The sequence below is a fragment of the Fundulus heteroclitus genome, chromosome 18 (assembly GCF_011125445.2).
Source record: "Fundulus heteroclitus isolate FHET01 chromosome 18, MU-UCD_Fhet_4.1, whole genome shotgun sequence".
NCBI lineage: Eukaryota > Metazoa > Chordata > Actinopteri > Cyprinodontiformes > Fundulidae > Fundulus > Fundulus heteroclitus.
The window spans coordinates 829,308-1,066,947 of NC_046378.1; the positions used below are offsets into that span (position 1 = coordinate 829,308).

General features: G+C 42.7%; 6 protein-coding genes across 9 annotated transcripts; 2 read left to right on the forward strand and 4 right to left on the reverse strand.

The window, feature by feature from the left end:
• Nucleotides 1-20,653: 20,653 nt before the first annotated feature.
• Nucleotides 20,654-137,898, reverse strand: sorl1 (sortilin-related receptor, L(DLR class) A repeats containing). Of its 3 annotated transcripts, none has more exons than XM_036150341.1 (48): nucleotides 137,534-137,896; nucleotides 107,158-107,274; nucleotides 104,808-104,942; nucleotides 100,583-100,744; nucleotides 98,039-98,106; nucleotides 83,988-84,168; nucleotides 77,903-78,004; nucleotides 77,658-77,827; nucleotides 75,881-76,073; nucleotides 75,329-75,446; nucleotides 69,346-69,419; nucleotides 65,967-66,055; nucleotides 65,219-65,397; nucleotides 64,552-64,738; nucleotides 64,216-64,344; nucleotides 63,854-63,939; nucleotides 63,581-63,753; nucleotides 63,313-63,444; nucleotides 61,177-61,268; nucleotides 59,904-60,150; nucleotides 58,519-58,657; nucleotides 58,244-58,417; nucleotides 57,995-58,108; nucleotides 57,772-57,894; nucleotides 57,185-57,304; nucleotides 56,817-56,942; nucleotides 53,476-53,586; nucleotides 52,988-53,119; nucleotides 51,371-51,502; nucleotides 51,090-51,224; nucleotides 50,846-50,998; nucleotides 48,231-48,401; nucleotides 47,175-47,303; nucleotides 46,900-47,026; nucleotides 46,599-46,768; nucleotides 44,953-45,065; nucleotides 43,762-43,866; nucleotides 43,610-43,676; nucleotides 41,844-41,926; nucleotides 41,659-41,749; nucleotides 38,690-38,877; nucleotides 30,511-30,630; nucleotides 26,252-26,416; nucleotides 25,921-26,095; nucleotides 25,103-25,209; nucleotides 24,253-24,442; nucleotides 23,883-24,095; nucleotides 20,654-22,429 (listed from the first exon to the last, which is right to left on the reverse strand). In XM_036150341.1, exons 1-48 carry the CDS (start codon nucleotides 137,843-137,845, stop codon nucleotides 22,362-22,364), a joined length of 6,687 nt encoding a protein of 2,228 aa, XP_036006234.1. In that variant the 5' UTR covers nucleotides 137,846-137,896; the 3' UTR covers nucleotides 20,654-22,361. The 3 variants fall into 3 exon arrangements, with proteins under 3 accessions (XP_036006234.1, XP_036006233.1, XP_036006235.1); XM_036150340.1 differs by having other exon boundaries at nucleotides 48,231-48,404; XM_036150342.1 differs by lacking the exons at nucleotides 20,654-22,429; nucleotides 23,883-24,095; nucleotides 24,253-24,442; ... (3 more) ...; nucleotides 30,511-30,630; nucleotides 38,690-38,877 and having other exon boundaries at nucleotides 41,844-41,928; nucleotides 43,611-43,676; nucleotides 48,231-48,404; nucleotides 137,534-137,898.
• A 20,289-nt stretch (nucleotides 137,899-158,187) lies between these two features.
• Nucleotides 158,188-163,529, reverse strand: bco2b (beta-carotene oxygenase 2b). The gene is made up of 12 exons (XM_036150136.1): nucleotides 162,909-163,529; nucleotides 162,639-162,837; nucleotides 162,269-162,480; nucleotides 162,054-162,169; nucleotides 161,838-161,940; nucleotides 161,608-161,736; nucleotides 160,813-160,973; nucleotides 160,568-160,735; nucleotides 159,730-159,867; nucleotides 159,427-159,609; nucleotides 159,231-159,341; nucleotides 158,188-158,961 (listed from the first exon to the last, which is right to left on the reverse strand). Exons 1-12 carry the CDS (start codon nucleotides 163,063-163,065, stop codon nucleotides 158,845-158,847), a joined length of 1,794 nt encoding a protein of 597 aa, XP_036006029.1. The 5' UTR covers nucleotides 163,066-163,529; the 3' UTR covers nucleotides 158,188-158,844.
• Nucleotides 163,530-191,343: 27,814 nt separating this feature from the next.
• On the forward strand, nucleotides 191,344-204,501 carry LOC105937422 (interleukin-18). The gene is made up of 7 exons (XM_012878729.3): nucleotides 191,344-191,353; nucleotides 195,082-195,355; nucleotides 197,725-197,801; nucleotides 197,893-197,931; nucleotides 198,029-198,160; nucleotides 202,804-202,940; nucleotides 203,617-204,501. Exons 1-7 carry the CDS (start codon nucleotides 191,344-191,346, stop codon nucleotides 203,842-203,844), a joined length of 897 nt encoding a protein of 298 aa, XP_012734183.3. The 3' UTR covers nucleotides 203,845-204,501.
• A 9-nt stretch (nucleotides 204,502-204,510) lies between these two features.
• Nucleotides 204,511-217,972, reverse strand: sdhdb (succinate dehydrogenase complex, subunit D, integral membrane protein b). Its single transcript, XM_036149687.1, has 4 exons — nucleotides 217,858-217,972; nucleotides 213,783-213,893; nucleotides 209,388-209,538; nucleotides 204,511-205,529 (listed from the first exon to the last, which is right to left on the reverse strand). The coding sequence occupies exons 1-4, from the start codon at nucleotides 217,904-217,906 to the stop codon at nucleotides 205,364-205,366; spliced, it is 477 nt and encodes a 158-aa protein (XP_036005580.1). The 5' UTR covers nucleotides 217,907-217,972; the 3' UTR covers nucleotides 204,511-205,363.
• A 1,536-nt stretch (nucleotides 217,973-219,508) lies between these two features.
• Nucleotides 219,509-221,208, forward strand: timm8b (translocase of inner mitochondrial membrane 8 homolog B (yeast)). Its single transcript, XM_012878726.3, has 2 exons — nucleotides 219,509-219,747; nucleotides 220,119-221,208. The coding sequence occupies exons 1-2, from the start codon at nucleotides 219,646-219,648 to the stop codon at nucleotides 220,284-220,286; spliced, it is 270 nt and encodes an 89-aa protein (XP_012734180.1). The 5' UTR covers nucleotides 219,509-219,645; the 3' UTR covers nucleotides 220,287-221,208.
• Nucleotides 221,209-222,097: 889 nt separating this feature from the next.
• On the reverse strand, nucleotides 222,098-231,881 carry il4i1 (interleukin 4 induced 1). 2 transcript variants are annotated; one of them, XM_021324622.2, is made up of 8 exons: nucleotides 231,621-231,881; nucleotides 230,909-231,014; nucleotides 230,544-230,758; nucleotides 230,325-230,437; nucleotides 229,188-229,389; nucleotides 229,030-229,098; nucleotides 228,820-228,956; nucleotides 222,098-224,701 (listed from the first exon to the last, which is right to left on the reverse strand). In XM_021324622.2, exons 2-8 carry the CDS (start codon nucleotides 230,934-230,936, stop codon nucleotides 223,933-223,935), a joined length of 1,533 nt encoding a protein of 510 aa, XP_021180297.2. In that variant the 5' UTR covers nucleotides 230,937-231,014; nucleotides 231,621-231,881; the 3' UTR covers nucleotides 222,098-223,932. The 2 variants fall into 2 exon arrangements, with proteins under 2 accessions (XP_021180297.2, XP_021180296.2); XM_021324621.2 differs by lacking the exon at nucleotides 231,621-231,881 and adding an exon at nucleotides 231,203-231,586.
• Nucleotides 231,882-237,640: the final 5,759 nt, after the last annotated feature.

The following is a 237,640-nucleotide window of genomic DNA, read 5'->3' on the forward strand; positions in this document are numbered from 1 at the left end:
TGCAATTAGTTTTTCCATCCAGTGCACAATTCCGGTATGTATTTGTCACTCACCTGAACATCTTATAAAACACACTCATATACTATAAGTTAGAGTGTTACTGAAAATTTTATTTATTTCAGTAACTCAGTACACTAAGTGAAACACATATCGATTAGTTACACAAAAACTGAAGTTTTATATCTGTTAATAATGATGGTTTTCTGTTTACAGCTAAGGAGAACACAATATTCAGGCTTAGAATATTACACCAGACCAATAAAAACATTTTTAGTACAGTATTGTGCTAAAGATGTTAATTAAAAAGGTTTAATACCTGCTTAGGTTGTTATTTTAAAAAGATACTTTAAATCTGACCACCCTCATTGGAATATATATTCTAATTTATTAAATATGACTAGGGTTTGTGGTTGTAAAAATGTGAAAAGCTTTAAAGTGGACTGAATGACTTCTCACACTCTTCTGAGAAGCCCACCTCGTTAAAAAAAAATTAAAATGTCATTTTGATTTTATGATTAGTTCTTGTCAAATAAACTTGAATAAACGCTTACTTTTCTGCCAGACTTTGACACCAGGCTTTTAGGTGTGTTGAGTTTTCAATTCTACTTTTTTTCCTGTGTTTTCTGATATGAAGATCTCAAATTGGATGTGGATGATTACGCTTGAGGAGCAAATATCCCTGATTATTTCCATTTCCTAAAGAAAATAAATATATATTTGGAATAATAAAACCATTAAAGCATAGAAAATCTAGCACATGTGGTACGCCATATGGCAGTCTGAAATTATGTGCAGGTAAGAGCACTTGCCTGCGTCTCGCTGAGCCATCTGAGGGGAAACTTGCTATATTTGCACAAGCAATTTTCTCCTTGAATGTTAGGCATGCTAGAGGTGAAAATGATGCATCTGCTAACCAAGAGCCCTCTTTGAATATTTACCATCATTAAAAAGTGCTACACGTTAGGCTGTTAAATCCACAAGCAGAAGCCCAACGAGGTGCCTGCAGCATGAACAAACACACAAGTGTCTGGAGAGACCACAGAACCACAACTGCATCTTGGTGAAGAGTCTCTGAATATAAATCAGAGGGACACAAACAGCAGCGGTGGACGTTTTCAGGGAAACCAACGCACACTGGAGCCCTGAAACAGTGAAGCAACAGTTTGTTAGGGAGCTGATTGTTCCAGTGAATTTGTGTCTGATCATGACGGTGGTCTAATGCGGTGGTCTCACAGGAGACAGATGGTGAGTTTCTTCATTTATTTACCAGCAAAGCTCAGGGGAAAGATAATGTGAACGGTTAGTACAGCTAACATATTGAACAGGACTGCAAAAGATATGCAAGGGAAACCTTAAATGATTGGTTCTCAACATCTTTCAAAAATAAAATGCAAATGATGTAATTTATTGATTGATTTGAATAGCTTTAAAACAACCAACAAAGGTGATGAAAGCACTTAACAGTAAGATCACAATACATAAAACATACAGCCATAAAAGCAGACAACAGGAAAATAAAAACCATAGATAAAATGCTACCACGTGGTATTAACACTAGAATTACCAGAGAAGGGTCATTTAACATTTCTACCTTTGGAGCCCAGAGACGGGTCGACTGACCTGAAGGATTTTAATTAGCATCCTATAAGCAGTTGTGAACCGGCGCTTTTGTTCTGTAAATAAGGCCATTACTGGTGCACCAAAGGAAGGGGGAAGCTTAACTCCCTACTAACTGCCAGGTACAGCTGTGAGCAATGACCAGAAGTATTTGTGTCTAAGTCAAGAGGACTGAAATTCCAGCATGAGAAATATACAAACGTATAAGAGGCAATGGCAATTTGGACAATTTGGTATTCGTACTACTTGAACTGTTTTGCATTTTGTTAAATTATGATTACAAACATCAGTGTATTTCATTGGTATTTTATGACATTTACTCGTACAAATTAGTGCATAATCGTAATGTGAATAGAAAAGGATCTGTGGTTTAAAAAGTGGTTTTCAAAGGCAAATCTGAAAAAGTGTGGACTGCATTTGTATTCAGGGCCTGATATTCCTAGATTAAAAAAAATGCTTAATTACTAAATTCTAGTCAACACAAAACTTACTGTTCGATTGAAACAATAAGCTTGTTATTGTTCGATTGAAATCGGAAAGAGAGGGGCATACTTAGACATGACCAGGACATGGTCATCAGCCTAAACTGACAGGGTATCACTCAGACAAACATCTCCTTCTTTAAAATAATTTTCAGAACTACCTTGTTTGTGATGGAAGCACAGAGTAGGCTTATTTTTCTACCCTGACTCCCAAGCAGCTAGTTGATTTATAATATAACATACATACATAATAAACCATACACGATGGTTTTAGAGATTTTGTATCCCAAAAATGCTGCACTTTGCTAATAACAAACAATTGTTTATTATTATAGTATTTAGTTTTATCCACACTGCAGGGTAATAGTTGTAAAGTGATAGTGTTGGTTGCTTTTATTCTTTGGGGGATGCTATATTCACTAGATACAGGGAAACTGGTCAGAGTAAAAAAAGGGGACCTTGTTAAATGCAGTGCAATTATAATCTAATGAAATAAAAGTTGTTTTCTTGGGTGTTCTGATGTATGAAATCAGCAAACAGCTCCTTAATTTTCAAGGAAAACTTGTAAGGAAAACACAGGTTGCCTACAGTAAAATGTGTCTTTTTTTTATTATTATTATTTAACCCCATCCAATGATAGCCCTGCAGTAACTTTGAACGCCAACCCGTGTTGCTAATTTGGTTAGTTTTCTACTGTAGAGCTGCCTCCATCATAGATCTCACCCACCCCCAACATGGACTATTCACACGTACCTTCTGGCCTGACAGTACAGAAGTGTGGAATGCTTTTGTGAGTTCGGCTCTCCTCCCCCCCTGCTGATTCCTCAGGCAATGGCCCTATTTACAATTGAACAAGGGATGCTAATTTGAGCCACCAGAGTCGTCAGTTTGGACTCAGGGTCTTTTGACCCTCTTTCGGGACTTCAGGGGAGAGGTCGAAAACCCTGGTAATGCTAGTGTTAAACGCCTGCCTAAATTCTTAAGCTTAGATCTAAAGATGGTCCCCTCTGTGGTGTAGTGAAGGTTGAAAGAAAGTTGGTTCCTAATGCTTAAGCCTGGTTTGTGGAACAGCTACTAAAAGTTGACTTGACCTCAGGGATCCACCATGTAAGACGTAAAAGGTCAGGTAAATAATATGGGGCTAGGTCAAAACAAACAATAAAAGTTTTAAATCAGTTCTAAAATGGACAAGAAGCCTATGTGCAAAGGATAAGATAGGGGGATGTGCTCACATCTAGAGGTGTTGGTTAAAAGACGAGCAGCCGCGTTCTGGACAAGTTGAAGGCGTTTAAGAGAAGACTGAGAGACGCCGGCAGATAGACCACTGTAACAGTCAAGTCTAGAACTAAAGAAGCACAAATGGCCTTTGCTCAGTCGCAATCATTTAAAAACGATTTAGCTTCGGCCAGAGGAGGCAGATGATAAAAACACGATTGGCCACAGAGTCAGTTTGTTTGTTGAATTTATGGTCTCAATCAAATATCACCCCTTGGTTTCTAACAGTAGAGATGTTAGACCTTAACCCACAGCATACCACCACAACCAGCTCTACCAACCGTCCTGCATGGTGACGGACGGCTGAAGGTTAGACTTTCCTTTCCAACCACATAACCTGAGCACCATGTTGTCATTTTATCAACCGTCAACTCCCCTGGTAAACCAAGGTATTCCAGAATCAAACATGAGCCCACGATGACATTAACAGGGCAATGATCGAAAACACAACAGCAAATTAGTTAGAATTGAAGAAATTCCATCAAACTTCAGACCTCATCCTGATTGAACTATTATGAAGGGACCCAAAAAACTGTTGTGCAAAACAAATGTCTTCATCCTCAATAGTCTGTGGAAATGCCATAGAGAATAGTGGACAAAGATCGACACAAGACAACTGATTAATTCATACAGAACATCTTTAACTCAAGATTACTAGAGGTGGATCTGTGAACTGTGGGGTGTGCTGGCATGAAAACATTAACATCCTTTTTTTTCCATGAGAGTATAATCAGGTGGTGTAAGAAAAAAAATCCCCTGTATGACAATTACCTTTATAAAAAAATGAACACACATTCTATAGACCTGTGGAGGGTTCACAAAAAAATTCTGAACTGGAGGACAGCAGTAGGCTGATAAATGAAAGTTATCAGGAAACCTGGAAATCTGAGCAAACAGGGTGGTTATCTGTTCCCTTTACCACACAACCTAGCAACTACACCATCTGGTGCACTTGAACATGAAATTGATCTGATAATATCATAACATGTGGAAAGTGGCTCGACAGGAAACGGGAATTAAATCATTTAGGCAAAATTTTATTGAATGTGGCTCTAATTATCGCACCCTGTCTGACAGATTAAAGTCTTCACTCCTCACAGGCGTTCATGTCACAACAGCCTTGTTGTCTCACAAAATGCACATCTTCTTAGTTATTTATCTTTATGGTTACGCTAAGCTTGTGGCCACCCATGTCTCAGAAACCTTGTTGCTAGGAGAGATGCGACTGAAGCCCCATCGATTGGCTACTAAGGCCATTATGTTCATCCAATAAAAGCCCCACAGCGGTAGAACAATGGTAGCCATCTGGACTCCGTTATTCTTCTGCCTTTGACTGCTGCTGAAGTGGGCTGAAAAGTACCTGATGAAAAGGTCAACAATGAAATTGTTGGTATATGACATGTGTAAATACTGCCTAGAGAATGGATGTGAATAACACCCTTCACGCCACTTTAAGTAGAGATACAGAAGGCTACCTGTGGGAGGGAAAAAGAACATAAGTGGGCCAACATCAGATATTGCTGATTGTTTTTTTCACTTTGCTTCTTCTGAACTCTAAAGAGAGAAATATGTCCATGAAACCAGCATGAAGGGCAGTTATCTATTTGTAATTGTTCAGGAAATGGCTACATATGAGATTTTCATGTGATTAAGGATGAGGATGTTGGTGAAGATCACAATGATGGGTTATGATGATAATAATCACAATGACATCAGTTATGATAAAGATGGGGATGGCTATAATGATGATCACAATGATAATTGAGCTGATCATTTTGATAGTGATGATGACAATGATGGTGGGCATTTAAAAAATTGTAGTAATGGTGAAGGTGATGATGACAATGAATTTTTTTTGGTGTGATTTTAATTATAGTGATGATTATGAAGATGATACTCATGGTGATAGTTATGATGCTTATGATCATGATGTGGTGGTAATGATAAAGAAAAAACAGATATGATGATGGTAATGATGATGATTACCCATTCACTGTATATACACACTTATCCATACAGGACAGACAACTGCACACAAACACACACTCACACCTAAGGGCAATGTAGAGAGTGCTATTAACCTAACCGTCATGTTTTTGGACTGTGGGAGGAAGTCAGAGTACCCAGAGAAAACCCACAACCGCACAGGGAGAACATGCAAACTCCAGGCATGAAGACCCCAGTCTGGGCATCAAACCCAGGACCTTCTTGCAGCAAGGCAACAGTGCTACCAACTTTTTCCCTGTTCAGCCAACAATGATGTCAATGACGATGGTCATGGTTAATGTGGTGGTGATAATAATTATCGGGATGATAAAAATTATGTGTGATGATGATGTTATGATAATTGTGGAGATCATATTAAAATTGATGATGATGAAGAGGATAGTGATGGATAATGATGGTGATGGTAGTACAATGATGAAGATGGTGACATAATATCCGAAAATGTGCTTATCAATTCAATAAAGGATCAAATAATGATTTCGTCCACTCTATAAAGAGTCAGACTGGAGTAATACGTTGAGCTGTAATGGCCTTCCCCTGTTCCTCTTCAAACAGGAAATGGTTAACATTTCTTATGGAACCGATAGTCTGACAGTTTTATCCTGTTTCATGTTTGTTGATTTGTTTGCATTTCGCTTTTAAAGTTCTCTTGTATTTTCTAAATAAAGATGCAATTAACTGATTCCTTGAAAACACTGAAAGTTATAGTGGATGATCTTTTTTTGGCTTGGAGTTCTGGATGGATCATCTTATCTATTGGTTGTCCCATGTGCCAATCATTCTGACGTGCTCACGTAACGCCAATCAGCGTGCACGTTCTTTGCTAGTTTCCTCATACTTCTAGTGTTTCTGTATCTGCTTAGCTTCGGTTTTAGTCATTTTTTATAGCTTAGCTGCTTTCACTGTAGACTTTGAAAATGGCTGAAAGTTGCAAGAAGAAAACTGTCATACAAGTTTTTGAGAAAAAGATGAAGACCAAGACCAGTAGGTACACCTGGTCTGTTGTTCAGCTGTGACATCATCCAGGGAAGATAGATCATCCACTACCATATAACATAGAAAGGATTCCTGGATCAATGTGAGCTTCTGTGCTTTTGTGTCTCTGCTCTGTCTTCTCTAAGCCCCAGTCAGTTGAGGCAGATGAGCGTTCACACTGAGTCTGGTTCTGGTTCTGCTGAAGGTGTTCCTCCCTGTTAAAGGGGAGTTTTCCTCTCCACTGTCGCTTCATGCTTGCTCAGTATGAGGGATTGCTGCAAACCCATGGACAATGCAGACGACTCTCCCTGTGGCTCTACGCTCTTCCCAGGAGTGAATGCTGCTTGTCGGGACTTTGATGCAATCTACTGGGTTTCCTTAGATAGGAATCCTTTTGACCAATCTGTAATATTTGATTGAATTTGACTTTGTAAAGTGCCTTGAGATGACCTGTATCATGAATTAGCTCTGTATAAACAAAATTTAATTGAATTTTGGAGATTCTTTTCACGCGATCCCCCTGAGGAGCGGAAGAGCAGTTAAGATGGTGTTCCGTACACACAGCTATTCAAAGAGGGACTTGGGCGTTTCTTACCTACATTTCCAGAAATATTGACCAATGTACCTTTAATTTAAAAAATCCGATTTACATAAAAATGTTAGTTTCTATATATTTTCACTTTAGGCAGTGTGGGCTACAGCAGTGGCCTCCAGCTTTGGTCCTCAGGGCACACAATGTCCCTGATCCCAGATTCATCAGTCATGTGACTGAATTACATCCTCAGCACGCCTCCTGAGCATGCCATCAGGTTCTGCAGAAACCTGTTAATAACCGATCTGTTTAGATGAGCTCTGTGGCCTCATGGACATTTTAAAGCATCAATCAGAGTGGGCCAAAGGCACAAGAGTTTGGAACCACTGAGCTACAAAATCTGCAAACAGATGCTGCTATTTAATTTGTATGTACTTTGAGTTTGTTTCTGTTTATCACAAGGTGCACATCTCTGCTGTAGCACTCATCAATTGTTAGAACCCTAAATCTTCCAAGACTTGTAAATCAAAGGGCAAAAAGGCAAACTCAGATCACAGAGGGACTCGAGGGAGGTAGAAATTCTCATTTCCTTTAACACCCTGTTTCTACAGTTTATGTCTGACAAGGTCAGAACGGTGATTTTTCAGACAGACTGGAAGAGTCTGTGCTCAGCCTAAAGCACCACTCCCAGCTGTGATCCTGTCAAAAAGCCCCGATAATGGCAGTAAACAACCGATAACTCAGTGCTGTTGCTGCCACACACACATTAGGGAGTGCTCAGTGGACTGAGCGTGAAGCATTACTTACATTATTTATGGCACTACCTACCACACATGAACATTCCTGAGCAGGGCCGGTCAGAGGTTGAATCAGGTTCCAAGCAGAAATTGATTTGTTAGCCCCCTTTTAAAAAAGGAAAATCTCTCTCCAGCCACGACAGCACCACCTGGTTTATTTGTTTGCCAGTTGCTGACCTGGGGCAAATAGCCACAGCTTAGTTTGTGTATGCCTCAGGCCGGCTTTGTCAAGCTAAACAGTTATTCAGATTTTACCTTTCAAGTTGAGATTGGTTTTAAGTGTGTTTTACAGAACAAAAGTAAAACACAGCAGAAAAAAGGCAGAGACTAAAAAATTATAAAAGATTAAAACACCAACGCCTCTTTCAATAGCTTTTTGACAATAGTAATAAGATCTTTACAGACGAATAAAAGAAACAGTCTCGTTCTGAAGGGACCTTTGTCCTACAACAGGGCATTGCTTCATCATAGTGAAGACACATTTAGTGCCTGCAGGTAAGACACTGATATCTCATAACTTAACAATGCAACCCAAAATCAGAACTAAATTCCTTCAAGCCTAAGTTCAGTGGGACTGAGTTAAAATTCAAGGGTAACACTAAGAGAATGTTGTCACTGAACTCTGTTTAAGCTGGAGAAACGCTGAAGTTAATACTGGAAGCACAGACTATCCTTTCAGCTAGAGCAGTGGTGCCTAACCTTTTTTGAGCCACAGACCTGGTTAATGTCAGACAATATATTCATGGACCTGCCTTTTAGGTGTGGAGGATAAATACAGCAAAATAAAATCACATGGCAGGCATGAAAATGGTGGTATTTTCTAAATATGATTATAAAAAACAGTAATAGTATTTATTAACAATAATAATAATACATAAAATACTAAAAAGATATTCACAAATATAAAGTGCATGAAAAATACAACTGACAATAACACAGAATCAGTGGGAGTCCTACGCTTGTTTCTCTGCAATGAGATAATCCTATTTAGTGGGAATGGGAGACAATGATACCTGAAGTCCAATTCAGTTCAATTCATTTTTATAGCGCCAATTCAACGCACTTGTCATCTCAAGACACTTTACAAAGTCAAATTCAATCAAATCCTCCAGACAGATTGGTCCAACCGTTTCCTATCTAAGGAAACCCAACGGATTGCATCAAGTCTTGACAAGGATGAAACCTCCAGCAGAACCAGAACCAAGCTGTTCATCTTACCATGAGAACAGAGAATCATGAATATTCATCATCATAAATGTCATATTCACTTGAGCCTTCAGTGGTTCTTTTGTCTGGGTTGTGCTGATTATAAAAAAAAAATACTTCAATAACTTTTAAATATAAAAGTTGGATTCACAACATTAAATTTATTGTGGATTTGCTCTCATCCACACAGCTTGAAAACTATACATGGCATCTCAAACACATAAGGCATATAATGCACTTTCTTTACCATTATTACAACTACTTAATTGTTGTAACAATATCTCTTGGCAATAAATATTTTACTGTTGGAAAAACTATTTGTTTCCTTTTAAATGGTCCCATATTTGTAAGGAAATGCAATTCATAATTCAGTTTTGCCCATGAAAAATTTAACAAATCCTGCTCGCCAAAGCCAACTAGCCTGTTCAGCTATTGACTCGTGTTGGTCTCTTTTATTAAAGATGATTGTTGGAATCTGAATAAATTCAATACATTAGCAAACACACAAGTCTTGATGTGTGTTTGGGATAAAACCTCTCCAATGTTTGTTCATTTGATGCAAACAGCCACCTCCGATGAAAGGCGTGTTTAGGAACAGCTTAGGAACACCTCAAGTCAACCATAAACAGAGATGCAGGATCAGCAGTGTCTCTATCCACAGGGGAGGTCACATAGACATCATCTTTGAGATTGAGCTGACATTCGTGGCTGCGCAAACCGACAAGCCAAATCCATTCAGAAAAAAAAGCTTTTTAATCAGGCAAGATGATAATTTAACTATTTGGCCCCAAGTACAACAAGTAGCTTTGAGGGAGTGAAACTTTCAAACCTAAAAACAATGTAGTAATGTCAAGCATCTGGTAGAGGGTCTATCTCAATGCCAGTGGTATTAGCACATTGCACCCTAGGGGATGGAAAGTAGATGGAATGATGGAGGACTATCTCCAAAATGTTCAATTGTAACTCACGTCAATAGCAACATGGTTTCTACCTGTAAACCGTTGGGAGTTTCTATAAGACAATGACTCCAACTACACATCCTTCATCTGAGCCTGTTTAAACTGGTGAAACCATCCTTTACTCTGATGTTGCCCGTCAGTGCAGCATGATGGCACAGCAACACTGGAGGAATTGTGCAGCTTAGATAGGACTCCCAGCTTTGTTCTTCTCCGAACTGACTCCTCTTTGTTTTTCTCTTTCCCTCCTCCTCTTGCACCTTGCACCTTTTCAGGGCTTGCACTGTCAGCCCACAGTCTGTTGAACTTTGACCCTGGCCAGTCATAGGCAGTCAGGAACCTCTTGACCAGTTCTTGACCTGTGAAGGGAGATCTGAGTGGTTTTATTTTTGTACTGTGTGTTGGTGCAGCAGGCTGACCTTTCCTGACCTATGACTGACCTCGGATCAGCAGCCTGCTTCCTAAACAAATGAGTTAGTTACATAATCGGTTTATCTCTAGTTTTATTTGCAGGTGTTCCACATTAAAAACTTTTACAGAGCTACAATAGAAAGCATGTTGTGCGTCAGTGTGAACGTTTGGTATAGAAAGGTGCACAGTACAGGAGAGAGCATTTAGTGAGGGTGGGGTGGACACCACAAGGGCTTGTGGGATTCCGACTACAAGATCTGGACCCAGTTTATACCACAAGAGTCTACAAAAGGGCCAGCCATATTGCGACGGATCATAACTACCTGGACAATATGCTTGTATTTCCATCAGGTAAATGATTTGGGAACAAAAACGACTTAAGAAGAGCTTCTATCCCAAAGCTGTGAGGGCTATCGCCTCCTGCTGAGAATTAATAAACCATCAGCCCAGTTCACAGTCTGTTACCTTTTACAAGCATACTGCTGGCTCCACAAGTTTCCGATGGTATGAGTGACTTTGCTCCTCATCATCACTTAACTTTGCTTGTTTTAAATCTTTTAGCATACTTCATGCTGTCAAACAGGTTCTACTTAAGCCTATTTCTTGATTTTGAAAGTACAGAAGTAATTATGCTCAGTTGTGGTGTAAAAAAAGGTGTAGTTTATTTTGATTAACATATGATTTAACAGGACAACAATTATAGGAATTTTTCACTTGGGTACAGGATGGTTTGGAAGCTCTTTTCCCTTTAATAAATGAAATCATTGCATTTTTTTACACTCAGGTTATTATTGACTGATGTAAAAGAGATGCTCTGAATTATTTAAGTGGGACAACATAGTAAAAAACTGGAGAAATCTGTAAGGGGGAAAAAACTTTCTCACAGCTCTGGAGTTGAACATTACACTGAGACTAACTATGACCTATACAGTGATTGATGCTGAAGTTTCTGTATTTCTGTGTGTAAGGTAAAAAGCCCAGGGGGGGGGGGGGGGGGGGGTACCATCAGACCCAACCCAGCTCCTGCTGAATGCTGAGATCTCTCTGACCTGGAGGTCCAGCACAAGCCTCCTAAATTAGTGTTTAGGATTCTGAGCCACAAATGTCCAGTTTACAACGGACGACAATGATTTGTAGACGGATTCAGGACTGCTTGGAATCTGAATAAAATGGAACAAAGCCTGATAGAACTGCATCAGTCACTCCTGCCCCCTGGTGGCTGTTCCTCACACACACACACACACACACACACACACACACACACACACACACACACACACACACACACACACACACACACACAGCTGTGTTGACTCAGAGCACCGGGAACACTGTTGTCTGAAGCGGATCCTTGTTCCTCAGCAACCTGAGGCCCATCTGAGGGGCCCGATGAGCTGAACTCAGCCTGACTTCAGCTTTAAGAACATGGAGCTTCAACACAGGGCTCACCACTTACTTTTGTTGGATCTTGATGGTCCGGGTGAGCACTCCTGTGGTTTAAGGTGAGCTCCAGTGTTGTCAGACTGAATGACCTCGGTCTTAAAGCTGAACTCAGCCCTCAGACAGGCAGCCAGACTGCATGGCTGCTATCTGCTGCCCTCTCACGTACATGACCAAATTTAGGAGGGCAGCAGTGAGCCAGTCACAACACTCGTCTATTTTTATTTTCATTACATAATCATGTTAATTAGAATACGCAGCTTAACATAGAATCTAAACAAAAACACTTGACATGATGAAAGAAAAGAGCTCAGTAGTGCTGGACAAAATTAATCTTATTATATTATTATATGTACAGGCATGGTACATAGAAAATACACCCTATTTCAGTTCTAGAGTTAAACATAAAACGATTTGGTAAAATTAACAAAACATTGTGTATATCAAAAGTCTATGTATGCCCAAATAGCCCAAAACGGCATACAGGAAATAAATCCTGATTTATAAAACCATGCGCACCAACACCAGCACTCCATTTCCCTTTATAAATCACAGCAGGACCCGTACGTGTGCGTGCCAGGTTCCACCTCATGTTCTGCCCTCTACAGGCCCGCATGCAACCATCAATGTTCAATCCAAAGCACCTCATGAATGTTAATGGGTATTTAAATGAATCAGATTGGTATGTCATGGCTAACTATGGCAACCATGGATAAAAATGGCCCAGAAAGGACTTTATTAAATGCGTAAATCAGATGCAGATGTTGTTCACATTAAAACAACTTGTTAAAGAGTGAATCTTATTGCTATTTTAAATGTTGGATGACATTTTAACACGTACGCTCCCCGACACATCAAACACCGCCACCTGCATTTTATGAAGCCGATGGCACGCACACATGGAATGCATGGGCGTGAGCGGTATTAAAGTGCATCTCTGCAATCAGGAGGTTAGGACCCAGCATCTGAGGGGGCAGCCATGGTCTCCTGTAGGCTACAGCAGAACCCAATGCTCTAGGGCAGGGGTCAGGAACCTTTTTGGCTGAGAAAGCCGCGAGAGCCATATATGCTGTGTTAACACTGAATACAACTAAATGAGCACGATTTTAGATAAGATCAGCAATTTTAAAGTACATTAAGTCTCTGGAGTTGGTCTTTTCAGTGTATAGCTTTGTTATACTTCAAGATAACCAATATGAAATGACATACTTTTTTCCATTATGTGACTTCTGGTGCATGGCTTTGCTGAGGGCCTTGTGGTCTGGCTGGACCCGCCATCTGTGAATGGCCTTCCATTCCTCACTATTGCTAAAGAACCAGCAAAGCTAGCCCAAATGAAGTCATCTTGTCGGGTCCACACACATAGTTGCTGCTGGCTAGCTTTCACTCCGCCCAGCACCAACTGGTATACCTTCTTCCTCAAGTTGCCCGATGGATATTTCGAGGCAAATGTGAGATGGCGTGTGTTGATGAAATTCTATCATTGCGTATTACCATGCATACCGCAGCACCTGTTCTCTCCAGAAAGGTGAATTCTTCTGTCCATTCGTGCTGAAATGTATGGTACTCCTCATCTATTTTTTTTCTTTTCGTCATTGTCTTTATCGAAAGGCTCTACTCTGCATAGCTAACTAACTAATTAAAAGGTGAGTAGTTTAATCTGTGACCTTACAACACCCCCTGCTGACTACTCTATTATCCAATGAAAGTAGAGTTTTGGCGATGGAGAGCCTGGACTCAGAAGGACAGCTGTGATTGGCTCTGCTACCCTTAATCCGTAAAGGAGTGGTAGAAAAACGATGGATTTGCTGCGATTTTAATCAACTGCAAGAAGGCAGACTTTCACAAAAAGTCAACCATAATGCATTTAAGTCTTAGATTCATTAGAATTTTAGATTCTAAGATTTATCTGAGGGCCAGATGAAGTCATCAAAAGAGGTTCCCGACCCCTGCTCTAGGGAGTCTAAATCAGTATTAACATGGGCCAGGATATCTTTGATTGCTGAAAACGTGTTCCCTCCTGATTCTTCCATTTGCAAGATCCTCCAGCAGTGCAGCATTCATTGCAGACCATTACACCCGAGTTTCAGTTCAGTGTGATTGCCTCAGACCTTGTCACAATTTATCTGTTAATCTGTGGTACACGTCACCCTGGGGATCATAGGGGAGCAGAGGTGGGTGGAGTAGCCAAAAAATGTTACTGTCATGGTTTTGAGGCTTTTTGCCCACATGCAGAACACACCCAGGAGAATGGAAGCAGGTTAAACAGCGTTTACTGAGGGGAATTAGGGTTCGAGGTCTGCGGAGGTCGCCGGAAGTGTCAGCATAGGTTTACACCCGAGGTTGGCTGGAGGCGTGGGAATGAAGTCTGACTGTGGAACAGAGAGCGAGAGGTTAGACACCGAGAACACGGACGTTAGATATCAACAAGACGAGGAGCTTACCGTGGGAAACGTAGAGAATCTGCCAGGGGGGGAAGGAGGCGAGTGGAACAAGCGGCGGCAGGCAGCCTGAGGTGGTCAGGCGGGACTGCGGTGGAGAAGGTGGCTGTGAGGCAGGGAGGCCGGGCGGTGGAGGGTGAGCGGGATCCGATGGTGAGGTTTGGGAAGTGGGACCGGCCGGCTGCCAGCTGGAAAACTCAAGGAGCTTTCAACGGGACGTGGCTTGGTTCTTACTTGGGGACAAGGGAGTGCTGCGGAGCGGGATCCGGAGCGAGGCAACCTGGTGCACAGGAGAAAGCAGTTAGACAAAGGATTGGGGGAGTCGTATAAACGAAGGCAGACCGAGTCTTACCACTTTAGGTTAACATTCTGGCAGTGTTGTGCTGGCAGCTTTCTGCTTATATGCTACTCACCATCGCCGTGTAGAGGGAGAGAGACAAAGTGTAGCACTACTTCTAAATATTTTTACTCAAGAAAAAGTTAAAAGTACCCAACCAAGAAAGTACTCAAGTAAATGTAACTGAGTAAATGTAACCAGTTACTACCCACCACTGTTGGGGAGAGGAATGTGGTGGTAGGAAACTCTGATGAAATGGTGTGCAGACTTTAATTTAAGAATTAAGTTGGCTTATGGGCTTTTTTTATTCATTTGTCCCTCTGGCTCCGTAATGTTTAACCCCCATTTTGGCGTGTAAAAAAAAATCAACGTTGCACTAATCCACGCAAAATTGCGCCAGACACGCAAACTATGTCAATCAATAATAAAGAAAATCCCAAAGCACTAAAACTGATCCAAATACACTGAAATATAACTATATTGAATTTTATTTAACCCAATGAGCATCAAAGCTGAAGTTTTTTCATGAGCTTGAGCTGTTATGGGTCAAACCTGCACAAAGAAATAGAATCACATTTAGCCTTACACAACTCCTCAAATTGATGGAAACAACCTCAATCAGATATTAACTTCAAATATTGTGTTTTTGTCACGTGTAGATGTAAATGTGCATCGGTCTGTGCTATGAGAACCACAAAATATAATTCTCCCTAGGTGTGAGTGTGTGTAGGAATGGTTTGTCCTGTTCATCTCTGTGCTGCCCTGTGATGGACTGCCCACCTGTCCAGGGTGAACCCCGCCTCTCGCCCATTGACAGCTGGAGATAGGCACCAACACCCCTCATGACCCCAACAGGGATAAGTGTGTAGGAAAATGGATGGATGGAAGTTTGGTGTGATGATTCCTAAGGACGGTGGAGACAATCACACATGTCCATAATAAATGGCTTCTTAAAGGTGTGCGTAAATGGCAGCATTGGCACTACTGGAGGATGGAAGAATGAGGAGGGAGCACCAGATCCTCCTGACCTGCTGGCACATGATGATGAGTGTCTTATTAGCTGGTTTACATTACCCAGCGAACATTTTATTTGGTCCCAGTGGTAGAGAAGGAAACCAGGAAGACCCGTGTGTCGCCGGTGCCGTTTCAAGCTCTAACTCAGCTTTGGTCTTTACCACTGGAGCTTTTGAGAAGGAGATGACTGACAGGTCGAGTTTTTCATAGTTATCCCGGGACATCCCATGCCTGCCCTCTCTTTTTTTATTTTATTTTGCATGCTTCTTTGGCAGCGTCACGACACCACCGATGGGCACGGCACACCAAACAGGTTTTTCTTTAAAATCTTGGCTCTCAATGAGAATACCTGTATAGATAAAATATTAATTACTACAGTGTTTTAAGTGGTGCCTAGCTCAAGTTTTAAGATGACATATGATTTTAAGTTCTTCCTTTTCACTTTGAAATCCTTCATTTGTGGTCTATATGAAGTGGAACTGCAATGCTTTGGTCTGAATACCTCGTTATTGAAGCTTCACATGTCCATCTTTTACACCTTTACTGAGGAGCAACTTGTTTGGTCTCGTTAAATCTAAATAAGGCACTTCACATCCCGCCCCTTCGGGTCACAGAACGTTCCCTTTCACGCCGTTGGGCCATTTTTATGGTATGCTGGGGAATGGTGTGATGACAACTGAACATTTTGACTTATCCACTCTGGTTTTTATGGTTTCGGCATCATTGAACTTCGACTCCAAAATCGAGGCAAGAAATTAAAATGACAGATTTGCAAAATTGGTAAGCTAGTCGCATGTGACCTTGTTTAGCAGCACCGCAGCAAACACTGTAACATAATTGTTAAAAAAAAAAAATGTAATAAAGAATAGAGAACACTGAACGACTTGAAAAATATGACCCATACAGATAATAAAGGTATCGACACAGCACTGGAGAGACTACATTTAACTTTTCTGCATTACAAGAGAGTCCAAGTACAAAACGCAATTTATTTAAGGGCTAAAAAGTGGATGTTGCATGATATGTGCCATTTAACATATTTAGAGTTCACTGGGTTTTGGGTTCTAGAATTGCTCACATCTTTTCCTTCTGAGTTTTCTCAGAGCTGAGAGTTCTTGAAGAGACTCAAAGAATCTTTCACAGGGATTGAGGATGGCCACTCCATACCGTTAATCTTGTTGGTGTGGAACCACGATGCTCCTCACTTACTGGTGTCTTTGTGGTTATCGTCTTGTTGAAGAACCCGTTTTCAGAGTATCACCTCTTCAACATGACCTCTTTACGTATTCAAACTGATCCGTGAATCCAGGTGAGACAAACAGGCGTGACACCACAGCATGTGAAAGCTCCACACATGATGCCTGAGCCGCCATACTTCACTGTCTCTTGCAGGAGACAGAGAGACTTTGTTTTGGCTTCTTGCTAATAGCTTGGTTTGTATGTTGACTTATAACTGTTGCAGTCCTTGCAGAAAACTGAAGAGCTTTGATCACCCTGGAGCTGGACATTGGCTGAGTCTTTATGGCAGTTCCTTTGCTGCCAAGTCTTTCTGGTTTTAATTTCCATTTTAAAGCATTTGAGAGATCATAGTTAATTATTTTCTGCACTTCTTCATACGATATTCTCCTTTTTAGAATTGACCTTTAAAAAGCAAAAAGATAGATGGAATCAGAAGCTGGAAATGAAAGCAACTTCCTGTTTACAAAAAATGATTTGTAAGAATTACAACCTAACAAGGACAATTAGCTTTGATTTTCAAATTATGCAACATTAAATTGCTGTTATTCAACAGTTTGAAATGGATATGATTTATTTTTACAGAGAAACACCCACCAGTAAAACATCCTAGCTTGTTTTTTTCAATAAACCAGATTCAAAAGTAGAAAAGAAGTTTGAAGGTGGAAAGTGATGACGCAATAAAACTTAGCAGGTTAGGTTGTATATGAGAGGTGTACATAAGTCAGATCTTGTGGTCTGGCCACACCCATGGCTTTAGTGTTTTTAAAGTGATACATCAAATTCCCAGAGAGAAATTTTCCAAAACACATACTTAAAACCTCCAAAGGGCACAATGGTTTCAAAATGTCCGACTTTCTGTTGGCTTTAGGCCCCGCCTACTCTAGAGGGTTGTGTTATGTGTTCATTGCTCAGTGTCAAACTGGTTCTACAGGGGCGCTCTGAAGCAATTTGTTTAGGCTTTTCTGGTTTATTCCAATGCATTTTCTCTGAAACTGAGAAATGTGATGATTTCCACAAGTTTTGAGACATTGGTCAGGCCTCCAATAAGACAATTTATTTGACAAAAGACTGCTTTTGTTCCTCAGGCCTACTCTTAGGCTTGAAAAGGAAAAATCCAAATAAAACAACTAATTAATAACTAATTTGTTCTCGTCTTTGATTCAACTTAGGTGCAATTAGTGCTGACAGAACCACATTTGATTTGTTTGGTTTTTTTTTTTTTTTTTTTACAACAAATCCCATAAACAGCATTGCATTGGACCCAGAAGTCACGCTGACTTCTTCTCTTCTAGCTTTAATTAATGGAAACGTGATGCAGGAAGTGTGAAACCAAGGAGATGTGCAGACTCAAAGCGTCATAATGAAAAACAGAAAGTCTAGTGGTGCCTAAGAAGGCTCAGTCTATTTAAGTCCTTAGGCTGCTGCAGGGCAGAAAAAGGATGGGAATCCTGGCTGATGGTCGACTTGCTTAGTTCTTTACTTTGATGCTGAAAAAAACAATGTAAGGAAAGGAAAAAAAGTGAACAATCAGGTAGAGGAACCACACCCAGTTTCTGTACCTTCATACAACTGGACAACGGTTTAGTTTTCAGCAAGTTTATTTCAGTATAAGTGGCTGTTTAAAACACCTCACATTGTTTCTCTAAACTTCCCATTTTCTTGCAATCTGCAATACAAGCAAGCAACACATCAACATTGCCAAACATGGACAAAGTTCCACATGATCCTACTTGGTGTCAAATGACATTGTGACGCAAACTATTTGACAGGAGTCAACATTAAGACAGGTGGGAAGCAAACAGTCACGTGACCACCATGAACCATGTCCTGCACAGGTGGGAAACCCGGCCGCGTCAGCAGACCTTCCAGTGCGTGTGCGACGTGTGCACTTGTGTTCCTGTCGTACAAACATGACATCACATAAAAACCCAACGTGTTGCGATAAGGCATTATGTGGCAAAAAGAAACAGACAACAGAAACAACTACATCAGTACCAGAAAAATCCATTTTAAGGCCAAGCAACAAAACAAAGTGTCTCAGCAGAACTTAAGCTGAGTTTCTGAGGGGGAAAAACCCACAGCAGGTTCCATTCTTTCCCATGCTCAACTTTCCAGACTTCCCAATCTATTTAGCTCATTTTAAAATGTAAAATGCTAAAGTTTATGAACTTTTGGATGTTGTTTCTACTGCACTGAAGGTAGGACAGGAGGAAGGATAGGGAGCGAGAAAAAAGGGGGTAGGATAGGAAGGCAGGAAGGAAGGACAATTAGAAATGCAGGTAGGATGCAAGGATGCAAGAAGAGAAAAAGAGGGAAAGAAGTTAAGTCAGAAGAAAGAAGGGAGGAAGCAGGGAAGCGTGTAAAGGAAAAAGAAATGATGAAGACAGAAAGACGTGATGGAAAAATAGTATAAGGGGAGAACAGAGCGAGGACAGGATGGGGGGACTTGGACATACAAATATTAATCCATATTCTCATTTTGTTGTTCCATACTTTTGGAAAATGGTGAAATGAAATTCTTGACCGTGTAGGAGCCCTGAAGAAATGTCACAACTGAGACGTTGATCTCATGAAGAACCAAACTAAACATGGCGGTGTTAGTTGAACTGGAGGTTGAAATTCACAGCTGCAGCTGGTCTGGAGACAGAAAGGCTGTTTGCTCCACTTCCATATTTCTTCTTCAAGCAGAGACAGTGCAGCGAGTTCTCAGGAAGAGACAGTAGCATAATGAGCTGGGCCGATGCGTTCAAAAGCACACACGTAAAAATACATTCATAAAGACGGCTTTAACAACAAAACAAGGTCGACAGAAAGCAGGACACCGTGGGTTTGAATTCCTAATGGCTCAGGCCCGAAGGCAAAACACAAACATCAACGAACGGAGTGCAGTGGAGTTGGGGGTGTGGTGTGGAGAAGTACACAGACGATCTCTCTCTTTTTTTCCTACCTTTTCAGGCCGTGGGTACGTTTACAGACGTTTAGGAGATATATTCTGTTGGCACTGGCAGATCAAATCCATCTCTGAGCAATCAGCTGCAGCAGATCCAAAACTGAACTAAATGCACCTTTCCTGTCCCCTCTGTATCTAGCCATGCTGCTACTTTCATCTGTGGAGAGTAATCAGGGAAGAATCTGCTGCTGGGAAGAAGTCGAGACAGCCGGCTCCGCTAAACAGGCTCAGAAAACAACATTCATGTCAAATCTCACCTTCAGCTGTGTGAAAACAAATACTTAGAATAAGAAATGGCATACAAATCTAGGCAAATAACATGTGGCCCTGAAAAACGGGGGCTTTCCTAATGGAGCCAGGTCATTTTCTAGCTCTATCTCACAAGCCGAGCTCCAACCTGAACCAACTTCTAGGTCCTCTGTTTGAAACGGAAGGCTCCGAACAGAAATCTGACTGAAAGCTTACTCTGGATAATCCACAGAGCCTAGTGTCAAAAACTTAGAGCAGGGACTAATTCTTCAAGTAAAAAGTGATTCAAACAGAAACTCTTAAAAATGAGGTCAGAGGGATTTCCAAAGTGACAGATAAGAAACGTAAAAAAACAAAAAAAAAAAACAAAAAAACAAATGTAAGCCCAAAACCCACATGGCTCCATAAAACTAGAGAGGCAGGATGTTCTCATCACAGAGGACTCAATCCCTTTATGGATCTGATGAAGCTGAAGCCCAGGTGGAGTCAAAGGGAGATTTCTGCTGCTTAGTTAAGGGGGGTTCTGCGGAGAGGTTATGAATAGTTAGCATGTATTAGTCGTCTGGTCCTGGGCCCTGCTGTGAACCCGCTGTTGGCTCTCAGAGGCAGTCAGAACATCATACTCTATCCAAGCTCCAGTTTTAAAAGGGATAGTTCAGAACTTTTTAGGTGAGGTTAAAACGTTGTAAGCAGTTAATATCTTACCTGCTGTAAGCAAATGTTTCATTTGGTATGAATCCAGGTCAGCTGGTTCTGGAGACTGCACTTCTACTACCTTCCAATAACCCGAACCAAGTCCAAACAAAAAAAATCTCCTACCAGTTTAAGCAGATGCTGGTTTCTGATCCTTTGCCATGATGTTTGCATCAGGCGGTTATTTACAAAGAAGCTGATGGTTATTTAGAGGAAACAGATGGGAAGCAGTGATCTTCCTGTGTGAAACATGGACTGAGAACTGAACATGTAAAACAACTCCCGTCCTATCAACTGATATAAAAGCAAAGCAAAAATAGGACAGCGCTTAAAGTGATCTGTAGTTTATTGATTTTAAACTGCATGACTTCCCTATTAGGTCATTACTTTGAAGGTCCATAATAAAGCATGTTTTTGAGATGGGAGCTAGGATAAGTAGAAGTGCGATTTGATATTTTGCCACTCTGTGTCTAGCTGTTAGCTTTAGCATCTGGTACCAACTACTCCAAAGACTCCATCACACTCACCTATAGCAGGTAAAACATTTACCTATTTATCACATTTTAACAGAAGCTCACATTAAAAATCCCAAACTATCCCTTCAAAGGAGCTCCAGCAGGGAAGATGTTAACTGCTCAATACTTCTCCACATAGTACAACCTCCAATAATACGAACTATCTGTTAGAATCTCGACTTTGTACCCCAGTCAGTGACAGTAAATTGCTCTTTTAAAAGCCTATCAGCAGTAAATGGCCCTTTGTGCCAAAGCCATAGCGGTGGCTGTGACGCTGCGCTGGTGTCCGCTTCAACACAGTTCCCTGAGAACCCCAAACACACTTCCTCTGTGACCACAGCTATGGCAACACGCTGGGGACAATAATGTTTCATCCTGAATGATTTCAAAATAAAGGCAAAAATAAAAAAAGCAACATCAAAGTACAAATTTTACATGATATGGTGCAGCATTACGAGGAGAGGATATTAAAAGCCCATATTTACAAACAGTTAAGATGATGAGGACAAAAGCCAAGACTATGCAGTGTGTTTGGCTCCACATACAACAGTGTGCTGGTGGTAAAAAGGAAAAGTGTTTTTAGAAGTACCCTATGTCCAGTGACACATCTGTTTGGTTGTACTGGCTTCAGCTAAAATAGGAAACATAAACCACAGTGAACTCTTCCAGCTGCCTCATACGGGGCGCCGTAGTTACACATGCTCATATAGTACAGCATATACTTCAACAATACACATTGTACTATTTAAAAGACATGTAACTGTTACCAACCTGATAAACTAGGTGTGTGCATTCTATATTCCAGTTTGAATGCTTATTTTGGCTTTAAGCAATAAACCGCTCCTACGGACAGAGTTTGAATTCCGAGTAGGGTCTTTCATTCCATGGACAAACTCAGATCCTTCACAGTTTTGCTTCACTTTCCACTTCGTCCTCCAAGTCCTTTTTCTGACCCCTCATCATACACATATATTTAACATTATAAAAAATAAGTTATTGCGCATCAAAAAAAAGTGCTTGAAAAATATTTCTCTTTAACGCTTTTCCCGTTTTTCTTCATGCTTCCTGCCAAGTGGGTGGATTCCCATCAATGGGTTTGAGATGGCGGTAGTCTTCCGCGTGTTATCTCGGGGCCCTCCAGTGTACAGGCACCGCTGACGGGGAGCGCAGGGAGCTTAGGAAGCGGAGGAGGGTAGAGAGGGACGGGGGTGAAAGGGATGTTCTGCTATGCGATGACCATGGGAACATCATCGGAGAAGCCACTGATCATCGGAGCATCTTCATCATCATCACCTAAAACAAGAGGAGAAGGGATTATTTCACATGTAACTTGGTTTTACATGAAATAGGAATGACTTGCTTAATGCTTGTGAGTCCTGTTTCTGTTTTGCAAAACTAACAGTCCTGTTATTTTAAGTTGGAGAGAATCTTTATTTCCACAGAAAAGCAGAGACCCCTTAATTCTAAATTATGGGAAAAGACTGTTTTGGACATGGGGTGTAACAAGATCTTTTAAAAATGCTTTATTTGGGGCAACCAAGACCATGGGGATTCTATGATATATATATTTTAACACTGCTACAATCTCATTCATCTTATTCTGGCAAACATATCATCTTGTGAGCTGGATTTATCCTTACAATCCTAGTATCTAATAAAGTAGTCTGGAGCTGAAGTGTGATGAAGGTGCAGATTAACTACTGGGAGCTGCAGAGTTTTCTCCATCTCTCTCTGGCTGTTTTTCACAAATTTAGAGTTTGAAGTTAATTAAAACAAAAGTAAGTCATATTTAACGGCCTTTTTCAAATTCCCTCTAGTTAAAGCAGCACAGTGTAACGTTTAGCCACTAGGGGCGCTAGATTGCTAACTTCCAGGTTTAGTGCCCCTGAAGGTCACTGGCAACACTGCAACTGTGGCAGAATTAAACAGTCTCTCTCTGTGTTTTGGAATCTGATAGCAGACCAGTTTGGACCAGCAGACTGAGAAGTCATGCAGTTACTTGTAAAGACAAGGTCACATTCACCCCTCTAGATTGAACTCCTACACCAGGGAACCAAAAGCAACAGGTTAAAAAGTAACAGGCAAGTGTCATTTCTGTTTTGCTCTGTTGGTACGGAGTGCTGTAACCTAGAATGGGTCATGTGACCTAGAGCGCCGCACAGAGCATCGTTACGCACCAAGTGCTGTATATTGACACAATGAATCGATGATGAAATTCGTGTGCCAACACTTTTGTTGATTTTCATTGATTTTATCGATTCATTGTTGCAGCCCTAGAATAAAGTGCACTAACTAGATGCACACAGCTAAATATATCAGCTGCAGCTAGTCCTATAAGTCTGATCGCTCCAAGTGTCTCCTCATCACCAAACGTAGTGGCATCATGCTGAGGGGAAGCTTTTCTTCAGCAGGGACAGGGAAGCAGATCAGAGCTGACAGAAATACCTTTGGCCAATCCTAGAAGGAAACCTGTTAGACTTTCTGGTGGCATGGATACCAATGCATATCACAATGTTTTGGCTATTATTTGTAAACCGTTTTGAAAACCATGTAACCTTTTCCTTCTGCTCCACACTTTGGTGCTACTGTGTGGTGCTCTATCACATAAAATACCAATAAAATGCACTGAACTTTTCAATGCAGACTTTAATTTTCCTCTGTGTGAGGAGATGATTATCTGTACGACTCATAAAAAACACCTCATCCCTGATTTTTACTCGATACATGTACAAGCCTGTAAAGTTACCCAATTCATCCCCGGAGGAAAAGATGGCAGAGCCCAGGCGCGAGTTATAGTGGGAGTTGGCGAAGGCAGTGAAGTTGTTCTGCAGCCGGCGGTGTCGGATGTAGAGCGCCACCAAGCCACCGCCGACTATGACCAACAGGAGGAAGAGGACGGGTACCACCACTGATGCCATGTCCCTGGAATGGTTCTCTCCGCGGGACGCGTCGCTGCTCCCTGAACATGTGGAAAAGAACATCAGCAGCAGGAATTGAACCTTTCTCTTTTTAAAAGCATGGGGGTGTTTCACAGTGGCACAGCATCCTGCAGGGAGAGTATTTCTCACACAATTTACACTTAAAACCCTGGAGAAGTTCTGTCGCACCACCAGTACCTGTCTGTGGGTTATAGAGCAGCAGTGCAGGCTCCCCACACAGCTGACCACCTATCAGGCAGCTGGCCTGCACTGAGAAGGTGTAGTTGTGTCCCACCAGCAGACTGCTGATGCGGAAGTAGGTCTCCGTGGTGTTTCCCAGGTAGGATGTCTGATTTGTCACACTGTCCAGCACGTGTACTTCATATCCCTGTCAACAACAGTGGCAGATTCCATCAGTGATAAAAAAAACACACCAGCTTATATGACAACATCCAAACACAAAGACCATCTATAGTGCTGTGAAAAAGTATTTGTCCCCTTTACAAACTTCTTCTGACTTGAAAACGGTTCAGATCAGATCATCCAAAAGGGTTCCACTTCTGTCTCATCGAGCCACAGAATGTCTCCCCAGAAGCGCTGAGGATGATCCAGATGGTATTTTGTTTGGATGAATGTGAGAGAGAATGGTGTTCCCAGTTTTATGATCGGGGCATAAGCAGCTGAGTGATTTCGTGATTCAGACAGCTCTGGTAGTAACAAGGCCTGGGTGGGAGTAGTTAGATTTAATGCAGCTTTCCAACCTATGGGGTTAATAACATTCAGAATTTATCCAATGCTTACCAAATAAATAACCATTTATATAAGAATCGCATTTTGTAGGTCTTTATAGTGAAGTTATGTTTTTCTGATATTAAAATCAGAGGATCAGAGGATCAGAAAACGTGTGAAAAACAGAAGAAATCTCTGAGGGGACTAAACACATTTTCAAACCTGCAAATCTGAGAATCTGGTCTGAAAGCTGCCGAGGCTGCTGTAGCCTTTAGTAACCAAAGCAGCTGCTGGTTTAGTAATGGTCACCATGTCTTACCCTGCTCTCATTGAAGCCCTTCTCTCGGACTGCCAGGCTCTTCCAGAACAGGAACACGTGGTCATTTTCTGTCAGAATTTTCAAGGCTTCTGGAGCGGGAAGGGGAACTGAAAAAGAGGGAAATAAATACTTTTGCCCCTCTTATAAGCAGAACTGCAGGAATAATCACCATTTACATCCACTCACTACAGGCATTAACATTGGACTAAATATGGGCAAGGTAAGAATACCCAGGTTAAAAGGACCACCACTACTCTGCTTCAAACAACCGGAGAAAACTTTGGTCACCTCAGCCCTTTCTCTGGAACCTCATGGAAAGGAATTTCAACATCTGGAGCACTATGGTGGACAATTTGAGCGGTTCTGCATCTGTAACTTTTTAGAACCTTGATATACTCTGAATTAAATGTGGGCAGGAACCCGGTATCAAACCTTTAATGATTTATATGAAGCTCATATTTTTCCATATGCAATGTAAAACTGCAATGATTTCTTTAAATGATGAACTAGCAGCACAACTTTATATTTATCAAGGATTTTCCCACAGGGTTAAAACTACATACCGACTCAAAATATCTACAAACACCCCGACTAATACCGCTTTTAGAGTCTCTCAGCCAGTTACACCCGAGCTGCGCAGTTTCTTCAGCCTTCAACAACTTTCTAGTTTAATTCTGGTTGAATCTTTGACCACATTTCTTGGCTGGGTCGATAGAATTCCTTTAAAGGGGTCACTTTCCTAACATAGCTCATCACTTCAGGACCTGCTTTCCTGCAGAGCCAACATCAGATGTGAAGAGATGTGGAGGAGGACAGACCTGTGTTAAGGTTGAAGCTGGCCTCCTTGGTCATGTTGCTCAGGCGGACAGAAACGCTGTACCTCCCTCCAGGCTCCAGGCCTTTCAGCAGATACTCCACCGTGTTGTTCTGGGTGGTCAGCTTGTAGTCCCGCTCCACCTTCCGGATCGCATCCTTCACGTGGATCACATATGTCTTAAGAGAACAAACAGACCACGTGTTCACACCGGGTAGATCACAATCACTGAAACTGAGCTGCTGCTCCTTCCACAGAAGTCGTTAAAAATAAACAAAACATATTCTTTTTAAATCCACCGAGGCTTCTGGGAGCAATCTGAGACAACCTCATACCAGGGCTGCATCCGGCGTGTCGTAGGGCGGCTGCCACTTCAGCGTGGCCTGAGTCTTGTCAACACGCACACGATGGAGGTTCCGAGGTGGCAGCCTCTCGTCGGGAATCATTTTCACCACAGCGGAGTCAGAGGGAGGACCCAAGAAAGGAGAGACAACCCGGGCCTGAAGATGGGTCATAGAAATGATTGCTATAAGATGCAGGTCCACCATGCAACTGTTCAGGCCCTCTTTTCCTTCCATCAAACGCTGTAAGAACACTAAAGCATCCTGCTGCCCTTTAAAGGTGATCAGCAGCATCCCTGTGTCCTCTAGAACTGGAATAGAAACAGAAGGAATACAAAATACTCTATTCACCCCCCATATGGGAACTTCAAATGATCATTTAGCTCAGCGTGAACATATTTACAATTATTGTACAATAGAACAACAAAGTTAATACATTAAAATGCACAAATGAATAAGTAAATGAATAAATAGATTTTAGTAACTATTATTAATAATAGACACCTAAAGGTATTTAATGTATGTTTTTCTGAATGACAAGATGCCTGAGAAAGTGACATGTCAAACATTGTTGCTTTAAATATTAAACATGTATCCTCACATATATGTCTCCAAGTATTCTGTATAATTTACATGAAAAAAAACATCTGCTAGATGCAGATGCTTCAAAACGGCAATAACCTGGTTGAATAAATGTGAAAACATTAAACTAACGCCTTGTGGAGGCACTGTTTATTCAGTTTTAGCATTTATTTTTGGGTATGCACCTGCCATCAATTACAGGAAATCTGATTAAGCTGAAAAAAGTTCTGTTTTTCTAATGGGATTTTCCAGACTTTTTCTAACGTTTTAGCTAACAGGTTACACGAATTTAAAAAGGTCCCACTGCACAAAGGTATCAGTCAGGATAAGTTGGCAAAAAAGGTTCAGCAGGATTATTTATACACGGTCACAGTACATTTAGTCATCTCTAACTGGAGAAAACATGGGACAACCCTCCAAAGTTCAAGACGGAAACTTGTGAGAAGAGTCTGCCAGCAAGCAATACAGCAGGAATTGCTGTGTTCTCCGTGTGACAACACACTGGTGTATCCCTCATATGCCGCGCAGGAATACAGAAGTGTTTTTTGCCCGTCTAAAATCCCCAGAGCCTTGTCAGACAATGTGTTATGATCTCATGAAACTGTTATGCCATCAGGCCATGAGGGAGAAATCAAGATGGGTTGTAAGCAAAAGAATTTCACACATCCATGCAGATACAGCCTCTCACAGCAGGGTGCCCTGCTATGAAGCCTAGCTACACCTCACTCCCTTACTTCTTGCCTGTGGACTCTCAAGGAGAGGGTCCGCACTGGGGAGACATGCCACGCATGTGGGCCGCATGGGACTCAAAAATTCGCAAGCATCTGCAGGGTCGACCAAGCCGAGTAAAATGTGCTTTCTGTGAAACTCATTTCCTGCTGTTTCGCAAAGGGGGAAATTCTCTTTGTCCAGAGGAACTGACTGGGCTTGGAGAACTGCAGGCTGAATCAAAGCTAAGTCTGCAGTCTGACTTCTGCGTAACCAGACGCTGAGGTGAAAGAATGCTGAAACAGCTTTGTTTATTTTTCTCAGCTGTTGCAAGAAAGCTGACTCGAGACGGCGCAGGTCTCCTTTCCTCACCAGGCCAAGCTGAGATGCGAGGCTGATCTGGAGTCACCCTCTGCAGCACCGGCTGAGTTTTGCATGCCGGGGATTCTACTATGATCCGGAGCTGCCTGCTCCGACCACGCTCCGGCTAACCAGGAACGTTTCCTTCAACTGCTTCCAACTTCAAGCGCTAAGTGGATTGAACTAAATCAGAGGCACTGACACGTTTGGCAGAGAAATACACGAGAAAGTTAAATGGGTTATTTAGAAGGTTACTTAATGCGTTTTCACTGTGTTTTTGAAACACGTGGAGCTTACAGGGTAGCTCCCGCTAGCTTCTTTGAACCATGCCGTTGCTGATGTAATTCAAGTGTGTTTTTATGGTTATAACAAACGTTATCTCCACAAGGGTTTTATACATTGATGGGCTATTGATGTTTGTGTTATCCGGTCTGCTCAATCCGACTAAAACAAAGCCGAAGCTTTTAAAATTAATGCAGAATGTCCGCTAGCTAATGCTATTAGCTTCGGGTAACATTAGCTCTTCTTGGATACGCAACTAGGGTTCGTTTCAACCATAAGATTTGTTTTGTTTCGCTCCACCATCGTTCAATAGTGCTATGAGCATTAATGCCGATTTAATGGTGTTTTTTATAACTAAGATTAACTGATTTTAGCAACTGATCGCTACAGCAACCCCTTGCTTCCCAGAGGTATAATCGCATTAATACAATCGAGCGTTCTAGAAGTACTGATGTTTACTGAGAAAATCATTCTTCTTAAAATGTTAATCAAATATAGTTTTGTTTAACTCAGGATTTGCACTGTGAATGGGTTGAAACACATACCAAATGTTCTAAATTAGTTAAGATAATTTAAATTTCCACATTCTTTAAGATGAACTTTGGTTTTTTAACTGAGATCTGCAGTGAACCAGGATTCACTGAATTATTCTGATGATGCTGATGCTGATGATCAACCACTTTATTTTGTCTTTTGTTTATTTTGTGTGTACATAGTTCCTTTCATTTTGCTTAGTAGTTTTAGTTAAGTTTCACTAGCCTTGTAGAGACGATTTGTTGATTGAAATATAGTGTTAATTCAGATAAATAGCATTCTATAATGATGTTCTCTGGATGTTCATTTTGTTTCTGTTAATAAATTCTTAAACTTGAAGAGAAGTTGTCACTTCTTTATTCTATGTGTGTGCAGAGTTTGCTGTTAAAAGATCGCCAGTGCTTGAATCATTCCTTTCAACTATTGTCCTGATATCCAGCTTCACCGGACAATACCCAACAAACAGAGTTATTTATTAAACATTAAATAACTTTAAAACAGTGTGTAACAGCACAACAAAACCAAAACGGATTTTTTTGCCATCAAAAGATATGTCAACATGGTGGTGCCAGCATTATGCTTATGGGGATTACTTTTCTTCAAACAGAACAACATGGTTTTTATTAAGGTGGATACAATCACGAACAGTTCCAATTTCTATTCACATTTTCACCCAGCACCTTCAATTGTGGAAGAAAACTAGGGATGAGGGGGAATTTTATTTTCAGCATCACAGTGAGTCTGAGCCTATATCCATTTTCAAATAAGGATGACTCATGAGAGGGAAATGACAGTTTTGGAACAGCCGAGCAAGAGTCGAGATAAAATCAGTGGGATTTTAGAGAGAGATCTCCTCACAGTCGAGTAGATCTTGGAGCTTTTGCATGATGGCATGGATGAATATAGCTGGTTCAGGATGTGGCCAAAGAAGACTGAACCTTGAATTAAGAGGTTTCAACAAACGTGTATGGTAGTTAAGGTTGAGCAAACATATCTGGGCTATTGTACCTATTTTTTTGTTTTGCACTTCTTCACTGTAACAGATTTGTCTTTCAGACGGCCTTATTTTCTTACATCATAAAACACAAATTATGGCAAGATTGTATTGTGTTTTCCTCTACTTAGTCTTAATTAAAACTTCAGTATCGTTTAGTTTTGGTCTGGTAAATGAATAAAGGTCAAATAACTGGCTGAAAAATCAAAGACCAGGGATTCCAAACGTCCCTCCAAGATGTGCAGCTTCTTTTTACCAGCTTCATTTTTAGAACGACTTTTAAAAGCACAACCTAAACAAAGCGTTGAAATGAATTCTTCACTCTGACACTCCTTGCAACACCTCAAACACCACCTTACAGTACCAACAAGTGACAGTGATTCCCTTTGCTCCTGCATTAGGCAGGCTCAACGCTGAATAATTAACACATGCACTCAGTTTCCTTTTGGATGAGCCCCCATTTGTACATGTGTCACAGACTTTTTAGCAAGAACAAATTTGATTCTATAGCAAGTGCAGAGAACTGGGGATCGACTTAAATATGCCACTTTACACTTCAGACTTCTGGGGGTCATGATACCTGCCCAGATAGCTTTATTGACTCAAATGTGGACAGATTAAATCACTACTGCTTAAAACTGAGGATAAAAAAAAAAAAAAAATCTCATTCAAACCCAAAATTCCAAATGTGACGGCAGCTGTTAGGTAAAAACAAGCTGTTCAGGAAGGCTGATCGTTTCTTTGATCAGATCATAAGTAGGAATTCAGCGCCGGGTTTGCAGGGCTGACTCACCAGGAAGAGATACTGCTCGTCGCTGTCTACAGTCACTGTGAGGCTGAGAGAAGTGCTTTGGACCTGACGAGGTCTGCGATACAGATCCAGGAAAGAGGTGGCATAAAACACACCATACACCTGCACACACAAACACACAGGAGAAATGAAACACAGCGTTACCTTCACTTACCTGAAGCGCTCTGGGTTACTGTTGCAGTCACCATGACACCCAGGTATGATCTTTCTACCTGTATTTAGTTACTTCCACCAATGTGAGTATTTAGTTACTTTTGCGTGTGCAGAAGGTGCAGAAGTATATTAAAAGGGATCTAGTCACATATTTTGACCATAAAAAGAAAACACACACAAAAAAAACATCTATTGATCTTCAAGTAAAACAATATACACTAAGCATTTGTCCTGATACTGTTAGTCTTTTTTGAGCCTGAAAAGAACTTTGCACCAGGCGTGATCAGCAGATATAAACATCATTGTGCCATCTGCCGGCAACCGAAGAACTATCAGAAAGCAAGATGGCGACAAGAGCCAGCAGATCGTCCTGCAGTGCCTCCAGTAAAGTGACAGCTCACAGTGGTCCAAGACAAACCCGATCTACCAAGGTTAGGGTTTCTTAACCTCTTTTCTTCCACACCTCCAATGGATGTTGTAGACTCACTTGCTTCTTAAGGATTCTCTTGGCCCTTAATCTGCTAAGTTTTGAATAAATGTGCTGCAGGTTGTGGAGGATGGTTCTGATTATCTGCTTGACTGAAGGGACCACCCTTTTAAGGGTCAAGAAGTCCTAGCTGGTGTTGAAGATGCTCCCATACTAGATACCCTTGATGGTACATGTATAAAACTTCTTGCGGACCTTGAGAGCGAGCTTAAAGTCTCTTACCCATCTGAGGAGGTAAAGGCTTTGGTTGTAAATCTTATGGGGACATTGGAGTCTGCAGGACTGGCATCACAGTGATGGATGTAAGCCTGCACAGCAGAGTGCCGAGTACACAGCCCTGTGGCCGATCCAGGGCAGACTCAGAGAAGACATCAAGACACACCGGTTAGGTTAGACTGACCGGATCCATCTAATCCTGATCTAATGTGGTGCTGATGCAGTTGTGTCAATAGTTCTGTTCACCGTACATTCTTGTGTTAGATACTTTTAAAACATTCCAGCAAGCGGTTTTTATTTTGCTCTACAAACATCTGCAGTAGAGCCCAGAGGGATCTTATTTTAGAGAGATTACTGCTTGTAGTGCTGACAATTTTCAATTGGAATTGAGGAACATCCACACCAAACATCCAATGAACTGAACCAGAACCAAGTCTTCCAGCTTTAGAGTGACCACCCCATGAGGACAGAACTGTTGTTACAGCAGAGTCTGACAATCCCCTCCAGCAAACTGAGAAAAAGAGAAGTGCACAACCCAGATCAACTACAAGGTTTGATTCCAAGAAACCAAAAAGATGTCTGACCCAAAACTATGCACTCTCTTCTCCTGATCTAGTTGTGGTAGTTCTGGTTGGAAACTGACGGATCAAAGGCCACTCATCCCGAGATGATTTCTACTTTTTTCTCCCATCCAAGCTTTCCCCTCAGATAGAAGTCATGTTAAAGAACCACCAGTACAGGTGTCAGGGAGGGACACTAGGAGAAAAGTTGGTAAAATTAGACTGTAAATCTGCTAATAAATTCTGAACATTCATTATCACTTCCCTTTGGGATTCATCTTTTTACAGCTGGATCTCATAGTGTTGGCGAGAACAGGGGCCGTTTTGGTTTCCTTAATTAATCCCAAAATATTAAAATAAGTATTAATAAGATAGTTCTTGAGTCTATTAGCAGATCCAATATAATTATTTAATTTCCATTTATACAGATATTAATCAATACACATTATTCTTTTGTATAAAGTATGCAATCAGAGCTGCCCGATTATGAAAGAGATTTTATCTTTAAGAGACTTTTTAGATACAAGACTGATCACTGTTTTTAAATAATAATGTTTTTAATACATGAATGTAAACTAATGTAAGTATTAAATGCTGCTACATCGACCATCATAAAGCCTTCTAACAGCTTTTTAAAAGAAACAATAATCACTGTAGTCACTGCTGCTATACACAGAGGTTTAGGGGGGAAGTTTGTACGTTCTATTTCATCCCTACTGACCGCCAGAGGCGGTGCTTTAAGCACTGAATGATCATTCTTGCGCATGCGCAGGTCGAGTACTAATGACAACAAAGTCACCTGTGACCTGCCGGGGACCCACGTGACTCTATATAGTCACGTGGCACCCGGCGTTCAATCCCTTCGTTCTTCTCGCGCGCAGGTATGGTCGTGTGAAGCTGACTGCTTCTGTGTTTAGCACGTGCTAAATCTAGCTGCTTGTTGCTGGTAGCCCCGTGACCGGGTTTGGTCGGAGCTGCGGGTAAGTTTCGCCCTCCAGGGGCTGCACAAGCTGCTTTCACTTTACCAGATTTGCGGTCGCCGCGACATGAACTGGTAAGTTTTGTTCTTTTCTCAGCAGTAGTTTACTGCTCGCGCTGAGTTACCACGGTAATTTTGTGGTTCTTTTTACTCACCAGTAGCGTTGCTGCTCGCGTTGAGTTCTCTATAAGTTTGTTTATCTGACTCAGCAGTAGCGTTTTCTGCTCGCGTTGAGTTCACTATAAGTTTGTTTATCTGACTCACCTGTAGCGTTTTCTGCTCGCGTTGAGTTCACTATAAGTTTGTTTATCTGACTCACCTGTAGCGTTTTCTGCTCGCGTTGAGTTCACTATAAGTTTGTTTATCTGACTCACCTGTAGCGTTTTCTGCTCGCGTTGAAGTCACTATAAGTTTGTTTATCTGACTCACCTGTAGCGTTTTCTGCTCGCGTTGAGTTCACTATAAGTTTGTTTATCTGACTCACCTGTAGCGTTTTCTGCTCGCGTTGAGTTCACTGTAAGTTTGTTTATCTGACTCACCTGTAGCGTTTTCTGCTCGCGTTGAGTTCACTATAAGTTTGTTTATCTGACTCACCAGTAGCGTTTTCTGCTCGCGTTGAGTTCATCCTTAGTTAACAAGCGGACTCGCTGGTGGCGTTTCTGCTCACGCTGTGTTCGAAACCTCTAAGGGAGTTTTCCTACAACAGAGTCGCCGGTGGCGTTTCCTGCTCGTGGTGACTTCTTGTTGGTGGCGGGCTGATCACGCCTTTAGCATTATGATGCTGGAAAATTTGTGTTGCTCGACCTGTCTGGCTCCGCTTCAGCCCGACGACGGGCATGATTTGTGTCCCTCCTGTCTTGGTGTGGAACATCTCCGGGAGGCGCTGTCGGATAACGCCTGCCCCAACTGCTCCGTCATGCCCCGGTCGGTCAGACTGAGTCGGTTGGCTGCGCTGCAGCCGCCTACCGACTGGGCGGGCACTGCGCTGCATAGTCTGTTGCCCCCGGGAAAGACGATGTGCAAACGGCCAACTGTGCCTGCACCTTTGGTGCCGCCTAAACGAGCCAGACAGACTGATGCAGGGAGATTGTCCACAAGAGTGGATCATCTCACCTCGGAGCTGGCCGAAATGAAGGCCCTTCTCCAGTCCTTTCAGGCTGGGGGTGATGGCAGCACAGCTCTCCCTCCCCAGCAGGATGAAGTGTCAGTCATGGATGATGATGATGCTATTTCTGTGGCGGCCTCTGGCACCCACTTCTGTGAGGACCTCCAGGAGCTGGGCTCCGGGGCCTCCGGGTCTGATTCCATTGCCTCCCAGGAGGATACGGGGGAGTCTGTGACAGCCGCCATCCAAACGGCTCTTGCCCGTTTACATATTGATGTTCCTCAGACCCAGCCTGCAGCTTCCAGCGCCTTCTTTAAGCGCAGTAGATCAGAGACTGCCTTTGTGGTTCCTCCCTCTGGGGAGTATATACGGGAGCTGCATGCCTGCTGGTCAGACACCAAGGCGCTTTCACGTCTGACAACAGATGGCAGGGTCCTGGCAGCTATGCAGGAGGCACCCAGGGTTGGCTTGGGGCAGATGCCAGCGGTGGAACCTGGCATTGCCTCTCTTATTGTCCCACCTGATGAGGTTTTGCGGCCCAATGCGCGTTGTCCGCGCCCTCAGTGTCGCATTACTGACGACCTTCTCTGCAAGGCCTATGACTCTGGGGCCCGCATGGGCCAGATTGGGAACTCTCTCTCCCATCTTATGTTGGCCCTGTCTTCCTCACTGGAGTCTGTTCCACTGGACCACGCCACGCAAGGCCTGGTTGATGCATCTCTGCAGGCCTTTGCTCTCATGACTAGAGAGCTTGGACGCACACTGTCCACGCTAGTTCATGCTCGCCGCCAGGTCTGGTTGGCGCAGTCGCCTCTTACTGATCCTTGTAGGAGAACCCTTCGGGCCCTGCCTGTCGTTCCGGGGGAACTTTTTGGCTCTGCAGCACTGGAGGCATTGGACCGTACAGCTCAGGCCTCTAGAACAAGGCAGCAGCTGGCAGGCCTTCAAAGACGTGATCGCCAACCTGCCCGCACTTTGGCAGCTGCGGGTCCTTCGCGGAGGCCTTCACGTCCATCTCTTTCCCTTGAGCCACAGGGGCTGGTACCAGCCCAGACATCGGTCCAAAGGCCTGCCCCAGGTCACGGAAACCAGGCTCAAGGCCAAGCTGGGGCAAGGTCATCTCATTCCTTTCAAGCCACGCAGTCTGGTCGGCGTCCTCCCAAGCCTTCAAGGGGCCGGGGGGGGGGGCCGCAGATGACGCCTTAGGGCCTGCGGTCGGTTGTTTTACCCCAGGACAGCTCGGCTTCTGGGCTGCCCACACCCCAGATTTGTGGGTGTTGTCCACACTGTCCAGGGGGTACCGTGTTCAATTCCGCCGCAGGCCACCCGTCCCTGGCCGGGTCAGGATGACTGTGATCCGCGACCCGGTGAAGGCACAGGCACTAAACCAGGAAATCTGCACCTTGCTGGCCAAGGGCGCTATAGTGCCTGTGGACCCCCTGCGGGATCCAGGGGGCTTTTATTCAATATATTGAATATATATATACGGGGGGCCTGCGTCCAGTCTTGGACCTCAGAGGCCTGAATGCGTACCTGAAGGTCATGCCTTTTCATATGCTGACCATCAGGGAAGTGTTGCAGGCAATTTCCCCGGGCGATTGGTTCACTTCAATAGATCTCAAGGATGCCTATTTTCATGTTCCAATCGCTCCGCCACATTGGCGGTTTCTTCGTTTTGCCTTTCAGGGGAGGCACTTCCAGTTCAAGGTCCTCCCGTTCGGACTTTCGCTGTCTCCCAGGGTGTTCACCCGATGTGTCGCAGCGGCCCTCTCTCCTCTGCAGGCACAAGAAATAAGAATCCTCCCTTACCTGGACGACTGGCTCATTTGTGCCGCGACACGGAACCAGGCGGTCCGAGATACCCGGTTAGTGCTCCATCATGTGGGATGTTTGGGCTTGCAGGTAAACATGGAGAAAAGCAGTCTGACTCCCTCACAGCAGACTGTCTTCCTGGGCATTGCCATGGATTCTGTGTCGATGACCGCTTGCCCGTCACCCCAGCGGGTGAACAGCGTATTGAGCATCCTTCCGGAATTCAGGCGTGGCATGGCACCACCTCTTGTGCGGTATCTTCGCCTTTTGGGCATGCTCACAGCCGCATCCGCCGTAGTGCCCTTGGGACTGCTGTCATTGCGGCCCCTCCAGATGTGGTTGAACAGCTTCGGTTCGGACTCCACACGGAACACTCATCGTCTCAGACGACTTCGGGTGGGGCCTCAGTGTCTTCAGTCTCTGTCCCAGTGGAGGGTCAGGGCGTTTATGACGACAGGGGTTCCGCTCGGCTCCCTCCCGTGTCGTCGGGAAGTTGTGTTTACGGATGCATCCTCCACGGGCTGGGGTGCAACCTGGCGGGCCAAATGGCACAAGGGACATGGTCCCAGCGGCAGTGCAGGGAACACATCAATGTCCTGGAATTGCAGGCTGTACTTCTGGCTCTTCAGAGCTTTCTCTCAGGCTTGCAGGGAAAGCATGTGCTAGTGAGGTCAGACAACACTGCTGTGGTTTTTCACATCAACCACCAAGGGGGTACCAGGTCAAGGAAACTGTTGTGTTTGACTCAACAGCTGCTAACCTGGGCAGCTCCATACTTGGCCAGCCTCAGAGCAGCCTACATCCCCGGGCCAGAGAATGTGCCAGCAGATTTTCTATCCCGCCAGAAGCCGCTTCCAGGAGAGTGGAAGCTTCACCAAGAGGTAGTGGAGGACATCTGGAAGGTCTTCGGCAGGGCGGACGTGGACCTCTTTGCCTCAAGGGACGCATTTCACTGCCCCCTGTGGTTCTCCTTGGACGACAGCAGCCCTCTGGGCCACGATGCGCTGGCACACGACTGGCCCCGGACCCTCCTTTACGCCTTTCCACCGTTCAGTCTGCTTTTTCAGACTCTCCTAAGGGTACGCCAGGAAGGGCACAGGGTTCTGCTGGTAGCACCCTTCTGGCCAGCGAGGACTTGGTTTCCTCTACTGCACGAGCTCAGCTCCGGCTCGCCAATGCGTCTCCCCTGCAGGACGGATCTCCTCTCCCAGCTGGGGGGTCAGATTTTGCACCCCAAACCAGACCGGCTCCAGCTCTGGATTTGGCCCCTGCAAGGCCGGGGTCCACTTTCTCGAGATACACTGGGTCAGTAGGGCATACAATGGCTAATGCATGGGCGCCATCCACACGAGCTGTCTATGATAACAAGTGGGCTCTCTTTGCAACCTGGTGCCGTAATAAAGGGCAGGACCCGGTGCAGTGTTCAGTCTCTGACATACTGACCTTCCTGCAGGAATTGCTGGATCAGGGGCGGTCTCCATCTACCTTAAAAGTATATGTAGCTGCCATTTCCTGTCGGCATGTCGGGCTGAATGGTTGCACAGTGGGCCGAGACAAGGACGTTGTGCTGTTTATGAGAGGTGCTCGGCGTTTGCATCCACCCAACCGCCCTGTGGCACCGGCATGGGACCTTTCTCTGGTGCTTGAAGCTCTTCGATCCCACCCATTTGAGCCCCTGGCATCAGCAGACCTCAAATGGCTCTCACTGAAGACAGCGTTCCTTTTGGCGATGGTTTCAGCAAAGCGTGTGGGTGAATTGCAGGCTCTCTCGGTGGCCGAGCCCTGCTGCCGGTGGAATCCTGATGGGTCAGGTGTCACACTGTGGCCTGACGCAGCGTTCATTCCTAAGGTGTCACTGGGGGCGGACGGTAACCAGCCACTCCATCTTGCTCGGTTTGATACGGGATGCCCCTCCGAACCACTGTGCCCTGTTCGTGCCCTTGAGGCATATATCAATGTCACGGCATCCTTTCGAAAGACAAATAGCCTTTTTGTTTGCTACGCTGCCTCACGGAAAGGTCAGGCACTTTCTAAGCAGCGACTGGCACACTGGGTTGTGGATTTGATCTCCAAGGCTTATGCCTTGCAGGACCAGCCTCTGCCGACAGGAGTGAAGTGCCACTCTACAAGGGGCATGTCGACATCGTTTGCTGCCATGACTGGGGTGCCGTTGGATGTTATATGCCGTGCGGCCTCCTGGAAATCACAGAGTACCTTTACTCGGTTTTACAGGGTGAATGTGGCTGCGCCTCATCCCCTTCAAAGAATTCCGGAGCAGCATACATCTACAACATGTTAGGATAATATTGCTGATTCCTCGTGACCTTGTTGACATAAGTCATCCAGTGCTTAAAGCACCGCCTCTGGCGGTCAGTAGGGATGAAATAGAACGAAAGTTACTGCTGTAACTACGGTTCTATGAATCCCGGATGACCGCCAGAGTGCTTGGTCCCTCGGAATCTCTGCTTTTCACGAGAAGATTGAGGGATTGAACGCCGGGTGCCACGTGACTATATAGAGTCACGTGGGTCCCCGGCAGGTCACAGGTGACTTTGTTGTCATTAGTACTCGACCTGCGCATGCGCAAGAATGATCATTCAGTGCTTAAAGCACCGCCTCTGGCGGTCATCCGGGATTCATAGAACCGTAGTTACAGCAGTAACTTTCGTTCTGCCTGGTTCTCTAATTGATAACTAAAACTGGTCTTCCGTCTTTCTAATTTAAAACCTTGGGAAAGGCTTAACCTTCACATCATTATTTTCACCTAACAATACAAGCATTATTCAAAAAGTAGACTAGTTGTGCTGTTTTTAGCCTTCACAAATGATCATTGAGTGTGTGTGCTGTACCAGGGGAGCAGGTTCGCTGCTGATGCTGCACTCCACCGCTGTCTGGTTGAGGGCCTTGGCTTTGAGGAGGGGGCGCTGTGGCTGGGTGCCTGTGGTCTGGTAATGGGTCAGAGCGCTGGGGCTGTCTCCTATGCTGGTGTGAGCCCACACAGCCACCTCATACATCGTCCCCGAAGTCAGGTTTTTGGCTGCAAACACAGCGAACAGCAGACTGTTTCAGATATACTGTACTGGCACCATTTATTGACACTCCTGGTTAAAATGTGTGGAATTCTTTCATAAATTCATCTTTTATTAAGCAGCATTATATTACACTGGAAACACGAGAATCCCAAACTTCTGTTAAGAAAAGGCTGTCTTTAACAAAATGACACCTGTGACTTTACCTAATCCTCTTTTTACTTGTATGGCGGCACTTCTACTGTAATATTTCACGAGGTTGGAGCATCCAGAGAGAGTGATCTTTGGCCCTTCCCCTTTGCATTCCCGGCTCGTCTCTTCTGCTCTCTTCTTCAGGTTTAGGTCGAGGGACTAACATGGCCATGGAAGAAGGCTGATTTTGTGTCTGGCCAACAGTTTCTCTAATTTGGCCACCAGGTTTTGATCATGTTTCAACCTTTCAACAAACACGAACATCAGGTCTTATACTGAAAGCATTTTCATTTTACTTGCAGAGGTCCCTAGATGATCATTTTAAATGTCCTTTGCCAATATTCACAAAGATTCTTGGAATTCTCTCAGAGAGCTCATATTACAACCTAAAGATTCCTACCTAGGAGTTTTAGCTTAAGAGCGATTCAGATTGCTGCTGAGAGCGACTCTGATTAAGGAGATGACAGGAAGGAGCAGTGGTTGACCCCATTGCTAGGTGTGACGCTGTCTTTTAGGAGCTGAGATTGGTTGATGGTACAAGAACAAAAAAAACAACAACACAAATGTGCTCCTAGTAATGCAAGAAGACTGGATTAAGAAATGTGTCATGATTTTTTCTAAAATGACGTCAATAAGAGCTACTTTTAGTTTTAGGACTCTTTGTGAATACGAGCACAGGCCTTTTCAGGATTTTATGTACTCTAACAAAGTTCCCAGGACATTTGGAGGAGAACCAGGCCAACAGAATCAGATACCCCACTGTACTTCGAAGTAGGCATAAGGTGTTTTTCCACATATCTGTTCTTTGCTTCACATCAGCTCCACCTAAAGCTCAACGCTGGTCTCATCTGACCAAGACACTCAGCTCTGGTTGAACAGTTAGTTGAATTAAGCACCGGACAACCTGCTTGCTTCCAATCCTTCACGCGCCAACCCACTTTTTTTCGGACCTACCGGCTGCATAGAGGCTTCCTCTACTGGCCACCGGACTCTCGAGAGCCGAGTATTCATGCGAGTGCTGCTCAAACAAGCTGAAGGAAGATAGCTTTTTCACTTCACTGTTTTCTGTACTTCTGAGCTCTTACCATGGGTATGTACACTGTTTATTGAAATGTTTTAGTGATCATTAATTGAGCTGTGTGTTTTCTTGGACAAACCTGGCCGGCAATAGTGTTCTGCTTACCTTCACATATTTTATTTTATTTTTTTCTCCAAAGTAGATGTGTTTTATTTGCCATAGTGTCTTTCTTCCTGTTTGACTCACGACTTTGCCATCAAATTTCTGCGTAGCTCCAACCAAGGTAGATCAGGGGCCTAACCTTGGTTGGAGCTACGCAGACAGAGCAGCAGAGAACCACAGGTAGCCTGGCACCATTCAATCAACCAGATGTAATTGCTACGACTCTATCAATTTGGATCCGGTGTGTTTTGGACTTTTCTCGACCTCCACATTATTATGTTTGGGGGGTTAGGAGAGAAAAGGATGTTTTTAAATGTGTAAATAGTTATGTACCTGAAATAGTTTTGTGATTAGTAAACATAATAAAATCATGGAAACAGGACATGAGGAGTAGTAAATGGAAATAGTTTGGCAGAAAAATGCAGATCCACCTTTGGTCAATCCCCCTTTTCTAGTGTAAAATTATGGAATCCATTACCATCTGACCCCAAGAAAATAACACAACTCAATGTTTTTAAGTTGTGTATAAAAAATGGTCTGAACACCAAGTGTGCCGTTTTCCATTTTATCTGTTAGTCATACTTAAATCTGTGTGTGTATGAATACATGTGTATGGTAGTGTGTGTGTATGTGTGTGTGTGTGCATACTGTATCTGCATGCTGGCGCACACGGACCTACATTGTTACAAATGTCTATTCTCCATACTCTGATGTTGACTTTTGAGGGTTATTTTGTTTTTATTTTAATTTTGGAGTTTCATTTCACTGGTTGTAATATTTGAAAACTCCATATTTTCTTAAATCTGTTTTAATTCTGTAGGATAACTGGGACAGGGACTCCAAATTAGCTACTGCTAGAAACCTGAATACATAGCATCTACCTCTTCATAAGAGACAATGCAAATACATCTGGAACCGTTAAATAAACAAATGCAAACTTGGTGACTCTTTGGTGCATTTTACCAACAGTGAGCTTTGCGAGGTGGCAATATAAAAATATGGGTAAATGTCCAGCCTAAAGGCCGGTGGCTAAGACAACTCTACCTCTCCAGATTTATTGTCCAGTGAAACAGAAAGCCTTGAGTTTCACTGTATACCTTTCTAGATACTGAGAGATACTTAGGGGAATCAATAATTTTGTTAAAAAAAAACATAACATGAGATGTGTTTTCCACAAAAAATACATTTTGTATATGTATACATATACAAAATGTATTTTGTTGGGGGGAAATTAATTCCCCACTTCTTAAATTATACCCTGGATTTTTTTTCCAGTGTGAATTCTGCTGCAACAAAAAAAACAAATGTATTATTTAAGCCTACTGACTCATCTCTACCTGGTTGCTAATCAATGTATTTGGCACCACAAACAGCACTTTCAGTTAAAAAGAAGAGAGACAACATTTCAGAGCTTTACCTTCAAGCTCTCCCTGTGTGACGTTGTGCTTTTGACTCTCTTTCACATGAGAGTCAAACTGCCAGGACAGAATCACAATGTAATACTTGAGCTGGAAAAGAAAAACACAAGAGGCCCATGAAACTCTGTACACAGAACGACATTCACCTGTTCAGAACCTGGAGGAAAATGAGAGAAGCTCTTACCTCAGAGCGGGAGCTTAGGCTGAACGACAGGTTCATGGAGTCTGAAGAGATGCCGGTGGCTTTCACCAAAGGAGGAGGCAGAGCTGCAGCAGACAAAGCAGGCATCAGAAACCTTCTACTATGAATCCAACACTGCTTAGAGTGGACTGAGTTAGATTTGATGGTGATTGGCTGCAGGGAGTCCATTAAAAAGTGTTATAGGACACCTATGAAAAATTTACGGTCAAATTGTCTGATTGTTCTAAATAATTCTGCTGGCTCAAAAGTTAACTGATAAGTTGACGCTGGTTACCCAGGCAACACGTCACAACGAAATATATTACATAGTTGTACGGCTTTTAACTGTGAAAAAAATATATTAAAGTATTAATAATATAATTAATATTTATGTCCTTCGTAAGTGACTATGGTATAGGCGGGATAAGTCCCTTTGAGGTGTCCATTATCAGAAATAAATGGACACCTTGTCAGGTATTATCTCATACACACACATATACTTACATATACATATACATATATATATATATATATATATATATATATATATATATATATATATATATATATATATATATATATTAGATATATATCATAGACCTATATATATATATGATATATATTATGATATATATATATCTATTATATCATATAGACTCATATATATATATATATAGATCTATACTATATATCATCTCGATACTATATCCTCTCTCTGCTCCTCGACTATCTCTATCATCTATCTCCGCTATCATTCTGCTTCGCTCTCCGCTCTCATCTTCTTATCTATCTCTCTCCTCTCTATCGCTCTCTCTCTCTTCTCTCTCTCGCTCTCATCTCTCTCTCCTCTCTATCTCTCTCTCTCTCTTCTCTCTCTCCTCTACTCGCTCTCTCTCTCTCTCCTCTATCTCGTCTCTCTCTCTCTCTCTCTCTCTCTCTCCTCTCTCCTCTCTCTCTCTCTCTATACTCTCTCTCTCTCTATCTCTATATACTCTATGATCATGATTTAGCTGTTAGTAACCAAATATTAGGTTAAATTTTGTAGTTTATCTAAGGTCTTTAGAATAACAAAATCACTTCAACAGGACCTGTATGGCAACATGAAATAGGCTTAAAGCATTATAAAAAAAATCAACACACCATTGCCTTATCTAATGAAAATGCTGATACAAAGTCATTTCTATCTGTCTGGAAAGGGTAACAAGCCCATTTGAAGACGTTGGGACTCAGTGAAAGACATTACCTACAGAGAAAACCACGCTACAGTCTAGAACCTTCCCAGGAGTGACGGGCCTACCAACATAACTCCAGGAGCACCTCGGTCAACAAGAATGAACCCCAGAATGTCTAAAGCTCTGCAGACCACACCTGCCTTAGTTAGGGGCAGTGTTCAGGATTCAACAATAAGAAAGAGAGACTGGGGAAAACTGGGAGAGCATCCTGACCAAAACCACTGCTGACCAAAAGAAAAACAGATAAAAGAGTCGTTCTGACATTTCTAAAAAAATATATCTTGATGTTTGGGAAAATATTCTCTGGAGAAACAATACAAAAGAGGAACTGTTATACAGCTAGTAGAAATTTAACAACTCCTCAAAAGAACAAACGTGCTGCAAACAGAGACCAATAAGAATACAGAGTCTAGTCTATCTGCTAGAACAACACCTATAAGGCATGGGATGTTTGTAACATCCTAGGCCAGCAGATGGCGGTGTTGCATAACTTTTAGAACAGAGTGCACCCGATGCCTTCAGAAAACATCAGCATACCTTTTTTGGGGGTGATGGATTTAATATCGCTCCAGTTCCCAACACCTCGACTGGTCACTGCAGCCACCTAGAAAACATACAACTCCATATTCAGTGAAGGGGCAATATTAAAGCGCGTTTCTTTTCATCTCTAAACCAGGTAGGTTCCTTACCCTGAATCTGTACAGAGTGTTAGGCTGCAACTCCTTCACCTCAGTGCCGTTTCTGGTGGATCTTTGCGATGTCCAATCAGGAACCCCATCCTCGCTGTATTCAACCTGTTATCATGGAGGCGCAAGTTCAAGGCAAAGTAAAGCAAAGCTACAATCCACACGTTTAATGCTCTTTCTTTTTTTCTGGAAATCAGATGATGGACAATGGTTAGGTTCTAATGCTTTGACGGACATGTAGTGGAAGCCTAAGAATCACTATTTTCATTTGGATAGTAAACTACTAACTTTGTGAAAGAACTTGCAGCATGTGTTTTGCCTTTATGGCTTATAGTGCTTCGAATAAAAAAAGCAATCATTGAAAATTGGACTGCAACCTGTGCATGGTAACAATGCACCCTCAACATTTTCAACCTTTAACACTATAGGGACCAGTGGAGTGCCAGAACTCGGTTCCAGGTTTGTGACTACTTGATAGAGATGCATCCCAACAGAAATGCAACTATTCAATTTAATTTTTATTGTTATAGTGCCAATTCATGAAACATGTCATCTCAAGGCACTTTCCAAAGTCAAGTTCAATCATATTATATAGATTGGGTCAGATTATACAGATTGGTCAAAAAATGTCCTATATAAGAAAACCAGTTGATTGCTTCAAAGTCCTGACAAGCAGCATTCACTCCTGGGGAAGCGTAGAGCCACAGGGAGAGTCGTCTGCATTGTACATGGCTTTGCAGCAATCCCTCATACTGAGCAAGCATGAAGCAACAGTTTATCACTGCAAATACCACTGATATTTACACATGTTGGATGTTAAAGATGACTTTTAAAGTCAACTTAACTTCCAAATTGACGGTTAAAGTCTGATTTCTAATTTTACACAAACCAGCAGATTTTTCTGACCTTGAACTCAGAATTTAAGACTTTCATGTACAAATGACACTAATCAATTATTTCAGGAGGGCAACTGTTGCAGGGATTCCAGCAGTGAAGCTTTTCCTAACAACCCTTAAAGGCTGGAATGAGAGACCATCGTGTCTTCTGCAGTAGATGTGACTTCTGACAGGACTGAGGAAATATGAGGGGTTAAGTCAACACTTCTCACCACTTTTCTTTTTAAAGAGGTGACTTATGAGTGAATTCACTAGGACTTGCTAAATTCAAGCCATCAGATTGTGACTGAAAACTTACGATGTACTCTCGGATCAGGCCGTGTCCGTTGTCAGGGGCGTTCCAGGAAACCTTTACTGTCCCATCCTCACCACTGTCACACGTCAGCTGCAGGTTTCTGGGAGGGTCGGGCACTGCTCCACAACAACACATATGGAACCATCAGACAAAATTATACGAGGAGATGCACCGAGAAACCGGCTGGTGACTGGAATCGGCTGATTTATAGGTCAGTCGACGATAAAGGATGACCGGCTGGCCATAAACTATTTATGCGATCAAGGTGATTTTTCACCATGATAAACTGCAGTTGGTCGTATGACATTTCGCCACTCTCTCTCTCTCGCAAAAAAATCCACGCTGACAACAGAGCCAATTTTCCCCCGGCAGCAAATAGGAGGAGCGTCTACCTGCTTGACTGCTTCTCCTGTCTGTTCAACTCACTGTGGCAGAGACGGTACTTCTGAGCGAGTCACGGTGCTGTATGTAATGTGGAAAGCTGGACAACCTGTAGCTGTGTCTGGATGACGGTCGCTTCCAGCGGTACTTCCGTCTGTCCAGGACCCAGCATGAGGAGCTGATGCCCCCCACTGGACGGATTTCCCTTCGGGACACCAACTACAGGTGTCTTGGGTCAGTAAATTCATCTTTGATCAATAGAAATATAGCCTAATTGTATTGTCTGATTATGTACAACACAAAACGCTTTTTCTGTTTAAATAAACAGACGAGGAGAAGCTTTAACGTGACACAAATTGACAGAAAAGTTCAGATTTTTGAACTCGAGTGAAATTTCGCCTTGCTCTGTTCACCCATTTTGTGTCCCGCATCGTTCGTAACGTCTAGTTCCAATCGCAGACCGTTAATCCACATTTAAATCACTCACTCCAAACGTCTCGTTTGAGTATGGTGTGAACGCTACATTAGAATTTTTACTTAACATGGGGGATTTTCAGCTTAGAAATGTGGATCCAGGGCTTTTACATCTAGCTTACTCCACTGAAACGTACTCCTAAACTGCAGTTGTCTGCAACACGTTATAGCGACGGATAGCGTCTGGATGTCCATATTGTGGGTTGCAAAATATTTTAATCATTATTATTTCTTAGCTGCTTTACATCACGGCAACGTGTTTTGCCCTTAATAATGTTATTATTACAACAAATGCCTGTTTGGAAATGATGTGAAACAGGTCATCTGGTGTAATAAAGAGCTGACAGAAAATGCTGTACAAACCTTCGCATTTTGGTTACTTAAACTTTTATCACTTAAAACATTCTAAAGAAGCAATGAATAAATAAATGTATTTTCTAGTATGCAAAATCTAAAATTATCAGGGACTTTTTAAGACAAGAAGTGGAGAGGATTCATTTTAAGACTTTTTATGACCTGTTAAAGAGAAATCCGAACCAGCTAAGATCAGAATCAGCAGTGGTTAAAAAGGTGTGATTGGTGCATCTCTAGTGCTGAAATAAACTACAAGCAGAATAAACTACCCCTGATCATTAAGCGCTAAAACTTCCTCATCTCAAGCCTAAATTAGGGTTCAAGTTTTTCCACAGCTGCCAAGTGTGGCGCCTTCATAGAAATCTGACAACACACGCATTTGAAGCATGCCGCGTGAGTCACTGTGGCATTAACATAGAGGTAGGTCATGTGAGACTCACGTCCCTCAGGCGTCCTGATGGTGATCGCCTCGTTGGTCTTGTGCAGCTTGTTGAGGCACTGGGTGAGCACCTTCACCTGGTAGGTGGTGTCTGGTTTCAGCACGGTCAGTCTGTAGCTGGTTTTGTTGCTGTGGGTGTCCATGGTGGTCCACTGCTGCGTTCCCACCAGCCTGAACACACAACAACGCACGAGGCACCAGGCCATGAGGTCAGAGCGTGTCTACAGCTCTGATGTGGGCAGAGCTCAGTAACATGGCGAGCCGACGGCAGAGGTTCGCTGGAGAGGCTCCGCCGCGCTCACCTGTAGTAGACGAGGAAGTAGCAGGAGTTCACAGGGAGGTTTTTGGGACGGGACCAGGTCAGAGTGACGGCTCCAGAGAAGTCTGGGGTCCACTGGAGGTTCTGGATTTTGTAGGCAAGGGTGTCCACTGGGAGATCAAAGGGAGATATTGGAACTGTTTATTCACGTAGTGCAATCCATAAAAGAAACCAGCAGGTGGCAGCACTACACTACTTTAGGCACAAACTATTCCCTACCAAATTGCCCTTTGGATTGTGTAAAAACCAGAAACCTACTGGTGCAGTTTTCTTCATCGCTGTGATCGGAGCAGTCCAGGTAGCCGTCACACCTCTCGCTGTCCAGCACGCAGGCTTCCCCGTCGGAACAGCGGGTCCCATTGATGCAGAACAGAGGCTGCCGGGTGGCTGAGGACAAACAAAGCTCCTCCATTAGTGCGCTGTTATTACACTACCTGTTCGTGTACACTCTGTCTGCTCTGATGTGGCTTCAACAAGCAATGCCATCTGAAAATCTGAAGGCAAAGTCATGTCTGAGGTGTAGTTTTTAGAGGAATTCTGAAAACAAGCTGCAAAAGTCTTAAATAAACCACAACACATCCTGGATCTTCACATATCAAGAGGAGTTCAGCAGTAAAAGGAACCTCCAGCTGATGAAGTGTGATGTAAGATCCAGCAGAACTAATGGAGAACGGGGAGCTCTGCTTCTATTTACAGCTGAGGACGAATGCAATTTAAAAAACAAACGGTTTAATCCTCCGACTCTGAGAGCAGGACTGCTACACGTTTTTCATTTCAAAATTCCACAACTTTCAAGACTCAGGATTCAGTTTGTGATTTTTATACCTATCTGAAGATTTGGGGATCAAAAATTATGTTATATATGTTTGTCACAACAGATTTCTGATCTCTAACTGGATTTCACCGGAATCTCAGATAACATTCTTTAAAGCGCAATTTGCGAACTTCGCTACTTTTACATTTTTTAAAAACTTCCAAAAAGTGGCCCTTCTGTTGCTTTTGTGGCATTTTCTCCAGAGCCAGTAAAAGATGCACCGGTCCAGTTTAACCTTGGGTTGAAATGTACCCAAAGGCCAGTTGGTGAAGTAGTTACTGTTTTATTTTGAATGTGTGTAGACAGTCAGTAAGCTGAAACCAAATCCCTGCTGGATACAATTGTAAAAATATATCTATTTTTTTATTTCACCTTAAGTTATACAGTTGAATCTGTTTGAGACACTGGCTCATTTTCGTGAACGTCTTGTTTTGATAAAGTATGCCATCTGAGCAGAAATCAGTGAGTAAAACGTCTGCATGTAGCTCACAGAGACTTACGGCAGTTTGCTTCATCGGAGGCGTCCTCGCAGTGGGGGTGGCCGTCACAGCGCAGCCACTCGGGGATGCAGTGGGGGGGCCGGTGACACTGGAACTGACCCTGACTGCAGCGTCCAGGGGATGGAGGGGGGGCCGGCGTGGGTGCTGGGGCCGGCGTCATGGAGTTATTAGCTGCTGTCAGAGGAAGAAGAAGCACAGAATGTTCCAGATCATTGGTTTGTGCTCACGCCCGGCACAAACCAGTACTGAAGCAGCTCATACAGCTGCCCCAGTCGCTTGGCAACACACTTACAATCCAAGAAGTTTCTCTGATAAAAGCGGGACTATTTCAAAAAGCCCAAAACGCTTGTTTCCTCCTGCTCCCTGCTTGGATGTCTTCTCCTCTGCTTTAAGGCAGGGGAGAGATTATTTGTTGCTCAGCGATGTTTCCTACAGCCGTGAAGCCAGAGGTTAAGCTTTAGTTTCACTATTACCATCCCCATCATTTCTGACAACCAACTCCTTTAGCTGAAAGTCTTAGAGTGTACAAACACTTAGGTAATATTAGGCTCAATATAACCAGCAGATAGTGTTAGCTACATAGCCTTGTAAAAGTGTTCACACCCTTTCAAATGTCCACATTTTGTATAGCAATCTTCTTTTAAATTGGGATTTTATTGTCCAACTGACAGTAGTGCCTACTATGAGCTTAGAGGAAAATGATACATAATTTGACTCTTTTTTACAAATAAAAATCTGGAAAGTATGTTGTTGTGTTTGTACTTATGTCCACAGAGTACAAACGTTGTAGATCCAGGATTTGCAGCAATTACAGCTTCAAGTCTTTTCAGGTTTGTCTCCTCCATCAGTTTTTCACATCAAGAGGCTGGTGTGAAAACGTTCCTCCAGAATTGCCCTGTATTTAGCCCCATACATCCTCTCATCAACTCTGACCAGGTTCCCTGATCCTGGTGAACAAATACATCCCCACAACACGATGCAAACACTGCCAGGGTTTCCCCCACCGTATTATAAGACTGGCGGGCCGCCATGCTTTACTCCCCCCCCCTCCCCGCCAGGCTAAGTGCCGTTTGTTTACTTGAAATGCTCGATGTTCTCGATGTCTGAGAGCAACATAAAACGTCAAAGTTCCCATCTGGGAGAAAACGTCCTTACACTATCATGCTAGCTTTTATTAGCATGACGCGCAGCGCCCCTGCTTCGAGCTGCATCACGCAACACTCCTCACGCATCTCCCATAACCCACCAGGACAACTATTGCCAGGACTACCCAATTTTCTGGGGGGAACCCTGAGCTGCCATGCATCTCTCTGGAGATAATGTGTTCAGGATGTAAGTTTTCCTCAAAATACTGTTTTGCATTAAGCTGAAATGCTCAGTTTTGGTCCCAAGTGTTAGCTGGTTCCTCTCCAAGGGTCTCATTAATAAAACATTGCATAGACTCCATACTGAAAGTGTACATACGGCAAAAACAAACAAAAACAAAAAAACCTGAAATGCCGTATGTCACAAAATGTATTAAATCATGTGAACGCAATTTCCCCTTATAAATCACAGCTAATTACTGCTGCAAGGTCTTCCAGCAGTGCCAATGCATCCACTGCGCAGCATGTTTGATAGTTTACAACAATTAAAGTAATGGCCTCCCACCTTGACACAAATTATCTGTTAATCTGTGGTTCACACCACCCTGGTGATCATCAGAGAGAGGAATATCATGGTAGAAATCCCCCATAAATTATCATTTAGGAATTCTTATGGGAATTTTTGTATTTATTTGAAGGGTCCTTATGTATACTTAAGTGTCATCAGCATAGCATGAATAACAGTGGGATTTTCAATGCTTATGATGAAGTCAATCTATGATTACTGTCAGATATGGAGTGAAATTTAACGTCTGAGAGGAATCGTCACGCAGTCTGGCTGCAATTCGCCTCTTTACCATCTGTGTGAGGATCTCTGCAGCTCCTCTAGAGTTACCTCTGGCCTCTAGGCTGATTCTCTGGCCTAGGCAAGTTCAGGTGGATGGTTATATTTTGGTAGGTTTGCAGATGGGCCATTCTCTTTCAATCCATCGTTAGGGTTAGGGATTGAGCCGATCGCCATGAGACATTCAAAGTTTAGGATTTCGTTTTCTGACTTCATCCTGCCTTAAACACCTGCACAACTTCCTCCCTGACATGTCTGCTGTGGTCCTTGGTTGTCATGATGCTGCTTGTAATTTGCTCAACGTTCAGGAGGTAAGAATATTTTTTCAGGTCACTGTAAGTAGATTGTTCTACTTCCTCCAAGACACAGCAGTCAAAATATGCGTCGTTTCCAGATGTGTTGACAGTGATGCAACTGGGTTTTACAACCGTTCTTCAGTAAACCACAAAAGCACTATCACCGCCGCAACGATTAGCGATGAAATCCTTCAAATTAGCAATGAACAGTAGACAAGTACTCCCAGGGTCTTCATAATGCATCACCAAAGCCACACCCATATGATCAGACATCCATGTGCGCGAGCCTTCATTAAAGGTGCAGGTGGTGCTGAAACACCAGCATGTTTTCAGCCTTTTTCTGTGTAGTATGGTTATCTACTGAACAGTTCTGTGGCAGAGAATTCCAACCTGTGGGACATCCGAGCTCGTCGCTGCCATCAGGACAGTCAGCATAGCCATCACAGACCCAGGTGTTGATGATGCACGCTCCTGAGCCACAGTGGAAACGGTTGGGCGCACATGTAATTGAACCAGGTGTCACAGCGTGAGGAGTGACACCCCCTGAAAGGGATAAACGACGGGTAAGTCAATGAATAAGCAAAGTAAAACACAAAGCTGTACTCAAAAACCAGAATTCTACAGGGGACGGTACCTGTGCACTGTGCTTCATCTGACCAGTCGCCACAGTCGTTCTCTCCATCGCATTTCCACCATGTGGGGATACAGCGGCCGTTCCTGCATTCAAACTGGAAATACCTGGAGCAGCCGGGCACCTCGGTGGGAGCAGCTGGAATGATGAGAGTCAGCAACGCATGCAGCTGATTTAGTGTGTGCATTTCTTCACATCCCACTACCAACGTTTGCTTTTGTCCAGCACGCTGTGTCTGCAGGCGCTCAGTGCAGCGCAGCGTGTTGAAGTGTTGCCCTCCTCACCACAGTTGGCTTCATCGGAGTAGTCGCCGCAGTCGTCCATGCCGTCGCACTTCCACTCCAGGCTCACACACACTCCATTGGCACACTGGAATGTGTAGGCTTCACACACCTTGCCAAATTCAGATGGCGAGGCTAAAAATAACATGGAAAAAAAAAAACATTTTGTGAAAATTGAAACAGGAGAAGTAGAAAAAAAAAACTAGACTTTTGCTGAAGGAAAAAAAATTAATTGCTTATAGTATAAACCCAAGATATGTAAAAATCAGTCTCGTCTGTCAGTTCCATTTATTTACCACCCATCCCTGGATTTCAGCCCCTGCAACGTTTTTTCCATTCTACAAGGTTCTCCTCTCCCAACATGTGAAGTGATACTGGCAGAAAGGGATACCAGGCCATTTCATTTGGTATTTTCATATACTCTCCCCTTTGTAACAGCGCCGTCTTCTTGGTTTTTGGTATCTAAACTGTCCAGCATTCGTCCCTTGGGACCGATCAGAAGTGAAGGCCAGCCCATTAGCTGTACCATCTTCTGCCTACAATGTTGTTTTCCATTGTCTTGGTAGAAACAACAAAAACATGAATGTCCCTGAAAAAATAGTGGTCCTGAAGGCAATGCGTGTTGGTTTAAAGTCTCTGATGTGCAGTTCTGTAATTTAGCTGCTGCCAAAGAAGTGGCAGGTGAGCTGTGTACTTCTACATCCTAACACAGGGCCTGTCTTTTAGACTTTATGCTGAGGACAATCTGGACACTAGATTTAGTCTTTGTCCAAAGTGATGGCCATTTTTCTTCTTAGAACATCTGATTAATCTGACCACAGTGAATGTTCCTACTGGGTGGTGGTCCATCCGAGGTGCCTCTGAGCTCAGAAAGGTTAGTGTCTGGGAACAAGGTTAATTAAGGCAAACCCAGAGGTGTGTGGCCCAGTTCTGATCTCATTACCAAAGGTGTTGCAGTGCTCAGCTGAACTAGAGCTTTTCAGTTCTTTGTGTTGTAAATGAACTGGTGCCATCTGGGTTCCGACCCAAAGGAAATCTGTTCCCAAGAGGTGAGGGGTTAGCACAAGTTGTAAAGGGCTTGTTTTAAACTCCATAGCTAGTTTTATTTCTTTGGTAAAAGCAGCTTCCTGACTCTTGTCTTCCCATTGTTTATTTTGATATCAGCTATCAAAGAGCTTTAGTAGGTCAGTGTGCCAATATTTCCAACAGAATTGAGAACATTCATTCTTGATTCAGTCTGACAAAAACAATCAGGGTTCTAATGTGAGACATTTAAATCCTTCTGTAATTGCAGCGTTTAACTCTGTTCTGCAGCACTGCTGGTATCAGTCAGAGATCAGCTTGTTGGCAGAGTGAATGCTCACAAACGATGCACGTTGTTTAACATGGAGTTCACAAATTAGGCCGCTGGTATTAGTCAGTTGGAGACAAAATCGATTAATTTAATAGGTGGTTAATGCCAAACATACGCAACAAAATTCCAAAAAAAAAAAAAAGTTGTGATGTTATAATGTGTCAGCAAAGATTCCCACCTCAAGCTGACTGAAAGGCTTCGATTTTTGTTGGATGAAAGCAACAGAGAAAAAAGGGGAAACAAGACATTTAGCGTCTGTTGCTCACCACATCCAGCGTACTCAGCGTCCTCATCAGAGCCGTCCTCACAGTGTTTGATGCCGTCACAGACCAGAGACTGAAACAGGCACTGGGCTCGGTTCTTGCAGACAAACTCCATGTAGCGAGTACACAGGGGGTCTGAGGGAGAAACACAGAGCACTAAACTAAATCCCTCACTTTACTTTGACTGGGCTGTCTGTGTGTGTGTGTGTGTGGGGAGGGCGGGGGGGGGTATGCAGGAAGAGGGATATGACTTTATTTCCATCTCACTGAGATCTTTGTTTTTTTATTTCTGATTTATTTATCTCCACTAACATGGACCTTTACATTCTCACATTTTCTGATCTAAACAAAGTCCTTCCTGAAGACAGCAGACTGCCTCCCATTTATTTCTTAACAGTTTACTTTAACCAAAACCAGATTGGCAGGAGTTCCCCGCAGTCACATTATTTTTCAGCCGTTCAGTAGACTAAGTTACAGACAGGGGCACTCACCACAGTTGTGCTCATCGGCACCATCGGGACAGTCGCGGATGCCGTCGCAGTGAGCTTTAGCTGGAAGGCAGGTGTCATTGGAGCACAGGAAACCTTTACACTGGGTTCCCTCTAAAAACAAAACAACATTAAAATGTATTGATCGGTTTTCAAGAACAAGAGGCACTTTTGGAGACAGGTGCAGAGAGGACAGATGTTATGAGACAGGAGTGAAAGAATCCATCTGTGGTAAACATGATAAACTAACATGAAGCAAAGGAGCAGGGCTTACATTCCACCGTGCTGCCAGACCCTCCCTTCCCCAGGTGGTTATGGCCATTCCTAACCTGAGACATGTGACTACAGATGGGTTCCTATCACATTTGAACCGATACGGTACCGATACCCGGTACCTGGGAATCAATACTGGTACTTAACAATACCTATTCTTTGTGCTTTTGTGTGTATATGTAGTAATAAATGTTAGTTTATTAAGAATATATCTATTGTTTAACATATTTATCAATATAAAAACTTGTTTGGATCTAGAAATGAGCCTTATTAAATAATTTATGAATTTTAAAAGCCTGAATCCACAGCACATTAACTATTTTTTACCAAAACAATAGTTATCAGAGGTACACAGAGTGAACGAGGGATAATGGGTTGAAGCTTTGTGTGAATAAAATCTATTTTTATTCGCACAAGCTTTGTGTGAATAAACTCTTATCAGTATCATTGCCGATGCTTATTTTGTTTATCAAACAAAAAGGTAAAAAAAAAAAAAGATCACTGTTCATTTTTAAACATCTGGAACAAAAGAAAAGTACAAACTAAATTCTTTTTATAGAAATAGAGTAATAAAAACATTATTTAAATAACTTACAATGAATAACTATATAAACAAAAGGCTAAGACACTATCTTGAATAAAAAGTATGTTGTGGGGATGAGGAATATCAACATTGACAAAACAGAAAATAATTACAAGCACTCTAAATATGCTCAAACCAAAAAAAAAAAAGTATTTAATAGTTTACCTGAATCCAAACTACATTTATATATTTCTTATATTATCAATTTTATCAAAAGATTCACAGCTGCACTCGCTGTTTACCTCCCACCAGTCCTCTCTGAGTGTTTCCTAAGGTGGAGAATATCGGCAAAACAATGTTGTTTTGGCTGGAGTTTCCTTAAAAATACTGTTAGGAGGACCATGAAGGCTGAAGTCGGTCAGCGAGGCCTGTCCAACGTGGCTCCGGGGCCATTTTGATACCTAATAATTATAACGTAAGATAGACCATCTCGATATAAACAATATACTCTCATCTGAAGTCCTCCTTTATTGTACCCGTCCCCAAGAAAAAAAAACGTCATCTGCTTCAATGTCTACCGTCCTGTTGCTCTGTCCCCTCTCATCATGAAGTGCTTCCAGAGGATCTTCCTAAAGTGCATCAAGGATGCGATCCCTGCTGGCCTGGACAGCCTGCAGTTTGCCTACAGGGAGAAGCACTTCACGGAGGGTGCTGTCTTGTTAGCACTGCACTGAGCTCTGACTCATTTGAAGCATCCAAACACTTATGTTGGGATGCTATTAATGGACTTCAGTTTGGCATTTAACACCGTGCTCCCAGACATGCTGGCTCTGAAGCATCACAAACTGTGATTCTCCCCACCTCTCTGCTCCTCGATCAGTGACTTCCTCACCAACAGATCCCAGGTGGTGAGTATAGGGAAACGCTCATCTGATCCACTGATCCTCAACACTGGTATGCCACAGGGTTGTGTCCTCAGCCCTGCTCTCTTCACCCTCTTCACCCATGACCGTTCTGCTGGTCACCTCCCACCTGGTGAAGAGGGCCCCACAACGGCTATTCTTCGTCATAAAACTGAAAACAGACTGGTCTTCCACTAAGCTGCTAAAACACTTTTACATAGCTACAATAGAAAGTGTTTTATGTCTTAGCATAACTCTGTGGTATGGGAGCTGCACAATGAAGGAGAAGAAGGACTTAGCACGGGTGGTGAGTACAGCACATAGAATTATGGGATGCCGTCTCCAAGATCTGGACTACGCTCCACAAGGCCAGACCATGTGACACAGATCCCACCCACCCGGGAAATGCACTGCTTGCCCTTCTTCCACCAGGCAATCGTTTTAGGTTCAAAACAAACAGACTGAAAAACAGCTTTTTCACAAAAGCTGTGAGGACTATTGCCCCTGCTGAGAAGACTGGGTCTGTACACATTACAATATCACTACTGTGAATGCATATTTTTTGCACACTCTTAACCATCAGGAATGTTTCATTGCACAGTTTCATGCACAGTTCCGTATACTAAGTTTTGAGAACATGCAAAGTTTCATGTGTAAATAGGACCGACTTTTGGAAGTCGGTGCAAGTCCTAGCAGACCCCAAAGAATGTTTTGCGTGCATCTCTCTCTCCCTCCCTCCCTCCCTCCCTCTCGACAATAACTAATTGTTGAATCTTGATGGGTTTTGCTGTATAGAGAGGAAATGTCAAGACATAAAGCCCTAGCAGAGATCATTTTCAAACTCCAGTTGGGAAGCTGAAAGGCATTGCTGTCAAGCAGCTGACTGTAGGACTCCTCCGGGCAGATAGCCAGACCACTTAACCAGCTAATACCAGCTTCTTAGACTCGGCTTACGCTACAAAGGGCAGCGCTGCAAAGGGAGATAATATTCTGAACCATGAGTAAGTTTAGATGAAAACCCCTTTTGTTGCTTAATTCTATCAAAATTAAAATAATCACCAAAAGGTGTTGACAACATAATTTAGTTTTACTTCCTATTGTCCCATGCCGACAAGAGACAGAGTAACAGCTTCTTATTCCTCCTTTAGTTAAAATCTTGTTCTAAGCCGTGATTGGCCCAGGGTACCATTTGCACAGCTCACAGAACGTTAGCTCTCAGCAATACTTCTTCCTCCAAGCGTAAATATGCACAAGACCAAAGTAACACACAACCAGGACAGCAGAAGCAGCCTTTTTTGGCTCCACGTGGTTTACACCAGATAACATTGTTTTTTCTGCTGGGAGAAAAGAAGTTTAACAACTGAAACACGGAAATTTTAACTTTGAAATATTCTTTCTGCGGTGTAAAACTCAAGTGAATGAAATTTCCAATCAGCGTGTCTGTTTCTGTTTGTCCGTATGCCACGTGTCCAACAGTGACAGAAACCCAGCTGAGCAAACCCAACCCTGCACTCATATCTGACAAACAGAATGCAAACAGCATTCCTTGCCATCTCTGCCACGGTTTGGTTTTCACGCCTTCTTTACACCGAAGAGACACAATGAACAGTTTGTGTCGCCCTCACCAGGGAGCAGCTTCAACTCACCACAATACTGAGGGTCTTCATCAGAGTTGTCCTGACAGTCGTCGTCTCCGTCACACTTCCAGCGCAGCGGTATACAGTGACCCGTGTGACACTGGAAGCTGCTTGGTTCACACGTATGGTGGCCCACTGAGGACAAACAAGAAAGAAGCATATGCAGGAAGAAGCTGGTTAAATAAGTACTTCCCAACCAGCAACTGCAGCATGCTCTTCGTGTTAGTGACACAGACTGGAGCGTGTGTTAACATCCAGAAAAAAGCTGAAGGAAATTCTCTAGATACACTCTAAACATCCTTAGATCTAAAAGCTTTAGAATCACTCGTACAGTAGTTCCTGTGTTGTGCCACAGTGGTTTGTTATCGTGAACCAACCTGTGCAGTTGGCTTCATCTGACCAGTCTCTGCAGTCGTTGTCCCCATCACAGCGCCACGCCTCACGGATGCACACCCCTCGTGCACATGTGAACTCTCCAGGGCCACACTGATGGGACTCTGAGGAGTTGATTAAAACTGGAATTATTCCAGCTAAATGTCTACCCTTATTAAACACATTCAGACCACTTTCTGTAATATCCCAAGAATGATAGCCCAAAAGTCAAGATTTTTTGCATATAAATACAATTAAACATTTTTTTTCCTGTATCTTTTTAAATATGTCTCAAAATAAAATTTTGAGACCAAAACTGAAAAACAACCAATCTACTGGTTATTTCTGTGGGAGAAGGCCATCAGAACCATACCTGCTACATGGCGGCTTGATTTCAAAGCTGCCAAGTTGTGATAAACTGTAAAACTGTTTTATCATCCTTGTCATGTTGGATTTTCTCATGTGCTGGAATGACTGTCGCCCAACCAGCCCTTACTTGCCAGTGCTGACAAGGCAGTTGGGAAATCGGACGCAAACGGTCTGTTAACACCTCCACACCACAGATGCTCGAAGCACGAGCTGCAGATCTCACCACAGTGCTCTTCGTCGCTGTTGTCTCCACAGTCGTCTTCGTGGTCACATTTGAAGGCCAGTGGGATGCAGGAGCCCGAGGCCACGCAGCGGAACTGGTTGGACGGATCACAGGTGGTAGTGGCTGCAAACGGACATGAGCGCAGACAAAAAGTGAAATGCTTACCAAGTCTGGCTGCTTTTTCCTTTTGACTGTGGGAAAGGGTTAGCGGGTGGATACTCACGACACTCCTGTTCATCGCTCATGTCCCCGCAGTCGTTGTCGCTGTCACACTTCCAGATACTGCTGATGCAGCGGCCATTGGAGCAGCGGTACTGGTTGGGCAAGCAGCTGTGCTCTGATGGGGGAGGAAAGGAAGGATGAAATGCAAACTGCTAAGTTCTCTCTGAGAATGGCTTCCTCTGCTCCAGGACAGACAAGACTAGTTCAAGTTATGCCGCAGGCCAGTTTGTAGTTGTTTGATTAATCTCACCGATTTTAATGCAGGTGTTGTTTTGGAGCTGGTAACCAGGAGGACACTGGCACTGCAGCTCTCCGTTGGGCATGGTGACAATTGGAGCACCATCTGGACAGACGCAGGTATGTCTGTGGCTGGGCTGTGGCAGACAGAGCAGGCTGCAGGGCTGGTCAGCGCAGGCGTTGTGCCCTGATCGAGAACAGGCAACAACCAAATGAGATCAGAACGAATGCTGAAAGATAACCTGAACACTGCTCAACTCAATGATAGCAGTGATGAAAGCTCCTCACCCCTGTTCTTCCCCTTATAGAAGATCTTGAGGTCCATGACTCCAGTCAGTCTGCCAACAATCAGCTCGTTGTTCTGAGATCCAGCCTTCGGAGCTTTGAAGATTCCCATTCTTGACCAGTCGTCCCAGTACAAGTCATTCTGAAATCATCATTCAAAGCAAACGCTAAAACAATCAGTCTTTAAAGGAAATAAGTGACTGAATGGTTTGAAAGCAAAGACTTAAGATCACTTAAACTTGTCCCCTGACTCAACTTGTACTTCTAGAGAGGGACTCAGGCCTCATGAACAATCCCTTTATCATGCAAACGGGGGGAAAGTAAGCTGTAAGGGTAGATCTGTGGTTCTGACACTGTGGTATGGGTACCTCTGGTGGTACTAGGGCTGCTGTTAGTGATCCTCTTTAGAACTGTTTGTGTGGATTATTTACAGGGTAAATTTGAATGAGTTTATTTTTTTAGAAGGATCAGAAGCTCCAGCAGCCAAAACGAGGAGTTGTTAAAGTCCATTCAACTTTGTTTCATCAAAGTTCTGTTTCCTATTCATACTGCGACCCATTTCTCTCTGAAGTTAAAACTGTGATCTGAGGAATGATACCCAACCCAAGCTAGCTTTTAGCCAGTTCCAAGTAGGAAACCCAGTGGGATTTAAGAGCCGATCTGCTCAGGGACCAGGCTATCAGCTATTAGCAATTCAGGCTAATAGCAATGTATTTGCCAGCTACTTGCACATTGAAATACAGTAACAACGTTTTCCCTGAACTAGAAGGATTACGATTGTGTGTGTGTGAAAGATTCGATGAGACACAATTTGTCCAAAGTGCCAATTTATATTTTTATAGCAACTATACCTAAATGTTTTATTCTAGGCAGCCATACTGGATTCTGAAGTGAGCTTTGGTGAGAAACCGCCAATGTAGAACTCCATATCTACCCTAATTTTTTCAACTTGAGCCTATGATTGAAAAAAAAAAAAATACATATTTTTCCAAGTTTTGCTGTATTCCTGTTTAAAGACGTAAAAAAATGTCACTATGCTGGTGGACCAAAGAGTCACTACAAGTCAATACAGAGACAAAGAGTTCTTCAAAATAAGAGCCCTTCCTGTTTGAAACTGGCACATTTTCAACATTAATAGCTGTGAGTCTATTCAGGCTTGTCTCTATATTTCCATTGTAGTGAAGTAATTCTGTCAACACAGGTTAAATTTTTGAAAAATATAAAAATGTGAAGTGTGTACGTGTTAATTAAAAGCAAGGGACATAGTTTAAATGTATAACCTACAGCAAACCTGTGTTTTAGACACACCAGGCACCATGTGTCTGATGTGAAGTTCGTTCAGACACTTGAGACCTGAACTGTGAACCCTTCTGGAAAGCACATCCTACCTTGAAGACAGCGATGGCGTATGGATGGGGCAGTCCCTCCATCAGAACACTCCTCTGCCCCCCCATGAAGTCCGCCCTCTCGATGCGGTCGCTGAAGGCTTCGGTCCAGTACAGCCACTGGTCGTCGGCAGTGATCCCATTGGGCCAGCGGACACTTTCTGACACGATGCAGGACACATTGGTTCCGTCCATGTAGCCCCGGTAAACCCCAGCTGCTCGGTCTCCCCAGTCGGTCCAGAACATCATACTGATGGAGATTCAAAGAGGTCCAGTCATCATGTCACTGGTATTCCCACCAGTACACAGAGCTTTGCTGCAACTATGAGCTGACCATGAACATATACTTATAACTAGGGTTGTGCCTAAAAATCCATGTTTTTAAAAACGATTTAATATCAATATTCTGGCTTTCAATATAAATATACCTCCCAACCCCTAGGGGGCGTTATTACAGCGTGCCAATCCTGTTCACAGCGAGGAAGTGCAAGTTAGATGAATTTGTTTTTTGTGATACGTTAAATGCATTGAACCAAACACACTTTATTTTCCTGTTAATATATCAGTGCTCAATAAATTGAACATATACAATATACATATACAATATTTGGCTGGTTTTGTTGCTTGAATGAATTTGAGCATTAATTTGAAAGTAATGAATATATAAATCAAGCTGAGCTATATCGAGAATGGTATTGTATTGTGAGCTATGAATCGAGAATGGTATCGGCTCATCCTAGATGATACCCAGCCCTACTTATAACAGAATCAAATATTTCATCAAAGAGCTGATGATGTCAGTAACCAGCAACTGGGAACGTTTTTACACATTTTGGCGACACAAAAAACAAAGAAGCAAGTTTGGCTAAAAAAAAAAATGTTTTTTTTTTTGTTTGTTTTTTTGGAAAAAACTGTGATTTTTGGTTTGTAAGCAAGTAAAAAGCAGAAAAATCCTTGCCACGGTGGAACCAGTTCTATTTCCAGACAAACACTGAATTTGTTTTGTAGGGTTTCTGATATTTTTTATACTCAAAAGTGAGGGTGAGAAAATCAGAATTGATTCTTCTATATCTATATGATCCCTTCTTGTCATTGGAGCTAAACCATCAGTAGTTCCTTCAGTTCTGATGACTGATTAAAACACTGAGAAAGGGGAGCTAAAGTGTCTACCTACATATGGGTTACCAGAAACTGATCTGTAATGTCCTATATTGACCTCCCTCAGCACTACTCCACTCCTCTGCTGGAGTAAACAGAATAATTACAAACATCTTACCTTTCTGCAGGCAACAGAACCAGAGCTCGCGGATGTTCCAAGACGGTGGAATTGAGCAAAGTGTGACGCAGGTCCCCATCAGGATTTGAAACCTTAAAAAACAAGGAGGAACTTTTTTAAAGGACCTTTTCACTGGAAGTCTCGGTCTTGGGGGGGATAGTGTTATTGAGAATATATTCAGCAAATTATCTGAAGTTACAAATAACTTCAAAACTCGGCAGAAAGAGCCCTGGAACAGAAAGGCCAGCATTTATCACCCTCAGGTTTTGTGCTTTGTGGCCTAAACCTTTCCAGTCTTGGTTATTTTTTCCTCATATGTTTTCATGTTTTATGGCAGGACTGTTTGTTTGGGTGGCTTTATTAGCAAATACATTCAATTATGTAGAGTCTGTACGTGACTATATTCTGTTTCACCACCGGCTTTTTGAGAAGACATCACAGGTTCTCAATGGGGTGAGATCTTGAGTAGCCTGACCCGGGTCCAAAATGTTGGCGTTCAGATCTTTCAGGCTTGTGACATGATGTTGGGTCATGCTGGAAAACCCACAGATCAGCACCAAATCGGCCTTGGTTTGTTAGAAAAGTTGCTAACAAACCAGAGGAGGAAACCTTGACCCCAGTCTTTATTTGTGCCAGTGCTCTTGAGCAGGATTGTGAGGAAACGTGCAACCCTCAGATGAGAAGCAACCCCACATATGGATTGGATCAGGATGCGCAACTTTTGCCACAACACAGGGCTTATAGGTTTTTTTTCCTCCAGACAAAAGGTTTTCCAGATGTCGAAAAACAATCAGGAGGGAACTCATCAGAAAACACGGCTCTGCTCCAGTCTACAGCAGTCCATCCTTAAACTTCCCACAGGATTCTGGTTTGTCTCTAATGTTTTTCTGGGATGGAAATGGGTTCTTTGCTACCTTTTACCGTCAAAAAGTCTTCAAGTCGCTGCGTGTGCGCAAGCACCCATACCCACCTGCTGCTAAGGTTGTGCAAACTGCAGCGAGATTCTGCAGCTCAGCTTGCTGAACATCACAGAACCTCCTGAAACTTTCACTGCAGAGCACAATCTTTCAGGCCCGAATCCTTGAGCTTTATAGACAAATGCATCGCTTCCCTTCCCTGCGAAGTCATTTCCATACAAAGATCTTTGTTTTTGAGGCAAGTATTGCCAGCGGAACATTCTGCTGCTCTCTCAATCCAGAGACACATTCAGTGACTCTGAGGATTACACTGACAGAGTGGGGAGCACCTTATGAATTTAACAACGGATTTGAAAAAAGGTAATCTGATTGCCAAAAGAGACTCAGAATGTAATGCTTATGCTCAACTTAATTTTAGGCTTGTGTTGCTAATGACCCTTGCATACTATAATTTGATGTTCTGTAGACAGATTTCTGTACATCTGCGCCGTGATAGTCTGCTTTTCTTTTGTTTTTCTTTTCCCTGTTCTGGTAAATATCTTTGAGAAAAATAAAAGCTGTATAAAGTGTCAAAAAAATCAATAAAAAAAGGTTTTCAGCCAGACTCTCGTAGCTCCACCTGTGCTGATGTTGAGACTAGCTGACCCTTTAGGGCCGGGCCAAAATACTGTGAACATGTTTTTAGGCTAATAAAGCCCTTTCCAGTGAATCATTGTGAACAATAATGGAAGAAAGATCAGTCAGCGTATACACTGCAAAAATGGAACTAAAAATAAGTACAATTTTCTTGAAATGAGTGTATTTTTCCTTGATTTGAGCAGGTAGATAAGACTATTTGCCAATAGAATGAGATTTTTGCACTTAAAATAGGAACAATTCATCTCTAAAATAACATAATTAGTTATCCTGCACTTGAAATAAGACAATGGAGATGAATTGTTCCTATTTTTAGTGCAAAAATCTTATTCCATTGGCAAATAGTCTTATTTACCTGCTCAAATCAAGGAAAAATACACTCATTTCAAGAAAATTTCCCTTACTTTTAGTTCTGTTTTTGCAGTGTAACAATAAGAAATCTTAAGACACTGGTGTTGAAATATGTCTTTTGTTAAAGGATAATGATATTCTACCTCTGACGCTACATGCAGAAAGTAACTGGATCTAAATGTGCTAATCCCACATCTGCAATTGTGCCTTAACGTTTGTTTGTCTTTGATACCTCAATCTTCTGGGCTCCCGCATCTACCCAGTACAGCAGCCTGCTGATGGGGTCAAAGGTCAGAGCCTCCACATTCTGCAGATCTTTCCTCACGATGACCTCCTGACCTGTACTGCCATTCAGACAAAGACGCTGAAGGAGAAGCACAGCAGAGTAACCCTGTCAGTTCAAACACTGAATAAGTAGAGAAGAAGAGCTGAGGTGATGAATTCACTTATACAGCCAAACTTAAAACGAGCAATGCATTAGAAATAAATCCCGCTCAGACCTGGATGGTGTCCAGCGAGATGTCAGCCCAGTACAGGCAGTTTCTGTCATAGTCAAAGTCCAGGGCCACAGCTTCCCTGAGGCCGGCCAGGGGCAGAGCCTGGTCGGTGCCTGTAGCCAGGTCGTAGCGGTGGATGGAGTTCCTCACAGCATACAGGATGAACTCATTACTCTCTGTGAGAACACCGCAGACACGGCCTCATTCAAATAAGGCTCGACATAAAGGCGACCACAACAGACTGACTTCAAACGGTTTGTTTAAAAACGCGCTGACCTCCAACAGGACAGGGCAGCATCTCTCCATCCAGTCTGGCCTCCACGTCTCCTCCACTGCAGCTGTCGCCGGGTACCTTCCTGTAGCTGCAACGCCAACACAACATCTCAACCGCCTTTCCCATGGTCCTCCCAGTAAGAGGAGGCAGAAATAAACTAATGAACCGAAGGCAATGAGTCAATACATGGATAGCTCCGAGAAGAGACAACAAATTGCTGTTCAGCAGGCGTCCAGGAAAAGATTTGATCCTTTATGTTTTACCGCAGTGACCATGTGACCACCCATCTGTCGAGCTAATTATTTCTACAAATGAAAACGGCCCAGACTTTTCTGGATTGTGAAGTCGGAGAAGAGCAGTTTACCCTTTGCTGCGACGGTAGGTGGTACCGATGGGACAGGGAACCGGAGGAGCGTACAGGTCTCCCAGGAACTCAGGGTCAGGTACGCACACCTGAAGAGACAAGTCCTCGCTGAGCTTAAAGCCGTAGTCACTGAAAGGAGGAGGAGGGTGGAGATAAAAAGGCTGAGATTCATTTCTGCCCTCCTGGTGGTGGCTGGAGCTTATTAATATCATACATATGAATATCAATGTTTATGTAAGCCTTATTTTTGTAATGTCACTAAAGCCGTTCGGACACCATTTAATCATCCAGACCGGCAGAGTCCGTATGAACAGGACTGTGTTTTGCTTCTCTCACCATTCGTAGTCCTGGCGGGTGCAGGAACAGTTGGAGACGGTGACGGGTCTGTCAAAGTCCTCCCCGTTGAAGCACGTAGCGTGAGGAGCTCTTCTCTTGAAGGTAACCTCTCTGCCCAGCAGACACTCGTTGCCGTGCTCGTCTGAAGGAGACCAGCGCTTGTAGTCGGCCTCGGAACACGGAACACCTGGAGAGACCCGAATAAGACCAAGAGAGGAGCAGTTACCGAATGATGAACTCAAGCTCACCTTGACTCCCCTTTTCCTTCACTTAAGAGCTCTACCCAGTGCATTCCTTTCGCTGCTAAAAGCTGATTACTCAGAAATAAACACTTTCTTCCATTTCTTTCCATCTTTGCCAGATGTTTTCCAGTAATAACTCACAGTGCCATCATCACAACTCTTTAAATTTTTTTAAACCAAGGCAAATTAATTTTTGTTGCCCCATTATAAACATTAAATGGCAGGAAATAAAATCAATAGCATTCAAATGTGTGCAGTTCATAAAAAGATAAGCAGTAAATGGCTCAGTTAAAAAAAACAGCTCCAACAGTTCATTACTGCAGCATCCCCATATAGGACGGTGAGGTCAGGCTTGCTGTGAAACCTCCCGTTCTGCTGAATGGAACAGAGCAGAAGTGTGTCTGCGGAGGGGCTCTGCCACCCACCTAGAACATCGGACGTGTTGACCTGCAGAATGAGCCAGCTGTGCCTCTGCTCAGCGTACGAGCCAAAGATGGTGAAGATGGTGCTCTTCTCCCCAGGCTCCGTCAGAAGCTGGTACACGTACACCTCCTTGTCTGAGAACTTAAACTCGGTCCACGTCTCGCCTTCGTTGGTGCTAAACCTGCCGACAATGCATTGCATTTGATCAGATTCTCTGCGCTGAGGATGTGTTCAACAACCATGCTTTGCTCTGTGAGGAAGGGTAATGTAAGAAGATGTTATTAGTGTCTCCTGTTCACAAACGTGGGCGGCCTACAAGGGTTCTGTTTTATTAAAATACTTCTACAAGCTGCTCCTGCTGCTAACTACAGAGCCCATCTGGAGGCATGGAGCTGCTGCTGTGCCTCACTGCGAGGGTTTCCTTAATTGGTTTCATGAAACCTTCCTCTGAAAAGCAAACTCCTCAACCTTTAAAGCAGTGCCATGTAACCTATAGCCACTAGGGGCACTAGACCTGTAACTTCCAGGTCTAGCACCCATGACGGCCACTGGCAAGAAGGGCAGCATCAGAGTATCGATGCGTGCCAAGTGCTGTATATTGTCCTGAAAAAATAGTTGACATATGTCAAATTAAGCTAACACTTGGGTCAAAACTTACACGGTGCATCTTCAATGCTCCTGAGCTTTATCTTAAGTCTATATCTGCATCCTTTCCCAAATAAAGATTGTTAACTGGTCAGTCAGACTTACTTAAGGTGTTTGGTGGAGCCTCCTTGTGTAATGGCCATCAGGATACCACCATGGTCCCCCCATGTATAGAAATGAGGGCCCGCCAGAGCCTGAAGAGAATGGAAGAGTGAGTCGTGTGTAAATATGAACATCTGGAGAAGCAGAGATATGCTGGCTTCTACTCTGAAATTCAGATGTTCATGCTCAGTATCATTGTTGCTTTTTATGTTCCCAGGCCCTAAAACAAGGTAAAAACAAGCTCAGATTAAAAGGAAAACATCATTTCACCCACTAGAGATTTGCTGAAGACATGTAGAGGTTGCCTGCCACTTGCTGTGTAGTACTGTTAAACACCATGATGTCTTAATGAGTTCCTCTCATGGATAAAGAAGAAAGTGGAGCGCTGAGGGAAATTTGTTCCACTTTAAGCAACTCAACATCAAGCTCAGAAACAGCTCATTTTTGGAAAACTTTGTCCAACATAAACAAGATTTTCAGGAGATGGGAGGAGGGTGCGTGGCATGGCTCCCTTTTGCCCCTGGCTCTGTGCAGGTTTGGCAGGTACTGGTGGTGTGGGGGTGAAATGTGCCCTCCTTCCCTTGTACTCTCTGAGTTCTGGCTACCAAGACACACTGGGGTGAAAAGCTTCCGGACTTGGACTGCACTGGGGGATGTGGCTGTGAAGCCCTGTGTCTCTCCTTATGCCCTGTTGGCCTTGGGGACTGCTGCTCCTGTGCTTGCTGGGGACCTACCAACGTGTCTGCGATATATCTTGTAGGGGTGCCTGATGTCCCTGTGCCTAGGGATTCTGTAGCTCTGCCCTCTGCTGCCCTAAATCCAACTCTATTGATGTGGCCTGTCTACTTTGATGGGAGGTGCAGTCTTAATTTGATCAAATCAGTCAGGTCATTAGGAGGCCATATTGAAATATCCTTTATGCAGAGCCAATCTGCCCTGGCACATGTGGGCAACCAGCCTTTTCAGATTTTATGCCTGAAACGCCGAGACAGGAAAGATTTAAAAAGAAATTTCACCATGGTAACTCCAAACGTGACCAGAAGTAACAGTCAACATCCTGATGCACTTCTTTGCTGTCAATGCTATGGTAGGCACCGATTATTAAAGGGAAACAAACAACAAGGACAAAAGGCAGATGCAGTGTGTGCAAAGCTAAGCCCAGTCTGTTTCCATGGCAATTAAGAGGGTGAGTAGGAGTGAAGTGCTGCTAATTAAATGCATTCATTTGATAATGATTACCTTTAAGTATGTCTGTAAAATAACAAGCTTAGGCATCTGGCTGCTACCATTGTTTCAGGCGGGTTAATATAAAACCACTGAGGTCAACGGCAGCAGCCGACGTTTACAGAAGCCGGGTTGACCCGAAGATCAGAAACAAAAGCAAGAACTGCCTTAACAGACTCTGCAGGTGGTAAATGTGACACTTCATTACAGCACAAATGAGAGGGAAAAAAGAATCACAATTGCTTGTTTTGTAAGAGTTGGCAGGAGACAGCTACATGTGGCAGCACTGGTTAGTTTTTAGGGAAGGCAACCTAGCAAATCCCAAAACCACTGGAGCGAGGTGGTCCGGACAGATGAGACCAAAGTGGAGATTTGTGGTCACAACCCTTATGGAAAAAACACTCCAGCAACTGTCACGCACAGTGGAGAGAGGCTGATGATGCGGGCGGGTTCTGCTGCCACATCACTCAGGCTTCTTGCAGTCACTGAGATGACCATGTAGACCCAAACGTTAGGCCACCTGTCTGAGTTTGGCCCAAAATGAAACAGGACAGGGGCGGGAAATCTACAGCTGGACGGCTGAACAAGAAAGCCACTCAAGTGTTGACGTAAAAAGCAGATGCCTGCAAACATCTGCTGCATATGTTGACAGTGAATTGAGGCTGCATAATAAAGAAGATTGGAGTAAAAATCCCTTCACAGCGATAAGGCAGAGCAATTCAATCAGACAAAAAGGTCATTGCTATTAAAATTGATCTATGAACAGTTTGATTGTGAAGAACTGTTTTCGTCCTCTGCTGCTGTGTTCTGGTTTAGTTACAGTGGTGGGGAAAAGTGTTTGCCCTTTCCTGATGTCAGAAGTGTGACAAACATGCAGAAACACAAGTGTTTCACAACATCAAACTAATTAAATATTAGTCAAAGAAAACACAAGTAAACCCAAAATGCACTTTTTAAATGAAGGTTTTTATTAAGTGAAATAAAATCTAACCTTCATGGCCCTGTGTGAAATAGTGATTGCTTTAAAAGCTAACTGCAGTTTATCACAGCTAAGTTCACCTCCTGATTACTGCCCCGCCTGTTCTCAGTCAACAAATCACTTCAATAGGACCTGCCTGACAAAATGAAGTGCACCAAAAGTTACCCATCGTTCTGAGATCCAGAGAGATTAAGGAACAAACGAGAAAGAAAGAAACTGAGATTTGTCAGTCTGGAAAGGTTTTAAAACCATTTCTAAAAACTTTATCCAAGAGGTCACAGAAGACCCCAGAACATCCAAAGAGTTCACGCCTCCGCCATCAGAAAGAGGCGGGGCAAAATGACCTGCATGGTAGAGGTCCAAGATGAAAACCACTGCTGAGCAACAAGACCCCAAAGGGTCGTCTCATTTTTTCCCAAAACTTGTCTTCATTGGTTTGGGGAAAATATCTGTAAACCAACGAGACAATAGTTTGCGTGTCCCGTTACACCTGGTGTAAAAGTAACACCGCATTTCAGAAAAGAACGTCATAGCAACAGTAAAACATGGTGGTGGTAGTGTGATGGTCTGGGGCTGTGTTGCTGCTGCAGGACCTGGAAGACTTGCTCTTATAAATGGACCCGTGAATTCTGCCGTCTACCAATAAATCCTGAAGGAGAAGGTCCAGTCATCTGTTCAGGACCTCACGCTGAAACCAAGTCGGGTTCTGCAGCAGGACAATGATCCAGAACACACCAGCAAGTCCACCTCTGAATGGCTGAAGAAAAACTAAAGGAAGACTTTGGAGTGGCCTAGTCAAAGTCCTGACCTGAATCCTATTGAGATGCTGAGGCCGGCCCCTAAAAAAGCCTTTACTGCTGGAAAACCCTCCAATGTGGCTGAATTCCAATTCTGCAAAAATGAGTTCATCAATGTTCCTGTACAACGCTAAGAAAATAACAAAACAGTATTTTGTGTTTACTTGTATTGTCTTTGACCAATTTTAAATTTGATGTTCTGAAACACTTCAGTGTGATAAAAAAACCCTGCTGAGATTAGTCCCGCCACAGAAATAACCCCACAGCTCATCGACCTTTTCAGGCAGTAGAATGGTTGCAATGAGTTGCTTTTCTTTTCCAGACACGCTGCCTGTGACTCAGTGGTGTTTTTCCTGCCATCTGTGTCACGTTTTGTACTGACCTCTTTCCACCGGGCTCCAGCACTGCTTGATACGTACACATTGGGCTTGTTGGCCAAATTCCTGCCAACAGATCCTGCAATCAGAGAACAAAAAGGCATTTCACACAGCGGCAAACATGCGCACAGGCATAAGCAGTCTATGGGGATTTCCCCTGAATGTTTCGAGCTCTCGCTTACCCCTGGCTTTAATTTGACAGATGAACAATCATATGTTGTATTTTTAGCAGATTAAAAAGGAAAGTCGAGTAATCAATGAAAACAACAATTAACATTAGCAGAAAATTAATGAAAATTTATTAAGATTTAATCCAATCATTTTAAACTATTCTGTAATATTTAATTTGATTAATAAGTAATCTGATTTAATCTGATTACTTATACAGTCATTACATGTTCCATGCTCCACCATAATTAAAACAGTTTGGACTCGCGGCATTTTGACCATGAACACAAACTGGCTGGTGACTGATTTTCAGCTTGGTCTTCCCTAACAGATAACCTGCCAATTGGAAACACAAATGTGTTGTCGTTCTTCTGATAAGTAAATGCACCAAACCAAAGGGCTATGACAACAGCACTGAGGGGTGTGGAAGCCCTTCCTAAAAGAAGAAGCTTCGAGGTTAGCTGCTTCCAGTATAAAAGAGATGGTTAAAAAAAAATGCAATTTCCTTCTGTGGGTCATTCAGAGAGAGAAAGAGAGAGCAGCTAACAGGAAGGCTGGGCAGCAACTTGGCTCTGTTTTATCCTTTTGAGCTTTCACCCTCTGTCAAGGAACTGGATGAATTATTAATATTGGCAGCTTTTATGGGAATGTCTGGATTAAAGAGGCGAGCTAAATTCTTTAGGGACTAAACGCTGGTGTTTTAGCAGTGCTAGCATTGGTAACTATGCTAATTGTCAATGTAAGATGCTGCAGAAAATGTCAACTCCGTGATCGAAGACAGAAGACAGAAATAAAATTGAGATGAATTCTATGCAGTTCTATTGGTCTTATATTATAGGTTTTAAAGAACAATCTTGTCTGATCCGTGCAACCTTTGTCTCAATAAATCGATAGCAGTTTATTTGTTCTTATTCTTTGTTATTCAAGTTCTACTTTATAAAGTCACCAGGTTGGTTTCCAACATTTGTCTCTCAGTGTCATCTGGCAATACCTGTGATGAGACTTCAGGCCAATGTTTCAACCATGCCTTAAAAGAATTCCTTCACTGAGGGAACTAAATCCAAGCAGTCCTCAAGACTTTGGGAATATATACTAACAGTGTGATCAATATGCTTAGAGTATTCTTTAAAATAAGCTGATTGAGGCATGCTCTAATGGCACAGGGGTAGTGAGCACGACCCGTATTTGAAGGCCTTAGTCTTCGTTGCGGCTGACCAGGGTTTGATTCCAGCCTGAGGTCCTTTGCCGCATGTCTTCCCTCCTCTCTCAAACCCCCTTTCCTATCAGCCTACTGTGTGAAAAACAAACCACTAGTGGTGTAAAGAGTAGAAAAAGAAAACTGACAGGTACAAAGAGTATGCCTCTGTGTTATATCCCACAGGATAAACCGAAAGAACAGAGATGATTACTTGTTCTTTTTGAGTCCTTTGGAAAAAACATGTTGTAAAATACCAAGAAATTCAAGGAACACCTTGGGAACATGAGTTAAGAGTGTCAAAGAGAGAAGTAGAGTTGTGTTTTTCTGCTGAACCTGTTAAATCTGCGACTGAATCTCGGATGAGCAGTGGATAATTAATGGATGAAAAAATGGATGGCTTAAGTTTTCAGGTAAGATCGCTGGATAGATGAAGTGTTAACCCGCTTTAGAGACGATTGTTTCACATTCTACATTGGCCACTGATGCATGTTCCTGAGGATGGTCCTGTCCAGTCTGCTGTCGGAACCACATGTGCTGCTGTGCCATTAGTTTAATAAAGACAACGTGTCCCTAATGTGCCTACCGCAGGGCCTCTCAAACTTGACTCAATTTGCTTACAACTTCCTAGCAAAACAATGGCACAAAGCCACTTTAATTTGTAGTGTAAAAGCTAATGAGCACTCAAACTTAAACTTAGCCCAATTATTTTGAATGCATCAACAAACAAAAGTGCCTCACTTTACACACGACAACATGAACAAACAGAATTCAAAAGTGCGGCTAGAGGGTTAGAGTTAAATGAACGGGTGATGAAGAGGCTTCTGCAGCACGCCATGGCATGCTGAGGAGATAATGCAATCCTTTAAATCAGATGTTCTGACACATCCAAAACACGAAGGACAGTGGGCCCCAAGGACCAAGGTTGAGACTAGGGTTGAGAGACACGGACCTATAAAACATGGCGAAAAACGGTCAGTATGTCGGTCTGCTGAGGGAGAAGTTCGCACACACAACAGGCTACCGTTAGCTGGACAGGATCCTGCTGGTCATTTGGCTCACGACACATTACCCTTTGCAGTTCCATGAATGGTGTCTGGACAAAACTTTCCAACAGAGCAGTTTTCCTGCCGTATAAACAAAGCACTTTGCTTCGCAAGTCGTAGGTTATTAATGAACAGAGTTCTGCTGCTTTCTGACGTCAATCAGACGGCTGTTGGTTTGAAGGAGAGCTGAGCTTCGGTTGAGCCAGCCAACAGACAGGCTGAGAGAACAGCCTGACCAAATTCTTTAAAACACTATGTTTTCATATGTCTCATTCGGAGATTCAGTCCTAAATTTTCAATACCATGACCTGGATCTGGATCTGGATTGGGGTGCTGTTTAGCCATGATGCAGACTTTGAATAAGACTAAATGTTCTAGATCAGTGGCTTCAATCCTGCTCCTCAGGACCCACTGTCCTGCATGTTTTAGACGTTTTCCTGCCTCCACATCCTGATTTAAATAAATCGGTGATAAAACGGCCTCTGCAGCCCTTGATAGCTGCTGGGGAGTTAACTCAAATCATTTGATCCAGGTGTGCTGGAGCAGAGACACATCCAAAACATGAATCAATCCGAATACCTTTATAGGGCAAAGCGGAGGTGCGTCAGCAGTCGCCATGATCAGTGTTGTCTGAATAGTGCAGTCAGTTAGGAAGGAGGTAGGAAAAGAAGCCTGTATGCTCCCTCCCGCGGCTAGTTATGCCTAGGAACCCTGTGACGTCCCTTACCGACGCTAAGAACCCTTTAGGTATCCCACAATTCTTTGTGTGACATGACGTATCGGCACAGCCCACTTCATGGAAATCAACGAAAATGTCCGGCGAGAAGAGATCGCACACTTTGTAGTTCATTTTCAGAAGGCTGTAGGCAAGGATCTGACTTGCATCATCACGTGCGTCACGTAATGACATCAGAGTTAAAGGCTGTCCGAATTCAGCAGAGCGGTCCGAAGCTCCTTTCCTTCCACTCATAGAGTTTTTACTGTTGACCCCATGAAAGGTCAAGGGACAAGAACTAAAAGCAATTATTAAGGGTATTCAGAGGGAGCCCAAGTGGGACAGCGGCCCCCTGGGACCAGAGCTGAAGACCCCTAGTCTAGATAACAATCTGAGTTGAATATGCTACCCTATAGCAGAAAATATGCATATATTCTTCCTTCCACTGTATTAAAAACATCTGCATGCCTAAAAGTGGAAATTTGACACCAGCTCTCTCTGATTTTAAGGAAATAGAATATGATGTTGCAGAAACCGCTGAATAATACTCGGTAAATACTTGTAAAAATGTGGACCATCTTCTGCATGCTGGTTTTTACCAGACCATTCTCCTTCCTCAGTCTTAACAGAGAGAGAGTCCAATTGGTATATTTACGGGTGTATTCACGCCAGGAAAGTCCTTTGGTCCCCTTATTTGGTCCGGACTTTTTTCCCGTTTGGTGCGGTTGGTTTTCACACTGTACTTTGTGCAAGTGAACTGTAACTTGTAGCAGAGCCACGCGTGTGATGATTGTTGTTCCCATTGAACAGAAACTACTAGAGCGGGATGTAGCACAAAGTTGGAAACGGAGGAAAACTATTCTAGAAATCCCGTAGCTGCACCTCTGTTTTGCATATTTTTGCTGTTATTAGAGCTTCTAAATCACTGTGAGTGTCTAGAGCAGCTCATTCAAAGCAGGTTTCCACACATTTTATTTATAATTTTGGATCGCCGTCGGAGAGTATGCATTACAAGCCTAAGGAGTCCAAAAGCATGCTGTTGCTAAGCAACGGGTATGATTTGATTAACAGTTCATTCTGCTCCGGTAGCTTATTAAGTCCAAAGAGACGCATGTTTTCTGGAGTTGCGGTGGATCGAGGCCGTTTCGTATTCACACCAGAAGTAAACCGCACCAGCGTCCGTTTGTGTGCGGACCTAGACCACCTGAGAAAATGGGCCTTGCCACGGGTGTTTGGTCCGGACTAAGTTTAGCCTGAGCGTATTCGCACCTGCACAAAAGGTCCGGGCCAAGGGGGGAAACGAACTCTGGTCTGTTTAAAGTGGACCAAATGTGGAAGGTGTGAATACACCTTAAGATTAGACAAAAGAAAGTTTGTGAGATCTACAAGATGTGATCATCTTCAAAGTGGTCATAGTAATTTTTTAGGAAAACCATTTTTGTTTTTAGAAAGCATAAATCCTGGTGTCTGATGTGTCAGGCATCTCAGAAACTACAAAATAAATACATAAATTAGATGAGTGTGGAGCAGCTGTAATTGGCCCATCTGTTTGAGAGCGATAACACAGAAGCTGGCAGAGCCCACTGTTCCCTCCCAACTCAACTCTCACTCTCCTTCCATACCCATTATCTAATAAGAATTTAATTAGAGAGCCTGGCTGGGTGCAGGGGAAGCAGGGGAGAACTGCAGAGCATCAACAAATCAGAGCTCCGCACCAGCTGGGAAGAGCCAAAGAGCATTCAAACTTCAGGCCACAGCCTGTTACAGCAACAGAGCTGAGCACATCATTTAATTTCTATCTGAAGACATCAGCTGTCAGCAATAAGTTGCTGACAGGACATCTTTCTCTTCCAACTGAACAAAAAAAAGGTTCTGAACACAGAGACAACCACACTTCTTCCATGTGGCTCATACAGGATGTGGACCTTTGCAGAGAGACAGAAGGCAGACGTCTGGCTTCTATCGTTTCCTGTACTGAACAAATTGTGTTCTGGTGGCAGCAGAAAAAAAAAGAATTTGCTGAAAAATACCAAAGGACGGCACCCAGCATCTCCTCGTCCATTCGCACAAAGATTTCAGCTTAGCTCCGATTAAAACCTGGCAGAAAGAATTTGATTCTTTTGGGTCCCAAGGATTCTGATATGTGTTAACAGATCTGGATATAAAAGGAGCCAATATAGTAAAGAGTTCACCCTTCAGTGTTTTCGTATACAGTGCCTTCCTAAACTGGTAATACCTACCCCTTGACCTCAATGTCTTCTGTTGGTAGAGCTAGAGCTCGTCCTATGACTGGTGGGTTGCTGGTTCAAACCCCCACTTCACCTGCTTTGCCTGCTGGTGGTGGTCAGAGGGCCCGGTGTACGGCAGCCTAGCTTGTGTCAGTCTGCCCCAGGGCAGCTGTGGCTACAATGTAGCTCACCACTGTCAGGGTGTGAACGTGTGAGGGAATGGGTGAATGACTGTATGCCAAGTGCTTTGGGGTCCTTGAAGTTCATAAAGCGCTACAGTGTTACTTTAAAAAATTATATCTCAAGCTTTGAACATCTCACAGAGCTCTCTCTGTTCAACACTTCTTATTTCTATCATCATCCATAACCTCTTTTTCTTGGTTTGGGGAAAAAAATTGCACAACTGCATATATATGAGTCTGTCTACAAGGACAGCATTGGTCAAAGAAGCAGCCATGGGGCCCTTGATAACTCTGGAGGATCTGCACAGATCCACAACTCATGTACACTCTATAAAGCTGGCTTTTAGGCAGGAGGCAATAACAGTCAAGGTTTACAAAAAAGACATAAGACTGTCCGATTAGCCGGCTGGTGTCAGTCTGTGATACTTTTGCTGTTTATTTCTTGCCTTCCTACCTGTGGCCATGATGAGTCCTGGTGCTGAGTCCTTGGATAAAATGGGCATCCTCCTCAGCTGGATGTTAAACAGCTGGCTCCAGCGCTGGGCCAGGTGGAGAGAACAACCTTTACTGAGCTGGGGGAGGAAAAAAAAAACAGAATTCAGATGGAACATGATGAACATGAAGACTAACCAGAAAGTAACCTTTAGGCCCATCTTGGCTACATGCTATTGCTAGACGTGTTTTACAAGCAGCTTTTGTATGAGACCACAGAATACTAACAATTCAAAACAAGACACTTTTAACCAGGGTGCCGTATAGGGGGAAAGGCTAGGACCTGGATGATTTTGATTTTTATTGTCATGGGGCCCAAAATTCCTGGTGGCCCCTGCTTTCAGCACACGTCCCAGAATGCACTGCTTGTTTTTGCAGCTTTTAACGGCTTTAAATGAAGCAACCTGTCTTAATGAGTAATTTTTTATTTTTTTTGGGATCCAAACAAACTTCACATTTAAGAGCTTGATCATGGTCAGCCAGAGACGACCAGATGGTTTAGAATCTGCCGTACCTGGCAGTCCACAGTTCCTCCTAGGCTGTCAGCAGCAGGCGCCTGCAGCAGCTCCCATGTCCCCCCCTTGTCGAAAGTGATGACGGAGCGCATGTTGTCCTCGCTGACCGAGCCGTTGATGAGCGTGGCGATGAAGATGCCTCGGAGGCCCTCCACACGGTGCAGGTCTGCAAACGGCTCACTGGCAAAGTACCTGAAAGCAGCAACATGAGGCCGCATTAAAGGAGGGGACAATCAGAGCCTGTGAGATCAAACTGAAATGCACGAATCAGCACTTTGAAATTTACAACGCATCGCATGAAGCAGATGGGAATAAACTAAACAACATGCATATACTCAGCTAACAAATGTCTGAAGCAGCCTGATCCAACGACACAGCACATCAAGTACAGAACAGAGCAGCGATTTCATTAACAGAGGACAGGCTGTCGGATAAACTGAATGATTCATCAGGAAGGCTCACACCTGAGCCAACATTGACTGTTGCGCCAAGCCAACGCACCACCTTCCTAATGTAATTAGAAGACAACAAAACATCGATAAACAGGAGCAGGTAGCTCGGAAACAGCTGAGGCTTCACATCAGATAAATGTTCTAGAGCTTTATTGGATCAGGAAGCACATGTTAGTGTTTGTACAGCCTTTGTTTTGTCACCGTTACCAAGCATCTGCTAACGGAGCTGGAGGCTGTCCTCAGAGTCCCAGGGGTTGCTATAGGAACGACCTTACTATTGGTACCATACGGGTGCAATTTGTTAATGCTACAAGGTCACAATGGATTCAGCAATATATTATACGATTCTTAAGTTTCTGTGCAGGATGGCTCCACACTTCTACAAACGCCCATTTTAATGGTATACATCTTAAATGTGTTTCACTGTCATCCAATGACACAGATCGGATTTAATCACAAAACTGAGCCCCATTTTTGCAGCATTTGGTCTGAAAATGCATGCTGGGTTTGATCTCATAAGATCAAACCCAGCATGTAAAGTGAACCCACACCCCACTGATCAACAGCTGCACGAGTGCAACTTCCTGAATGACGTGAACAGATACCTGATTAACTCTAGGTTGTTCACATCCACTTTAAAAGCTGTTTTTCTGCATCGGTAGCCATGGATACGAGATTGAAGGTATTTCACAGCATGGGACAAATTATAGAAACACATAAAACATGGAAATAAGTTTTCTGGGAAACCCACCCGTTCCTCATGTTGTCACTTTACTACAACCAATGTAGGATTTTCTGTGACGGACCAAAACAAATAGTTCTAGACTGTGAAGCTGAAGGAAAACCATTCATGGTTTTTAAAACGTTTCATTAAAAAAACAGAAATCTCAAACACACAGCCCTATTTACTCTAATGCTCCTAAACAAATGCCCATGTGACTAATTGTTGTCAGAAGTAAGTATTTAGTACTTAGAGCTGGTAAAGCAGCTCTTTTATGAAGATCACCAAAAAACTCTGAAGAGCAGGTACTGTTTTCATTCCAACTTTCTGTTGGTCAATCACATAAAATTCCAATAAATACATTATAAATTGTGGATGTATTCTGACAAAACGCTGTCCCCTCTTGAGGTTCTACAGGACACGGGAAAAGAATGGGACCTGAAGAGGCTAAACTGGAGAAATTTGAGAACTGAAGGCCGTCTGAATAAACTGTTTGAGGCAAAGGACTCTTCTCGAATGTTCCGTTGATGGTATTGACACGTGTGTGTGTGTGTGTGTGTGTGTGTGTGTGTGTGTGTGTGCGTGCATGAGTGTATGTAGTACCTGATGAGTGTGTTGCTGCCAGAGCCCTCAGGACTGTAGTACAGCACATTTTCAAGAGACAGAGAGAAGGACAGGCCCTGTGTGTCGGAGATGTAGAGGTGTGTGGCGTTGTTTATGTGGTTCACACACACAAACACTTGGTCCTCAGATGCATCCGCTATGTAATACTCCTAGTGGACAAACAAGAAGAGGTCACTTATAGTCCCGATGATTCACTACATGTCAGCGTTCTTTCTAAAACTCACCGTGATTGGATGCCGGGTCATAAACTGGGCTGCTTTCATTGGCTGACGGTTGTAGGAGACCCAGAGCTGGACAGAAGACGGATTATGGCTGCCGAGCAGTTTCTGGGCGAGGACACAGAGACAGCAGGGTTCATTAACCTTCTCCTCATTCATGCAGTGTCACATATTAGGCTGGCAAAGGTTACGACCTTTCAACCAAATCGTCCGACACGAATGCAAAAAAAAGAAGCAAAGAGAGTACAGCTGCTAGTTACTCGCTGATGAATCTGCATTTCCCTGGTTAAAACCTGAAATTGCCCAATTAAAGAACCGTGAATTTCTATTGAAAATATTCTTTAAAGCTAATAACAGAGAAAATGGTTTCATAGGCCTTGGCCTGGCTGGAGACTTAAAAGTCCAATCTTCAATAACATCTCATGGGTACCAGATTGTACCACCAACAACACTCTTCACTGTAGACTGTTACTCAGTTAAAAGGACATGATGCTAGTTTTGGTATCAGTTCTGCGGATTGAATGGAGCTGGAGCAAGCACAGAGATTTAAGAAAAGATTCAGGAACAAACTATTTTGTTTCTAAAAACATTGGAAGGGCTGCATGGTGTCACTGTTGCCTTGTCACAAGGTCCTGAGTTAGAATCCCAGTCAGGGGTCTTTCTGCATACAGTTTTCATCTTCTCTAAGTGCATGCGTGAGGTTCTCTCCAGGTACCCCAGCTTCCTCTCGAAGTCCAAAACACGACTGGTAGGTTAAATAGTCAATCTAAATTGTCCTTAGCTATAAGTTTGTTGCCTTGTGATGGCCAGGTACAGGTTGTACCTCGCCTCTTCCCAGTGATTGCTGGAGATGGGTACCATTTGTTCTGCTCCAGACCTGCATGTAAATGTATGTATGAATGGATGGATGCATCCTAAGGCTGCAAAGCTATATATCATGGAATATGCTTAATTTGAATATGTTGTCATGAATAGGAAATTATCGTTCCTATAGATTTATAAAGAGAAACCCATCCCTCCTCTTCTGTTTATCCCAGATCAGGTCACAAGGATAACATGTCCAGGAGGGAAAACCAGACAACACTTTCCTCGGCAGACCTTCCAGCTCAGTCTGGGGATCCCAAGATGCATTTCCCAGAAAAACCCCAGCTTCTACTCAAATGTCATTGTCAACTGAGAGTAAGTTGCACATTCCACACTGTGCTCATGTTTCCTCAAACTGATCTTCACTAAACTCCCAAGTCTCTAAAATGCAGAACAGGGATCCCCGTGTTACAGCGATAATGAAAATAGCTTATAATAGGATACATTAGTCTACAAACAAGACCTGTGTATAACAACACAAAAAATGAAGAACACACTTCATTGTCATGATTCACTGTCATGATACGGCATGATCATGGCGTATCATGACAGGAGAAATTACCAACATACTTGATGGTAAGTGAAGCATCAAATTCTCCCAGGTGCTCATGAAAGCATCACCGCTGTAAAATCAAAACAGGAAAAAACGGCTTCCCCTTTTTAAGGCTGAACTTTACTGTTTGTCAGGAAGAAAGGTACCTGCATTAGCTCAACCACAAGCCAGGGATGTCAAAGGACGCACCCTTGAGCGACATCTGCTCTCATAAACCAGCAAAGACACAGCTGAACCTCAGCACCGCTCAGTTTTAGCATCGGGCCTCCTTTTATCGGTCTGCATCATTTCACATCAGCAGCCTCTGCATTAAAACAACTTCCCGTGATTTTGTGAACAACTGCCCTCTGCTGGTTTAAGCTTGTTAATGCCATTACATAGAACATTCCCCAGCATGCACTGCCCTAAAGAACCGTGCAGTTTGATCTGATTAACGGAGTACTGCTGGGGTTAGTTTTCCTCTGAGGTCTGGTAAATGATTGTGAATTCAGGTAAAACAATAAGGCCTTTTTTTGTTTGTTTCTCCTCCTTCCTGTCTAGTTACCATCGCGTTTAGCCCAGCTAGGTTTTCAACCCGCATCACATGTTTGAGACTAGGCTTGAAGAAACTACATCTAAAGTTCATACGGGATTTTGCAACTGGCATGAAGTTATACGAGGTTAGCAGAGTAAGGATGATGTTGTTAAGAATTGATCAAATCTGATATTTACCGTCAATAAAGCATATAATCAATAAGTCCAAAAAGAATAGCTTGGGGAGCAGCAGGTAGGGGCTGCTGAATGAATAAACTGATCATTAGTAAGTACGAGGGGTTCTATAAAGCCGACTGCTTGGATGTTTGAGGTTCTGGAGCATACAGGCACCTTGGAGCGTTTATAATGATATTAGACAAAATGATATTAGAGGAAAACCCGTTGCTGCCCTTTAAGTCCACCTTCAGACGATGTACGGCTCATAGAAACTGAAAAGCAACCAAGGAGCTTGACGTCAGACTTTAAAAAGCTCAGTTGGCATTTTAAATGCCAACGTTCATGACAGGATAATTGAAAAAAAAAAAAAAAAACGATCCAGTGTTTCTAAAGTCTTGCCTTCAGCTTTCCTTTTAGAATACTTTATGCTGAGTCAGGCATCAACTAAACTGTCTGACTGACCTCTGTTGCGAAGCACGCAGTACTTCTACATCGTCTGCCTGGGCGATGCTGTCAATGTGCGCATGTAGCTGTACACAACACTAGGGGTGATGGAGGGGGGGGGGGGCTGGGTGTCTGACAGGAATTTGTAACTGTCTGGCATATTTACTAAACTAAGAGTAAAGCCGTGTTTTAGAAGCCACTGTAAAAATATGCAGGGCTTTGAAGGGAAGAATAAATCATGCTCCAATAACCACTTCCTGTTTGCTCTCGATCTTTCCCAGACCGTCTTTGCAGACAATCTGTAGACTAAATGACGACTACTGCGGTCAGATTGCTGGATTACATCTGTTAAGCCAGATATCTTCACTGGTTCTCCACCATGGGGACAAAGGCAGATATGTTTAAAGGGCAGATTAAGAGTCATTTCTTGCTATTAGATTCATTTCGCCACTTCAATTAGCTAAAGCATCTTGGTCCTGCCAAAGGCACCGGCAGTATTCCATTATTCTAATTGTATTAAAGAGAGCCAGTAGAAGGAGGAAGAGTTTTTCCTGCAGCTGAAGACCAATGAAGACAAGAAAGATAGCAATGCTAGAAGGAAGGGGCCGATAGGGTTGATGATTTGTGGCAGGACAGCCTGTTTCACTTTCAGTATCTCCATTTAAGCCTTTGCTCTCTGACTGGGGATCAGAGCCAGACAGCATAAGGGAACATTTAATGTCCGCTGTACTGCTAACAAGGCAACAAACTCACCAGCCACTTTATTAGGTAAACCCTGTTGGTACCGGGTTGGACCCACCGTTACCTCCAGCACTGCCTTAATTCTTTGTGGAATCAACAAGTTGTTTTCCTCAAGGTTTTTGGTCCAGAGTGATATGATGGGGTCACACAGTTGCAAATCTCCCATTCCACCATATTCCAAAGATGCTCTATTGGACTGAAATCTGGTGACCTCTGAAGGCCACTGCAGTCCAGTAAAACCAGTCTGAGATGATCTGAGCAGAGTGAGAAGGTGAATTATCCTGCTCAAAGTAGCTATCAGAAGATTCAGGAAGTGAGCTCTGGACGTGGTCAGTTACAATACTTAGGTAGGCTGTGGAGTTTAAATGATGCTTAGTTAGTACCCAGGGACCAAAAGAGTGCCCAGAAAATCTTCTCCACACCATAACACCATCAACACCAGCCTGAAGCAACCACTGAGGCAAGGCAGGAAGGATCCACACTTATTCTAATCATAATCAGAGTTTAAAATATCATACGATTTCAAAATGTACTTTACTTTGAAAAAACAACAGTTGCTCCTGTCTGTCTTGCTGCGTAGCTGCTAGTGTATTAAGCTACTGGTGGCTATTGCGCAGCTCTCGTTGGTGAAGGAAAAATGAAGACGACAGTCCAGTGCTGGCACATTAGTGACTATCTCGCTGTATTAAGGGACTTTTTAGTCCCTTCTTGCGACCCTTTTTTTTTTTAAGTGACGTGAAAGCAGCATTCTGTCTACCGTCACTGTCTCATGACAGCAGCTAGAGCTGCGTGAAACCATGCCTACTTCCCTCAGCGCTGTCTCACAGGCACCGCCAGCTGCCTCACCCTGACAGCCCCACATACAGTCAGACCAAAGAGAGCAGAGAGGACACCTCCTCCGCTTTCCCATTGCAAATGAATAACACATACACAGACCTGCTGATGATTCTGCCCTGGATTACGAAGTAGGGGTATAATTATGATGTAAATATAGTTTTTCATCTAGTCTGAAAGTGTTGCAGCAAAATATTAACCTGATTACCACACAGCTTGAATCGTTTATTCACCTCGCTCAATGCGTGTACCTCTGGTCACGGTCTTTTTGGTCAAATTAGACGTATGCAGTGTGGATTTAGGCATTGTTTCATAAAGTAATCTTAACATATGCCGCATTTCCAGGATATTGTACAGTGAGCAGCTTAACTCTGGCAGTTGTTTCTACTGCAGAGGAAAAAAGGAAGTGATAGAGAAAGTGACCAAAGGTAACCCTGAAGGAGCTCCAGAGCACCACAGCAGAGACTGGAGGGTCTGTCCATAGAATCACAATAAGCCATACCCTCCATGGAGCTCCTCAATGAACCAGAAAACAACAACTTTTGTGTTAGAAATAAAAAGCCATGTTTTGATTTTGCCAAAAGGCACGTGGGTGACTCCCCAAGTGTATGGAGAAAGGTGCTCTGGTCAGATGGGACTAATATTTAACATTTTGCTGTTTGATGCTCACTCTATTCAGCCAAGAGTAAAAAATAAAATAAATAAATAAATAAAAAAATAAAAAATAAAAAAAAAACATTTTGCAGTTTGACACAAACCCGAAGCATACTGCTAAAGCAACACTCGACTGGTTTAAAGGGGTGCATTTAAATGTGTTGGGAAGGCCTAGTCAAAGTCCACACCTCAATTGAGATTCCGTAATTGGACTTGAAGGTCACTGTTCACAAGTGAAAACCATCCGACAAGGAGCAGCTGGAGCTGTGGTGAGCTTATAGAGACTGATCCAAAGACACTAGTTGCTGGAATTGCTGCAAAAGGTGGCTCTACAAAGTACAGACTTTAGGAGGGTGAATAGTTATGCACACTAAAGTTTTCTGTTATTTTGTCCCAATTTTCTTTTTTGTTTCTCTTTAAAAATAATAATAATCCATCTTCGAGACTGTAGGCATATTCTGCAAATGAAACTGTAAAAAACACCTCTCAAACAATCCACTTAATTCCAGAAAATGAAAAATACTTTTGAAGGGCACTGTTTCCCTGACTAGAAAGGCACAGGCTTCTGTGTGGGGGGGAGACATTCACAGGAATGTACATGCATAATGTGTTACATTATTTCCAAATACACAAGATGTTCATCACAGTCTCCACTAAAATAAGACTGTGATGAAAAACTGTGTTGAAAAAAGGTTTAGAGAAGTGAACTTGCTGACTCAGAGCCCTTACAGTAAGCAGGATAGAAACTGACATTGTAGGGTAAGCTTATGCAACACATTGATCACTTGGACCTGTGTATTGTGTGCAAAACGTTCTTCTTCAAAGAATCAGAGCAAAGTAAATCCCTCACAGCCTCCTGCTCCTGAAACACAGCAGACTGTCTGAGGTGAACATGGGAGGTGGAGGCGGCGGGGGAACCAAATCATTCCCACCATCTGCTACCCTCTGGATGCTTCCAGCACAGATATGCTAACAAAACACAGAAGACAAACACGCCACTTCTCACATGTAGCATCTGTGGTGATCAGGGAACCTGTGGCCTCACCACACACCGTTTCTGGCTTCGGGTGTTCTGTTGAGGTGCAACTGCATTTACATTTATCTTACATTGATTCTATTCCTTTTAGCACTTGGGATATTTTTACTAGCTATGGTATGATGAAGGAGAATTTGTTTAATTAAGTTTGCATGAAACTAGATGAGGACTTGACAGGGCTATCTTACGCAGGACCCAGTGACAGAGGAAGATGGCATCCCAGTCTTGGCTGGAAAGCGTTTTATTAAAAGGCGCTTTAGTTTCCTCCCACTTACCCGTGTGGTTGTAGCAAACATGTACTTGTCTCGGAGCTGGAAGCTGTCCACCTGCTCCAGGATCACTTTCCGGTGCTGTTCGCTCTGGAAGAAATCTGTGCTGCTTAGTACGGTGGAGACCCCCTGTGGCTCGTGTCTCTGGACCAGCACTGTGGTGGGGGGGTCGTAAGGTTCCACACCCCTGAGATGGCAAGGGAGAGCGGGACGGATAAGGGCAGTGATGAGTTGGGGAGGAAGAGAAGAGGGGGAAGGAAAGGAAGACAGAAAAAGACAAGAATGTAGCAAAAATTAAAACCAGCACTTTTTGTTTTGGGGAAAAAAAGAACAATCTTTATTTCAGTTATTTCACGGTCATTTGCTGTAGATTAGCACTAATTTGAACACTTTCCTCTCCCCAGTCGCGGTATCTGAGGGGGATGGCATGTTTCACTCCCACACAACCCATGCTTAGGGGGGAAATCCCAGCGCTGCAGGGCTTTCTATCACCACACTTAATATACACACAGCATCAGACGTGACAGGAAGACTGGACGAACGTTATCAGCACAACCCCTTTCACGTTGCATTCACTGATCAGCGCCAACTGGCCGCTGACACTCCGGATCAATCAAGCTAAAGTTAAAGCTAGAACAGCACCGCGTCCGGTGGCATGTTTCTGCTAGGAGGTTTAATGATGGAAACACACTGGTGACCTGGCAATCAGGCTCACAGCAGTTTAGTGTCATTTCCAGTCTTAACAGTTGCTCAGAGTCAGACAGTCCTCCTGCTGCTCCTATGAGGCTCTTTGGCTCCTTGTTTTGTACTAAAGTGGCAGCACTGACAGAGTGACAAATAAAGGAACACTGCTGTCCTTGTCACTTTGAGCTCCCAGCAGCAAGACTAATGCTGTCTAGCTCGCCGAAGCTCAAAGGCGAGCCTAATTATACTATATTTTCATGGTTACTGATGGAAATGCTCTGACATCAGTTGTTTTTGTTTCTTCCTTTAAACAGGATATTCCTGCCGTATATTAGTACCTAGAAACCTTTCATTTTGTGGAGGTGTTAGAAAACATACTAAATTCTGCCCAACAACACAGCTAAACCACAGCACTTGTGAAATTTACTGTCTTGAAAATGACATGAAGAAGAAACCATATTTGCCATTGTCAGACCAAAAGATGCGCCTATGTGTTAAGCTATTTGTAACCACAGGAGCACGACAGCTTGTTGAGAAACCATGGTACTAGAATGAATGAAGGAAGTTTACGGCATCCTATCAACAGCTTTCCAAAGCAGGCTGTTTTCTTCCACAGTCTCAAGAGCTGAACAGAGGGAGCAGTGTGCTGCCCCGGCTCTGCCTCTCTGGCCTCCTTTCAAACATCCCTGTTGAGCTGGCAGACACTGTCTGGATTCTGAGTGCCTGTGTGCCATTAGTACGCTGTATCTGCTCCTTCCTTTGAGTTCATTTCTGCTCCTGGTTAGAAAGTCGTCCTCACCTCTTTTGGCAGTGTCCTATGCTCTTTTAATTCTAACTGTATATCAATTTGGGCTTCGTACAGTTTTACAAAGTCACCAAAGTACACTTTTCAATAGACCACCAAAAAAAAATTTATTTCCATACTTTTTGGGATAAATATTCTGATATTCAGTAAAACATGGTAGATTTTCAGTAGAGATGCACCGAGTTATCACCTTGTGAACTAAACTGTCAGCTTATTCAGCCTTAAACGGGGGACCCCAGTCTAAAACTCAAAAATCTGATTTTTTGTTATCAGTGAAAGCACCATACATAAGGGCTACATGATTGCTGAAAACACCCTTTGTTATGGACACTGCTACTGAGGAAAACTGACTGCAGAAAGCTTTTCAAAGGGAGACCATTTTTTCCTGACATGTCAAAACATGTCTGGGTCATTCAAGGTAAGAGATTAACTAAAGCCCCGTTTACACTACTCTTATTTAACCGTGCCGAGAACGGTCCGAACTCAGTAACTGAGATAACTATCGAGTGTAAATGGAACGCAACTGAACTGCACCGTGCCAGACACAACCGGACCACACTAAATCTAGTACCAGTTCGATAGGTGGGCTCGGCCCGGGTTGTCAGTGGCTCGGTTCTCTGATAACAAAGTGCGCATGAGCAGACCACGTCATCTCCTTTCAGTCAGAAATTTCAGACATTGATAAAAATACTAGCTTCCCTACCGTGCCACACAGTTTCCAGTGATGATTCTGCTTAGCAGTGTGATGAACCTCAGCGTCTGTCGTTGTTTCCTGCATCTGTAAACCCTGATTAGACTATCGTTTGTCTTATCCACTACCCAAAAGCCGACTCTGTCAAGTAAATCTACCAAATGTTGCCTTCTTCGCCTGACTCTCCGCAAACACCGAAATATCACAATTATAACGAATTATAACTTCCTGAATGTTACGGGCGCCGCCATTTTTATTTGCTTGATTCCCTCCTTCAATCCTAGAGAGCAGTAGTACCGTAGATCGTCACTAGGAGGCGAAGAATTGTGCTAGCGTGATGTGTAAATGGTGGTGAGAACCAAGCTTGGCACGGTTAACTGATCCAAGCTCGGTCCGAACTCGGCATGGATCGGTTAATAAAGAGTAGTGTAAATAGGGCTTTAGAGAGACTTAACAAGAAGGCTAAATGGAGTACGGCTCTATTTTATCCTCCTGAGGATTCCTATTTTGGAAACTGGCAGGTTTCTGGAAATCTAAGACTTAAGGCTAACACATAATGACAAGGACTTCAGTCTGAGTCACAGACACAGACAGGCGCACTCTGTGAGGTCAGTTACGCGCAAAGGTCTTTTTATACGACAACACACTCTAAAGTGTTCGGCGGGAAGAAATTTTCACGTTGAACTGCTTTACAAGTGACACAAGCTGATACACCGAGTACACAGTAAAGAGCGTCACAGCCGCTCTCTGCGCCACACTGGCAGGTGTGTGGTGAGTGCCTGGAGGAGTAGAAACGGCCTTAGGCCCTAAACTAGTTAATCAAACTTGCTACTATCCCTACCCCTGCTTTGTCTCACTGGTGAATCCCACTGTGATCATTGCTCTAATACTTGCTATGCTGACTTTGAAGGACTATAGGATCAAAGCTAAAACTAGCTATGCTTAAATGGACAAAATTAATTGGAACTAGAAAAATTTGCATTTCCTGCGAAAATGCACTGTGAATGCAGATAGCTGAATGATTAAGCAAAAGATGCAGAAGATCTTTGAAGAAGAGAAAAAATAGCTGAAAAGCATTGAAGAAGTTGAAAAAGTTGAAGAAGTTGAAAAAGTTGAAGAATTTGAAAGAGTTGAAGAATTTGAACATGAAAGAACAATAGCTGAATGATTAGAAGAAGAAAAAACTGAGGGAAAGGCACCAAACATTTCCTAACTCATTCTAAACACTGAATCGTTTAACAAAGCAGAAGTAGAATTTCAAACTTGAATATACTGTAGCCATATGTGGGCCTGCATTTCTAGGAGTATAAGGGTTTCGCCCCCATTGAGAAGCATTGGATGTTTAACACCTCCTAACTTGGAGATGCTTTACGTGACGAGGCCCAAACTTATTGTGGAGCATTCTGTAGAAAGGAGGTACAGACTCTGTAAAGCAGAAGTTTGTCCGAGCTTCCTAGAGCTACTTCCAATTAGCAACATGCTAACCATTAGCCGCTAACATGGTTGTGCTCAGGATCACCGGGTGATTGTACTCTGTCAGTTTGGTCCAAATCCTGTACTGGGAAGTGCCTCAAATAGGGGTGCCAATACTTAATGTCGCCAAACGTCACCAAAGTTCATGGGTCAGATTGGCCTCCTTTAGCAACTCAGCCTCACCACATCTGGGCCCAGAACTCAACATCTGACCAAAATGGTCAGTAGTGCCATTTCCCACAGGTGGGTGGTGCTGTATTGGCCAATTGGGTGGTGTCTGGGCATCATGCCAGGTCCTGTTGGAAGCAAAGGCCCAATAGGAAAGCATGTGAAATCCAAAATGGGATACAAAAATGACACATCCGTTCCGTCGTCATGGAAACTCACTCACAAACCTGCAGCGGCCAGTCTACCGAAGTGCAGAGACTTTGCTCACAATATGTCCCATTGGGTTATAATGGAGAACTTTGCCTCGCACAACGCTCCATATCTCCTGATCCGTAAATGGTAGAGACGTAATCTTTTCTGCGTTTCTTTCTTAACGGATAGGGGAAGAAGACTTGGTATCGGTTTTTGCTGGAAATATTTTAATAAAGGCGTAAAAAATTATGATCTAAAGGAAATTTTTAAGAAATTTCCAAAATCCTCTAAAAACGGTCCCGAACAAATCGCTCTAGCTGAAAAAGTATAAGAGATATCAAATGAATTCTTTCATTGTGAGTATCAGCAGGCTTTTGAGGACTATGTTGCTCATTTTTATGTTTGTACAAAAATCGGTGTAGGCACAGCGACGATGTAAAAAAGTGGATCATGTGGAACAATGCAGCTCTAAAGCATTTTCAGGATTTTGCACATTCGCTACTCCCGAACAAATTGTTCCTGCGGAAAAACCGTAACAGTTATCCACAAAATTCCTTTTTTGTGAGTGCCAGAAGGGTTGGGACATTCATATGTGAAAGTCTCATCCCTGTACATCAAACGGTTTATGAGTAGCGACAATGTGAAAACGTGTGATGTTTTGGATTTTCAGACGTCATTTTTCAAAACCACTCCATAGGAAATGAATGGGGGAGGTTTCGGGTTTGTGTCGCTCTGAGGTGATTTGCAAAAAATCTATAAATGCTACACCAATGAGGGTTACATTTCCTGATTCCAGACAAAAATTCCTACGTTTTGATGTATAATTTATGTGGATAGGTTGAAAATTGAGCGAGTGAGAAGAAGTTGTTCGGAGAAGAAGAATTTGTTGAATTTCTAGAGTGCGCACTCTATAACTGCCTCCTTGACGACCATAGCAACGCATGTTGTTTGCTGAATTTCTTGAAAAGCCAAAATTATTTTAAGAAGATACTATATGAAAATGGTAAAAGATATGAAAAAGCTGAAATAGACCATAATAGCTGAAAGATATCACTACATTTTAAAAGTTGATTGGCGTTTCTAGCTGAAAGTAGGCTGAAGCAGTAAGCTGTCAAAAAGCAGCTGAAATGAGCGGAATTTTAGTGAATTACATTCATTTCCTATGGTAGAAAAAAAAAGCTGAAAATGTGCAGAAAAAGCTGAATATTTTAAAAAGTTGAAAAGATATAAGTACAAAAAGATATAGCCATCGATTCCAGAAGAAGCTGAATAGTTTAAAAGTTGAATGGTTGAAATCGGAGAAAAACTGTAGGAGGAGAAGCGAATCAAACTTTAAACAGTAAAAAGGCGGAAGAGGATCTCAATAACTGTGAATGCCTACTGCATTCACAGTAATAAAAATGTGTTATGTAAACAAGCCAAATGTAATATGAGGATTCAATTGCGAATGAGAGGGGTGGTTTATGTCAACTGATAACCCGATCAACGTGCATATAAATGCTTGTCGGGCTCAAATTAGTCCAGCCTGGACTTACAAAACTGCTTTGTTTGCCATTATTTGTTGTTTAGCAAAGACGGAAGTTCTTCTTCTTCTGTGATTTTTTGGGGAATTTGATAACTGCGCATGTCAGAGCAGTTCTATTCTGAATAAAGTCAGGTGCATATAAACGCACATTATGATCGGATAATTGATTGTGTGCCCATATAAACGTTACAATCCGATTATTTAATCCGAATACATTTTAATCCAATCGTGAAATTTTGTGCATGTAAACATAGCTAATGAGACGGATTTAAGATCAACTGTTGCTGGTGTTTTCTCCAGCTGCATGTCAGGTGGACTAGCACTACATTAGACTGGCTGCTGTGCTCCGTTTGCCAGCTGGCTAGACGAAGGAAACTCTCAAACTTTATTAGAGAAAAAGAAATTAACTACAACTAATTAAGATAGAAAACTCCCCACAAATACTTAGTTTGGATCCTAATGAGCACTACATGTCAGAATTTTTAAGTTAATGCTGTTTTCAGAGGTTGTCTTTGGCGTTTGAGACTTACTGTGGCTGCCTGCTACTATAACAAACTGCCTATAATATACTTACTAATGGGGCAGATAATAGAAACACTTCACTAGCTAAAACATCACCATGTCAGGCTCCCTATTCAACTGAATATGGATAGTAGCTCATGTATTAATAATGTTTCATGGGTTCAAAGCATACACATTGTAGTGCCATTGAGCCAACTTTCGAGCATTATTACCGCATTATTATGGAAATTTAATGTTGATTTAAGGCGTTTTGTTTAACTTTAGGATTAGACAATTTTAGTGACCGATCGCGACCGATCGCTACCCTTAGCGACCCCTAGCCTCCCGGAGGTATAATCGCATTAATAAAATCGAGCGTCCCAAAAGTTAATGATTTTACTGAGCAAATCATTCTTTAAAATGTTGTATCCTCAAATAATGTTTTGTGTAACCCGGGATTTGCATTGTGAATGGGTTGAAAAAACTTTAAACAGTGTAGAACTGCATAATAACATTGAGTTTTATCCCATCCATTTTGTTTGTCCTTCTTTGTTAACACTCCAGAAATAAGACAATATTTTTACTCTGAGATATCACACCACCAGATTCTCATAGCGACACAACTAGAGCTAAATAATTTGAACCCAGTGTGTGTAACTAGTGACACACCAAGTCACTATTGCCTGCAGTGGTTATGTGTGGGAAGCACAGGTTTCATGCAAATTAGCATTACAGAAAAACTGATTCTAAAGTCAGTAGCTACGTATTGCAATGCCATCTTATGACGTGACAGACTCCAGCTCCCAGCATGCAACGTGGTCACCCTGACCACCAGCCCCTGGTCTCGTTGCTATGGAATGACATAAAAGCGTCCAGCGTGCTCAGCTCATTCTTCTTTGCTGGCAGTTCGCCAAATTGAGGAGACGTACAACCGTTTTCTCCCGTTGGGATTTCCCCCATGTTGCACGGGTTCAAGTCCTCACTGGTCTGAGTTGCCGAACCAACTTCTCCATGTTTTTCTATGCAGGAGGTCGACTTTAAAAGTACTTTGAATTCATTTTTGATTCTACTGGGAGCCGCTATCTCCCAGTGATCATCATGAACTCCGCTGTTGCTTTGGCCAAACAAAGCGTCAAACAGAGCCCAGAGAATTTGGGGTTTTTCTTTCTCTTGATGCCTGAGGGACCCGCGCCACCCAAAGCGCTGCTGGAGCCACGGGTCCGCGGACGAGTTGGACATCCTCTGAGACAACATCAAGTAAAGGACTCGCCCTTTTATTTCTCTTTTTCACCCATAAGGTGATCCTTTGTTCTGAAGCTAGACCGCCTCCTGATCAGAAGTCCGCCCAAACTAGGCAGGGCGCGTTAGATACATCATTAGGGCCGCCCCTGTACGTACCACGTGAGGCAGTAGGTCGTATGTTATCATAGTCGCCATCTTGGGGGGGGACTAAATGGTTCTAAATGGTTAAGCTCAGCTTGTGTGGAGCGCAGAGGCGTTGCTCATCTGGCTTCAGGTCTGTTTCCGGTACCCCAGTGGTGCTATCTCAAAGCTATTTTGCCTTTCAATGCTGCTGTGTCAAAGTGCCGACTTCTTGAATGCAATGTCAATCAGTCTTAAACAACTGTGAATTAATTTAAGCAGCACCACCTTCCATTTAATTCAATTTTGACTTGCTTTATTTTAATTTATTTCCTTTTGCATGTTCTTTGAGTAGCAAGTAGTGTTACCTAATGTTTTTATTAAATAGAATAATTGCTGTAACAGGGAATTATTAATTTAATACATAATAACGTGTGAAATAATAATTGTTTGTGGCTATTTTAATCCAGAAGTTGAATGGTCTCTAAGAGCAAAAGAAGTACCTCTTTTTGAGTTAATAACTGAATTAACGGAGACATTTTCATTGGTTTATGATAAAGAAGGGTTAAAACTCTAATTGCAATTATAATTTGAGTTATAAACGTTTGCTGGATAAGTCTAATTGGTCAACAACCGGTCAGATCAGACTTTTCCAGCATAAATAAAGTTCATAACAGCTAATTAATAAATGCATTGTTAGTGTTAATCATTACAGGCTCACAGCCCTTGGATCACAACCATTTGAATTATATTTGTTACAGCTACCATTTGAGTTTGAATGATCTATTATTAAATTATAACAACAAATTATAATTAAGTTAATAATAATATTCATAATCAAACAGGTTTCTGGCATAACAGTATTTAAACTGTTTGTGAACAGGCTTTGATATATTAAATGTTTATATTGAAGAAACTGAAACAATAGATATCTGAGCTGCTGTTATCAGAAGTATTTCATTTAGTGACAGTAACGCACAGTTTTCTGCTTTTGTTCTGCTGTTTGCTGCGTGACATCTCTTGTTGCCACTAGAACTACTTGTTTGTCTCAATGCAGTTACCATAATTTCCTCAGCAGGATTTGTTCCACTTCCTGTCATCTGTGCTGAATAGGAGATAAGACTTGTTATGTAAACTGAAACAGGTCTTTGCCTCCCAGCCTGGATCCTAGAAGTCCGATGAAATGATTAGAAGCTGAAAGGGCAGAGACTACCTTTTTCGTTTGCTTAGGCTTTGAAAACATTGTGGCGTAGTTCAACCATCAGGTCTGTTTGGCAGCTTATCACCGATGCTCTGCACAACAAGTTCTGTTTAAACCGGAACAAACAGGACTATCAAATTAGACAAAGCTGCGGGAGAGGAACTGTTTAGGATCAATCCTTCTTTACACTGCCTTTATTCTCAGGTCACAGACAACAAAGGAGTTTCTTTTCACGGGTAATCAAATTAAGTAGTGTAGGGTTAACAGGCTTTATCAGGTTTTCACTCTTCACTAAAACAAGCTAATCCACAGTATTCCGTTACAAGAGGACTTTTGTTTTAACAACAGAGAAACATTAAAGAAAGAAAATCTCAAGGCACATTTATATACAGCAGCATTTCTGGGTCATACAATACTTCATTAACATTTTTTTCAAACATCTTCCTGTTCTCTAGACATTGTCAATTAAAGTTTGAAATAACCATAGCTACCTTGGCAATAGTTGGGGGTAGGGGGTTGACTTTAAATCGTCTGCTTTTAAGCTCTGAGAGGACAGAGGCTGTCGTCTCTGGACCAGAGTCTTTTAAAAATAAACTTCTTAATCACTTAATTTAGATGGCATTAAATTGGCCTCTGGTAGTAAAGTTAAAAATTGTGCTGTTATATTCAACCAGGACATGTCATTTAAGTTCCATTTAAAACAGGTTTCCAGGGTTTCCTTTTTCCACTTCAGGAATATTGCCAAAATTAGAAATATTATGTTCAGGAGTAATGCTGAAAAACTAGTCCATGCATTTGTTGCTTCAAGGCTGGACTATTGTAATTCTTTACTATCAGGAAGCACTGTCTAGTCATGGACAAAATAGCTGGTAAGTCAACGACAAAAATGCAGGCAACTGTCTACTGTCGATACACTCTCTTCCAGGAGTGAATGCTCCAAGTCAAAGACTGGATGCAACCTGCTGGGTTTCCTTTCATAGAAAATAAATCTGTCTGCATGATTTGATAGAAATGACTCCAAAGTGCCTTGAGATGACGTGTTGTTAATTGGTGCTTTATAAATAAAATTAGTTTGAATTAAAAAAGCAATAAGAGCAACAATAAGTAATAAGAACAGGGTTTGGATCACCACTTGTTGTATTTATCCATGTGTAATAAATCAATAATGGCAGATTGTGGTGGGTCTGATTAAAGTGTAAATGTGATTCTAATAACATGAAAATTAAAAAGAATGAAACAAATTGATATTATTAAAAGATGAATGCTTTGTCTTGTAGCTAACATTCTCTAACCTGGCCAGCCAGATTGATAATGTGTAGCATTCTACGTTCTGCACATCATCAATCTGTGTCTGCTCCTACTGAATCCATGCAGGGAAAAGAGGGACATTCAGCTCCCCTTCCGGAGCTGATTGGGTGAAGCGACGCGGGACGTTTTTGGCTATAACACGGTATCATATGAAAATGATTGTGTGGTTTCTCACAACAGCTGCTATGAGAAACCACACAACAAGCTACACTGGTCAAAGCACTAACATTCCTAAATTATACTTGGAGCACAAAATCGGTCCAAGGGCAGCAAAGGGCCCCCAACCCAGTCTAAACTGAGAAGACTTGGTTAAACAGCCAAATTAAATCTTTCACTACAACCTTACTCTCTAGTAGTTGTTACAATGCATAACAAGTAGAATTATTTTCCTAAAGACCACACAGTGTAACATGACACATCCTAACATATTTGCAGTTCAGATTAGACTTCAAAACAACCTTTGTTTCACATTTGAAAGACACAAACTCTAATCAATGTGCACACATAAATATGCAAAGCTTAATTCTACAAAACATTTAAATTCTTACATTTACTATGGTCTTATCTTCATTGCAAAATCCACTGTTGGCTGAAAAGCTGGCCATCTGAAAGCTGAACTTACTCCTCTGAACTACAATACAATCCATTCTGATTTGTGATCAGTAGATGGTTGAGTCAAATTTCCCCAATGACTGCTATGAACCAATGACTAATGATGAAATTATGACGTTAATCGGTCAACTCAAAAATCGCTGAACTGACTTCAAATCGGCCCAAATCATATCTACCCGCCCAAAGCAAATTATACTTGCAAAATAAAACTGAAAACCGCCCATTTGGGTGGCAAACCACCTAATCTGGCAACACTGCATGGAAGCCCAATGAGTTATTTTTGGCAAAATCAAATCATGATTTTTCAAAAATGAAATCTTAATTTTTCGATCCCCCGCGTCAACCGTCTCAGTCATTGTGTCCTTGAGCAAGACACTTCACCTGCTTTGCCTGCTGGTGGTGGTCAGAGGGCCCGATGTATGGCAGCCTCGTCTCTGTCAGTCTGCCCCAGGGCAGCTGTGGCTGCAATGTCGCTCCCACAGTCAGGGTGTGAATGACTCACGGTAGTGTAAAGCGCTTTGGGGTCGTCGGACTAGTTAAAGCGCTATACAGGTACAAGCCACTTACTTTAGAACCACAGATCGGCATCTACTGAAGGCTTTTGTTATATGGACAGACAGTTCAATGGCTTTTCAGACACTAAGCTGATGAAACTGATCTTGACAAGACTCTTATCTTATCTTATGTAGCACTGTACACTTTTTTTATCCTGACATTAGTAACAAGTTTCTTTTACTTAGAACAGAACAGACGTTTTCAGAAGTTACAATTTACTTGTAGAAAAACAAACGTATGCAAAATAGCTCAAAATGAAAACAGTAAATATTTGAGAAAAAATGGGAACTCAATCCAAACACGTCAAAATGTTCCCTTTTCTGTTGATGGTTTAATGAAGGCAAACTGCCAGACGAGGAAGTTGATAGATAACAACAAAACAACTGCTTGTGTGATCTGACAAGCAAAGCTGACGAAGCCTGTGTGATGAGTGGCCTCCTGCCACTACCTTCAGTCTGCTGCTTAAGGATGAACAGAAAACATACTGAGGACGTGAGACACAGTCATCTTCACTTAGCTGTGACCCCGTCTCACCCCAGAGTCTGACTGCAAACAGAAAGGCTTTCAGGGAAGTCATTTTCTGCTCCTGTTTTGCATTGTGGGAGTGCAAGTTACTTCAGATGCAACATCTCAAACAGCTCACAACAGGAAGCATCTCTGACACCGTACATTATGTAACAAATTCTAAAATTGAAATCTGCCGCGGGAGCTCGATGGTGGCGCAGAGGTAGTGGGTGCAAACCACGTACGCAGGCCCTAGTCCTCGACGCGGCCACCTCGGGTTCAACTCCCGACCCATGGAGCTTTGCCGCATGTCTTGCCTCCAGCTAAACAGAACTTACATTTCTATTCGCCATGCTGCACGACTGAGAAGAACAGAACGCCCGGGAAGAGTTTGCATGAACATGCTGGAAGATTCTGACCAAGTTAAAGAAAACTCCTCTGCAGGGAGGAACCTGTTTTGCAACTCCAGTCATAAACCCACTCATGCTAAAAAAACAAACAGTTCATCAGCGCTGTAAACCCTGTCAAACTGTGGTCCATTTTATGAGAAAAGAGATCAAACACATCCAAAGAAAATAAAAAGTCAGAGCAAAGAATGCTAATCTACTCAAGAGGCTCTTTAAAAACCCTTAGAGGGTTTATACAGACTGAACCCATCTCTGGTTAAATGGAAAACCGCACATTCATTTTAGAGCATCGTGCTTTAAAACCTAACTATTCAATTCAGTTCATTTATATAGCACCAATCCACGACATGTCGTCTCAAGGCACTTTATAAGACAAAAAAATCGATTCACTCAAATTCCAAGTCAAGAACAGACCTTCCAATTGATGCTAGTTATCAAACAACACAGTTTATTATTCAAAGTGATTAAAAGGTTTTCTATCTAAGGAAACCTAGCATCCACTCCTCCTAAATGAGCATGGAGTGGGCGGTCTGCTGCATTGTGTCGTCGACTTTGCAGCAATCCCTCACACTGAGCATGCATGTGACGGCAGTGGAGAGGAAAACTCTCCTTTAACGGGAAGAAACCTCCAGCAACAGGAGAACCCTTAAACCTCCCTGCAACCTTCTCCCTGAACTGTCCGCCACCTTAATGATGCACGAGCTGCAGACTACCATATAACTACGGACATATTGGTTTCCTTCATTAAGCGTAATGAACACACTGCATATCACCTGTTTTAAGAACATGTTTAGCTTTTGAATTACAACAAATGAAGAAGGCCATTTTCATTTAGTATAACTTAATTGAAATTTGACATAAAACTACTCAATTTCCTTTACATTTCCCCTAAATAGTAGGGTTGGACAATATAAAGAAGATAAAATCGATAAAATAGAAATCATATGATCGATATCGATAATTATCAATAAATTCGAGACATATTTTACGTGCAGCTCTGGCTATTTTAGGCTGTTGCTTAGCGACCTATTTTTAGAAAAAAGAACACAGAAACCTTGAATTCAAACTCAAACCTTTATTCAACCAACTTTTTACCAAAACTGCAAGTTTTTAAAAGAGAAAAACAAAGCTTGTTCTCTGAACTCTTTGAAGGGGGCGGAGCTAGGGGGCGGAGCGTTCTTGGGTCTACATTTGTGATTGGTTAGGAGGATGTAATGGCTGTAATATTAACCTACATGATACGCTAGAATGCAAAAGGAAGGTAAACTGTTCTATTCAACTTTTTATTGACCTTTTTTTTTCTATCATCGATAGGTCTATCGATCCATATATATTGTTATTGAATTATCGTCCAGCCCTACTTGATAGACATATAAAATATGTCTATTCAGTAAACAAATTTTAAATTGTATAAAATACTTTCAATAATATGGGGGGGAAAACGAGGCTAATGCATTTCCTCCACTTTCAGTAAAGCTGGAAAATATATTGAGACAGCAATCACCATCACAATATTTGCCAAAATTACAATGGCAAAGGACTGCTAGGATACAATATTTGGTTGGATATCATGTTTCAAGCACCATGCATTCACACTCCACATGTAAATATTTTATTTGGCTCGTTGGACTGCCCTTCATACACAGTGAAATTCTAGCTGCTGAGACACTAAAGCTAACAGAAAAAGGTTTGAAACTGATGATGGAAGAAAAAAAAAAAAAACTGAGTTAATTGTAATTGAGGTTGTCATTGGAATCTTCAGCAGAAGTATCACAATTAAATGCGTTCCTGTTATTTTTACATCTATCCATCATAGCCAACTGCTTATCCAGGTTCACCCCCGTTTGAAGCTATTTAGCAACGAGAACATGATGTGTGACCCTTGTGTGGAAACTGTGCCGACATAACTGGACACAGCTGGATTTTCAGGCAGAATGACTTTCCTCTTTCCCTTTCATCCTAAGTCCAGTGAATGCACCACAGAGCCCAGCATATTTCTCGTTGACGGATTACATTCACACTTCTGTGCAAAGTTGACACACTGAAAGCAGAGACAGCCGTTGTCTTACCAAAAGTAGGTCTTCACATGCTCTTGGATCAACACCCACGTCTCCCCAAAGTCGTCTGATTTCCACAGCTACAGAGTTAGGTGGGGTGGTTTTGGGGGGTGGAGTGGGGGGGGGGGGGACGCCGGAGGAGAGGGAGGAAGGGAAGAGGAGGAGAGGTGGGAGAAGGAGGAGAAGAAGAAGGAGAAGAGGGGGATGGTGCATTTTACAAATGTAGGTCAAGCTCATTGCTATGCTCCAGCTCTAACACATATGACAGGGATAACACTGGAGATTGTGCTCGAATTTAAGGCAGGAAAAAAAAAAAAAAATCAACAAAAGCTTTCTATGAAAGACCCTTGGCAGCTAACAGCCTCGTCTCTTATTGTTAAATATTCTGACCAAAGTCCTGATTGTGAGCAGGGAGGAGGATTTAGCAGCAGCTCAGATGCATGTCAAAGAAAAGTTGTTGTGGGGGCTGAAAGCAACAAATTAAATCATCCATTCTGCAGCTGTATACATTATACATTTTGAAACAAATTCTTAATATATGCACAGCCATGGACAAGAAAATCCCACAGTGGTCACTGAAATAACCTGAAACTAAAAAGTTAAAAGTAATAACCTGAAAAGTACCGTATTTTTCGGACCATAAGGAGCACTGGATTGTAAGGCACACTAAATATTATAAGTGTAACATCACTCCGCCCCTTCAGGTAACAGAAGTAGAGCTGTCCGTCTCTGTCAGGAGGATAGAGTAGTTGGACTACACTGCCCTGTTTCTAACATAAGGCCAAAATAAATGTAACTTTTATATTGAATTAATTTACTAGGTTTACTGTCGCTGGCGCAACAGCAACAGTAAACAGTCCGCATTGAGTACCCTAACCCTAACATCCGCAGAGTGAAACAAGCCCGAGTATGTGGGGGTCTTTGAATGAATTCACTTCTAGTTTCACCATTACAGTCAGGCACTCTTGTAGACAGCTCAGGGGTCCGATCAGGTAGTGACACAGTGTACCGTAATGCTCTGAATATCCACTGAGCGGAGCGGCTTCATTGCTTACCAAAGTCGTACTTACACGTTTTAACAGATTTTTGAGCGCATTGTACCACATAAAATCAGTCAGGAAGCACAACGGTAATTACATATAAGGCGCACCATCAATTTTGGAGAAAAATTAAGTATTTTAAAGTGCACCTTATAGCCTGAAAAATACGGTAACAATAAATAAATATTTTCTGAAAATTAACCAATGAAAATCAGACATTGCTTTTGAATTGTGGTTCAACAGAATCATAAAGAAAGTAATGTAACAGACCTGGAAAAAAATTATATAAAAATAATATTTAATTGTGCAAGCGTTTCATCACTGCAATCAAACAGTTTAACTGTCAACAAGACTTCTGCACCTGTCCACAGGTATTCTGGCCCTCTCTGCTCCAGATTTCACAGATTTGTTGGGGTTTCAGCTCCTTCTACAGATGTTCAACAGGATTTAAGTCAGGGTTTATAGGAGGCCACTTCAGAATAGTCATAAAGACGTTCTTGGGTGGTTCTAGCTGGGTGTTTTGGGTCATTATGCTGTTGGAAGACCGATGACCTCCGGCTGAGACCAAGCGTTCTGACACTAGGCAGCATATTTCTATCCAGATTGCCTTGTTAGTCACTGAACCCTGCACAGATGTGAAACACCCAGGGCCAGATGCAGCAAAGCAGTCCCAGAACAGAACCGAGCCTCCTCCATGTCTCACAGTGGGGACAGTGTTCTTTTCTAGGTGCGCTTTAATTTTGTGTCTGTGAACATGGAGCTGAGATGATTTGCCAAAAAGCTCCGGTTTTGTCTCATCTGTCTAAAGAACATCCTCCCAGAGGCTTTGTGGCTTTACAAATGCATTGTGGCAAATTCCAGTCCTGCTTTTTATGATTTGCTTTCACCAGCGATGCCTCCCATGAAGGCCACTTTGGCTCAAACAGTGATGAATGGTGAGAGCTGACACTGATGTACCTTGACCTTGGAGCTGACCTTTATTTTATTTGGAGTTTGTTCTGGGCTCTTTGGTTACCATTCATATGACCTTTGTCTTCAATGTCTCATCCATTTTCCTCCTGCAGCCACGTCCAGTGAGGCTGGCTACGGTGTTATGGACCTCAGACTGAATGATGTGAGCAACTGTGATCACAGGAACATGAAGCTGCTTGGAGATGCTCATTTAGCCTTTGCCTTTAACATCCTTGCCTATAACTTTCTTTGATTTTTAAAATGATTCTGTTGAACCTCAATTCAGATTTTTATTGGTTAATTTGCAGTAATGTTTTATTATTTTTTTTTTTTTGTCAGTTTCAAGTAATTTCAGTGAGCATTTTAGGATTTACTTTGGGGTGTCAATAATTTTGTCCATGTCTGTAGCTATAGTCTGAGATGATTTCGGCTGTAGCTGCGTACCTCTAATGTAGACATGGGGCATTCAAGCGTTGGCTCCACTTAAGCTTGCAGTAAAAACAAATCAATGCCTTTCCAACACCTAGAAGATAATTAAAAAAAAGGGGGCAAGGAGAGGGTGTACCTGTTTGTTGGGATGAGAGCTGTCGTAGCCGAGCACCAGGCTGGCCCGTCTGGCGTGAAGCAGCAGGTCAGTGGGTTTGAACGGCAGGGAGAAGCCCTGAACCGTCTTACAGAAGTCAAAGGTGTTCCACAAATAGTTGTTGGTAGAGTCCACAAAAAGATACTGAGGAGGAGAGAGGAGAAAAAATGATTTTAAACCTCAGCATTTTTTTTAAAATCATGTTTTGACAAAAGCCTTACTTTAATAAAATTGAAAGAGAAGAAAAGTCTTGTTTAGAGGTAGAATATATATCTGTATTACCTATAAATATAAACCAAAATCTCAAATGAAATTGTGAAAGCATGAAGTTGGAGAAAGTGCCGGGCTTTACTAGTGCCTCAAAAGAAGGTAATGTGTTCCAGTATATTGTAGATTGTTGATGAAAGCTGGAAAATCCCATTTGTTTTCAGAAATATTACTCAACATATTTAAAATCGGGGACTCATAACGTTTTCAAGCACAAATACGACCTGTTTTTGCCTAAAACATAACCGTATAATTAAAAAAAAAACCTACAGAAATGTCTTCCCTTGAGTCCTTACTGAACTACTTCTAGCCAGTTATGTATTTTCCTCTGCCAAGTTATTTTAAGAGGACCAAGGAAACTTACAAACTAAATCTAGATTGTTAGCAATTTAAGCCATTTCAAATCTACAGTTCAGCATTCTTGGAAAATAGCATTTATTTTCTGTAAAGGGATGGGATCAATACGCCTCCCAAGTGTTTATTCTAAAAGAGTTCCGCCACTCAGTCCAATAATCCTGCTGTCGCTCCCAGCAACTGATGGACCCAAGCTCTTCCCCTCTGTGTGACGGTGTTGATGTGTTCTGCTCAGATTCAGGGCAGCAGGTTTCTGTTACTCTCCCTATGCTACTTTGCTCCAACACAAGGTGTGAGGGGCTATTTAAATAGAATCATGGAGAGTCGTGTCTGTGACTCATTCAGGCTGTGAAAGAAACCAAGACTTTCAGCACATCTTCTCCTTAAAAGAAAGTAAGTCAATTAAAAAAAAGGAAGTGGGAGGCTGAAAGCAGGAAACTTGCTCTGCCTAATCCTTCTGCGTTACAACTTTTGTTATGGAAATGAAGGAATTGGGAAATGTTGGCTGCTTTTTGTAAATCTCAGAGTTGAGGTCAGGGTTTACATTCTCTGGGCAACATGCAAGCAGACTGCTAGTTTAGTGGTGCTAACCTCCCTGATCTCTCCAGGTTTGGCCCTGTACATCAACAGAGGGAATTTCTAAATGAAACAAGTCAGATGCAGTTAAAGTGTGGTCTTTCAACTTTAATTCACTGGGTTGAACTAAAAGACTGCATCAGAATGCGAGCTACTAAAGCGTTATTTAAACACGATCAATGGCAGGTCATTCCAATTTAATACCCAGAAATAAAACCTTCATTTCTAATACTCTGTTGAAAAGCATTTGCTGGCAGTTCCAGCCTGTGGTCTTGGACTGTCAGACATCTCCAGGCGCTGGCTTGCTCCGCCGGGCCTTTGCTGCTGCAGCTTTCCATTGTGGGCCATTTTGTCCAAAGATCAGTCTCTAACAGGTGAAATGCATGCTCCATTGGACTGAGATTAGGTGACTGACTTGGCCATTCGAGAATAGTCCACCTCTTTGCTTTAATAAACTCCCATGATGCTTTGGCTGTGTGTTTTGGCACCCCTGTGTTAAGTCAGTCTCACTGCATTCAGCTGGATCTGAGAAGACAGTTTGTCTCTGAACACCTGCGGATTCATCCGGCTGCTTCTGCGTCACATCATCACCGTTCCACAGCATCACACTGCCTCCGCCGTGTTTCACGGAGGATGTGCTATGCTTTGGATCGTCAGCTCTTCCACTCCTCCTCCATACATTTTTCTTACCATCCTTCTGGAAAAGGTTGATCTTGTTTTTTTTTGGTTTTTTTTTATCTGTCCAAAGAATGTTTTTCCAGAATCTTACAGAACTCTTCTGGCTTTTTGTTAGATGTCTTTTCGCAAAGTACGGACTCACATTTCTGTTGTTGAGAGTAGCTTGCACCTTACAGTGAGCCTTCTTTATTTCCTCCCATGCTGGTTTCTCTTGACGGCTGACTTGCATATTGACACGCCTACCACCTGGAGAGTGTTCTTCACTTGACCGGCTCCGAAGGCGTTTCTCTTCACCATGGAAACGATCATGCAAATCCCCCACCGCTGTCTGCTGGACATCCCGGCCTTTTGGTGTTGCTGAGATCGCCGATGCTTTCTTTCTTTCTCAGGATGTACCAAACCGTAGAACGGGGAGCTACTCTGGCCGCATGTTGACTTTTCCCAGCTGTTCCAAATGCAAGTACCACACCTCAAATCAGCTTTTATCTGCTTAACCGATAAAGACAGGTCAGCTAATAGCCTTTCCTGCCCAGGACAAGAACATCTCAAATGGGCCCCCACCCATTCCGCTCTGTAATGAGCAGAAAATGACTGGATATTTACTATTTAAAGACATGGTGGCTACTTCAGTTTGTCTCCTCCAATCTCTTCCTTTACTCTCCTCTTCACTTCCTTCACCTCTTATCTGCTCCATGCTTTGGATTTTTTTTTTAGGTTTCCTGCCTAGAACAAGTTCTAGGCTGTATTCCTGCTGTAGAAGCTAACAGTGACACAAACCCTAAAGATAAAACAGGCTGACGGATGCACTGTTTTTTGTGATAATTTACATGAATTTGGAAATGTATGTATGTATCATAGAAACATTTTCTATTTCAGCATCATTTAAATGTCATCTAATCAAAACTAGGATCAGATAGTGTATGGTAAAAAAAATTTTATTTCTCACTAAATGAACTCTAACATCTGATTGGTTAACCTGCACAGCAAATAAGCTACAGACCAATCACGTCTGTTTACAGTAGTTTTAGCCCAGCTGAGTGATTTTGATTAGGAAGACAGAGGGTAAAAAATGCTGATGTCAACAGCACATGACCATGAAGCAAAACTGTATATGAAACTAAATTATTTCAGGGAATTAATATTATTTTAGTCCCCAGAAAATGGACTAGTCCTGGTGGTAGGTGTCACTGCGGGGGGGAGGGGGGCGGAGGTTTGTGAAGCGGGGGTGGGGAGCATTGCGTCACTACCACTGCATTGCCGTAATGTGCATCGATGAGCTAATAACAGCTAGCGTTTTAGCTATGTCGATCAGGAGGTTTTCTCCCGGCGGGACCTTTACTTACCATTTTATGCCGCTCAAACATTGATGCATTTAAAATAAACGGATGTAGTTTAGCCTAGCGGGGGCTGGGGGGGAGAGATTAAGCCTGGCGCCCCACTAGGCTAATAATATGCTAGGGGAAACCCTGTATTTACAAATGTATTCAACAAACAGGTAAAAATAACAAAACCCCAGCATGTATAACTGTTCATCCCCCCAACCAACACACCCCAAAGTGGGTACTTTGCAGAGCCACCTTTTGCAGCAACCACACCAGCAGGTGTCTCGGGATCAATCTGTATGATCTCTGGCCTCTGGGATGTTTGTCTATTCCTCAAAGCTAAACTGCTCCATCTCCTCTATGCTGGATGGTTCTCGATCGATTAAGGTCTGGACTTTGACTAGAACATCCCAACACATTTAAATGTTTCCCCATAAACCACTCTATTGTTGGTTTATCAGGGTGCTTCGGGTCCTGGTCCTGCTGAAAGGTGAACCTCCGTCCCAGTCTCAAACCCACAGGCAGAGTGACTAGACCAGTACTCTACACAAAGAAGTTTTGTGTCATGTTTTTGCATTATTTACCGACATTACAATAATTTTCTTTCAGCTATTTTTCTTTAAGGGTTGCACATTAAGTCACTCCAAGTTAAAACTATGCCTTTTATTTTCCTGTTGGCATTTCTCAGAGAATAGGATGTATCAGATTTATTCCATTGCCAGTATTTCTGAAACACCGTAAATGTCAGACGCGGTGGATGGAAACTGGCATAACCAGTTCGCAAATTGTTCTAAATATTTCCACCCTAATCATGCGACCTCTACGGCGAGCCTTTTTCCATCACTGATGATAACACACACAGACGCAGCGCTGTAACTCTGAAGCACCTGAATTGCTGCGTGATAAGATACATCCAAATCACATGGCTGCTTACATGTTTGTTATGAATACACCTGAGCTGAGAACTGCGTCAGCCACAGAACACTTGATGGGGAAGGATAGCGACTCACCCTGCGGTTGTCTGCAGGGCTGTGGTAGAACTGAGAGATGACCTGCTTGCTGCCGTTCTTGGCCTGTGCTTCGGAGAGCTGGAACTTGGCCGACACCAGTGTGAAGGTCCTTCCATAGTCATATGACACGTAGACCTGTGGACAACAGACGGATCAAGTGTTAATGCCCGCTCCAAGTCTTCACTGATGCAGCTTTAGTCATTAGATTTTCCTGGTTTTGATGTTACTGCTATAATTTAGCAAATCACCCTTTAATCCACTTTTATCTCTATAAAATGTTAAGGTGTCACTGGCTGCTGATCAGACCAGTCCTGACATGTGTGATCAACAGGAAAACAGACAGATAATAGTTTAAATTCTACATATATGAGTCTTATATAATGGCTCTTTCCAGAATCTCAACTTTATTTTAGGGGGTTATTGTCTCACGTATATTAAGACACGCTTTAAGACTGTTGTAGGCAGCTTATTACCAAAAACAGCAAAATTACATCAGGGCTTTAATACTAAACCCAGCATTAACAATACAGTTTCCCACCAAATCAAGAGAGCTCACCAGATTGGCTAATCGCTCCTCTTTGTTAAGATTACCAAGCAACCTGCGAAAATGACTGAGACTTGTAACATGAAATGTGCTTTGATGACACGAGGCTGGGATTGAACCGTTCAGCAACAAATCCTCGAGAGGGGTTTAGTGTAAAACAAAGGATGAATGGTAGCTGGTGGATGCAGTGGGCCAAGGGAACCTTTTTACAGTGCATGGTGTTATTGAAAGTGCTGTGTCTTCTAAAAGATGGTCCGTGTCTTCTCCTTGTGGCTTAAACAATAATGTGATAGAAAAATGTCATTAAGTAACATGGCCTGACCCATCAGAGCCATGTACTTAAATTGTGTGTGTGACTGATATGAGATCCAGAGTGTTATAATGTATATGTAGACGCTTGTTCATTAAATACTGCAGAATTGGGTCTGGACACACATCCCTTGACAGTGCAAAACTTCAGTCTGTAATCAGTATTTGATACTAGAGGCATCCGTAGCTATCATGCAAAACCTTTGAGCATCTAGCAAACCATAACATTACATGGAACAAAGTGCTGGGTTCTGTCATGTAGTAAAGTGCTCTCCATTGTAGATCTGCATGTCAGACATCTGGATCTGCTGAAAACTGCTACATTGTCTGCAGCAGATATCCATTTTACCACTCCAGTAAAATCTGCTAAAATGTCTGTCCGGTGCATCATAAAATAAGGATGTATTTATGTCTTTAGTGAAACTCCTGTATCCTTTAAAATCCAATTCTAGACTTTTGCTGATCTTTGTTTATGCCTGATCTTGTCAGCGTAGCATTCCAGGAGGTCTTCAAAGGAGCTGCTTCGTTTTGCAGAATGTAGTCACTGTGTGCGTTTTATCTTAAAACGCTTTACATTAAATAAATGACACGAATCTTTGCATTCCACCCCATGCGCCTCTGTGTGCCAGCCAACCACTTGAGAGCCACCCAGCAGAAAGCCTATGCCATTTTTGAAAGATTTATACACAAATTAAAAGCAACAATTCAATGACGGAACTAAAACAACTGAACGTTAAACACCCTCAGAGCCATTATCTTGAACTGTTTGTGTCTTAACTTCCTAATTTTAACCAAGATTAACCTTTTGAATGCTTGAGCATGCATCACTGCCTGTGAGGAAGGCCAGTCAGGTCGTTTTCAGTAAATATGATAGAGGTGTTGACAGCTTTCCCATAAACGTCTGTGCTGGCTTCCTGTTATACTGAAATTAAAAGATGATCTCTACCATATTTTATGGACTATCAGGCGCACTTCAAATCCTTACATTTTCTCAAAAGTTGAGACTGCGCCTTATAATCCGGTGCCCCTTATGTATGTTTCGGACCATAAGGCGCACCAGATTATAAGGCACACTTCTCAATATTCTTCCCAAGTGTCACTCCGCCCATTAAAGCGCCCCTAATAGTCCGAAAAATACGGTGTGTCTTGTTATACAGTGTACTAGCATGTAGATATCTGGCTTCATCTGTATAATAGTATAGCTTTCCCTCCCACTGCAATCTTTATGTACTGTAAGAAAACGGATCTCATAAACCAGAGTGGTTTACAACAGGAGAAGTTACTTGAAAATAACTGAATTCATGAATAAGCCACTCTTCTTGAGTGGCAAAACAGTCAGAGAAAACTCACCCAGCAGAATATGAACCCAAGGAACATTATAGCCGACCAAATACTGCATCCAGTGAGTAATTTCTTATTGCAAATTTGCACAGAACATTTAAACAATGATTGTGATTCCATACTGTCCTGCTCCTCAATGTTGGAAAGTGTACTTACAGAACTGGTTTTGGGCCCAGTCGCTGCAGCGCTGTCTCGGGCCAAGGCTACGATGACGTTGCTCTTTTCTCCAGCCCAGTGGACCACCATCTGATTATGAGAGTCATTCAGGTTTGCCTGGGGGATACACATGAGATGACAACTATGTAAGAATCAGATATGAATATTACAAACCCTGACACATTTAATATTGTGCCTTTAGACCTTGACCTATGAAGGAAATCATCTGTTTTTGTGCATTATTATTGTTGAACATTGCAAATTTGATCACAATAAACCCACATTTTATTCTGCAGATTATTTTCTTTTGTCATAACAATGTTCTCAACACTTGCGATGAGCTTTGGTCTTGCTATTGGTTTTCAAAATTTTTACACACAGTCCTAATGTGACATTTGTAGCTAACCAATATGTGTGTAAGCAGAATTGCTTTAGAAACATCAGAGTTTGAAAACCAAGGAGTATCTATTTTATTTTTATTTTTTACAAAGCTTGCAATGGTTATTTCCTGTTTAGTGAAAGGATGTTCCAACCGTGCAGACAGTTCAGCAAAGTGCAATTTGCACTACAGCCCAGAAAATAGGAAGTGCCACAAACAGAGAAGTTGAGTGTTGAACCCGAGTCTGGCTTCGAAAAACAATCGACCACAAGCATCAGCAAAAGAAAATGGCAAGAATCACAGTTTGGGCAATTGCGAATGGGTCCCATTGTATACATTTGATGGCAATTTTGTTTTGCCACAATCAATTATACCAAAATAGTAATTATTTTGACGTGCCTACTGCCTACATGTCCAGCACCGCAGAATGAAACGCGCAGGTATGACAAGGTACGCCAAAGCTTCTGTCAGTCACAGCAACAACAGCCTTTCACGCATCATTTAGACAAATTCTTCGCAGATTACGTAAATAATTTGCAATAAAGTACTGCAGTCAGTAAAAATGAAAACCTCCTCCGTATTTCTGACCTGAATTTTTAAACCTGCTTCATGGCTTTCCTCCTGCTTCGTATTCCAAATCAAGCGTATAACCACCTTTTCAGAGGCAGTAAATATTTTAGCTAAATTCTAACTGCCTGTCTAAAATGGTGCTGGTCTTTTAAACTATCAACGCAGAAAGGATGTTTCCCTGGCCATACATTATCTTTGCCTTAGGAAATTAGTGCCTAAATGTAATCTGAATACTTTTCCTAGTTGTGATCATTTTAGAAAATCAGCTTGTCAAAGTCCTAAATGCTAAAGACGGCTGCATTTTGTTCTCCTATATTTATGTTTTGATTTATGTCAACGAAAAGGTTAAGCATCTCATTCTTCAGATATAATATGCTTCCATCTGATGAACTTTTCAAAAATACCAGTTGTGTAGTAACTTGGAGCTGTTTAGTTTCAGATTTTCTGTGATAAAAACTGTCACTATAACCCTAAGCATTCAGTGCAGTGAAAAATAAAAACAGCAAATTGGAAAAATTAATATATAAAATGAAGTCTATTTGACTGACGTCTGACCAGGACTGGGGAGTACAACTACAAGTTTGAGGTGTTCAGTAGTTATTTAAATACGGTGAAGAATTTTTGGGATGTGCAGCAGGGGGAGGGCAGAGGCTGACCAACATGGGTTTTTTAATGGCCGAAGCAAATGTCAATAATTAAAAACTGGGAAAACAACATACAGACAACTTTTTATTTTTTTTGTCTTATAGCATTATTTTTTCACTGTGTCTTTAGAAACTTATTATGTTGGATGGTATGAAAGATCTTCGTACAAGCAGGCTAAAATAAGCAACAGCTTCTTTCTGTGGAGAAGGAAGTTCCACAAGGTTCCAATGCTGGCCCACTATTTGTTTTTGCTATAGTATTTAAACCCCAGTTTTTTACTTGGATGCTGACGGTACTGCAATGTTCTGATAATGCTAATGTACCTGTACTGCAAAGGTGTTTGATAATCTTAACACAGCTTTGACAGAGTACACAAACAGATATGTCGCTTGCTACTTGTTTTGAAGGCAAATAAGACAAATGTATAAATTTCATTACTTAAAGAAATGCCAAGTCAGTACTGCAAATAAATGGTCAAACAAATAGAGTGGGTATGAGCTTGATATATTTATCATTTGTAATGTTGAGAAATATTACTAGGCCTGGTTTTCTGACTCAGTGTCTTATTACACTAACGTAAACCAGATCCTATAAATAGAATGTTAACTTGTGTTGAATATTTTCATTAGAGCATGATGGTGCTATCTTTGAGAGGTCTCCTTTGTAAAAGACATCTGCCAATCCAAAGGAGTTAAATAAATGATACTAATTTGTTTTGTTAGGAAATGGAACAATACAAAGAACATTAGAAGCAGGGTGTAGAAAGTTACCGCAGACTGAGCTGTAATGCTACCAGCTTAAAAAAGGAAAACTGATCTGTTGGTTCTCCATGACCATTCAGGCACCTGAGGGACAAGGTTCTAAATGTGCCTGCATGCCTGTTTCCATGTAAACTGTAAGTACTGCAATGACTTGTCGAAACACCAACTCCTCCTGTGTGCACCTCCCATCAGGCATTGGGATCAATAAAAAGAAATAGGCCATTTCATTCTTCTTGTCACTGCCTAGCTATCTCATCTCTTTGCTGCTGCCCTTTACTTATCTTTTATTGATGACTGAGAGGGGCCAGCCCTCTAAAAGAGCTTCATTTTTGCTTCAAATACCTTTTTGCTGCTCTGCAGAGAACACATATCTTTTTAACAGGTGCCTGTGGTCCGACATGACCTGCTTGCAACCTTTTTCGGTCTACCGATGCGGATTATAAAACCAAAACAACTGTATTCTTACAAGAGCAGCTTGGCATTCAGGGATCTGCATCAATGTTCCACTGATCTTACAGGGAGAAATAAATTGAAGAAAAGGCAGAGACATTAATATCTCCTCCTACAACAGCCTGAAAAATCTATAAAACCAACGCAGTAACTATAAATATTGAGCATCTCTTCCAGGGAGTGGGTGAACAACAAAGAGGCGCAGCAAAGAAATGATGATTTATCAATGTGGTTTTGTCCTTTGTGATGCTGTAGTCACAGCAACGCAAACATCCTGCAAGACAAGGGCATATGTTGTTACCAAAGTGTTACCTACACACAAAGACCCATTTCACTGACACACAGCTTGCTTTTACATCCGCCTCCCATTCCTCCTCGTCAGCATGCCTCCCCTCATGGCTGCCACTGTGAAAGCCTGAGTCGTCTCTTGAGCCAAGGTGCTGCAGCAGTAAATTTCTGCATTTTAGGCCTCATTGGCCACCGGGCGACGAGGACAGGGGGGAGGAGGTGGGCAGCAGTCTCTGCAGCCTGACATATCTGGACCAGCAGAGTCGGCTTGGCTGGGAAGATAAAAGGCTATTTCACAGGTTGCAGCAAACAGTTGGATGTAAGACGACTCTGTAAGGGTCCATTCATGGTTGGTCAGTGCTCCGCTGGTAGTGGAACAACACAGGGGATATTACAGCTGAATATGGCGTATGATGAGAAGCGATTTTATACCATTACAGCCCCGAGTTACTTTCTTATGCAACGCAGCATCTTGATCTTACGCTCCATAAACTGCAGCTCTTAATCCTGCACACACTCCCTTTGTGGTTCAGCTAACGACCCTTCTTCAGGCTCGACTGACTTGTAGCTGGCGCCCCTCATGCAATTGTTGGAGGGGAGATTGCAGGACAGTCCGGGGCATTTCCAGTTGGTCCTGACAGCCACAGATCAGAGGTAACAGCAGAACTATTCTTCAGATTCTGGACCAACAGACCTCCACTTTCCAACATTCTTGGGGCGAGTTTAAAACCCAGACACATATTGCACCATGTTTTACAGATTCCTCCACCACTTACAGCAACACACTAGTTCACCAGCAACTGAGAATTTGTCTGTGGTGGAACAGCCTCTGCTACAGGTGGAAGCCTGGCACTTTAAACTGCACTCCAGAATGGTTCAGGATCAACCAGATGATACCTGCCTAAGAAACCTTTGACCACCTCCCAAAACACAAACACACACGGGTATACACACACACACACACACACACACACACACACACACACACACACACACACTCACACACAAGTCATTGTTTAATGTACATACTGAGGATGTGATGGCAGCTTTTCAAAAATCTATTTGTTTTTATAAACTGACTCAGGCTTGAAGCACAGAGTCTCACTTAAGCTACAATAGCAAAGACTTAAGACTTGGCCTAGACCCATGCTCCAAGTACTCAAGATTTGACTCGGGCCCATGGTATGACTTTGAATTTTGATGTTAGCTGGAGCTTCATAATATTAGGAAACTGAACTAGGTATGAAATGACTAGGTAATTTTTGAACACAGTAGACCTCATTTACTTTCAAAATCTCTCAGTTGAAAGCTAGTTGTTTTATTACAAAGGCACCTCAAAGTTTTCAAAATAAAAGCACTTCCAATTCTGAGTCTTCTATTAAGGTAGCTTTGAAAGACACTCCACACTGTATTGTCCATGTGTAGCTTATGGCTCTTTCTGTGGTTTACTGTAGTCTCAAGGCCTTGGAATGGCTTTGTAACCATTGCCAGGCAGAAATATATCAGTAACTTTGTTTATCATCTGTTCTTGAAGTACTCTTTTCTTTGTTTCCATGCAGCATTGTATCTAATGAACTTCTATCAGTGAACCATGCTGACCCTCCTAATAAGATTATCTAGCTGCTTCCTCTCAGCTACAGATAAGCTGGTGTTCCAAGAAACCACACCATAGATGGCTGATGCCACCACAGAGTCAAAAATGGTCTTCAGGAGCACCCCCTGCACTCGAAAAGACCTCAGTCCCTTCAGCAGGTAGAGTCTGCTCTGACCCGTCCTCTAAAGGGCATCAGGGTTGTAACTCCAGTCCAGTTTATTGTTAAGGTGAACACAAAGGTACTTATAAGAGTCCCCTATCTCAACATTGATTCCCTGGATGTTCACCTGGGTCAGTGAGGTGGGTCTCCTTTATCAACGCTTTTTATCTTAGGGTTTATCCAGGGTTTATTGTTGGAGAAGTACCTGTACTTTCATGAGGGTAAGTCCACACAGAAATGTATATAGTCCGTGATGCATTCTGTTATTATGTCAATGTCCTTCCCATTAGGATAGCAGAAACAAGTTGAGCAGTTGAGCTGAAGTAGTCTCCTAATGCTTCTTCAGCCTCCTCAGACCATTTCTTCACTGTGCGTGTTATGACTGGTTCTCTGTACACAAGGGGAATATACACAGGCTGGAGGTGAACCAGGTTATAATCTGAGCTACCCAGAGGAGGGAGGGGTGATGAACTGTATTGTATGCCTCTTTGCAGTTTACATACAGTAAATGTAGCATTTTATTGTCACTGGTGTTGCAGGTAACATACTGATTAAAAGTGTGGAGGGTGGAGGACAGCGATACATGGTTAAAGTGTCCTTAGAAAAAGAGCCCGGATAGAGTCGTGATAACACAGTCAACTCCTCCTCTTTGTTTGAGATAGATCTTATATTTCCCAAGATGATGGATGGAACCGTGGGTCTATAGTGGGGGGAGTGCTGGCCGAGTGGTTAGAGCAGCGCGCTTGCGCTCTGAGAAGGATGCAAGTACCCGGTTCGATCCCCAGCGCCTGCACTCTGGGTCCCTGAGCAAGACCCTTAACCCCAGATTGCTCCCCGGGCGCCACACATGGCAGCCCACTGCTCCCCAAGGGTGATGGGTTAAAAGCAGAGAACAAATTTCGTTGTAATGTATGTTTCAATGACAATAAAGATGATATTACTATATTATTATTATTATATCTTTTCCTCCAAGTATATCGGCTTCTCTCCGCTTGTCTCCCACGACTCTTTCTCCTAATCTCCTGGGCAATTTCTAGCCAAGTCACTGCTGCTATAACTGGGTTGTTAGCCAGAGTTACCAGCTGATCCCTTGTGTATACAATGGCCACAAGTTGCCTTCCTTTGTCTCTGAAAACAAATTCTGTGTAAAGTAAAATGAGTAGCAAAATTGACCACAAAACGGCTAGTTCCATGTTGTGAGTCGAGAAGGCAGGGACAAACACACAATACTAGAAACATAAAAAAATAAAAGCATAAAAAACACAATAAAATACAGAGCCACTGACATGAGCTGCTTGCTCTTGCACTGCTCGTAGACGTAACCATTCAAACTCCAAAGAGTAATTTTTTTTAAACCATTGGTTTTTCTATCCTTTATCACAAAGGTTTTCAGCCAATAATTTTAGTTTGGCTTGCAATAGTCATATCCATGGGCACATGCTGACATTGTTCTGGTAGATCTGGGCCAGTGCCACTGTTTGTTGGTGATGGATCAAAGTTATCATTACAGGAGTTTATCAGGAAACAGAAAAAGATGGACCGACCAATTGAAAGTAAGACAGACGAAAACAAGCTGTGAAAGTTAAGACCAAGTGGTCATGGTGGGTCAAGGCTTTGGCTTAATCACTGCAGGTAGCTGCAGCAAAGTTAATAAGTTAAGAAAACTTTGCTCAGCTAAGTGTCTAGCTCTAAATGAATAACATAATAAAACAAGAAAACACGCTTTTAAAAGGGATATGGCTACCTTTGGGGAATCAACCATGAACCAATCAGTATGTATTGGCCAACTACAGAGACAACATACGTTCTGATTTACAAAGGTCATTTATTGGCCTGTTTATTTATTTAATGAAGTCCACTACAGCGACATAATCACTACAGCAATCCTGAATAACCTTATACAAAATATTAAAAAAAACACACATTTAGGTCAGTCTGGTGCACATTATCAAATCACTGAAGGGTAAAAAGAATCTGGACACTTGTCCTTTCACCAACAAAACATGACCTGCAACAAAACCTATGGCTGCATTTGTTATTTGAGGAAACTCAGGCAAAGATCTACTCTTAATGCTCATCTCAGGTCTAAAACATGCAAGTTATTACTTATAAAGCACATTGCCAATTATCCATCTATTTTGGGCATTGTATATGTGAATGGTGGTGTATGTGATTAAAACCCACCGAGCATGTCAGCTGCTGTAGGAAACCTTTAACCTTACAGTGTTAAACATGCCAAGTCTGCTTATCCTTTGCTGGCGTGCCTAGGCTTGCCTGCTGGGGATGACTTGTACAAGATTCTGGTGTGCTGTTGTACAAAGCCAAAACAGAAGAAAAACAAAAAAATAGAGGGTGCACATATAACACCCAGCTGTTCTTAAATTTCTTTTGAGTGACCTACTTTCTGAGTAAAGGTATAGATAACGATTTTTCCGGAAATGTAGATATGAAATACTTTTGAATAACTGAGCATGCACAAGACCATCCTACCTGCTCTTCTGCTCCTCAGGGGGATCGCGTGAAAGAGTCTCTCAAATACAATCTGGTCTTATTTCTTTCTCCTGAGGCCTTCCTCTTCTTCTCAAAAGCTTGTAAGAAAGTTTGCGTCTAACGACTCTCAGCTAGTTTCAAAGTAGGGCGGGGCAATAAATCAATATCAATATACATCTCGATAGACACCGGATCAATATTAATATCAAATATTTGAGATAAAATGTTCAATGATTCCACTGAACTCTGATCCAGAACCACGTGGTATACTGGGGGATATGGGTAGACGAAAGTATTTAGACTCTCAAACTCTCATGGCCAAAATAAGCAAGGTTGGTAGAGAAGCCTGACCTATTTTAAATATTAAACCTTACATTTAAATAGGGTTAGGATTACAGTTTAAATTCTATCTTATTTCCCTTGGTCCTTGTTTCAAATAGGTAAACAAACCATTACTCAATAATTATCGATATCAACTGATAGGAAAGGCTTATATCGTGATACATTTTTCAGCCATATAGCACAGCCCTATTTTAAAGTATAGGGTGAGAGCAGTGGAGCAACAATGAACAGCTGTGTGCATGTGCAGCAAGAGGTAACTAGCAAGGAACATGCACGCACATTGGCGTTAGTTAAACACGTCACAATGATTGTCATGTGGGACAACCAATAGATAAGATGATCCCGCTGGAACTTGAAGCCGAAAAAGATCATCTTCTGTTCCTTTAAGTCAGGTATTAACAATTTGACTATTTTGGGGCATAGAACAATTACCTTTCCTTCACAGACAAAAGAAAAACATTAAAGCCACAGAGTGACACAGGGCAAAAGTAACTCCATCCTGATAAAGTAAAACACTGAATTCTACATAGCAATACTAAATGCATTAAACCTAACAGGGGTGCCACAAAAGCAACACGCATATTTCCAAAATGCAACAAGTCATTAGAGTAGATTTTACACATTTAAACATAGTGAAACCTTTTTGACACAGCAACATATTTGGCAAGATAAAAAAGAAAAAAAATAGCGTAAAAATAGCTTTAAAATATTTTGACTCTTTGGGCAGCATTGTATCCACCGGCCTGTGCTCACAGTCTCCATGGTAACCAAATACTCATTATCCAGTCGATGGGAGCCATTGACCAATGTAGACAAGGAGTTGCTTTAAAGGGGAAGTCCGGTCAACAAGGAAAAATCAGGGTATCATTAGCTATAACTAAAACTAATACGTTTGTGGTTATTTAATGAACTTATCTTCAATCAATAAGAAAATAAAAACATAAATTGTCGTCTGTGTATGGGGGCTGACATTACTGCCCATATTTGGGCAGTAAGGGGCGTTTGACATCACATCCTGGGGCGTGGAAAAGCGGAAGCGGCGACAGCATTTCTCTCCGCTTTTCATGCAAAGTCAACAGGAGCCGTTCTACACAGCTGCGATCATCAATAATTTTTTCGGATTTCCAGAGGACTTCACCACTGACATTCGCAAGAGCTTTTGCTGAAGCAACGATGCCCACGTGCATGGCCATCGGATGTTCCAACACAACTGCAAAAGTGGAAAAAACATTGCTTATTTCAACTTCCCGATTCATGAGCCACCGGGCTCGTTGCTGGATTGCCAACTTGAACAGAGCGGATTTGCCATCTAACTTCTGGCCAGAGAGAAAACACGTCATATGCAGTGACCATTTCGAAGAAGAATGTTTTGAACATGACATGAGAGCGAGGATTTTTGGTAAGTTATTTTTTATTTTAGAATTTTTTATTTAGAATTTGCGGGGATGGTCACCGAGCAGAGGGGCGGAGGGATACCACATGTGATGTGGTATCCCTCCGCCCCAGCATGTGCTGGAACGCTCTTATATTTTAATATTTATACAATAATGACCACCTGCCCTATTTACTAGAGGGAAAATATATAACTTAAGTCACTTCAGCGATCTCTCCTCCGCTGTGTGTGTGTGTGCGCGCTCCGCTGCAGCGCCGGCAAAGCCGTGCTGCGGCGGAGCGCGCGCGCACACACACACACACACACACACACACACACACACACACACACACACACACACACACACACACACACACACACACACACACACACACACACACACACACACACACACACACACGCGCGCGCGCGTGTATACATATATACTGTAGGACCCGACTGAGTTTGCACTGGAAATAGGTACGCTGGATTCCGTCAAAAGTCCGGTTTCTGTCAAGAAACTCTTCTAAAAAAATCCATATCGCTATCAGATGATGATAGCTCCACGGAGCTCTCATCACTGTCACTAAGTACTTCATCACTCTGCTTCGTACAGAGCACCAGTCGTCGCCATGTTGGAAAATAGTGCGCCGTGACAAACAGAGCGTTGGGACTTGCTCAACTGCGGGTCCGCCGAGTGACGTCAAAAAATGGGAGGTGACAGTACTATTCTTGACCAAGATGGATTCCTCCACATAAACATGATTAAATGAAAATTATTCATAATTAAAAAAACGTATAATTTTTTGCACAGTATGTAGTAGTTTTGTATTTAAAGTACTTTCAGTGGTTTGAATTCTGATTTTGACCGGACTTCTCCTTTAAGAGACTTGTCAAAGGTACAATTTAAAAACTCACATAGAGCTTACATAAATTAAATTGGAATGATTTAATTGGAATTAATGAATGATTAATCAATAAGTTAGCTTTGGTTGTCACTGAATACATCTTGTATTAAATATTACTGTGTAGTTTTCAGTGATGTTATCATAGGTGTTGGTTGTTTGTACCTGTGATACTTTTTTCTGTTTCTGTTCTTTTGTTCTTTCTATCTCTCCTTTTGCAGGCACAGAAGCAGACTTCGAGAATGTTATGTTGTACTTTTTCCTCTACTCTATTTTTAAATTACATTGTCTAACTTTTAACATTTTGCCTCAAATTTCTCTCTTCCTTTCTCTCTCTTTTACCTTTCCATTTCTGTGTACATTGAATTTGAAATAATAACAAAATAATATCCAATAAGGTTTTTTGCATACGTATGAAGCGGCGCACTATGGCTAAAGTAGTAATGCTCCACTTGTGAAAGTGCTGGCATTAAGACAGCAATGCTAAGTGCTACACTGCCAGACAGGACACTTTATTAAGATAATAATAATAATAATAAAAATTTAATGAATAAAAAAATATGATGTTAACCTTATGAAAAGCCCGCTTCAACTTCCTTTGGGCTCAGAGATGAGATGAAACCTCAGACAGTGACATAAATCACATGGATCAGTATTCCGGATTGTTTTTTGTGCTAAAAGACTCTGAACTTAATACAGAAGAACCATTCAAATCATTCTCAAGATCAAATCCTAATGCCAGATGGTATGGGATGGTATGATTCTGATTAAAGCTCATTTCCCATCCTGTTATGGCTCCAAAAGCTGCAGATAAAATACAGCAGAGATTTTAGAGCTGACCATCCATCCATCCATCCATCCATCCATCCATCCATCGTTTATACCCGTATATCTATGCAGGGTTGCGGGGTGGGGGTAGGGGTTTTGGAACTGGTGCCCATCTCCAGCGGTCAAAGGGTGAAAGGCTGTCACTTCATCATTGGGCAACACCCGAGACCAACAGGACAGACAACCATGCACATACATAATAATACCTGACGGTAATTTTAAAAAGACCAAAAGACAACAGTCAGACAAACAGATAGACCCCAGGCCAGTATTTGAACCTTCTTCGGCAAGGCAACAGTGCAACCAAACTGCTCCACGTTGCAGCCTACCATCTTCTCACCGTGACACTGCTAACAGCAGACATGTACTGTTCTATAAGACATGTTTACAAGAAAAATTTGACCAAAAAAATTAAATAAAAAAAATTTTACTCTATCACCCTAAATGAAAAACAAAATTCTGATTTTTCTGTAGACTCAGTCAAATTAACTTCAGATGTTGTTTGTTGTTTTTGTCGTGTTTTGCCTTTATGCTTTTAATGAGCATTTAATTAGGATTGAAACAGGCCTTCACACACAGATGCTTCTGATGACGTCCCATAAGGCATAAAGTAACTGATCAGAGTTCTTTTTCTCATTTCTCTTTCCCTTTCATCATCTTTATCCACAGTAAATTCTTACTTTAAAGGTTTTTATTTCTATTCTTTATGGGAGCAAGAAAATGTCTAAGCCTTATGTTAGAACATTGCTTGAGTTTCAACAAAGTTTGGAAACAAAAAGCAAGTGGTTTGTGAAACGAACCAGGACAGACTGGGATGGACAGATTTCATTATCAAAGCTCTTCAGCAATCATTTTGGGCCAAGTTGTTATGAAGCCCTACCGTCTGGTCGATAGATTCCATTAAGATGGTTTTCAAGCACTCCTTCTGCCTCTGACAGTGTCAGTAAGAGATGTAGAAGTGATTTCAAAACAACTAAAAGCCTTACGGTCCAAACTACCTCTGGAATGTGTCACTGGGTCTAAACGTTGCAAAAGAGACATGACCAATGAATGCGGCTGATGACACATAAAAATCTTTTACTGTAATAGTAACAGGCAAAGCCAAGCCAAACCAGCATCAACAAACAAATACGATGGAAAGCAACTCCAGAAAAATACTGTTAGCTTCTTGTTTGATAATAATAAACAAACTCCACCGCTGGCTTAATGACTGACTTTTTCATTCTTAAAACAGCTGACCTGCTTTCTGGTAAAAAGCTTCAAAGAATGAGGCAAATTCCTCAGAAATAACATGAGATTTCAACCCGGTATATCGTTTCCAACTGAGGCTTTAGAGCAGAAAATTTAAGCACTTTCTCTGCTGCATTCCTCTCCCTCCTTCCCACCCTTCTGGTACTTTGATATCCTTTTGGAAGCGTGGAGGAGTTTGGCTCCGCTTCTGGTACTACCAAGAAGTGGAATGCAGAACAATACGCTCTGGCTCCACTTTCCACTCACAACAGTCCTCCTCTCCCCGGCTCCGGGCTCTCCATTATTCAAGCCAAGAGGGGAGGGTGGGAGTGTTAGTGGGACGGGAGCAGGGAGGGTGGCATTGTGGCCAGGACAGCACCGTCCGTCTCAAACAATGACATCACCTCTGCAGGACTGGCAGGCAGTGATGGCTTGCTGTGCTCTACAAACACACTGAGCACGCTCTGGTTTGCGAGGCTTCTTTTTAGGAGTACTGCAGCACACACACACGCACACAGAAAAAAAACCACAGACAAGCCAACACTTCAGAAATATGAAGGTTTTCTGGTTTAAAAAAATATTTGTACCATTTTAAGGGGGAACAAAGTTTTTCTGCTCCAAAAAGACACTGCTTGCTTTGACCAGCAGCTGGACAGACTCATGCAGACAAAATTAAGATAACCTTTTTTAACCTTAAAGCAAGTGTTTCTGCATTAAGCACATACACACACACACACACACACACACACACACACACAGGATGCTTCGAGGACTCCAGGACTGAGTCCGATGAGTTTTGAAGATGGCTTTTAGTGATTCCATGTGTTTTGTAACCCAAAATAAATGGCATAATAACGTAATCTAGAAAATAATAAGAAGGATTTGGGAATTAAAATAGGAATGTTCTGAGATAAATACAAAAATCAAGATTGATTTGAAATTCAATCTTAAAAGTTTTTTGGAGTTTTTTTTTTTTTTTTTTTTTTACTTTGATGCCCAGGTATTTAATATTATCAGAGGTTATCTAAAAGGTGTAGTTGCCAGAAATAATGGGTCTAGGTCATTAGTTAGTGAAATAAGCATGCTCTTCTGCCAATTAAAGGTGTAAATGAAGACTGATGTGTAATTTATTGATCAAGGTCTGATACAAAAAGAGCCACATCGTTTGCATATAAGGATTTAATGAAGACACCCCCCGCCCCCACAGGCTAAAGTCTGATCAGTTTTAAGGAGGTTCTGTGTACAGGACCAACAAACCTTTGCAGAGATGCATGGCATTCAAAAGAGCCCTTGTTGGTTTTAAGAATGCAACATGTGCCTGACTGAACTTAAAATACTGACTAAACCAGCTTCTGAATCCATGTAATTTTCATTTATTGACACAATCTCAATGTGGAAACATACCAATCATGCATAACATTATGACCACCTTCCCATCAGTGCAGTGGTTCCACTGTTGCTGCCAAAATAGACAGAAAAATGAGCAACAAATTAACTTTTGCTCTGGTAGGGATAACGTCTTGGTAGGGAGCCTGCATTTATACAGCCAGAGATGCTGGAATGGACTAATATGGGGAATCTGGAGGACAATTCAACAGCTCAAACTTGTGCTAACCACTCCTCAATTCCTTTAGCTGGGTGGCCTCTTTCAGTTAGAACACTCCAACCGTAACCATCAGTGCACACGGTTTCCATTAAAGGGTGCATATGCTCTGCACAATGCATAGGTAGGTGGTACCAATATAGCACCTACATGGATAGCAGGACCTAAGGTCTCCCTGCGGAACATTGCCTAGAGCATGCCTTCTTCCCACAGTGCATCACACTAGAACATGATGAGCTCCTAGGAAAGAGGAATTTGCACACAGCAAGAGATCCTGCTAACATCACAGGTATAAAACCCTAAACAAAGCAGCGCTTTGCCTCCTCTGACCACAAGAGTACCAATCCTGAGCAACTGATTGCCCCAGCTGCTAACCCAAAAGCAACAGCTACATTTCTCTGGCCCCATTGAACATTTCTGAACCCCAAGTGCTTCTTTGTTAACCAAGAACAGTCCAAGCAAGAGGATGTGTCTGGGCAGAGACAGATAGTTTTAGACAAAAAAAAAAGTTTATGGTATTTTGCTACGCTTTAAATTGTTTAGGTTAAAATGAGAGGTCCCAGAACAAGCCGGACCCCAGGCTATCAGAAGCCATAAGCTTTTTTTGGAGTGATCAGAGTACTGGCTGCCCAGCAATGTGAGCTCATTCCATTTTGTCTGTTTTCTTACTCCCCTCTCACCAACCCAAATAAATATATGCTAGCATAGTCCTTAGAGACTGTAGTAGTTTATCCCAGCTGCTAATGCTAGTGGTAGCACCACTGGCTCCACTCTAGGTGTGTCTCAATTCAGGGTCTGCATCCTTTGAAAGGCTCATTTGTAAGCCGCTAACGTCACAGTGCTGCAACGAAGACTGTCCCCAGACACGACTCCTTCAAATACGACCGATAAAGCCACCGTCCTTCTTTTCCCCAACAATGGATCTGGTGTATCCTTCATGGCTCACCCTATCCCATGATTCATTACGGGGTGAAGACAATGAAAACAGCAATGGCAGAGAGGAGTGAAAAGCTGTGATTAAAGTAAATATTACACTTTCTGTGACATAAAAGTACACTTTGAAAAGTTTTAGGCAAGAATTTAGCCATGTAAACCTAAAATATCAGCCTAGTTTATTGACATAGGCCTATCACTTCATCTTAAAAATGCCTGGTCCTGCTCGGACATGTCCACTGAATCAGATAGATTAAGCAGTTTTCCGCCATCATTTCGATGTTAAAAAACTCCCACACTGCTGCAGTCGTATGACACCAATTCACTTTTCTTTTCAAATGAGCATTTCTCTGGTTCTCCCTCAAAAGACTCTGAGGCTAAACCTTGAGCATCTGCCTAATTGACACAAGATTTAACTCCCCCTACACTGAGAAAATGAGAAGGGAGGCGTGAATAGACCAATGCACTGTACTGAAATCTTGTGTTTTCCACTCTCAGAGAGAGGAGAGGGAAATACAGGGGGAGCATACATATGCAAATTATCAAACTTATTTTATTTAATCATAGGATTAAAATTTATCGTGCGATTAATTGAATTATTGCTTATCACAACAGGCCCATCAAGGCTTATATAACAGTACATTGCTTTCAAACTCGCTGGATTTCTAGTGAGTTAAAGGAAATAATTCCGTCAGATATCTAATGTCAATGGTTAGTGCATAGTTATTATTCTCTACAAATAAAATTATTGAAACTTTGCATAGACCGTTAGCCCAGACAGTTATAGGGTTACTGTTAAAGTTGTAAAAGTTGCACTAATAAATTACACAGATAGTATTAGTGCGTACGACCCATGTACGGAGGCCTTAGTCCTTGACGTGGCCGACCTGGGTTCAACTCCGACCCATGGTCCTTTGCCGCATGTCTCTCCCCCTCTCTCGTACTCCCTTTCCTGTCAGCCCACTGTCTGAAAAACGAGCCACTAGTGCCGTAAAAAGCTAAAAAAAATAAATAAAAATAGTATTTGTTATCAATGAATTTTATTTAGTGGTGTATTTCTATATCAACATAAAATTACTTTGAACACTTGGCTGATTGATGAATCAGAATAAAAGCAAAAGACGATAAAACAACAATATTTTAAACAAAAGATTGTGAGCCATAATGAATGAGTAAAAATAAAAATAAAAACTGTGTAGAGGTATTTACAGCGGAGACACCAGAATTAACTTTGGGGCTCCATTTGTTTGGCTTCACAGCTGCTTAATGTTTTGTCGGTTACTAGGCAACAGGGGTCATGCTGAGGTAAGGGCAGGGACAGGCGGTGAATGCTAGACCATCCCATTTGACAAGCACATCTCTTCTTGTCTTCTCTTCTTCGCGTTCAACAAAAGGACCCAGGCCACGGATGCAACCCCAGAATTGCAACACACCCAGAGTTAAGTGAGCCTCTCAGTCTGGATGCTACATCAACACGCCTCCATGTTCGACCGCCGCCTTATGAGTCCATACACATGTTTCTACTGTCACCTTGGCAGTCCAAAGCTGGATCTAATGGTCACCGTGATGGCTGATTAACAGCATTAAGATTTAATCGTCAGGTAATGTTTTATCTTCCCTTTTCCTTTGCAATGTGAACTAGCTGATTGAAGACCTAGCAACTGTTGTTCTTTGTGAGCTTTAGAGCCAATTAGTCCTCATTCCCAATTCCTCATATCACATCTTGGTTCTGAAACATACATATCCACATTTAGCGAGGATATCCTACAACTCTATTTTATTAGTATGACAGTGCCCCCTTTTTCAGAGATTATTAGATTTCTTATTGTTCTTTTCACTTTTACTTGGTAGTTTAGTTGAATGTTACTAGCCTAATTTGACTTAAATATTACTTAAGTTAAAATACTTAAGTATTTTAACTATGAAGTTGAAGTATTTTCTTAATAAACTGCGGTATGGTTTACATGGTTGTTTATGTTTATTCTATGTGTGTAGTACTTGCTGTTTGAGAAAGCCAGTGCATGAATTATCTCTTTTTTTCCCTTAAAGCCAGAGTTGGTAATCCTGTTCAGAAAAACGTTTAGTTATACTGGGTGAAATGGTCAGACTCAGACATACTTTAATGATCCCAGGGGTAAATTACTTTTGTTACGTGCTCCAGAATACACACACTGTTATATATATATATATATATATATATATATATATATATATATATATATATATATATATATATATATATATATATATATATTTATTTATTTATTTACAACATTCCGCACAAGGTATTACCATATCCCAATAGTCATATCACTTCACCTACATTACATTAAGTATTCAGAAAAAAAAGAGGTTAAAAAAATTAGATTTCTGTTAAAGCTGCAGGCCTGTAAAAGCTCGGACCAATCCTTGCCTTTCGGTCCACATGGCAGAGATTTATCAGGGGATTGGTCATGCCCTCACCCCCTCTGTCCCTATCTCCTTATCTATTGGTTATCCCACATGCCAATCATTCTGACGCGCTCACGTAACGCCGGTGTGCGTGAACGTTCCTTGTTAGTTTTCGCTTGCTGGCTGTGTATGCGCACTTCCAGTGTTTATGTATCCGGTTAGCTTAGCGGTTAGCTTCAGTGTTAGCCGTTCATTGTAGCTCCGCTGCTCCCACTGTAGACTTTGAACATGGCTGACAGTCGCAAGAAGCAAACTGTGTAAGTTTATGAGAAGAAGAGAAAGGCCTCAGTAGAAAGAAATAAGACCAGAGTAGATTTGGAACATTTTTTTCATGCAATCCCCCTGCAGAGTAACCTGACAAAAGCCAGACGCATGTCGCTCTGCCTAGCTCCACTCACATACATCTGGGACATCTCCCATAGAAAGTGATTTCTCCAACCAATTTTATGGTCTGGCCAATCAGGACGCAGGGCTGGAATTTCATAGATGTGACGTAGTGGAGACGCGACCATGACGTGAGACTGTTTTGATAGCAATGGCGGCTCGTCGAGGAAGCAAGCGTTAACATTGATGCTGCTATTTCTTCCGTGTTGTCCAATCTACCTAATATTGTTTCATTAAAAGAACATCAGAGAACGCCTCTGAAGGCTTTTGTTGGTGGAAATGATGTTTTCGCCCGTCTCCCGACCGGATTTGGCAAGTTTTGTTTTCCGGGGCGCGTCCGCGTCTGCAGCGGACGCGCCCCGGAGCGGTTAGCGCAAACCATATTAGGAGGCCTTTAGTCCTCAACGTGGTCAGCCCGGGATCGACTCCGACCCGCGGCGCTTTGCCGCCTGTATTCCCCCTCTTCCTGTCAGCTCACTGTCAATAAAACGCGTGCCACTAGAGCCGCAAACACATTAAATTTTTTTTTTTCTGCGTCGCTATCATCAGCGTCACGGGTTAGCTTCGGTGTGAGTTGTTGAAATAGCACGTCGATAAAGATGACAGACAAGTGGCTTATCCAATCATATGCAAGAATTTTTGATAAGGCCCAGCCTTCAATAAAGGCAATTCCTATGGAGAGGTCCCAGATGGATGTGAGTGGAGCTAGGCGGAGCGACATGCGTCTGGCTTTTGTCAGGTTACCTGCAGAGTGGAAGAGCAGGTAAAATGGTCTAGTGCCTGCACTGTTATTCAAAAAGGGACTTGGGGGAACTTTTAGAAAAATCACCGACCCTAACTTTAATACCACCAGGCTGATATTCATAGAACAATGACTGACAGAGACAGGGCTGTTTGGTGGTTCATTTCTCATTATCAGGTAGCGTCCTATCTTGTCTGCGACAGACTAGCGACCTGTCCAGGGTGTACTCCGCCTCTCGCCCAGTGAACGCTGGAGATAGGCACCAGCAACCCCCCCCCCCCCCGACCCCATGAGGGATTAAGCGGGTCAGAAAATGGATGGATGGATGGATGGATGGATGGATGGATGGCCTTTCTTGTTCATTTTTGATTAAAAATCACTAACCTTGCTAATAATCTCCCTTGGCACTTATTATTGGTCATTGATAGCCAAATCTAAATATTGTTGCAAAACAGTCTGTAAACCCCCCATTTAGCATGAAGGAAAAACCTTTTGCATAACTGGATCAATACCATATTGTGGAGGATATTTTTTCGCAGTTTTCCTTTAATGTGCCGTCCCTGTTTGCTAACGGTTGTGGATATTTGTTTTTGGACAGCTGTCTAATGATCTTGTCCAGGGTGAACCCTGCCTCTCGTCCGCCTATTGACCGGGTTCCTTTGTGACCATGCTAGGATGAAAGCGTGCGTGGGTGTGTATGCTAGGATGGACGGACAGACGGGCCATAGTAACACCTCCGTTGTTGTTTTTTTTCAGCCAACCTGTTTTAGACTTGCTGCTGTGTTTGGGTTCTCAGACACGCTGCCCTGTCCAGTTTTAGACAAGCTCCATCATCAAACAGATGGTCATGTGTTTGACTTGAGGTGCAGCCATTGCAGTTTTCCAGTCGGGGTCTGATTTGTGCCTTTGGTAAATATCTGACTTGTCCTCTTTGATTTGGATACATGCACTATCCCTCCAAGAAGGAGGACAGACAGCCTCCAAAAATATTTTTTCCAAACGCAACAGAAAAGCAACTGTTTCAACTCAAAGAACTCTGCAAATTTACAAAAAACAAACTCCGGGGTCTGGGATAGAGGTTTTCTTCCCTTCATAATAAAACGTATATATATGTATAATACCACAGAGTGATATGTATGTTCTAGGACGTCAATTTAAAATAAACAGCATTGGCCATTAGCAAGCTACTGTTCTCTACAGTTAGAAGTATTAGACAGATTTATTTATCTATTTTAGCTTTATAAAACCTGATTTACACAAGGTGCTCAGGTCCAAATCACCCCACCTACAACACAATGCTTGAAATTTGGTTTGTTTATGCTGGAATACTGTATATGCTTTTGTTTAAATGTGGTGCTGTGCTCTAGGTTCAGTCCAGCTCACTTTGGCCTGAAGTGGCGATGCACAGAGAAAATGGTTGCTGACCAAAATCAATAAATTTTTAGCTTGTTAGGCTTTTGAACAGCAATCAGCCAGTGGAAAAAACGATTAAACATCCAATCATTTTAACACACCTACGACATTATTTTGCTGTGGAACTTGTTAGAGTAAAGAAGTTTGTTATTTTCCATAATCTCTGGAATTTTTAAAAAGACTCAGCGTCTTATGAGTTAAAAACTCATAAGAAGCTATTCAAAAGGAAACTCAGTAGCTGCTGTTAATTCAGGCAGCTACTTAAAGAAAGACAGAAAACAGGAAGCTTGCACTTTTTGCAATAAAGCTGCCATGAGAGCTTTCAACCTGTCAGTCACGGAAACTGTTGCATTTGGAAAGGCTGGCAGACTTTGCGGAGTAAAGGAATTAAAATAATCAAGTCCTGTTTTACAGCAGCAGCTCTTACACATGGTGCGGTGTCGCCTACATTCTGCTCTGCTCACAGCAGTTGGACTAAGATTAAGAACAATATTGGAAATGAGATTGGAAATTGTCAACAAAGACAGGATTGGATGTATAGGGTTACCAGAACTAATTTAAAAAAAAGCTGGATTTATTAAGCGCCAGCATCAGAATGATAATCTCCATATTATTTGGCAATTTGCCTTGTAATCATTCCCCAAACAAGTGAGCAGCAGCAACTGTTTGTAATTGCTGATGTCTTTCCTCTAACCGTATAATTCTATCCATAAGAATGGAGTAAGATGTAGACTTTAGTTTCCGCAGGGTCTCTGTGTCATGATTTAGTTTTCTAAGAATATAGTGAAGTAGTAGAAAATCCACTGCTGTTTTTAAATTGCATTTCAACACCCTGTACAACCCTGATCATTCCCAGCTCCTGAAATGTCGGACATTTTACCCTGTATGATGGTAAACTTGTGTTTTCGCATTTTACCATTCTGCAAAATGCAGAACCAAAACTGTGCAAAGTCATAATGTGGTTGCTGATGCCTCCTTCCGCTTCTACAGAAGTGGCTACCTGCGATGACTAAGAGTGGGTAATTGTAACACGAGGGAAGCAGAACCAGCACAGACAGTGTCTGAGAGCAGCAGCAGCAGCAGCAGCGGATCTGGAGATTAATAGTGCCATTTGTTGCCATCAGCACGGCGCTGCCCTGTCTGAGCTCAGCAAGCTGAACCTCAGACAGACGGTCTAAAGAACTGAAAAAATTATCGATTTCAAATCCCCAAGCATGGTTCACACGTCACCTCCACCAGCACACGTCATAAAATAAGATGTTGTGAGTCTAGATAATGTAAGCCCCAAGTGAAGACCTGCTTTCATTATCTAGTGGGAACGCTGTGAGTGACCAGCAAAAAGTAATTACACTAAAGCTCCCAATGTGTTCCACTTAGAAGCCTGATTACACTGAATTATATGAAAATATTGGTCCCATGCATCAGTCAGTATGGGATTCTCACAGAATAAGTTTAAGTGAAAATAGCAGCCTCCAATTTTTACTAAGAAATGTTTTTAAATATGTATAACTTAATCTAACCACTTTTATTTAAACAGCAATGTAACAGTTATAAATGTACCGGTGCTTAAATAACAAAAATGATTATTGGATATGTTGTTATATCAATAACATTTCTTTTTTGATTGGCATACACATACTTAAACAAAAGTTGAGTTTAAACACGTACCTAATTTATTACCTAATGTATAATTTATATTGCCATACAACGGCGTTGTATATAAAAACCTCTGAGCCATACTCCAAGAAGCCTGCATGGGTTGGCGGTTAATTCTGTCATAAAGAGAGCCGGGGTGGACTGGAAAGACAAGTTTGATTTGCAATTAGCAAATACATATCCTGCCAGGACCTACAAAACAACCACATCATCGACTACAGTTACCAAGACTGATCACCTAGCAAGGAAGTGCTGGATGTAGTTTCACATACTGCAGGTGTTTAACTGAATCTGTGTCCTAAACTATTAGGGATCTAACCCGTCAAAATCAATTAAGCAAGTTTTATCCATAAAAACACAAACTATTGCATGTTACTGACAAAATACTGAACAGCCAAATCCTGGAAATCCATCACCAGACCACATTTTGAGGCCTGGCTGTCTACGTCATCTAGTTCCTTAGCTCTGGAGAAACGTACTTTTATGATTAAGGGTCAATACTCTGCCTTTACGTTTTTTTTATTGTTTCTGAATGCACGTGTGATGATGGACAAACAGGATTGTAATCACAAAATTTTACACGGGAGACATAATTCTGTTATCTTAGGTGACATCCAAGGAACCCACATGAGCTTGGCTGGCTGAAAAAGACAAACTAAAAAAAAAAAAAAAAAACTTTAAGAAATGTAGATATCGATGTCTACCTGCCAGAGACAGAGGAATGCTGTTTACTGCTGCGACCATATCACCTGAAGCCTGTCTATACAAGCTATGCTCAGAACCTTTGGACTAAATATCCACATCCAGCCCTGATGTAACAGAATGAAAACACTCCATCTCGCTGTGTTTTTACCCCTTAGTCTAGCTCTTTGAAGTTTATTTTGCTTTTTTTACACATTTACAATGTATGTATACATGAGTTTGTTATATTTGTTGGTATCTGGTTTTAAACAACTGCAAAACCAAAGGGTTACGATAATATTCTGAACTTTTTCATTGTTTATTTATGGTGCATTCCTTTTGCCTCGGAGGTCGGAACTAACGAGTCTCAGATTACGTCATCTACACCTTTATGCGTTCCAGTTTCCCCCTTGTCAGACAATAGGAAAAAACATGGACGCTTGCATTCTTGTTAAAACAATAACAATGACAATAATGCTGTTCTAGGCGGTATTTTGTACAGATAGAGCTGAAACATCCCGTCTGATAAACGCTGAAGGGCAGCACCTGTACCCCTGACTAAATGTTACATAAATAATAGAGAGCTCCTACAACAGTCAAAGCATGAGGTTTTACTCAATGTTGCTGCGAGTAGCAGCCATCATGAACGTTGAAGTAGGGTACCATCCTGTTGCACCAACTTTCCGACTCATAATACTGGCTTTAGGGGCTGTTCCAGTTAAATTTTCCAGCTGGGAGGTCAAGAATTCCAACTACCGAGGACAAATGGAACGCACCATTATTCATCTGTTGCTTGGATTGCTTTGTTCCGTGAATTTCTTTCAGTGAGAAAAGAAAGCAAAAAACTGTTGTTTGAAATAAATACCATACATGAAATGAAAAACTTCAAAACAGAGATGTGAACAGAACTGTACCAGTTGAAAGGCCGATGGTCATTGTCGTTGTCAACGCTCGTCTGATCCATGTGATCCATGATGGATGTGAACCTGGATACTTCAGCGTCAGTATCCAGGTTCACATTGTCTGACTTTAATAAAAATGCGTCTGACTTTAATAAAAATGCTTTCAGTTCCACATTACAAACTCGTCACAAAGTCGTTCCGCCAGCAAAGAAAACCTAACACCCTGAAATTACTTCTCTGTATCGGCCATCATTGTTAGCAATTGTGATGGCCATTCACGATCAATCCTTACGATCCCCTGTGACATCAGTTACCCCGATGTTCACTGTGCAGGTGTCTACTTTTTTGTGCGCATTTTGAACATTCATAAATTAGTGAAATGCTTCCTTGGAAACCAGGCCAAAAAAAAGCAACAAGCAGAACTACCAAGTCCAGAAGGTCGTCTGTAATGTCCTGCAACTCTGGGTGGGTAGATTCAAAAAAACAGTGTCACCTTTCACATGAATCTCAGTCCACTGAAATCATGAGGCCAGTAAAAGCTCTACCCATACATTCATTACTGGAGAAAAATAACACGTGGAACTGTATTTTTTTCTTTCAACTAAAGATCATTATAAACACAAAGGATACACGTTGCGGCGTAAAGACTAAGGCAATCACCTTGAGTGGCTGCTGTATGCTGAAATTATATCATGCTGTGTCACTAATAGTTACACGCTGAAAGCTCTGCAGAGTGCGGTGGATAGGTTACCTGCTAGTGTTCTGAAATGTGAACAAACACAAACGGGTTCTGTAGCCCAACAATGTGAACACAACCGTCTACGTAGGAGTATGCCAATAATGTCACGTAGCATCAGGCTGAGACTGGCAGTGGCAAAACAAAACAGCACTTTCACTGTGTAAAGCCGTTCCCTGGTTACCTTTGCTGTTATTAAAAAAAAGTGAATGTTCTCCAAGAGTCACTTTGACATTCTCATCTTGCTGCAAACCAGATCTCTGCTGCTCTTATGCATACAAGATTAAAAACTGCTGCCATATTCAGCCAGCAATGTTAAAGCGCAGGCGAGGAATAAGGTGTTATGTGACACCACCATTTGTTTGTGTGAATTTTATATTTGACACAATATATTTCACATAATAAAGTCAGTAATATCACTGATGTGACAACAAGATCAAACAGTGAATAGGCTTCCCTCTGTGATCATTCCTAATTAGCCTGTCCATAGCCCAGCATCAACTAAAAGAACATCTGTGGAAATACATGATGAGGACCCTTTACTAAAAACAGGCCTAATCTAGGTGTGTAAAGCCTGTAGAGAAACTATGAAAGAAAGCTGGGACAACTACCACAGGCCTTCATAAAGCTACTGTCCCATTGTTCCTTATCATTCCATGTCGCTAACGTATCTAAATCACTTTACATGAATCTGAAAGTAAAGAAATGAAGTGCATTTTGTGTAAAGTCAAGTCATGTCCTTGTATCTAAAATTTTGTGTCAGCTGGAATTAATGGTGTAAACTTTGCAGAGTACTGCTGCATTAGAGCAAGCTTTGTTTCATTGCAAAATCACTGAGTTTTTCCCTCCATACTTAAAGCTGCACTAGGGAGTTTTGAGAAAACCAGACTTAGCCTGAAAATGTGAACAGCCACACCTTGTAGGTCCCTCCCTCTTGCTCTCTGCAGCCCTCCCTCCACAGCAGAGCCTGCCATGCTGCTTCAATGTTTCCCTGTTTTCTAAACAGGCACCTCTCCAGGAATTGGCAGTTTTCCTGTAAAGCAGGTTGTTCTCTGCACAATTTCTCCACAGCTGCAGCCCACTGCCAATATTATAACTGAAATGACAGTAGCGCCGCGCGGGGGAGGGGTTGTGAGCACCACGTACACAAGAGCAAGGTACTCTTAATGGCTCTGATTGGTTGTTTCTGTCCAGGGAGCGGTGTTTTTCTGCAAATGGCAGCAGGATTACTGGAAGGAGCCAGAGGAGCTTGATTATTTTTCACAAATTATCTGTCTCATATTATACTGTGATACAAAAGTTACTTACTGCAGCTTAAATGATCACTTGATCATCTTGGAGTGCAAGTTGAATCCTCTATGCATATTTTACGAGTACCCTTGAGTTGTCAAAAACAATTACGAGCAGAACTGCTCAGAAAATAGATGGCTTTACCTCCTGCAAAGGCCCCTTAAAACATTCAGCCTTCCATGGTGAGTGAATATTCATCAGTGCAGACAGAGTGTCTGCATGGCAAAGCATGAGGTTAAGTACATTATCAGGCCATATTAGGACTTTAGTAAATTACACAGCATTGGTGCATATGTCTGTATATATGGAATATCTAAGTTCCAAGGCTGATCTAGCAAAAGGATTTCAAATTTTCCATAAATACTCAGCAATAGCCCAGCTTTAACTTAAATAGTATCATGTAAGCTCAAGCATCAGATGCGTAGAAAGATAATACTAGCACATAATTTAAAACAGAGTTTCTTCACATGCTACTGAATATAACCCAGATACACAATAATGTGATGGGTATAAGAAATGCTCAATCAACAGTGATGATTTTTGGTTTGTTTCTGTTATTTTAAATGTATAAATGTATTCGGGAAGTGGGATACTAGGGAATTTTTCCATTTAATATTAAATCGGAACATTTACATGAGTAGATGACGAAGAGTTATGATCTGAGATCCACCTACCAGTGAATGGAATTGACTGGTTTACCAGCAGTTTCACAACTGCCCTCCCCTTAGACATCCATATAATGTCTAAGGGGATTTTTTTTCCCTGTTCAAAACTGAAAGTTCCCACTATATTCACTCTGCAAATGCCTCATCAAATAGCTTGTTCTTTGACACGGTTTGTTTTAGTGTTACAAAAACAATAACAATAATCAGACAAAAGGGCGGAAACATCTACTTTTGATGCATAAATGAGACCAAGTGTACAATTACTAACTACTTCCCCCGTCAAGCAATCTGCAACACATTTACTTTTATTTTATGGTGAATGATTAAATCAATACATTTTTTTAATGGAACTATTTATACAAACAAGTTTGCATGTGTCAAAATGCTTGGTAGAACACAAAAGTCAGCATTTTAGACCAAAAAGAAATCCAGAAATTGGTCTCAGCCAGTTCAGTTCATCTTAAGCATTAAAAGTTGATATAGTTTCCCTGTCTTCTGTTGTTTTATACTTAAATGTTGACTAAAAACGAAAATGAGCACAACCAGTTACAACATTGTTATTATTACTTTAATTGGTTAACTGATAAGATAAATTCTGGTGATTTCCTTTTTAATGTGAGGTTTTCCTAACAACATCTATGTGCAGAAACTCAGTGGAGTGGGGCTGGTGTTGGACGACTGCACATCTGAGACACTTCAGGTGGGTAACAGAAACAATCCTGATGAGACTTTCAAAAATCTTAAGAGAAAAAAAACTCCAAATAGTGATACAGGCAATGATAAAAAGTAGAACAATACAGACAACCATTGGTTTCTATGCTGATAGCGGATCCATCATCACAGTACAGAGTTAGGCCACCAGTTCACCTAGAAGCCATTCTGTGCAATTACGCTTGAACGCCTTAACCCTAAAACGAAGTGACATTTGAACTTCACAAAGGTTCAGCTGAAGCTCCTCAATGACATTACAGCTGAATATGATCTGGTAAACATGGAAACTGACAGAACCACATTTTTCATAACACTCTACATCAGGGGTCTTCAATTCCAGTTCATAGGTCCGGTGTCCTGCAGCTTTTAGATGTGTCCCTGGTCCAACACACCTTAATCAGACGGCTTAATTAGCTCCTCAGCATGCAGTCAGCTTCCTCAGAGTCATGCTAATGGCCTGATAATTTGACTCAGGTGTGTTGAAGCAGAGCCACATATAAACATTGCGGGGAACTGGACCTCGAGGACTGGAATTGAAGACCCCTGCACTACATTATACCCTTGAAATTAGCTGCAATCTAATAAGAGGTAGAATCAAGGTGGAATGGGCCCAGGACCAAGCTTCTACACAAGGCAACTACAACCCAGCAAGAAAAACAGACACCCAGACTCTAAACCAAAGCCTGACCTGACTCTTCCAAGGCTGGTTGCCCTTCGCTGCCATGTTTGGACCACCGTCGTCACAGACATGGAAACCTAGTCCTTCAGGACCGCTACCTCCTTCGTTTAAAGGTCTTTGAAGTTTTTTTTTTTTTTCCGTGAGTCTTACTGAACAATCTTGACCAATCATTAAACCACCTTTAATCCCATGTTAACTGTTAGGTAGGTTAACGATGACTTTCAGCTGATTTCTAAAATCCATTTTCTAGAAGAGTTGCATAAGGAGTTGCAGAAGCTCCGTTGAGTCGGCTCTGGTTTCAACGACCGAAGCGCTGAAGCTGCAGCTAAACATTAAGCTCCCATCCATTATATACACCATGTGCATTCTATTATAGATTAACCCCAACTGTATGACACATCCTACTGGGTAAGAAAATCCACACCACCAATAGAAGTTCCTCCAAGACTAAACAACTGATCTTCGAGAACAGCAGACACGTAGAGGCCATATTTCCAGACATATTTAGGATCCCCGACAATAGCCACTGGATGGATGAATGTTAAGATAGACGACCAGATCTTCTTCTCCGACTGCAATGGAACTTTTTTTAAAGCTCATCTGCTTTTTGCATTTTATATCAGTCTACAAAGAAAGCAACAGCCTGTACTTGATAGTGGTGTTTGCAATAAACCTTCCCTGCAGACGTCGCAGTGCAGTCCATGTGGTCAGATAAGGACTTCACTGGCCACGGGTCAGCACCGTCTTTCTATCGAGGGCACACGTCTTTTATTGTGTTTTGTAAGTTGACCCAAGAGAAAATGAATAGATTTAAATATCAAGTAAAGTGCTTTACACCTAAAACAATGCAAAAAAATGCCTGGTGGAGGACATGGAGGAGCTTGAAGACACACTTGTTTGTTTTTAAAGCAACACTGGGTTTTAGTAATCTACAGTAGGAGGGAAACATGAGTAGTGATTAGCTGGAACGTCTCAGTGGTTACAATTCATCGATGTTACAGCGCCTGGTGGCATCAAGGTAAATAAGGTAAAACACACCACGAGCTGTAAAAGAACCACCAGACGAGTCCAAAGCAAACCCAGCAGATGCTTGGCCAGCATCACCCGCCATGCAAACACGTCTCACTGGAAACACTTCTTAGACTTCTTTTATATGTAGTTTATTTTAAATTGGAAAACGTTCTCGTTTCTGTATTGCATTTTATTAGCAAAGAGGCCGGATCACTAGAAAACAACCACTCCTAGCCGCTTTTAATTAGGTTTATTTCCACGTAAAGGCTGATACCGTGACATGTTGGTTTAACTAAACATTTTAGGGCTGCAGCTATCGACTATTTTAGTAATCGATCATTTTTTCCAATTAATCTAAAAACAGAACCCCTTCATAAATTAACATACCTCAATAAACAAGTGTCTTGAACTAAAAAACAAACATTTATTGTACATTTTAATGTAATTGAAAAAAAAAAATCAATCTAATACTGGCCACATGGTAATTTAATAATGGATCTATCTCCACCTGGTCTATCTATTCTGTCTAATCTACCAATCCCTGCTTGGCAAAACAGTATATAACTAGAGCTGAAACTATTATTTTGCTAATTGTTTATCTGTGTACTATTTTTTAATGAAAATAATCAAATAGTAAAAAGTGCTTCTTATTTGTTTTATAGAACTTGAACCAGGTGATGCTTAAACTCTGCCACTTCAGCAGTTCTAGATAGAACATATTTACAGACCAATTACTGCTCTGAGTGGGTGGTTCTTTCAGCAAAGGGCCTGTTTTAGAGTCTGTAAACTCCAGTTAACCATTCCATTACTAAAGTAGTTGATAATTATGTAAACAATCAAACTGTTTCAACCATAAACCTTTTGACATTTTGTCTGCGGAGCAATGTTCAGATCAGACTGAATGATCTTTTTATGTTTGTACTTTAACATGAAGAGACTGGTAGACTAATCCTACACTTTAGTATGTGAGCTGATACCCTCACTAGGAAAGATTTCTTTCAATCGAACTACGATCTTAAACCCAATTCATGTACCAAACTATGATGCGTGTACCGTTAAAGCCCAGGTATCCTACTTTTAGCGCCCGCCACGGCTCTCTCTCGGGGCTGCTTTTGGAACAGGTTTCCTGGCATGCACGGTTGTAACGCCTACATATGGTCCAGAACGTGGCATCGTATCTGGTACTGGGCGAACAAAAAAAGAAAGCGGAGCTTCAGTGGCGCTTCCACTCTCTACCAGCGGACGCCAGGGTGAAGTCTAACGCCGTCAGGTATCCAACAGAGCAAATGCGAGGCTTGCACTCCGCCGTCTAAACCCAGTCAAACAGACGGACACTCCTGCTTCTTTGCTCTGTTCTTCTCAGAGTGTACCGCCATGGATGGATGGATGGATGGATGGATGGATGGATGGATGGATGGATGGATGGATATCGTTGTAATTAAACTGTCATACTTCTTTAAGTCTGAAAAGCCTCTAATTTCCCTCCTATTCCAGATTTTGCAGGAGCCGTCCCAGCAGCAGCTCCCCTGGGCAGCTCGTTGACTCGCACTAACGCGCAGCCCCAACTCTCCCCGGCCTTTCTGCACCTGGATGGTGCTGCGGTTGACTCCGAGGTGCTCCCTTCCTGCTCCACGGCGGCCGCACACAGGGTGCCAGACTCGCGGATGGCCTTTATTGGATGACAAAGCGATGCGAGCGCCACCGATGACTCTCGCCGAGCCTGATGATTGCGTTCCAGTGATGTAAGCCCACACGGGGGCCCCTGAGCAAACACAGGCCCGCTTCCCCTCTGAACACGGCTGGATGAGCTCACTTCTCGCAGACTTTGAGGTTTTGATCTACTGCTGAGGCCTCAGTGACACCAGGCTCTTTGTGTTTAACACCTAGCCGTCTGTGAAGTCCTTCTCCCCCCAGGAGGAGAGTATTTTCAGCACCGGATGACAGAAATACCTGTGGGCAGCTGAAACCCTCGCAGCGCTGCATCCTCTGCAGGACTGTGGAAAGCAAACAGCTCCAACCAACTGTTAGTCACCCAGCTGCCTATTAATAAGCGCCTTATCCAGAAAACAATGTTACCTTCTTCCCTCCCTCTGCTGCTCACGGGAACCTGCAAGCGCTCAGAGGCTTTGCAGGAAAATAAGGAGTTTCTGGTAAGATCTGCATCGACATCCTCCCCCCACACAAGTCATGTCTCGGTTATTTGGAAGAGGCTGCCATTAGCGGGCTGCAGGGCTCTGATGTTCTCTGAACTGCGCTGCTGCTGCTGCAACACTGTAAACACCAGATGAGCCGCCTGACCCCCCTGGTACCCCCTCAGCTCCACCAGGAGCAGAGTTAAACGGCCCCCAAACACACATCTTTGCAGCATGTTCAACACATCGGCGGAAGACCAGGCGGCGTGAGGGACAGCGTCCACATCTGTCCGCTAAGGTCAGTGTGAGGTGATGCACGGACGGAGCTCTGGGTTACACGGCGTCTGCGGGACGCGTCGTGCACCGACCTTACCTGGCCGTACACCTTCGGCATGGCCGACTTGCCAGCGCTCCGTCGGCTCCGGTGCTCCCGGGGGGCGCCTGAACCCGACGCGACTCGAGCGGCCAGAGGCAGCGCGGGAGCCGCGGCGCCTCTGCTGCCGTCTCCCGCGAAGACTCCCCCGTCCGCTCCCACGGTGAAGAAGCCTCTGTTCTGCGGCAGCGCGTGCCGTTGCTCCGGGTGAAGATGGAGGGTCGACGAGGACACCCCCGCGAGCGCCAGGACCGAGAAGCACACGGAGCACCAGAGAGAGGACAGCATCTTGTCTGTCTGCCTTATCGCCATGTTTGTGTATGTTTGGCTCCTCTGGGTTAGGTGAGACCGAAAGAGCTCCTTCTACTGGCAGTGATGCCGATGGCGCTGCGTTCAAAGGCCGTGGGAAAGCACGGAACTTCTACAACTCCTGTAGTTGAATTCCGCCGCTGTGTTTCACGCACACGCGCACACACGAATGGTGTTATCATTATGAGAGCTTACGCACGAAGCACGCCATAAAACCGAACGGCTGTAAAATGGACGTTGAATTGTTTACAATAAATCACACACCGTCAGCAAACACCACACGGAGCCACATAAATTACATCCTGAATAGAAATGACAAACAGGGCTGTTAAAACACATGTAGGCGTCCTGAACGTGTACCATCCACAGAGTGTTGCTAAAGGATTTGGCCTGACTCTGATCTGATTAAAGATGCGTGTCCCTCAGAGGCCTCCTCTCCAGTCCTTCACTCAGGCCGTTCATGTTTGCGTCAGAATGTGAGACACACATGGAGTCATGTTGCTCTTAATGGGAAGAAAAAAACCGGTGTAGTTTGTATTTTGTAGTTAAATCCTACTTTTAAGGTTCTGCCCAGAAACTGACATAGAAAAAACAGGTAAAAGATCTAGAGATCAAGACCCCTTTCACAAGGGTGACCTGGCCAAGAAAGGCTGCAGCACACATCACAGTGGACAAGAGCAACAAAATAACCATTAAAATAGACCCACTGCAAGCAATTTGACAAATAAATGCATGAGTAATTATTACAGTGACAATGCAGCTGTTTGGTATATTTCCGCCACCGGTTTCTTAAGCTAGAGCAGAAGGCTTTCAGAGAAACCAGTTCTGATAACACTTCATGGTTGTCCAAAAGTAACGGACATTGAACCTTTCATTCTGTTACTGTATATGTGGCTGACCGTCACAAAGTAATTCACTGTTGTCCATGCTCCTTTATTGTCCAAAATTTTAATCAGAAATTACAGCAATGACCACTGATCTAAACCATTCTATCCACTGTAGCTCTGGCTGTATGGTAAGGGTTGTTATCCCGCTGGAAGTTGACCCTCTGCCCCATTCCCAAGTCTATAGCACAGATTTTCTTCCATTGTCCTGTGTTTAGCTTCACCCAGCGTCCCATCAGCTCCGACTGGCTTATTTGTCCCCGATGAAGAAAAGCATCACCACAACTGATGCTGCCACCACCAAGATTTACTCTGGGGACTCTGTTCAGAACGATGTGTAGTGTTGGTTTTAGTCCACACAGATTTGCTTGCATGCATATAGACAAAATGTCGAAATCTGGTTCCATGTGACCAGAGAACTTTCTTTCACGTGTTTGGGGCATACCCCACGTGGCCAGAGGTGTCAAGTAACTAAGTACACATACTTCATTACCTTACTTAAGTAGAAACATTAGTTATTTATACTTTAGTGGACTAGTTACTTTTTATATTACTTTTTATTTCTACTCCTTACATTTTCATGCAATTATTTGTACTTTCCACTCCTTACATTTTGAAAATAGTCTCATTACTTCTATTTCATTTCAGCTTGTTTTCGTTCTGTCTCATCAATAAAAAGCAAAAACAAAAATTCAGATGAATAGCGCTACCCGAACAGAGTGATTTTGACTGTGGTTGGAGGCAGTACTGACCTAGTTGTTTTCAAACAAAACATGTTCCAACAAAACATAGAAGAACATTACATTTTTAGGATTATTTGTTATTTTCATTTTTTCTTGCATCTTTTGATTAACCGCTAGGATTATTACATTTTGACAGTACTGTCTACTGTATACAGACAACCATACAAGGGTAATTGTGATAAGAGGGTAATGCGCTCATTTTCATGCCCAGTTTTGTTATCTTACGTCTGTTGTTCCTGTAGCTACACTTGCATGTTCATTTACATTAAAAGTTAGAACAAGTAAAAGGTTGTTGATAATATGTCTCTGAAGGTTGACTTTTTGCATCAATACTTAAAGGCAACCAGACGTCAGATTTTCTGCTCCATGAAACCCATGCTGATGCTCAGCATTGCACCTGTATGGACCCTTAATACTTTTGCAATGTACTAAATGGGTCGTTTCAATGGACATATATGTGGGTGAAACAGCCAATCCCAATTTTTTTTATATAATTACAGTAATGGGGGTTACTTCTACTTAATACTTTTTATGCTTTTACTTGAGTAAAAGTTTGAGTTAATACTTCTACTTTTTCAGAAGTCTTTTTAAACCCTACTGGCTGCTGTTCAGGTAATCCTGTCCTTGCTCATTTATATCGGTATACTTTGATTTAACCATTCCATTGTATCTCTGGTTTTAACTTTAGGGTTGTTGTCTGTATTCAACCGCCTTAACTCTGATAAGTAAAACCCAATGCACTATTTTTTAAATCAGCTAATTAGTAAACAGAGTCCATCTATTTCATATTTAATCTTAGTATGAATCTGGCTTTGAAGGGCTCAGAGGTTTGGTAGAAAACATTGCAACCAACTGCATCACAAAGACCAAGGAACCCAGCAGACAGGCCAGGGAGAATGTTTAAAGCATGATTAGATTATAGAACAAAATCCCAAGCTTTGCACATCTCCCTTGGGCTCTGTTCAATCCATCACCTGAACACAGGTATGGCAGAACTACAAGCCTCCCAAAACATGGCTGTCCACCTAAACTGAGATCCAGAGCAAGGAGAACATTAATCAGAGAAGCAGTTTAGAGGCCCATGGTAACTTGGTCTACATGCAAAACAGAAAACCGGGCAGAAAACTGACACTGCCCATCACCCTGAACACACCATCCCAACTGTGAAGCATGGCAGTGGGAGTATCCTGCTGTGACAGACTGATTGATTGATGTAAATGGGACAGTGCCTATCAACGAGCCAAACGCTAATCTCCATCCATAGTCCTATACCACAAAAAAGACACATGTAGTCATACAATTCCGTACATGAAAATAAGAAATACAGTACAATAAAAAAATTAAAGCTATATGTGAAATAGGGAAAACCTATTTAAGAGGATAATATCCAAATGATAATTAAAAAAAATATGTTTAAAAAAAGCTATGGCACAAAAATAACTAAAAACACAAAACTTCTCTACGGTACGTAACGTTCAGTGATGACAGCGCTGATCACTGGCCAGCCATGCTTTATGCTGCCCATTAAAGGAGAGATGGGTGGAGCTCACTCTAATGGTAACAGGCAGTGTGTTGCTGCACTTGCTTCCTACAACAGATAGAAGACTTTCTAAATTGAACCTCACAGTTCCCTCTGGAGGTCGACCTATGTAAACCTTTTTTGCCTTTTAATAAAAGCCTCTAAGGGTGGTGGGGCCTTACCCATGAGAGACTTATAAATAAGACAGTCATTTTTAAATAATTGAACATTCTCAAAACTTATGTCATAACTGTCTAAAATTATGCAAATATGATATGACTGTGGCCTCCCATCATTTTGTAAAGCTGTTGAACAGATTTTAATGCAGTTGGACAAGCAAACGACCATGTTGTGCAGCAATATTCAATGTGTGATAAAACCATGCAACTGAGGTAAGATTTAACAGCCTTTATTGAGATAAGAGACCTAATATGTTAAAAGTTTTGTAGATTAAAGTTAAAGAAAGCGATTCAGAGGGCTGAGGACAAATGCCTGACACTGTTTTTTAGAATTTTATTCATATATTGTTTTTAATACCATCCATTTTCCAAACCGCTTAACCCTCATGGGGTCGTGGGGGTTGCTGGTGCCTATCTCCAGCATTCACTGGGTGAGAGGTGGGGTACACCCTGGACAGGTCGCCAGTCTGTCGCAGGGCAACACAGAGAGACAAACAGGACAAACAACCATTCATGCACACACTCACACCTAAGGACAATTTGGAGAAGTCAATTAACCTAACAGTCATGTTTTTGGACTGTGGGAGGAAGCTGGAGTACCCGGAGAGAACCCACGCATGCACAGGGAGAACATGCAAACTCCATGCAGAAAGACCCAGGGCAAGGGTAGGACTTGAACCCAGGACCTTCTTGCTGCATGGCAACAGCGCTACCCACTGCGCCACTGTGCAGCCCTTGTTTTTTAATACAAATGACAAATTGTTTTTAATAAAATTTGTCATTTTCCTTCCAGCTCCCAATTTTCTCTTACCTGATTTTTGCATGTTTTGTAAAATCCAAATATAGAATACACCAAAGACACTGCATGCAAAGAAGTAAAAGCAGTGTGAATGTTTTTGCAAGGCACTGAATGCAGTATTAGCACTTTAGGTTACCAGCATCTGAATTACAGAGAGTCTTCATAAAAACACGCCGTATAAAGAGAGCACAACAACCGTACAAGAGTGCAAGAAAAGAACTCTGGGATTCTTTTTAGCGCTGACAAAATTCACATTGTACACATGCGTGTTCATGAATACCACTGTTCCCTTTTTATCAGCCATTTTTATGACCTAATTTGGCTGTGTGTCGAGTTGCATAGCAAGGCAGGCCAGACGCCAGTCTTTGTAATTGGTACACTCACTACCTACATCTACATTTTTCTCATGACAATTAAAACAGAAGCAAGCAACAGTAGTGGACTCGTGCGTGTTTGTGACTTACATAGAGCAACTTATCCCAAACATTAAATTTGCTTTATTGCACCATTGTGACTCTCGGTACAACATACTGACGGCATAGCCTGGGTCCTGCCATTATTGTGAGTGTAAATTTCACATGTGCCTGCTGGATCAGCGCTGCTTCTGATCAAGAACAACGCTTTACGGAAACTCCAAGGTTGCTATGACCTCTTGTGGCAAAACTCCACCAATGAATCAAGAATGGTTTGAGGAACACAACAGTATTAACTGGGCCTGTAACTTTTCTAGATCTCAATCAAACCAAGCTAGGCCCATAAATGGTACAACCTCATTATCTATAGCTGCAGCCTGGTGCCAGATTCTACAGCAGATTATGAACTCTGATAGAATGCATCCAACAGATAAATGGAGATCTCTACTCAGTGCAAGGTGATTGGTTCTTACATGATGACTGATCTGTGCAGACACTCTGTATGTATTCATGCACTGTAGATTTGACAGTTTTTTAATAATTAAACTTTTTTCTAGCATCTACAGTCATGAGGTCAGAATTACAGAGCTGATAATAAGAGTAAAAATGCTCTATCTTTAACCAATTTCAAACTGAAAACCTTGGTTGAAAGAAACCCACTGCAGTCAAAACATGCTCAGATCAATGGGTAGATTTGACCTTAAAAGTGGTCAGTTTTGTCACTATGCACAAAACTATGAATACTAAAAAGTTCAACCTTTAAGCTTGAAGTGTATTAGTGTGCATCAACTATAGCAGTGAATCTGAAGTGAGAGCAAACTTGTTTTCAGACACTGACAAATTTGTTGGCAACGCTGATAAAAATGTGTAAAATAGCTGAAAATAGTTCCATGGCTGGACATGGATCCATATTTATTTTGCTCCCATGCACAATGAACAGCATGCTAGTCGAAAGAAAAATATCTTTAAAGCTGGCATTCAAATCACTGGAATAGATAGTGGCATATAGGGGTCACCAAGTCTTCATAGCCACTATTGACCATTCACTACATGTTAGTCGATTGTTTGGAGAGCCCGCCATGACAAGCCCTTTCTGTCCAACATCACAAATGTTTGTGGAGATATGTACAGTAGAGTATCTGTGATGCTGTGGGCCAGTTTCTCTTTCAAAGGGCCTGGAAAACTGGTTTAGAGTGTATTGCGTCATGAACTATTTGAAATATTAAAAGATTTTGAATAAAAATCTGGACTTTGCGAGTAAACAGAAAATAGGTTGTTATAGGATTTTGGACGGGCTAATGATCCAAAAACAATGGCCGAATCTACCTTTCGTGGCCAACAACGACCCCAGACCTAAATCCAATGGAAAACTTATGGGTTTTGCTGAGGAAGACAAAGAAAACAGGAAAGCTCTTTCTGTATAGTCCAAACTTATGATATGCTAGAGGAGGAGAGTGAGGGCTGTACTATTGGCAGATTAATTAAATCCAAAAATAAAGGGGTTTGTACAAAGTATTGGCAGCAGAGGTGCCCACGGTTGTGTCACGGGTGAATTTGTTCAAAACGTATATCCTATCCTAATATACAATTTTCCCCCATGAATAAATGTACTACAAGAGGTATAAAAAAAAAATCTGTGAGAATTTGCTACTGCAACATGAGGTTGCATTTATGTTCACATTTCTTTTTATTATTAATTATGAACATTTATGTTCATAATTCTTACTTACATTTGGCAGGGTCAAAATGAATCTGTGGAAACTTCACAGAATGCAAAACAATGTGATACATCATATGTCTCTGTATTTATTGTCAACATGTGCAGCCAGTATTTGTAATTCTGCAGTAAAGAAGGTGCATGCACACTTGTGGCATCCACTTCCTTAGCATCTGCAGTCAGAATGAGACCTCCACTGACACACCGCTGCAACAGAAGCAACAGGAAGTGAACAACTGAGACAAATAAACAAGAGAAGGGGATTGTAGACCAGCAGAGCACTCCATTACGGCAGGAACCAAACTTTGACAATTGCTGGGAAAAATGAGTAGAATTCAATGCAACAAACATCAGTTACAGCACTATTACTTAGCTAACCATATCATTTGCAGCATATTTAAAAACACCCATTTCATCTGAAACATACTATTATGTTGTTGTGTTGGGGCTTCATGGTTGTGTTTAACCCCGATAAACAAATGGTTTGCCAGATTAGGATTCCTTTCACTCACTGAAATAATCCATTTAACAACCACATGGTAGCAGCATAGCTCTGCAGTGAAATCCACCACAATGACAACTTCATCCACTCCAGTCGTCTAATATTTACACACAGGGAGGTTCTAATCCTCCTTTGAATAATACCATTGATCCAAGTGATCCAGGTTAAAAAAAAAAGAAAAAGTGTTTTAAAGACACAGTACCAGTGTTATATTCATGTTGAGAAAGTTTAGTACGAAATGTGTAGTTTATGCAAACCATTTATCATCTCAGGGCACATTTGGGAATAGAACCGAAACAACTAGAGCTAGTCAAGCATGAAGATAAATTAATTGTCATTGCTGTAAGTGTCAGTGCTGTAAAACAAATAGAACATATAGTGCCTTGCAAAAGTATTCAAACCCCTGAGACTCTTTAGATTTTACCACATCACAACCACAGACTTTTTTGGTGTTTTTATATTGTGATAAGTCAACATGAAGTAAAACATAGTTAAGGGTAAGGTTAAATTGTTAAGGGTAAGGTTAAACTGTTAAGGGTAAGGTTAAATCAAAATCTACAGAAATAAATCTACTTAATAAATCTAACAGCCACTATAATTAGAGGGCATTAGTGAATAAACAAGATTGTGAAGATTTAAGAACATGCCAGCTAGATCAAGGATAAAGTTTTGGAGAAGGAGCACTGTTTGATCTACCATCTGAAAAAATTTAATGACACCACTGAAACCTACAAACATGTCTTTCTTGACGGGAAAACTAAAAGCAGTCCACTCCTCCAATCTCCAAGATGAAAGCATTTAAAAAAATAAGCCCTGTTTGCAATTTGTCACAAGCCTTGTGCACATGGATGGAGATGCTCTCGGCTGGGACCAAAGTTGGACTTCTTGGCTTACATGAGAAACGCTATGTGTTGAGGAAAACTAACAGCACATTCCTCTGAACGCACCATCCTCGTGCTGCAGCACGACGGTGGTAGAATTATGCTGTAGGGATACCTTTTCTTCAACAGGGACAGAAAAGCTGCTCAGTGGTTTCAAAACACTTTAGTCTGAACTTAGCCTTCCAGAAGGACAATGATGCTATACCTAGGGGATCTTGTTGTTCATCGCTGTTCTACATCATGGTTGACTGAGCTTATTAAGGTATTTTGCAAAGAGGAATATGGACCAAAATGAGAAGCACTAAAGATGTAAAGCTGGTAGATCCACACCCCTTAAAAGTGTTGCATCTGTAGTTCCAACAAGGGGTTCGACAAAGTTTTTCAGAATAACAAGATACAAATGTATGCCGCACCTTTTAAAGTTTTTATTTCCAAATTTGAAAACCGTGCATTATTTTACAGCAAACTCTAGAGCCCCTGCTCTAGAGTTTGCACTAGGTAGCCCCCAAGGACCAGGCCCATATTAAGACAATGTGGTGCCACTGGGCACTACACCTCAAAGCCCCCTCCCCCCTACCCGTGCTGTCCTCCGGTCAAAAACTTCAGACATAATCAAGGGGATTTCTGTAATGTAATTTACTATTTACTAACTTACACAACTACATGTAGGCATATGAGCAATGAGCAATATTCAAATATCTCAATTTAAAATGTTGAAATCAAAAAAAATCTTGATTTATCATTTATTATTATTGTGACATCAGTGTTCACAAAACGAATAATGCATGGTCTTTCAACAATTTCAAGTAAATAATATAACAATTTATGAAAAATATATTTTTAAAGCATGTGTCATGTGGTGCCCCCCCCACCCCCCGATGGTTGGTGCCCCTGGGCACTGGCCCACTGGCCCTTATGGATAATCCGGCCCTGCCAAGGACCACATGTGGTCCCCTCAAGCCTGGTCAAAGACATAGCACAGCCCTCCAGTGAGCTGCATCTAAAATGTTATTTTTGTCTTATGCTCTGTTTTTGTAATCACACTTTCATTTATATATATTTAAACATGACAATACCTAAAAAAAGAAGAATTGCTGTCAGGATTTGTCTCGGAGAACCCAAACACACACACACACACACACACACACACACACACACGCACAGTCTGTTTAGAGGCGGTTTATTGTAAAGTTTGATTTGTGGATGAGAGAACCAGAGTCTGAGTCAGAGTTGATGACGAACCGATGAGGAAGAGGAGATTGAGGTGAACTTTTGTAGTTGAGCTTGCAGGTGGAGAGAGTCCAGGATGATTGGAGGGTGAACAGGTGGAAGGTGAGTGGAAGGTGCTGGAAAATGCTCAGGGTGCAACAGGCAAAACTGCACCCTGACACCCCCCCCCCCCCCCCCCACCTCAAGGTCAGATCCCAGACAGCCTCAAAAAACCAAGTCCAAAAAATTAAAACAATCCACTCAGGGTGGGCAGAGGGAGTCCGAGGACAGCGGGCCAGGGTCCGATCAAAGAGTTCAGGTGGCCGACGGCCACGGGGAGCGCAGGCATTCACTGGGGAGCGCAGGTGAACCCAGGAATTTGGAGCACTGGAGAACTTAGGGAGCGCTGGAGAACTTAGGAACTTAGAGCGCTGATGGACTCAGGAACTTAGAGCGCTGGAATAACTCAGGAACTAGATAGCGCTGGAACACAGGAACCTAGAGAGCACTGGAACACAGGAACTTAGAGAGCGCTGGAACTCAAGAACGTTGGGAACAGCACAGGAACTTGGGAACGTTGGGAAAGCACAGGAACTTGAGAACGCTGGGAGAAGCACAGGAACTTGAGAGCGTGGTCTGGAGTGCTCGAGCGGACGCTTGAGAGTGGCGCCTGCTTGGGAGCGGCAGGAGGCTGCTCAGCCGACGACTGGCGACCAGATGGAACTGGTGGAGGATGGCCCGGGCAAGGCAGATGGCGGAGAAGCAGAGTCCAGCGAAGGCGTCGCGGAGGACGACCCCGACGGCGAAGCAGCAGAGTCCGGTGAGGGCGTCCGGGAGGGCGACCCCGACGGTGACCCCGGCGGAGAAGAGTCTGAGGCGGGCAAGGGTGACCCCGGTGAGGCCGGACAGGTCTTTGGCTGGCCGGCGGAGCAGGTCTTTGGCTGGCCGGTGGGACTGAGCTTTCGACGGCCGGCGGAGCAGGAAAAGGGCTTTCGTCAGGAGCACCAGGAGTTTCGTGCGCCGACTGCAGACCAGGAGGCAGCTCAGCCGACGGCTTGAGGGTACTGGAGGCTGGTGGGTTCCCCTGGACCGCCTCACAGGACTCGGGAGAGGTGGAGGTCGACTGGTTCCTCTGGACCCGGACCTCAAGGAACTTGGGAGCAATGAGGATCGACGGGTCCCCCTGGACCCAGACCTCAAGGAACGTGGGGGCGGTGGAGGTCCTGGGGTCCTCCAGGACCCGGACCTCGCGGGTCTCGGACACGTAGGCTGGAGGAGGGCCCCCCTGGACCCCCTCGCAGGACTGGGGAGTGAAGACGAGAGGCGGAGCGGGACCCTCGGGGGCCTCGGGCTGAGGCGGAGCAGGAACCTCTGCGAAGCCCAATGGTGGAGGAGTGTGCGCACCCACGCAGACTTGGGCCATGGTGTGCGCAGCAGGAACTTCTGAGGCAGCCTGCGAGTGAGCATCCGGTCCTCGTAGTCTGTGGGACTTTCGTCAGTGGGAACAGGGGCAAATCAACATGGGAGAAAGTCGTCCATGTCCCCGTAGAAAAAGTCCCACAGCTGGTCTTCATGGAGGCGGGGTGCTCTAGTGTGACCCTCCTGAGCCACAGCATCTGCACCCGGCCGACTCACCAGAGAAAGGGAGGGGTCGTTGGCCGCAGTTGGTGCGGCTCCAGCAGAGAAGTCCGGCTGGGCCTCGGAAGAGATCCTGCACCGGCGAGCCCGACGTCTGCGCCGGGAGGAGCCTGGCAGCGAAGTTAAGGCTGCTGCAGGTGCAGGTGCAGCAGCAGCGGGCGGGAGCGGCAGGTGCTGCAGCAGTGGCAAAGACGGCAGCGGAGGTGGACAGGCTGATGGGCGGAGGTCGAAGTGGCCCGTGGAGCGACTGGGCGAGGGCTGAGGCTCTGAGCCAATCGACCTCTTCCTTGAGGCCGATGATGCCCAGGTTGGCCAGGAGCAAGACCTTGTCTCCCCACTGGTTCCACACAAACTCCGCCACTTTCAGCCGGGCCCATGGCAGATCAAAGGCTGCGCACCTGTCCAACGTTCCCCTGAGCTCCTTGAATAGAAGCTCCAAGACTCCATGTGGTGTTCGGATTCATCCTTTGGCTGGTCCGTGCTGTCAGGATTTGTCTCGGAGAACCCAAACACACACACACACAAACACACACACACACACACACACACACAGAGTCTGTCTAGAGGCGGTTTATTGAAAAGTTTGATTTGTGGATGAGAGAACAAGAGTCTTTACCGGGGTGGAGAAGATGGATGGGGAACGCTGTAGGGCTGGAGTGCTGCGGGTGCTGTGCTGCAGGAACCAGATAGCCTCCAGGGCAGGTGAGAGAACGCTGGGGCAGCAAGGAGAACCAGCAGCAGAGCCGAGAGATCACCTGGAGCACAGAAACGCTGGAGCAACAGGACGATTGGCAGCAGACAGGCGCTGGCGTAGGAAAACTGTGGCAGCCAGATGTGGGAGAATCTCTGGCTGCAAGACTTGGGAGAGTTGACTACGGACCAGCGGGAAGAGGCATGGCCACGGGAAGTGGTGGTGCTGCAGCACCCCCTAAAGGCGAGAGGGCGATTTTAAAAAAAATTAATTAAAAATACTTTGCGCAATTTTCAAATTTCTTAAGAATATTTTGGGAAATTATGAGTTTTATTTTATTTTACTATTGCATGTATTTGGGTTTTAATTTAATTATTTTGAGGCCTAATCAACACAAGTTCATGGCAAGTTGTCATGGCAACGTCAAACAAGCTAGTGGTTGCTGAGTAAAGAGGTATCCCGCTCACGGCAGCAGACTAGTAATAGTCCGTGGGCCAGAATCTGTAGGATCATAGATTCACCTGAGAACTGATGATATGTGTGTGTTACAGACCCTGGTTGCGTGCACTGAAGTGTATATGACAATAAAGTAGTGAATCTCAATCTATTTATTTATTTTTAGTTGCATTTTAAATAGGCCTATAGGCTCATAGGTCTTTTGTCAAAAGAAAATAAAAATAATAATAATAATTATAATTTCACAGCACCCCTGTTCAAAATTACTTCCAGCGGCCCTGGGAAGAGGAGACTGAGGTGAACTTTTGTAGTTGAGCTTGCAGGTGGAGAGAGTCCAGGATGATTGGATGGTGAACAGGTGTAGATGATTAAGGTTAGTGGAAGCAGAGCTGGGCGGGGGGAGGAAGGAGCTGGAAAATGCTCAGGGTGCAACAGGCAATACTGCACCCTGACAATTGCAAATTTGTTTATTGGTAATTGGTTGCTCACTCTTCTAGTTCAAAGATTAGTACAGGTAGCCCTTTACGTGACACAGCACCAAGAAGTAGCTCTCAGTTTCAAAAAAATGTTGGTGGACCCCTGCTCTAGGGGATGTCAACAGCCTTTTAACACCAGCGTTGGGTGCATATGTTTTTTAGCCGTATGAATAAAAGAGCATTAAGTCATCGTTTTTGTTTTATTGTTCGAGATGTTAAATATAAATATGAAAAGTTAGCCCCAAGCTGGGCAGTTTCTTTACTCCGATGTTTTCATGAGCCGTGAACGCAGCACGTGATTGGCACGCGCCGCTGTCAGAATGAGCAACGTTCAGTTCGGTTGCGGAGAAACCAAACTCACACACGAGTAGATTTGATTCGTCGACCAACCCTTTGCTGTTGTGAGTAGTTTTCTCTACACAATCTTTGTTGCCGTTTTTTAGGTTTATTAGCAGCAGCCTAGCGACTAGCTTCCTTGCTACAAAAACTAGCTTATTTTCTACAAATAAGCTTCGCCGGTTGCTACTTGGTTACAATTTAAGACACTTGGATGTCTGGAGTCTCGGAAACCCGTTTCATATTCTTTGATAGCAGTATTTGTGGGGCTCTAACTGCAGTGACATGCACTCACAGCCATACACTTTCCTAAAAGAAGTTGTAATTACCTTTTTATAGTCACTTTTATTGTTATCACAATAGATGCCATAAAATATTACAATGAGATGGCAGGTGAATATTATTGCCCATGAAAACAGACAACAGACAGTTTTCTTAAACATGAAAAAATACAAAGTGAAAAAAGAAACCACCACGTTTGTGAGGTTGACACAGCACAGGAAGACACTAGGGAGTTTGGGAACAACATGATGAGATGTAATCCTATCAAAGAACAAAAACTTACAGTAAGGCACAAGGAGAACAGGACACATGAGCAGGCAGGCGGACACAAGAAGGAAGGAACCATGAGAACCACACTTCCTAAATACTGAGGAAAGAGTGGAGAATGACATGGAGACCAGGGGAGAATAATCAGGGAAAATGCTCAACAGCTGTGGAGGAGAGCAAACCGTGAGACCGAGGGCTGGAGACTAATCGTTTAGCTCTTATATGCATTTAATTTTTATGCTCCAGCTCCACCTTTCTGGAACAAACTCCCAGAGGACCGTAAACGTGCCGAAACCCAGAGTCCCTTTAAAGTCAAGGTTAAAAATCCATTTCTTTGGAGTTTGAATTAATGTTTTCTACCTTCTGTAATGTTTATATTCTTGGTCCTGTTTGTCGTACAGGACAATTAAGGAGGGGAAACATTTAGGGCATAAACCAAAATGGACAGATGGAAGAGCATGATAGTTAAATAAGAAACTAAACACTAAGGATTGTTCTCATGTGCAAAAGATGCCAGCGACAAATCCTGTGCCAGTGATTTAATGCTCATCAGCGCTAAAGGGAACATTTTGTCCAGCGGACAGCCACACGAAAGCAAGTCAGGCAGTGAACACGATATGGCAATACATTAATGGCAATAATAAACTGGGGAAAAATACAAAGAGACTGAGCCGTACAACTATCATTAGACCGGAGGAGAACAAAGCTCCCAGGGGCTTAAGAGAAGCAGTGGATGACTGGATGAAAGTGGGAGTCAGTTATGAATCTCTGCACTGAGCACGGAGGAGGATGAAAGGAGATGGACTGGTGTCCTTCCATTAAAAACCTTAGGATGAATTAGTGAGGAAAGCAAGCCCTTATCCACGCTGGTTGACAACAAGGGACTGGCCGACGTGTCGGTAGGAGGGAAGATGGCAGCCATTACCTCTGCAGAAAATGCCCAGCTGGACACAAATCAGAAAGACTCGTTTCATTTGACCTCCACTTCATCCGAATAAGGTCGGTCGTTAGTGGCGACAGCGTCGTTGAGATTTTTAATAAATATTTTACAAACCTAGAATGTCCAACAGTGAAAGGAAGTAGATTTGATTCATATAAGGGATTTATTTTTCATCAAAGCAAAACAACCGACTGAAGACCCTCTAAGAGCCGTCAGTCCAAACGTACTGGCCAGAGCTGAAGGGAACATTTTGTGCAGCGAACTACCAACCCAAAGCAGGTCAGGCAGAGTGGCAGGCGGTTCTGCTACGGAAGGGTTAGCTTGTGTTTGGGAAGGCGTCACATCACCGGTGCCGATCTACTTCCCGAATTAATTTAGTGAGCAGACGCACCTATGTCCCACGTTTGCTAACTGAAGGCGTGAAACAGAGGTGGTTGCCTTTAGCCCTCTTTATTCTGAACCGTCCATGGTAACAGCACCGGACTCATGCATCTATCTGACTGGTCCACTGTAGCCTACTAGACTACCAGAAACTGCCACTTTGGTGTCCAATGTCTCGTTTACAGTTTCATCACATCGGAATGAAAGACATGGCAGCAGTGATGGGGAAATCGATGCCACCGGCAGCAACCAAACATGCTCTGAGCGGCAACAAGGGGCCAAACCTGGCAACTTCCCAAGAGGTAGGAACAGCTGACGCCTCTTCGTCCACAAAGCCAGCCAATCAGGAGAGCTGCTTAGATTTCAGGTTACAGGCTTCGTTTCTCACTCGTTTGCTCAGCCTGTCACACTGGAAGCTAATGTTCAGGTTACTGACGTTGGTCTGAACCGTTGTCTAGTCCCTCGAATGAATATGTACAGCATGAATGCTTTTGCTTCTTTCCGTGTCGGACAGACTAAGCAGTTGCATAAAAACAGTCGCGTTACACCATGTTGCATAGAGATGGGTCAGACATTCAGTGGCGGCGGTCAGAAATTTGAACCCATAAGGAGAAAGGTCTGTAACAGGTGGCAGATAGTTTCTCACTAAAGGGTATATTGCTGCTACGCTGCAAGGGCTCGCGGGGATGGATAACTGACGCATGGATGGGTGACAGAGGATATGGTCTTGATGAAGTGTTTGCATAAACCCATCACATTTTGGCCCATTACAACCACAAAGCTCAATGTATTTTATTGGGACTTTATGTGATAGAGCAGGTGACGAGTCTGGAGGAGCGCTGCTGGTCCTAGACGCCCTGCTGGTGCTGAGACGAGTCGCTGCAGGTTGGTCCGCTTGAGCAGGGAGGAGAGCTGCTGCTGTTATTCGTATTCAGATCAGATGTTCGGCTCATGATGGCAGTGAAGAGTAGGGCTGTAAATCACTACCTGTATCATGATACAGCGTTATAGCCAATGTCATGCAGTCTGTTACGATTTCCGATCAGCACGATGCCATATCATCTGCCCATCTAACACTATAAATTACATTGAAAGTAAATCGCAAAAAAATTACTTGAGCATTATTTCTAAGCAGGCATTTAAATACAACAAATGCAGTGTCTGAAATGAACTTCCTGATGGCCGGTAGATGTAAGAATCAACAGGCCCAGCATATTTTTACCTGCTAAAATGTTAATTCTGACTGGCTCCTGCTAAATATCTCCACGTAATCCCGCTACGTAATTATCTTGAGCTAAACGCTAGTTGTTAGCAAACGGACATGATGTAGCTGCCGTTGTTCTCGCATCACATGTGCGAGTGTTTGTGTACGTTTGTTGTCATACGAGCTGAAAGAAGCACCCACCCAAATGACTGAAAAACACGACTTATTTGGTGCAAATATTTACTCGTCCTGTGTCAGCTAGCCCTCTGAAATTTACACGCCAAACAGAAAATTTACTCGCATTTGGCATCTAGCGAGTGTTAATTTCGGACCCCGGTGGTTCGATGTATTTGTTACACCTCTAGAAAAGAGCAGCCTCCCTTCAAGGCCAAAAACATGAGAAACTTGTGTCTTCTGTCTTTGCTGCAGGTGGACTGTCCACGTCCAAATCAAGACAAATCTCCAGCAAAGAAGAAAAAAGCTCGTTCCGAAGCCTCCACTTTGGATTCGACCTGTTCATTTGACGCCACAGCTGCAGGTATGCTTTTTATAACAAAGTAATTTGATTCTGTCCGAAATAAACTAATAGTCAGCCTAGTTTTTCTGAGTCAAGAAAGGAATCTGGCCCATAGGGTAGGTCACAGAAGTAGATGTGAAAGCTGCTTTAGAGAAGTGTGAAATCAACAGGATGTACCAGTTTAGACCGTCTCTTGTGGAAACAGATTTATAGCGAGTTAGAGGTTTGCTGAATAGCATAGTTCCTTTTTACTTCTTAAAACTGAAATATGGTTGAATAAATTTTGTTACAATTTCTTTAGTTTTTGATCACTTAGTTACAATACTGGTCGTTTCTCCCCCCCTTGTCTCAGGTGCAGGAAGAGAGATCAGCATGCTGGTCACCAAATTTACGGAGGTGTTAAGGTACCCCTATAACTCAGCTTCAGCTTTTATACTCATGCAGCTTTGACTTGCAGATAGAACACGATGTGAGAACATCTATGTCTCGACGTCTGGGGATTAGCTATGCAGAAGTTGATGGGTCTGTAGATAAAAGACCAGAGAACGGTTTCGTTGACCCATGACCACAGCAGCATTTACATCACACATCCTGAACCTTGTTTTTAACATTTCTGACCACAAGCACTAGGACATTTATAATTTTCAGATCTCACAATCTCAATATCGGTGGAGAACTGACAAATATTCATATTTTGTGTCAGAGATCATAACCAGATTAAAATACAGCTGGAGATGCAAAAAGAAGCAGCAGAAGCAAAATACATTCAGCTCTCCCTGTTCATCAGCTGGTTAAAAGTTGAACAGCACTGGCCCTAAAAAGCCCAGATCTGCTCATGAATCTGGATAGAATGACATTTTTCAGGCACTGCCATGACCCTCCTAATGGAAAGCTACATAGGCTGGCTGTGGTAGTTTAGCCCCACTAGCAGGGCCTCTTGCACCGCTCCATCTTTGCTAGTTGAGCGCAGTAAGCCGGTGATTTCACATTCCCTTGATTGTGAGTGTTTGGGACAATCATACTGTTACCTATGCTGAGCTGGTTGGTCCTACAGGCTGTCTGTGACGAGGACAGATCTCCATCTGAAATGAAGCACCTTAGAGTGGGCGTCTGCAGCCTGATAGACACGCCGCATGATCCGACCTCTGATCCCCACTCAGGGGACGTCCTCAGCAGTCAGCAGTAGTTGCAGTCAGTTGTTGGCGGTGGATCTGCTAGTGTGAGATGGGGAAGACTGGATTCTGTGAGTGTGTGAGGGGAACCAACCCGATCTGACCTCTGACCTGTTTCAGGCAGGTCTGGATGCTGTTGGGTAGTCTGGTCAGATCTCTGACCCAACTGCAAATCATTGTTGACCACAGTCAATGGAAAAGACAGGCTGGACACTGTTTTTAATTTATTTCTAATTATACAACATTATAAACATAGATACAAAACATTAATGGATATATTACAAACCATCACACAACTAATTACAGTTATGTTAGAATTAGAAACAACAGAGATTAAGGCTAAAACAGTAAATAATAGAGGGTCTTATTGAAAGAAAGCAAACAATTCTCATATTGAACATAAGAGTAACAGAACGGCATTTAATTAATTGACATTTGTGTCAGTTAATCGTTTTCCAGATATAATAAACCGATTTATCCCACATTCTTGATGTGTACTTGCACAGGCCGGTCCAAACATTGCTGCTGTCTGGTGAGACAGAAATAACAGGTTTGGAATGAAGCCAACGTCGACAGTCACTCCTAAACCCAACAAACCTTGAATGCATTTTCCAAACTGTCAGCTTGAGTTTTACAGCCAACACTTTCCACGCCATGTTCTGTTTGGGGGTGAACTCCACATATTTTAAGTTGCATCTCGTTCATTTTATGGAGAAGTGGAACAGAAATTCATCCTGTCAGACCTCTGAGAATATTGTCTACTACCGCCACCTGCTGGTGTGTTTCTTACTCTACTCTGTCACCCTCCGGTTTCCATGAGAGTTTGATTTATTTATTTGGCTTTAGTTGGTCGATAACATCCTGTGTTCTGTGATCCAGCAGCAGGTCCGGCTGTTTAGTCTGGGATCCTCAGTCTTTCAGTGCGAAAACAGAAAAGAGTCTCTTAATGTGAACACTGACCGTTCCCTCAGGTCAGCTGATCAGTTGCTTCTGAGGGTCCCAAAGATAAAGTGCAAGCTCAGAGGGGATCGTGCTTTTTCTGTGGCAGCTCCTAAGCTATGGAATGATCTGCCTGTGAACATAAGACAGGCCCTCTTCACTCGCTGTTTTTAAGTCCCTTCTTTTCTTTGGCTTTTGGTACAATCTGAGAGGTTTCACTTTGTTTTATTGTGTCTGTATACTAAAATGTATTTATATTAGATCCTTTCTATTTTATAATTGCATTGTATTTTAAGATTGTGTACAGCACTTTGGTCCTGTCGGTGTATAAAGTGCTTCATAAATAAAGTTGATATGGTACAGTAACACTTAGATTTTCCAGCCCTGGGTTGACCGGGAAAGTCAGCAGGTGTATCCCCAGCTGTGTCTGCAGCTGCAGGGTCTAAAGAACAAAAAAACGTTGTTAAAGGTCGTATCTGCTCCCACGACACAAACAGCCCCTTTTGGACTTTGCAAGGAGCACCAAAGGTGGAAGAAAGGGATTTCCAGCATTACTGGCAACGACAAACAAACAAACTGGAGATGTCGTCTAAACAGCAGGGAGCTAGAGGCTCCATCATGACTCGAGTGCGTTGACCCTTGGTGGATCAATGGAGCTGCTGGTTCTGCATGGGTGTCGAATCCTGGCTGGCTGAAGGCGGCTCCACGTCTGAGCCGTAGTGACCGGGTGTTCCAGCAGGACGCCGCTACACGTCTCCTTCATTGTGACTATCGTGTAGGGCTGAACGCTTTTAGAAAATAATCTAATTGCGATTATGTATCTAAATATTGCGATTTTATGCCATTTTTTTCAGTTTAATTTATAATGTCTTTTTAAACCTATACAAATAACAAATAAATCTGTTTCATCGCTGTGCAGATTAGGTGCTAAAAGACCCGCTGCGTCTCAACTCTGATTGTGTTCTGCCTACCATATATTTCAACCAAAATTGCAATTTGATTTACTTTTCCCTGCATTAACCACAAGCAACAACAATGATCTCTAGATAAAGATGTTTGTAAACAAGGACTATTTAGAACAATAACTTATAATGTTTTTATTAATCACAATATTATTCAAGAGAAAAGCTTTCAATTGATTAGGACATCAATCCTTGTTGAACATAAAGTACAACCAACAAGCAAGTCTATGTATTAAACTGATTGACCAGTACTTAATGCTATGGTGACATTCCTGAAAGTTTCTGGTAAAACAGTCTGACTATATAAACTCTAAAACAAGTAATACAATTAGATTATCTCACAAAACATGCTGGTAAATGTTCTGGTACTGATATGACTCACAGCTAGCCAAATGGCTCCCTAGCAAATATAGACCCAATATAACAAGCAGTCGATCCAGCTGATGGGAAACATAACATTCATTGTTTTCATCTCAACAGCTTGTTTTCATTTTATTGACCAAAACTGCTTCTGGCCATCAACTGCTATTTTTATTTTTTATTTTTTTGTAAATAAAACAACTTTGTGGTATTTTCTTAATGTGATAATGATACATTTTTGATATAGAGTGACAGGGGAAGCTTCCATAAACAGACGGCAATTCCAGAAAGCACACACTCTTCTTCATCACATCTTCATCACAACCACCAGCCTGATAGAAACTCTCCCATTAAGCATTTCTGAATTAAGTATTATTCAGCAAGAGTGCTGAGGTTACTCATGACTGAGTCTGTTTTCTGTGTTTGTTTTTTTCTTGCTCCAGTGAAAGAGCTGCGTCAGATACGACCCAGATTAAGGAGCTGGAGGGCATTCTGACAGAAGCTCGAAACCTGGAGTCCTACCTGAAAGAGAAGAAGATCAAGCTGAGGCAAACTTTGGCTCTAATTTCTGATAAACTGCAGAGTTAAATCTGCTGTGGGGGCCTGGAAGCTAGACCAGGAGGCAGGTGCTGCTTGTGTGTGTAGTTCATATAGAAATGTGTTAAAGTGACAACATTTTTCTTAATTAATTTATCTTTAATTAGAATATAGAAGCATATTTGCTTTGTAGATAAATGACAGCAGAGTCTATTTCTTAAATCATTTTATTTATTTTTGCTGAAATAAAATGTTGATTGAATAGAAAATGTCTCCAATTATTCAGACTGTACTTAAAATATGCAGAAGAGTGACAAATCGCGTTCTCCACAGATGCTCATAAAAGGGAAGCAGAAATGAAGAAGGGACCCTAATATTAGAGAAAGCTTTGCAGGGCTACAGCTTTTCTTTTCACATGACCGTTAAAGAGCTGCGGGAAAACAGAAGGTGCAAGTGATCATGAGAAATATGAGCTTCAACAGATCACTTCCTGTTTTTTCTTTTAGCAGGCCACAAGGCTCGTGATTATTAACATTTGTATGAAACAGAAGCGCTTTTCATGCTTTCCAAAACATACTCAGTGCTTCCTGCATGCATTTAAAAAAGGTAATTTTTGATTAAACCATACTCTGGTCACTCATTGCACCGTTCACTAGCTTTATTCTGAAATATGTCAAACAAAGGGTCTCTCAGCAGCACCTTCTGGTTAGTTCAGCAGTTCTATAAAGCGGCGGCGTTTGCACAAAGCCTTCGGCTGCATGGTGTAAATACGGCTCACGCCCAGCTTAGAGCTCGCGTAGTATCAGCTTGCTCAAACATTTTCTTTCTCATAAAACCTTTTTACATGCAGGATGTTTATACAGTGAGCCTTGCAGGGCTTCTGATGATCATCAAGTACATACAGCGAAGTCATTTGTTGTTTTTCTTTGTACATGGAATTAGACAAAACTGTTTAAGAAGTCAGGGTTAACCAGGATTAGATGGTTTTCTGATCACATCTAGGCAGTGCTGGTGAATGTTCCATGGAAGCCGTAGGGGATGTTAACAGGCACCACAGCCCTTCCCAGCTCCTCGAACGTCTTTGCATCCAAAACGAGAAGGAACGTGCTCTTGTCCTGGAAAAAACGGGCAAAATACGAATGGGGAAATAATTAGTTGGCACTTTTCACTTGGTTCCCATAAATGTGGCAAGGTGAAGCTGGACAAAGAACAGTTTTCTTCTAAACTGGTACTGAGGTAATGAGAAGGGTTTTTTTTTTTTTTTTTTTTGTTCCGGGACTTTAGATGAAAACATATGCTGACAGGACCGCTATGAATGTCTGATTCATAATTTGCCCCCTGTGGGGTGTCAGCACTCCTCCCGGTTCGGATGCGTTGGACTGACCTTGTTTGGAGTGATGACCACAGACAGGATGACACCGTCGTCCTCCTCTGTAGCATCAGGGCTGGGTACAAAGATCGGCTCGGAAGGATACAGACCAGGACGCTCCCACACCTTTTGTAAAAAGAAACAAACAACAAAACTGTGTCACATAGACATTATTTTCTGCCACTTTATTTGTTGTTTTAGTCTAGCCTACCTTCATCTGTTTCCCCTGGATGTCCATCTTCAGCAGGGTGTCCCCTACAAGGTGTCTGAAGCCACAGCCATAGAAGTAGCGGTATGGGTGCGTGTTGTACTTGCCATAATTGATCTGGGGGAACTCCAGACCCCCATACTTGTGGAGATCCTCCCCATGCAGGTCCTCATGGGTACAGAACACCTACATGTAAAAGTTTGCGTCATAAATAGCATTTCTGGCTAATTTGGAGACAATCTATATCTCTCTAGCCCAAATAGTAGGAGTAAAAAGGATTTACTCGGTGTTTGACACAAACGCTACCTTGTTTTTGCCAGTCAGGACAGCGGTGGCTGTGCAGTCTGGCAGGTCAATCAGGTTCTGGTTGTAGGGTGTGCTGGGGTCAATGTTGAGAGGCAGCACGAAACGTCGAGGAAAGACTCTACACAGGGTGTTATACACCTGATGAGGAAATGACAATCCCGTGAGCCTCAGTGAGTAACACGTTTTGCTCAATGAAGAACGGAACGTCTCAGGTTAAAGCAGATCCTCTGCGCTTTTGTTTAAAACCGATCAGAACCATACAGGCTGCATGGTGGAACAACTGTCAGCACTGTTCTTTACGGCAAGTTCTCACATTCCCACCGGAGCCTTTCTGAATGGATGCAGGATGTTCTCCTCGTGCGAGTGTGGGTTCCCTCTGGGTGCTCTAGCAGAGGGGGAGGGGGCACCCAGTGGGGGCCTTCTGCTGCTGTAGCCCAACTGTGTCGAGGTGTGACATGTGCATTCAGAGGTAGCATATCTGTCTCCTCAGACCAGTCGACCCATTCTCCACAACAATAAGGCTTTTTATAATCAACATAGAACAGGATGAGGCTCCACATAGCTGCCTCTCAGTGGAATCTTTTGTATTTTTCCAACCTGAGGTGTTCGTGCTGAAAATCTCAGTTGGTTAGCAGTTCCTTAACGGCTCACACCAACCGGTCTCGGTCTGGCTCCAAGGCACTTAAACCCTATTTCTTCTTCCCCAATGCTAGCTTAAGCAAAACCTCCTTTAGATGTCTAAATGCATGGAGTTACATCCATGTTACTGGTAGTGTTGCTGTTTGTGTTGACGAGTAGGGGGTAATAAATTGGTAATAAATGTACTTGATCGTCGTACCTCATCCAGGGCCTCCCCAGACTTGCGCAGGTTCTGGATGTTGTAGTTTGCTATGGCCTGCCCATCGTCCGAAGCGCACAAGTCTATGATCAAGAAAGCATCCTCCTCGTATGCGTTGATTTGGTGAAAGGTAGACATGGGCTTGGCAAGATACCTGACTGAGCTCACCTGGAGGTCAGGGACAGAAAGGAAAATGTGTCTAACGTACGGTGACATATGTAGCTGTGAAGGAGTCCTGTGCTCACCTTGCCCGTCTGTTTGTGAATCAGGTGAAGGACAGTGTTGAGTCTGGGGTTCCAGGTGAGGCCTTCGCTGATGCTCTTCCTTGTTAACTTGCCGGTCGCGATCTTCAGCAGGTCCATCTTGATGGGCTGCTCAATGAACACCACGTAGTTCTCAGACATTGCTGCAACAGATTCAGATAACTGCTTTAGATTCTGCTGTGTTACAGATTTATTCAAAGTTCTGGCAGCTTCAGGTTCAAATTCATCTTTTTCATTTTACCAACACGTTTCTTCTAACAGGAAGTAAGTGAAATGAACGTTTTGGAGTGGTCCAGCAGCCAGAGTGCTGACTTTAATCTGTGGCGGTAGCTAAAGCTTAGGGTGCTGGTAAAACGGACCTTTCATCCATAAAGAATTGGAGCTGATCACTAAAAACAACCAAACTATCTAACTTTCAGTGAAGACATGCAAAACACTGGTCAGCATTTATAAGAAGGGACTTTCACTGCTGCAACACCAATAAAGATTTTTATATTTATATAAGGTAATGAGGATTTATAAAAAATATTTTTATGATTTTGTCTTAAAATTTATATAAATAATCTCCTAAAACTAGTCCCTCTATGAATGAAAATAGTTCCACATCCTAATCTTCCAAGGGTATGAACATTTTTGGACCGAATGTTCCTCAGCTTTATTATCTGTTCGAACAGTTTTGTACAACATAAGCAAACAGGAAGTGACTCTTCCCCGGGTTTGAGCCATGGCCCCGAGGATAACAGCAGCAGCAGGATCTTTTGCAGATCTTTGACTGACCAAAGCTGTGGTAGTAGGAGGGTTTGGTCTTGTCCTCCGCTGGAATCGAGCACAGCACCGTGGTTCCCTCCAGGGTTTCCTCCTCCACTTCCTTGGTTGGAGGCACTCTGATGATGTTGTAGTATGCTCCTGTCATGACAAATACGACAGACTCTGAGGCCGTTCCTTCACACCTGTGAGTAGTGATGGGGCTGCATGTTTGGGTCCTAAGATCTGAAGATACGACCTACCTTTGGTGCCGTAAGAATTGCCCATGTTATACGCTGTTCCGTCTGGCTCAGTATGGGGATGCGCAGTTGCTCCATTTACTGCAATAAATTTGCTCCAGTCCACCTAAAGCACAGAAATGCATGAACACAAATAAGAAATGGTCTCAGCTTCTCTGTTCTGCTCTAGTTGGCCATTCTGTCCAGTGGACAATAACCCAGGGAGACATTTATTCTTACTTTCTGGGTTGTTTCCAGGGTCTCTGGGTCCACCTTGTGCATGATATTAGTTTCTGTGCTGACATAGAAATCCCCCTTGTAGGTGACAAAACTCACATTGGCGTTGTCTGTTGGCTCTAGAGGAAGAGAAGAAGCTGTTATAGCCTGGTTTTACATTCTGATGAAGTATCTCGGATATTAGCTTTTCTTCTGGGTGATTAGTACACAGCACTCACTCGGTAATTCAAACCTTGACAGGAAGCGCTGGAAGAAGTTTTTACAGGGGTCTGGCATGGTAATGGTCCCAAACTCAGACACTACAATGCGGTTCTGCTCCTTGTTGGATTGGTAGCTGTCACTTGACAGGAACCGGCTCTTGTAAGCAACCTGCCCGTTTGATATTTTGAACTGGTGCAGGAGGGCCATACCGTCAAACCAGTGGTTGAACCTTTTGGTGATGGAGAGAGCAAAGGAACGCTTGGTAATGGAGTCTGTGTAGCATCACCTGAAGGAACCGTTCTGTTAGGTTAAACCTTTCCTTATGCGGCACCTTCTACAGAGAAAAGTTCTGCTTCACAGGAAGGGAATCCCAGATGTTGCACTCACCCGTGGCTCCCTATCTCAAACTTTCCTGGCCCATTTCTCAAGAAGTTCCCGTTGATCCAGTTTGGGATGGTGCCGACGATGCGGGTGCTGATGGGCTCTGGGGTGTCTTCCACTGAGGTGACAATCTTCTCAATGCAAGGAAGCCCATGGACATCTGTGAAGTGCTTGGGATTTTTCCTGGATTTGGATTTTTTGTTTCCTGTGGGAAGAAATCAGCAAACTTCATGCATGAAAACCTTCCGGTACATTACCATGACTCACAGAGCTCACCTCTGGACCTGCCCTTCTGAGCTGTGACGGTATCCATGCTCTTCCTGCTCAATCCGTTGTCTCGATTGACTTGCTCCTCAGATGCTTCTGCTTCTCCAAGATGGCATTGAAATTTATACTCTCCTTCTGACTCTGACCCGCCTACACAAGCCCACATTCATCAGCGGTACTAATTTGAGGCTTGCATAAGCCCCGTAGAAAACAGTGGCGCTTTGCTCTCAAAAATAATTTTAAGTGGTGAGGGTTTTTATAGAGATGATCAGATATGATCTTCTTTTGGAAACGAAAAATCAGTGTATGGCTTTGATCAGAGACTCCTTTATCTCAAATCAGATTTTCAGGCCAATTATCTGTTCCTGTTTTGGGTTTGGGAAAACAGATCAACTACTCAAAATAATTGGGAACTGAGATGTGTGCAACATACAGTTCATCCAAGACATTTCAGAGCCCTTTCTTCATATTACAAACACAAGCTACGTTTTATTTATTACCTCTGCATTTGGGTTTAGCGCCTTTGAATCGGTACTTTGTAGAACCACCTTTTGTTGCTGTTACAGTATGTTCAGGTGTGTTGCTACTAGCCTTGCACACCTGGAGACGGACATTTTTATCTATTTTGCTTTGCAGAATTTGAATGAGTACTGGACTTTGACTGGTCCAGTCTTTCATCTGGGTATGCTTTGATCTAAATCATTCCAGTACAGCTCTGGCTGGATGTTTAGGGTCATTGTCCTGCTTGAAGGTGAATCTCCACCCTGGTCTCAAGTCTTGTGGAATGTCTGACAGGTTTCTTTGTATTATTGTTTTGTGCTTAGCTCCATCCATCTTTTCCATCAGCTCTCATCACCCTCCTCTGTTGAATGTGTTGCCGTCATCCATGGCCACATTACAGTAGAGTTTCCTCACCGTCCATCATCTCTGGGAGCCTGGCCAAACCAAACATGGTGGCCAGGGCCTTAAGCTGAATGCAGGAAGGGTCAGCTGGACTGCACCACCAGGTCCTTCCAAGGAGACATGGATGTTCTTTAGTTAAAGTAGTTTTTGTATTTGGTGAAAAATAAGTATTTGAATTATGTTGGATTTTTTATTAATGTGTTTAGTTTAACAAACTTAATTGTACCACTTTATTTATTTTGTTGTTAGTAGTTGTTGAGTATTTATGCGGCTGCATTAAAATGATTAGCTGTTACAAATGCACCCTTGTGTTATTTCTTTGTTAGGACCTCTATGCTTTGTTGGCTCAGTCTGTTAAATTCATTTTTTATGCAGAAGTTGTCATGATTTGTCTTTGGATGAACCCGGTCACAGCACACACACACAGAGCTAGTTCTTGAAGTGAGTTTATTGAACAGAATGGAGGGTTTAAGATGAGAGGAACCAGAGTCTTTTATTGACGGAGATGAAGGGTGCAGAAGCTGGCTGACAGGAGGAGTAATGGGTGACTGACCGGGAGGAAACTCTGGAACAGAGGACTTGAAACTGTGGAAACAGCTGCAGAACTTGAGAACGTGGAACAGCTCAGGAACTTGAGAACGTGGAAACAGCTGCAGAACTTGAGAACGTGGAACAGCTCAGGAACTTGAGAACGTGGAAACAGCTGCAGAACTTGGGAACGTGGAGCAGTTGCGGACTTGACCGTCGAGCAGCTGCAGAACTTGAGAACGTGGAACAGCAGCGGGAACTTGAGAACGTGGAACAGCTCAGGAACTTGAGAACGTGGAAACAGCTGCAGAACTTGAGAACGTGGAGCAGCTGCGGACTTGAGCGTCGAGCAGCTGCAGAACTTGAGAAAGTGGAGCAGCTGTGGGAACTTGAGAACGTGGAACAGCTCAGGAACTTGAGAACATGGAACAACTCAGGAACTTGAGAACGTGGAACAACTCAGGAACTTGGGAACGTGGAACAGCTGCGGAGACGAGGACAGGAATTGAGAACTCCCGATGGAGCAGAGCTGAGCAGAGTCTTAGGGAAATGACTTGAACAAAAACCAAGTTGAAGCAACGTCTTCAGGCTGACTGTAACAAAAAACTGAGCTGACAAGGATGCTGGCAGAGACAGAGCGGGAGTGAACACTACGGACCGGCGAGCAAGAACAGACTGAGGTGAGTATAAATAAGGGTGGAACCAGGTGGGAGCAGTTGGAGGTTGATTGCAACCTGACAGGTGGAACCAATCAGGCTGCGCAGAAAAGAGAGAGAGAGAGAGAGAGAGGCTCAGCATGCAGCCTACAAGCTGCATCCTGACAGAAGTTTTGTTTTGTTTTTTGACTTGTTTTAGAAGTTTAGCCTTGTCATTCCCACAGCCAAAACTAAACAGATTAAAAACTGATCTAAAAGGAGCAAATCATAAAAATCTCATTAAAATCAATACGTTTTAACTTGAACCAAAAAATAAAACTATTAAATGTGGTTGATTGAATATAAGGTCTCTCCCTCCAAAGACTCTGTTGGTTAGTTAATTAATTACTGATAATTTGATTTATTTTATCCCACAGAAACCTGGCTGCAAGAGGACTACGTTAGTATAAATGAGTCAACTCCCTCCAATTATTTAAATTTCCACATTCCCAGAACTACGGAAAAAGGAGGAAGAGTGGCAACCATCTTTCAGTCTGATTTATTCATTAGTCCCAGGCCAATTAATAACTACAATTCTTTTAAACATTTAACCCTTATGTTCCCTCATCCAAACTGCAAAGCAATAAAACCTCTTCTATTTGTTGTTTAGTAAAACAACACTGAGAGTAAGGGCCCACCAGGCCCACCAGGTTTTTAGATCAGTTCTCAGACTTCTTATCTGACTTAGTGTTAAACACCCGCTTATTATAGTGGGGGATTTTAACATTCATGTTGACACTGAATGTGATAACCTTAATGTAGCCTTTGAAACTGTCCTAGATTCAACGGATTTTGCTCAAAATGTGCATAAATCAAGGCACTCTTGCCTTCATACTTTGGACCTTTGCTGACATATGGCATTGATTGTGAAGAATTAACAGTATTTCCTCAAAACTCTTTCCTATCTGACCATTTTTTTATAACCTTTGAGTTAAAATTAAATGAGTTCTCCACCCCCAAAAGAAGGTTTCATTATAGTGGATCCTTATCAGAATGATGCTGTATCAAACTTTAGAGTCTGTCCCCCCTTTTAATTTTCACAGTATGTTGATGGTATCACTTCCTCATTGCATTTTGCATTAGACATTGTAGCCCCCTTGAAAAAGAAGGTGCTTATTTACAGGAGGCTGGCTCCCTGGTTTAAGTTAGAGCCGCGTTAGTTCAAGTACAACGTTAGGAAATTGGAGAGAAAATGGTAATCTACACATCTAGAGAAATCCTTCCTAATCTGGTAAAACAGTCTACTGTTGTATAAAAAGACCCTTCACAGAGTTAGAGCAGCATATTTTTCATCATTAATAGAGGAGAATAAAAATAATCCTAGATTTCTCTTTCGTACAGTTGCCAAACTTACCTAGACTCATGGCATTGTTAAGCCATCCATTTCATTAGCTCTCAGCAGTAATGACTTTATGGGATTCTTCATAAATATAATTTATTCTATTAAAAATAAAATCATTGCTATCCTCCCAAACATGATTACCTCATCCTCAGTAAGTGAGGCAGCGTTGGAGAAATCTTTAAAACCTGCACAGTGTTTTAACTGTTTAGAAGCAGTAGAGCTTCTTGAGCTATCTAAAATTTTAGCTTCATCTAAACCATCAATTTAGATGTTAGACCCAATCCCAACCATTTTATTTAAGGAAGCATTCCCTTTGATCAATGCTCCCATTTTAGACACGATTAATCTATCCTAAGAAAATGGATATGTACCACAGGCTTTTAAAGTAGCTGTTATTAAACCTATACTTAAGAAACCCTCTCTTGATCAAACTGACAATAAATTACAGACTAATTTTTTTTTCTTGCCTAAAATTCTTAAGAAAGTAATGATCTATTTGAAGAGTTTCAGTCAGGCTTCAGAGCTCATCGTAGCACTGAAACAACTCTGGTGAAGGTCACTAATGATATTCTCAAGGCCTAAGATAATGGACTTGTCTGTATTTGTCCTGTTAGATCTCAGTGCTGCATTTGATACAGTTGATCACAATATTCTCCTAGAAAGACTTGAACATACTGTAAGGATTAAGGAGAAAGTATTAGGCTGGTTTAAATCTTATCTGATTCCAGTTTGTTCATGTTAATATTGATCATCAAACTCTAGGGTCACTTGTGGAGTACCACAGGGTTCAGTCCTTGGACCAATTCTCTTTACTATATATATGCTTCCGATTGGTAAAATGATCAGACAGCATGAGGTTAATTTCCATGCTTATGACACTCAGCTATATTTATCCATAAATCCTGACAAATTAAATCAATTACTTTGACTACATGCATGTCTTGATGACATCAAAAACTGAATGACTTTAAATTTCCTGCTTTTAAATTCTGACAAGACAGAAGTTGTCATCTTTGGACCAGAGTACTCAAAAAACAAACTTCTTAATCACTTAATTTGAAAGCCATTAAGCTGCACTCCGGTAATAAAGTAAAAAACATTGATGTTATTTTTGACCAAGGCATGTCATTTAAATCCCATAGTAAACAGGTTTCCTTTCTTCACTTCTGGAATGTTACCAAAATTAGGATCTATTTTTCTCCCTCTGCTGAGTTCTCCTACTGTTCTCCAACTTTTTGTTCTCTGTAATTTTTTCCCCCCTTCATAGTAGGTACACCTGGTCTGGTGTTCTAGTAGCTGTGACATCATCTATTACCATATAACATAGAAAGGATTCCTGAATCAGTGTGTGCTTCTGTGCTTGTTGTGTCTCTTCTCTGTCTTCTCTATCAGTCGAGGCAGATGACTTCACACTGAGCCTGGTTCTGCTAGAGGTTTTCCTCCCTGTTAAAGGGGAGTTTTCCTCTCCACTGTCACTTCATGTGTGCTCATCGTGAGGGATTGCTGCAAAGCCATTGACAATGCAGATGACTGTCCCTGTGGCTCTACGCTCTATCGTGAGGAGTGAATGCTGCTTGTCAAGACTTGATGCAATCCGTGCGCGCTTCAGTGGTGCAGTAGTTAGCGTGCACGACCCATGCCTTAGTCCTCGATGCGGCCAACCCGGGTTCGACGCCAGCCTGTGGTCCTTTGCCGCAAATCTCACCCCCCCCCTCTCGCACCCCCTTTCTGTCATGATTTTGTCTTGGATGAACCCGGACACAGCACACACACACAGAGTAGGTTTTAAGAGAGTTTATTGCTTGTAGTGGATGGTGATGACATGGAGAACCAGAGTTTGTTACCAGGCAGAGGTGAAGGATGCAGGAGTTGACTGGCAGGTGCAAGAGTTCATAGCTTCTCATAGATGGGTAGCAGAGTCCACAGCTTCACAGAGACGGTTAGTAGAGTCCACAGTAGTGATGGGTCCGGCAACACCGATGCGTCGGCGCATGCGTCGAGCTCGTAGAGCAAAACCTGTGTCGATGCGCGTATCGCTATGGGAAAGTCACGTGACCGATACAGGAACTGTTTCGAACTGACTGACGCGCCAAACTGTTTGTGTTCCCTCTAAACTGCGCACGTGTGCATTCGCGCACAGCATCTGGATTCAGGGCACACAGCAAAGCTATGCTGCGCAATAAATAAAATCCAAGCTGAACGGTTAACAAAATATTAAACAATTTTTTTTTTAACCATTTAGCAACTCTGGTGTGATGGTATACCACGGCCCCGCTCAGTGAGCGCCAGGTGCTGATCGGAGCGCACCGCTGATTGATGGGTTGGGCAGACGCCTTTATGGTTGGGCAGGTTACGCTGTGCGTCTTTGTTCTGAGCGTTGTTTCAGACAAAAACGGCTGATCTACACTGAGTAGAAAGCTGCTACTCTGAGTGGTTCTTCCTACTCGTCATACTCAGCATGTCCGATTTCAGAACAGATGATATTAGTCAGGTAACTAAACACAGAGCCCGATCAACCATTGAACGTGAGCATGGGCATGAAAAAAAGCCCGATCACTGGAACGCAAATAACTTGATTCACCATGGCAATGACAGGAAATAAGCTTGGAAGTGTGCATGTCCTGCAAGTAGAATTAGAAATCTTTAAAGAAGGCATATGGACAATATTAAACCATAAGAAACAATGCCGTTGCTGCTGAAAACCGCAAGAGAAAATTGTTGAAAAAGTGAATGCATGTGCGATATGAAAGTTCTGTGATGGAGAATTAAAGCTGTTTTCACCACACTTCACTGTTCAACACAAAAGGGGGTGCATTGAAAGGACATGGCAGCAAAACATTTATAAAAAATAAAATAAAAAAGCCTGTCCACAAGCATCCTCATTCACAACATGTTTACTTAGAGGTTATTACGTTATGATACAGGTTCACATTATTTATTGACTGTATCTAAAAAAAAATCAAATATATTTTAAATTCAAATGGAAATATAAAATACAATGCAACATAAAATGACTTAAATTGTAAATATTGTGTATACTAGGTCATCAAATCAGTGTCAGTTAACTCTGTCAACCAGGTTGCCTGTAGGGATTTTTAAGGTCCAGCAGGTGTCAGTATTCAGTGACACAGTATCGGCACAGTATCAATACAGTTTGGCAATGTGTCGAAATGCTTCATGACGCCTCATCGAACCATCACTAGTCCACAGCTTCTTAGAGACAGCTAGCAGAGTTAACAGCCTCTCAGAGACGGCTAGCAGAGTTAACAGCTTCTTAAAAACAGCTAGCAGGACTAAACTTGAGGAGAAGCAGAGGTGGTAGGGTACCAGTTATGCATGAGACAAATACAGACAGACACAGAGTAGGTGTTAAACGACAACGGACCAGTGAGGAAATGAGAACGGAGGGAGACTTAAATAGGGGAACTAACAGGTGAAAAGAGTCTGACTGATTGATAAATTAGTAAATAGCTAACAGGTGCGACTGACTGCAGAGGGAGTGAAGAGAAGGATGAGTGAGAAGGGGTGATGAAACTTAAAACTAACAATAAATAAAGTCAAAAACATAACTAAAAACCCAAACGAGGAAGAAAAGTAAAAACTAATGGAAAACAGAAGCCAAACCAAAACTAAACCATGACACTTTCCTGTCAGCCCACTGTACGAAAAACGAGCCACTAGTACTGTAAAAACCTAAGAAAAAAAAAGACTTGATACAGTCTGCTGGGTTTCCTTAGATAGGAAACTTTTTGTCCAATCGGTCTAATTTGATCGAATTTGACTTTATAAAGTGCCTTGAGATGACATGTGTTGTGAATTGGTGCTATATAAATAAAATTTAATTGAATTGACAAATGAATTGAAATTATTGTAAATACATATATATATATATATATATACATACATACATACATACATACATACATACATATATATACATATATACATACATACATACATACATACATACATACATACATACATACATACATACATATATATATATAGATATATATATATATATATATATATATATATATATATATATATATATATATATATATATCATAGTTATACTGCTTTCTGGTGTTTTACTGAAGTGAATAAAATGAATTACTGTAAAAAAAAAAATAATAATTATGCAGCATATATTCAACATGAACCTCATGATAGATGCAACTCCCACAATTCAAACCAAAATACTTAAACTTACCAGGCTTAAGAGTGTGTTAATTGGCTTCATCCGCTATAGATTTTCATAATCCTAAACAACAAAATCAAACTTTGTTCCATGGTCTATAGAGGTGAAGCAAGGGGCAACGTGGTTTGTACTCAGTTATCATGAAAAACTCCCTCATACTCTTTGAGCTGCAGGGCGTTCAGTTGTCTTCTCTTTTTCTTTTTTTTTCTTGCTTGGTCAAATACTGCCTCCAGATCTCACCTAAATCACACTATTTCGAGACCATGAAGAAGAATTGCATTTTCCATTGGTAAAGTCTGCCAATTTTAGAGGACGTACTTGAAACCTCAATCATGACACTATGGTGTCAAACTGTCATAGTTAAGAGGAAGTACATCATCTTTTACTTCTGGGATTTCAAGTTTCAGGATGTGATTTAAAGAATCTTTCATTACTATGCTTTCTAATAATTTAAATCACAGACACATGCATGGTCCGATTCACTCCAAACTTTGTATGGATGATCGTTGTCCAACTCCATAGGATTACATTGGGATTTGGATCAAAAGCGCCCTAGACAGCAATATCTCCACGATACATCATCAAACCTGCACCAAATTTGGTGTGGACACAGAGGACAACTGTTCGACAGGTTGGTGGGCTCAGTTGATGACATCACTTTAGCCCCTCCTGCTAAGAACTAAGTGGTTTCTCTGTTGACTCACCCTCCTTGACAATTTATAAAAGTTTAACATTTTGGCTCACACTTGATATTAGTTTCAGATGACATTTTTTAAAAATTACATGAAGTTAGTTATAATATTCCACAGTCAACTGGAAAGGGAAGAAAATGGAAGTGTTTGGGAACGACAGCAACTCAGCCCCGAAGTGGTAGGCCACGTAAACTGACGGAGCGGGGTCAGCAGATGCTGAAGCGAATAGTGCGAAGAGGTTGCCAGCTTTCTGTAGAGCCAATCACTAAACACCTCCAATGTGGCCTTCAGATTAGCTGAAGAACAGCGCAGAGAGCTTCATGGAATGGGTTTCCATGGTTGAGCAGTTGCCTCCAAGCCATGCATCACCAAGTGCAATGCAAAGTGTCGGATGGAGTGGTATAAAACACGCTGTCACTGAACTCCAGTGGAGACGCGTTCTCTGGAGTGACAAATCAGGCTTCTCCATCTGGAAATCTGATGGACGAGTCTGAGTTTGGCGGTTGTCAGAATGGTACTTGTCTGACTGCATTGTGCCAAGTGTAAAGTTTGGTAGAGCGGGGGTTATGGTGTGGGTTATTTTTTAGGAGCTGGGATTGGCCCCTTAGTTTCAGTAAAAAGAACTCTGAATGCTCTGAATCCAAACATGACTGAGCACCAGAATACACAGCAAGGTCGATAAAGACAGAGATAGTAGAGTCTGGTGTGAATGAACATGACTGGCTGGCACAGAGTCCTGACCTCAACCCAATAAAAAAACCTTTTGGATGAATTAGAGTGGAGACTGAGAGCCAGGCTTCTCGTCCAACATCAGTATAGGACCTCAAAATGCTTTTCTGGAAGAATGGTCAAAAATTCCAATAAACACACTCCTAAATCTTGTGGACAGCCTTCCCAGAAGAGGTGAAGCTGTTCTAGCTGCAAAAGGTGGACTGACCCCTATGGATTAGGAAGGGGATGTCTCTTAAACTCATATGTGAGTCAAGGCAGGTGCACGAATACTTTTGGCAATATAGTGTATCTATATCTGTGTATGAATATTAATGCGACTTCAGAATATTGGAACAGAAGTGACAAAAATGGGGTGTTAAGAAAACAGGAATTACATAAAAGACATTGCACAAGAAAACCCAGTCTACCAATAAATATAGAGGAACTAGGATTTATAAACGGAAACTAAAATCCACAATGGGCACTTTTTTTTCTCCCAAAGTTGCAAAGCTTCATTTACAAGCAAAAATCTCACATGGCAGTAAATGGTGGGAATGTGCTGTATCCCAAGTTAGAATCCTTTCCTTTAATTATTATTTGAATAATGGTTTCAATAATCTAAAGGCACAATGCTGGGCAAAATCATTTTCAGATTTTTCTCTTACGTCTTTTAAACATTGCTCTTAGATGCTAATCATCTGCTGCATATCAAAATATGACAAGGTTCTGTTTACCTCAAGACTTAGCGAATATATGTGTCATTTACTGACCATTTCTGATCAGATAACTGTAGGGTTTTTACTGACCAAAACAACTGAGCATTTGCCCATTTTCTCTCATGGCACATCTGGGCTTCCAGTAGATTACATGAGCGGGACACTTGAGGCATTCCCAATGAGCCCAGTCAGAGCTGGCTCTTGGCACAGGCCACATGGGTTGGCATCAGAACAGCTGGAGGCTGTTTTGGTGCTGCATGACTCTGCACCTAAAAGGCTTAAGTCATATTTTCATGGAGGAATCTTGGAACTTCCCACCAAAGCATCACATGTCTTACAGTGATCAACATGAACACAATGTCAAGTAAAGTATTTTTAAAACACTTCCAAATAATCCACAGCAATTTTCTGGAAGGATTTAATAACACCTCCATGAGAGGAAAGGTGGGAATATAGATGTGAAAAGCATTGGTGAGAGCAAATAAAAAAAACTGCATCAGTAAAATAAATAAATAAATAGACCTGGTTTGTAACAATATGGATGAAGAAATTATGGTTGCACTAAAATTTAATTAGTGATCCCTGTGTATGGTGGCTGCAGAGATAAATGGAACTTGTGTTTTCATTTTCCCTATTACAGATCTGGAACTTTGTTGTGCTTTCCATGGTTATAAATTTAGCCTGTTTGGCTCCGTCTCTGTGACAATTAGAAAAAATAGAAGTCTTTGATGGTAGCTACAAAATTCTTTATCAAGATATAACACACCAACTCAGTTTCTGATGATGTGGCACAGATAATGCTGCTTGCTGTTGTGTTCGTTGTTGTTGGTTTGTTGTTCAGCTGCTGGATGTCCTCATATTAGAATGTTTGCAGTAAAAATTACACTGGAGAAACCAAACCCTGTCTCAGCTGACCTTCATCTATATGAAGAGGGTTTGGTCCCGCCTACGCTTCCTGGAGTTCATGTTGAAGACAACATATATGACTCAACTCTGAATACCCTTAATAGTAGCTTCTAGCTCCTGTTCCTTGAACTTTCATGGGGTCAACAGTAAGAACCCTATCATCAGAATCAGAATCAAGTTCATTGCCAAGTAGGTTTGGACCTGCAAGGAATTTGACTTGGTGTTGATGGTGCAGACAATATATACTGTATATATATATATATATATATATATATATATATATATATATATATATATATATATATATATATATATATATATATATATATATATATATTAGGGCTGGGCAACGATTAAAATTTTTAATCGCGATTAATCGCATAATTTGCCCGATTAATAATGATTAATCGCATTGTATGCGCAAACTCCAAGAATGAATTCAAAAGTAGTGTGAAGAGCACTTTTATTTTAATGTTCTGCTGCCATATGAACAAAAGTGTTGTAACATTTGTAGCACTTATTTTATACTGGATATTTTCAACCCATCTATTGAATTTAGTGCACTAGTTGATCTTTTCTTCATAAGAGAACAGCAAGCACTGCAGCCAAAATATGGCCTTTTTTGACCTGCTGTATATTAGCCACTCCCTAAGCTTGATGTATCATGAAACTGTTGACCTTTTGGGTTTTGTGGTTTTTATTTTATTAGTACAATTAAATAATAATAATAATAACAATAATGTTATGTTCAGTGTTTTTTTTCGCTAATCCACCTCTTATATATTTCAATCCTTATCTAATTTTGTCTATGTTGTGTGCACCTGCCTGTTGCTTTAATCCTATAAATTTCCCCGTCGTGGGATAAAAAAAGGATTAGCTAATGTTATCTTATCTTAAATAACACTTTTTAATATATGTACTGGGTTCTTTCAAGGTCTTAATTACATGTTATGTGTGGGCTCCAGTAACATATGATAGATAATATCTACTTTGAAAGTTAACATGAACTGCTGCTGAAGATGACCACTGATCTACCTGGATGTTCCATGGAGGACTGAAACGCCTCAGTCAGAGACATCAGTCTGTGGGTCTGTCGGGGCAAGTGAGCAGAAGTTTCGTCTCCTCTCTCCGTTTCTGTGGCTCAACGTTTTCATGTTTTTTCACGTGCTTAGATAAATGTGTTGTGTTTCGACTGAAATGAACTGGCTTTTTACAAAACATACAGCTTGATTTTATTTACGGTATTAAAATAAAGCCAAACGGTACCTACTTCCCCTGTTAATGTTTTTCCACTGCTGCGGTCTCTCTCAGCTGTTTGTGTGTTAAGTTTGTGTGAGAGCTGAGTGGGCGGGCCAGGCTGAGCCTGCGTGCTGATTGGCTGGCGCCGCTGAGCCATGTACGAGAGGGGAGGGGGAGCACCAGAGTGCTGCCGTGCCTTGACACAGCGCGCTGCAGTCAGCGCGCGTGCTGACTGACACTGACTGAAAGCATGTGAGCAACATGCGTTAATGTGCGATAAAATAAATATCGCTGTTAATAGTCTAATGAATTAACGCGAAATTAACGCGTTAACTTGCCCAGCCCTAATATATATATATATATATATACACAGTAGACTGTGTATAACGCAGAAAGTCTGGAGATGCTACGTTGGTGATACGTTGATATGGTTGGTGATACACATGATATGTCGATACTATCATGTGGAGGAAAGGAGCCTCAGACTGCTTTGCCGAATTCAGACAGCCTTTAACTCCGACGTCATGACGTGACGGAAACGCAAGATTCTGGTCAAAGCTGGGCCTACAGCCTTCCGAAAATTAACTACAAAGTTCGCGCTCTCTACTCATTTTCGTTAATTTCCATGAGGGGGCTATGCTATGTGAAATCACGCAAAAGGATTGTGGGACACCTTAAGGGTTCTTATCGCTGGTAAGAAATGTTGCAGAGTTCCTGGGCTAAACTAGCCATGGGAGGGAGGATACAGGCTACTTTTCGTTCCTCCTTCCTATCTGACTACACTATTTGGACAGCACTTATCATGTTGACCGCTGACGCACATCTGCTTTGGCTAAAAGTCCTTACTCTAAAAGGGTATTTAGATTGAACCATAATGTAGCCCAGCATTGGCAGGAAGCAAACACCAGGCTCCGCCCTGGTGGTGGTGAAGCCTGCTCAACCAGCCTACAACTCAATGTGCTGATGAGAAAAAAGACGAACCAGCAGACAGCTGTGATGGACAGCTGTGGATTTTTGGTTTCAGCAGACAGACATGCGACAATCTAATAACATAAAGCTAATAATTTCATGACACATCTGGAAATGACCACAGAGCCGTTTTCTTTCTCAGAACGTGTTATATTGAGTGATCAATCGAGTTTTAACGGACACAGCAATCCCTAATGATCGCACTAACAAGTGTTACATTTTCAGTTTTAACACACTAACTGAACGATAATGTAACGACATCATTGCTATATTTCATTATGAAAAGTAAAACATCTTCATTTCCACGACTAATAGGTTGGAGATGAGGCGGAGTTGACTGCGTTCATTCTTCCAGCTGAAAGCGCTCCCGACGCAGGGGATACAAATTCTGGTGGGGATAAGTGGTAAGGCACGACGACACCTGTTGCCTGTGCTATTCTAGTGCAGCAGGTCTTGGTGATATCACTGTTAATTGGGCAAAAGACTGGACTATTTCTGCCCTGCGATGGACTGGCGACCTGTCCATGTTGTACCCCGCCTCTCGCCCACTGAAGGCTGGAGATAGACACCAGCACCCCTCACGAACCCAGCAGGGATAAGCGTGTTAGAAATAGATGGATGGTCTGGGCTATTTTTTTTCCCTTGCCATCAAGATCTCAGCCAACTGGCACCAGAAAATGCTATCATTGGGCTTTCTTCGTCTGGAAACAGATGTTTACAACCTTTTATGGGTGCAGCCATAATGAACTGGTGAACTCGCTCAGCTGACAATACAGCAATCTGATTGGCTAAGCAGCAAAAATTTAATCACGTGACCTCTTGGACCGGAGTGCTACAGTTTAAATTTTTTATCGGCTATAACTTATTAATGTGCAAGTGAAAACGTGGGAACATTGGTGTTTTGAGATCACTGCTATGTGTAGCAACTTATCCAAGTGGAAGAAAGTTGCCCCCTGACAGTTCATACGAAAAGTTATCGTACAGATTCTGGCCCACAGCCTAACACAACACTTGGAACCTTAAAGCAGATGGTCTGCAGCAGCAAAAGACCACGCCAAGTGTCAACTCTCAGTTAAGAACAGGAAATGAAGGCTAAATAATAAACATTCAGATGTAGGGTCAGAACTGAGTGTAAACATAATGAACCTAGATTGTATCAATACTACAGACTAATGGTCAGCACAGCCCACCAGAGCATTGTTGCTGACTGTCCGTTCTTTGATGACCACAGTGTTCATCTTCTGGTGGCTAATTCCAGCAGGATATCGTCTCAAACTGGTTTCCTGAAGTTGACAATGAGATCACTAAACTCCAGTGGCCTCCACGGTCACCAGATTTAAATTTAATAGAGCACCTTTGGGATTTGGGATCTGAAACTAAGAAAATTGCCGCATAGTGTAACGATTGCATGCCTAGAATCTCAAAGCAAAACAGAAAACACGGGTAAGCTGCTGCAGTTTCTATGCTCCTTTGTAGTCCAACTGTTTTTAATGTCTGCTTTTAGTTTATATTTTTACATGTTCTATTTTGTTTCTACATTTTATTCTTACTTGCTTTTCTCTTATTTTCCTGTATTTTAATCATGTAAAGCACTTTGCATTGTCTCTGTACTGAAATGTGCTATATAAATAAATTTGCCTTGCCTTTGTTTGCTTCTGCTCTTCTCTCCTGTCTGTCTCTTGTGCCATCTGTTCCTCTCTGTGTGTAATTGGTCTTCAACTGACCGATTTAAATTTCCACTTCAGCTTTGATAAACAATTCAGCCCTTCAGAATGACTCAGGAAAATTTTGGGGCTTTTCCCTCATTTTTGTTCTGCTTCAAATCCTTCACCTTCATGTTCAGATTGCTCTGTTTTTAATGTGTTTTTCAGCGAGTTTTCTCCTCTTCAAGTATCTTCTTGCATCTTCTATTCAAGCATTCTGCAAAAAGGCATTCTCACTGCTGTTTCACAGGGACAGCTTTTTATAGTTTGCATTTATTTTTATTTTACCCTTTTACTATATCAAAATGCAATGATCTGTGTCCATCAACATGAACTTGTTTCTTGAGTGCAAACAGACCCAGATATAGTGTCCTTTTTCGGGAAATACTCCGGGGCAATGTTGCTCACAAAGACCAACTCATACAGACATGGAGTGGAAATTTGATTTACTGGGTTCCATCTTTCAAACCCGTGATTCGTCTAAAGAAAGGACTCTATCAACAACTCAGTGTGTTCTGTGTCATCGCTTTAGGTGGTGTGTTAAAGGAGGTGGGTCTATATATAATAATGTGTACTGTGACACAATATGATCAGGAAGACTATATACAGTATTACATCACTAAAAATAAAAGTTATGGCACCAGTCCAACAGCCAGAAGGACCCGGGACATCAGAATGTGGATTTCAATGTGATTTGGTTTCAGTGGAGAACAATGATGGGTGTGTAAACGGGTGTGTAAATTAACTGCATTTGTTAAAAGTGGCCATGACCCGAACAAACACTGAAAGGGCAAAAGCGATGTTATAATATCGAGGAATTAATCCTTGCCTGAGTATTAATGACCTTTCTGATTTGAAATATTCATACCCATTGAACTTTTTTACAACCTTAAACGTCTATGTATTTTTCTGTAACCATAAGCAGTGCATATTGAGGCGGAGCAAAAAAGACTGAAGAGTGGGACATAGGTTCACCCTCCAGCGGAGCAATGACCTGAATATGCAATCTGAGCTGCGCTGGAACGGTTCAGATTAAAGCATAATCAAGCGTGAGAATGGCCCAGTCAAAGTCCAGACCTAAGTTCCAACTAAAGATCTGTGGCAAGACTTGACAATTGATGTTTAAAGAGGTTCTCCATCCAAACGACCTGAAATTAAATTTACATTGAAAACTGGGCGGAAACCCGCTGCTCCGATTGCAGTGAAAGGTGGTTTCACCTGGTCCTAGAGTTTTGGAAACAAATGTCACATTTTCTGATTTGTACTGAAAAAGATTTTGGAAGCCATGGAACATTTTCCTGCAGCTTCACAAGTGTGCAGTACTTTGTGTTGGTCTGGCAAATAAAATCAATCCCATGCTTATTGGGCAAACAGGCTGGTGGATTATCACCTTATCTTGGGAGTACAGTATGTCCTGCATCACTTTGATTCTGTTTGTAGACTTCGGCTCAGCCTCCAACACCTCTTCAGTGGATCACCAGCAGCAACAGGTGATGCCCATCAGCCTTTTTTTTCTTCTTTTACATTTCTAGATGTTCTACCTTATCTTTGGGAGTCAAGGTTTGTCAGCTGATTCCATTTTCTGACTGTGAAAAAATCATAAAGGGAGCAAATTCACATCAACCTTTTCCCAGTAAGGCCTCGGGGCACTCGTCCTGCTCATCATCCATGCAACCTCCTTATGTACTTTGCATAAAACTGTTAAATGTAAAGATTTGAAAGATTGAATAATATGCTCAATGAGACAAACAGGCAGATTTCTTGATCAAAATCAAGGAAATACATTCTTACAGCTGAACTGCCAGGAGATTATATAGAGCCAATCAGAATAGGCTTAGAGTCAAATGTAAGAATTTATATCCCCACTGTGTGGATTTAACGTGTTCTTCACTCACATGATCAGACATGTAACACTGAGACAAGCTGACAGGACGCGTTTCAGTAGCAAATATCCGTCTTTTCCCGTTAACATGTAGCATATAGCACTATGATGTGTACTAAGGTAAGTGAACTGAAAACTGTGAGACAATAACAACAGGAAAATTATAGGACATGCAAAGGAATGATCAAAGTGAGCGCATGAATAATGTTCTTTGAATTTTTTCTGTCCTGTTTAATCTGTTTTTGCTGTTATTGCTGATGTTAGACTGCTTGATGACCCTGCACATCCTGAGGTGAGTGTGTGGATGTGTGTGTCTTCCTGCTGCTCTGCCTCTCTTCCTGTAGCCTGGCCGACAGGAACGGCAGTTTCCCCTCAGGCTCAACCAGGAGCTTTATAACAGGAGGGGAAAGCAGAAACAAGAGAGTACGGTTGTTCCTCATCCCCATGTTGCAAACAAGGCCTACCTGTTTAGTGTCATGCGTCCAGTTACCTACCCTCTGTTTCTCTGTCCCGTAGATCTCCTGGTTCTCAGGCTATCACAGACTATGTCCCACTAAAGCCGTGTCCTGGAAGGATTCTATCTCTGTAACTTTACTGATCACCTCCTTGATGAAGACCTTCTCGAGTTTCTCGCCGCTCTTCTTATTACTCCCCTGCCTGTCCGCCTTCCCATCATGAACAGGAGTGGAGAAAACAAGGATCAAAAACCCATCTCACCCCAGTGCGCATAATGTGCTCTGGTCACCTCAGCCACAGCTACATACAGATCCGTTGGGTATCCGACTAGGGTAATAATAAAAGCTTAATTTATTTCTGTAAACCAATTCACTAAGAGAAAGACATGATGCACACCAAAAAAGAGCAAAATAAAAAGATCACATGCTCATTCTGCTAAAAATAAATAAAGGGAACACTTAAAAAATACATTATAACTCCAAGTCAATCACACTTCTGGTAAATCAAACTGTCCACATGAGAAGCAACACTGATTGACAATCAGTTTCACCTGCTGCTGTGTAAATGGAATAGACAACAGATGGAAACTAGAGGCATTTAGCAAGACCCCCCCCCCCCCAATAAAGGAGTGGTTCTGCAGGTGGTGATGGGTGGCTGATGTTTTGTCACTTTTGAATGCTGGTGGTGCTTTCACTCTAATGGTAGCATCAGAAGGAGTCTACAACCCACACAAGTGGCTCAGGTAGTGCAGCTCATCCAGGATGGCACATCAATGAGAGCTGTGGAGAGAAGGTTTGCTGTGTCTGTCAGCATAGTGTCTACAGAATGGAGGCACTACCAGGAGACAGGTCAGTACATCAGGAGACATGGAGGAGGCCGTAGGAGGGCAACTGCACTGCACCAGGACCACTACCTCTGCCTTTGTGCAAGAAGGAACAGGAGGAGCACTGCCAGAGCTCTGTAAAATAACCTCCAGCAGGCCATAAATGTGCGTGTGTCTGCTGAAACATTCAGAAACAGACTCCATGAGGGTGCTATGAAGGGCTGATGTCCACAGATGGGGTTATGCTTACAGCCTAACACCGTGCAGGACGTTTGGCGTTTGCCAGAGAACACCAAGATAGGCAGATTCGTCACTGGCACCCTGTGTTCTTCACAGATAAAAACAGGTTCACACTGAGCACATGTGACAGACTTGACAGAGTCTGGAGATGCTGTGAAAAACATTCTGCTGCTTTGAACATCCTCCAGCGGGACTGGTTTGGCAGTTGGTCAGTAATGGTGTGGGGTGGCATTTCTTTTGGGGCAACACAGCCCCCTATGTGCTCTCCAGAGGTAATCTGACTGCCATTAGGTACAGAGATGAGACCCTCAGACCCATTGTGAGACATTATGCTGGTGCAGTTGGCCCTGGGTTCCTCCTAATTCAAGACAATGCTAGACCTCATGTGGCTGGAGTGTGTCAGCAGTTCCTGCAAGATGAAGGCATTGATGCCATGGACTGGCCTACCTGTTCCCCGGACCTGAATCCTATTCAGCACATCTGGGACATCATGTCTCGCTCCATCCACCAACGCCACATTGCACCACAGACTGTCCAGGAGTTGGTGGATGCGTTAGTCCAGGTCTGGGAGGAGATCTCTCTTCGGGCACATCATGTTTTTGAACCCAGACCTGACCAACCTCAGATCATAGCACTGCCCCCACAGGCTCTTACAGTAAGAGGGAGGCATCACTTCACCTGCCCCTTTTCTAACCCAGATGTGCCCGTCACTCTGGATCAGGGTCAATCTGGGCTCCTCAGACCATATGACCTTCTTCATCCTTCTAGTTCAATATTTATGCTCACTAGCACTTTGGACTTATTTTCCCCAGTTAGTCTTACTGATTAGTGGTTTTCTACTGTTGTTTTTCCTTTTATTTTAATTGGCCAAACATTTAGATGAATGCCGATCACCATCATACAGGATTTCTTTTTGGCCACATTTCTTCCTCAAAGATGATGGTTCCCCATCTTCCCTCCAGTTTTTAATAATGCTTTGGACAGTTCTTAACTAAATTTTAGCAGTTTCTGCAATCTTAGATTTTTCTTTTTTTGCTTGATGCAGGCCAGTGATTTGACCCTTCCTAAACAAACTAACATCTTTTCCACGACCACATGATGTCTCTCGACATTGTTGTTTAAGAAACGAGAAGCTACTCATTGCATCCGCTGGGGGTAAGTAACCTGTTGCCAGGTGAGAGATGATCGCCCATGCAGTAGTTATCCAATTGGAGGCTGGGACCAATTACTTAGTTCAGATCCAGGTGGTGACTTTTTGGCCAGGCAGTGTTAATTAATTTTACACAGACTGATGTTTTCAAGCCTTTATTTAAGTTGATTATGATAATTTTCTGCTTACACTTAATGAAACTATGACATTTAAGATCAAGAGTATTATATCAGAGCAGTGGAAAAAAATATATACCAAACTGTGGGCTAAATCGAAAGCAGGTTAACTACCTGATTTTGACTTTGGAACATAATTGGATTCAGTAACCTCTCCTAACAGAGTGTACTGTTTAATTTCCACTTTTATTATTTATTTATCTGCTTCAGGACCTCAATAACCAGTCCAGGTCCTCTTTGCTGTATTCATTCACAGAACAAGGAAAGAGATTGTTTACCACTGATTTACTATAAAACCAATAAATCTTCCCTGAGATGTCAAACAACAAAGATCCCCTTTTCTCTTAACCGAAGGCTATATTTTGTAATGCTGTTTATAGAATTTTATATTAAGGCCAAGTGTTTAGTTCCTGTTCCCTAACATGCTTGTTTAGGGAAAAATTTGAGGATAAAACTCCAGTGTCGGGGAAAAAAACAACAAATAAAAACAAGTGTGTCACATTAATTCAGCCGGACCATTGCAGGTCACAGGGATGGATTAAAAGAAAAAGACAGTACTCTCCTTGAAACAGGCTGCGAGCACCATGATGCTATTAAAAAAAGTTTATTTATATATATATATAAATATATATATATATATATATATATATATATATATATATATATATATATATATATATATATATATATATATATATATATAGAGAGAGAGAGAGAGAGAGAGAGAGAGAGAGATATTCTCCTGATCCACATGAAGCACATGTAGACTGGTTGGGCAAACTCCCATGCCCCCTCCAGAATCCTGCTGAGGGTATAGAGCTAATCCAGTGTTCCACAGCCAGGACAAAAACCACACTGCTCTTCCTGAATTCGAGATTCAACTATCCGACGGACCCTCCTTTCCAGAACTCCTGAATAGACCTTACCAGGGAGGCTTAAGAGTGTGATTCCTCTGTAGTTGGAACACACCCTCTGGTCCCCCTTTTTAAATAGGGGGACCACCACCCCAGTCTGACAATCCAGGGGAACTGCCCCCGATGTCCATGCAATGTTGCAGAGCCGTGTTAACCAACACAGCCCCACAATATATCCAGCATCGCCCCTCTGGACGCGTGATCCAATTCATGTGTCCATACCACAGTTTTTCCTTCCACCAACTTACAAGCCTCAGTTAAAGTGATGAGTTGAGCTGTTTGAGCAGAATAGGAGTGCTGTAAAGGACCTGAGCGTAAAACACCTGAGTCAGAACACACAGCAAACCCATCTCAGTTCAAACCTGGAGCAGAACGGGAGGAGGAGCCGTCAATATACAATACGAGATCGGTGTTAGACAAATGGATGTATTGTAAGTCAGGACGAATGGTACAAACAACATTTAAGACAGCTGCGCAGTCATGACTTTACTCCTCCTCCTCTGTAGGCAGAAGTGGGGCTGTGTTTAAAATACTGCATCATTTTACAGTAATGTCATGTATGTCCAAGAAAATTTAAGAAAATTTAAGCCACCTTGCTGCTGATAAATAAGAAGTCTTTTGTTCCAGGAGGATGATAGAAACACAATGTGGAACAAAAACTGTCAGAGAGTTGTAGCAAACAATGTCACATGATGCTAACACTGCTTTCTCAGCTGCAGCAATAGCGCGCAAACAACCAGGTAAACCAGCTGACAACCAGGGCATGGCTGGCAGTCCCAGCCCCATGGGCCCTGTTCTCCAGAGCAGATCAGGAAGAGGGAAAATGGTGAAGAAGAGCTGGCTTTGTCCTGGAGTGGTCTGATCTTTTGTCTGTGGGAGTGCTCTGTAGCATGGGACCCTGCTGAGAGAGAGGCCGTCCCAGCCTGAAAGCGTGAAAATCTTTCACACAACCCCCTTCTGAGTTTGCCACTGGCCACATGGCCAGAATTCAATCTGACATCAATTATTTCATCATGGCTTTAATATGGCACAACAGAGCCCAAGAGGGACCAATATAAAGGAAAAAAAAACATAAGCTTGCCTCCACCTGCTCAAATGTCGTGTTGTTACATGTTGTGCTCAAGTGTATTTAAAACTGGGAGGGCTAAAACCGGGGGGGGGGGGGGGGGGCTACATATGTGTGTTCTGAGAATGTTAGAAATGAAAGTGTCTGAGTTATACAATACAATTGGGGCCAAAGACATCACAAGACAGCAGGGCCGGGAAATCCTCCCAGCTCCCCAGCGACGTCCCCACTCCCCAAGGTCCTATATGCATGGCAACATGATGGAGCAGGCAGTTGGAGGGGTCTGGGGATAGGGAGGCAAGGACTGGGGAGCAATATGCCCTCCCACGAAGCCTGCTCCCCCCACTGAGTCCACTTGACACCCCTGCTCTCCAAAAACCCGCCCGGAGTGAGAAGCACCACTATCAGCGGCAACAGAATCTGTGGGATCCGAGTCAACCGCAAACCCGAAACCAACACTCCCCACCCCCCCCCACGCCCACCCCTTACTGAACCCCCAAAGGAAAGAAGAAGAACAATTATATTAAACCCACCCTCTCTCAAAAGCACTCTAGTGAGCCAGCCCGCCCAAACCATGCAGACCCCTGTTCCCTGAATAGAATCAGCTCCAGGAGTCGTGATGAACCAGAACCAAGACAAGGAGTTGAAGTTGGACTGAGGAAAGAAAAAAAACTCGTTTTAACTTGCTGTCCGTCACCCACTCAGGAATAGACAGTAACTCTTGTTCTAATACCTTATTTACTTGATTTATGCTATCAGAGGTCTGAGACATTGTTGTATTATCAGCATATAGAGTTATGTATGCTTTGACTAACACAAAAGACAAGCAATTTACAAAAATACTATAAAGCAGAGCACCAAAGCAACTACCTTGTGGAATTCCACATGGAAGGGTTAGATAATTTGAACAAATACCATTAGACATAACACACTGTTTCTTATCAAGAAGATAGCTACTCATGAAATTAATAGCTGATGTTTTGAAGCTATAAGCTGACAGCTTCGGAAGTAATATACCAAAATGTAAGTAGTATAATTATACTTTACCACATTTTTTTTCAGGTCAGCAGGGTAGCACATGAAACAGTCGTGTTAAAGTAACTAAAAGCGGCTCACATAGATCCAACAGAAACATGTATTATTTTTTTGAGGGAGGGTCTGTGACTCCTTCCCAGACCTTGTCCCGTGGCATCTGGGCTGTTGTACATTTTTGGTTAGCTGGGACAGCGGGATCGTTATGGAACTCTGACAATGCTATAGGAAGTTTATTTACTTCGAAATACGAGATGAGTAGCAGGTTCAAACTGCCTAGCTGGCTAAAGAGGAAGTTAGGGATGCAATACCAGAATGATCTATGGTGTTTGATCCAAGATTTTAACCAGTTTATTTTTAAAGCACCATTAATGCAATCTAAGTCTATGACTTAGAGTCCACCTTGGTTTATATCTTTTATCATATATGTTATGATATATTTTTCTGGGATGAACCCGGACACAGCACGCACACACAGAGTCAGTTCTTATGAGTGAGTTTTTATTGAATAGTGTGGAAGATGGATGATGAGACCAGAGTCTTTCAACGGACGGAGGTGAAGGGTGTAGAAGCTGGCCGGCAGGAGGAGTGTGGAGAGACTGACCGGGAGGAACTCTGGAGCCGAGCACTGGAGAGCAGAACATCTGAGCAGAGCCGTGGAGCGCAGAGCATCAGAGCCGAGCAGTGGCGAGCAGAGCATCAGAGCCGAGTCGTGGCGAGCAGAGCATCAGAGCCGAGCAGAGGCAAGCAGAGCATCAGAGCCGAGCAGTGGCGAGCAGAGCATCAGAGCCGAGCAGAGGCGAGCAGAACGTCAGAGCCGAGCAGTGGCGAGCAGAGCATCAGAGCCGAGCAGAGGCGAGCAGAACGTCAGAGCCGAGCAGTGGCGAGCAGAGCATCAGAGCCGAGCAGAGGCGAGCAGAACCTCAGAGCCGAGCAGTGGCGAGCAGAACCTCAGAGCCGAGCAGTGGGGCACAGGACGTCCGAGCCGTGCGGTGGAGGTCTGAACGTCTGAGCCGAGCGGTGGAGGTCTGAACGTCTGAGCCGAGCGGTGGAGGTCTGAACGTCTGAGCCGAGCGGTGGAGGTCTGAACGTCTGAGCCGAGCGGTGGAGGTCTGAACGTCTGAGCTGAATACTGGAGAAAACAAACTGTCGGAAAGTCTTTGGGCTGAAACCGAACACTGAGGGACCAAAGAGCCTGCAAACACGGGGAACCAAAAGGGGCCAGAGAACACGGGGAACCAAAGGGGCCAGAGAACACGGGGAACCAAAGGGACTAGAGAACACTGATGTGCCAAAGCACAACCAGGGGGCGGCACATCAGGGAAAGGCACGAACGCTTGACTGTGCCGGGGGAAAAGCGAGCGCTTGACAGCGCCGGGGAAAGAGCGAGCACAACACAGCGCCAAAGGGAAAGAACGGGCACAACACAGCGCCCAAGGGAATGAACGGGCGCGACACAGCGCCAAAAGGAAGGAACGGGCGCACGACAGCGCCAAAGGGAAGGAACGGGTGCACGACAGCGCCAAAAGGGAAGGAACGGGCGCACGACAGCGCCAAAGGGAAGGAGCGGACCAACGGCAGCGCTAAGGAAGGCAACGGGCGTACAGAAACGCCTAGGGAAGGAACGGGCGTATGAAACGCCAAGGGGGAAAAGACAAGCGGACTGACACGTCAGAGCTCAACAGCGCAAGAAAACGCTGGAGCACAATTAACGTACAGAGACACCGGGGAAAGGAACGGGCGTGCGAAAACGCCAAGGGCAAGGAACGGGCGTGTGGAAACGCCAAGGAGAGACAACGCTGGAGCGTGATAGGAGCGCTGGGGCCCAAGGGACGAGATCGCCGGGGCGTGAGGGAACCGCCGGGGCAAAACGGACGCATGACAGCGCCAAGGGGAAAATATAGGCGTACGAAAACGCCAAGAGGGAAAGAACGGACGTACTTAACGCCAAGGGAAAAGAACGGACGTACTTAACGCCAAGGGAAAAGAACGGGCGTACCTAACGCCAAAGGGAAGGAACGGGCGTACTTAACGCCAAAGGGAAGGAACGGGCGTACTTAACGCCAAAGGGAAGGAACGGGCGTACTTAACGCCAAAGGGAAGGAACGGGCGTACTTAACGCCAAAGGGAAGGAACGGGCGTACTTAACGCCAAGGGGAAGGAACGGGCGTACTTAACGCCAAGGGGAAGGAACGGGCGTACTTAACGCCAAGGGGAAGGAACGGGCGTACTTAACGCCAAGGGGAAGGAACGGGCGTACTTAACGCCAAGGGGAAGGAACGGGCTTACTTATCGCCAAGGGGAAGGAACGGGCGTACTTATCGCCAAAGGGAAGGAACGGGCGTACTTAACGCCAAAGGGAAGGAACGGGCGTACTTAACGCCAAAGGGAAGGAACGGGCGTACCTAACGCCAAAGGGAAGGAACGGGCGTACTTAACGCCAAAGGGAAGGAACGGGCGTATGACAACGCCAGAGGGAAGAACAGGCGTACGACAACGCCAGAGGGAAGAACAGGCGTACGACAACGCCAGAGGGAAGAACAAGCGTACGACAACGCCAGAGGGAAGAACAGGCGTACGACAACGCCAGAGGGAAGAACAGGCGTACGACAACGCCAGAGGGAGGAACAAGCGTACGACAACGCCAGAGGGAGGAACAAGCGTACGACAACGCCAGAGGGAAGAACAGGCGTACGAAAACACCAAGGCTCAACAACTCCTGCTGGAACACGACTGGTGTACAGAAACGCCAGGGGAAACCCGCCGGGGCGTGAGGGAAACGCCAGGACTTGGGGAAGAGAACGCCGGGGCGTGGGGAGAACGCCGGGGCGTGAGGAAAGAACACACCGGGATGCGAGGAAAACGCCGGGGCGCAAGGAAGAAGAATGCCGGAGCGCAAAGGGAATGCCGGGGCACAAGGGAAACAGGAATATCTAAAACACCAGGGAACAAGAACGGAGGGCGTCCTAACATGCCGAGGAACCGAGAAAGAGGGCGTCCTAACACGCCGGGGAACCGAGAATCAGAGGGCGTCCTAACACGCCGGGGAACACTAAATCTAAACGCCAGGAAAACAAGACCTAAACACCAGGGAACTAAAGGGTGAGCTAGGCAGCAACAGGCCAAGCGCGCCAGAGGGCACAGACAGCGACTAAAGCACCGGAGGGCTCTGGCGGCGACCTGCGTGCACTGGTAGCGACAGGCTGACGTACCAGAGGGCTCAGCCGGCGACATAGGAGCGCCGGAGGGCTCTGGCAGCGACCTGCATGCGCAGGGCAGCGACAGTCTGGCGCACCAGAGGGCTCAGCCGGCGACATGGGTGCGCCGGAGGGCTCTGGCGGCGACCTGCATGCGCCTAAACAAGGGAACAACACAGATACACTAAGACAAGACAGAACAAAACAACTACTGAAGGAAACTAAACTAACCCAAACCGAGCAAAACAAACAAAGAAAACAGAAAGGTGTAGGGACCTTAGAGAGCGCAGGGACCTTTAAGAGCGCTGGACTCCATCCAACGCAGGAACCCATACAGCGCAGGAACCCAGACACCTAAATACTAAAGGGGGGAAAAATAAAGACAAACAAAACTAAAATAAAGAAAAAACAAATACAGAACAAGACTAGAACTACAGGGCTAGGACAGGGACTACAGGGTCAAGACAGGGACTACAGAGCTAACGAAACTACAGGGTCTCAAACTGAAAAATCAAAACAAGACTGGTAAACTAGGAAAGGAACCAAAAGCTAAAGCAAAACTATGAAACGAAACAGAGCAGGGAGATGAGGGCAAGTACGACTAAACTAATGAAAAACTAGATAACTGGAGCTAGAAATCTGTACAGAAGCAAGCAAGATGTCTAAAATAAAAAACTGGAACTCAAAAACAAAACTCAGAAGACTAAGGCGAACCTAGAACACTAAATCAGGGCTATGGCTAAAACAAGAAGACGGAGAACAAAACCCGAACTAGCTGACTAAGAAAACCAAAAACTAGACTACTAAAGAAAAAACCCGAACGACTAGAATAAACCTGGGACACAAAAACCCGGACAAAAACAACAAAATAAAACACAATACTCAAAAGCAACATAAATCTCAAAAAATCCTAAGTAAAGCAAAAACTAAGGTTGAGCCAAAACAAAGAACAGAAGGCGGAAATAATTCTTCTAAAACAATAAAAAATATACAAAAAGACTAGAAACTAAAGCAGATCTAGAACACAACACCAAAAAAACAACAACTCCAAACAAAAACCAGAAGGCGCTGGACAGCAAAGTCTGAATCTGCTGGGCAGCAGCAAAGGTTAGCGCTGGGCAGCGACAGCGAGGAGCGCCGTCCTAGTGCTGAGCAGCGGGGAAGGCGGACCAGGAAAACAGAGTCAGAGGCGGGGCGTCGCAACTCTGCGACCCAGGCGAGACGAAACAGAAACGTGGCGTCGCAACTTTGCGACCCAGGCGAGACGAGACGGAAACGTGGCGTCGCAACTCTGCGACCCAGGTGAGACGAGACAGAAACGTGGCGTCGCAACTCAGCGACCCAGGCAAGATGAATCCAGAAGCGTGGCGTCGCAACTTTGCGACCCAGGCGAGACGAACCGGAGGCGAGGCAGATCCTACCAGCTTCTACACCAGGCTCTGTGCGTGCTCGGGTTCATCCCTTGGCCGGTCCATAATGTTATGATATATTTTTCTGGGATGAACCCGGACACAGCACGCACACACAGAGTCAGTTCTTATGAGTGAGTTTTTATTGAATAGTGTGGAAGATGGATGATGAGACCAGAGTCTTTCAACGGACGGAGGTGAAGGGTGTAGAAGCTGGCCGGCAGGAGGAGTGTGGAGAGACTGACCGGGAGGAACTCTGGAGCCGAGCACTGGAGAGCAGAACATCTGAGCAGAGCCGTGGAGCGCAGAGCATCAGAGCCGAGCAGTGGCGAGCAGAGCATCAGAGCCGAGTCGTGGCGAGCAGAGCATCAGAGCCGAGCAGAGGCAAGCAGAGCATCAGAGCCGAGCAGTGGCGAGCAGAGCATCAGAGCCGAGCAGAGGCGAGCAGAACGTCAGAGCCGAGCAGTGGCGAGCAGAGCATCAGAGCCGAGCAGAGGCGAGCAGAACCTCAGAGCCGAGCAGTGGCGAGCAGAACCTCAGAGCCGAGCAGTGGCGAGCAGAACCTCAGAGCCGAGCAGTGGGGCACAGGACGTCCGAGCCGTGCGGTGGAGGTCTGAACGTCTGAGCCGAGCGGTGGAGGTCTGAACGTCTGAGCCGAGCGGTGGAGGTCTGAACGTCTGAGCCGAGCGGTGGAGGTCTGAACGTCTGAGCCGAGCGGTGGAGGTCTGAACGTCTGAGCCGAGCGGTGGAGGTCTGAACGTCTGAGCTGAATACTGGAGAAAACAAAACTGACGGAAAGTCTTTGGGCTGACTGTAACAAGACCAGGTGAAAGGAGTCTTCAGGCTGACGGGTACAAACGGAGCTGACAAGAAAAACTGGCAGGGACTGAGCGGGAGTGAACGCTATGGACCGGCGACGGGAACAGAAAGAGGTGAGTCTGATAAAGCGGTGGGAACAGGTGGAAGCAGTTGTGGGTTAATTGCAGCCTGCCAGGTGAAACCGATCAGGCTGCGCCGGAACAAGAGAGAGGGAGAGAGGCTCAGCCTGCAGCCAATAAGCTGCATCCTGACAATATAATTTTTCTTAATATAATGTGGCCTACTTCTCCAGATTAAATTTCTCCAGATGAAAGTTACTAAGATTTGGTGTTAAGCCTGAAGCCTTGGAAAATTATACTATTTTTTGGATATATATTGGGATTTGATGTTAAATTAGTGTTGTGTCATCGCAAGTTGGCTGATGACAATCTCTGTTCCCAGTGCGTTCAAGGGTTTTATGTCATCACTGTTTTTAATGTAAATGGCTAACATGTCAGTAACTACAATGAATGGATAAGGTGAGGTCTCTGAGATAATATTTGTTAACCATGATTGAAGGCGAGCCACAAAAATGTAGGTCAACAGTTTATAGTCTGAGTTTATAAGTGTTATAAATCTTCTGTTTTCTGTCACTCTAGGGTCTTTATTAGGTTTAGGAATTGAGCTTATGACGCCATGTATCATGGTAGGAGGAAGTGTACAAGTTTCAAAAATGTAAACAAATACGAGGAAGAGCAGTTATCTCATGTCTCCCCAGAAATGCCCATAAAAATGTCATGCGAGCCTATTAGAGCCTGGAGCTTTATCAAGAGATAAACAATTAATAATGGCATCAAATTCTCCAATTAGAAGTTGATCATCACATATTTCTTTATAGTTATAATAAATTTTAAGAAACCGATCAATATTCGTTAAAAAGGAATCACAATCTATTTTACAAAGTTTTGAACTATAATGTTGGTTGTAAAATAAAAAGAATTTCTGAGGACAACAGTCATCTGTCCCCATCTAATCAGTTCAGTCCACTCCTCAGTCACCAATCTCCAGTCATTCAACTCAGATCAGCTCCACCTGTTGCCACTATTTACAGTCAGCTCTGCTCCTTCACCTGCCTACATATACCTCTTTCATCCACTCCCTGCCAGAACATCTTGTGTGTGTCTCGCCTTGTGTGCACTGCCTCCTTGACACTCCCGGTTTCTGTTTGCACAGCCTTTTGGACTTTGGAATTTCTGGTAGTGTTCAGCCCTGACTAACCTGCGTGCTGCTCAGTTCTGCCCTGTTCTCTGAGTTCCAGCTGTTTGCTCTGCCTGTACTGGTGGGTCTGCACTGATCAGCTCCTGCTTTCTTCACTCAGTCTAAGTCTGTCACTACCTGCATCTTCTTGTCCCTTGCTCATCCCTGCCTGCCTACTTCATCAGCCTTTATTCATCTGTCAAGTCTGGTTCTGCCACAGTTCATCCTTACAATAAACTTTTCTAAACTCTCTATTCTGATTATCGGGTTCTCCAGTTCAGTCTTAACAAACATCTATCTAATAAAGCAATAATCGGTTAAAGGAGCTGCAGAAATAGTGGAATTGATGTCATAATCTAATAAATGGTTAGAAATTATCTAATTATCCAGTGATTAATTCTAGATTTTGAAATGTTGTTTGAACTAAACCAAGAATATTAAATTAAATCAGGATTGAGAGACAACTTGAAGGATATTTGTCAAAAAAGTCATCCTTTTGTTCTAGTCCCTACCTATTATAATATTGTCAGTGGAGTATGTAGATTTCAAACACTCTGTGTGAAATAATCAAATCTAGAAGCCTTTTATTTTCATTAATATTATAATAGCCATCTGTATTTAACACAATGAATTTAATGTTTTCTATATTAATTACCAAAATCGACCAGTGCCCATGTATATCTGCTATATATGAAATAATATGCTCAGGAAGGTTTTTAAGAAAAACAGCTACCTGCTAACCTTGAGGTATCATGGCTAAAGAAGGCTGTCTCCTCACTGTTAAGTACAAAATGAAGCATCTTCTTTTGAATGTGTTTCTTGCATAAAGATATGTGCTTTTTCCCCTTTTACAAAATAAGTAAATACTTTTCCTTTTTGTAAGATTTCTTAGTCTCCTTGCATTGATAGATAAAAGAGAAATTTTACTGTTCAGTGTAAACAGAAAAATGTAAAGAATAAATAAAATTGTTCAGTATTACTCCCAAATGAGTAACCAAAAAAATACTATGAGAACAAACCCCTGAGAACAATATCAAAATGGATTTTTTTAAAACATGGAACAGTCTAATTTATGGAATCACTCTCTGACCATTCATGTATGTGTAGGGACCCCTGAACATAGTCTTAAGACCCTCTTTTCTTGCAGGCTTCACCTTGGGCCAACCAGCGTGTCTTGCCTCGCGGGCCTCTTTGCCAAAGAGCCCGTCTTTGGGAAGATTTAGTAATTCTTTGATTCTTTGGTAAAATCTTACCAAAGAGTCTTTGGTAAGATTTTCTGCGAAGCGAAGGTGAAGAGTCTTTCCGATAGGATGGCGTTTTGTTGCTCTCCATAGTTCAACCCTGTAGGTGCTGTACTGTATGATAATTTGTCGAGGGCAGTCGGTGGTCTTCCCCAAACAATGCACAGTACCTACAATCCAGTCAATTTTGTCCCTCCATTGTGGAAAAATCTTCAGCAGGAAGTCAACAGCAAGCTCCTGGGTGTTTACATCCTGCATCTCCTTGAGACCATTCAGTCTTAAGTTGTGTCATTCCATCTCAGATGTTTCTCTCTCCAACTCTGCTGCTCCGTTCTCCAGCTTCATGTTTCGCTCTTTCAGACCTCTCATTTCCTTCTCCAATTTCTCATTCCTGTCTTTGCATTCCTTTATTCCTTCTGAGTTGAAATCCACAGCCATGGCAATAATAGTGATGGACAACGTGTTTTGTTGTAATTCCTGTTTGAAGTTGTCTGAAGTGAATTAATTGCTGCAGCATTAGAGACGGGCTGCGAGGTTGTTTCAGTGTTAGACGTTTCATTTTTGTGGAGATTTAACTGGAGATGACAGAACATTTTTGGAGCCTTTAACGTCAGTCTCCACAACTTCTGATACGCAGTAGTCATGTGGCAGGAGCGCTTTAGCATTAGCTTTTGGATTAGCTTTAGTTATTAGAGATTGCCCGTATTACTGAGAATAGTCCCCTATGGTGACTTCCGTGAAGAGAAGTTGTATAATTCTTGTTGGTGCTCCAGTTTATATAATTCAGGAATTTATCCTAGAGGGGAGTTACCTTACGTTTGCTCCCTGCGCCATCTTCCCAGAAGCCACCAGAGCGGAGCAATACGGAGTAACCACGGATGTAGTGGGCATTGCTTTTCATGGACTCACGGAGGTGGTCTGGAACAGAGTGGAGGATATGGAATCTAGGGTTAAAGGCAGTCCAAATTTGGCACAGTGGTCTGAAGCTCCTTGCCTTCCCATGATTACTGTTGACCCTGTGAAAGGTCAAGGAACAGGAGCATGAAACTATTATTTAGCGTATTTGGATGGAGACACTGATTCACCTCGGCTCAATCTCAATGGAGCTGAATCTATCCGCCCTGCTCAAATTGTGCTGTATTTGGTTTGTTTTGTGAGTTGACGGTGAGGAAGAGGGGGAGTTGAACTGAAATAACAAACCATAAGCGTGTAGCTGTCCCAGTGACATGTTGTCTGGCCAATTATTTTCACTCAGCTAACTGTAGCAGGGGCAAGTAACTGAACCAGTTAATGGAGATGGTGAATTGTGACTCATGAGTCAATAAAGTGACAACTGGGTTTTCAATTATTTGTTCAGGACTTGCACATCACTAGTCTGTGGTGATATTTTGCACACAATTATGGCCACAGAAACACAAGAGCTGTCTTTTAATAAAGATGATTCTGTAAGTTTCTTATTACACAAGTCGGCTACGCAAGTAGAAAAAAAAACAGAGAAACAGCCTTTGGTTTTTGCTGGTACTTCTTCGGCTCATCACCACCATCTAGCGGAGGACAGGAGAGTTGCGTGCTCGGGGACAGAAGAAAAGACTTAAAATAATTATAGTCATTGTTACCTAGTTTATTAATATAAAAGCTTGTTTGTGGGAGTGCGGTGGTTTAGTGATTAGAGCAGGGGGGCTTGCGACCCGGGAAGGTTGCGAGTTTTCGGGTTTGAATCCCGCAGACTGCCACCCTGAGCAACAATAAGACCCTTTTATCCTCCGGGCTCCACACAGTGGCAGCCCACTGATGGGTTAAACACAGAGGACAAATTTGTTGAATGCACAAAAACCGGCAGTGACAAATGAAGATGATTATTGTGGGGGGTTTCGCAACAATTTGAGTCATTGTTAATAAAAAAAAAACTTTCTAAGGAAGAAATACCGAACCATAGGCTCGAGTATTTACACAGCAGATAACAAAATAATTTCTCGCGTGGTAAACTCCGCCCCCTTTCTTCGCTTCCAGGAAGCGCGCGCCTACCTGGTAAAGATCCATGCAGCGACTTTCAGTGAGAGAGGAGTGGGCACGCGCAGCGTCACGGAGCAGGAGGGCCGGGCAGGATCACCGGGACCGAGCTGCTATTCTCATTTCATCCCGCCTACAGGACAGAGAGCTGCGGCTTGGGTCGTACCGCCAGAGTTGCACCACTGGAATCTGCGTTTAAGGTAGGGTTTAAAAACTGCCGCTGCTGCTCTGTGTTTGGAGAGGACCCAGCAGGGGTGTGGCTCTAACAGGTTAGACATATAAAGTTTCTGCACCTAAACAAACGCGTTTCTACCTGTTCAGTGAGGCGAATTAAAGGCGACGAAGGCAACCGGTCTGTATGTGGGCATCGGTTACTGTTAGAAGTACAGCTGGGTGAAAAGATCCACGGTTCGCGGCTCAGCCCATGCACTGTGCCGTGGCTGCTGTCCCATCCACGCACCGCTCATTGGTGACCGGGGAAGTGTGCCTCCACCCGCAGGTTGTCTTTCTGCCGCGGAAACTGCGCCGCCTTTGCTCCTGGGGGTGGAAAGCGCGCTGAGCGACTGGAGACACTGCGGGATTAAACTGGAATCCACGATCACGCCTCGTTCATTCTTCCATCAGTGCGACAGAAGCGTGGGATGGCTGAGAACGAAGGGGGGAAACTCCCAAGTTCCCTTGTGCTCCGGTTTTAAAGTTAGACTTTCTTAGATTTAGTTGATTATATGTTTCTTTATATGTGGGTGTGAATTGGATGTGTTTCTATAGTGAAGTGCCTTGAAATGACAGTTGTGAGCTGGCGCCATATAAACAAGCTGAACTGCACTGATCTTTGTTAGTAAATGTGTGTGTGTGTCTATTGTGAGGACCAAAGCTTACTTTGTGTGGACAAGCTGGCATTGTGAGGTCCACACAATGCAAATTGGGCTAAAACTTAGGTTAAGGGCAGAGGTGTGACTGGAGTTTAGGTTAGGTACTTATACCCGGGACCTTAGCTTCAAGGCATGGAAAGCAATACGACATGAATGGAAGATCCTCACAAGTATAAATATGAAAACACGTGTGTGTGTTTTAATCTGGAAGGTTAAAACACACACGTGTTTTTATATTCCAGATACTGGTGAATAGCAGAAGTGGAATTTTTTTACACAGCCTATTAAACAGAATTAAAAAATGGTTAAAAATAAAACAACTTGGCTTCTATTCTGAAGCTGAAGACAGCTTCGGGATAGAAGTCCAGTTGTTGTTTTTTTGTTGTTGTTTTTGTTTTTTTTAACCTTTTTTTTGGATTGATCATGACCTGGATTACTGAGAATCTTCACCAACCCATTAAACATGTTTTGAGCATGTGTGAACTTGCTGAGTAGGTCATATGTCAGTGTAGTCCCAGGGAATGCTTCCTCTCTCCAAGGGGGTTTCGCTTGGGGACAACTGTTATGGAGAAAGTTTCATCAGGGGTGACCTCATCAGGGAAAGCCCCTCTGAACTTAATTTGCCACTGTTTGTGAACAGTAATCCCATGTAGCGTGATGAAATCATAGCTGTTTATTTTTTCAGTGGCACCTGGCTGGTATTTCGCCTCTGGAAAACCACAATCTGTGTGTGTTTTCTTTTCCCTGTTCTTCACACTACATGTTGACTCCATTTTTGTTAAATCTTGCCTTCATACAGAAGGTAAGAGACACGGGGCCCATGTGTATGATATCCTCACAGTCACCTACCCTTATGTAACACTGTATGCAGCTGAGCAGCAGTGTGCAGCTGGGGCGCTGCTCCTCATAGCCTGTGGAAGCCTTCTCTGGCATTCCATTGAACGGACCCTAATGCCTACAATGTACAGATCCATTTGCTAAAAACAGTGAAGAACATTTGGTAGCACTTTGTTTGAATAGTGTCATTAATAGTTCCCCTTACCTCAAGTAAAGAGGACTGGTTGTAAAGATGCCATTAAGTGTTATACCGACAAGGGCTTTAATAACACAGTTATTAATGTTGTTCCATTTTACATGAGGTAAGGGAATAATGACAACAGTAAATGGTCTAATGACAGACAAAATTAAGACCAACCATACATGACAGTGTGATGTAATGTTAACGCGTACATCTAAATAACTGTTAATTATACCTGTTATGACATGTTTATGATTGTTGGTTATAATTTCTTGGTGAATGTCAAGTGGTCATAACTAAGACATTTTAACCAATGTTAACTTTGCATTAAAAGTGCCATCATTTACAGAACGAGACTTAATGACATCAGTCATAAAGACTCCTGCATGTTTATGGCGGGTGCCATGTTTATGACGGTGTGATGTCTGTTTTATGTCCGCCCCTTCAAATAAAGTTTTACCGTTAATTTCACGTTGTCCTTTTACAAACCAACCATTTATTTAGTGACCGGGTAAATGACCCTTAACCGTGATTTCTTGGTAAACCTGACACACAAGAGCACAAATAAATCAAGTCCAAACGGCTGTTGGTGTATTTCCAGCCTCAGATGACCAATCACGCATAGTGATTCTGCTTTGATTGCTCTCAGAGAAAAACAGTTTTTATTTCTCGCCTCCAGACGACTACTGATGGCGACCAGTGAGGACGCTCCTCTAGAGTTTTCTAACACGTGTGAGGATTCCTTTTACTTTCTAGGTAAGTGATGTCATACCTTTCTAAACGGCAAATCTGGTGGTCTGCTTCGTTGAGCTCCTTGTTCATTCTGTTTCTCTCTGTCTGTGTACAGATACTGAATGTGCGTCATGTACTGCCCCGCTTGTAGAAGGTAGCCTATAGATTAACCTGTTTCATAATTCTAAGTACTGAAAGATGCAGCACTACTAGTGGTGACTTGTTGCCTGACAGATGGCGGTCTCTCTCAGATTCTTTCAGGAAATCCAATCAAAGTCCAAAAACCTACTGGATTCAAAGCATGGACCAGAAGTTCCTGGTTTTGAAGACGTCGGGGGAGTTTGAGTTTGAGAACAGAACTGTGGATGATCAGGAACAGTCTGGTAAGAGAACGTTAAACGCTATCGGTTTGTTTGTTATGGGGAATCAAACGGTGGTTGAGACGACTGGGTTTTTGTATGGATGCAAGACACTCAACAGTGGCGTGAAAAACGATTTATTCCTTTATAGATTTCTTCAGTTTTTTGCTTTTTCTTTCCTACCGATTTCTACTTTACAAACTCAAACCAGCTGGGCCCTATGTGAAACAGTGAAATCCCCCTAAACCCCATAACTGGTCGTGTCACCATCCACAGCAACACCTTCCATGCAGGGTTTGCAACAACTGACTGTACATCCTCACCGGAGAGGAATTTTTGGCCCGCTCTCTTTTGCAGACTTGCTTTAATGGAGCCACATTGGAGCTTTTTTGAGTTTAAATAAGTAAAGTAAAGTAAGTAAGTAAAATTTATTTATATAGCGCTTTTCTCAGATAGAAATCACAAAGTGCTTCACAGTAAAATACAAATACAAAAAACAGTATACAGCAATACTTAAACAACATCATAAAACAAAATGGAAAACATAAAAGCCTGCTTGAATAGCAGCGTCTTTAGTTGCTTTTTAAAAGAAGCAACAGAGTTCAAACAACGTAAAGAAAGAGGCAAAACATTCCACAGCCTCGGAGCCACTTCCTGGCTCCGAGTTTTAAAATAAGTGTGTGGGACCACTAACAATGATTGGCCCAGTGACCTCAGACTATGGGTCGGAGTATGGAGCTGTATCAGCTCAGAAATGTAGGGAGGAGCTAGACCATGCAGGGCTCTAAAAGTAAGGACAAGAATTTTGAACTGGATTCTATACTGGACCGGTAACCAGTGCAAAGCTGCCAATTCTGGGGTAATGTGATCTCTTTTGTTTATGTGAGTTAAAAGCCTTGCAGCAGAGTTCTGGACAACCTGAAGACGGTTTAGCTCCTTCTTGCTCAAACATGTAAAATTACTGTTGCAATAGTCCAACCGTGAGGAGATAAAAGCATCCATCCATCCATTTTCCAAACCGCTTAATCCCTCATGGGGTCGCGGGGGTTGCTGGTGCCTATCTCCAGCGTTCACTGGGCGAGAGGCGGGGTACACCCTGGACAGGTTGCCAGTCTGTCGCAGGGCAACACAGAGAGACAAACAGGACAAACAACCATTCACACACACACTCACACCTAAGGACAATTTGGAGAAGCCAATTAACCTAACAGTCATGTTTTTGGACTGTGGGAGGAAGCTGGAGTACCCAGGGAGAGATAAAAGCATGAATAATCATTTTCAACTCACCCTTTGACACCAATGGTCTTAATTTGGAGATATTTCTTAGTTGGAAATAACAGTTCCTAACTAATAGTTTGGAGTGGTTCTCCAAGGACATCGCTGTATGGAACACAATACCTAAGCTCCTGAGGCTCGGCTGAACAGACGAGCCTAAGTCAGCAATATGTTGCTGTAAATGAGGGAATTTACGTTCAGGTGCGATAATTAGTATTTCCGTTTTCTCTGAATTTAGAAGCAAGAAGTTGTCACTTAACCACTGTTTAATACTAGCCAGACAGTTAGTTAAGGAAGACAATTTATGAAATTCAGTGTCCTTAAAAGCAAAAAAGTTGAATATCATCTGCATACAGATGGTAAGATATGTCACTGAATTTACTGATTATCTGACCTAGTGGAAGTATGTATTAAAGGAAAGTATAGTGCTGTTTGTAGGCGCTGCACGATCGACAGAGAGACCAAATCACTCAATTTAATCTTGTAAATAAAACTTTCGGCCAAATAAAATTTCCCCTCTACTGACATAAACGACGTGAAGTGAGCAGAGAGGAAGAGAGACATTTCCGGCCCGTTTTCTTCTCCTGGATCCGTTGCAACTCTCTCCTCTGTTGCCTCTGATTCTTCACTATCTTGCTTCCTCTCCTCCTTCATCACTGACTTTGACCTTAGATGTCTGACCTGCATGACAGCTTTCCTGGTTTCAGCCAATTGAGCATATTTGCCAGAATGAATGAAGTAGATGCTACAAGTTAGGTGTGCATATACAGCACAATGCATAGAAGAAGATAACTTTCTCTATATTTCATCTTAAAATGAAGTCTGATGATCACAGCCTTTTTAAATGGATTTTAACCAGTTAAGTTTAGACATTTTTAACACTTTTATGCTTAGATTCACAGATTTGACACTTTATTGAAGCAGAAGCTCAGCAGCCTAATTTAATGAGATCCATCATGCAGGCCTTTGTTGCAAAGACCTGCATGATGTAGCGCTGCAGATGGGAGAATTAGGAGGGAACGTGTTTTCAGAGACCAAAGATTTCCTGGTGACTGGCTAATCTGCCGCTCTGGACTCAGCAGTGCGTGCTGCCATGACCTACAGGGGACAGTGGTTACCCCCTCAGGTGCTGGGGCCTTACCTGCTCTCCAGCCTCCTCACACCCAGGAGCGCCCAGCTGCAGAGCACAGGGGCAACCCTCATCCCTCCTGGCCTCGTTCCTAATCGGCCATAGGGAGACACACACGGCCTCCTCCAGGACAGGAGGAATTTCAGCACGAAGTGCGTTGTTGAAATCACCTCATCCACCAGTGAGACAGCATTAAGATTCACTTTTTATCAGGGGCTCCTGATGTGGACTTCAGTGCTTTTACTGAAGATTTACACATTTAATAAAGACCTTTAACTGATTTTTTCCCCCATCTTTTCTTGACTTTTTGCTCTGCGGTTGCCATTGGTAACCATTAAAAACAGCAATGACCAGCTGATTAATTTAAATACGCGTTGCCACTGAGGTGCTTTTCATTGACCATTAATGGTTGAATGTGGGCATCTAGAGGGCAGAAGATGAAGGGGGAACCGCTGGCATTCATGAAGGGAAATTGCTTGGTGGTGTGCGTGCGACTGGTTTTAGAAATGAGGATATTGTTTTCTAGAATAATGGTCCACTGGCAGATTGAGGCTTAAAGTAATCTTGTAACTCAGCCAGCATGTTTCCTCTGAGTACTTTGGGAGTGGCCCTTTCCGGGTCCTGACAGGAATCTGGTGGAGAATCTGATAGGAGCTAAAGATTAGGGTGATGGCAAAGAGGGCTTCTAACTTCAAAGACTGTTCAACGTCTGTGACCAGAGTTGATCAAAATGACCTGCGTAATGTATTCTCTATTAAAAGTTAACGTTATGAGGTCCGTTTCCCGTTGTATCTGTATGCCAGCAGGAAGCAGGGTTGAAGAGCCCCCCCCTCCGTCTGTGTGGGAGGAAGCTGTAGGACCCCGGCAGGACTGAGCCTGGCTGAGGGCCAAAGCCAATCAGGAGCTGCAAAAACAAACATTGAGCACAGGAAACAAAAACAGGCCCACTGCAATGCCTCTTGAACCTTTTCCTCCCTTTGTAACTCCAAACTCTAAAGTGATTTTGCAGGATTTTCGATTAGAGCTAAATTACCCAGTATAGCCTAGATGGAGAAGCCTGTGTGGAAGAGAACTAACGCGGTAGCTGACTCTGAACCAGAGGCGCCCAGCGTATCACTGACTTCAGGCTAGCACTGTTTCACACCAAGCATTCGTTAGCAATACTGCAGAGAAGCACTTGAGCTGCAGTGAAGTGTGCTTCTACTGTACCACGCATTCAGCTGGTACATTTGATGTTTGTTGTTTAATGCAGCAGAAAATATTTAAGAAACTACTTCAAGGTTGTTCCACTGCAGCCTTTTCTGTAAAACCATAATTTTCAGGGGAAACAAATGAGCTGGGGTGCACTAATATGGAAACACGGAGCTATACTGATATCCAATATTAATATAACTGTTATGGCCGATCACTGATATTATATTCCACTACCCTCTGGACACTAGATCCGCTATCCGGCGCTGCGTAACGGTCACCTTCACATGCCTGAACAGGTACACATCACCAACCTCTTCCCTTCACCATGGAACAACATTGGAAATGAACATCAGTTATTAGTCTGGGCCCAGTTATACTTATCGGACCGATATGTTGACATCGTCTGATGTCAACGTTATCCCTACTTATTATTACTGTTCAGTCCACTTTTCCTTCTCCATTATCTCTGCAGCTCAGCATGTACTTTGTTTCTAAATAACGGACTCTAGGAGAGCGGGAAGGTGTCTTCTTTGTTTTGGTGCTGCTTTTAAAAGTTGTCCAGCACAGCGTAGAATTCAGCGCTCTGCTGAAGGTTCTGGCTGTGTTCAGGTTAAAAACAGCCGCACTACCCACGTGTGTGTAGAACCAAAAGACGCATCACTTCCTGTAGAAATGGTATGCAGACGGTGATTATACACTATAACGACAATATTGACCATTCTGTTTTACTCCATTCTAACTGCAGTTTCCACCGTAGCAGCTGTTTCAATGCAAACTGAACACATTACAACAAACATTGTTATAAACTTTTATTTCGAGAACTTCCATCCATCCATTCATTTTCCTACACGCTTTTTCCCTGTTGGGGTCGCGAGGGGTGCTGGTTTTAGAGAACTTGTACCGTTCCACCCCTAGTATAGAACCGTTTCTATCCTATTTAGTTCATCGTGTTGTCCTTCTGTCATCTAGACCAACAGCTTTCTTCTAAAACATCACTGCCACTTGCATCCCGTCACAACCACTGTTCATCCTTCATCTCGTGTTCTTATCGTGTTTCCTCTTCTTTCAGATTGCAAATTTGGTCTCCAGATTTATCAAAACTCAATAAGTGACCGTGGACAGCCGGTCATGCTCTACGTCTGCATCGATGGCCAGAAAATGATGGTTTCCTGCAAAAACAACAAGGAAGTCTTTCCAGAGCCCATGGTGAGAGGGTGCCGCATCATTCATGCTGTGGAGGAAACTTGACTAAATAGTGTCACTGTGTGGTAGTGTTGCACCGATACCAGTATGGGACGGAGCCCCGATCCAGCACTAAAATGGTGGTATTGGCATTGGCAAGTACCAACAAATAGGCACCGATACGATTTTGATGTTTGTATGTCACTTGAAAGCAGCCTTCTCTCTCCCAACTAGTATATAAGTTATATAAGTTCATGAAAGTTGCACTATTCTGGCATTTGAGAGCCAAAACTCAGGGTTTAAAAGAGATTATTCAGTTATTAATGTAATTTTACAGTCTTATTGTTGCACTACTATTATACATGTTAAAGTTTCACGAATGTTGCACTATTTTGGCCTTTGAGAGCCAAAAGTTTATTCAACTATTGTCACCCATTCCAGGTAGGCAATAAAAAGTTCTACTACTTTAAGTAGTATGCAGTTCTTCATATATATACACACACACATCAATTTCAAAGAGATGTTATCGGTATCGGCCAATACTGCACAGCCAGGTATCGGGGCCAAAAAATGCCATCGGTGCAACACCGGTGTGGGAAAAAATGATGTCAGGATGATGAAAGAGGAAAGATACCTTCTGTTTTCAGCACCTGGACAAAAAAGGTTGCTTCACCAGTTTTCTCCCTTTTGTCTCTCCTAGGATCCTAAAAGTCTCGAGAATATTAATGGAACAGGACACAAGGCCTTGTTCCAGTGGAAAAAAATCTCGACCGACAAATACAAGTTTGAGTCCACCATGTACACGGGTCATTTCCTGGCCTTTGAACCCTCAGACATGCCCTGCTTGCACAAACTGATTCTGCGTCAAGCATCTAAGGACGAAGTGGATGAGCCCACAGTGATTGGTGTGAAACACTGCAGTCTGTAATAATTTCTCTTTGCAAATTACAACATACACCCACAGGCCACTTTATTAGGAACACCTTGCTGGCATCAGGTTACAACCCCCTGTTCCTTTTAGAACGTGCTCAGCTGGCATCACACAGGGACTTTGTCGGCTAAACATCCATGATGTGAATCTCCTGTTCCAGCAGCTCTCAGTCAGCTCATTGTTAGACTTTCTCTCCTTGTTTGGTGTTGGCGGGCTTAGCTGACTGGAGCGTTTACCCGGTGGCGTTTTCTGCGGATGGTGCCCATCTGCAGAGTTGCGTTTCTGAAAACCTGGGTTGTAAAGAGGGGCGATCTGAGCAACCGTTGCCTCTCATCACTGCCCTGTGATTGGCTGATTTGCTGTTTGTACCTAGTAAAGTGGCCAGAGTGTATTTGTCTGTCCAAGTGACAAAACCACCTTTGGTGGTTCTGTCAAAAAAAAAAAAAAAAAAAAAAAAAAAAATGGAGGAAGAACCAGTGGCCTTCCATCCATAATACCTTTTTTTTTAAAGTTAGTTTGAAGTTACACCAGTGAAGGGAAGCCTGTTCTTTGCTCATTGTGCTCATTTTATATTTTTGTTTGCCATGTTAATGCATTTTACCCTTGTGTTTTATATTGATTTAATTAATTTGCTCAATAAAAACCAGACTAAAACCAGATGTGTGAAGTTGTTTTTTTTTTACTGCAGTATTGTGTACATGGAGTGAAGGCAGAGCTCAGTTTTCTTTACTTCCTCCTGCAGTGATTGAAGCAAAAAAAGATGCTGAAATCCAAGTGGCGTGCAGAGAGTGAACAGACAGCCAGGAAACATACACGCCGTCTGAGAAATGATCCATTTGTCCAATCAGGTGTATTTCTGCAAACTTTTTGTACTGTACAGTGAGTTGTGGCCCAGGGCGTTACTGATGCGTCCTGTCCTGAGCTACAGTACACTCAGCAGGGCAGCATTTTGCAAAGCCATATCCAGCTTTCACCCAAATGCACGGGCTGCACAGCTTGAGGTCAGGATGCACTTCACCCCCTTCCCCCCCCCCCCCCACACCTTTACTGATCCCTCAGAGAAACAGAACAGACTGGAATTAAAACAACCGCCTCCTAAATTCAGTCTGCTTTCAGATTTTCCTGATGCAACCTTAAATTCAAGGAATGCAGTGGAGACGGCCATCAGGCAGACAAAGGAAAGCTTGTTAAAAGCTGCGGCGTGGCCCTGCTGGGTCGGAGCATGCACGACTGAATCAAAAGGAGAAAAACACACGAAGTGTTAACAGCTGTATTCTGTAAGACTTATTCAGAGAATAAGAGCTGCGGAAAACCGGAAGCTTGCAACGCAATCAGCTCAACAGAAAGACCAAGCTGGACCTGATCAGCATCAGACAAACACATTACATCCAAAATCATTTCAAAATGATAAGAATTTACAAAGAACACGTTGAATTCTTTTTTTCTTTACAATCAGCCGAGACCAGATTTCTCCCAGAGCATTAGTTCCCCCTGAGCTGCCAGTCCAAAGTCCCTTTCATTTGCTCCAGAGCAGAGCGACAGCTTTGCAGATGCCCACGTCGTTGTAGTTGAAGTAGCAGAGGCCGGCGAAGGTGACTGTGGACAGGAGGAAGAGGCCTGCGTTGGCCATCTTCATCTTTGCATCCCCTTTGACGTAGTCCGTTAACACTTGGCCGATCCCCCTGCAAGGAAAACATGAGCTGTGAGGTCCGACAGAACAAGTTTGTTAAAGACAAGCCAAGTACGCCAGCATGCTTTAAAAGAACTAAGTTCTAATGTGTAGCTGGACCAAGGCCATCCCAGATGCAGCTTCAAGTATGTGCTCTGTAGGATTGGCTGGCAGAGTGAGTCATTATTTAAACTGTAGCTCATCACAAACCTGTCAGTCTGGTAATAAAGACAGAAACGTAATGAAGACACTTCAGATCAGACCCCACCCTGCTCTGAGGTCTGGATTCAATGCCCTGCCTGACTTTAGTTTGAACTCCTTTACAGTTCTGCACCATAAGTGTAAAGACCTGACTCAATGTTTCCAGACTGACAGGATTTTAATTGGCTGTTTTGGTCAGATGGGTTTATGGCACACAGGAACTCAATAAAAAAAACACTTTAAATGCATTTTTTTAAGAAATAGATCTGAGTTTATGCAAAGGATCAACAGGTTATGGCATAAGGATCTTTATCACTTCTGGCTAGTCATGTTTATTTTATAGCACATTTCAGCAGCAAGGCAGTTCAAAGTGCTTTACATGTTGAAAACATGTAAAGTTTTCAACAGACTTTCTTCTAAGCTTTTATGGTCGACTAAAATGGTAAATGGCTTGTACTTGTATAGCGCTTTAATTAGTCCAACGACCCCAAAGCGCTTTACACTACAGTCAGTCATTCACACCCTGACGGTGGTGAGCTGTGTTAGCAGCTACAGCTGCCCTGGGGCAGACTGACAGAAGCTAGGCTGCCATACATCGGTACCACCGGACCCTCTGACCACCACCAGCAGGCAATGCGGGTGAAATGTCTTGCCCAAGGACACTACGACAGGCGGTCAGAAAGGGGGATCGCACCGGCAACCCGCCAATTGCAGTTTGAGTATTACATTGCAGTGTTTCCCACAGGAATTTGCTTATGTGAGGCGGTGAGTTGGGGGGGGGGTGGTGGGGGGGGGAAGATATGGGGGGCGGGGAAGACGACAAGTTTTGCGCGCAGGGGGGTATCCATGTGTTTTTTCCCTGCCATTCACTATATGCATGCGCGAATGCAACAACAAAAAACGTTAAATAAACATGCAAGCATATCGAGTTAGTTTTTTTTTTTTTTTTTTCTGGGGAATGTTGGCGAGGCGGTAGCGTGCCAAGATAGCGCTGCGGGACACCCTGCATTGCTACTGGATTTGGCTTGGATGTGCAGATTAACCCTCTAAAATTTAGAATTTTCTCTGCAAAGAAGTTGGCAAACTCATTGATTGCACGCAAATTTATCTGTGGTAGAGATAAGTTCAGGTGGTACAATCACAGGAGGGTTTTTGAGTCTTAACTGTGGAGAGTAAAGTGTGAGCACTGTTGATTTTTTTTATGATTTCTGCAAAGAACGTTTCCCTTGCATGTTTTAGTGAGGAGTGATGGCTTCGTAGCCCTACAACAAAATATTCTTTCAAATCTCAGTAATGGGGCATTTCTCCATGGAGATTTTTTCCTACCAAAGACAACCTCCACTTTAACGGGAGCAATGAAACTGATAATGTCTGAAATCTTAGAATGGAAATTATCTACTGACTCATCTATTGGGTTACAGCATAGAAATGAGGTGGAGTAGATTTAATTAAAGGTTTCAGCTGTGTTGTCTGTAAAAGAAAGTTTTGTTAAAATATCTGTTTTGCTAAGTGAGTCGACAGGATGACATCAACTATGCAGGCGTTGAAAATATTTACACCCTTGCTGATAATCAAGCCCAGAGTGTGTCCTCCATTGTTGCTTGTTTGATATGCTGGGTCAAAACAAAGTTATTATGTGACACAGTCTTGCTGGGAAAAACATTTTTCATCATCAAACTGCTCCTGGATGGCAGGACGGGTTTTGTGCGAATTAGTGAGAAACGTTTGGAGAGTTAAAACATTACCCGTATTAAACTGTTGGCTGTGGCTGTAAAGAAACAAAGCTGACTGCATAAGCAGTTTCCCATTAAAAACTCCCAGACTTAATAGGAGCTTACTGTCTTATTGATTCATCAGGGTGACATTCTTTGCCAACATTCTTTTGAAATCCTATTAGCTACATGGTCTCTTGAACAAGGAGAGCTTTCCTTGTTTCTCATGCTTCAATCTAAGCTGATGACATCACCACAGTGCTGGGCCCTGAGAAACCTCACATGGTGCTTAGCGAGACCTATGACCAGGATTTGCAGTGTACACCTGTGATGCTGTTTTGTCTGAGCTTAGACAAAAGAGAGCGTGGGCTAAAGCCTCACTCTGAAGTCTGCAGCAGAGCACAAAGAGGTCAAGGCTTCATTAACGTGCCGACAGCTGGATTTGTCCTCTGTCTGATTAGGGTCAATCAGCGAGTTAAACCTTTGTAGAAGTGGGGAGCTGTTGGCATTAATAATTGTCAAAACTGACTGAACTAGATGTGTAACTGTGGGTCAGGGTCATGTGATGAAGAGCTGTCCTATCACTGGCCCCCATCAGTGGTGGGCACAGCTAACCAAAAAGTTAGCTTCACAAACTCATATATTCCACAAACATAAATATAAGCTTCGCTATCGTTAAACTGATGATAAATAACAGCTAACCAGCGACTGTGTCACACGTCTTCAGACAACAGGTGCTGCAGTTACACATGGCGCATGGTGAATGTGCACAGCGCTGCATGTCTGAGGTGATAGCTGTTTAAGTTCACGATAAATGACTTTTAAACTTAAAGAATATTCCCCCCTTCATATTTCCCTCTGTGCCCAGTCAGCCTCAGCGTGGGTTAGATGCCAGTGTTGCCAGTTCTTGAAGGAAAAACAAGCAACCAGCTCTATTACCTCTTGTAAACAGTATAAATTAACAAGCCCAAAACCTCTGTTAAAAAAAAACAGACCTGGCAACACTACAGGAAGCCTGGAACACAGTGCTGAGTCTCTCTTCCCCTGTTATCAGACTATAAAAATGGGCAATAAATTATGACTTTTTGGATTACTTATTGTTGTGACATAAATACTATCAATATTGTTATATAAACTTCAGATTTAATCTGAGCATCAAGGTTCAGATTGCTGTCATGTCGTGCAGCCAGGTCAGTGGCTGTCTGTGTCAGATACTGACTTAAAGAAACAAGGTCAGCTCTGATGTTGAAGGCATCACTGGGTCCAAACATGACCTCAGTCTTTTTACTGTTCAGGTGTAAGACATTATTTTAGATCCATGACTTGATTCCTGGGATGCATTGGAGTAGTTTCTTTGCAGAGAAACTATTTTCCTTTTTAAGTGGAATAAAAATCGGTTTGCATAAACATGGTGGGCTAAACCGTGGTTTCTTAAAACTGAGCCCAGCAGAGAGGTGACGTCGGTGATCTAAAGCCACAAGAGCAATATAAATAGAGTAATAGTTTGGAGAGACAGGAGGCAGAAACACACTGGCACCATCTTCTCTTCACTCACACATACCCCTGAAAAATTAGCCATTTCACAACTCATATTTGGGCCAATAATCTAAATACTTTCTAGTAAATGAACCAAGACTAAATTGGACAGGCTGATACTGATTCTAGTTTGTCTGAGGTCTGACCTGTCCACTCTGATTTTGACCTCATCCCCTTTTTAAGGATTAAACACATAAAAGAGAAAATCTTTTCTGCCTGTGTTCTTATTGTGAGATTAGTTTATCAGGGAACCTGTCCTTGACCTTAATCTGACTTTTACTTTAACAATAAATAATACATCAAAGCGCCTACTGTTGGATGATGCATTTATAGCTTTCTTAGTGGCAGAAATTGGTCGGTTCCGATCTTGGTTTAATTTATTGGGCATTTCTACAAAAATGCAGCAGAGCCAACAGTGTTACCAATGTCCATGCAGGGTGAGAGCAGCAGCCAGGGAGTAGTCGATGACAGGGCCGGGGCTGAAGTAGGCGGCAGGAACCATGGCCAAGAGGGCGATGCTTAGCACTCGCTCTGCAGTCCAGTGCAGAGAGGCGGCTTTGGAGTCGGAGCCCGCTGGAGAGCAAAACAGAGACAGAGCACAGGTACTACTCAGGTGTGCTGGAAGCTACCCGGACCAGCACGTAAGCACAGGAATGACTTAGACAACCATTCACCTGCATGACACTTTACCCCATTTTAGCCAATTGAGCATATTTGCGAGAATGAATGAAGTAGAGAAGGGGTCTTCAACAGGGGGTCCGCGACCCCTGGGGGGTCCGCGGAGGTACCGCATGGGGGTCGCGAAAGTTTTGGTTGATTAGACACTTTTTTATATCCCACCCCCCCCCCTGCAATTTTTTTCCACTAATTGAAATGTCTTTAAATACACATTAACATGAATTCAACACACTGTAGTAAACAGATAAATGGAGGCAGAAGATGTCTTTCAGTCATCAATGCACACATTCAGCGACACACAGGAGCTCTTTCAACCGTTTCATTTACAACACCTGTCCCATCAATGTCAGTTATGTTAATAGTTCAGCATTGTATGCAATATAACAGGTATGTTTATGCATGCCAGTGGCACTAACAAGCATCACTTATTTTCCTTTTCACATTTATGTTTTAAAAATGTCCATTTAAATAGCTTTTATGCATGATTACATGCAATTGACAGACATTGTTGATCTTGCCAGGTATCAGTTTATTGTGTTATGTTTATAAATGGCAGTGGCATGGCCACCCTACTCACTGTGCCTCACACATGTTTAAAATAAAAACATGAATATATGAACCTGTGTATTATTTGAGTATCTTAGTATTAAATGCACAATAACAAGGTACATTTACACATGGCACTATAGGACCAGTTTGATATAACACAATTTTATACAATATATATAATTAGGGGGTTCCCGCTCCATCTCGCCATCAGTTTGGGGGTCCTTGGCCTGGAAAACGTTGAAGACCCATGAAGTAGAGGCTACAAGCTAGGTGAGCATATACAGCACAATGCATAGAAGATAACTTCCTCTAGATTTCATCTTAAAATGAAGTATAGAAGAAGAACTTCTTCTAAATTAATAGATTTTCGTGTGAATATATTTTTATTCATTTATTAAATTTAGAGTTTTTGATTTTAATCTTTACAAAGGAAATGTTTATTTACACATCTTTATGATGTGGGGAAAAAAACACTGTCAGACCAGCGTTACATTTTTCATCTGGTGCTCCCCCTAGTGGCAGCGTGCGCACCACATTTTGGGAATCCCTGGTCTAGATGATTTTCAGGTTAAACACTGCATCCTCCTCACCTCTGAACAAGTAGGAATTGTCGGTTAGGATTCACTAACAAATATCTACCCCTTTAAATCAGCACTGCGTAAGTTTTAACCCACGTATTAGCTTAAAGTACTTCTTGATTCTGAGATCATACAAGTTGCTAAATGTTAGAAAGTTCACATATTATTATGACCTGAGGAAAAAAAAATTAAAAATTCAATAAAATAGTGGATTTTTAAGGCTTTTTAGCTCAAGGCTCATAAAAAAATGTTGCATGACCGATGACGTAATTCGTGGATAGGCGTTGATCTGTTGACATGGTAACAAGATACTTCCTGGTTGCAAACTCGCTTTCTCAAAGACAGATGGATTAAACATGGCTAAAAAGTGTGTGGCTTATGGTTGGTCAAATACCAACAAGGATAATGTCTCTTAACACACATTTCCGAACCCAAGAAGTCCCGGTGTTGTGCGAAATTCAGCTTGCCTGTGAAAATCTGTTCCCCTCTGTGTGGGGAGCTGCAGCCAGAGAGGCGGGGTTTCACGGCGCTTCTGATCGGTTTCTCGGTAAAACAACTCATATAATCATGTCAAGATTGTAACATTCAGTTTAATTGGCAGCTGTTGTTTACAAAATTGTAAAATAAAATAAATAAATGCTGTCTTCAGGCAGCTGAAATGTCCATATTCTCTCCTCTCCTCCTCACTCATCGCGCAGTGAAGCGGAGAAATCTTGCTGTCATCACAGCAGCCTGCTGTGAAGCGACATGCTCTCTACACTACCTCTCAGCACGGCACTGCTGTGCTGAGAGGTAGTGTAGAAAGGGCAGTGTGCTGAAAGGGCTATGGGTCTATCAGCCGTCATAAACGACGCCAGACAATCGAGCTTCAACGAGTTGTTTCCGTGTTTATATCCGAACGGTCAGCCATGACCGCGATTATGAGCACCAGTTCCAATTATACATTAGCAAACCATTCCGTTTATTCTCCTAAAATGTTTTTCTCAGACTTACCCGAGTCGTAACAGACGCTTGCGTCGTCTTTCGTGTTAAAGGCATACTATGCAACATTTTTCAGTTAATTAATGTATTCCATACCGTTTTGGATGATTAAATGAGTCATTTCAGGTCAAACAAAGGTTTTCTCGGTCGCCCTGGGGGTCTGTGGGGGAAATACCGTACTTGCAATTGCAGGAGCCCTCGGCCCGCACACACAGAAGTCTCGCTTTACGGCGAGAACTCCATGTGTTTTTGCCCTGCCATTCACTATATGCATGCGCGAAAGCAACAACAAAGAACCGCGTGTTAACGTCAAATAAACATGCAAGCATATCGAGTTTTATTATTATTATTATTTTTTTTTTTTATGTTGGCGAGACGCTACCGCCTCGCCAAGATAGCGCTGCGGGAAGCTTGATGTTCATACCTTCACTGTGTTAGTCATTGTTTGTACTGCCGTTTTTTCCACTTTTCGTTGCGGTCGCCTGTCTGCTAAGCTCAAAACAACCGCGCCTGGCTTGACGGAGGAACCAGAACAGCTGAGCATCTTTATGACAGTGCACTTTTACTTTCACCCTCTGGGGGGAGCCTCGCTGGAAAATCAACCCCGGTTGCATAGTATACCTTTAAAATCATCACTTTGTGAATCGCCATCTGAACTTCTCGTGGTGTACTTCATTGAACTCTCTGTAGCGTAGCCTGGGCAACGCCCACAAACTACGTCATCGACCCCAATTGTGGATTTTCAGCTTAGCGGTCACCGAGGGACTATTTTAAGTCCTTAAAAAAACGTTTAACGGCGCAATCACGATCTTAATGCTACATTTTTTGAAAATATGGTCACTAATGCATGTATTTCCGAGTTGGTCGATCTCAGAATCAAGAAGTACTTTAATTTGAGATCTATTAAATGACTGTTCAGGTCCATTTACACCACTTGGTGCGCATCGATGCTCCGTTCAGGTCGCCCTTCACAACAAAAAGTCGGATGCCTTGCTGAATTGCTGGTGACCTAGAGCGCTGCTATCAGATTCCAAAACATGGAGGGAGACTAATTCATTTAACGACAGAACAGAGTTGCCAGTGGCCTTCAGGGGTGACCTTGCCTGCAAGCTGAATTCTCTCGGTGTTTGTGCGTTCACATACGCACCACAATCCATCTCGTCCCGCTCCCATCCCGAACCAAAAACGGTGCGGGCCAATCACGTTGTAGTATTACAATTCAAGGAGGGACACACCAGCTGTGATGAAAGCAAGAGGTGCCGAGTCCACAGCCGAACCAGAATTTAAGTTCTGCTGCATGTTCCTCCTTTCCCCTGCTACACATCATCAACCTGGCTGGCCAGGTTACTTCAGGAGGGCTAAACATGGATGTTATACAGGTCTAGCGTCCCTAGTGGCTAAAAGGAGCACTGCTTTAACGGAAACTACACTAATTAAAGCACATTTTGGTTTTTAAGAGATAAACATTAGGAGCTGTGCATCAGAGCTGCTCGATAAACGGAACTAAAACAATGGCAATTAATTGCGTTAACGCCATCAGTTCAATAAATCCCCATTTTTCTCCGTTTTTCTGCGCTTTAAACTATGTGTGACCTTCACCACCTTGGTCAGTGTAATGTGCGTCAGCCGCAGACATCGGCTGCAAGGAAGCTGCCTCCAACACGCTGAATTATCTCTCTGGCATGCAGAGTGGGAACTCCTGATCCTTTGAATATGTTAAATAACTGTTGCATTCACTGCAGGGGAATTGACATTTACTTTGTGTTGGACTTTTTTCAGCCCTACCACTTCCCTCCTGCAAAACTACATGAAATGCAGCACGATGTGAAAAGAAGAGCCCCTGTACCCAACATCTGCTCTAAACCGCAGGCCGCTTTCAGTCCTCTACCTCAAAGGCGAAATGAAAAAACAAAAAACAAGGTTGTGCCAGCAAAGTGGCCCATATGTGGCGTTAAGCACTTTACCGGTGGGTTTACTATGTTTACCACACGGCGAGCTGAGGGTATGTACAGACACATTTGCTGTACTGACCATAGAGAGGCTGTGATGAATGAATCCTTGCAGTCAGCGGGAGGGGCTGCTGGCGCTCGTTGTGAAGGACCACGGCTGGCCTGGCAAGTAGGCTGCTTTGGTAGAACAGCGCTGAGGAGAGGAAACAGAAGAACCTCGTTTAATCAGGCACAAGTTGTCCGGGTAAAACCCTAACCCAGGCAGTGGAACAGGTGGAAAAGCATCTTTCTTCAGTTCTAGTTCTAATGTTTCCACATAAAACACAAGGAGGTTCTCAGGAGGCTGTGAGGTCGCCTAGAAACTTCAAATACATAATAAAATGAGGCAGATTACGGTAGAACACCAGCACATGTAGCAAAAACAGACGCAGCAGGAGACGATGCGATCCTCTGGGTCTGCTGAGCTCCAGCAGCCATTGGACGAGAGACGGGGGGTGGACATGTCTCCAGCCTATGCTAGGACACCCAGGACAGACGACTCCAGCATAGACCAGCGTATTATCAGCCTTTATGCACAACTCTGAGAAGGTTTCAGTCGCGTTGAGGTCTGACTTTGACTAGGCCACAGAACCTTTGGGCCTTTTCCGTTGTCAGAACTCTCGTTCTCGAGCCAGTTCGGTTCAAGCACCCTCGAACTTTGGTGCTTTGTTGGGAACAGACAGCCACTAGTTTTGGGCACCAAGCATACCAACCCTATGTCGAAATGTATAATTAGTTTTTTATTTTAACATTATAGCCACCGTTAAACACCATGAGAAAACGAATGACTGGCACTTTTAAGATTATATATATAAATAAATTACTGTGCTTTATCAATTTAAACTAATTTAAACTAATGGTCAAACCATAATGGCTGACCAAAAAGGGAAGAGACTTCAGGAGAGAGTCAGAGTAGAAAGGATAATATTTTGATAAACATACAGACTCTTTTCCTGCTGTTTCTACATTAAAATATCATTTTTACCAGCTCAGGAAAACTACAAATAAGTTGAGTAATTCACTTTACTGTGTTTGTGTGTTTAGCATTTCCTTATGTCTTTTTTATACTGTATTTCTGTCTGAAGCAGAAGCAGCTATTCTGCGGTGCCTGAGTTGAACCACTTTTCATGCAGTAGCACCTCTTTTTTCAGTGAAAACAGCTGCTGGAACCAGAACGGCTCTGAGCTGCGTTCTATTTGATGCCCTGACCTGTTTTTTGGGTGATTTTTTGCTCACAGTCCTGCTTTGATAGAACCGGTGACATAAATGAGGCACGAACACGTTAATGGTGGATGGCTGTTCTGTCCACCCAACCAGTTTAGGCCAATATTCAATGTTCAGCAGTGATGTCATACCAAGGCTACAGGTTTCTGTGGCTTCAGGAGGCCTAAGGATGTCCCTGTTCTTAGTTAAGACGAAGCCTCCCAGCTTTGACTGGACTTCGGCACGGTGAGATGTGAGAAGCTTCACCCGCCCATCGCTAGCCGCTAAATGCGGCCGCAGACCTCTAACCCTCTGGTTTAAAGCAGTGTGACGCAACCCGAGACCAAATCCTTCCCCCCTCCACCACCGCTGCGTCACAGCTGGCCTGGTGTGAGGTCGGTGGTGAGATGCGGTGTGAAGTGATGTCAGATGTACATTTACATATGAGGCTGAGTGAATGCCTCACAGCTCAGCCAAATATCTCTACTTGTGTCGTCCAAAAAAAACTCCTGTTGAAGAATGTAGAAGAAACAAGAAGCCACTGCTGCTCCGGGTGCAGCCTGTAGGCATACGTATACGCTCATGGTTTTAGTGTTTTAAGTTGCTTAAAATTCAGGAAGTGCAAAATAATTAGCAGATAAAAACTAAATGGGGCCAAATAAAAGCAAAAATGATCAAGAGAAGAACATCCTGCCACAGAAAACAGATACTGGTAAACCTGAGCCTCAGTACGTCTATCAGTGAGTCATAAAAGATTTTATCTAGGGAGCTTCCAGCATCTTTTCATTTGTTCTGCGTCTCACAAGCGTTCTTCTTTGTAATCCAAACACCTCAAACTTGGATTCATCCGTCCACAACACTTTTTTTCCAGTCTTCTTCTGTCCAATGTCTGTGTTCTTTTGCCCATCTTAATCTTTTTCTTTTATTGGCCAGTCTCAGATATGGCTTTTTCTTTGCCACTCTGCCCTGAAGCCCAGAATCCCATAGCCGCCTCTTCACTGTAGATGTTGACACTGGTGTTTTGTGGGTACTGTTTAATGAAGATGCCAGTTGGAGACCTGTGAGGCGTCTGTTTCTCAAACTAGAGATTATCTTCTTGCTCAGTTGTGCAACGCGGCCTCCCACTTCTTTTTCTACTCTGGTTAGAGCCTGTTTGTGCTGTCCTCTGAAGGGAGTAGTTCACACCATTGTAGGAAATCTTCAATTTCTTAGCAATTTCTCGCATGGAATAGCCTTGATTTCTAAGAACAAGAACAGACTGTCGAGTTTCAGATGAAAGTTCTCTTTTTCTGGCCATGTTGAGCGTTTAATTGACCCCACAAATGTGATGCTCCTGAAACTCAATCTGCTCAAAGGAAGGTCAGTTTTGTAGCTTCTGTAACGAGCTAAACTGTTTTCAGATGTGTGAACATGATTGCACAAGGGTTTTCTAATCATCAATTAGCCTTCTGAGCCAATGAGCAAACACAATGTACCATTAGAACACTGAAGTGATAGTTGCTGGAAATGGGCCTCTATACACCTATGTAGATATTGCACCAAAAACCAGACATTTGCAGCTAGAATAGTCATTTACCACATTAGCAATGTATAGAGTGTATTTCTTTAATGTTAAGACTAGTTTAAAGTTATCTTCATTGAAAAGTACAGTGCTTTTCCTTCAAAAATAAGGACATTTCAATGTGACCCCAAACTTTTAAACGTATGGTGACGTCATCGACCAAAATTAAAACTCATATTTCCATAACCCTGCGATGGACTGGTGACCTGTCCAGGGTGTACCCCGCCTCTCACCCATTGACAGCTGGAGATAGACACCAGCAACTTCCGTGACCCCACAGTGAGTTATTTAAAATAAATTCACTTTTAACAATTTACTTTAAATAGTCTACAAATTTAATTTATTAAGGCAATTTATTTTTAATAGCTCACTATGCAATACAGGATCGATGTGTTGATGGATGAATTTCAAAAACCAAAGCAGCACAGACGACAATTTTAACTGCACAAACGAGGCACTAAAAAGAGTAGCCCACAGAGCAAAATGGGGGGAGGGGGTGGAACTCTGGATGACCCAGAAATAATAATAATCTTTAACTGCACAAACTATTCAGTCAATTTACCAGTTTTTTTTTTGTTTGTTTTTTTAACATGGGTGATGTGTCAGCTTCACACAGCTCACCACACATTCAACCAGGATTTCCCTTTTTTCTGGGAGAAACCCTGAATTATTAACATTAATATGCAGCATCAAGTGTTGAGTTTCATTATGACTGATGTTTTCTGCTAAATAAATGCTCGGCAAAAATTACATCATCATTTTTCAACCTTCACTTTATACCGCGATATATACCGTTACCGTGGAGGGATTTGATTTATACCGTGATTTTCTCCATCCATCCCAGAGGTTAACACGCTCCAGCAGCGGTCAGGTGGAGCCCCCCGCGACCCTAAAGGAGCACCTTTGACTGGGAATGTTACTCAACAACAAACGGACACGTTGCGATTTTTAAGCTGTTGACATCTGGACCCAAGGCTCTTTGGGCGCTGACCTCTGACCTACAGCTTTCCAGGAAGTGAGGGAACCCTGAACGTTTGTTTTCTAAACGCATGCGTGTTGAGCCATAACGTGGCCGTGGTTTCGTCGTGCTGACAGGTAGCTGCGCGGTTATTTCAAGCTGGGCGACCCTTCCAGCGCCCATTTCCAGATGTTATTTCTAAGGCGACCAGCGAGCAGCGGTGCTTCGCTGGATTAGCTTTGCTTTGTGTCGTGAACTTGACAGCAGACCCTATCAGCCGTGGTTTTTCTTCAGCCTCCCTCCCTCACCCCCTCTCCCCTGTCACGTCCTCTCCACGCCCTGCGGCGCTCAGGTCCAGAACCCCCCCACACCCTGAAGACACACAGCCGTACTCACGTTTTACACTCCTGCGACACACAGAACTCAACCTGACGATGGCCGCCATGATGACTAACTCACCAAGGTCAACCCGGTTACCCGGATGTAGTTGTGGAGTCGTCAAGCACAACAAAGATCCTGAATATTCTAGAGAGGGCTCACTCCGTTTTTGTTCCGGCAACATGTTGCTATGGGTGAAGTTTTAACTTGTTGTAGACGTTTTTTGATGTCATTTGTATTAAGTTTTTTTTGCCTCAAAATGAACGATGTATAGGAAAATTGTATATTCTTTATGTTTTTCTGTGAAGTCCCTGAAGGTTTGGAAGTGAAGCAGAGGTTTCAGTCTTTATTCTGCTTTTATTAGTAAGGGAAGCATAAGCTATCTTATCTAGAAGCGCTTGAAAATGTGAAAATGTAATTTATTTTATTTCTTTGATGTCTTTCTCTTCCGGGGCCCCTTTACAGTAGGCCTATAGTTATTGCTCCTGTTTTTGCAGCAAAAACCAAACTATGGGTTAAGTACTTTTTTTAGTCACCCAATCCATTTTTGATTGGTGACTTCCTTGAGTTGTGTCAGCAAATAGGCTTACAGGTCCCAATGTACAAAATCCATTTGTGACTTTCTGAAGCTTTTGGAATGTGTATTTTCAAATCACATATTCAACACAGTTCAATATAGATATAGCGATATTCACATACGTATTTACAAAGAAAAGAAAAATAATGTTTTGAGTTAATTTGGTTGAGCAGATCTGAGAATGCATGGAGTCCTGAGCACGGTTTCAAATGTACGACCCAGTTCTGGCTTATGTTATTTGTTAAATAAAGGTTATTTTCCAGACTTGTTATGCCCTAAAGTGCAATATTTCAATTCAGACTCAGTAGAGTCCAAAAAGAGGGAGCAGATACCAATTTATTTGATTGATTTGCAGTAATTATCAGAAGCCATTAAACTAGCATTACTAAAGAAGGACCATAAACATAACAATCAAGCTGTTGATATTCTATATTAGTTAAAGGGTTAGGCTGGATTTCTTAAATTGAAGTTCTGGGCAGTTGTCATTATAGTTCCCTTACCTGTAGCACAAAGGTGTTATTTCACCATGAGCTTGTTGGAAATCTAAATCAATTCTTGGAATAGAAGAAGCTAACAACTAGTCAGATCTACACTTTGTTTTTTGCTGACTTTAGCAGTTTTAAAAAAACTCAAACTAGAAATATTCATATCGGTGGGATGTAATGCCATGTTAGTGGACATTACCAGTCTACAATTTCCCAACAGACCAGTGTTAATGCTGGTGATGTTTTATTCAGTCGGTCAATGTTATTGTCAAACTTAATTGATAATCCTTGTAATTACAAGTGGGAAGTCTGAAAATCCATTAACAGAGCATAATCATTACCAGAGCATTAAGACATACAGTAAATAAGGAAACTACTGACAGAAACATACAACCTATGTGTATCTCTGGAATAAAGCAGCAGGTTTGCGCACAGATATAGAAAAAGAAGCGTTCACGTTTTCAAACGGAATATTTTTAGGGCCAGAGTAAACGTGTTTTTACCATCAACGATCTTGGTGAACGTAACGTCCTGCGTCACAGTCTTGACGCAGAGTTTTATAGTAGTGGGATGTGACTCATCAGCGTGTGAGGAACATCCGCGCGGCGTGTAGATCGGCGCTGTGTCGGGACTTCCTGGGGATGTGAGCCGGAGCGGCACGCGCCGGTGAAGGACACTCCGTGCACCGCTACCCCGCGGCTCGTCAGCTCGCTCTGTGGACTCCGGTCGGTTAGCAGGACCCTCATGGACAGCTTTGATAATCTCAGCGCCTCGGAGAAGGCGGAAGCCTCGGAGCTTCAGAAGATGATCGCCATAGAGCAGCAGAAGGCCCAGTTTCAGGCTCAGGTTCGTACCCACACGGTGTTCTGTCGTCTCCCTGCAGCAGACAGAGCGCATGCAGGGGGCCGCGCTGTCCTGTGGAGACACTAAAGCGTCCTTAAAGAACCAAAACTTAATCCTTTATACGTCCCACACTGTACTGAGGCTTCATGTGGGCCCTGCTAACGCTTAATGTACTGAAGGCCTCATCTCAACCCCCGGATGAGGCTCGACAGGTTACTGCTGCAACCCAGCAGCTTATATGGGAACCATGGATAGAGCTGCTGTGGTGTTGGACCCTGAGTTGTGTTAGATTACGTGTCTGTGTGTTATTGCTATTCAAACGTGATCCGAGTTGTCCCTCCGAGCTTCTGACTGTCTGCTGCTGTGTATTCCAGGTGCACACCTTCACCGACGTGTGCTGGGACAAGTGTGTGGACAGTCCGGGCTCCAAGCTGGACTACCGGACTGAGACGTGCCTGCAGAACTGCGTGGAGAGGTTCATCGACACCACCTTGGCCATCACTAACCGCTTCACACAGATGGTGCAGAAGGGCGCCCACTGATCCTGGGCCTGGCGGGAGAGGACTGTCGGCACGTAACCCAAGGGCTTTGTGCCATGTTGGATGGAAGAGGATCTGAGGAGGACTGTGTGCTTTTGACTGGTGGAGATGTGGGATGAATTCTCCTGATGTTTCTGGATGTGATGGGATGTTAGTAGACTGAAACATGTTCACCGGTGGAATCCCACCTGTTCTGGAGGGAGATCTGTGGAGTGTCCATGGTCTGCAAAAAGCTCTGATTTCAGTCTTATAAGATATTAAAACCTTTAAATATTGTGAGCTGTTTTTCTGTCTCCAGCTGAAAGAACCACATAGTATAAGCTACATCAGAATTTTCTATGTAGCATGAAAATATTCCAGTTTATTTGATGCAGATTGTGCCACCAGAACCTATAAACACACCTTTGATTTTTTTTTTCTCTCCACGTTCTTTTGTGTTTCAGAGCGATCCTAGAACAGATCTGATTATAGTTTTTTTTTAGAATTTGTAAAAAACTAGTCCACAATGACAAACTGAGAACATAGTTTCAGACATGTTTGTAAATGTATAAATAATGTTGACATTTAAACAAAATAGGTACCAGCGTGGGTTTGCACGGATCTTCCCGTGCTCCTTCCGGTTGACTTAAAGTTAGTTTTTTCCAGGGATGTTCAATTGGATATAAGTCAGGGTTCTGGTTCTGGCTGGACAAGAACGTTCCCAGATTATCTTGGGTCGTTCGTCAGAGCAGGTTTTCATGTAAAATCTCATTCAGGCAGACTTCTCGTCCAGTTTTTCCCTAAAAACACGTTTTCAGTTAGTTACTGTGGGCTGTTTTGTGTTTGTTATGCAGATTGATTTAGGTATTAGTTTGTGATGTAACACTTTCTGATTATGCTGTAAGTGCTCAATAATAATACTGGAAGACAGGAATGGTCTCACTCATGTCGTCTGTCTTTTATTTAAACGGCTTATTTCCATATTGAAATAATTACATTAGCAATATTTTTATTTTAGACTGTGCTACTCAACCCCAGCCATAACATTTTCAGCGTCATTGTGTTTTTCTACAACTAGCCAAATGTCTGCTGTGAGACAGAGTATGGTCCAAAAGCCTTAAACAGCCCAGAATTATTTTTGCTTCCATCAAGCCACATTTATTTTGAGGTAGTGGATTTTTTGCTCATTCTTCCTCCTAAAAGGTCTCTCAGCGTTTTTGCTCCCTTAACCTTTGACTTAGTAGCCGCAAAGAAACAGTTTGATACCCATACTGTTTTAGCAGCTTATTTTAACTGGTCGTGAAATTGTCATTATTTTAAGGACCTATGTTTTTAGAAACATGTTAAACTGTCATGTATATTTCAATTTAATGGTATCTATTTCTTTTGGAAGATTTTATATTCCACCCTATTTCAGTTGGCTGTGGTCCTGATTATGGATACGGCCCCTGATGCAGCCAAACTACCTGAGTGACCCTCTGCTGGTAGAGATTACTAGTTAGAGTCAGCCAATTTCCTTGCAGCTGGCTATCAGGAGGTTATGGAAGATTATTTAAAATCATCTGTTAGTCCAGGTACGATCTGACAATACATGGCCACTACAAACGTCCTGTGGGAAACAAACTCTCTGCGTCCCTAGAAAAATCCAGTGGGACTTAACTAAGGCTGACATGGTGAAGGGCCAAATGGCAAATATTGGAAAGTTTGGGTTTATTTTTCAAAAGTTCTTTACATTTTTCTGTGAATTGTTTAAAGGACAAGGCTGTGGAGCTAAGGCTGAACCAGGTTGATCTACACAGAAAACAGATGTTAGCAGAGAAGCCATGAGCAGCTGGTTACAAAGACGTGTCTGGGTTTTAATATTGTATCAACCAAAAGAACTGAAATACAAAACATGTCTGACATAAAATAGTACATGGTGCCAACAAGGTTATTGCTAAAGATTTATAAACTTGGCACACAGTCATGGACAAAACTGTTGGCACCCCTCTGTTAATCAAAGAAAATTCCACAATCGTCACTGAAATAACTTGAAACTGACAAAAGTAAAAATAAATAACATTTACTGAAAATGAACAAATGAAAATAAGACATTGCTTTTGAATTGTGGTTCAACAGAATCCTTAAAAAAATAATCTAATGAAACAGGCCTGGATTAAACGACTGCACCCCTAGAAGAGATTGGGGATATTTGACCGTATGGACATGTAAAACTGAGGCGTGTCATCTGATTAATATTACAGATGTCTTCAGGCTTGTAACCAGTCACTGTTTCTATTTAAAGGGTTACATGTTCAATCCACACAAGTTCAAACTAACAGTAGAAAAATTGGCCCTTGTAAGGTTGCAGACAGAACAAACACATTTTGGAGCACAGCTCTGGCTTCATTTTTGAACACAAACTATTTAAATTGGTTGGTTTCCGGACATGGAGACATTTAGATTCACAATCTAAATGTCTTTATTTACAAGCTCACTGGAGTTGCTTGTTGCACTTTGTCAATCACAGAAAAAGAACGAGTTAAATAATTGAAACCATTTGGAATATGAAACCTGTATCTATGATGAGTGCACTTTACCGCTGCTTCAAAACTAGGTTAAGTAATGCATTTATTTGCTACATTAACATAGGGGAATGACTTGGTGTCAGTTATTCAGGTCAGTCAACACAGAATTCATAGTGTAGTGCTGGCAAAGAAGAGTCACAGATGATGACCATGATTCCTTAACTACTGTTCACTGGGGATCTATTTATGAAAACTGTTGAAGATGTGAGTTTGTCCTGAGAACCTTGTTTGAATTTAGAAATGTTCATTTAAAGTTACTGAAATAAAGTACAGTTTAGAGGGGAAAAAAGCCATAATTACTGAAGTACGAAGTGGCTGAAATGAGCCAAATACTGATTAAAAATGTTCATAATAAGTACATTTCAATAAATGGAAATTTATAATAATGTTCCCTGCTTCGCAAATATTCCAAGTTGAGCTAAAATTGTTATTAACTAACGCTACAATTATGTTGATTAAAATGCTTAAAATTGACTAGACATGACAGTTCAATTAATTCATTTTGATCAGCGGCCTTTTTTGATATGGGTAGTTGCCCAGGGTGGCATTAGAAAGGGGGTTGATGAGCACCATATTAAAATTAGAACTGCTCTGTCAGCTGCACCAAGAACAGATCTTTATAGCTTTTTTGGATACAGCCGATAGGGAGTTGGCGCCTGAGCATTGAGAAGGCACCCCCTGCTTGTTGGTTATAAAATAGGAGGATAACAGTGTGTATGCTGTCACCCACAGATCACATAGGGAGAGGCATCTACGTGAAATTATCCTGAGATGTCTTCTTTTCCTTTAGCTAGACTGACTGGGAGTTATTTTTTAACTACATTCAGCTGGGAAAGGGAAATGGGTGTTGAAGGGCGAAAGAAGGAGGGGCTTGGTAGGAAATCCATTCATGCAGGAACCACCACTGATTTTGAGTGAATGAATCAAATGCTTGGCTTGTACAAGTGGAGAAATGTCAAACCATTAATACTAAGACCAACAACAATCTCTAGATCACAATAAAACAGACATTACATCAGGTTGGAGAGCGGACCGGGGCTCAAGATATCGGACACATTTTAAAAAGGCGAGCTTGTAAAAGAAAACCCTTAACAGGCATGAAGCTAGAGAGTCAAGCTGTTGATGTTCTTAGCTGCTCTGAGAGCCGACTTCATAGCCGTTTCAATCCACCCATGAGGAAATGCTGTGTGCTCCCCAGCAAAGTGCACCCGTCCATCCCTCTGGAACAGTTCTCGGGCGTAGTGTCCCTGCTGGTACGGAGTGAACAGGGCAAAGGCTCCCAGACTGTGAGGGTCCAGGCCCCACTTCTTCACCAGCCCCCCTGTATACAGCGGTCGGATGTACTCCCCATGGATTTTCACCAAGTCTTCCAGAGCTACAGCCATCAGATCCTCCTCACTCATCCCCTGGAAGAGCGTGGAGTCATCAGAGCAGGTGTAGGAGGCCAGGAGGGCCCCTGCAGTGGTGCCTGGGAAACTGTGGCTGGGGTAGTAGATGAAGCGGGAGGGCCGGTCGGTGATGCTTTTCCCTCCTCTGATGCCCTCTTGCTCCCAGAAGCGTTCCTTGAAGCTGAGCACCACCTTTGTGGAGCTGGCATAATGAACGGAGCGCAGGGCCTCCATCTTATCGCCGGACAGCGGGGGGTGGAAGTCAATGAAGAGGGTGGCCTTGGCTGTAGCCGTGACGAGCGCGTAGTCCACGGTCACGTTTGACAGAGAACCAGCGTCGCGCCTGTCCTCGTATGTCACAGTCACATTGGCCCCGCCTGTTTGGTCGACGAGCTTCACCTTGGAGTTCAGCAGGATGGTGGCGTTTAGCACTTGGTAGAAAGCTGTAGGGAGGTGGTCAAAACCGTCTGTCACTTCAAAGTACCTGAAGAAATTACACAGAAGCAAAGTCTATATAAATGTTTTCTTTGAAGCATTTTATTAGATTACACGTGCAAAGACTGAATCCACAAACCAGTTTTTTCTTGTCCCAGTTTTGTTTTTTTGTCAAATGTGATGTTCGTTCTTTGAACAGATTTAAAATAATCCCTGCAAGGTCAGCTGTATCATCTACCTACCACCAGCCAGCAGACAAAGTCAGCTACGAGGCAAGAACAGGGTATGTGGCATGGCTAAATAACCTGAAGGAGCACAGAAGTGAGAGCTGGATCTAGATTAGCTACCCTGCTAGAGACATACTCATGCTAGTAGAAAGACATTTGTCCCAATCTGCTTTGGGGCTATAAAGATGCTTTAGGTAATATTTAAATTTACAAATTTTCTTTGCCCAGAAGGGACCATTCTACACCATTATCATTACTAGAGTGAACCCTGCTAAATGTCATGATCCATTAACTGGTTTCAGTGGGAGGTTAAAGGTGCGACTCTGGTAAGGTAATTTTATTGAGATTAAATAAATATAGGGAAAATGCTGAATAATCATGAATAAAAACGTGGAGAAATGTACAAAGAATATGGTACAGAGGAATAGTTATATTATTTACAGAAAATGCTGTTAATAATAAATGTTTTCAAAGAAACGGAAAAGGTCACTGAAAAATATACATAAATACACACTCTAGAAGTATACAATAATAGACACTATATACATAGAGGAAAGGCTTAGAAGTGATGAGAAAATATTTGCTGTATTGTACACAGTGAAATGCTGACAGGTGAGAGCACAATTATATCAAATAGATGAAGTGGTAAAATGACCAGTATGGTGAGTAAACATAATCAGAAAATCAAAATGATGAGGATATTCTAATGCTGTGACAATTATTCCATTTTGCTAAGTTTCATCATCTTGTCACACATTTCTTAATCCAGTCTGATTGGTCCATTTCTCTCCATTCATTACTAGGAGCCCATTTGTTATTTCTTGCATCAACCAATTACAGCTCTTAGAAGCTGTCAACCACATCTAGCAACGGGGTCAACCACACCTAAATAAAAAATTTCTCACTATTAAGCTAAAATTCATTGACATGTATTTTTTGGCTAGGACCTTTCTGAGAGGACGCTAAGAATCTTTGTGAATACAGGCCCTGGTCATTGAGATGTAAAAAAAAACCAGTAATGACTATTTCAAAATCTTTACCTCAATGTGACATATACGAGCATCATTTAACTGAAAAAGCAAAAAATAAAAAGCTCCAACAACCTGTTTGCACAACTACGCATGGCTCTGAACTAACCCTGTGCGGAAGCAACTTTTGGTTTAGTTTCTACACCCAGTCTTCTTTAAGTTCAGAAAAAAGTCCACAGCATTATATTAGGACCATGGCACAGAGAATGAAGTCACCAGGAATTGAAGAAAAGAACATCAAACACAGACATTTAAAAAACTGGACATTTCCCCAAAATTAAGAAGATGAAAAGAGGTTGACTGTAACTGGTCATGGCTGCAGACAGCAACATTGCAGGAGCTGCAGGAAGCTCCCACCAGTACTGGCTGTCTTCTACATACAAGGACAACAGCTGCTGGTATTTTGTGTAGATGGATGAGTAGGGTTGTGAAAATGACATCTCACACTGTCACAGAATCTGATCATCTTTAGATGTGGGGTCAGGATAAGTTGTCCCACCAAAGAAGACTGAATGCTGAACCTAAATTAAAGTCCTTCCATAAGGTATTAGTTTAACAGTTTGCACACTTGTGCAACCGAGTTGTTAATTTTTTTTCCTTCAGCAAATTTATTTGCTTTTCACTATAATTGCACAGCATGACCATTAATGTCACATTAAAGGTGGAAAATATTTTTGAAATAATTCATCACGATCTCTTTGGTTTACCATAAGTAAACCCAGACATTCAAGCAGGAGCATGTTGAGTTAGCAGAGCCACTCTACATCCATCTGTAGCTTTTCTAAGGCCTCCAACATGCTCACACAGATGGAACATACATGGAATGGTGATTGTGAATGCATGAACAGAACAAAAGTATTAAAAGGAACAATAAGTAATAATGACATCTGGTGTTTCAAATCAGAACAACAACCCCCCCCCATTCATGGAGTTTCATACAGCCTGCCAAGTCAAGACAGACGAGGATGCTGCGCAGCTAAATTCAAGATGACGCGTGAAGACTATTCAGCCAAAGCAAGTTGTTATTATTGAATAAACAGCTTGCCCAGAGAGACGAGAAGATCTAGAAAAGGCCATCAGCCTGCCACTGACAACAGTCTATGCGGTTTCCTCAACGGTCCGTTGCTGCTGTGAATCCCTACTAAATTTTTACTCACACAGGACAGGTCTGTGATGTTGTATCCTGTTCTGTTTTTGGTCTGCTTATCTTACCGGCTTCCATGTTAGCAGGCTGCTGCTCTTTTGCCAAAACAGAATACCAAATGCTGCGCTCTGTTTTGGCCACCCTGGGAACTCTCATGTGATTGGCTCAAGAACCAGGAACTAAACACAAGCATGTACCTCTAGCTTTGAAAGGATAAAAGCTTGACAGACATTGAGGACTGATTGTTTATAGGGAATATTCCTTCCATCCCAGGTGACAAATGATAATGATTTAGATTGATTTTACAGTAAATATCTTGCTAATTGCTCCTTTAAGCTTAAACTTGAACGAGATGACTCTTGGTTTAAAAATTTTTTTTTACCCACAGTTTTTAAAATACATGTTTGGTCCACAGTGGTTTTCCTAAACAGCCTGTTTATTACTAGGTCTGATAAAAAGCTCTTCTTCGTTGAGCTTTGAATAACAATAAAGAAATGTTCTGCCAACTGTGTTCTTAGTATGGAAACAATGACACACCTAAAGTAAAATCAACAGATGTAAGATGCAGAATGTTTGTAGCTGTTATATCATCTGAAAGCCTTCAGATCAGCTCCAGGTCAATTATTCCCTTTTGCATTACACACTCTGTCACATTGTCCTTGCCTACTTCCCCTCAATTCCCCTTAACCAATTGTCAGCATTCGCAGAAAATCTATATTTTCAAAAGAAAAATGTAAAAATAATATTTTTGCATTTGCCATGTGTGTCACTATGGATTGCTGCGCTCAACTCGGCATTTTAAGAAAAAGTCCATGGATGTTAGGGGACCTATTCTCCCAGAAAGGAAAATGAAAGCAAAAACTGGAAAATGAGAAGTGGAATTTTCTATTTTAGGAAATTTTTAATATATGAGTGAAAATCGTGCTCTAAAAAAATATGTCTATTTGCATTAACCACTGCTCATGGAAAATATTCGAACCATTCCTGAACTGCAACTGGAGGCCAAAGACAACAAAATGTCCCTGCGCCGTACTTTACACTTCAAATTGTTTCATATTCATGTACCAAAGTACATCAATTTAATTAACTTCCAAGGTAATTAAATTGTGGCTGCAAATATTCATAGATGAAGACTTTATATCACTTAGTTTCTTTAATGGGGATTCTGATCCATGTGTTGTTGTTTTTTTTGCCAGTTTGGTAAACTTGTGCAATTATGGAAGACTTATGAACCCTGATTTAACCAAAATAGCTGAGCAGAACTCTGTTGAAGAATACTATAATGATAATACTGTGATTACAGTGAAAATATTCCTTCAAATTATGACGTTACAAACCCAAGGCGGGAATAATCGATGCATGGTTTGGACAAAATGTCCTGTAAAAGGTAGCTTCTATTTACACCTGAAAGATTCAAGCACTAAATGACTAAAAGCACAAAGTAAGAAATGAACTGCATCCCTTTAGCTCTTCCAGTTTTCCTCACTTTGATCCTTGATGGATCAGCATGTATTCAGTCCTACCCAGTGACTCCTGAACCCAGCCAGCTGTTAACAGTCCCAGATACCCAGTTCTCCTCCTTGCAGGATGACCCCCAGTGAGCTCTAAGGCCATTTTTCTATACAGCTGAACCTTGCAAGCTTTTTCTACACTGTTTTTATTTTCTCCCTCCTGCCCAGTTACTCAATTTTCTAAACAAGTTTTTGCTCACTCTCCCACTGCCTGGGACCAGGACCCTGGAAGGCTGCAACTCTAAGGAATCTCTTACTCTGTGTTGTCATTGATGTCCGCCTGTATGTACAGCATCTCTATCAAGGACGTGTAGAAGAGGCTGTTTTCATTGAGGATGTCGCCGATCATCCTCAAAGCACCGCGGCTCAGGTTGCCCTCCTTCACCAAGTATTCCTGCAGATCCCAGACCGTTACTGTAGTCTCCGTGTCCTCTGCCATTCCAACACTGCACTGACTGAAGTCTTACCTTCACTGTATAGGAGTCATATTTGGTCAACATGGCACTGCAGCCAAGTGCCTTAAGGTCATCCCTCACCTGGACCCAGATTACAACACATGCATTGAACAAAGTATCCAGAACAAGCATAGCAAAGACCATTTTCAGTTCTGTGAACATCTACAGACCTTCCAGAGTGTCTGACTGAAGAGTTCAGCAGCTGATTTCCCCTTCTCCCTCTCATCCAGGCTGTAGTTGAGCACACTGGGGTTATTCTCCACAGCATAGGTTTTGTGCAGCCTTCCGTTTACCAAGTAGTAGGTGTTGAAGTCGTCTTGGATGAAGTGATTCAGAGGAATTTTTAATTTGGAGATAAAGGAAAGCAGAATCCTGTGAAAAAAAAACAACCATATTGTGTTAGCTTTTCATAATGTCTATGTTGGAGAGATTTTCCTTTATTCTTTTGAGGTCTATAAAAAGTGAAAAATCAGTGAAAAAATGGTAATAGATGGCATATCTAATGACATATCTAACTAATTAGACAGTATATTGTTATACAAAAGAAAAGAAAATACAGCCTTTTTAAATTATATGGCTCAATGCTGTCTTCATTCACTTTTATTCATTTTATGAATCATCAGTCATTTATCTGACTGATGATCAGTGTCTCAGATCACTGTAGGGAGTTTTGCTTTTCTGCCTCACTGCTTGCACCTTCCAGTTCAGGTTAAACTTAAGGTGCTGGATGACATTTAATTGAAATGGTCCTGAATAAAAACTGTATAAAAACAGCAAAATGCCCTGCTTTAACACAGCCTCCCATGCTATGTGATGCTCAGCTAATAAAGTGCATCTGATTAGCAGCTCCTGGCTGCTGCGTTCCCTCTTTAATCCCCCAGAAGCAGCGAGGGTCGTCTCAGCTTTACCAACGGCCCTTGGAGGTGGCCTTTGCTGCGTTTAGTAAGTAATGTCACTATGAAACGTGCTAAATCCTCTCTGAACCATGTAAGGAGAAAACCGGGTTTCATTACACCCTGATAGATCAGATTTGTTGTTGTTTGTTTACCATACATTTATCATTTCAGTATTCCTTAAAAAATGTTCTCATTCTTCCTCTTAGCGCGGTTGTTTTCATCTATAGAATAAAAACAAGAGAGGATTCCTGTAAAGGGACAATACGTCAGAGTTAAGGGGAAAAAGCTTTTGCACTCATAAATACAGCTGCATCGCTCCTCTCTAGGAAAACTTTGATTTAACAATGGTCCATTGCCAGCATTAATACCTGTACACACCTGCTGCATTGGAGCGCTCATGTTGCTACTCACTTATGGAAGCTTGGGATCCTCATGGCTCCCACTTCAGCATACCAGCCTTCTCTTCTGTTCCTAAAGGTCTCTACCCGTCCTCCGACACGCTCACTGGCTTCTATTATGGTCACCTTTTTTTTTTTATCCATAGATAAAGAAACATACTCATCACCATGGGAACATCATCCGCAGTCACCCTACCTGCCCTTTAACAGGCCGTTCCCCCAGATAGACAACCTTATGTCCTGCATCTTCTAAGACCTTGGCAGCAGTCAGTCCAGCCATGCCCCCGCCGATGACTGCCACGTGCCGAGGCGTCCCGGCCGCAGGGAGACCTTTCATCACGATGTCCAGGAGCTCGCTGTAGTCAGTGTCTTGGAGGCACTCATAGAGAGGGTCTCCCGTGATTCTGCTTGCTGCAAAAACCACAACTCCCACCAGAACCAGCGGAGCTGAGAGACCGAGAAAATGAGCACCAAATGAAACCATCCACTTTCAGTTTGTTCTCCTTACTTTAAACGCCACCAAGTGATGAGCCGCGACAAACGATGTCACGTCTGAGTATAACCGTTATATTTCTCAGCCATCTGTTCAGAACTTACCAAACTTGCACAGTGCCATGTGAGGCATGATCTGGAGAAGAGAGCCCCACAGACTGGACCGTGTGCTTCTGCTGTGGTTCCGGATGCTAAGAGAGGAAACAGAAACCTAACAAACACAAGCATGGTTTAGGTTTACACAGAGAACACAGATGTCTAACTAAATTAGACGTATTTTGTTAAAAACATACACGCACACAATGCACTACATTTGGAGCAAAGCCTTAAAATTACTGCATTTTTCTTTTAAATAAAAAATTAAAACGCACTGCCAATTTCATAGCTGCATTGACTCACCTCGGTTAAAGGGAATGTATTGTAAGTTGTTGCAGACCTAGGCATGACTGAGCAGAAATGACCCCGAGTCGCCAGTGAGGCTAAAGTATCAGAACTGTGAGGCTGAGTGGAAAACCTGGGGAGCACGGGACATGCCACTCTGCCCACCAGGTCATTTTTATGATGGAACCTCAGGTCTTCCAGAACTATTTTCCCACACCGGCTCGAGAGTCAACCACACTGAACAAATCAGATTAGTGAGGGTATACCAGCCATCAGCACACCTCATTTCCTCCATCTTCCCTCATCTCAGGATCTGACCTGAAAGTGCTCATTCGGAAGTATCCAAAAAAAAAAAAAAATGCTCAGGCTCAGCTTACAGCCACATTTTCCTTTAACACAGTTAACAAAGTTTTAAAATGAACTGGTCCTTACTTACCAGTGACAGAACGTGGAGAGTGGACTCTTCTGTTTGCTATCCACAGGGCAGGAAACACATGTAGTTTATATACTGTAGAAAATGAAAGCAAAAGGAGGACTGGAGTTTCATTTTCCTGACTTCAGGACTGAAACTCAAGGAAACAAATCTTAAGACCAGGCTAATGTAGTGGATTGTCTAATGTGCAGTCATGGGGAAAAGAAAGTACACCTTCTTTCAATTCCAAGATTTTACATGTCTGGGAATAATAAAAATTGATCTGGTCCCGGGTTGTAAAATTATTCATATGCTCATCATAATTTTTATATATTGAACAAAAAAAGGATTAAAAAAATTAAGCACACTCCATGATTCATTAACTAGTAGAACCATCTTTAGGACAAAAGACTTGAGGGAGATAGTTTGTTTAAGATTTTATCTATTGCATTATTGCTTCAGTTCAATCAGATTCACCGACATTGGTTTCTGCTCAACTCCCGTCCCACCAGAGCTTTTCAATCAGGTTGAAGCCTGGACTTTGACTAGGCCAGGGGTTTGCTACCTGTGACTCAGGAGCCGTGCATGCCTCTTTAGGTGCTATGGAGTGGCTCCTAATTAGTTTCACCAATAATGATCCAGAACCAAGCAGAATTTCTTATCTGCCAAAGTAATGAGAAGGTGTTCACAGAACATCTGTAAGCATGACAGGAAAACATTAAAGGTATGAGAAGCATTCTGCTATTTAGCTTTTTTGTCTTTAGGTTGCAAATAATTTATTATTTTTCTTTTTATTCCATTAATTTGAAATATCCCATTCAAGAAAAGGCTTTCATTCTGTCATTCTTAAAACTTTGTTTTATAATTCCAAAACTACCAATGAAACTGTTTCGAATTTTTTACAAATTGTGACAAACTTATTTTACATTGTGAGTATTTAATTAATCAATTAATTAAAAAACTTTTTAGAAGCGGCATGTTTTTTTTTAAGACATAACTTAAAGCAGCTTTTAGCCACCAGGGGCACTAGACCTGTGACTTCCAGGTTTGGTGCCCCTGAACATAGACATCATATACGTAGACGCCTCGTTGGGCGCAGGTTCGTACGTCAACGTCACCACCATATTGTATGTGACAGAAAGAAGTTAAGTTTTGTTGTAGTGAACGTGGATCAGAGAAGATGCCTCATTCCTGTGCTGCATGGAAATGTACCAAACATTTTATATATATATATATATATATATATATATATATATATATATATATATATATATATATATATATACAGGGGTTGGACAATGAAACTGAAACACCTGGTTTTAGACCACAATAATTTATTAGTATGGTGTGGGGCCTCCTTTTGCGGCCAATACAGCGTCAATTGGTCTTGGGAATGACATATACAAGTCCTGCACAGTGGTCAGAGGGATTTTAAGCCATTCTTCTTGCAGGATGGTGGCGAGGTCATGACGTGATGCTGGTGGAGGAAAATGTTTCCTGACTCGCTCCTCCAAAACACCCCAAAGTGGCTCAATAATATTTAGATCTGGTGACTGTGCAGGCCATGGGAGATGTTCACCTTCACTTTCATGTTCATCAAACCAATCTTTCACCAGTCTTGCTGTGTGTATTAGTGCATTGTCCTCCTGATACACGGCACCTCCTTCAGGATACAATGTTTGAACCATTGGATGCACATGGTCCTCCAGAATGGTTCGGTAGTCCTTGGCAGTGACGCGCCCATCTAGCACAAGTATGGGGCCAAGGGAATGCCATGATATGGCAGCCCAGACCATCACTGATCCACCCCCATGCTTCACTCTGGGCATGTAACAGTCTGGGTGGTACGCTTCTTTGGGGCTTCTCCACACCGTAACTCTCCCGGATGAGGGGAAAACAGTAAAGGTGGACTAATCAGAGAACCATACATGTTTCAAATTGTCCAGAGCCCAAGATTTGCGCTCCTTGCACCATTGAAACGATGTTTGGCATTGGCACGAGTGACCAAAGGTTTGGCTATAGCAGCCCAGCCGTGGATATTGACCCTGTGGAGCTCCCGACGGACAGTTTTGGTGGAAACAGGAGAGTTGAGGTGCACATTTAATTCTGCCGTGATTTGGGGAGCCTCACAGAGCATCCATACAGTGACCTGAAGAATCATTTAATATTTCTTTAATGAAGCTAATACTTGGGTAAAAACATACACGGTGCTGCTTTAAGTGCTATGGCAAAAATGGCTCTTTGTATTGAAACGTTTACCGCCCCAGGCACTAGGCCTTCAGAGTCCCTTGATTCTTTTCTTTTTAAGTCTCTGTGAGGGACCGAGCCGGTCAAGCATGAGGACACAGTTGTAACTTTCAAAAAACTGGGTTTTATTTCCCCAAAGTAACAAAAATTTCAAACAATAATTATAGGGCCCTTAAAAGAGGTCAAATAAAGAAGCTAACTCAAGCCAAAAATATCAAAGTTAAACATAACAAAAACCTCAAACTAACCGCTCAAACAAACAAACTGACCTGCCATACAACAAACAAAGGGGGCTTAAATACTGGCTGATCAGACCAGACTGACACACTGAGGAAGAGGGAAAGGGAACATCTACGCAACAAAGATAACTAAACACAGTTGGTTTAAGGATTAAACTTAAATGACTAATAACTAAAAATTAACAAAATAAATAAATCACAAAAGCAAAAGAAAGATTATGCCACAGAATTCAAATAAGGACTCCATGGTCTTCTCCCCCCTAGTGGAACTCCAGATGGTACCACCCAATCAGTGAGTCAATCAGGGATTGGAGTGTGCCAGCCAGAGTCCTCTGCTTCAGCCCAGTTGGAGGCACTCCCCACAACACCAAAAAAAAGAAAACAGATGTTAAGCATGTAACAAAATTAAATATACAAAAGTTAACCAAATGTGCGCGCTACAATTGGAACTAATGTACTTCAACATTGCCACACTAAAAACCAAACAAATCAATATATTTATACTCCAGTATGTGAAAACTTAAAGTGAAAAAGTGGTTTGTGAGGTTACCGACTGTGTGGCTGCAGGTGTGGCCATCACAGTCTCTCTGTTGTAGATTTGCTTCTGTGTTTGCAATGATTGTTCTACTAAAGTCCATCTGCTGTACCTCTCAGTAGCTGTTTGTCATCAGTGAAGAATCAGAGCAGTGTGCTGGGTTTGCAAAGACAAATCTCAATTTACATTGTATATAGGATTATTGTATCTTGAAAATAAAACCATCACAAATAAATGGCAAAACTTTTTTACATTTAATGTGAAATACTTTGTGTCAATCTGAATGCCGACTATAAAGATATCAAACAGGCAAACAAAACTGTTGGGACAAAATGGCTGAAGTTAAAGGCTCGCAGTGACCTAGTGGCAGAAGAGGCACACTCTGAAACAAATGGCTTGTAAAATCACCGTTGATCCTCTTAGGTTTACACCTAACACCAATTACTGCCAAATCTGCTGAAGAAGAAATAAAGTGCAACTGTCTCACTGGGACTTGCAAGACATTTGCATGCTTTAGCTCAGCTAAGTCAAAGTTTGCAGAGAGATTCCAAAGGATCAAAAGGTTTGTCGTATTACCGTTTCGCCCAAAAAAACGGTTTATTTAATCTGCATTTGTAAAAGGCTTAAATTAAATCAACATCTAGGCCCATGATGAGTGTGTGTAAACATCTTACCAGTGCTGTACATGCCATAGCATGGTGGAGACCACAATGAATGACCGGACAGAAGAAATGACATCTGATGTGGACAATTCTCAAAACTGACAAAAAAAAAGGATGGAATCTGGTCTGGGAGGCTACCAAGAGGAACACTGAAGGAGCTGCAGGAACTTCCAGCTGGTACTGGCCGTGTTCTACATGAGATAACAATCTCCCATGTTCTCAGTGTGTTTGGACTAAGGAATGAGGCAGCATGACAGAAGCCTTCATTTCCACAGAAAACATCCAGGTCTTACTAAAGCTTCCCAAATTCTCATACTAAAAGGTTTCTAAGCAATCCTGATCATTTAGGTCCAAATTCCTAAAGATGTGTTGGTCACAAAAACGACACTGTACTTCAACGAACATCAGTGAAACACAGTGATGTCAGCATCAAGGTCTGGGGATGGGTGGCGTTGGTTTCTTTAGCCCAATATTCAAGTTCTGGAATGGCCTAGTTAAAGCAAGGAGCATAAGTCTGATGGTAAATCAAGATGAAGACGTCTAAGGACATCAGATGTTCTTGCATTTAGATTTGAAGAATTTTTCCAAGGTCGCAAAATCCGTGTGTGATAATTGTGACAGACAAAAATAGATTCCATCCTGAAACAGGACCAATGTTTTAACAGAGACTAAGGCTATGTGCATCTATACAAGCAGGTTTTTGCAGCTTTTGATACTTTTTCCATTTTCCATTGAAGATGGAAAATACTTTTAAAGTTAATAATTTTGTCTGTTTTCTGTTTTTCTTTGGATATTACCAGAGGTGGGTAGAGTAGCCAGAAATTTCAATCAAGTAAGAGAAGCGCTATTTCAACATATTATTACTCAAGTCAAAGTAAAAAGTACCCAACCAAGAAATTACTCAAGAGAAAAAAAGTATTTGATACGAAGGCTACTCAAGTACTGAGTAAATATTTGGAACAACCACTGATTTCATATTTAAAATGATACTTTGATATTACAGAAACCTGACAATAAATATTATTTAAATGACCTGTAGCATTAGGAGAAACCTCCGACGAAAAGACACCAGACTAACTTTCTGCTCTGCAGGGTTTGACGGATTCCAGAACGGTCAATGATGGCAAGAAAAAGCGAAACCAGAAGTCCCTGAGGTCATGGGTCAGGGTTTAATTCAGATTAGGTATCTATGGGAAAACACTGAGAATGCTAATCAAACCAGACTTCTGGACTTAAGTCAGCCATAAGGTCCGTTCTCTCAACACCGTGAGAAAACTGACTAGAGCTACTCATTAAAGTGAAACAAGACAGCACATGTAGATGCAATGTGTTGATTTTCCCATTAAAATTATTATTTTTTTATTTCCTTTCATCTATTTAGTTTACTAAAAACTGAAACAGGCAACTGACATGTCTCTGTTTGGACTTTTTCTAACCCTATTTAAATGAATCAGTTGATCAATATTATTTCATGGTTAACTATGGCCACCATGGATAAAAGGAGAAATTTCACAGAAAAGTCTTTAATGAAGGTGTAAACCAGAGCTAAAAACACATCGGGCTAATATGTTGTCCTCTTGAGTCAGCAGGTGGCGAGGAGGGTCCGAGTGAGGAAGCAGTGGGCACCGATGGTCTGGCTGTCCCCAGCACCAATGTTCCCCGAGCACATGGTACACCTGGAGGAGGACGGGTGCTGACGAATGCTGTTCTGCAAAATCACAAACACTTGATGAATTGAAATAAATTGGAAGAGCATTGAGTAATTTGTGTGACGTTGTGTTTGACGTGTCAAACACATTAAAAGAGCTTGTCAAAAAGTGAATGTAATTGCTGTCTTAAACGTTGCATGACATCCTGACAGAGCTGTGCTCCGCGTTTAAGTCCCTCCTGTAGGGGAGGGGCATGTGGGTCAGGTGGAGGGAGGCCGGGCGAGAGATGGATGCCGTGCCTCAGTGCCAGGTTGTGCAGCACACCACATGCCTTTGATGATCTGGCCCACCGTCCTCAGATGATATAACAGTTTCACAACCGTTGCTCTTGGAAGTCTAAACCTGCGTATTAGCGAGTCGCTGCATTTAAATGTCTACAGCTATCATTGTGATTAGCTCACATCTTGTCACAATTTATGTGTTAATCTGTGATACACATCACCCTGGCAACCATCGGGGAGGAATGTGACAGCTGAAACCCATTCCTGTATACGTCTGGTGGTTGTTGAAGCTCAGACTCCTGCTGCATTCTTTGTGACTCTCCCCCACATTTATAATGGGTTTTGTTTCACAACCTTCTCCAGGGTGCAGTCATTCCTGTTGCTTGGAGACTTTTGTCTACCACATCATTTCCTTCCCTTCAGTTCTCTGT

What these genes read in the sequence shown, in the direction of transcription:
- sdhdb (XM_036149687.1), bottom strand. Translation starts at nt 217,906, where the DNA reads ATGGCGGCCATCGTCAGGTTGAGTTCTGTGTGTCGCAGGAGTGTAAAA. An exon ending in TTCATCACAGCCTCTCTATG is followed by an intron (nt 209,539 to 213,782) that starts GTCAGTACAGCA and finishes TTTGCTCTCCAG; the next exon opens with CGGGCTCCGACTCCAAAGCC. An exon ending in CTCACCCTGCATGGACATTG is followed by an intron (nt 205,530 to 209,387) that starts GTAACACTGTTG and finishes TTTTCCTTGCAG; the next exon opens with GGGGATCGGCCAAGTGTTAA.
- sorl1 (XM_036150340.1), bottom strand. Translation starts at nt 137,845, where the DNA reads ATGGCGATAAGGCAGACAGACAAGATGCTGTCCTCTCTCTGGTGCTCC. An exon ending in GCTCTATAACCCACAGACAG is followed by an intron (nt 24,096 to 24,252) that starts GTACTGGTGGTG and finishes CCACATGTTCAG; the next exon opens with GGAGCAGCGACGCGTCCCGC. An exon ending in TTCCTCCGGGGATGAATTGG is followed by an intron (nt 22,430 to 23,882) that starts GTAACTTTACAG and finishes CTCTTGTTTTAG; the next exon opens with GTGATGATGATGAAGATGCT.
- timm8b (XM_012878726.3), top strand. Translation starts at nt 219,646, where the DNA reads ATGGACAGCTTTGATAATCTCAGCGCCTCGGAGAAGGCGGAAGCCTCG. An exon ending in AGGCCCAGTTTCAGGCTCAG is followed by an intron (nt 219,748 to 220,118) that starts GTTCGTACCCAC and finishes TGTGTATTCCAG; the next exon opens with GTGCACACCTTCACCGACGT.
- bco2b (XM_036150136.1), bottom strand. Translation starts at nt 163,065, where the DNA reads ATGTGGGCTTGTGTAGGCGGGTCAGAGTCAGAAGGAGAGTATAAATTT. An exon ending in CAATTCTTACGGCACCAAAG is followed by an intron (nt 161,737 to 161,837) that starts GTAGGTCGTATC and finishes TTGTCATGACAG; the next exon opens with GAGCATACTACAACATCATC. An exon ending in CTGGGGAGGCCCTGGATGAG is followed by an intron (nt 159,868 to 160,567) that starts GTACGACGATCA and finishes TTTCCTCATCAG; the next exon opens with GTGTATAACACCCTGTGTAG.
- il4i1 (XM_021324621.2), bottom strand. Translation starts at nt 231,247, where the DNA reads ATGCCTAGGTCTGCAACAACTTACAATACATTCCCTTTAACCGAG. An exon ending in CATGGCACTGTGCAAGTTTG is followed by an intron (nt 230,759 to 230,908) that starts GTAAGTTCTGAA and finishes TCGGTCTCTCAG; the next exon opens with CTCCGCTGGTTCTGGTGGGA. An exon ending in ATGACTCCTATACAGTGAAG is followed by an intron (nt 228,957 to 229,029) that starts GTAAGACTTCAG and finishes TGGGATCTGCAG; the next exon opens with GAATACTTGGTGAAGGAGGG.
- LOC105937422 (XM_012878729.3), top strand. An exon ending in CACTGGAATCTGCGTTTAAG is followed by an intron (nt 195,356 to 197,724) that starts GTAGGGTTTAAA and finishes TCTCGCCTCCAG; the next exon opens with ACGACTACTGATGGCGACCA. An exon ending in GGATTCCTTTTACTTTCTAG is followed by an intron (nt 197,802 to 197,892) that starts GTAAGTGATGTC and finishes GTCTGTGTACAG; the next exon opens with ATACTGAATGTGCGTCATGT.